Below are 288,358 nucleotides of genomic sequence, written 5' to 3'. Positions count from 1 at the left end.
GGAAAACACTACCCTCTGGTCATCCCACAACATGTCATTTGAATGGGCTCCAGACCTTTTTACAGAGACACAGGTGCATGTAGCCCCCAGAGCATTGGAGCAGACGGCCAGTCTGAATTGGCTGTACATCACCAGCACATGGCTGTGCTCCAAGGCCAGATCCAGAGAGCTGTGCAATCATCAATGAAATTCAAACACATATGACAACAGCCTCTTCCTCGCGGGATAAGCACAATTCCAGGGCATTTCATCATGGCTCCTGACATTCCAGCACTGTGCAGAAGAATGAATGGTTTACCATTTAGTGAGGAACTCACAAATAATAATGGACTATCTTGTCTATAGATTATGGTTGTCTTGTTTATCAATGTCCAATCAGTGAAATACTACTAGCAAACACTCTGCAACCCTTTCTTAGATATCTGGATTCATAGGGAGATGAATGTAACTCTGCCCTACTATATGCTGTGGAGTGTGTAGAGCAGTGGCGGTCGGTGTTGTTTAAGATGAGGGAGGGCGATTTATTATTATTTTTTTAGCATGGCCTTATTTCTATTACAGCATATTGAATGACTGTCCTTCATATTCCATTCACCCAGCTCAATGTAACATCGATAGGTTTAGGCTAATACATGATACTCAAATTTTCCCTATACCCATCATCAGGTTGCTACAACCTAGCCTATGAATGAAAGTTTACAATGTAGGTGCACAGGTCGAAATATATTTTAGTAATCAAGGTGACAGACAAGGTGACACATTCAATCCCGCCTTGCACACTCTTGCCTGCATCTAGCTGATCTAGGGTATAACCATTAGTCCAACAGTTGCAAACAAGAGTTAGGTATGTTTATCAGCTTTTGGTTCAGTTTGCTTCCGTTTAAGAAATGTTTTTCAACAGAATCGGCGATACACCCCTGATCACACGCAAACACAGTTCACTTTCATAACAGCCACATACAAACAGCACGATCCCTTTAGTCATTGTATAATTACTTACACATCTACGTGCTTTCCTCCTTTTACCTTTTCCCTTCGCTTGTGGACTAAAGTGCACAACACAGCTCTGTGACCAGGCGAAAAAACCTTTCCAAGCCAAACCTTCATATCATAACCGCTAAACACAGCGTACATCGTTGTCACCATATTAACGTCATAGTCAACATATCTACTAGAACTAATGCATTAGTAAACATGCTACAATCATGCAGTACAGAAAACAGTCAGCAGCAAGCAGTTTAGCAGTTACACTGGCGGGCCTGTTATGCCAAATAATGTCCCCCGGCCAAATAGTGTTCCCCTCTATGTCACAATGGGATTCAATAAACTCTTAGCGTCCATTGCTATATCAACGGTGTGATGACCTAATGATTAGAATTTTGGAGATCATTACAGCCTAAATAACGTTCTTTTCATCATCGCTATGCAAGCAAGGCTGAAAATGTTGCTGTTTTTAAACAAGTTTTGTTTAGCTAATAAAGTGAACATTAATTCAAACTACTTTTGGGTACTTTGTTAACATTACAACATGAAATCCGTGTCTTAAACATTGCTACATTTCGGAAATGGCAAAGAACACGTGCTTGAGACATTAAAGTAACTTACCTTACAGATCACAAAGTCAACTAATTTCAACTCCATTCATATGCAAATCCATTGTATTCATACACCGGCTTGTCTGGCTGTCATGTTTTTATTGGAACCTGCCCTTCCCTTATCTACATTGAAATAATATAATTTCAGTAGTCCTCTATTATGATTCGTTTTTCTCAATCTCGCATAGCTCATTAGTACATCCTTGTGGTTGAATATATATGTATCTATTGTAGGTCCTAGGATACAACAATGAATAATGTGGAACAAATAAATACCATCAAAGGATACCTTACAGCTTACAATAATGAACACCTTGTGAAACAGTTGTGAAAACCAACCTGGCAATATTTAATATTGTAATACATGAACTTTGATCGTTTTTGGTACAGTTGTGTCAATTGATTTTCCCAGATTTTTTAGTGCACTCACATGGCAATCATAGACTAAAATACTGAATTCTGGTGTGTGGAATATAGAGGAGATGGTTGCTGTGTGGGTGGGAGGTTCTGCCTGTCACTTGTTCTCAACAGGGCAGCCAGTCTCAGAAGGAGGACTTGAAGAGGGAGACTGCAAAGTCAAGGCACTGCTGCTCTCTTTGTTCTGAGTGTTTGCAGTGCTAGTGTTTTTAGTTAATCTGTGTATCTCACATATTATGTGCCCAGTATGATAGAGCAAGAAAACTTTCTTACCAAATAATGATGACAACAACATCAGCTGGAGACGATGTAATGAAAAGTTGGAGGGTGGTTGGTAATGGAGGACATCAGGTGGATCCACGTCTGGGTGTTGGGCAGAACCCCCTAGCTCTTGGAGAACAGGAGCAGAGTTAAAGGGAACAGGGTAGGAGACAGAGACGTAAACAAGCAAACACACAGGTTAAACTTTACTGTGAGAAACTTTGATGGATTAGTGCAGCGTTATAAATGGGAGATATGTACTTTTCAACACTTTTAGAAGGTATAGTCTCAAGCTGGTCTCCCTCCAACTCAGAGCACAGAGAATCAGACTGATCCGAACTCACTGATTCAGGTGGATGGGATACCCCCTGGGGGGCTCGGACAGTCAATGGTCATAAAGTCATTTGGAGAGGTAAATTGAAGAGGTACATTTTTATGAGCTTAGCATAACTACCATTTCTTGCTTTCTCAAATGTCAACCAAAGCTTAACATACTTTGTCTATTGGGCTTCACTGAAGTGTAGGGCATCAGTGCTTCCAGTGGTCGATCGTCCAACTGCTTCAACTGTAGAAGATTTTTGGCTTCCACCGAGGTAACCCTAGGAAGATGAAGAGAAAAATCAGTGTTAGGGAAACTAAACTAGCTTCAGGTTAATTTGTGTGCAAATGCAAATAGTTATTGTCTGAGATTTTTTTATATTCACCTTAACAGATGGTGATCCCAGCTAGGAGCGAAAGAGCAGCGAGGTTTCCTATGTCTCGCCTTCCTTTCATCCTTCTTCCAAACCAAGTAATTCGCCTGGATGTCGTAGCACTTGGTCCCATTCTTGATTCTGCTCCGGTAGCTCTCCTTCTGTTTCTCCTGCGCCTTGTCCATGTTCAGTCTCACCTTGATTGATGACAGGAATACATGCAATTTATAGTTCATATTACAAATACATTTCTTCCATATCTTGGATGGTCAGAAAAGAAATTAACAGCGGACAATCATTTTTACCTGGTCAAAAACCTCCACACCCTTCTCAGTCCATGCCTGAAGGTAGTACTCGAAGGCGTTCTGATCTGGTTCGACAACTTCCACCACATCAGGTGGGACTCAAGATGACCTCCTTAGTAAAAATCACCCTCCTGTGTGCCTGGCCATTCTTCCCCCGTAGGTAGGCTTAACAAGTTGGAAGAGAAGAGTTGTTGAAATACTCAAGTCCTAGTCACCTACAGTTGAAGTCGGAAGTTTACATACACTTAGGTTGGAGTCAATAAAGGCAATGCTACCAAATACTAATTGAGTGTATGTAAACTTCTGACCCACTGGGAATGTGATGAAAGAAATAAAAGCTGAAATAAATCATTCTCTCTACTCTTATTCTGACATTTCACATTCTTAAAATAAAGTGGTGATCCTAACTGACCTAAGACAGGGAATCTTTACGAGGATTAAATGTCAGGAATTGCGAAAAACTGAGTTTAATTGTATTTGGCTAAGGTGTATGTAAACTTCCAACTTCAACTGTAGTTAAGGGCATTTGTAATTACCATAATTGCTTACACCTATCCATTTGATTGATCAGGTTTAACTTATTGCTAGACACCTCAATATGATAGACATATAACTATATCAGTGGAGGCTGCTGAGGGGAGGACCATTCATAATAATGGCTGGAATGGAGCTACTGTAGCTGGTTAGCTGACTAGGCAGACTGAGGTATAAAAGCACAGTAGCTAGTAACGTCAATCTAAAAACAGCTTACATTATTTATTCCTATATCACAATATGTACTTATATAAAGACAAATACATGGTAAAGATCGTGTTCTCTTTCCAGTCTTTTTGGTCCTCTGAATCAGCAGGTAGTCAGCAGGTTGTCACCGTAAAAAACGCTGTCCTTGGAGAGCAATTCTGAGGTAATAATTTTGTGCGGACTGAGCGAGCATTTGAGGTGAAATAGAACTAGAACTGCCCGCATCATCCTTTTTTAACTACCATTTTCTTGCTTTCTCTAATGTATACCATGAGGTAAAATAGAGCCAAGCAACCAGCATAGCAACGGACGCTTTGGTTAATTACATAATCCGGTCAGAATGTTGCAAGTTCTATTGTAGCAACAGCCCTAGCAACAGAAGCTAGAACTCATCGAATCCCATTGTGACGTAGAAGGGGACACTATTTGGCATTGTATTCATGTAAGAAAACTGTGGCAAGACATCAGTAGATTTATAATTTAACACATTTATGAAGATCGTACACTATTGTGGAGAGATGTACTTCTTGGATTCTTTACCTACGATAGAAATAAGCTGAAACATTTTTATGTAATTCATTTCATTATTCTTTTGGCCAAATTTCATATTTACAAATGTAAATTTACAAACAAAACACCACATTTTCTTACCTTACAAAAAGAAATTGAACTGTATTTTAAGACAATTAAATACTCTACTAACAAAAAAGCTGTTAGAATAATAAGTGTATGTTTGTCCCTTAAGGTCCTTGTGTAATGTGATATTGTACCCCCTAGCCCAATTGTCCTTTGTATATTATTTATATATACTTATATACTTCTATACTTCCCACATGTACTTCCTGTATTGATTTGTTGTTCATTAAAAAAAAGACACTATTTGGCATGACAGGCCCCGATGGCAATAAATGTATAAAACCAAAAGCTTACCTTGACTTGGAAGAGTTCCATTGTTGTCTTTCTCTCTTTGAATCAACTACTCACCACATGTTATGCACTGTAGTGCTAGCTAGCTGTAGCTTATGATTTCAGTACTACATTTATTCTCTGATCCTTTGATTGGATGGACAACATGTCAGTTCATGCTGCAAGAGCTCTGATTGGAGGACATCACTGTGAAGTTGTCATAATTACTGTGTAAGTCTATGGAAGGGGGTGAGAACCATGATTCTCCTAGGTGTTTTAATGAAGTCAATGTACCCAGAGAAGTATAGAAACTAGCTGTCCTCCGGCTACACCATGGTGCTACCCTACAGAGTGCTGTTGAGGCTACTGTACATTTACATTTACGTCATTTAGCAGACGCTCTTATCCAGAGCGACTTACAAATTGGTGCATTCACCTTATGATATCCAGTGGAACAACCACTTTACAATAATACATCTATATATTTTTGGGGGGGAGGGTAGGGGGGGGAGGGTTAGAAGGATTACTTAATCCTATCCCAGGTATTCCTTAAAGAGGTGGGGTTTCAGGTGTCTCCGGAAGGTGGTGATTGACTCCGCTGTCCTGGCGTCGTGAGGGAGCTTGTTCCACCATTGGGGTGCCAGAGCAGCGAACAGTTTTGACTGGGCTGAGCGGGAACTGTGCTTCCACAGAGGTAGGAAAGCGAGCAGGCCAGAGGTGGATGAACGCAGTGCCCTTCTTTGGGTGTAGGGACTGATCAGAGCCTGAAGGTATGGAGGTGCCGTTCCCCTCACAGCTCCGTAGGCAAGCACCATGGTCTTGTAGCAGATGTGAACTTCAACTGGAAGCCAGTGGAGTGTGCCGAGGAGTGGGGTGACGTGAGAGAACTTGGGAAGGTTGAACACCAGGCGGGCTGCGGCGTTCTGGATGAGTTGTAGGGGTTTAATGGCACAGGCAGGGAGCCCCGCCAACAGCGAGTTGCAGTAACCCAGACGGGAGATGACAAGTGCCTGGATTAGGACCTGCGCCACTTCCTGTGAGGCAGGGTCGTACTCTGCGAATGTTGTAGAGCATGAACCTACAGGATCGAGTCACCGCCTTGATGTTAGTGGAGAACGACACAGTGTTGTCCAGGGTCACGCCAAGGCTCTTAGCACTCTGGGAGGAGGACACAATGGAGTTGTCAACCGTGATGTCGAGATCATGGAATGGGCAGTCCTTCCCCGGGAGGAAGAGCAGCTCCGTCTTGCCGAGGTTCAGCTTGAGGTGGTGATCCGTCATCCACACTGATATGTCTGCCAGACATGCAGAGATGCGATTTGCCACCTGGTTATCAGAAGGGGGAAAGGAGAAGATTAATTGTGTGTCATCTGCGTAGCAATGATAGGAGAGACCATGTGAGGATATGACAGAGCCAATTGACTTGGGGTATAGCGAGAATAGGAGAGGGCCTAGAACTGAGCACTGGGGGACACCAGTGGTGAGAGCATGTGGTGCGGATTCTCGCCACGCCACCTGGTGGTAGCGACCTGTCAGGTAGGACGCAATCCAAGAGTGAGCCGCGCCGGAGATGCCCAACTCGGAGAAGGTGGAGAGGAGGATTTGATGGTTCACAGTATCAAAGGCAGCAGATATGTCTAGAAGGATGAGAGCAGAGGAGAGAGAGTTAGCTTTAGCAGTGCGGAGAGCCTCCGTGACACAGAGAAGAGCAGTCTCAGTTGAATGACCAGACTTGAAACCTTACTGATTTGGATCAAGAAGGTCATTCTGAGAGAGCTAGCAAGAGAGCTGGCCAAGGACGGCACGCTCAAGAGTTTTGGAGAGAAAAGAAAGAAGGGATACTGGTCTGTAGTTGTTGACATCGGAGGGATCGAGTGTAGGTTTTTTGAGAAGGGGTGCACTCCAGCATCTTCATTGCAAAACAGTGTGTTTTAATCAATTCTTTTTGGGACGTGAATATATTTAGTATAATTGTATTTAAAAGGATAAAAAAAAAAAAAAAAAATTTTTTTAATGAAATTCACTGAGGAGGATGGTCCTCCCCATCCTCCTCTGAGGAGCCTCCACTGGTGTAGAGGTGCATGAAGACATGGACCAACAATTAACTTGCTTATTTCTTGAAAGCAGTATCCAGATGGCAAGAGCAAGCCATTTGTGTCTCCTTAGCATATCATACAGGTATGTTAAAAGTGAAACAACAGAGATAGAAACTGAACCGTGACCTTAAAATCAAGGTACAAACAACAAATGTGTGAACCATTAATATCCCCCAAGATCTTACAGCATGAGTAATCATGGTTCTTCCTGATTCCGGTGAGCATTTATTAGCACCATTTAGCCTGATGACTGATTAGGACGTGTCAACGGAGATGATTGCTACTGATGTTGAGATACGTATTTCCATCACCACCTGCTGTTCTTGATTATGTGCAGAGTGCAGAGCAACATTCCAAACAGGATATCTTGAATGTTAACTGTAAGAACTTTATAGGGAAAACTTTGCCCGTGTGGCAGGCAGATTGATCACATCCTTAAGAGGTTATTTATCTCAAAGGTGTACTTATTGCTGCTCCTCTAATCCTCCACCGTTTAGACCAATATTTACTAGAACAATTGATTAAACCTTACTTTTTAAGTAAGGTCACTACGATTTATAACAGAGATAAAAACACATGGGGCACAGCTAAATATCCTACTGAAAAAAATCATGCAACAATTTACAGGACTATGGGGTCTAAAAGGAATCAAAGTTTACAGAGTTTAAGTCACCCCAATCATCAACACAAACGTAACTTGAGTTGCAGTAATTTCTTGCATTCTCTCCTTCAGGCCTTCCCTTCAGGCCTTCCAGTTTAGCCTTTGTACCCTTCTTTCCAGTATCGCCTCGCTCAACCCTTGTCATCATCAGCACGAGCCACAGCAGCCTGCAATTTTTCCCTTGATGAAGGAGGCAGTAAACATCTTGGGGACTTCAAATTGGCTGGGATGGGCTTTTGATAACGGCTGTGCTGGTTGTGAATAATAATGGTGCCATCTCCTAAACACTTCCTCTCCTAACCACTGTAGACAGAAGGATCTTCCTGCATGAGTAAGGTTGACTAATAATAAGTCAGAACCGATGCATCGATGGTGACTAATGCATAGAGACATGGGATATTTGTTAAATTTGAAATTAAATTGAGCTCCCCATATCAGAAATAGTCATGAACGGAAAGACAATTGTGATGACAGAGGTAGAGCCGCCCGAGGTCACAGCAAACAGAGACCATGATAAAATGCTGCTCACTGCAAATTACTCATGCTTAAAAGCACCCGTGTCTATTCTGTGATGTACAAAAGGGAGCGACTTGAGACTGATGTGTTCAAATCGAGGGTCACTGGGGTGTTAATAACATTGGAGACTGATGTGAAATCTCTGTTCCTAGACATGCAGTACTGTAACTGAAGACTTCAATGAACCAAGCCCCAACAACCAAACAATTTTGGGGTTAATTACTTTTAAACCTGATCTGATATAACTGATCCAGGCCCCCAGTGTCCGGCCAGGAGGTCTGTCAAGTCACGAGCTCTGCTGGTCGACTACAGCGTAGCAACACGGTGGTGCCAAAAGCCCTGGTCTGCCCTAGAAAGCCTATGCAAATTTCGATCGCCAGAACAGACAAAAATATATAAATTAACTTCACTACAAATCGAAATATTTAATTAAATAGTGATCCATTCTGACTACTACATTTGTTGTCACACAGGACCATGTGCTGACACAAACCAATCATGGGCCGGCAGACTACGAGGAGGCTCCCAGTTGACTCTCTCAGGCAGTATTCCATTGCTGAGGTCAGCTAAATTCTACAATGAATATGTGTAACAGTGTCGGTTCCGTCCCTCTCTTCGCCCCAACCCGGGCTCGAACCAGGGACCCTTGCACACATCAATAACTGACACCCACCGAAGCATCGTTACCCATCGCGCCACAAAAGCCACAGCCCTTGCAACGCAAGGGGAAACCCTACTTCAAGTCTCAGAGCGAGTGACGTCACCGATTGAAACGCTATTAGCGCGCACCACCGCTAACTAACTAGCCATTTCACATCGGTTACACTCACCCCCCTTTTGACCTCCTCCTTTTACCGCAGCAACCAATGATCCGGGTCAACAGCATCAATGTAACAGTGTAGGTTCCGTCCCTCTCTTCGCCCCAACCCGGGCTCGAACCAGGGACCCTTGCACACATCAACAACTGACACCCCACGAAGCATCGTTACCCATCGCGCCACAAAAACCGCGGCCCTTGCAACGCAAGGGGAAACCCTACTTCAAGTCTCAGAGCGAGTGACGTCACTGATTGAAACGCTATCTAACTAGCCATTTCACATCGGTTACATATGGAACCCCACACCAGAGAAATGGAATCATTCTATATATGTGCCCCACACACTGTCTGGAAGTATGCATCAATATGATCTGTTACAAAGAAACATGTAGAATAATATGGCAATGATTTGGTGAACCAGTTACAGTTATTACTATTCACATCATGTACAGTACTTTTTGAAAAGGTTAAATATAGGATTTTATGGAAAAAGAAAGCAAGGACAAGATAATTGATTGGACATTTTGGTCAGTCATTTTGACATTAGGTTATTATGGGGAAAATCATTGCCTTTTGAACAGAGCTGAATGAATAACAATAAGGAGGCTCCTTTTGTAAATGTATTATTTTGTCATGATAGGGAACTGCGTCTGGAAGGCCATAAGACTTGACATTGCACTCAGCGGCATGTTAAGTAACACAACATTACACACGCAGAACACTGGGAAGTGGAATTGGTGTTGATGGTAGAGTTGATTGTCTGAAAACTGTCTGCTGGGCCATCGATCCAACACAGAACTTCCCTCCACATCCGTCGGTCTACCAACCAATCCCATCCTTGCTGATTGATGTGTAGATAATTGAGCTGTCGCTGGGGGTTTCATGTTTCTCCTCTTCGCCTTGTTTCTTACTTTGGGGATTTTCATTGTATTTTACTTGCCACCATTTGCAACAAAGGACCTCCTGACTGTTATTTATGTCAATATTCTGACCAATAGACAGAGACATGCAGACAGGGACACGTTATCTACTGCTGCTGCTGCTCTGAGCATGTGATCACTGCCATCCCCATGTCCAGACTAATTCATCTCTGGGGAGAGGAGAGACCACCTGCTGCCCAGAGGAGGCTGGTGGGAGGAGCTATAGGAATAAATGGAATGGAACACATGGAAACAACGTGTTTGACTCCGTTCCATTGTTTCCATTCCAGCCATTACAATGAGCCTGTCCTTCCATAACTCCTCCCAGCAGCCTCTTTTGCTGCTGCCCTATAGGACTAGTGTAGAGCCCATGGCTGGGCCCCTAATGTGTAGTGACGTCAGGAAGTTATGTGTTCACTTACTCTTAAGTCAGTGATACAGGTACCACCAGGTACCGTATAGCTTACCTTTGCAATCTTAGAACTTGTTGCTGAAATCCCAAAAAGTCGAATTATTCTTCACCATATAATGGGTCAGTGGGAAGCACTGCATGCAGGGATAAGATCATTAGGACTATATATTCAAATAGAGCAGCACTTCTTTTGCTTTCTTCTTGGATTTTTTAAAATCATCCCTCATTCATTAATTTACACAGGGTCATTAATTATACATATGTACTACATTCTGTCTGTTATTTTCAAAAGCACTTTTATGCGTTTCTTTAATATATGGAAACAGTTGTTTTGCCTTTTCATGCTCTCACTTGATTATAAAAGCCCTCCATAGTGTACAATTATGTTAGACCTTTGTGTTAACTGTACAAGAGGAACCTCTATTCAGCCAGCCATAAGTGCTCTAACAGAAGTGGTGTTTCCTCATAAATATAGCCTATTCAGAATTTTATGCCGTGTTATAACAGTATTTGTGTTCTAACATTCGGTTTGTAACATTACCAGGTCATTGCAGTGCAACTGGCAAAAGCAACTCAATTATTGTTCTCAGAATCTGCTATTTTCTTGAGACACTCTGTTCAATTGTTATCTGCCTTCTTCACAGACAAAGCAAGCACACACCAAGTAGCAAACGGAGGTAATAAATCATATTGTTAAGTTTCCACACAATAGCAAAATATGCCACACTCCAACATTGATGGTAGGATGTAGAGGTATTTGGAGAAGATACAATCATTGGCAATATATTCTTCAACTTTTCAACTAGGTTATTTATTAATTTACCTCAGAGGTTTGGTCTTTGGAGGTTTTTAATGTGAATATTCTTGGTCCACAACTGTATTCAATAAGACCTGTGAGGAGTGCCACTGCAAAGTGCCACAAAATGCAATAAAAGAGGCATTACGTCAAATGAGAAAATGGGATAGCCAGATTCTGCTACTTTTTAACGTCTTCGAAAAACAAAGAGTCGTGCTCTTGTAACGAGAGGGGAGATGCAATGTCCAGTTTACAGATGGACAGATTGGCAAATCTCTCCCTGCTTGAATTTACCATTTACATCCAGAAGGTACTGCTATAATAATGATCATGAAAATGGGGTTTCCCTGTGGCCAGAGTGCCCGCTGCTACTCTGTAGAGGCCATTAGGGGCATGGCTGTCCCCCACTCTGCCTCTCCATCTGTGAATGGCCCAGCAGCAGGTTAATGCTGCCCACACAGAGGAGACCAGAGCCAGCGTGTTAATAATTAAAGAGGCTCTGCCTCCCCTTTCCATTACATTGTCCTCTCTCATGATAGCTATAAGCGGGTTGATTATCCTTTTCAGTGTCGACTCGGTGAGATTATCATCTACTGCCTGCTGATACAGCGCTCAACACATAAACGCTCACTTTCAAGCAAGCCGCATCATTGCTCTCGGGCAATGGAGGATCCATCGGAGAGCTCGGCCATACACAGTGATAGCCTCTGTTAATGCTTCTACACAGCGCTCTACAGTACATGTTGTTAGGGGCGTGATGTGTCGTTTAAGACTCCAGTTGTTGTGGTCTCTGTTGCATGACGTCCTTCTCCCCATGTGAGCGTAAACACAATGGCCTGGCTCTTTTCAGCAACGCCACATTTCAGATAAAAGTGTACACTACAATGGACAAACGATCAAGAAAATATACCTGCTCTTGGAATCTTACAGAACATGTTTTATTGGATCATTGGTCAATAGTGAATAGATCAAATATAGCGACAATGGAATTGAATGTCAATTCCATACACATGATATCACTCTTTTCAGGGAGTTTTATGGCATCAAAGTAAAAAACATCTCAGGTCAAATAAGGACAAAAAACTGAATGTGAGCTGTATGTTCGTCTCTACAGCTGTTTGCTTGTGCAACCTGGTCTCAGAGCATTTCATATTATTCTGTATGTAAATCAGAGACACTCCATTTAGCATTATATGGTATGTATTAATTTGTGGATGTCCATCATCCATTTCGTATGATATGTTTGCAGAAAGTCTGAAATGTACGAATTCCAATTTGTTGTGGCTAACGTTAGCTGGGTGGCTAGCACTAATGTTAACTAGCTGGATAACTTTAACTAGGCTAGGGGTTAGGGTTAGGCGTTAACTTGAAAGGTTAGGGTTAGGGGAATGGTTAGCTAACATACTAAGTAGTTGCTAATTAGCTAAAAAGCTAAAGTTGTATGTGATGAGATTCGAACACGTTATATGGCTACCCATCCACCCCGACCAACCACCCTTCTTTCGATTTTGCCTTAAGTAACATTCTATCTTATGTAACCATACCAAACATAACATATCATTCTAATTTGAGTGTCCAGGATTTACATTTACTATGTTCTGTCTAGTCTATGAGACCAGTCTGCCATGTGGGGCAAAAGGTGCCTGTTTGGAGGAGTGACAGGCCTGAACATCTCTGCTCATGCCAGAGATACCTTGAGGGGAGGGAGAATCAGACCAGTGAGTGCACACAGCTAACGTCCTTCACCTCCACGCTTAGCTTACCTTAGCCCCGTGAAGCCCAGTGGAGAGCACTTATTTGGGGACCCTTCACTCCGTGGTATGCACCTTCAATAAGGATGTCTGAGCTGCCGTACTCACTTGGGACACGGTGCTGGGGACACGGTGCTGGGGACACGGTGCTGGGGACACGGTGCTGGGGACACGGTGCTGGGGCCACGGTGCTGGGGCCACGGTGCTGGGGCCACGGTGCTCGGGACACGGTGCTGGGGACACGGTGCTGGGGACACGGTGCTCGTGACACGGTGCTCGGGACACGGTGCTCGGGACACGGTGCTGGGGACACGGTGCTGGGGCCACAGACGGGTGTGTTGCATAGGATAAGAAATGATTTTGCCATTTGTATCTGGCGTCCCATTTCAACACGGATCAATGTCCACTTCGCATCAATTTCACATGAGTTAAGAGCCAACAGCAAACACAGCCAGCGGGCTATGACTGTCTGCTGCTTGGTTCTGTCGGCAGTAGCAGGTCTCTGGGGTCACTGACCAGACTGAGCGCAAGGCAGACTTACGGTGCAATGCTCTCATTCCTTCCCTCTCTACATAATGCATGTGAAATGAAGCTTTTTATGTGTCAATAAAGTTAGACTGTTCCTACAAACCAATATTTACTATGCTCCCTATTAAGTATTCAGAACTAGCTTTACAGTGAGGACTCCTTAAGGACCCTGGCCATCTCTGAAACTGTCCTTTTACGTCCGCTACATATAATGTGAAGTTGTATAGATTCGCTCAACACAATTAATGGAATAAATCAAAGGCAAACATCTATTTATATATTTATAAGTATTTAATAACACCATTACTCTTGTTGACATTACATTACATTACATTGGTTGTTTATATCCATTGCACTGTATGTCGCAAAGCTACATTCAAGCAGCAGAAAATGCAATGTGCTTTGCCATTTTGACGTTAAGAGAACTGTTACTTTAGCTCAGACCACAACAGACCACAAGGTTCAGACCACAACATCAAGATTACAACCTGGGGATGTTTACTGCATTTGGCAAGAGGATTAATGTAGTAAAGATGCAATGTGGAATATCTGTATTTGAAAATGTGGCATTGTATGATATTGTTGTGATGGGGTGGGAGGACACAGGGTAAAGACTGATAGCCAATATGCAACTCAGTCATACTTGAGAGAAGAAAACTATGATGCATGATATAAGGCTCTCTACAATATGTCATGCAGAGGGATCACACTGTTTAAACTGTCAATTCATGAACCTGTGATTGAGGGAATATGATTCAAGTCTAACTGTGTCATCCATAATGTACAGGAATATCCAGCATATTTTGTCACACTATCAGGTGACAGGAAGAGGATATAAATGACAGGGGAGTGGTTTATAATGAGCTGAGAGCGGATGGAAATGAAACGGTTAGGGTTGAGGTGGCACATATACTGTATCTACGACTAACATTTGACTTAATCTCAGTCAAGCGTACTCCTCATCCAACCAGAATGGAGAATAGAGTGGAACTGTGAGGCAGTGGTGAGTGGTGAGATACATTCATTCACACTAGCGATGGGTTGTTTGTGAACGACCTGATCTTTTTGGTGAACGTCGGGAACCGAATCACTTCGGTAAAATAGCAATTTCTTGCATACAGCTACTACCGTTTTTTGAGACAACCATTATTTGTAGATAAGTTATAAAAACATACTCTGAAGATGGTAATTCCTCACTGCATTAACAATAGGTAGTGAGGAGAGATCAGCATATTTTTTTTGCAGGCAATCTAATAATTTTGTCAGGTAAAAAGGGAAAGGGGGATACCTAGTCAGTTGTACAACTGAATTCATTCAACCGAAATGTGTCTTCCACATTTAACCCAACCCGTCATAATCAGAGAGGTGCAGGGGGCTGCCTTAATCGAAGTCATCGGTGCCCGGGGAGTAGTTGTTGTTTGGGGTTAACTGCCATGGTCAAGTGCAGAATGGAACATTTTCCCACCTTGCCAGATCGGGTCTTCGAACCAGCGACTTTTGGTTACTGGCCCAACGCTCTTAACTGCTAGGCTACCTGCCGCAAAATGTATTTGAACTCATTTTAGGTTTTACATTAGGAATGTGACATTTTTCATGGTCTTATGTCCATTTTTAAGCACTATTGAATGAAGAGCTGTTTGGGAGGCACATTAACTGCTCTTTTAGTTGTACGGAGCCAAAAGATCCGTCTGACCAAAAAGACTCGGAATGCCCATCACTAATTCACACCAGGGTCACTGCAATTTAGATGCTGAATCATTTTTAGGGGGAAAGGTTATCTGAAGTCAGTGCTAAACCGGTTACATAAACTGACCACTTTATTATGGTTAAGACAGCAATTTGCCAGCTCATCTTCGGGTGATCAGTTCCCAAGACATATTTATTCAAGGTTAGCTGCTTTCACATGAACTACTTTGATCTAGATATGAGTTTGATATTGGCTCGCTGAGAGGTGGTACCGAGAAAATGATATGCTTTTCAAAGAACCTAGGTCTTTCACAGAATGTTTTTTTTCACAGCTTTCAAGGTGTAATGAGTGGCCATCAACTCAGGCCAGCTAAAAGTCTGACTAAGCTTTTAAATTAAACTTTTATAAGATAAATGACATCAGCATGTTAATGAATAGCCAGTTATCTATCATCCTAGAAAGTAGAAATATCTACTGGTGTGAGTAATTTCCACAAGCCCAGTACTATGATTTCTGTTATTATTCAATGTCAGCATTTCACTTACTTCTTTACTAATGTCAATACAGTACCATGAACAACAAATATACAGTTGAAGTCGGAAGTTTACATAAACTTAGGTTGGTGTCATTAAAACTCGTTTTTCAACCACTCCACAAATTTCTTGTGAACAAATTATAGTTTAGGCAAGTCGGGTTAGGACATCTACTTTGTCCATGACACAAGTAATTTTTCCAACAATTGTTTACAGACAGATTATTTCACTTATTCACTGTATCACAATCAGAAGTTTACATACACTAAGTTGACTGTGCTTTTAAACAGCTTGAACATTTCCAGAAAATGATATCAAGGCTTTAGAAGCTTCTGATAGGCTAATTAACATCATTTGAGTCAATTGGAGGTGTACCTGTGGATGTATTTCAAGGCCTACCTAACTCAGTGCCTCTTTGCTTGACATCATGGGAAAATCCAAAGAAATCAGCCAAGAACTCAGAAAACAAATTGTAGACCTCCACAAGTCTGGTTCAACCTTGGGAGCAATTTCCAAACGCTTGAAGGTACCACGTTCATCTGTACAAACAACAGTACGCAAGTATAAACACCATGGGACCCCGCAGCCATCATATCGCTCAGGAAGGAGACGCGTTCTGTCTCCTAGAGATTAACGTACTTTGGTGCGAAAAGTGCAAATCAATCCCAGAACAACAGTAAAGGACCTTGTGAAGATACTGGAGGAAATAGGTACAAAATTATCTATAGCCACAGTAAAACGAGTCCTATATTGACATAACCTGAAAGTCCTCTCAGCAAGGAAGAAGCCAATGCTCCAAAACCACCATAAAAAAGCCAGACTACGGTTTGCAACTGCACATGGGGACAAAGATCGTACTTTTTGGAGAAATGTCCTCTGGTCTGATTAAGCAGCAATAGAACAGTTTGGCCATAATGACCATTGTTATCTTTGGAGGAAAAAGGGGGAGGCTTGCAAGCCGAAGAACACCATCCCAACCGTGAAGCACGGGGTGGCAGCATCATGTTGTGGGGGTGCTTTGCTGCAGGAGGGACTGGTGCACTTCACAAAATAGATGGCATCATGAGGTAGGAAAATGATGTGAATATATTGAGGCAACATCTCAAGACATCAGTCAGGAAGTTAAAGCTTGGTTGCAAATGGGTCTTCCAAATGGACAATGACTATTGGAGTGGCCATCACAAAGCCCTGACCTCAATCCTATAGAAAATGTGTGGGCAGAACTGAAAAAGTGTGTGCGAGCAAGGAGGCCTACAAACCTGACTCAGTTACACCAGCTCTGTCAGGAGGAATGGGCCAAAATTCACCCAACTTATTGTGGGAAGCTTGTGGAAGGCTACCCGAAACGTTTGAGCCAAGTTCAACAATTTGAAGGCAATGCTACCAAATACTAATTGAGTGTATGTAAACTTCTGACCCACTGGGAATGTGATGAAAGAAATAAAAGCTGAAATAAATCATTCTCTCTACTCTTATTCTGACATTTCACATTCTTAAAATAAAGTGGTGATCCTAACTTTAATCCTCGTAACTAATTTTTACGAGGATTAAATGTCAGGAATTGTGAAAAACTGAGTTTAAATGTAGTGGGCTAAGGTGTATGTAAACTTCCGACTTCAACTGGATACACAAACAATATAATCCTCCAGCCATTACCTCAATTCAACACTATTCAAGACCCTTTTCTAACATTTTATGATTTTTATTTTTTATTTGTGACTTTTATGACTGTTCTACCAAAGACATGGATCAATGTGTTGAACTGTATTGTATCCCTGAGAGAGCTCTGCTCTAGCAGTTGAGCCCATTTGAAGTTAAACCACTGACCTCAATAAACAGCTAGACCTTGGCCAGACAGTTTATGCCTTCAACAGCAAGGCACATAAAGCCCTTATTGCTTCACCAGACAGGATGTTGTTTTACTCACGATTTTTCCAATGACTACTCTAGAATGTGTAGCTGAGAGTATCATCAAATACATTAACTAACATTCTGATTTGAACAATACTTGTTACACTGTACTTACAAGAGTAATTTCACAGTAATAATAACGTTGTAAAGTGTCTCTGTCATACAGTATATTCCACAATAAACTGACAAAGGGATGAGTCAAAAGTACCAATTTCCTGAAACTTCCTAGGTGATGCATGCTAACTACTGAGTTCTCACCTCAGTTTAGAGACAGTGGGTTACCTGCAGTACCGTGATGCTCTTGATGTGCAAAGAGGAGTAAAAAAACAAGCAATATCATTATTCAGCTGGTGTGTTATAAGAGAGTTGGCAAACAGATATCTATACAAATGTGATAGAATGCATCTAAATGAGTTGTGGCCCAATCCCCTGTAGAGAGCGAGTCACACAGAGTCACACAGAGCTTGGGGCCATGCTGATTTAAAGGGGCCTGGGTTGATGAACATTGACATTGTAGAACAATCTCTCCAGCCAGGTTGCAGGTGCACACTCCAGGCCACCTTTAACTCAGTGGATCTGACAAACACTGATCAAAGAGACACAGCTATGAGAAGTCTAGCATAGACCCAATGTTACACCGCCTCTTATGGATGCAATCGACACTGAGGGATTTCCATCAGAAAAGCTCACCCAGTGAGAAAATTGGTGAAAAAACGTTGTTCAAGGAAGAGATGCAAATAGCACTGTCTTTACTCAAAGACCATGAATTCAGAGAGCAGATTCCAACATTTTACCTTTTCACAAATAGTGTTTGGAGAACCTAATTTCCACTGGAAGAACAGACCTTGACAGAATCCTCAAATTTGGGATGCACAATGGTGAAAACATGTATTTCTTAAAAGAATACTGTGAGATTCTGGAAATTACTACTTACCCAGTAGTAGACATTTTCTACTTACCAAAAGTCAGATGAACTCGAGGATACCATTTGTATGTCCCTACGTGCAGTATGAAGGAAGTTATAGGTAGATTCGAGAGCCAATGCTAACTAGCGTTAGCTCAATGACTGGATGTCCACAGGTACACTAGAGTATGCTACCGTACTTGTAGCCTTCCAGTGATTGTGCTAATGCTAGTTTCCAGAATCTCTCAGTACATCATTATAGGTCTATGTACAACGTACATTTGATTGTACATAATATATGGCCATTAATGTACTGTACATGGTTCAGGTCCATATAAGTAGAAACATCCACTAGCCAACAGCATTTTCTCAGCTGGTTTTTCTGGAAATTATACACTAGGAACAATGCATTGTTAAAACCTTGGTAAAGGCTAAAGTTCCATCAGATGCAGGAAAAGATGCCTGGTCTGTTTCTCTAGTCACACAATATTTTGAAGATGTTGAAGTGAAGCTAAACGATCAACCATACTGCACCTACTGGGGCACATCACACAGCATAGAAGCAACAAATGCTGCAGGCAATTCTTAATGGCTGTGTCCCTCTGACCTGCATCCTTGGCAGAACAAAAGCAAAAGCTGTAAAGCGGACTGGGAATACAAGCCACATATGCTTTATTAATGTGGACAGTCTGCTGATAATTACACCATTTTGTGTGTTGTTGTAAACACTGGAAGTTAAGGTCAAGTGCTACAGTTCTCTCCCATTTCCAGAAATGGGTATGCTATATCATACGTCCTTTGTGGTAGCAAATAAGTTATTTTCAGTCCTATTCTTCAGTAGACATGGAAAGTCAATATGCATGAAAGGTGCGTCGCAATCGCTAAATGTTATTGCTAAATTTTTTTGTTGTTGACAGTATGACACCACATTGCTACTGTAGCTAGCAAAAGAGTGTAGGAGTGGTTGTTAACAGTACAAAAAACATATTGGCTAACAGTGGGGTGAAACAATTATTTATAATTGCTTGCAAATGAATGTTGTCTCAAACTGACAAGGTGACTCTAGTTTTGTTTACATTATTACAGTTTGTGAAATCTCTACTTTCCAAGCATATTACAGTTGCCTTGACAGTAGAGGGACATTAACATTAAGGCTAAAATGGTCCAGTAGGGGATCATAAAGGCCTACATCTCAATAAATATCATGTGTAGTGCTACTTCTGGTTTAGCTGGGTTAGCTTTTACTTTTACTGTCTATTCTTTTGCTTCTGTGTGATTCGAAGTACAGTATGTGTGATGTACAAACTGGGCTTATTTAGCAGAAAAACTCCCTTGGAAATATGGAACCACGTGAGCAGACAAAGTGGGGAAGGGGGATAATGTTTCCATGATGGAATTTTACCTCTGAATAAACAGGATTGACAACTAAAGTCACCTTGTGCAAACCAGAGCCAAAAATGGAGGGGATAATTGTTGTATTAATCAAAGAGGGGAAAAATGACTGATGTGTTGGGGGTGACTGGTCTGTGTAATTTGTCTCTTTAGAGGCTTTGGCTGGGTCCTGAGCTTGATCCAAAGTTATGGCCTTTTACCCAGACTACATTATTTTTCCACCTGCAAACCGCAAAGGAAAATCTCCTCTGCTCTGTATATTGATGTCTAGTGAGAATACCCAGTCGTTCTCACCTGGAACACTGCCAGAAATGCCTTCCTCCCTAGCTCATGTACAATGACAGACTGATGCTAAAGAAGTAAACCCTCTGAATAATTTCCCTAGGATTAAGAGACCATGACAGATCGGTCATAGATAATTCTACACTGTTCAGCAAAATACTGTATATACTTCTACCACTGGATTTGGCTGTGAAATCTATACTGTTGGGGTAAGAACTGCAATATGTGCCAATGCCATGCATTAGACATTTGGAACTTTGAACTAGGGCTGTGGCGGTCATGAAATGTTGACTGCTGGTTACTGTCATGCAAAAGACTGCCGGTCTCATGGTAATTGACCGTTAATAAACATAAACATGTATAGCATCTCCAGGCCTCCACGCATACAAACCGCATACAAATGCTGACGATCTGAAAATTGTCTACCAATGATCAACAACCAATTTGACAGAGCTTGAAGAATTTTGAAAAGAATAATGGACAAATGTTGCACAATCCAGGTGTGGAAAGCGCTTAGAGACTTGCCCAGAAAAACTCACAGCTGTAATAGCTGCCATAGGTACTTCTACAAAGTATTGACTCGCAGGTGTGAATAGTTATGTAAATTAGATATTTTAGTATTTTATTTTCAATAAATTTGCAATCATTTCTAAAACATGTTTTCACATTGTCATTATTGTGTGGAGATGGGTGACAAAAACAATCTATTTGATACCATTTTTATTGAGGCTGTTACACAACATAATTTGGAATAAGTCCAAGGGTATGAATACTTTCTGAAGACACCTTATGGCAGTGTGTAGTGGGAGAGAGTATGATGATGTCTTCCTTTATTATTGTAAGATATTGGTCATGACTCATGAGTCATTGTTTAGTAACTTACATTTTCAATGTGATTATAAGCTTTTCAGTTGGTCATATAGTATTAAATGAGTAATTTACACAGTATCCAAATTGTTATACTATTGCCAGGTTTAAAATTACGTTATTATTGCTGCGATTAAATGAAGTATAGATAAAGATAACAGCATATTTAATTAGCTGGAATTTCACACTTTTGATTAATTTGATGTTTGATTATCATCACAGGACCATCATACGAGTTCTGTCTGGTTCTGTTCTACCAGGGGAAATTAGGTCCTCCAAACACTATTTGTGAAAAGGTGAAAATTGAGAAATCTGCTCTCCGGCAGGTAATTTCGCAATCCTTAAGCACAATTAATGGAAATCATTAGGTTTAATGAAACAGTGGAGCACTGCTCTGCTCTTGCAAAGGTTCCCACATTAGAGCTTGCCTCACAAGGTTAGCTATGTGACTTTGCTCTGAAGTTGGCTGTAGAAAACCTTCCTTTGAGATCCTCTGTCTGTCCAGGGGCAAGCAGTTTAATGCTTTCTTACTCACAGCTAACAACAACACACAGTTGATTCAAGAACCACACACGACAAACATCCAAACCACAGGGGTATATTTCCACATAGTTGTTGACTATGTACTGTACAAAAGGTAATTCACTAATGAAGAATTATATATAAACAACAAGTATATATTATGATCCTTTTAATACTACTTTGGAGAATGCAATGGTTTTGTAGATAACTTTCACCACTGAAGTTGGTCAACATCTTCACTGAAGTTTCTAAGCTAGTTTTTTTTTATCAACTATTTGCTAACTACTCGTTCATTACTTACACTGGCTAGTGGGAATGTCCATCCAAGCCTCCTGGATAAGCATTCATTTGAAAATCAAGTTCTGTTTTCCCCCAATCAGCAAACTTGACCAACAGCCTTTTTTTATCTGCAAGGTAGTAATATTTCCGATAAACATAATTGTGTGGATCCTGGAAGGAAGCAGATTCACGAGGCCAGCCGACTAATTGCGTAATTCCACTAGCACAAACTAGCCTTGTTGTTTCTTAGTTGTTTTCTATTTGCCATGGAACTGGAAACAGGGATGTAGGGATAGTCAATGTGAATATTACAGTCAGTTGCCCTGGGCACCCAATGTATGTAAGGCCCTGGATAAGCACTTGTGAAGGTCGTCCCCCTCAATCATCTCTGCTGGTTATCATGTCAGTCCAGAAATCATGACTCAATATGCTGTGCAATGAACTTCTTAACCCATTTCCTTTATTGCTATTTAATTTAGTGAGTGCAAACAAGTCCTGGGGAAATAATATCAGTCAATTATAAGTAAATATACAAAGAGGAACTGACATTTCTTGGCAATTAACCACTCAAATTGTAAACAGCTATGTTGACTATGACATTACTTTAGCTAATATGGTGGCAACGATGTAGGCTGAGTGTAGTGGTTATGATATGGTTTGGCTTGGAATTTTTTTTTCACCTGGTCAAATACAGCTGATGTGTTGTGCATTGAAGTCCACAAGCAAAGGGAACAGGTGAGGAGGAGAGCGCATAGATGTGAGAAGGACTACAAAGTGGCTGCTATCAAATTGAACTATTTCTGTCCGTCATGAAGCCCTTTTGTGGGGAAAAACCTATTCTGATAGGCTGGGCCTGGCTCCCCAGTGTGTGGCCCTGGCTGCCAAGTGGATGGACCTTTGCCTGCACCCCTGCCCAGTCATGTGAATTCCATGGATTAGGGCCTAATTTATTTATTTTAATTGACTGATTTCCTTATATGAACTGTAACTCAGTAAAATCTTTGAAATTGTTGCATGTTGCGTTTATATTTTTGTTCAGTATAGATTTTTCAAAACTAAATGTAAAAATCAATGGAACACAACTCTGTCTTCTCATATTGATGACAGTGCAGGATGTTCCGAATAATCATCGTCTGAGATGAATAAAGCACAATTACAATGTCAAATTCTTAATAAGGCAGCTGCCTCAGAGCAACTGTGTGTTGATTCTGACTGTTTCACCACCACAACAAAACGCTGCCTGTTTTTTTTATTTCCCCTTTATTTAACCAGGTCGGCCAGTTGAGAACAAGTTCTCATTTACAACTGCGACCTGGCCAAGATAAAGCAAAGCAGTGCGACACAAACAACAACACAGAGTTACACATGGAATCAACAAATGTATAGTCAATAACACAATAGAAAGGTTTATATACAGTGTGTGCGAATGGCGTAAGGAGGTAAGGCAATAAATAGGCCATAGTAGTGAAGTAATTACAATTTAGAAAGTTAACACTGGAGTGATGTGCAGATGATGATGTGCAAGTGGAAATACTGGAAATACTGGTGGGCAAAAGAGCAAAAAAGTAAATAAAACAATATGGGGATGAGGTAGGTAGTTGGATGGGCTATTTACAGACGGGCTGTAAGCTGCACAGATAGCTGATTCTTAAAGTTAGTGAGGGAGATATAAGTCTCCAACTTCAGCAATTTTTGCAATTCGTTCCAGTCATTGGCAGCAGAGAACTGGAAGGACAGGCAACCAAAGGAGGTGTTGGCTTTGGGGATGACCAGTGAGATATACCTGCTGGAGTGTGTGCTACGGGTGGGTGTTGTTATGGTGAACAGTGAGCTGAGATAACGCAGCGCTTTACCTAGCAGAGACTTATAGATGACCTGGAGCCAGTGGGTCTGGCGACGAATATGTAGCGAGGGCCAGCCGATGAGAGCGTACAGGTCGCAGTGGTGGGTAGTATACGGGGCTTTGGTGACAAAACGGATGGCACTGTGATAGACTGCATCCAGTTTGCTAAGTAAAGTGTTGGAGGCTATTTTGTAAATGACATCGCCGAAGTCGAGGATCAGTAGGATAGTCAGTTTTATGAGGGTATGTTTGGCGGCGTGAGTGAAGGAGGCTTTGTTTGCGAAATAGGAAGCCGATTCTAGATTTAATTTTGGATTGGAGATGTTTAATATGAGTCTGGAAGGAGAGTTTACAGTCTAGCCAGACACCTAGGTATTAGGAGTTGTCCACATATTCTAATTCAGAACCGTCCAGAGTAATGATGCTAGTCAGGCGGGCGGGTGCGGGCAGCGATCGGTTGAAGAGCATGCATTTAGTTTTACTAGCGTTTAAGAGCAGTTGGAGGCCACGGAAGGAGTGTGGTATGGCATTGAAGCTCGTTTGGAGGTTTATTAACACTATTTAAAGAAGGGCCAGATGTATACAGAATGGTGTCGTCTTTGTAGAGGAGGATCAAGGAATCAACCGCAGCAAGAGCGACATCATTGATATATACAGAGAAAAGAGTCGGCCTGAGATTTTGAACCCTGCAGTACCCCCATAGAGACTGCCAGAGGTCTGGACAACAGGCCCTCCGATTTGACACCCTGAACTATCTGAGAAGTAGTTGGTGAACCAGGCAAGGCAGTCATTTGAGAAACCAAGGCTGTTGAGTCTGCCGATAAGAATACGGTAATTGACAGAGTCGAAAGCCTTGGCCAGGTCAATGAAGACTGCTGCACAGTACTGTCTTTTATCGATGGCGGTTATGATATCGTTTAGTACCTTGAGCGTGGCTGAGGCGCACCCGTGCCCAGGTCGGAAACTGGATTGCACAGCGGAGAAGGTTCGGTGGGATTCGAAATGGTCAGTGATCTGTTTGTTAACTTGGCTTTCGAAGACTTTAGAAAGGCAGGGCAGGATGGATATAGGTCTGTAACAGTTTGGGTCTAGAGTGTCACCCCCTTTGAAGAGGGGGATGACCGCGGCAGCTGTCTTCAGGGTGATAGAGCAATTTGTTATGCTCAGGTTCATAGGCACCTGAGCAATGGAGGGAATGGAGCAGCTGCACCCCCACTTTCAAAATAGGGTGCAAACGTAAGTTTTTGCACCCCACTTTTTTTCAAAAATCAGCAATGTTTTGAGCTAGTCTCTATTCAAATAGATACTCAATGTCCATTTTATATACAGTTGAAGTCGGAATTGTACATACACCTTAGCCAAATACATTTCAACTCAGTTTTTCACAATTCCGGACATTTAATCAGAGAAACATTCCCTGTCTAAGGTCATTTAGGATCACCACTTTATTTTAAGAATGTGAAATGTCAGCATAATAGTAGAGAGAATGATTTATTTCAACTTTTATTTCTTTCATCACTTTCCCAGTGCGTCAGAAGTTTACATACACTCAATTTGTATTTGGTACCAATGCCTTTAAATTTTTTAACTTGGGTCAAACATTTCGGGTAGCCTTCCACAAGCTTCCCACAATAATTTGGTTGAATTTAGGCCCATTCTTCCTGACAGAGCTGGTGTAACTGAGTCAGGTTTGTTGGCCTCCTTGCTCGTACACGCTTTTTCAGTTCTGCCCACACATTTTCTATAGGATTGAGGTCAGGGCTTTGTGATGGCCACTCCAATACCTTGACTTTGTTGTCCTTAAGCCATTTTGCCACAACTTTGGAAGTATGCTTGGGGTCATTGTCCATTTGGAAAACCCATTTGCAACCAAGCTTTAACTTCCTGACTGATGTGTTGAGATGTTGCTTCAATATATCCACATACTTTTCCTCCCTCAAGATGCCATCTATTTTGTGAAGTGCACCAGTCCCTCCTGCAGCAAAGCATCCCCACAGCATGATGCTGCCACCCCTGTGCCTCACGGTTGGGATGGTGTTCTTCGGCTTGCAAGCATCCCCCTTTTTCCTCCAAACATAACAATGGCCATTATGGCCAAACTGTTCTATTGCTGTTTCATCAGCCCAGAGGACATTTCTCCAAAAAGTACGATCTTTGTCCCCATGTACAGTTGCAAATCGTAGTCTGGCTTTTTTATGGTGGTTTTGGTACAGTGGCTTCTTCCTTGCTGAGCGGCCTTTCAGGTTATGTCGATATAGGACTCGTTTTACTGTGGCTATAGATACTTTTGTACCTGTTTCCTCCAGCATCTTCACAAGGTCCTTTGCTGTTGTTCTGGGATTGATTTGCACTTTTTGCAGCAAAGTACATTAATCTCTAGGAGACAGAACACGTCTCCTTCCTGAGCGGTGTGATGGCTGTGTGGTCCCATGGTGTTTATACTTGTGTACTATTGTTTGTACAGATGAACGTGGTACCTTCAGGCGTTTGGAAATTGCTCCAGGGGATGAACCAGACCTGTGGTCTACAATTTGTTTTTTGAGGTCTTGGCCTGATTTCTTTTGATTTTCCCATGAAGTCAAGCAAAGAGGCACTGAGTTTGAAGGTAGGCTTTGAAACACATACACAGGTACACCTCCAATTGACTCAAATGATGTCAATTAGTGTCACGAGAATTTTCAATCCCAATGATGATAACTAAACAATTATTTAAGCTTTGACCAATCCCCGAGGTTTGTAAGACCCTGGGTTTAATAATAATTAGGCAAAGACTCAGCTTCTGCCAAAGGTCCATAAGGTATATTCAGAAAACATTCTAAAGTCAATAATGCAAAAACATGTCATTTTATAACTCCCACCTACTTACACACACACACACACACACACAGACACACAAACAGTAGGTGGGCTGTATCTTTCCCCACAGTCCACATTCCTCATTTATCACTACCAAGCTGGCAGTTCCATGCCGTTCTCTTCCTCCCTAGATTAGAGGGACCTTGACAGGGTCTCTTTCCTGTCGTAAGTTTTTCATAGTTCCAACCATTTCAGGTCATGTATAGTTTAATTGTCCTCTGTGTTTTCTTAGTCACACATTTCTCACCCTTAACTTGTCTCGACCAAACCTTTTTGGACTTTAGTCGAATCACTCTAATTCATTTTACTTTACATAGTCTAATAATTACGTTAGGCTAATTATTCTAATACATGTTACATAATCCCGTTTCAGGGTGGAATTCTTCAGTCATTACTTTAAACATATAAAATCCCTCATCAATTTGCCTATCAGAAGCTTCTAAAGTCATGACATCATTTTCTGGAATTTTCCAAGCTGTTTGAAGGCACAGTCAACTTAGTGTATGTAAACTTCTGGTCCACTGGAATTGTGATACAGTGAATTATAAGTGAAATAATCTGTCTGTAAACAATTGTTGGAAAAGTGACTTGTGTCATGCACAAAGTAGATGTCCTAACCGACTTGCCAAAACTATAGTCTGTTAACAAGACATTTGTGGAGTGGTTGAAAAATGAGTTTTAATGACTCCAACCTAAGTGTATGTAAACCTCTGACTTCAACTATATGATATTACAGTTAACAGATTCTATTTTCCATCCCTACACCCGTCGCTTCAAGATGAGTGATTTTAACTACTCTAAAGTTTTGCTTCGCTCCCGCCCGCACTGTTTTGGTTCAGTTTATTTAAATAGCACTAGTTGCACCACCAATGTTTTAAATGAAAAGGCACCTGAAAAAGAAAAATGTTGATGTTTTGTTGTGCTGTTGTTACATTTGTATTGTTGTTTCATGTCCGATGGTACAAAATTCATTGTATCTGTAAGAATCATGATGACCACGGTCATGTCTGATTAGGCTTTGCTGCGCAGACTGACTTTGAGTAGCCTTCCATCAGCCTACCAAAGGTTGCACCTTAGCGGAAATCTGCATGTCAGGTAGCTCGTGGGCTGTCAATGAGTAGCTGGCAAGTAGAAGGTGAGAAATAATCAGTAGGTCTAATGGTACATGATTAAATCTGTGAAATAATTTCTCCCCACGCTGTTTAGAGGCATTTAACACCATTCTACATTTTTGCCTTCTATTTTCCCAACTTCAATTGGTTAAATCACAATGTTAAAATGTTTCATTTAGTTACAAAAGTAACAGTCCTGGCTGAGCCCCATATGTGAGCACCATGGCCGCTTCGCAGGTACAGTGTAGCCAAGCTCTCTCTGCATGCGCCTATGCACCAAATGAAAAAGCACAGGATATTTGTGATAAAACAGCTCTGCTTGCTAGCCCGGATCCATGAGGGATCAAAAGGGGGCTTACCCCCTCAGTTGAAACTTGTGCTACCTTTGTTTTAGTTTTGTCCCTATATAAAAATAGCAATAAAGTTAAAATGATTGAGTGACAGGTTTGCGTGAAATCTGTATCTTACCTGTGCTGTTTCAGCACCACGGACAGAGCGCCCTAGGGAGTGTGTGTGTGTGTGTGTGTGTGTGTGTGTGTGTGTGTAGGGGGGCTATGGAAAGCTACTGGGAGGATAATTCTCATGAAACCAGTTTTACCATGGCAGTAGCAAATTGAGTTAGAAAACCATGATGTATCTGCAACAATCAACTATCATTCTGAAGACTAAGATGCCTAGTTAATAGCACATGTTTAATTTAAAATACATTTAGCATTTTCACCTGAATTTTGTACATTTTAACCCCAAATTCTCAGGTTATTTTATAAAATGTTACTTTAGAAAAACCTAACATATTGAAATAAAATCACCAAATATGTTGCTGTAGTTAATCAATCAATAAATGGTATACCAGTTGAAGTTTACATTAAACTATAATATGTATTGTGTAAAAACATTACAGTAACACTTTTTCAAGATGTTGTAAAAAAAAATAAAAAATAATCCAGGTTTTATTCACCCATGATGTATCATCTAGGAGCAGTCCTTGGATGAACAAAAGTTCATTTCATGTCTTCACTTATATGCCTTCAGAATGAACATCTTATTCTCAAACACCCCCTTTATGACACCTTCTCATTACTGAAATGACAAAAAAGCTCAAATTGGAAAAAAACTTCAAGAACCATTAACTTACCAACATAGAGGCATGAATGGTCTTTAGTGATGTGGTCAATTATTTGCTGATTCATAATGGCTGTCTCCTATTACTTGCAAATTGAGTTAAGGGCCTGTCATTTCCGAAATACACATTTCTCATTACCACATCATTTTTAGGTCCATTTTGGTATTTCTTTTTTTTAACCTTTATTTAACTAGGCAAGTCAGTTAAGAACAAATTAAACCCCATTTAATTAACTTAAAGCCAGAGTCTGTTTCAGCAAAGAGCAACCCACCACTTAAAGGAGGATATCCCCCATTTTGGCAAGTGTACCTGGTTTATCACTTACCTATAATGTTGTTTGATGTCTCAAGACAGTTTTTGGTCCCTATCCCACATTTAAATACTTTATACTGTAGGCATATCATGTTATGCCATTTTCCCATAGGATCCCATTCAATCTAGAAATACATCTAAAATACCTTACAACCATGTCCTACCTCACCAATATTACCTGTAAAGTCACTTTTTTATGCTTAAGTCCAGTCAACAAGAGGATTGTGTCTCTGGAGCCATGAAAACCCCAACACAACGGGTACCTGAGGGGATTCGATAAGTAGAAAGTGGATTGACTCGCTGTGGTTGCCTGACACTCACAGGTTGATTGGGACCGTGTTGTGGGTGACTGCCAATTAAAACGCCCATCCAGCACTCTAAAGTCCATGGGAATGGAGAGGGGTTGAGTGGGGATTCCCAGCTCAGACACCAGGGTAGCATCCATAAAACTCTCGTCACCCTCAGACAATGAGTACCCTGGAGAGATTTGGTCACCCCACAGCAGGATGGCATGGAGAGGTATAAGTAAGGGGAGACTGGACTTCCGCCGTAATGCCCACCAGCGTACTCATACCTCCTGATGAACCGGGTCTTTTTACAGGACAGGTAGCATTGTAATGACCTGTAGTCCCACAATAAAGGCAGCTCTTGGTGTTCAGTCTGTTTAACCATTCGGTAGGAGACAATCTAGTTCAGCCAAGTTGCATAGGCTCCGGAGGCGGCGAGTTGGCAGAACTTTCCCTCCTACATTCCCTTAGTCGCCCATCGATCCAGATGGTCAAGGCGATGAGAGAGTCGAGATCGATGGGCAGCTACCGAGCTGTGAGCTAGATATTTACCTGCTCTGATAATCTGTGAAAGAATGTGTTGAACAGGGCTACTGGGTTCCAGGCACTCGTTGGCCAACGTGCAAAAATCGACCTCATAGTCTGCCACACTACGGGAGTCTTGGCATAGCCGGAGTAACTTCCAAGCAGCCTCTCTCTCAGACAATGGAGAATCAAACACTATCTTCACCTCCGCAATGAACTACTCTAGAGTGAAAAACAAGGTGGCTTGTTGTTCCAACATGGCCATAGCACAGGCAAGAGCACTTCCGGACATCAGTGTTATAAGGTACGCTACCATCGAGCGGTCCGAGGGAAAAGAAGAGGGCTGTAGCTCAAAGATGAGGGAGCACTGGGAGAGAAATGCCCAACAGTTCCCTGAATCTCCAGCAAAGTGTTCCAGAGTAGGTAAGCTGGGTTCTCGGGAAGCCGGGGTGGACGCACTGCTGACAGCAGGGTTACTGAGGGGCTGGGAGGTTACGGTAGTGGCTGGCTGTCTAATAGACAATCTGCGGACTTGCTCCAGCAATGTATGGAAAGTACAGTCGTGGCATTCCGCCAAGGTCTAGAATCCTTCCATAAGGTTGTGAAGTAATTCCTTGTGTCTTCCAGTGGTGGCTCCATGGGAGGAGACTGTGTCGCGGAGCTGGTCCGAGTCTGCTGGGTCAGTCATGGCCAGTTCGTACTATCAGGACTCAGGATAAGACCCAGATGCAGACAGTTTGAGTCACAGATGTGTATTTACCAAACAGGGGGCAGGCAAACGACAGGTCAAGGGCAGGCAGAGGTCAGTATTCCAGGGCAGTGTCAAAAAGGCACAGAACGGCAGGCAGTCTCAGGGTCAGGGCCGGCAGAATGGTAAAAACTGGGAAGACTAGGAAAAACTAAAACTAGAGCACAGGAAACACGCTGGTAGGACTTGACGGGACAAGACGAGACGAACAGAAAATGCAGGTATAAATACACAGGAGATAATGGGCACAAATGGGAAACACCTGGTGGGGGGGTGGAGACAAACACAAGACAGGTGAAACAGATCAGGGTGTGACAAACGTATGCCTATGGAACATTAACCAATTAAAAACAGTTCTGTAGCTATGAGGTTTGTGCAGTAGGTTATAGGACCAATAAATTATGACTGCATATTTGCTATGCTTGAATTGCCCTGCCAATGTTGTTCCTCTAAGACCATTTTGAAATTATATATTTTTTAAATTAGGTATATTGTCACAAACCGGCTTGAAGTTTGTAACAAATAGGGAGACAACGTGGAGATAAGGAATAAGAAAATATATTTATTTTAACTGAAGTAAACTAAATACAATTAACAATGGTGTGTAGTCAGTAATCAGTAGTGTGAGTGAGTGTTTGCGTGCATAAATGTGATAATGAGGGGTGTTGAAAGGTGCCAAAGCAAACAAACAAAACGGCCCCAAAAATGCCACAACCAAAATCTCAGTGTGTCTGCATGGAGTGAGTCTCCTCAATAAATGGGGAAGAGGTGTATTTATCCCGGGACACACCCGAGCGCGTCCCATTTCGCTGACGACCCTCCCGGCTCTGCCCACCAACATCCTATTAAGGAAAACAAGAGCAAAGAGAAAGAATTCGGCAGACAGAGTGGGGTCGTCACACCCCCACCCCATAAAACTAGGGCCCAAAAAGGAACCCGGAACTCCATACCAATCACACAAACAAATTGACGCCACCCGCGTCCCAAATTGACCCAGCCTGCGTCCCAAATTGATGGGGGTATGTCTTCACACTTCCACTTGCCCCAGCCAACCTCGGCCTTCCCAGACCTCAGCAACCTTTGCGCACAGGAAGCAACATTTAAGAGGAAAGAAGAAAACGAGACCAGAAGGGATCAGACAGGAGCGATAGAACAGGACAATACCAAACAAAATAACAGTGGTCAGTCACGTGGACATTCAGGAACAGGGCGCACGAGAGAGTGCATCAGCAACGACATTATCAGTCCCACTGATGTGCCGCACATCGAGATGGAATGCTTGTAAAAATAAACACCATCTCATTATCCTCTGGTTAGGACACATCATGGACCTCAAGAAGGTGAGAGGATTATGGTCAGTGTAGACCATAATAGGTACTACTCCGACCCGACATACACCTCGAAGTGTTGTAGCGCCCATATGAGTACTAGCGATTCTTTTTCCATGACCAAGTAGTTCAACTGATAATGGTTAAACTTTTTGGAAAAGAAACAAACAGGCCTCTCAACACCAGACACATCTGCACCTGCCCCCAACATGACTAGCATCCACCTGCAAGGTAAATTATGAATCCACGCGAGGAGCAGCCAGCACCGGACTTGAGGTAAGCAACCTCTTTGCATCTTCAAAAGCCTGTTGACAACGAGAAGACCATACGTTAACAGCCTTAGCTTTCAGCAAATCTGTCAAGGGAGAAACCACAGTAGAGAACTTCCTACAAAAACTATGGTATTAACCAATCATTCCCAAGAAACGCATCAGTTCCTTTTTTGTAGTTGGTGGTAGAAAAGCATCAATAGCTACCACAGCCTGAACAGGATGCACTTCACCCTGCTCAACCACCTTTCCAAGGTATGTAACGGTCGCCTAAGCAAACTCACATTTAGCCAGATTGATCATGAGGCAACCCGCAGCGAGGCAGTCGAACAAGGCTTGAATACGGGAAAGACGTTCCTCCCAAGTATCTGCATATATCACTAAATCGTCCAGATAAACAGCGCACCCGGCCAGACCGGAGACAACCCTGTTCATAAGTCGCTGAAAAGTGGCAGGTGCATTACGCAGGCCGAAGCTCATAACCGAATACGAGTATAGACCAGAGGGTGTAATAAAGGCAGAGATTTCACGTGCCCTACTTGTCAGTGGCACCTGCCAATAGCCCTTTAACATGTCAAATTTGCTCACAAACTTAGCTGCTCCGACTTGATCAACGCAGTCCTCCATCCGAGGAAGAGGATATGAATCTGGCTTAGTGACACTGTTTACCTTATGGTAGTCCGTACAAAATCTGTTTGTCCCATCCGGTTTACTGACCAAGATACAGGGAGAAGCCCAACTGGAGAAAGAAGGCTCTGCTATATTGCTCTCCAGCATGTACCTGACCTCAGCATCCAGCAACGCAGTTTCTCTGAAGAAACTCTATAGAACCGCTGACGAATGGGGTCAGCATCCCCAATGTCAATATCATGTTCTATTAAGTTTGTACATGTAGGTGTATCAGAAAACAAACCTGGAAATCTCTGAATCAGACCAACCATCTCTTCCCGCCCATCAACAGGTAGATGAGCGAGAAGGCTGTCTAAAACATCCAGTGTCTCTGAATTTTTCAATCTACCCTGCAGTATGCAATCGTCGGGACCAGGAACATCTTCCTCCCCATGCACGGACCTAGCATGACAAGAACCCAGCGAAATAATGGTATCGGCCAAAATAACAGGTTTACCGTCATCTGTAGACTCCCGCGGTTCAGCCTCAGAGGAACGTGCATAATAGGGTTTTAACAGATTTACATGGCACAGTTGGTGTGCTTTTCTCCGTTCTGGAGTGGCAACTAGATAGTTTGTCAGTGCACAACTGTATATAGACCCTGAAACCTGGCTTGAAAAGGAGAACCAACAATTGGCAGCAGAGCAAGAACCTGGTCACCTGGACTAAAGTGACAAGGCTCAGTTCGCCGATCAAATATGCCCTTCATCCTCTCCTGTGAAGATGATAGCTTCTCTATAGCCATTTCACCAGCGGCGTACAGGCGTCGCCGGAAATCACACACATAAGATAACAGGGACTGAGGGGGTTCGGGAGACTTCCAGTCATCCTGGAGAACAGATAGTCCACGCACCCTCTGTCCAAACACAAGGTCATTTGGACTGAAACCCGTGCTCTCCTGTGAAACCTCCCTAGCGGCTAACAGTAACGAAGGCAACCCCTCCTTCCAGTCCTTATCCATCTCAGTACAATAAGCTCTCAACAAAGACTTGAGTGTTTGATGGAAATGTTCCAGCGCTCCTTGACTCTGTGCGTGATAGGCGCTAGACAAATTGTGTTTAATATGGAGCTGTTGGAGAACCTGACCAAACAGATTAATTTGATCACTCTGAATGACCTTAGGGATTTCAGACAGTGAGAAACTGAGTCAAAGCTTTTAGCACAGACTTAGTCATGATAGACCAGAGAGGATAGGCAGCAGGAAACCTAGTGGTCTGACACATCACAGTGAACAGGTAACTACTACCCTTTTTAGAACGAGGCAGATGACAAACAGTCAATAAGCAGATACTCAAAAGGTTGGCTGAGTACAGGAATAGGAAACAGTGGTACTGGCTTAATAGCTTGATTAGGTTTACCAGTTAATTGACAGGTGAGACAAGTTTTGATATACTCAGAAACATCCCTCTTTAACCTAGGCCAAAAGAAATGCCTTAGTATGCGATTGTAGGTTTTCCTCACACCCATATGTCCAGCAACATCGTTGTGGGAAGTTGTCAACACCAATTCACGAAGATTAACTGGTACAACAATATGACTAATCGCCTCCCCCACAAAACAACTACCATGAGACACCCACATTCTCATTAGGACATCCTCTTGGAGAAAATAGCCATGGGTGACATCTCCCAACTCTTCCACAGGCACAATTTGGTCACGCAACTCTTCTAATGTGGGGTCAGCTCGTTGCTCCTTGATTAGATCAGAGCGGGGTACAGATAATGGGATAATAGGGAAAGTAGTGACAGATTTCTGTGCCATTCTCGTTAGCCGGCGCAGTGACCAGGTCGCCACGGCTCATAGAACGTGTCCATGCACACGCAGAGAACACCTCTGGGAAACTCTGCGCACTCTCATCAGGAATCCCTACAAATGACGGCTTAGTCAAAACCACTAGAGATGGAAACACGACAGGCGATACATGCTCACCAGCCAAGTTATTCCCAAGGATAATGTTGATACCCTCAATAGGCAACGAAGGACGCACCCTGACAACAACCTCACCTTTCACCAGTCCACAATCCAACATCAGTTTATGCAATGGAACTGACAGGGTGTTCAAACCTATTCTCCTAATTGTAACACTATTCCCTGAATCAGTCTCAGCAGAGAAGGGTAACACAGACTCCAACACAAACGACTCAGAGGCACCTGTGTCTCTCAGGATCTTCACTGGCACTAGGTTGTTACTTCCTTACATAGACACAAAACCCTCCGTAATGAAAGGTAAATAGTTTGGGTCAAAATGGACTTTCACATGCCCCTGCCCATGAGACAATGTGTCAGTAGTGAAGTGATGTGCGACAGGCGCAGCTAACGCCATAGGCTTAGATTTAATGTAAGAGCAAGTACTGAATTTACCCTTAGCCCTGAGAACCGGACATTTGCTTTTCCAATGACCTGAACAGTAGTGACACTCTTGACCAAAGTCAGCTTTACCACGGGAGTCAGGCTCAACCCTAGTTGAATGAAACTCTGCCCGTGATGCAGAGCATCTCGGTGAGCAAGGCCCAAATCTCTCCGAACGCCCCCACTCACTCCGAATACGAGGCTCGGCAGAGACACTGTTGTCAAAACATACTCGTACGCCAAAACCGCAGCTTCAGCGACAGTCTTTTCGTTCGTTAATGTACGTGGCTTTTCGATCAGGGATTGTGTCCTTAAGTTGCTCTAGCATAATCAGATCACGCAGCCCTTGGAAAGTCATAACTGCAGAGGCGGAATACCATTGATTAAACTGTGAAGATAACTCTCGCGCAAACTCAACATGAGTCTCTTTGTCATCCCTTCTTAAAGGTCTAAATCATTGGCGGTAAACCTCAGGAACCAATTCGTAAATCTGTAACAACCATTTGAACCTTATCATAACTGACACTGTCGGCTACTCTAAGAGCTGAATATGCTTCCTGCACTTTACCAGTCAGCACACACTGCAACATTAAAGTGTGGTCCCGTGTGGCTCAGTTGGTAGAGCATGGTGTTTGCAACACCAGCGTTGTGGGTTCGATTCCCACGGGGGACCAGTACGGGAAAAAATAAAATGTATGAAATGTATGCATTCACTACTGTAAGTCGCTCTGGATAAGAGCGTCTGCTAAATGACTAAAATGTAAATGTAAAAATGTGGTCAGAATCAGGCCAACTCCTAGCATCAGCAACACGCTCAAACAACAAAAAGAATGTCTCAGGTTCCTTCTCATTAAATTTAGGCAACAACCGTAAGTTCCCAACAATATCAAATGTGTCCAGGGCACGACCGAAAGAGGAACGACCCCTAGGTAAATCTGGGTCACTTTCCCAGAGCAAACTCTCCTCTGAGAGCTTTCCTTCCCTAACCAACTCTAGCCGTTCTTGTTGCAGCTTGATTTTAGCATGCTCCAAATCCTGTTTAAATGGCAATTCATTTTCATACTTTACACGATCATGCTCTAGCTTCTCACGATCATGCTCTAGCTTTAACAGAAGCAGTTCTTTCTGCTGTTCAAAAAGAAGACTACTAGGGCTAACAGATGGAGCAGTCATTGTAACGAAGCGGGAAGACGGCGAGTCCTCGGCAGAGGCTGCCCCATTGGTAACTTCAACAATACCACTCTCCATCAGATTGGCCTTTAATATCAACCTAACAGAATTTTAGACGTTTATCACTAATTTCGACCTTGTAGTGTTAAGCGGTCTTCAACAGCTGTTCTTTAGTACATAATTCTAACAGTTACTCTGATGGAAAGCGAATGAACTCGTCTACGTAAGACACCATAGTCACAAGTAAATACAAAAAACAAATGTATCTGGCTTTTCCCCTCTGCTGAGCACACCAGACCGGACCACAAGAGAAATGACAATCACACTGGGCACCACAGAAGAGAGATGAGATTTATATGGAGCTTGCCCAAAACCTACAATAACTCAACCCTAGTCTTTGTGCGGATTTGCGGTGGGTAACACCCGGCACGCTGGCAGATTCCCCCAAGCCACAGATGTGTCCCTGAGACAACTGCTCAGTCCACGGACAACAGACAAAAATAACAAACAAAATAACCATGCCCAAAGTATTCCAAAGCGAAACAAATCGCTAAGCCTAACAGGGAAATAAGAAAGGCTATAGCTCCAGGTAGCAAGTGTCACTACCCTACACAAATCGCCCACTGAGGTACACAGCCAATTGTACTCACCTCAGACCAATGTCCCAACAGCGAGTAGAGCAAGAATTTCCAGCCTCGGCAGGGGCCTGGAAACTAACCAATGTACTCTCTCCAACGCAGCACACAACAAACTATCCACCGCAGTGGCAAGTTTACCAAACAAAGGCAACCAACACTGGGCCTATCAAACATTACAACTCAAAAGCTGTAACAAAAGTTGCAAACAAAGCACCTACAGAGTTCCTAAACATTAACTCCACATTTTCTCCCAAACACAACACACATACTAGTAAGCCCAACGACACTAGTATTTGTCCTTCATAATGCAACAAAGTGCTACACGCCAAAATGTCTAGGAACCAACCTTATGATCCCGGACGAGCCCCCACTTGTCACAAACCGGCTCAAAGTTTGTAACTAATAGGGAGACAACGTGGAGATAAGGAATAACAAAATATATTTATTTTAACTGAAGTAAACTAAATACAATTAACAATGGTGTGTAGTCAGTAATGTGAGTGAGTGTTTGCGTGCATAAATGTGATAATGAGGGGTGTTCAGAGCAAGAGCAAGAGCAAGAGCAAGAGCAAGAGCAAGAGCAAGAGCAAGAGCAAGAGCAAGAGCAAGAGCAGCCACAACCAAAATCTATCAGTGTGTCTGCATGGAGTGAGTCTCCTCAATAAATGGGGAAGAGGTGTATTTATAACGGGACACACCTGAGCCCAAGTGTGTCCCATTTCGCTGACGACCCTTCTGGCTCCACCCACCGACATCCTATTAAGGAAAACAAGAGCAAAGAGAAAGAATTCGTCAGACAGAGTGGGAGGGTCGTCACAATATGTGTCATGACACAAGGCGAGATCCAGATGCAGACACAGGAGGCAGATGATTGGAGTCTTACAATGTTTAATAATCCAAAAGGAGTAGGCAAGAGAATAGTCATGGACAGGCAAAAGGTTAAAACCAGATCAGAGTTCAGGAGGTACAGAGTACCAGAAAGGCTCGTGGTCAGGCAGGCGGGTACAGGCAGGCGGGTACAGAGTCCAGAACAGGCAAGGGTCAAAACCGGGAGGACTAGAAAAAAGAGAATAGCAAAGGCAAGAGTACGGGAAAAACACTGGTTGACTTGGAACATACAAGACAAACTGGCGCAGAGAGACAGGAAACACAGGGATAAATACATTGGGAAAAACAAGAGGCACCTGGAGGGGGTGGTGACAATAACGGAGGACAGGTGAATCAGACCAGGGTGTGACACTGGTGATAGATAATTAGTTGTATTACTTGTGAGGCACAGCTAAGTGAGCATAATACTTTTTTTACTGGACTGATGGCCAGACTAAGGGGAGCGAGGGAGGGAGTGAGCAGTGATGAGGCTGCCTCTCACCTCACTCACCGTCCCTCCTCTCTCCGCTGAGAAAAGGGGACACAGTCTTCCAGCTGATGGCGAAACTTGAGTCGCACTGCATTATTTCTGCCTCGTGTATTGTTATGTTATTACTCCTATGACCAGAGAAAGTTAAATATTCCTCGATATAAAAAAAATACACAAGACTAATAATAACAATGCAGCTTATTGGAAAACTTTGCTATGCTCATTCATTGCCGCTGCAGTGCTGGTTGTAGCGTGTGGAAGGAAGTAGGGAGAATGCACATTTTATGGCTTATAAAGCCGTTGAACAAAGTGTTGACAGTGCTGAATGAACATAAACATGAACTTACACATAAAACCAGTAGCTCTTTGCTATATTCATTGATTCTCTCTGTAGTCATGGTTTAAAAAGTTTTGAAATCTCACAGTATCAACTTTGCTATTCATTCGATAGACCAGTTGGTGACCACTGCTTTAGAGTGTAGGGCACTGTCCATTGTGCTGTTACAGCGCAGCCTAGATGGGATACTGATTTTGCGCCAACCTGTCACTTCAAAAACACTCAATGGTCTCAGTTTCGGCATTTTAACATTATGTTGATTGTGGTATAGCATGATATAAGCAGAACTCAACATAATTCCAATGCAAGAACCCCCCAAAATTGTGCCACCTCACCGATTTCAACTGCCCCCTTAGTCACTTTATCCTGTCGCCGGGTCTCTCTGCTAAGTAACAAATAAACAATTTCTACCCACTTTGCGTCAAATATTTATACTGCTGAGACAAGTTAATTTGAAAAATGTTAATGGTGACAGCACTTCAAACAAAGGTGCCAAAAAAGTAAAGACCCCCCCCTCCCCTCCCAAGCTTTTGTACCCCCACTTTTAGACAAAGTCAGGCGTCCATGCTCAAGTTGTATTACTAATAGAGAGTACATTGGAAATTCGTTTAATAATTCAAATTTACCAGCACTGAAAGTTTTAAGTTCACAGTGGATTTGTTGTTTCAGCTCCCTTGACCTAGTCAAGTTTAGAATAACTGTTGTTCTTAACAAGAACTAAATGTTCCCCATACCAAGAAAAAACAGATAGGTAAAACATTTCTAAAGTTCTGATAGTCACAATTTAAAAATGTCTAGGTTAGAAAATGTGGGAATAGCTAATATATATACAGTTGAAGTCGGAAGTTTACATACACCTTAGCCAAATACATTTAAACTCAGTTTTTCACAATTCCGGACATTTAATCCTAAGCCTCCTTGCTCGCACACGCTTTTTCAGTTCTGCCCACACATTTTCTATAGGATTGAGGCCAGGGCTTGTGATGGCCACTCCAATACCTTGACTTGTTGTCCTTAAGCCATTTTGCCACAACTTTGGAAGTATGCTTGGGGTCATTGTCCATTTGGAAGACCAATTTGGGACCAAGCTTTAACTTCCTGACTGATGTCTTGAGATGTTGCTTCAATATATCCCCATAATTTTCCTTCCTCGTAATGCCATCTATTTTGTGAAGTGCACCAGTCCCTCCTGCAGCAAAGCACCCCCACAACATGATGCTGCCAACCCCGTGCTTCACGGTTGGGATGGTGTTCTTCGGCTTGCAAGCCTCCTCCTTTTCCCTCCAAACATAACGATGGTCATTATGGCCAAACAGTAGTATTTTTGTTTCATCAGACCAGAGGACATTTCTCCAAAAAGTACGATCTTTGTCCCCATGTGCAGTTGTAAACTGTAGTCTGGCTTCTTTATGGCGGTTTTGGAGCAGTGGCTTCTTCCTTGCTGAGCGGCCTTTCAGGTTATGTCGATATAAGACTCGTTTTACTGTGGCTATTGATACTTTTGTACCTGTTTCCTCCAGTATCTTCACAAGGTCCTTTGCTGTTGTTCTGGGATTGATTTGCACTTTTCGCACCAAAGTACGTTCATCTCTAGGAGACAGAACGCGTCTCCTTTCGGAGCGGTATGACGGCTACGTGGTCCCATGGTATTTATACTTGTGTACTATTGTTTGTACAGATTAACGTGGTACCTTCAGGCATTTGGAAATTGCTCCCAAGGATGAACCAGACTTGTGGAGGTCTGCAATTGTTTTTCAGAGGTCTTGGCTGACTTCTTTTGATTTTCCCATGATGTCAAGCAAAGAGGTACTGAGTTTGAAGGTAGGCCTTGAAATACATCCACAGGTACACCTCCAATTGGCTCAAATGATGTCAATTAGCCTATCAGAAACTTCTAAAGCCATTACTTCATTTTCAGAAATTTTCCAAGCTGTTTGAAGGCACAGTCAACTTAGTGTATGTAAACTTCTGACCCACTGGAATTGTGATACAGTGAATTATAAGTGAAATAATCTGTTTGTAAACAATTGTTGGAAAAGTGACTTATGTCATGCACAAAGTAGATGTCCTAACCGACTTGCCAAAACTATAGTTTGTTAACAAGACATTTGTGGAGTGGTTGAAAAATGAGTTTTAATGACTTCAACCTAAGTGTATGTAAACTTCCAACTTCAACTATACATCAGATCAATGCAAAATGATGACAATGAGACAAGCCTGACTCAGTCACACAGGAGCTACACCAATTGCTTTTGAGTAATAGACCTCTCAGGGTTAGATCCCAGTTTCCTATCCATGTGATGATCTCTGAAACAGACAAGTGTCAACAGAGCAGTGTACATGGGGAAAGGAAGGGAAAGAGGGATACCTAGTCGTTTGCACAACTGAATGCATTCAACCGAAATGCGTCTTTCACATTTAACCCAACCCCTCTGAATATGTTTTAATGTCCAGCATTTCATGCTAATCTAAAATATATTGCAAATACTATTGCAATGTGCACTGGAATAATATATGAAAAATGCTGCCGCCTTATGCTGGTTTGAAATTGGGAACATTTGGAGCAATATTTAAATTGCTAAACCTGTAAAGCGGATTAATGTGGATTCACTTAGTGCCGTAATTTGAGGGTGAAGGAGCAATCCAGCAATTAGGTGCGGCTTATGACAGATAAACTCATGAGATCAATGGCTAGAGCAGAGGCAGAGACCTCACTGAACCTTCTCCAATCAACTTCCAGCAGAGCTTGGCTTGCCTTCCCTTCCCTTGACATCCCTTCTAGAAAACAACCTGTCTTTAAGTCCTACAGCAATCTGCATCCCTACAGAGACTGGGCTGGGGTGCTGTAGAGCCAAGAACAGCCGAGTGGTCCTGTCAGAGTATATCATCTTATCTTTTGCCTGTATGGAGGGAGTATAGGTGGCTTGCACCTGGGTCTTCAATCTAATCTAAAGTAAAACAGTGTAGAGATGTTTCTTGTCAGGGCTGTATTTAATAGAAAATGCTCACAACCAAATAATATCTAATTTCTGTATGTGTCTAATATATATGTTAGTACAGATAACACTTAGCATAACATAAACAAAGCATCCTTTAAAAAAAAGGTAAAGTGACAGCAGTAATAAGGGGGAAACCAAGAGTCAAGGTCTGAGGACATCCGGACACCCTACGGCAGGGGTATTCAAATCCCAGCCTGGAGGGCCGGACTACTGCTGGTTCTCTATTCTAACTGCCATTCAACTGGTGTCCCAGGTTTAAATTAGTCCCTGATTATAGCGCTAGAATTAAATCCAGCAATGGAACTGGCTTCAGGGGCCAGATTTGAATAGCCCAGGGATTGAGATATTTTTGATAGAATGTGTAGAATAACATTTTTACAATTTTCCCTCTAGGATAATGCCAAGAGAGCTCTTGGCTTGACGGTGTCAGTGGAAATTGTGGATGGTAGTAGATCAATGAACATCTTAGGAGCTGGCAGGCATCATGCATCATATGGGCCACAGGCTTCAGAGACCTATTTATAGTATAGGTTGGAATATCTCTCTGGCATTTGGTTAGATTTATCAGTTATCGTTTCCTCTCTCCTTTGGGGTTCATTGAAACTCTATATCGGTGTATAAGAACTAACAACCAGTCTTGCTTTTAAATGTCTGTTGAGGGAATAAAGTTCTCTCAACAATCAATTGAAGATATATATAAATACATGTTTTTATATAAATAAAATAATGTACTGTATATCTTATACCCTAGAGATTTAACCTGACAGTCGTGCTCATTAAAGCATTGTAGTCCATCACCTATGATATTAATAAGAGACTTAGCTTTGTAAAGGTGCATACACAGCGGTCGCCTCACAGTGCCTACCAAATGTGAAAGATCATGAATAAGTTAGTGAGAAAAACAATCGCTATGGCTAATTATCGTTGTGTGCCAGAGCCTCACTATACGCTGGGAATTGCTTTGTAGTCCTTGATGTGAATGGGGACACGGTGTTGCAATCATGCAATGAGAGCTAGTAATAAAAAACGAACTATCACTAACAATTAGTACCCCCGCACATAGATGACTGAACTGTAGCATTATTTGCCTGGACTTGTGGCTCAACCCAGTCTGAAAACCAAGGCTGTCTGTGTCTGGCGTCGCAGCTTACAGACGAATGGACTTTCTTCCTTAGTGTCACAACAGTCAGATACACGAACACATCCCCAAGGCCTTTCCTTTGTACTCTCCATTCTCCTCATCCACGCTCTAACTGCATGCCTCAAACTGAACAAATCTATACTTGTATTCAGTGAGAGGTACTGCTCAATCTTCTGAATCTTAAAATCCCTTATGTTTTAAACAATGTGTCCCTGTGGTAAAGGAAGTGCTTATCGCTGTTGTTTCTTCCTCATTCGGCTTTGTTTTTGCCTCAAAGTGTATAAGGACACCTTCCTTCCCTCTCATTATCCGTAGAATAATAGCCTGCCTGCTGATAAGTGAAAAGCAAGGCCTTGTGGGAGCTGGATACTAAGCATAATCTGCAGGAGCTTTGTAATGATCTTCATGGGGACTATAAAGCACCATGTCTTAATTTACCTCAAAGTTTTGTATAGCAGTACTGTGGCTAGTAGTAGGCGGTGCAAAGGAATCTAACCAGCACTCTCAAAGGATTTGTTCTATGGGCCACATAAAGTGCCTTCAGAAAGTATTCATACCCCTTGACTTATTCCACATTTTGTTGTGTTACAGCCTGAATTCAAAATGGATTACATAAAAAAAATGTAGCGCCAATCTCCACACAATACCCCATAATGACAAAGTTAAAACATGTTTTTAGAAATGTTTGCAAATGTTTGAAACTGAAATACAGAAATATCTCATTTACATAAGTATTCACACCCCTGAGTCATTACATGTTTGAATCACCTTTGGCAGCGATTACTGCTTTGAGTCTTTCTGGGTAAGTCTCTAAGAGCTTTGCACACCTGGATTGTACAATATTTGCACCTTGTTCTTTAAAAAGTTATTCAAGCTCTGTCAAATTGATCATTGCTAGACAGCCATTTTTAAGTCTTGCCATAGATTTTCAAGCTGATTTAAGTCAAAACTGTAACTACACCACCCAGGAACATTCAACGTCATCTTAGTAAGCAACTCCAATGATATTTGGGCTTGTGTTTTAAGTTATTGTCCTGCTGAAAGGTGAATTTGTCTCCCAGTGTCTGTTGGAAAGCATACTGAACCATATTTTTGTCTCGGATCCGTCCTCAGATCTCCTATCCCAGCCATTAAACTCTAACTGTCACGGTTGGCCTCATGGTGAAATTCCTGAGTGGTTTACATCCACTCCGGCAACTAAGTTAGGAAGGACGCCTGTATTGTTGCAGTGACTAGGTGTATTGATACACCATCAAAAGTGTAATTTAATAACTTCACCATACTCAAAGGGGAATTCAATGTCTGCTTTTTTATTTTTTACCAATATACAAATAGGTGCCCTTCTTAGCGAGGCATTGGAAAATCAAATCAAAACAAAGTTTATTCGTCACGTGCACTGAATACAACAGGCTTAAACCTTACAGTGAAATGCTTACTTACAAGCCCTAACCAACAGTGCAATTTTTAAGTAAAAAGTAGGTATTAGTTAAACAATAGATAAGTAAAGAAATAAAAAAAACAGCATAATGACAGTGAAATTAACAGTAGCGAGGCTATATACAGGTGGTACCGGTACAGAGTCAATGTGCGGGGGCACTGGTTAGTCGGGCCAATTGAGGTAATATGTACATGTAGGTATAGTTAAAGTGACTATGCATAGATGATAAACAGAGAGTAGCAACAGCGTAAAAGAGGGGGTTGGCGTGTGGGTTGGCGGTACACAATGCAAATAGTCCGGGTAGCCGATGTGCAGGGGCACCGGTTAGTCGGGCTAATTGAGGTAATATGTACATGTAGGTATAGTTAAAGTGACTATGCATAGATGATAAACAGAGAGTAGCAACAGCTGTCACGTCCTGACCCTTGTAAGAGGTCATTTGCCATAGTGGAGCGGTCAGGGCGTGACAGGTGGTTGTGTTGGGTGGTTTTGGGTTTTCTGTTTATATGTGGGGTTTTTCTAGTATTCTATTTCTATGTTTTGTTTTCCATGTTTTGGCCGGGTATGATTTCCAATCAGAGGCAGTTGTCTCTGATTGGAAGCCGTGCTTAGGCAGCCTGTTTTCCTTTGGGGTTTGTGGGTAGTTGTTTTCCGTTTTGTCTGAGTACCTTATGGAACTGTTGGCTGTCGTGTTGTTATTTTGTTTAAGTATTCTCATAAAAATAAAGTAAGAATGGGCACTCTACACGCTGCGCCTTGGTCCCCTTTCATCGACCGCTGTGACAGAACTACCCACCACCAACGGACCAAGCAGCGTGCATTCTCGAGGAGTAAGAGCAGGACCAAGCAGTGTGGTTCAGAGGAGTGGACCTGGGAGGAGATCTTAGATGGGGCAGGACACTGGACAAGCCCTGGGGAGTATCGCCAACCGCAGTGGGAGATTGAAGCAGCGAAGGCGGAACGCCGATACTGAGAGGAACGGCTAGGCAGGCAAGAAGAGGCCGAGAGGCAGCGGCAAAAAAATATTTGGGGGGGCACACGGGTAGATTGGCGAAGGCGAGGTTAAGACCTGAGCCAACTCCCTGTGCTTACCGTGGGGAGCGAGTGACGGTAGAAGCACCGTGTTATGCGGTGGTGCGCATGGTGTCGCCCATGCGCACTCACAGCCCGGTGCGCTCGGTGCAAGCTCCTCGCCGTTGCTGTGCTAGAGTTGGCCGGCATCCAGGGAGAAGTGCACCGGTTCAGCGTGTCTGGTCTCCGGTGCGTCTCTTCGGCCCAGGTTATCCTGCACCTGCTCTACGCACGGTACCCCCCATTCACCAGCACGGCCCAGTTCGTCCTGTACCAGCGCTCCGCCCTTGCCGGGCTATAACCAACTTCGAGCCAGGACGGGTTGTGCCAGCCCTAAGCGCCAGACCTCCAGTGCGCCTCCAAGGCCCAGTGTACCCTGTGCCTGCTCCGCGCACTCTCCCTCCAGTGTGCCACTATAGCCCAGTACGTCCTGTGCCTGCTCCGCGCACTTTCTCTCCAGTGTGCCACCATAGCCCACTACGTCCTGTACCTGCTTCTCGCACTCTACCTCCAGTACGCTTCCATAGCCCAGTACGGCCGGTGCCTGCTTTGAGCACGCGCTCCTCAGGGCGTCTCCCCAGTCTGGTGAGACCGGTTCCAGCTCCCCGTAGGAGGCCTCCAGTGATGATCAATGGTTCGCAGCCTCCAGCGATAATCCATGGCACGAAGCCTCCAGTGATGATCCATGGCCCAGAGCCTGTAGGGATAACCCATGGCACGAAGCCTCGAGTGATAAACCATGGCCCGGAGCCTCCAGTGATGATCCATGGCACAAAGCCTCCAGTGATGATCCATGGCGCGGAACCAGTAGTGATGATCCATGGCACGGAGCCTGCAGCGAAGGTTCCCAGTCCGGTGGTCTACAGCACAGAGCTCCCGGTAAGGATCTACAGTCCGATTCCTCCGATATTGATCGACAGGCCAGGGTTACAGAAGCGGAGGGATCTGCGGGCGGAACGGGGGTTACGCCCTGATCCGGAGCCACCTCCGTTGCTGGAGGATTGGAGGCAGAGGAGGGGTCTGGGTGTAGAGCATGAGCCGCCATTGACGTTTGTCACCCTACCTTCCCTCCCTTTGTGTTTGGGGTTGTTTTTGTTGGGTTTTTGGTTGGGTGCAGTCATGGTCTGCACCTTTGGGGGGGGGGGGGTACTGTCACGTCCTGACCCTTGTAAGAGGTCATTTGCCATAGTGGAGCGGTCAGGGCGTGACAGGTGGTTGTGTTGGGTGGTTTTGGGTTTTCTGTTTATATGTGGGGTTTTTCTAGTATTCTATTTCTATGTTTTGTTTTCCATGTTTTGGCCGGGTATGGTTTCCAATCAGGGGCAGGTGTCTTTCGTTGTCTCTGATTGGAAGCCATACTTAGGCAGCCTGTTTTCCTTTGGGGTTTGTGGGTAGTTGTTTTCCGTTTTGTCTGAGTACCTTATGGAACTGTTGGCTGTCGTGTTGTTATTTTGTTTAAGTATTCTAATAAAAATAAAGTAAGAATGAGCACTCTACACGCTGCGCCTTGGTCCCCTTTCATCTGTGACAACAGCATAAAAGAGGGGTTGACGGGGGTGGCGGGACACAATACAAATAGTTCCGGGTAGCCATTTGATTACCTGTTCAGGAGTCTTATGGCTTGGGGGTAAAAGCTGTTGAGAAACCTTTTGGTCCCGGACTTGGCGCTCCGGTACCGCTTGCCATGCGGTAGCAGAGAGAACAGTCTATGACTGGGGTGGCTGGGGTCTTTGACAATTTTTAGGCCCTTCCTCTGACACCGCTTTGTGTAGAGGTCCTGGATGGCAGGCAGCTTAGCCCCAGTGATCTACTGGGCCGTACGCACTACCCTCTGTAGTGCCTTGCGGTAGGAGGCCGAGCAGTTGCCGTACCAGGCAGTGATGCAACCAGTCAGGATGTTCTCGATGTTGCAGCTGTAGAACCTTTTGAGGATCCATGCCAAATCTTTTCAGTCTCCTGAGGGAGAATAGGTTTTGTTGTGCCCTCTTCACGACTGTCTTGTTGTGTTTGGACCGTTCTAGTTTGTTGGTGATGTGGACACCAAGGAACTTGAAGCTCTCAACCTGCTCCACTACAGCCCCATCGATTAGAATGTGGGCATGCTCGATCCTCCTTTTCCTGTAGTCCACAATCATCCCCTTTGTCTTGATTACGTTGAGGGATAGATTGTTATTATGGCACCACCCGGCCAGGTTTCTAACCTCCTCCCTATAGGCTGTCTCATTGTTGTCGGTGATCAATCAATAAATCAAATGTATTCATAAAGCCCTTCTTATATCAGCTGATGTCACAAAGTGCTGTACAGAAAACCAGCCCATAACCCCAAACAGCAAGCAATGCAGGTGTAGAAGCACGGTGGCTAGGAAAAACTCCCTAGAAAAGCCGGAACCTAGGACGAAACCTAGAGTGGAACCAGGCTGTGAGGGGTGGCCAGTCCTCTTCTGGCTGTGCTGTGTGGAGATTAGAACTGAATATGGCCAAGATGTTCAAATGTTCATAGATGACCAGCAGGGTCAAATAATAATAATCACAGTGGTTGTAGAGGGTGCAACAGGTCAGCACCTCAGGAGTAAATGTCAGTTGGCTTTTCAGAGTATCTCTACCGCTCCTGCTGTCTCTAGAGAGTTGAAAACAGCAGGTCTGGGACAAGGTAGCACGTCTGGTGAACAGGTCAGGGTTCCATAGCCACAGGCAGAACAGTTGAAATTGGAGCAGCAGCACGACCAGGTGGACTGCGGACAGCAAGAAGTCGAGAGAGAGCGAGAGAAATGCAAATTGGAGTGGGTCTAGGATTTCTTGGATAATGGTGTTAACCCTTTCACACGTTGGCTCAGAGTGGGAGTGAGAGGTTACCGTGATTGACTGCCTGCACGCGCCATTTGTATCAATAAATCACTATCAGAAAATGTTTTGTGTGGTATTATTGATATATTTAGTATTTTATTGACGTTTTTCAATTACCCGTGATAAATCATGCATTCCGATTTTTGCATAAATTGTAATGGGCGCATAGTATGTGTGTAAAATAATGTTTTGAAGGTTGTACTGATTATGATGAGCTAAGCTAATTCCAGCTATGTGTATGGAGCCATGTTTGTTGACATACAATGCATTCTGGGTTTCACGTAATCATCCGTTTGACCAAAGATGTTATAACAAAATGAGGTGAGTAAGAGTTCACTCATTTTTTGAGGACTTCTGCAAATGAATGGTGGGATGTGAACGACAGTAGATGACACACCCCTTCAACATGCATACTGTAAACAGACCAAACTCATCTTGTCTTCTCTTATCTTCGGTTTCTGTGAGGAAAAAATGCATGGCTGCGCGCTGAAATTAATCGACGGATTACTTTCAATTTCTAGAAAGTGTTTTACCTTATTATTTCGATCAATGGTGAGCTCACTCGTGATGTGATTAATTATACATAGTAATTGCTATTAGCTAATTCACGGTATAGTTTACGTCAGCCGAGAGTTAGAAAATATGACCGCTTGTGTTGCGTCAATCTTTCCTCAGTTAGTGCTAGGACAAATGTAGCCTACATTTTTCCAGTTAGGATGATTGTGTTATGCTATAGATACTTCTGTGAATATCTGAACATTGCATCCAAAAATAAACTGCTCACATTCTGGACATAACTTTGTAAGGACTGTTTGTGTAAATAGTTTCTGAAAAAAGTGTGGCCAGCTCAAATGCTGATTGTTGCGTCATTCGAAACTGGCCGTACTAAAGAGCGTTCTAAATGAGTGTTCTAATCACATGGGGTGTGATCGTACGCTTCAGGGACCACTGTAGAACGATGACACCCCGTGTGATGGTATGTGTGAAAGGGTTAATGTGAGCCATTACCAGCCTTTCAAAGCACTTCATGGCTACAGACTTGAGTGCTACGGGTCTGTAGTCATTTAGGCAGGTTACCTTAGTGCTCTTGGGCACAGGGACTATGGTGGTCTGCTTGAAGCATGTTTGGTATTACAGACTCAAATCAGGGACATGCTGAAAATGTCAGTGAAGACACCTGCCAGTTGGTCAGCACATGCCCGGAGCACACGTCCTGGTAATCCGTCTGGCCCAGCGGCCTTGTGAATGTTGACCTGTTTAAAAGTCTTACCCACTTCGGCTACGGAGAGCGTGATCACACAGTTGTCCGGAATAGCTGATGCTCTCATGCATGCCTCAGTGTTGCTTGCCTCGAAGCAAACATATAAGTGATTTAGCTCGTCTGGTAGGCTTGTCTCACTGGGCAGCTCGTGGCTGTGCTTCCCTTTGTAGTCTGCAGGCCCTGCCACATTTGACGAGCGTCGGAGCCGGTGTAGTACGATTCAATCTTAGCCCTGTAATGGCGCTTTGCCTGTTTAATGGTTCATCAGAGGGCAAAGCAGGATTTCTTCTAAGCTTCTGGGTTAGAGTCCCGCACCTTGAAAGCGGTAGTTCTACCCTTTTGCTCAGTGCGAATGTTGCCATGGCTTCTGGTTGTGGTATGTACGTACAGTCACTGTGGGGACGTCCTCGATGCACTTATTGATAAAGCCAGTGACTGATGTGGTGTACTCCTCAGTGCCATCGGAAGAATCCCGGAACATATTCCAGTCTGTTCTAGCAAAACAGTCCTGTAGTTTAGCATCTGCTTCATCTGACCACGTTTTTATAGGCACTGGTGCTTCCTACTTTAATTTTTGCTTGTAAGCTGGAATCAAGGAGATAGAATTAGGGTCAGATTTGCCAAATGGAGGGCGAGGGAGAGCTTTGTCTGTGTGTGGAGTAAAGGTGATCTAGAATTGTTTTCACTCTGGTTGCCACTTTAACATGCTGATAGAAATGAGGTAAAACTGATTTAAGTTTCCCTGATTAAAGTCCCCGGCCACTAGGAGCGCCACCTCTGGGTGAGCGTTTTCCTGTTTGCTTATTTCCTTATACAGCTGACTGAGTGCAGTCTTAGTGCCAGCATCAGTCTGGTGGTAAATAAACAGCCACGAAACGAAAAAAAGAGAACTCTCTTGGCAAATAGTGTGGTCTATAGCTGAGATTCTCTACTTCAGGCGAGCAAAATCTAGCAAAATCTAGAGACTTCCTTAGATTTCGTGCACCAGCTGTTGTTTACAAATATACACAGCCCCCCCCCCCCCCCCCCCCCCCCCCCCCGTCTTATTGGAGTGTGTTGTTCTATCTAGCCGGTGCAGCGTATATCCCACCAGCTGAATGTTTTCTATGTCGTCATTCAGACACATTTCATTGAAACATAAGATAGTACAGTTTTTGATGTCCCGTTGGTAGGATATTCGTGATCGTACCTCATCTAATTTATTGTCCAACGATTGTACGGTAGCAAGTAATATTGATGGTAAGGGCAGATTTCCCACTCGCCGTCTGCGGATCCTTACGAGGCACCCCGTACCGTGTCCTCCATACCTGTGTCTCTTTCTCTTGCCAATGACGGGGATTTTGGCCTTGTCGGGTGTCTGAAGTATATCCTATGCATCCTGCTTGTTGAAGAAAAAATCTTTGTCTAATCCGAGGTGAGTGATCGCTGTCCTGATATCCAGAAGCTCTTTTTTTGCCGTAAGATACGGTTGCAGAAACATTATGTACAAAATAAGTTAAATAACTTGAAAAACCCCCACATAATAGCACAATTGGTTAGGCTCCCGTAAAACTGCTGCCGTTTCTTCCTTTGTGTTTGAAATTCACTGCTCTACTGAGGGACCTTCCAGATCATTTTATTTGTAGTCATTCAAAAATCGATGAGTGAGTCCATGCAACTTATTTGACTTGGAAGAAACGTTTTACTCCTGAACTTATTTAAGCTTGCCAAAACAAAGGGGTTGAATATTTATTGACTCAAGACATTTCAGCTTTTAATTTTTAATTGATTTGTAAAAATGGTGAAAAACATCATTCCACTTTGACATTATGGGCTATTGCTCGTGGCCAGTGAGAAAAACACTTCGCAATTTGTTCCATTTTTGAAATTCAGGCTATAAAACAACACAATGTGGAAAAAGTCAAGGGGTGTTAATACTTTCTGAAGGCACTGTACATACAGTAAAGTCATTATAACATTCCTTATTGCCAGATGTATAATCATCACATACAATTCACTTTGAGGATGATCCAGTTTGATTTTATTATTAAAATATTAGAAAACAGATTACAAATTCAATTCTGAGCCCAGAGGTGAAATTCCCTGGGCTCTTATGATAGGTTTATGTACTTCTTTCTATACAGTATGCATATTGCCCTCAGTAGTCCTGGGTAATACCAGGAGCATTAACACTCAATTGATATGCCAATGGGGTTTAATAGCATGGCTTAACTGCAATACTCAATTAAAAATAGCAGTTTTTCAGGTAACCCAGTTTCTTAAGGTTAGTGTAGAGCTCGGCAGAAAAAGTAAAATACTATGGATCAGATATAAAATATAGTATGCTGGTGTGATGAAATTCCAAAATGTTCCTGGATTTTTTTTGACAAGGGTGTCAGTAAAATGGAAACAGTGTTGGCAGTGTAGCCTTGACTATCTCTTTGGTAATTCAGTAACAAATAATGAACTCAACCTATGGGCAGGCCTGGAGACAATGAATGCCTTCAATGGGGTACTCTGTCTGATGCAAAATTCTGAGCTTTTGTGAAAGACTAGGTAAGACATGGAAGGAGGTTATTTCATTAGAATTGTATTTGAAACATTGCAGAGTTCACCCTGGTATAGTAATTGTAACATCCAACACAAAGCAAGTGATATTGTTGTGCAGAGGAAAGATTCAGCTGTGAAGAATAAACAACTGCAATCGATCAAGGTATTGTCAGGGATAAAGCCAGGGCCAAAATCAACCCCACATGCAGAGAGGGACCCATGGAGCTCCGACCACTTGATAAGTAGGTGTTTTTTATTCTTTTTCAACTTGATAGAGTAGCCCAGGCCAATCAATGGAGCACAGAACAAAACCAAGCACAGGTAAATCCACCACTGGCCGCCTCATTGAGGTTGAGATTTCAAACTTTGTGTTGAGGTCCAGAGTTTCAACTGTCACATCAGCAATTTGCACTAGACTAATCAGCACAAACTGCTTTGTTAACAGCTGTCTTGGGAGGTGCAACGCTCAACTCTTATTTCATTGACCTCTGATTGCAAGGTTTAATTAACTCTGCAGTCCTGACGGGTGTCTCCAAAGAGTTCTTCCCATTTTTATGTGGGGAGTTCTTGACAGACAGATTCACTTGAACCTAATTGGTTTTGGCACGATTGCCTATTAGCGATCATTTGATTGGCATCAGATAACAAAGTTACTTAGTCTTGAGAGTGATTCAGATCTATCTCTGGGCCTAACATACGTCTTCACATGCCAAGTCATACTGCTGCTCAATTTCAGAATGCATTGTTACGTCCTCTGAGGCACATTTCAATCACTTTGTGGTTGATGGCCTATGTGAAGGAGTCTTTAACTGGATATAGGGTCAGGCTATAATCTAACATTTACAGATGCATTTTCCTACTTTGTATCTTTTGAGGAGACCGACATCCTTACAGACACTTTGATATGGACAGTGTACAAGTGGAGGTAGGCAAAATGCATCACCCTACCTGAGTTTTCTATCAAATAAGCTGGGTAAATACCTTTTGTGTTTGTCCAAATCCCTGTCTTTGGGTATCTTGAAATGCACTTCAATTAAAATGTTCATTATTGATTAAAATATGATTTTGTTTGGGTACGGTTGGATTTTATGCACAAATAAACCCATCACTCACTGAACTCCCACGAGTGCTCCTGCTGTCTTTTCTGCTAACAGACACTTTGTAAATGATCACTCAGCATCATAATTACCTAAATCCTGAAAACGTTTCACTAACGAGACAAATCACTTTTTGAAACTTTGATTCATAGCAACTGTCCCTCAAACCACGCAGGGGACATAATAAAGTAAGGAAATAGTTTAAAAGTTGGGATGTTCTGGTAGAAGGACGTGTCTGACAGAATCTGTCTGTGGGATGGTCGTTCGTAAAGCAGAGCGGAGTGAGCGGACCTCCCTGGAGGCTGACGCTATCTGCTGCCCGACGAGGTCTACTGAGAGGATAAGGCAACGCTGCCTGGTGATGCCTCCCTGCACGCCTCCCCCGGGATGCCCTGTGAACAGCCTGTCACAAGTACTGGGCACACAGGCTCCAACTCACACATTTCTCGCTTTCATTTACACCAGCCTTTAATATGCATACATTCCATCGTTTTCACAAGATGTCGTGTTCTCTCTTTTGGCTATTTTCAGAAAGTTGACACCTCTTTAGCTCACCACCTGGCTGGCATCAGTCATTATATTTTGGTGTGATGATGAGAAAACTACCATGGAAACCGATAAACAAGGTGCATCATTTAATTTTCATTCACCCTTGTTTACCTGTTTACAGTTTTGCCAGAATATGTGTCTGTTATAGTATGTCTTTGACACTAAACCATAGATTTCACTGGCACACACAGTAATGATTGATCCAGGTGTACTGTTGAAATTGTGCTTTAGCTGGGTAAAACAACAACATAAATCTAACTCCCAAGCGATCAGACCTTGCCTCCAGTATATGACCAGTGAATTGCTTAATAAGGAAAGATGTGAAAAGTACCAGATGCCCTAGTAACAGTCCCAAACCCCCATCATATCCACAGCCAGGGCCCAATTAGGGCAGCTTTAGTGACAGGTCCTGCATTACTGGGCTCCACAGAGGAAAAAGAGTCTCCTGGACTGTGTTTATCTCCATTGTCAATTCTTGCTTCCCTGACACCCTTCAAAATATCCTTTGATGGTCTATTAATAAGAGCCAAAACAACATAAGCTGCCTGGCCAATACATGTTCAATTAGGATTATCCAGAGGAATAATTTATGGGAGTTTGGAGTTCATATCTGAGTGAAGCTTGTCAAACTGCACAAACTTCCATAAGGCTTTTAGGGGTTCAAATTTGCAATTAACTCAAGCGACAGCGAGGAGAACAATGCACCTACCCAGGTCAGCCTCCCCCTAAAGCTTTTCCATTATTTTAACAAGCAAAACAGCATATTGTGTTAATAGATTTTTTCCCAGTCCCCTGGAGCTTGAGTTTCCTGTTGTCAGTCTTCCTGGTTATAAAGGAAGACAATTTGAATTAGGAGACACTACATTAGTATTCACAATATGTTCCCCAGTAAAACAATGTCTATTCCCCACAATGTCGCACCTTCGACTCACCCCTTACCTCATCTTAAATGTTCACAATTCAGCCTTTAATTCCCAAATGACTCTCCCTGTTTATAAGATACAACCCTCTGTAAAAGCAACACAACTTTGTGTAATCTTGTTGTGAACATTTGGGACCTGTTAGTCCTAACATATGATAAGAACGTTTGGTTTGGTCAACAAATTGTGTATAAACATACTGTGTGGAAACTTTGTATCTAAAATTGTATTTTTACAATTTTCATTTTGTATGATGTTAGCAGAGTTTCTCCGTATGTCGTTGTTCATACAATGACTCATCTATAGTTTACTTAGCTTCATACTGGAAACCAACCCACTGTCAAATACAATTAGATCACCACAATTCCTTTCAATTAATAAAAGACTTCCGGAGAAGCCTTTGACACTAGCATTTCTTACTGTAGTGATGAAATGTTGTGTCTATCACTCCACTTGTTGTTGAAGCAGATAAGCGGTTTGGATAGGGGAGAAGATCAATCTGAGTGGCAAAAACTGGCTCCCAATTTTGGGAAGATGCCAGGTACTAAACCATGAATCATCAGAACACAATGCTGCATTTAGTTGAGGGACAAGGCAATCCAGTGGGCTTTCAGGAAGCCTGCATGCAACCGCTTCACCTGCAATGCTCCTGCCTCATCCTTCACGAGACAACATTCAACAACATGTGTCCCGGTGATGAATCTTTGCAGTACACAAGCAAATAAAAAGGGCCATGATTAATCTTCTTTTTTTGAAGTTGGTGAAGTGAGGTTGGTCTGTACTTTGTCCTCAAAGTCACTGTTGTTTTACTGTAATTACATCTGCTGGAATTACAGGATACTGCGGTTTATTGCAATTCCACAGTTGCCTTCCTCTGCTGCCTACCAGTCAAAGCTCATGACCCCCGCTGTCAGCCAAAGGCTCCTCCCACGGTGGAACACATTTCACAGTGGGGCTGAGCAGAGTCCACCTCACCTCATATTATCTGAGAAAATCCAGTTAACAGCTCAAAAAAACTCAGAGCTTGTACATGATCTGCAGTTTAAAAAAGCAATTTGCTCCCAAGCCCACACTCAAAACAAAACCTGCTGTAAATTGTGTCCTGCTCTCGACTCCTCTCTACTCGACTACAAATTCCAGACAACAGACATTGGAAGAAACTGGCTGAATGCTAATTTTGCTGCCACTGTTAAATTTGCTATTTGCTAACAGAGAGAATTGGCCCTCTATTTGAATTTGACAAACACAACCTGTTGGTTTGTGAAGGAATTCCGCTGCATATTTCCCTTACTTCAATCAACGGGCATGTTACAGTATACCATCATATAAACAAAAGGGATGTGAATTTACAAATCTGCCTATTGAGACAGGAAAACAACACTTTTACCTGATTGAAGTAGTCGGAACAGATGTGCTAAAACTCCCATTTGAAACCCTGTGAGCAGTCTAGGCTCATTTAACTCTAGACAGCAGCTTCTCATCTAATGTGTGAGGATGTAACAACCTCCCGTTAACCTCCATCTTTCTGTTACTTTTCATTTAGATAGGAAAACAGATTGACCTAATTGAACCTCCAGGCTCCAGTCAGTACCAATCAATGAATTGTTTAATGGGCAAACAGAGATCACTGATACCTCTCTTAATGGTGTGTGTTGCAAGAATAAGGTGAAAAACAGCATTGCCAGTTGAGGTGCGAGTCAATCCAGCAGATAAGTGAGTAAAACAAACAAAGCAAATGTTTTCCTGCCTACCTCATCTGAGATGCAAAACCTGCCTCTGAAATTGCATAAGTAATCAGTGTTGTACTACACAAATGTATCCTTCATAACAGCCCTGCATATTGAACACTCCACCCACCAATATTTCAAGCACTTAAAGCAGCTTGGAGGTTGTAACAGATGTTCACATTATTCTCAGATTAACACAGACTGTTTCCAAAAGGGCTCAGGTCCCACCCTCTGCAGTATCTCAACTAAAGCGAAATAGTCTCAGTTCTTCGGCCCCACAGCATTTGTAAGTTATATTCTTCGAGAATAGATACAATGTAACTTAAAGCAGGAAAACTTTCAGACGCATGAACAACTGAATTGATCCACTGATTCAAAATTGACATATATTATTTAAAAGTTCTGGTTGCCATGTTGTCTGGTAACCTTTGTGTTAACTTGGCGCAGTCTTAAGCAATGACAACATTCTCAACTGTTGGTCTCACCATTGTGCACATGAGAAGAATGTTGTTACCTGGTTCCATCGAATGCCACCTGGCTGAATTCCCTGGGGACAGTGAACAGAGGGGCTTTTAATACTTGAGCAATTCGCTGAGAGCACAGTCAATTGAAAAATGATTACGTCCCAGCATCTGCAACTTGCTGTCACCATTCAAACACCGTTACAGCAGCTGGCACGAGGACACCTTGTTTTACAGCTGTGCTTGGAACTCAGAACACATTGCTGTCTTTTTTTGTGGCATTTGATGAACAAAATACATCTGTCGTCCTCAGAAAATTAACCACCATATTTGATTACACAATAATCAGCCCTGCATGTTGTAGACATTACAGTGGATTTTTTTGGGGGTGAGACATAAAGCCCTTCTAGTGCCTGTACAGATATTAAGCACAAATACATTCAAGGTAATGCAATGATGGTGGGGCAACTTTCCCAATGGGCACAGACGTCATTTCAACATCTATTCCACTTTGGTTCAACGTAATTTCATTGAAATGACATGGAAACAACATTGATTCAACCAGTGTGTGCCCAGTGGGTTAGCTCACCTAAGCAAGGTCACCCTTTCCACCAGTCAAAGGGGAGGGAGTGTTCACATGTCTCCTAGGGACATTTCAAACTGCATTTTTGTTTAAAATACAAAACAGAGTGGACAACAAAACAGGATCCGGAGGACATCTCTCATTTCCTTCCTAATAGTAGGATGAAAGCCCAACGTACCAGCATAATAGCGCAAGCATTGAGATTTTCTTTAAATGTCACGAATAATCCGTTTGAAATGGTTTGGAGATGGTTAGGATGCTTTTGTATCTTCTAATTGAAGGACTTGTATTGTTCCCCTATGGCTGTCCTTCCACTACAGCTTTGTCGTGAGTGACAGAGAAATTATTACACGGTATATAAGACCCTTTTATCAAGACCTGAGAACAATTGCCTGCCGAAGAAATAACTTATTTCATGGGAGGAAAGTCTCATGTGATCTCACTTCCATCATTGAACTTAAACTTGAAGAGATGTAACTCCTGAGCCCTCTGTCGCCCTTTTTTCATGGCACCTGCAGCTGGGGTCCTGAAATTACTCCTATGTCTTTAGCAGCTCAGGAAGTCTATTCTGCGTGAACACAGCAATCAAGAGCAGAGTCTTTTACATCCCAGGGTTCTCTATCAATCAACAATTCTACCTGATTACTATTGTGTTTTTTTGCATTGCATTTCAATGTGTTCTATTGTGGAGTCTGCAGCAACGGAGAATAATTTGACACAATTCTGAAGATTTCGATGGGTGTCTGTGTAACAGTGTAGGTTCCGTCCCTCTCTTCGCCCCAACCTGGGCTCGAACCAGGGACCCTTGCACACGTCAACAACTGACACCCCACGAAGCATCGTTACCCATCGCGCCACAAAAGCCGCGGCCCTTGCAACAAGGGGAACAACCACTTCAGGTCTCAGAGCGAGTGACGTCACTGATTGAAACGCTATTAGCGCGCACCACAGCTAACTAACTAGCCATTTCACATCGGTTACATCTGCATGTAACTGATTCTCATGTAATTTCAGTTTAAGTTGCACCAAGTGTCTTTGTATTGTACATCATGACAGTCTTCTGTTCAAGTCATCAGGACACTGACACATCATAATGGTATGACAATGGGGCTGCTTTTGCTTAATAGAGCTACTCAAATCACTGTTACTTTTCCCAGGTCTCCACAAAGCAGGCCTTGAACATTGGTTTTGAGTTGTGAATAACAAATGTTCATATTTGTATTTTAGACAGGTGGAAATAAAGGATCAAACTGAATTTTGGTGTCAGAATAATGATTATATAACGCATTTGTCTGTCATGCGTCATACTTCAGGACAGGAGTGGTAAATTAAAACCCATCAAGCATTGCAGCAATATGACAGACAACCACCTCTTGAAGAGCTTAAGTGCTCAATGCAATATGTATGGGAAATATTTGCCACCAGAAGAACATGATGAGCTTTTAAGCAATGGAAAGACATTGAGAAAGTATTAGTGGTTTATGAAAAGAGTTTTATAACTGAATACATTATTATGTTTATAGGGAGCGGATGTGGGGATGAATCTTTAACTGACATCCTCATGTCCTCCATCCGCCAGGATGTCACTCCGGCATAAGAACAAAGGGAGCCATGTACTAAGTGTTGTTCTCTCTCAGTAACAACATGTACTAAGTGTTGACCTCTCTCAGTAACAACATGTACTAAGTGTTGACCTCTCTCAGTAACAACATGTACTAAGTGTTGACCTCTCTCAGTAACAACATGTACTAAGTGTTGACCTCTCTCAGTAACAACATGTACTAAGTGTTGACCTCTCTCAGTAACAACATGTACTAAGTGTTGACCTTTCTCAGTAACAACATGTACTAAGTGGTGACCTTTCTCAGTAACAACATGTTCCCCGACCACAACAGCTCTCTCGTCAACCTGTACAAAAGAATGGACAAATACAGACCTAATTTCTCTGTATCACATTATTATTCTGCAAAACACATTTCCTTAATGTTTCCAAGAACATGAAAATATCTCCAACCCTGAGAGAAAGGCATAGACAGCACTTTGTAATTTTACAGATGGTTCAATAGCCTTGTAACAGAGGGGATTGGTGGTGTTAAAATACACCCATATTAACATTCTGGCTTCTGTAGATCCTTCTTTGAGGCATAGAATCTATTTTCTATTCTGTAGCTTTCTCAAAGGCGCAGCACAACATACTTGTTAATGCATTATCCTGCCAACAACAATAACATGCAAGGTGGGAACATTATACACCAGGCCACCAGCCTATATTCTTGTGCTAACACACTCTCTTAACACCTTCTAGGAACTAAACCTCTTTTTACACCTAGTTAGTACTGGACCATTTGGAGTCGACATTGATTGGGCAATAGTTGCTGCATTATCAAACTATATTCAGCTAAAATTATAATAATTAAATACAGTGTACAATTTTCTAAATATATATTTTTTAAGAAATATGTTTCATGAAATACAAGATGCATTTTCATACTGAAAAAAAGGTGTGCGCTTTTATTTATTTTTATTTAACCTTTATTGAACCCTTAGACAGGTGGAAATAACAAAACAAAGGAGATGATCGTGGACTTCAGGAAACAGCAGAGGGAGCAGCCCCCTATCCACATCGACGGGACAGTACTGAAGAAGGTGGAAAGTTTTAAGTTCCTCGGCGTACACGTCACGGACAAACTGAAATGGTCCACCCACACAGACAGTGTGGTGAAGAAGGCGCAGCAGCGCCTCTTCAACCGCAGGAGGCTGAAGAAATGTGGCTTGTCACCAAAAACACTCAAACTTTTACAGATGCACAATCAAGAGCATCCTGTCGGGCTGTATCACCGCCTGGTACGGCAACTGCTCCACCCACAACCGTAAGGCTCTCCAGAGGGTAGTGAGGTCTGCACAACACATCACCGGGGGCAAACTACCTGCCCTCCAGGACACCTACACCACCCGATGTCACAGGCAGGCCAAAAAGATCATCAAGGACAACAACCACCCGAGCCACTGCCTGTTCACCCCGCTATCATCCAGAAGGCGAGGTCAGTACAGATGCATCAAAGCGGGGGCCGAGAGACTGAAAAACAGCTTCTATCTCAAGGCCAACAGACTGTTAAACAGCCATCACTAACATTGAGTGGCTGCTGCCAACATACTGACTCAACTCTAGCCACTTTAATAATGGAAAAATGTATGTAATAAATGTATCACTAGCCACTTTAAACAATGCCACTTTATATAATGTTTTCATACCCTACATTACTCATCTCATATGTATATACTGTACTCTATACCATCTACTGCATCTTGCCTATGCCGCACGGCCATCACTCATCCATATATTTTTATGTACATATTCTTATTCATTCCTTTACACTTGTGTGTCTAAGGTAGTTGTTGTAAAATTGTTAGGTTAGATGACTTGTTAGATATTACTGCATGGTCGGAACTAGAAGCACAAGCATTTCGCTACACTCGCATGAACATCTGCTAACCATGTATATGTGACAAATAAAATTAGATTTGATTAGATTTTTATGCATACTCAGCAAATTGGATGCAGTCTATCACAGTGCCATCCATTTTGTCACCACAGCCCCATACCCTACCCACCACTGCGACCTCTATGCTCTCGTTGGCTGGCCCTCACTACATATTCGTCGGCAAACCAACTAGCTCCAGGTCATCTATAAGTCTTTGCTAGGTAAAGCCCCGCCTTATCTCAGCTTACTGGTCACCATAGCAGCACCCACCCATAGCACGAACTCCAGCAGGTATATTTCACTGGTCACCCCCAAGCCAATTCCTCCTTTGGCCGCCTGTCCTTCCAGTTCTCTGCTGCCAATGACTGGAACGAAGTGCAAAAATCACTGAAGCTGTAACCCCATATCTCCCTCACTAACTATCAGAGCAGCTCACAGATCACTGCACCTGTACATAGCCCATCTGTAAATAGCCCATCCAACTACCTCATCCCCATACTGTTATTTATTTTTTATTTTTTTGCTCCTTTGCACCCCAGTATCTCTACTTGCACATTCATCTTTTACACATCTATCACTCCAGTGTTTAATTGCTAAATTGTAATTATTTCGCCACTATGGCCTATTTATTGCCTACCTCCCTTATCCTACCTCATTTGCACACACTGTATATAGACTTTTTCTCTATTGTATTATTGACTGTATGTTTGTTTATTCCATGTGTAACACTGTGTTGTTGTTTGTGTCGCACTGCTTTGCTTTATCTTGGCCAGGTCGCAGTTGTAAATGATAACTTGTTCTCAACTAGCCTACCTGGTTAAATAAAGGTGAAATAAAAAATAAAAAAAATGTAACTAGGCAAGTCAGTTAAGAACAAATTCTTATTTACAATGACACCTACCCCGTCCAAACCCTAACCTGGACGACACAGGGCCAATTGTGCGGCGCCCTATGGGATTCCCAATCACGGCCGGATGTGATACAGCCTGGAATCGAACCAAGGTCTGTAGTGGCGCCTTTAGCACTGCAATGCAGTGCCTTGGACAGCTGCGCCACTCGGGAGCCCCCACTTAAAAATGTCCACTGTGCTCCGTCCACATGTACATTTCAAGTGCTAATTTGTTTTTTATTCCACAGTCTGTCGCTTCCCTTTCATTTCTCTGTGTACATGCTCAGAAGAGGAACAACAGAGAAAATATATACAAACAGAAGTCAGTGGTGTCTGGTTGCTTCTGAGGTGTATTAGCATAAGCCCATCTGATTGGAATGGAAGCCACACCACGTAGGAAGAGGCATGTGAAAGATGTGGGCTGTGCCGGTGGTGGGCGGTTGTCAGAAGATATAAATGGTAGTGCGAGTAAGAACCCTTAAGCCCTGTGCACACTGGCGGCAGTGGAGCACAAATATAATATATGCAATTCAATGGATAGACTTCCACTGACAGAGGGATTACACCGCAGACAAGCCCAGCAGATAGCCTGGAGAGCAGTACTTTCACAGTATTGACCAGTGGCTCTCTCTGTTAGCTCTATCAGTCACCGGGCAGCTTTGCCAGGCATGTGACATCAGTTATAAATTGTGTGACGAGGCATCCTCATGGTAGATTCTATGCCAGATGTAGCACGGTAGAATGTCAAGTCACGTGACTTAAATGTGTTTTATGAAGTATGATCTTTGTGTGGTTTTGCATTGCAGCTCTTCATTTTTACTCATGCTGTAAAAAAAGATGTCAATACCTTCTCAATATACACAAAATTCCAATCACATATAAGTTTACAGGTATGTTGCTAAATACTTTTTGTTGCCAGATATTAATCACATTTAGAGAAAAAGACTTACCTGACTTAGCTTTTCCTAACTAATTAATAGGAGTCTTATTGGAACAAACCCGTATACAACTGAGCTTCACAGCCAATATACAGAAAATACAACTTGAGATTCACCTTGAAATCCTGACAAATAATTAAGATTTGTCTCATGTTATTAAAGGTCCAAAGCAGCTGTTTTCATCTGAATATCAAATAATTTCTGGGTAACGATTAAGTACCTTAATGTGATTATTTTCTATTAAAATGGTCAAAAATAAACAAAAATAGCAATTTATCAAGCAATAATTTAGCTAAACCCCATCCCACCAAAACAGGCTGAAATTTCAGGCGGTCTTTCCAAACAGCTCTCACACCAAAAAGAGCATTATCATAAGTTTCACATTATTATTCCAACCTAATAGTGTGCAAATGTATATAAAATACAGGAAATCACGTTTTTGACTGAACTGGGCCTTTAAGCTTTGTCGTTAATTGAGTAGATACTCAGAGGGATCTTAGAAAATATCAATTTGCTGCTAATATTGGTCTTCAAGATCAATTATAAACATAAACGGATTCTGTTAGTGTTGGCATCAAATAACCAGGATTAAGATGTCTGTGGCCAGAACATATGTGATATTTATTTTGTCAAAAAATAACAAGTAGACGTTTGTAAAACATTGAAGGAAACCGTATTTCAACTAAATGACAGGCAACCTTATAACACGACAATCTTCAATAATAGTTTATTCACACTTACATTAGTGAAAATAAAGTTATTGAAATCAATCCAACAATGTCAAAATATCTTGTGACTTGAAAGGAAATATGGCAGTGCAACATAATACCCTTCATAAAATGAAATGTTTTGGCTAAGACGCACATGAGTACTTGTAAATGGTTCAGTAGATGTTTAAAAAACTGCAATAGCTGGAAAAGTGCATTTTTATAAACCATCTCTCTCATAGTGAGTTTTTCAGATTTTCTTAGATTCCCTGGGGAAGTGTCAATCAAAGCAACCTCAAACATCATATATGAATGTTCTGCATGAGCTGTGCCTATTAAAAGTCATGCATAATGCATTGAAACTATAGCTGCAAAATTCTGAGAAATAACATGAAAAATTAGACCGAAGGTCAAAATGGTAACATTGATATAATTTGATGCAGAAATGCTTAACTTCAATTTGAAATGGGAAATATCCGACTGAATATATGCCTGTGTGCATGCATATACTGAATAGAAAATCAAAGGGTGCAGTAAGCATGATGAATATAGAAGAGATGTATATATGCCTGACTATTTTCCACCCCCTATTTGTGAATGTGACCTTTATTGAACTTGTTTTTCATTTCGTTAAAGAATAGGTCACCATATTCAAAGGGTAGAGACCCAGTTTAAATTAATAATAGCTTTGGTATATTGTAGTTCAGTGCAAACTCCTCATTCCACCTTTTTTGACACTTTTTGTTTTGTCTTTTTAGAAGGTAGCGCAGGTGCATACAAAGCTCTTTACTATTTTATTGGTTGGTCATCTTCATCGATGCTGTCTCAACTAAAGAATTCACAATGAACATTTTGGATTTGGTTCATGTTTGTCTACATGACATAAAGGGCTGGCATAATAGACACTGTATAATATTAGATGATGTCAATCCTGAAAACTGAATCATAATCGTTTTCAAGTTTGCCATGTCACTTTCAATTGCCTTGCACCTCAGTGCGCAACTGTGATTGTCTTGGATGGGAAAGTACTGTTTCATCACCTAGACCGAGAGATGGATTGTTCCCAGCGGGGTATGCAACCCTTTTGCTCTTACCAGCCACAGGGAGAACTAGGCTTTGGTAAAGGGACAAGAATACTACACTGACAAAACCTCACAGATTTTATCCTCACAATTATTCAGACAGTTATTTATTAAATATGTTTTGTTTCTCTCTGTGTACCCCCCCCCCCCACCCCCACCCCCACCCCCACCCCACCCCCCAAGACATTAATTCATCTTAGAATAGACAGTCAAATGTTAGATGAGAAAGTTCCCCAGTAACCTAAATGTCAGGCCACCAGTGGTCTAGTTTATTCTGTGTAATATCCTAAAGCATAAAGGAATATAGACTTTAAAATTGAGGTCAAAGTGTCTCCAACTACTCTCAAAGAGGAACTTGGATATATTCTTATCTCAGAGGAGGAGTAGCTTGCACAGCCAAAGTAATGGGGGAAATGATGAAGATGAAAACTACAGCTTATGACCAAAATATACTGTAGAGGTGAGACATTTTCATTAAGATTGGTGTTTTTCATTTTAAAACCACGTGACCACATCCTCTTAAAACAATGGCAGAGCATCTGGAACAGACAGTATTTAGTGTTCCTTCATAAAGTGGACAATATAACAAACATTTATCATAATGTTCTAGGAATGCCATTCTTTCACTTTTGTAATCTTATGTCTGCATTCCTCTTTATCTGAAAAGAAGAATCTTTCCCTGTCTGATGCAATATCTCATAAACAATATGTCATTTATTACGGGTTACATCACACCATAAGAAAACAGGCAACAATGTGCCATCAGCTATAAACTTTAGGGAAAATGTTTATCTTCCAAAGGACATGTTATATTTGAGTTGAGACGTAAATTAATGTGGTCCTAATTTAGGAACAAAAGCAGCGTAAACTGCTGCAGGACACATTGTTTCGGTCAGCTCATTAATTGGCTGGCAATTAAAGGAACAAATCCCCCAGGAAGTTTTTTTCTTCAGCAAATGTACAGTATGTATGCGTCATACTGCACTCTTGGATCTCTTAGTCACAGTGTAGTGTGTCAAACAAAGAATGGCTTTAGCTTGAAGACTATGTGATAAGTCAGTCATCATTTCAATTCATGCAAGTAAATAGGAGGCGCTTTTGTGGATTAAGCTAGCTAATGTGTGCAGTGTTCCTCCACTGAGAATAAACAAAGCCAAAAAAGCTGAGGTGTATCAGACTATATGATTACTAATACTAGCTCCCTTTGGCGATGAATTCCTATATCCATGCCAACCTGAACAACAGTATCCAATTAACACCAAGAAAGCAAGCACAGGGAACGAGATGGCATTGGCAGGAGTGTATTGAGTGTCCAATGGATCACATTGTTTTTTATTTTTGTCTTTCATTTGGAGCCAATTGGACTTTAATAACAGGGTTTCATTGCAGGGAAATTAAACCCGAAAGCACCAGAGGAGTGGAGTCTGAAAAATGATGAAATTAAATCTGTGAAATTGGTTGACAATTAAAGTAAACAGTGAGCCAAGTCCCACTCAGGCCTTGTTATGAGGAAAGGGCAGTTTGTTATGTGGAATTATATTCCACACTATGGGGAGGCAACTTAAAATCAAAGTGTTCATTCTATACAAAACACCACTAATTGACTACTCTGTGGAGTTGGAATATGATAATAGTAGCATGTCAGTTCTTTCTGCAGCGATCTTCAGAGGTGTCTATCTCCATTTCTGTTTCAGACTCCCTCAATGGGACTTTTCTATGTTGATCCCACATTTAGTTACGACCGCCTCGGTATTAACTCTGTATTTACTCCTTAAGTGAAAAGTGAAGGTGTGTCAAAACTCAAAATGTGTATGATAAACTTTAAACCTGTGGTTCTCAATCCAACTCTCGAAAAAATAAGAAACAAATACTGCTGCAACCCAACTCATCATGTTATGCTGCAACACTAAATGAGAACAGTTTTACAATACGTATGCAATTTCACATACTGTAGTAAATGAGAATATTACAAATGTATTTGAATACAGTTCCATGTTTCACATTCGACTATAACTGCGATCCATTGGAGGTACTGTATTACTCAGCACCCTCTCAGTCAATGCCTCAGCATTAGTATGGAAATAGTGAGAGGATTCAAGGATATGACAAGCAGGAACGTCCCTGTAATTAACTCTAATCCGCTTTAGACCTGCTCGCCAATCTGTTCCCCAAGTCTAGTTGGTACATCCAGTATACAAGCTAGTCACAGCAACCTGCACATTTTAACAATGATTTGGGCATGATTCATACAACACAGAAAGCCGAGTACAAATTGTAAACATGGGCAACTTGTTCACCCTTCGTATCAGTGGTGTGGAGTCTGCAATAACCAGCTCCTAGGCTTGATGAGAACAATAACAGGATGTTCAAGATTGCACCATATATATACTACCTTGGCAACATTGAGTTCCACTGATGATTGTTCGTACATAACACTTCTGAAACGCATGTTTGTAGTTAGCTGTTGTTGATAGAGACACTGGCTGCTGTTTTTTCTTCATATTTTTTAACACTGGCACTCAAAAGACTGTTGTTTGTTGCATTTGAAAGTACACAGGACATAGACCTTCTCAAAGCCATATTTATATTTAATCATAGGGTTCCGTTAGAGGTGAAGGTGTGTAGAAATGCTTCTCTCCTAATTACTGACTGTGAAAGCCCCGTAGCACCTAGATGACACTAGTGTCGTTGACTGTTAGACATAATTAGAATTTAGCAACGGGCAATAAAGAGTGCCTGTAAATCTGCCCAAGTGTCACGCCCTGACCTGAGAGAGCCTTTCTTATGTCTCTATTTAAGTTTGGTCAGGGTGTGATTTGGGTGGGCATTCTATGTCCTTTTTTCTATGCTTTGTATTTCTTTGTTTTGGCCTGGTAAGGCTCTCAATCAGGGACAGCTGTACATCGTTGTCGCTGATTGAGAGTCATACTTAGGCAGCCTGTTTTCCTTTGTGGTTTGTGGGTAGTTAATTTCTGTTTAGTACCTGACAGAACTGTTTGGCTGTCAGTTTCTTGTTTTTTTTGTTTAAAGTGTTTTATCTTTAATAAATTAATGATGAGCACTAACCACGCTGCGCCTTGGTCTACTCTCTTCAACGACGGCCGTTACACCAGGTTTCATTTGGTTTGAGGAAGCATGGTTGGTGGCACGTTCATTAAAATAAAACCATTTTTGAATTTCCTTTTTGCATTCTACAGACTAAACATCATCATCAGTGCCTGCAGGCCATTGTTTATTTCAAGCACTCTCTTTTGTGCCATCGCTGTAATAAGTATGTGTTTTTAGGTCAGCTACTGTGGTAGTGTCTGTGTACTTTATTTTAGGACAAAGGTGACCACAACCTCTACTTTCACAGGGTGAAGAGTGCAGTGCTTGTTGGCCCACTTGGTCCTCTGAGCCCAAACAAAGTGCATGGCTGTGGAGCCTGAGATGTAGTTCCTGGATGATACATACAGAGTGATGTAGGCATTCATTATAAACAACCTGCTGTATTTATATTCAGAAACAGAACATTATTCACTCATTGTTTACTCTCAAATCTGACATCACATTCATTCACGCATTATGTTCAAAATCAGATATTGACAATTGTTTCAAGAATATTGATATTTATTTTTTCACACACCCTTAGGCATTTACGTACAGGCCTACAGTTACAGAAAAACAAAGCGAGTGTGCTTTGAAGCGCATGCAATTCACACAGTCAAACATCACTTCATCCTCAGGAAAATCAGATGGATACATATTGACTGAAGGGAAATGTGTCCAGATTGAGTGAAGGAAGTGAAAATGAACCCCCATGCCACATGCTGCATCTGACCAAATTCAATGTGAAGGCTAGCAAACACTTCTCACATTTACTGCATACTCTTCTTTTCCCCAGTTCTCAGAAACAACAATGGAGAAGTACAGCTTACAATTCGCAAAGTGAAATATCCTTTATGCATGTTTAAATGCAAATCAGGATATCAGCCACAATATGGTTTTCAGACATTTCACAGAGTATAGAAAAGTAGCTATATCCAGCTATATGCAAGTCATCCAACCAGAAGGGATTTGTTTGTTTGGCTGTCTATTTTCAACCAGCATCCTGATGATTCGTTATTCATCAATTTCCACTGTGATTGCACATCCTGTGCGACAATATAGACTGAGCTCATTTCAATTTTGTCATGGATAATGCCACTTCATTTTCTGCCACGGAATCACAACAAAACATCCATCAAACTACCCTCATAATATCATCCCTGACAGGGCATTTAAAAACAAATGCAGAAAACACAGGATAACTCTCAATGCTTTGGAAGTGCATTTGACTCAATCTCAGTGTCAGTTATTGGATGTTAAATTCACATTCAGCACCAGCTATTCTACAAATGTATCTCCATCATTACCCAAGATTATACTGATTAACACTGACATTTCATTTCGGTTCTGTAGATGACTTGCAATTGCAATGTTTCTGTGTAACTAAACAAATGTGCACAGTACAATAAAGAGCACAAAGAGGATCATTGTGTCACAAAAATCCATATCTTGGGTCTGTGTGCATGTGTGTGTGTGTGTGTGTGTCACTAGCTGACAACCGAGTACCATTGGTGCATTTTTGATATAACAAGCGGGAATTTGGAATAGATTTTGCAACTATCTGGTTCTAGAGACCAGAATGAGAAACCACCCTCAGCCGGATGGGCCATGTTTGGATGAATATGTAGAATCATGGTTTCAATAAACACTGATGCAGCCATGCCTTGCAGACAGATTTGCTGTGCTTCTTGTCTGAGAAAGCCAAGGCCTCTGTGTAAGCATAAATCAATAAGTCTGAACTAAGATCTTTGCCTGGAATAAATCTTGAATGACTTGGAATAATGCCGACACCCTGACAAGAAGATAGAGCAGTACACTGTCTTAGAAGACACACACAGAGAAATGCTCAATGCCTGGCTTGTTGCTAAAACTAGATAATAAGGAAACTGTAACGTATATGCTATGAGTCAGGTGAGTTTAATCATGAGTATAAGCAGATAAACAAACCAGGAGACGCATACTGAACGTGAACAAAAGCAATACTTATGGAAAACTGAGGGCTAAATAAAGGGGAAGTCATCAAGGTAATGATGAAGTCCAGGTGTGCATAACGATGGGGAACAGGTGTGCATAATGATGGTTGCCAGGTGTGCATAATGTGGGTTGCCAGGACCAGTGGTTAGTAGACCGGCGATGTCGAGCGCCAGAAAGATGGAACGGGAGTAGGCGTGACAGAAACTCAGCCTATTGACATAATTAATAATGTACAGTACGACAAGCACATACTCTACTGTATATGGAAGCACATACCAACTGACACAGATGTATGTCATGGTAAATAAGCACCACCATCAATTATTCCCTATGTATATCTACCTAACAGAGCAGGTGTTGTGCCTGATAAGAAAATTAAATATTAGTCAATAACTCACAATTTTGGCTTTTTATTTTTGATTGTATAAAATGTATTTTCATAACTGAAGTCTAATATGGACAAAGGCCCAGCGGTTATCATTTGAGGAAACCTACTTTTCTCCCCTCCACAATGTATTAATAGATCACGATAAATTGCTTTGGCTCTCTCCTGATCCCTTAGATATCAATAATAGGCGGTTTAAAGTCAAACCAATAACCTAAAGCAAAAGGAATATAATTGCCTCCATGTTGTCATGTAAAACAGACCCTTGAGTCCAGCCCACATAATTCAGCTCAAACAAACAGAGTCCAGTTCTGTACAGTGTAGAGCCAATATAGCTAATCAAGATGTTACTGAAGGACATATACAGTTCTTAATTTGTCTTAGTCTCGTTGCCCATTCGATCTTGAGCTTTAGCTACAATAATTTTCTACTAAGAGAGAAAAAATTAACAACCAATTACCAGAGCCTGTTAAAGGACTAGTTCACTCTTTTACAATTTTACGTTAGATGGTTCCTTACCCTGAAAGTAGTCTATGGAAGTAGTCTGTCATCCATGGTTCAGTTATCTATAAACAGGCATTACGAACTTCAGTTCACTTTAGCCACCGCTAAAAATCTATGGAAGTGATGGGGGTATATGAGCATGTTTAGAAAAACAATGCTCAAATCACCTGAAATCAACTCCATATTTGGTTTGATGTTACTTAATTAAAGTTGATTTGGCCATAAACAAACAACAACATGCTCACAAGCCTCCCATCACTTCCATTGATTATTAGGTAATGCTGGCTAAAGTTAGCTCAAGTTTGTAATGGCTGTATAAAGAAAACTGAACCATGGATTACAGTTACTCCTGCTCCCTCCCTCCGGTCCACTAACCACCGGTCCTGGCAACCCACATTGTGCACACCTGCTCCCATCACTACGCACACCTTCTAATCATTTTCTCCTTGATTACTCCCCCTTTATTTAGCCCTCAGTTGTCATTAGTTGGTATTGTTCTCTGTCAAGTTCAGTACACTTCTTATGTTTGGTCTTGTGTATCCTTTCATTATTAAACTCACTTGCTTCCTGGTGCATACGTTATACATAGACTACTTTCAGGGTGAGGAACCATCTAACATCAAGGTGTAAAATAGTGAACTACTCCTTAAACAATAACACCATAGCCTAATAGTGGAAACTACCCTGTGAAAACAGGGATGCCCTGTCAAAATGTGAAATATATGCTGCTTATTTATGGAACATCGATAATATGGACATTATGTCTGCAACTTGGCACTTTGATTAACTCACTTCATTTGGATCATCTCTCTGGGGCTTGCCCTCGACCCCAGATTCAGACTGCACTGCAGGCTGGCTCTTTGTGGCTTTGCCAGTTGTGTACTAAAAAGCTTCCTTTTTACAGTATCACTTTTGCAATGGCATCAGTTAGAGAAACAAATCTCATAAAAATATGAAACAATTAAATGCAAAAGGTTCTAAGCATTTGTTATTCTTCTTGAACTCATAATGCCTGATGTTGTTGGGCCAGACGATTCACGGCAACTGCATTACAATGGCAGTTTCAAGGGTAACTACAATAATAGAGCCAATGAAAGTATGAAGCAAAATGTATCCTTACTCAGAACGTGTAACAGAAAAATGCAGCAGATTCCAAAGTAGAGAACCTAATAGACCTTCAATCTTCTCTTTACAGCGGCAAACCTAATGACTCCTTGTCGATACAAGGGAGGATCCTCTGGAGCAAAATAGAGTAATTACTTTGAGACATTCTCATCCTTAAAATAGCTACCTTTGACATGGGTACCCACTTTATTGATCCCCTGGCCTTGCAGACTGAACCACTTCAAAGTCTAGGCCTGGTGAAAAAGCAAGATGTGTCAATATTGTCTCTTATGGAATATTTTTGATTTTTCAATGAGAATTCCTGTCTCCTTGTTTAACTTTATCACGTTTATGCCAGACTAATTATCTTTAACTTTCCTGCATCGACAGGGAGAGAGCCTTTGAATTACTTGCTCAACTCTTGTCAAGCTCGGCCTATCAAGAGACAACAGCATGCATTATTCATCTCTACAAAACTCCCTGTGCCGTGTCAGAAACTACATCAACAGCCATGACTAGTCCTCTGATAGCTACAGAGCCTTCAGAAAGTATTCATACCCATTTACTTTTTCCACATTTTGTTGTGTTACTGCCTGAATTTAAAATTGATTAAATTGAGATTTTGTGTCACTGGCCTACACACAATACCCCCATAATCTCAAAGTGGAATTATGTTTGTACACATTTTTACAAATGAATTTAAAATGAAAAGCTGAAAATGTCTTGAGTCAATAAATATACAACCCCTTTGTTATGGCAAGTCTAAATAAGTCACACAATAAGTTGCATGGACTCACTGTTTGTGCAATAACTGTTTAACATGATTGTTTAATGACTACCTCATCTCTGTACCCCACACATACAATTATCTGTAAGGTCCCTCAGTCAAGCAGTGAATTTAAAACACAGATTCAACCACAAAGACCAGGGAGGTTTTCCAATGCCTCTCAAAGTGGACATATTAGTAGACGGGTTAAAAAAAGCAGACTATGAATATGCCTTTGAGCATGGTGAAGTTATTAATTACACTTTGGATGGTGTGTATTAATCCACCCAGTCACTACAAAGATACAGGTGTTGTTCCTAACACAGTTGCCGCAGAGGAAGGAAACCGCTCAGGGATTTCACGATGAGGCCAATGGTGACTTTAAAACAGTTACACACAGTTACACACACATGTGCCAAATAAAACAGCTGTAGACCTTACCGTGAAGTGCTTACTTACAAGCCCTTGACCAACAATGCAGTTCAAGAAATAGAGTTAAGAAAATATTTACTAAATAAACTAAAGTAAAATATAAAATAAAAAGTAACACAGTAAGATAACAATAACGAGGCTACAGTTGAAGTCGGAAGTTTACATAAACTTAGGTTGGTGTCATTAAAACTCGTTTTTCAACCACTCCACATATTTCTTGTTAACAAACTATAGTTTTGGCAAGTCGGTTAGGACATCTACTTTGTGCATGACACAAGTAATTTTTCCAACAATTGTTTACAGACAGGTTATTTAACTTATAATTCACTGTATCACAATTCCAGTGGGTCAGAAGTTTACATACACTAAGTTGACTGTGCCTTTAAACAGCTTGGAAAATTCCAGAAAATGATGTCATGGCTTTAGAAGCTTCTGATAGGCTAATTTACATCATTTGAGTCAATTCAAACTCAGTCTCTCTTTGCTTGACATCATGGGAAAATCAAAAGAAATCAGCCAAGACCTCAGAAAAAGAATTGTAGACCATCACAACTCTGGTTCATCCTTGGGAGCAATTTCCAAACCCTTGAAGGTACCATGTTCATCTGTACAAACAATAGTACACAAGTATAATGGGACCACGCAGCCGTCATACCGCTCAGGAAGGAGACGCGTTCTGTCTCCTAGAGATGAACGTACTTTGGTGCGAAAACTGTAAACCAATCCCAGAACAACAGCAAAGGACCTTGTGAAGATGCTGGAGGAAACTGGTACAAAAGTATCTATAGCCACAGTAAAACAAGTCCTATATCGACATAACCTGAAAGGCAGCTCAGCAAGGAAGAAGCCACTGCTCCAAAACCACCATAAAAAAGCTAGACTACGGTTTGCAGCTGCACATGGGGACAAAGATTGTACTTTTTAGAAAAATGTCCTCTGGTCTGTTGAAACAAAAATAGAACTGTTTGGCCATAATGACCATCATTATGTTTGGAGGAAAAAGGGGGACGCATGCAAGCTGAAGAACACCATCCCAACCGTGAAGCACGGGGGTGGCAGCATCATGTTTTGGGGGTGCGTTGCTGCAGGAGGGACTGGTGCACTTCACAATATAGATGGCATCATGAGGAAGAAAAATGATGTGGATATATTGAAGCAACATCCCAAGACATCAGTCAGGAAGTTAAAGCTTGGTCGCAAATAAGTCTTCCAAATGGACAATGACCCCAAGCATACTTCCAAAGTTGTGGCAAAATGGCTTAAGGACAACAAAGTCAAGGTATTGGAGTGGCCATCACAAAGCCCTGACCTCAATCCTATAGAAAATGTGTGGGCAGAACTGAAACAGTGTCTGTGAGCAAGGAGGCCTACAAACCTGACTCAGTTACACCAGCTCTGTCAGGAGGAACGGGCCAAAATTCACCCAACTTATTGTTGGATGCTTGTGGAAGGCTACCTGAAACGTTTGACCCAAGTTTAACCATTTAAAGGCAATGCTACCAAATACTAATTGAGTGTATGTAAACTTCTGACCCACTGGGACTGTGATGAAAGAAATAAAAGCTGAAATAAATCATTCTCTCTACTATTATTCTGACATTTCACATTCTTAAAATAAAGTGGTGATCTTAACTGACCTAAAACAGGGAATTTATACTAGGATTAAATTTCAGGAATTGTGAAAAACTGAGTTTAAATGTATTTGGCTAAGGTGTATGTAAACTTACGACTTCAACTGTATATTCAGAGTCAATGTGCAGAGGTACAGGTTAGTCAAGGTAGTTTGTATATGTAGGTTGGGGTAAAGTGACTATGCATAGATAGTCACTGGGGGGATCAATGTAAATAGTCCGGGTGGCCATTTTATTTATTGTTCACAGTCTTATGGCTTGGGGGTAGAAGCTGTTAAGGAGCCCTTTGGACTTAGACAATACTAACCTAAATTACAGAGTGAAAAGAAGAAAGCCTGTGCAGATTACAAATATTCATCATGTTTGCAATAAGGACAAGTAGTCTAGTTTGAGAAACAGACGTCTCACAAGTCCTCAACTGGAAGCTTCATTAAATTGTACCCGCAAACACCAGTCTCAACGTCAACAGTGAAGAGGCGACTCCGGGATGCTGTTAACCTAAGTTCCTCTGTCCAGTGTCTGTGTTCTTTTGCCCATCTTAATCTTTTGTTTTTATTGGCCAGTCTGAGATATGGCTTTTTCTTTGCAGCTCTGCATAGAAGGCCAGCATCCCGGAGTCACCGCTTCACTGTTGACTTTGAAACTGGTGTTTTGTGGGTACTATTTAATTAAGCTGCCAGTTGAGGACTTGTGAGGCGTCTGTTTCTCAAACTAGACACTCTTAATGTACTTGTCCTCTTGCTCAGTTGTGCAAGAGGACAAGTACATTAAGAGTGTGGGCCTTCCACTCCTCTTTCTATTCTGGTTAGAGCCAGTTTGTGCTGTTCTGTGAAGGGAGTAGTACACAGCGTTGTACGAGATCTTCAGTTTCTTGGCAATTTCTCGCATAGAATAGCCTTAATTTCTCAGAACAAGAATAAACTGACAAGTTTCAGAAGAAAGGTCTTTGTTTCTAGCCATTTTGAGCCGGTAATCGAACCCACAAATGCTGATGCTCCAGAAGGCCAGTTTTATTGCTTCTTTAATCAGAACAACAGTTTTCAGCTAACATAATTGCAAAAGGGTTTTCTAATGATCAGTTAGCCTTTTAAAATTATAAACTTGGATTAGCTAACACAACGTGCCATTGGAATACAGGAGTGATGGTTGCTGACAATGGGCCTCTGTACGCCTATGTAGATATTCCATTAAAAACCAGCCGTTTCCAGCTACAATAGTCATTTACAACATTAACAATGTCTACACTGTATTTCTGATCAATTTGATGTTATTTTAATGGACACAAAATGTGCTTTTCTTTCAAAAACAAGGACATTTCTAAGTGACCTCAAACTTTTGAATGGTAGATTTGATTTTTTTTTTTTACATTTTGTTTTTTACTTTTTCATTATGGGGTATAGTGTGTGGCTGGGTGAGAAAAAGCCACTGTAAACCCATCTACATAACGACACTACAAGTCTATATCTATTCAGCATTCATCTTAAAAACACAACACTTAAATTATAAATTCGACATACTTTGCTTGTATCAAAAACTGTTTCCCGGCCCTCTCTCTCTTGCTGTTGTTTCATTGGAGATGTGTTGAGGCCTCTAGACATTGATGCTCACATAATTTTCTTATGTCTTTAATGTTGCTTTGCTCCTAACGTTGTGTGTTTGCCATCTTAACCATGCAAATCATTTTTTATTCAATGAAGATGGTCTTGTATAATTAACAGGTATATATTCTGTGGAACTGAATGTATTATGATGACTTGGCCAGTAGAGCCTGGGTCTTTTACATTAGAAGGTGCAAGCTTTTCCCAAGTCATCTGACTGTCAGCTCAGCTGTTGTTACCATGGCACCCCTGGCTGGTAAAGGAGGAACCACAAACTGCTGCAGACAGCAAATGCAAGAATAGAATAAGAATAGAGAAGAATGGTTGTGTTCTTTGCATAATTTGGAGACCATTTTGTGAAGACTCTCAAGAGTACAATATGCAAAGTCCAGTTAAGTGAATTCACCTCAATAGGTGAATTTGAAATACATTGACATGCCATATCTTTGAGCCAGAACTGTTCAAATTATGTACATTACACAGTTATTGTTATCTAACTTTGCCACATCATTTGGATAATTGTGTCAAGATAAAGAGAGTATATAGTAGATAATTAAGTTCCGAGAAGGGCAGGATATGAATTGAAACAAGCTATCGTAGAGATACCTTGCACATTAAAGTAAATGGAACTTAAAAAGAATAGACCAAAATAATAACTGGCTTATTTCATAAAAAATAATATATTAACAATTATTTATTTCTGTCAAGTATTTTTCATAAATGTTTTTCCTTTAGCTAAGATTCATTAAGGGAATACCATTCAATTCAGCTGTAAAAGTTTAGAATCAATCACAAAGGCTTTTGGGACATGAGGACAACATTAAAAAAAACACCCCCCCAAAAAAACAGAGCTATCTCAGAACCCAAAGTCTGAGAATACTGCTGAAACGAGAGATTCTCCAAGCCCACTTTCTTCATCACCTGTGTCTTTGATAGACATGGTGCTGGTTCCAAAGAGTTAGGGAGCTTTTCACCAGAGTTTGTGGCAGCTTGTGGAAACCATTTATTGTGTGGAAAGTATTGGCAGCTTTTTCCCCCTCGAGGACTCAGCAAACTTCTCTTTAATGAAGGGGAAATATCAAACACCATTCCCAGCGGTACTCATTGCCTGTAGAGGCTTACACTTGTTGTTTCACAGCAGTAGAATTACAGTTTAGCTTTTTAGTCTCGCCACCAGTTAGCAGTGTGCATTGCACAGCATAGAGTGTAACAAGTCTGTGGGGTCTAATTGAAGTCCGAACAACAGATTGTCTTTGATCATCCTTCCAGATGGAGTGAAGTACGGAGCGATCTCAATGTCAGTCGCTGGAGCCAAAACCTTTGTCTAATCAAAAAGTCTACCTAACGACACCTCTCACAATGGAGGAAAACAAAGCGATGGCTTTCTGGCATCAGAACATACATACCAATTGTGCTCCCTTGACTCAGACAAATAGTGACATAACTAAGAACATTACTTTCAAGTTTTAATGTCACATGGACAAGTACAGTGAAATGCCTTTCTTGCGAACCCCAAAACGCAATAATCAATAACAATGTAATACTAGAAAAAAACACGAGAAATAAGAAGAAATGTGAAGAACACAATAAGTAAGTAAATAAGCATACAGGGTCAGTTCCAATCAGTGGCAGTTCTAGACCATTTCAACTGGGGGGGCCAAGCTGGGGCCAGTTGTACTGTTAGAGGGGCCAGTTACATTAGTTATTGTTGTCATATCGTTTTCTTCACTGCAGTGCAGGCATTAGCAGGCAAAAGACCATGTTCATAATCATTCAACAATTTATTTGCATTTTCTGTCTAATAACGGATGTAAAAAAAGACCGATAGCAAAATAGAGACAGTGCAAAAGTAAAAGGTCAATAAGGATACAAGGTTAACTCAGATAGTCCGTGTAGCTATTTTGTTAGCTATTTATCAGTCTTACTGCTTGGGGATAGAAGCTGTTCAAGAGCCTGTTGGTGTCAGACTTGATGCACCTGTACCGCTTGCCGTGCGGAAGCATAGAGAATAGTCTATGGCTTGGTGGTTAGAGTCTTTAAGGAAATCGTTAAAGACTTGTGGCCCCTCTAAATGTGGAATATGAAATAATTGTCCTGGATGGCAGGGAGTACGGCCCCCGTGATGTACTGGGCTGTCTGCACCACCCACTGTAGTGCCGTGCAATCGAGGGCGGTGCTATTGCCATATCAGGCAGTGTTGCAGCCAAATACTATCAAAGGTACAGCTGTAGAACTTATTGAGAATTTGAGGGCCTAAGCCAAACTTTTCCAACCTCCTGAGGAGAAACAGGCGCTGTTGCACCTTCTTCATGACTGCGCGCGCGTTTGGACCATTTTAAGTCTAGTGATTTGGACACCGAGGAACTTGAAGCTCTCAACCTGCTCCACTGTGGCCCCATCGATGTAGTCCACGATCAGCTAATGGGCTTACTGACATTGAGGGAGAGGTTGTTGTTCTGGCACCACACTGCCAGGTCACTGACCTCCTCCCTATAGGCTGACTCATCATCTCCAGTGATCAGGCCTACCACCGTTGTGTCATCTGCAAACTTGATGATGGTGTTGGAGTCTTGCGTGGCCAATCAGTCCTGGGTGAACAGGCAGCACAGGGGGGACTGACTAAGCACACAGCCCTGTAGGGCCCCTGAGTTGCGAGTCAGTGTGGTGGAGGTGATGTTGCCTACCCTCACCACCTGGGGTAGGCCCGTCAGGAAGTCTAGGATCCAGTTGCAGAGGGAGGTGTTCAGACCCTAAATCCTAAGCTTGGTAATGAGCTTGGAGTAGACAATGGTGTTGAACGCTGAGCTGTAGTCAATGAACAGCATTCTCACATAGGTATTCCTCTTATCCAGGTGGGTGAGGGCAGTGTGGAGAGCAATTGAGATTGCGTCATCTATGGATCTGTTGGGGCAGGATGCAAATTGGAGTGGGTCTAGTGTGTTTGTGATGGTGGAGTTAATGTGTGCCATAACCAGCCTCTCAAAGCACTTCATGATTACAGAAGTGAGTGCTGCAGGGCAGTAGTCATTGTAGCATGAAGCCTTAGAGTTCTTGGGCACGGGACTGATGGCGGTCATCTTTAAACATGTGGGGATTACAGCCTGGGACAAGGAGAGGTTGAAAATGACCGTGAATATTCCCGCCAGCTGTTCTGCGCATGCTCTGAGATCACACCCTGGAGTACCGTCGGGCCCCTCGGCCTTGCGGCTGTTGACCTGATTCACACATCGGCCTCTGAGAGCGTGATCACCCAATCCTCTGGGTCGGTGACGGCCCTCACACCCAGCACGATGTTGTCGTTGTCAAAGCATGCATAACATGCACCGTGTTCGTCTGGTAGAGAGGCATCGTTGGGCAGATCACAGTAGGGTCTTCGTTTGTAACCAGTATTAGCTTTAGCCCCTGCCACATGCGGCAGGCATCGGAGCCTGTGTAATATGATTTCACCGTATTCCTATATTGTCCTTTTGTTCGTTATACCTCAGATTTACATCACTCTATATCATCCATAGGTTCATATCCATACGCATTCATTCATGAATGACTTGCCTTATAAATAATGCAGCAATATGGTTAATGCCCTGAATGTAAATAATGTTCACAACTTTATAACTCTCATGTGCGACGCAAAGGCAAGCTCATTTGACTTACCAGTTGTCATTGACTATCACCAACGGTGTTCTGTTAAGCTGTGATTTAAAAGCACAATCTGTAAGATTTCCCACTGTTCAATGGCAACTTAATGATATATATACCAGCAGGACCAACCTGTTGAAATAACAGATTGTGCCTTTAGGAGGGATATCTTGATTCCTTAGTAAGGGCTTCAGGGTGATTCCCTTGAGTGAGAGACTCTGGTTTGATTCTCATCCAGCTCATTCCTGGCATTTCTGAGTGTTTGGCAGCCCCTTCATTTCTCTTGACAATCGATTACCTCTTAAACTTCAAAGTTCAATGTAATTAGTAATTATTCTTAACGTTTGAGCTGAGAATAATAGTTCATCTTAATCCTAATGGAAGAATGTGCCATCTCAGACAACCTTTCCTGAGTGAATGCATGCAGCATTCTCTCTAATGTAAGATAAAAGGAAACAGTCATTTGTCTACTCAACTTGTTTTGCTAAAAAAAAGTCTAACACTTTTTTTTATGTTCGATTCCCCCAAACCACCCTATCCAGATAGTCCCTCGTCAAATAGATGTTGTATTGAACACTCATCAGAGCTGTCTAAATGAAAGAGTTGCTTTGAGGGCATCAATTACATGATACACCTACAGTGGCCTCTAGATTTCTATACTCCTAGTGCCACGAGATAACAATTCGATGTCAACTATCTTCAAAGCTATGAACTTTGCATGGCTGGAATGGAAAGGCCTAGCTAATTAGCCAACTTCCATTGAAAAGATGAAAAGACAGTCAGTGTAAATTCTGTTTATCCTGTCATTTTAAACCCCTTCTTCTCACTATATGATTGGCAGCGATAAACAAATTCATTAGAAAATATATGGTGCTGGATGCTGCAGTATGGTGCTGGATGCTGTGGAGCAGATATATGTATTTTACGGGATGAAAAAGTTTTCAAAGATTTCATAAACAGTAAGATCATGCCTTAGATTGTTAGCAAGTGAACTTCAAAGCCAAACCGAATGCCTTTTTTTGTAAGTTCCTGTGGCAATTAGACAAAACAAGAAACATCCCTGAGCAAATCATGTTTATGCCACTCTGTATATAAACACTTTCAGAATATCTTTTGATATTTTCCCGAGGATAAAACGGGTTTGAAATTGAATTTCTCTGCATGTTTTATTTTTTTTAACGGCAAATATACATCAAGATTATGAAGTCATTTGCAGTTACCCCCTTTTCATCTTTGCAAATGTATCAAAATATCCTTGGCAGAGGCAATGCAAAAGACAGATTAAGCTTAATTAAATGCTCCATTTGGTTAAACATCGGGTGAATAAAGTAGCGATGTGCAACTTGTTTTTTTACTTCTTCATATTGAGCCATATGCAGTTTGTGATGACAAACTGGTACTGCATATCTTATGGTGTTGGCACATTCTGACACATTCTGATTCTGAAGAAAAATCGGTCCTTCCATGTTTAAATTCAAATTTGATTCAAGTGAAGTGCTGTACCTCAGAAATGCAAATCTTTAAAAAAATCACAGCTAAACAAGACCAAAGTGTCATTTAAAACAGGTCACATGTATAATTCAAAGCTCTTGTGTAACAGCAAGAAGAGTCGTTTTCCCCCTTCATTTGTAGACCTCCTGCTGCTTTCCATTCTGAGAGAAATGTTAGATGTCTTTCCAAAAAGTCTTGTCTCCTGCTGCTAGCCTGAGAAATATCACCAATGGTGAGTCAACAGGAATGACCAGCAGAGCACCGTGGGAGCTCTATGGTTCTCCAGACTGCCAGTCAGAACAGTTTAGCAACCAACACCCCTCCATAAACACAAGGGAGGCTGTTACAACATACACCTCTCTATACTGATTCGGGATATATAGTGGAACTTACTGTACTGTTGTGTCAAACTCTGCCTTCAGCATCCTTAGAGAGATGAATGACTACATGTAGTCCAAAATATTCCCTAGTTTACACTGTGAGTTCCAAAGTAATCCAGGAGGGCATCCAGCTATAACCAGAGATGCAAAGTGAGGGAATTTGTCTTCAAAGGTTTGGATTTGATATGCAGGGATCATTTATAGCAATTAAGACTTGGCATGAAGGTATGAAGGGAATGAACATTTGTACGCTTCAGTGATTTGTCAATAATATTCTTTGGGGAAAAAACAAGTTCCCTTAACTTCACTAGAGTAGGGGGCAGCATTCGGAATTTTGGATGAAAAGTGTGCCCAAATTAAACTGCCTGCTACTCAGGCCCAGAAGCTAGGATATGCATATAATTGGTAGAAAACACTCTAAAGCTTTCAAAACTGTTAAAATAATGTCTGTGAGTATAACAGAACTGATATGGCAGGTGAAAACCTGAGGAAAATCCATCCAGGAAGTACTATTATTTTGAAAGGCTGTTTTTCCATTGAAAGCCTATCCACCAACTAGGACCTAGTTCACGATCTCTATGGCTTCTTTTACATGTGGCCAGTCTTTAGGCATTGTTTCAGGTTTTTACTCTGAAAAATGAGGGAGATACAGCACTTTCAATGAGTGGACAGTGGAAATTTCCAGACATGAGTCCAGCATGTGATCGGGAGCGCGCCTTTCTTGTTTCTCCTTTTCTATTGACAAAGCTTTTGTCCGGTTGAAATATTATTGATTATTTATGACAAAAACAACCTGAGGATTGATTTTAAACATCGTTTGACATGTTTCTACGAACCTTTATTGTACTTTTGTAACTTTTCGTCTGGATGTTGAGAACGCGCTTTGTGCCTTTGGATTACTGAACTAAACGCACCAACAAAACGGAGGTTTTTGGACATAAAGAGGGACATTATCGAACAAAACGAACATTTATTGGTGAACATGGAGTCCTGGGAGTGCCACCAGATGAAGATCATCAAAGGTAAGTGATTAATTTAATTGCTATTTCTGACTTTTGTGAGTCCTCTCCTTGGCTGAAAAATGTCTGTATGGTGTTTTGTGGCTAGGCGCTGTCCTAACATAATCGCATTGGTGTGCTTTCGCCGTAAAGCCTTTTTGAAATCTAAAACAGCGGCTGGATTAACAAGAAGTTTATCTTTAATCCTATGTGTAACACTTGTATCTTTCATCAATGTTTATGATGAGTATTTCTGTAATTTGATTTGGCTCTCTGCAATTTCACCGGATGTTATTTGAGACAATGCATTACTGAACATAACGTGCCAATTTAAACTGAGGTTTTTGGACATAAAGAGGGACTTTATTGAACAAAATTAACATTTATTGTGTAACATGGAGTCCTAGGAGTGCCACAAAGGTTAGTGATTCATTTAATTGCTATTTCTGACTTTTGTGAGTCCTCTCCTTGGCTGGAAAATGTCTGTATGGTTTCTTGTAGCTAGGCGCTGTCCTAACATAATCGCATGGTGTGCTTTCACCGTAAAGCCTTTTTGAAATCGGACACTGTGGTTGGATTAACAAGAAGTGTATCTTTAAAATGGTGTATAATACTTGTATGTTTGAGGAATTTTAATGATGGGATTTCTGTTATTTGAATTTGGCGCCCTGCAATTTCACTGGCTGTTGTCGAGGTGGGACGCTAGCATCCCAATGATACCAGAGAGGTTAACCATCATCAGTGAATTTTTAACAGGAATATTTTCAACTGTACACTTACAAATCAGTCAGGGTTAGAATAAATATATTTGTTCAAATATTTTAGTGCTTGCCCTGAGAGGTCCGTTCTATATCATGTTCAAATGACATGTCATGGGCTAATTTGTAGTTAGAAAGTGCAGATAATAAATGTAGTTGGTCTGTTTTTGTGAATAAATCATCAACACCTCCCATGTTTTCCTTGTAGTGGGATCCAAATAATTTCCCCTGTCTGACAGGTAACGAAGCAAGATGCCCCAGAACTAACCCTTGCACCATCTGTCTCACCACACGCTCCATTCCGGCAGTAACTTCTCATTTACACTGTCCACCAGCCTGCGATCCAGCCCTGCAACCCCAGAAACCAGTTACACACCTGTCCCTTGACAAGTTAATTAAATGAAAGGAATAATTGGTCCATGGCAAAGGATCCTAATAGCTCTGTCAAACTGTCATGCAATTAAAAGAGAAACTTCTAATGGAGACTGTATGGAAGTCCATGTGGCGTATAGGTACTTTATACAGTAAGAACATATATGGGGTTTCAGATACTACCTGAATTAAAGGAGAAACTGCCCTCCGTCTATCTCCTCCCTCTCTCCAAGATGGAATTCAATTGATCTGCTGATGAGGAGAGCCAACCCTTGAGTACTCCCGGACGGGTGTAATTGTGAACATTTATGCTAGAAAGAGAAATGTTGAATTGAAAAGTGAAGTTTGGACACCTGTCTGAAGCCTTTTGCCTGATTTCAAGACTTCATATTGTAGAGAGAGCTACTTAAGCACATACTGTTGTATATTGGCAACCTAATGCCTGAACCGGCATGAATATTCAATTGCATGCCTCATTGTACCCTCCCACATCCTTCAGGAGGGCCTGCACCTATATGTTTGCAGACAAGTCTCTCAGTGTCTCTGTGCCAATTGGTGTAGCTGAACCATCAAAACTATGAACTGTAAGTGTCATTGATAACACAACGAAAGACAAACATACATCAAGAGATTTCTGGATAAGAGCATCTGATAAGAGGATCTGCTAAATGTGTAAAATGTCTATTTCAAGTTAATTTAACTGTCAGTGTAGTTATGAATGCTTGGCCAGTCAACCATAATTTGTGCTTGCTTATAAAATTGGATAAGTGGATAATGGCCTAAAAGTCTATTCAACAAGCTAGGGGGTGTGTGTTGGTAGATGGAGTTTAACTTAATCCATTTCTTCTTCCAAGAAGTGAATGCAGCATCCTGATGCAGTGAACTGATTATTGAGACAACTGTGTTGTTCTAATGCAGTCACGTGATCTTACGCTTTATTTGATGTCATTCGATGTGAGCACTGTGAATCAATGCTCCAAAGTTAGTGTTTTTCTGCTGTGTCAAAGTAAGATGAGGTGACTAGAAAATACATACTGTTTCCTGGAAATGTACTTTTGTTTTTACATCACAAGTTTCACATTTTGTTAAGCAAAGGTAATCCATTAACAAATAATAGCCAAGTGTCAGGATCTGCATGCAATGCTCGGTTGGAAACTTTCTTAGTCCTTATCTGAAGACCGAATCCTAACTTGACAAGCACCAATTTCTCATGTGTCATCTAACTCTGAACTCAAATGACTTCATACAACATCACTTTAGATTCAGGCCCAAGCCACTTCCTGCATTTAACCAGTAAAAGAGAGGCTCCTAATCTCCAGGATGCAGGCTTTTAGCATAAAAGCAAATTAACTCATTGCTGACGGAGCCAGGTAGCTACATCTATAAACAACCCCTGTGGGAATACATTTCCACCACAATCCATCATAAAGTGTACTGGAAATCCCTAGTGCTGCCTGAAAGAAAGGAAACACATTAGAAAGTTAACTTCAAACAGTTCCTCTAAAGCAGTAGAAGTTTGTTCGCAAACCAGATGATTAAAGAGGTGATCTCATTTCCATAATTGAATTTGAAGGAATTTATAGTCCCTCTAAAATGATTCTTTTTATTTTTTAGCTTAATTGGCTACTATTTACATACAAGCCACCAGCTGTCTCCACAAAGGTAAATTAACCCGCAAGGCATTATGCCTGGCCCTTTCAGCAACAGCAGTAACAAGTGCAAAGGGATTGTAGGATTGCATCTAAATATGTGTCAGCAGCACAGTGTTTAGGGAATAATATTAAAATGTGGTCTGAATTCCAAACGAAGTGGACGATCAACAAGTAATGAGCAGAAAACAAAATGGGCCAGCTTTTCACATTTTTCTCCATCAACAGACAAACAATTGGGATTAAAGAAGGTTTCTTCTTTATTAACGTAATTTCAGCATGACCAGAAATGTGTTCAACAAAGTATACTCAGTCATCTTTCCTAAAGAAAATGACAGGTTGCCTAAAGGATACCAAATAAGCAGATTTAATTAATACATTAACATGAACTATCTATTTCATTGGTGCCATAAATACATGCAAATCAAGTCATAATTAGGTTTAAAAATTCGATTTCATGGGATAATCAGACTTCTAAAAACTCAATTTTAGATTTTAATCAGATTTCACCAAGGATATTAACTCAGTGGTAATTTGAAGGGCATTTATTCATGTAGAGTATATTCAGCCTAAGCCTGAGAGCAGTTGATTAATTAAATAAAATGAAACGGTTGAGAGTTTTTATTCAGTATAAATGTTAAAACACTGTTAGGCACTATGCTAAAAGAATTATGTTTTGTTTCAACAATTTAGTATGAAAAACCCCAATTGAAAGATACGGTCAAATGTCTACTTGAAAAATCAATTTGAAAATAATGACTTTAAGAGGTTATCTTTTGTTGTGACCCATACAATACATGTCTCATGCTTTTGTAACTTGTAAAGGCTGTACAATTCTTAAAAGCAGTTGGTAGAGATTATACTTGGGGATGGCTGAACACAAATGCTGGGCTCAGAAGTCGTGTCGTGCATCTTCACATCAGGGTTTGTAAAGATAGCAAAATGCCCATTTATAAACTGGGAGGTTTGAGCTCTGAATGCTGATTGGCTGACAGCTGTGGTACAGTTGAAGTCGGATGTTTACATACACCTTAGCCAAATACACTTCAACTCAGTTTTTCGCAATTCCTGACATTTAATCCTCGTAAAAATTCCCTGTCTTAGGTCAGTTAGGATCACCACTTTATTTTAAGAATGTGAAATGTCAGAATAATAGTAGAGAGAATTATTTATTTCAGCTTTTGTTTATTTTATCACATTCCCAGTGGATCAGAAGTTTACATACACTTAAGTAGTATTTGGTAGCATTGCCTTTAAATTGTTTAACTTGGGTCAAACGTTACGGATAGCCTTCCACAAGCTTCCCACAATAAGATGGGTGAATTTTCGCCCATTCCTCCTGACAAAGCTGGTGTAACTGAGTCAGGTTTGTAGGCCTCTTTGCTCGCACATGCTTTTTCAGTTCTGCCTACACATTTTCTATAGGATTGAGATCAGGGCTGTGTGATGGCCACTCCAATACTTTGACTTTGTTGTCCTTAAGCCATTTTGCCACAACTTTGGAAGTATGCTTGGGGTCAATGTCCATTTGGAAGACCCATTTGCGACCAAGCTTTAACTTCCTGACTGACGTCTTGAGATGTTGCTTCAATATATCCACATAATTTTCCTCCCTCATGATGTCATCTATTTTGTGAAGTGCACCAGTCCCTCCTGCAGCAAGACAGAACGTGTCTCCTTCCCGAGCGGTGTGATGGCTGCATAGTCCCATGGTGTTTATACTTGCGTACTATTGTTTGTACAGATAAACGTGGTACCTTCAGGCGTTAGGAAATTGCTCCCAAGGATGAACCAGACTTGTGGAGGTATACAATTTGTTTTCTGAGGTCTTGGCTGATTCCTTTTGATTTTCCCATGATGTCAAGCAAAGAGGCACTGAGTTTGAAGGTAGGCCTTGAAATACATCCACAGGTACACCTCCAATTGGCTCAAATGATGTCAATTAGCCTATCAGAAGCTTCTAAAGCCATGACATAATTTCCTGGAATTTTCCAAGCTGTTTAAAGGCACAGTCAACTTAGTGTATGTAAACTTCTGACCCACTGGAATTGTGATACAGTGAATTATAAGTGAAATCATCTGTCTGTAAACAATTGTTGGAAAAATTACTTGTCATGCAAAGTAGATGTCCTAACCGACTTGCCAAAACTATAGTTTGTTAACAAGAAATTTGTGGAGTGGTTGAAAAACGAGTTTTAATGACTCCGACATAGGTGTATGTAAACTTCCGACTTCAACTGTATATCAGACCGTATACCCCGGGTATGACAAAACATGTATTTTTACTGCTCTAATTACATTGGTAACCAGTTCATAATAGCAATAAGGCACCTCGGGGGTTTGTGGTATATGGCCAAAATACCACGGCTAAGGGTTGTGTCCAGACACACCGCGATGCATCGTGCATAATTTTATAAATGGTTTTATTTAACTAGGCAGATCAGTTAAGAACAAATTCTTATTTACAATGACGGCCTATCAAAAGGCCTCCTACGGGGACAGGGGCTGGGATTAAAAATGAAAAATATTGGACAAAACACATCACGACAAGAGACAACACTACATAAATAGAGACCTAAGATAACAACATAGCCAGGCAGCAACACATGACAACACAGCATGGTAGCAACACAACATGGTAGCAGCACAAAACATTGTACCAACATTATTGGGCACAGACAACAGCACAAAGGGCAAGAAGGTAGAGACAGCAATACATCACACAAAGCAGCCACAACTGTCAGGAAGAGTGTCCATGATTGAGTCTTTGAATGAAGAGATTGAGATAAAACTGTCCAGCTTTTATCAAGAACAGCTCTTAGCCATGGTATACTGGCCATATACCACACCCCCTCGTGCCTTATTTATGAATTTTAAATCATTCCCCATTAATGCCTTATAGTTGGTATACTAAACCCATCGCTATGAGCAGCAGGTAAAGCAGTCTATCAGGGCTCTGGTAAAACTCCAGGCACTTCACAACCACCTGTATTGTGGATTTACACTACATTACAGAAACTGGTGAAACACATGTCCCTGAAGCTGGAAATTGAGGACTTTTCAAAGACAAGAATGGAAGAGCAAATGACTACACACAAGGTAGCCTAAACTACACGGAGACTATGAGGAAGATCTGGATCTTCTTACCAAGGCAATGCACCAATATTGGAACATGGAATGCCAAAACAATGTATTTATTTATGATTGTGTTAGGCCTTTAACCTTTCGCCTCTAAACATGTCTAGTTTACTTCAGAAGTTCCTTGCACACTTTCCTCCTGGAGCAGGTGAAACCTTCACACGTGTTGTGGTTAATCGTACCACAATGACCTCTGTGTCAGCAGCAATAACAAATCGAACTTGAGGTTACCACGGAGGTGGAAAGAAATCTGGACAGCATATCAGCTCACACAGTGTACTACGTAATCTATTATGTCCCCTCCTACCTACACACAATGCTTGATGGTAAAGGTGACTGGCTCCAAACGAATCTATGGTGGAACTTGTATAGTCAGTGCTAGTCTCATTTATGGCAGTGAGGTTGAATAGAAATGCCTTGCTCATTCAGTCTGTTCTTAGGCATTTAACTAGACATTATTTGTGTCTTTGGTCATCAATGATTTGTGAAAAGTCAAGGCATTTAAAAAACATAGTTCAAGGTTGAGTTCAGTGGTCGATACCATGAAGACAGTGTTTAAAACGAAGTTGATTTGTCGTGCACGTACCTAATCATTTTGTGCAGGCTCTGATGTCTACATTACTATTCATTCTATGTGCTGTGTAACACAAGTCATGTGGAACCCAATACGCCAACAATGAACCCTTTACAATCTAGCTGCTGATCACATATAACTGAGGAGATAACAGGGAGGTATTCATGGCTTGAAAGTCACAGCTCACTGGCTAATTGTATGAAGGTTTATAATAGCATCATGGAGACAGGGCCCCTCTGTCACGAGCGGAATGAACCGTTTAAGGAGTGAGTCAAGCGCAGGAGACTGATGTCCGTTGGAACAAACTTAATTTAATCATCCAATGGCAAGATCCATATATGGCTGAGAGCACAACAGTCAAAAATGACTTAAACGAAGCTCCGCTCAAAAGGCAGACGGGGCGCAGCCCGGCAACCCTAATGCCTATACAATAAAAGTAACACCACACGTAACAAAGAACAATCCCGCACGAATCCTAGCTAAACAGACAGACTAAATACCCCCCCACTAATGACAAACACAAAACAGGTGCAATCACAAAAACAGGCATAACTAACAGACACTGAAACACAGATCGGTGGCAGCTAGTAGGCCGGCGACGACCGAGGAGAGGCGCCACCTTCTGTGGATGTTGTGACACCCTCCATCAATGTATGGTATCAAATATATGAAACCTTCCATGTGCATCTTTATGGTGAGGTTCTTTTCATCATATTCTCTATTTTAAGGGACATTTGTATCTGTTTCTCCTGTCCCCATCACATGTAATTGTGTTCTCAGTCCATTGCACAGTTCTGATACATTTGTTTCTTTGTTCCTAGTAAAATCAGCAGGGTACTTTCAAACCCTGAGAGCCATATAATTACAGGAAGTAGTCAGTGACAAGAGAGAAAAACAGGCAAAGTAAAAAGTGCCAAATCAACACTACCGTGGGCCTTCATCCTGAGGTATTTAGCTCTGTATATTTTATTTATTTAACTAGGCAAGCCAGTTAAGAACAAATTCTTATTTTCAATGACAGCCTAGGAACAGTGGGTTAAATGCCTTGTTCAGGGGCAGAATGACAGATTTGTACCTTGTCAGCTTGGGGATTCGACCTTGCAACCTTTCCAACGCTCTAACCACTAGGCTACCTGCCGCCCCCTGATGGAAATCTCAATCAGTGGCAGTCCACTTGGCAAAAATTATTCTAAATCACATCATTTCAAGCAGAGCATTCAAATGCCAGCCTGATGCTGTATTGAAGAGCACATCTCCGCTCTCTGAGAGCGAAGACCAACACTATTTATAATGCACGGCTTCAGTGGCATCAGCCTTTTCATTAGTCATGCTGTCCATGGCTCTTTCATCCAGCCCGTTTTCCCTTTATAAGCCCTAAATGAGAGAATGATTACATGTTACTACATGGCTGGCAAAACAGATTATAAGCATTACAAATGGCAAACTGGAATATTTATTATCAAACAAATACCAAATGTACTTTGTAATACTTCAAACATGACTGACAAAGGAAAAAATAATAGTTCTGACGTGCACAGAAATTTACTTGAGGAACACGGTGGCTCTGATGATAAGGGCTTGATACATACAATACATTCTGGCCCATAGATGTTGATATCACCTTGTCTGTAGGTAAAGATGAAAACAGCCCATACGGAGAAATTATTGGCCTGCAAATGCACAGATTATTGATACCTCAACGGCGCCATCTTCTGGTAGGCTAAATATTTCAGCTCAATTGAGAAATGAATAATGCATGCTTGATCCAAATTTCTTGTTGGATTTACAGGATGTGGTATGGATGTGACTTGTACTTACAAAGTATGTTTAAAATATTTTAGGGAAGGTTTCAAGAATTGTAGATGTTGAATAATGTAAATCATTGTAGAATATCCATCGATTTTAACGAGTTGGGTAAAGATATCATAAAACACTATAGATTTTTACAAAAAGTACATTCAGGAAGGAAAAATAGAGGGGCTACTCAAGTGCTTGAGCACCTAAAGCCTTTCATTGCAAGTGAACAAAGCTTACAACATGCATGAAAATATACAGCCAGACTATTTTATTTTTTCTGTACGACCGGGCAAGGAAAAACAACTTTCGGCTGGCTTTTGGGTTGACTGTCCTGACGTCACGGAACACAGCTGAAAGCTTCTGCTGAAGCTGGTGCGCCAATGCCCCGTCCCAATACTTACAAATCAGAGAGCCACCAGTCTGCAACACCTTCTCAGCCAAGTCAATCAATGACATTGTGATGACTTTTTCATGGTTCATCTCCTTGAAACCACTGGCATTGGGTGCCATATCACTCATGATGACATGAGGCTGGGCACCAGGGAGAAGTTCAAGCAGCTTGGCAAGTGTGACTGGGTCAGTGATGTCATGATTGGACAGGAAGTGAGCTCCATCTAGAGGTGCTATATGCAGAAGGTCAATTCCAACCACAGTGCCACAGGTGGGATTCTCCATCTGGAAGTAACAAAACATGCAAGAGGTCATGAAGTGTAGAACTGCGGTCATAACTCATTTTCACAGCTTCTTGTGGTAAAAGGACATTGGATAACACTGTCAAGCCTTGACAATTAATTTCACTGATGGCACACTGATGTTCTACAGATGATCCTAATGCTTGGCACAGAGCTCTCCACAAGAACAACAATGAACTTAAAATGTCAAAAAACAGAACAATGAGGCAACTGTACATTGATTCCACCCCTAAAAGTATTATATTTATTATAACGGCATTGAGACGGTTCAAAGTTCGGAGGCCAGTTTGGATCAATTTGTCCACTACTTCGACCAAATAAAATCTCTTGTACCTGAACTTAAAACCTCTTCACTGTCACTACCTACAACAGCCTCCACTCCCTCTGTGCCCTAGTATGTAGTCCCCAGTGTCGCTCTTCCTCACTCGCCTGCAGCAGACACAGCCCTGAGCATGCCTCTCTCACACGTGACACCTGCTGTACCACAGCATCTTCTAGAGGAGGAGATCAGCCTGGTGCTTCAGCATAGGGATGAGGTTTGGGAGCCACAGTGTGCAATGAATAATGTTGAGGAGGAAAACCAGGCTCTCAGGATGGAAGTGTGTAGACTTGGAGAGGAACTGTCCAGCACAGTCAACACCAGCCACATGCACGATCTGCAGAAGGAGCTACATGAGCTAAGGCAGAAATTTCTCAGCCACAACCATCCACTCTACAAAGAGTCCCACAAAAACCAGAACACCAGATAGAAAGGGCCTCCACCATCTTCCCCTTCGCAAACATAGTAATATCTGCCCTGCTCCAGAGGAGAGATTTCCACCCTGCCACCATCCAGAGGGTAAATGCCAGCCTCTCTCGCCAGGACATTAAAGGATGTTGCTCTGAGTGGCCAGTCCACCTCACATGAGCAACAGAACGGGCACCAACTACCTGAGACAAATCAGACGCTCCTTTAGGCCTGCATCTGGTGGCGCCTCACAGAGATTGGAGAACAGTCAGCAACACTGTCCCCGCCCCCCTCCCCCACCACCCTCTACCACTTCTCTCCAAGGAACTGCATACAGATACACTGAGCTATGCCCAAGCCGTACACAGTCTGGAGGCCCCATGCAGAGTTTGGAGCGTCGCCGGCCACACTGCCCTCCACACCACCATCTCCCTCCCATGGTACCAGACCAGGCCCGCCTCAGCACAGCTCAACCAGACCCATCACAGCACAGCTCAACCAGACCTGGCCCATCACAGCACAGCTCTACCAGACCAGGCCCACCTCAACTGGTCCTGTGTGGCTCAGTTGGTAGAGCATGGTGTTTGCAACGCCAGGGTTGTGGGTTCGATTCCGACGGGGGACCAGTACGGAGAAAAAAATTTATGAAATGTATGCATTCACTACTGTAAGTCGCTCTGGATAAGAGCGTCTGCTAAATGACTAAAATGTAAATGTAAAAATGTAACTCAGCTCTACACTGCACCGACCACTGCCCTACAGTCTAGCAAAACACTGTTGAAGGTAGTGCACCACATGATGCAGTCCACACCATGTATCATTCACATAATCAGCCACACTGTCTTCCATACCACCCTCCTCAATTCCCCCACAACCTCCCTCCTGGGCTAGTTTTGGTTACACTCCCTACTCCCATCCCCAACACAGGCCAGGGACACTCCTGCCCCCCATAGCAGCTCCAGCCCTGCAACAGGAGCCACACCAAGGCCTCCTGTGCACACCCAGAATAGAGCATTGGCAGCCACCTCCTTTGGCAGGAGCTTCATCAGGGTGGACTGAGCTCTGCCAACACTGCTCTCCCAGTTCCCGCCCTAGCCACTGTATCCAACGACTTGGGGGAGGTCTGTCAAATGCTGTCTACTCTGCTCTCACGTGGGTTGGCCAGAGACCTTGGCAAAGTCTCAGCTCACTCAGCAAATAGCTGCAGATGACCCTATTCCTGTTAGCTCTTATGTGACTGAGCGGAATACGCCCTCTGACTTTAAATCCCAAGGGTCTTGGGCTAATGCACCTAAATGTGCAAAGTATGATTTAAAAAATGGACACAATTGACATTTGGGTGCAGGACTCGTGTCCTGACGTTCTGGTTCTCTAGGAAACATGGTTAAATGGTTCTGTATCTGATAAAGACATTGAAGTAAATTATTATAATGTATTTAGATGCGACAGAAAGGGGGAGGAGTGGCCATATATGTCAAATCTAATTTCATGGTGTCCCAATCTTTAAATATTTATATTCCCCATAAATGTTAGCTCCTGGTTGTAGATGTGCCCATAAACCAGAATACACACTTATTTGTTGCTGGGATTTACCTACCAATCCAGAGTGAATTTACGAACGCACCCCTAGTGAATCTTTGTTTTCATTTTAAAAATGTACTATCTGTGATGTGCTAGATGCCTTGCTTAAGATTGATGTAAAAGAAAAAAATCCACTGTGGTTGATATGCTTGATCCATTTTTCCTGCAGCTCTCTGCCCCCCTGATAGCTGAATCATTAACCCATATGTTTAACCTGAAGATTATATCTGGTACTATCCCCAAGGTTTGGAAGACGGCCCATGTACCCTTGTGATCTAAATAATTATCTGCCTATTTCTAAACTTTCTTGCCTCGCTAAAATATTAGAATCCTTGATTAATTCTCAGCTAAGAACTTTCTTATCTTTGAAATGTATTCTAAATGTACATCAGTTGGGTTTTAGACCAGGTCGTAGCACTATCTCTGCTGCATCCCTAGCTATAAATGATGTAGTTAACTGTATGGATAAAAGCAACATTGAGCTGCCCTCTTCATTGACCTTTTGATACTGTTGATAATTCACTGCTAATTCAGAGGCTTTCCTCAATTGGTCTAGACCAGGTTGAATGTAACTGGTTTAAAAATGACTTGACAGATAGAACTCAATGTGTATCTACTGATGGTGTTAAATCAGGTTTCCTGGATATTACGAAAGGTGTTCCGCAGGGGTCGATTCTGGGTCCTGTACTTTTTACTGTTTACATTAACAATATCGACTTGTCTGTAAAAAATATTTTACCTGCACTTGTACAACCGATGATACTGTTGTGTATCCTATTGCCCCCACAGATGACCAGGCTCTATCTATCTGAACTACAGTCTGCCTTCATTGTATTGCAGAAAAACCTTGACCTGAAATTAATAGCCTACTGATTGCAGGTAAAACTAAATACATGTTGTTCTCTAGAGCGCATAAAAATAACTGATGATTTAAGCATACCTCCTTTGGATGGTGGTCATATTGATCGTGTCCCTGCTTACAGGGATAGATGAAAACTGTCTTTAAAAAGCATGTTGATGAGTTAGTAAGAAGCGTTTTCTATAGAAATATAATGGGCTTCTTCTATAGAAATATAATGGCCTTCTTCTATAGAAATAGGTCCTGCCTCTCGCTAAATAGTAGAAAGCAGATTCTTCAGTTGACGTTCCAATTGTTCCTAGACTATGGCGACATCATCTACATGAACGCAGCTCCCACTTCATTAAAGCCATTAGATACCGTTTAACATAGCGTACTACGCTTTATTACGGGCGACAATTTTAGTACTCATCACTGCATTCTCTACCAAAAAGTTGGTTGGCCCTCTTTGATGTCACATTGCTATATTTTCATTTATAAAGCCCTTTTACAAAAAGTCCCACTGTACCTAACATCTTGACTAAACTTTAGACATAGGAGTTACCACACCCGGTCTCAGGGATGGTTAACTCTGGAAATTAACTCAAAGTTAACTAAAAGCTGATTTACCCTTCTTGTACCTTATTCGTGGAACAATCTTCAAAATGATCTTAAATGTGATGTTTTGGTGCCTCTAGGGCAAATTAGAAGGCTGATTGAGGACCGTATTACTGATGAATGTGTTCTTTCTGCTTGTATTTTTTGTATTTCTATTGTGCGTATTTTCTGTAATTTATGTAATTCAGGGCTCATCTGTAAAATACACATTGGTCTCAGTATGACTCCCTGATAAAATTAAGGTTAGATAAATAAATACAAATAAACATGGCAGTAGGAACAATATCAGATGCAGGAAAATATATATTTGACCTGGCTGGTAGGTTAATTATAACAGCATGTCATGTGTTAATCTGCCAGTTGGGTAAATTATAGACGTACTCACTAGCCCCAGTTGAGTTGACCCTGTGAACAGCTATCTGGCTCCAAGCACCCGGTGCAGCACCACAATCTATTACGTTGAATCCGGGTTTTAAAAGTTTGTATTTGTCATCAATCTCCAGCAGTTTGAAGGCGCTTCTACACCGGTAGTTGTGCACATGGGCAGCCTTCACAAATGGGTCATTAAGCTGCCGAACGCTGATCGGCAGTACCATTTCCTTTCAGATTATGTGCAGCCTTTTTTAGGAGATGTACAGAAGTATGTAGATGTGATTTTTGTAACACTGAGTACCACATTATTTAGCTAAATGTAATGGCAACGATGTGCTAATGCTGCTGGCAAACAGCATTTCGTTCGATTTTGTAGTTGCACTTCCTAATCACATGAGTTTGTTGGACACGCTCGATTTAGTCAAAGACAGCCGACTCCGCGATTTAGCTCTCCCGGTAGCCCCGCAGGGCGACATTAGAATCATGCGTGATCCGCCAACCCGGCGCGCCGCGCGAGCTAAATTGAACGCAGCTATTTTATTTGTCCGAGAACGTCAATGATGCACATAATCTGCGCAGATCTACATATTTTGGAGAAGTTATAACGGGTGGCAATTATTTTGTTTTCAAACGTGTTAAATTATATGAGGATGCGTAATTAAAGATGTTACCGTAATACTACAGCAACTGATATCACCAGCTATGGAATTGTTTTGATATGATGTGGCATTATACTTCTGTTTCCAGTCGACAGTATTTGAGAGTAACACATTTTCACAGATCTTTAACTAAAACTACTAACTTTATCCTATATTGTTTTTATCCATGTCGAATGCTACAGGTCAGTGCCCGACATATTGAATACGATCACATGGCAGTGCCGGACACATTGAATACGATCACATGGCAGGCCTTGCCACTGTCAACGCGGGATTGGAGAAATTCGTTATTTATTCTGTATAACTCTAATCTATGAAAACCATTTAAAGGACTAGATTGACAACCTAAAAGTTGCTATAAAGGCAAGTTACTTGCATGGAGTTTTACTTGTAGTCTACTTGAAGAATGCAATAAAAGGTTACTTGTTAAAGTTTGCTGCTGTGCACCGCTGTGATGTCGTCTTGCATACCAGAACTCTTACAATAGTGTTTTGGCAGAAAATAACTTTACAGAATGTTTCTCAATAATCTGCAATGTATCATCTCTAGAGATACTGTAGCTTCGATGCAACCAAGAGAGTGAGGTCATCCATGGATTGTGGTCTACTGATTATTACACACTGATTATGTATATTACAGGTACAATGTTTACCAACAAGCTGCTGACCCTGGTGCTGGTGGTGCAGCCTGGACGGGTGCTGCTGGGCATGAAGAAGAGAGGGTTCGGCGCAGGGAAATGGAATGGGTTTGGTGGCAAAGTCCAACCTGGGGAGACTATTGAAGAGGCTGCCAGGCGGTGAGATTGGTTGCAGACCTCGGTAGATGTCTTGAAAGGTTCCCCTACTGTTTGGTTTAACAATTTGCACGTAAAATCATGTTAAAGATTCCAGCACTGGGCAGCATCTGATACTGCATACCCCCATAAATGTCATATTGTGATGTTACAGTTGGCATGGTCTGATTATTGCCTGTTATCTGAGGCCTACTATCTAGTTTGTTCCTACTCTGGTCTGAAAGCGACACACTTTCCTGCTACTTTCTCTCTACTTAGTTTTTATTTTTCCAGAGAACTGCAGGAGGAAAGTGGCCTCACAGTGGATGCACTTGATAAGATTGGAAATATCAAATTTGAATTCATCGGAGAAACAGAGCTGCTTGATGTCCATGTTTTCCGAGCTGACAACTACAACGGGGAACCAACAGAGTCAGATGGTATTCATTCTCAATCTCATGCATTCTATTTAGGGCCAGGTTTGTGACCAGGATAAACTCATAGCCCAATAGGCTATAATCATAGACCCCATAGTTTTCCTGGTAAAAAACTGCTGACCCTATACTACGTGCCTTTTTATGGACATTTTAGACTGATGTCTGACGAAGTTCACTAACTTATACCTTTTCTCTTATAGAGATGCGGCCGCAGTGGTTCGACTCGGACAAGATACCCTTCAGTCAAATGTGGGTTGACGATATTCTGTGGTTTCCACTGATGCTTCAAAAGAAGAAGTTCTTGGGCTACTTCAAATTTCAGGGTCATGACTTGATCGTCGATCACAAGTTGGAGGAGGTAGAAAAGCTTTAAGACAGACTACTGGCCTCTGACTCATTCATACTGTATCAAAGAGCATTCTCACATGTTGTCTACCTGAAACATCCCTGGAGAAATACTGCAGAATTCCTACTGATTCCAGCTACCCTTGTTCATATTCAGTGCCAAGAAATCACCAGGTCTTTGTAAATTTACAAACACTTTGTTGCCAGTGACCATATGCCTGTGAATCAGTAATAATTCCCACTGAGCCAAAACTAAATACTGGATATGTAAATGTTGCTGACATCATATGTATCCCATTCCACTATTGTGTTTATATTACATTTTTAAAGTATGTGTGAATGCAGTGTGCTCTTTAGTAAAGAATACAACTTTTCTGTTACTTTATCAAACAGGTGGTATGGTAAACTGGAATGACAATGATTTTGATTGTTCAACATCCTGTTTAATAAAATGTATCAGGGTAATTTGTTTAATTTAACTAGGCAAGTCAGTTAAGAATAAATTCTTATTTACAATGACGGCCTACTCCAGCTAGACCCGGACAACGCTGGTCCAAATGTGCGCCGCCCTATGGGACTCCCAATCATGGCCGGATGTAATACAGCCGGGATTCGAACCAGGTACTATAGTGACGCCTCGTGCACTGAGATGCAGTGCCTTAGACCGCTGCGCCACTCAGGAGCCAAATAATAATGAGACGGGTATCTTATACTTTTTATTGAACATTATGTGAGATTCAACATAAAACTGTACAATAGTTAAACGGTCCTGTATCTACATCCTTCACCTAGTTCCAATTTTCTTTCTCAAAGATCATATAAAGCATTTGTTCCTCTTATTATTTAAGACTTGCCAAAAAAAATAAGGTTATGACAATATCTTATGTTGACACAATAATAAGAACTTGTGAGGAACCAATTAACAGTTCCACAGAGAAGACAAAAAATAATGCATTGCATAACAAAAGGTATTGCAAGAACAGGTTACGTAAACCTTCAAAATTGTGAGTGAAAAATGGAATTCATCAGATCAAATAATGAGAAACTTTACCAACATAATCGTATGCTTTAGACATGGAATCAATGTATACTGTTGAATAAGAGGACAACAAATCATTGGGTATATTCTTGAAAAAGATAAATCAGAATATTCTTGAATATTACATACACAGAAAAATATTAAATCTAGTTTTCTTCAAATCTACATTAAGTAAACACTGAACCACCACTGCAGCTTAATTGAAACTGAAACATTACAAACATGTCAGAAGCATTAACACAGAGCACATTTAATTTCTACCTGAAATAAAATCTTACAGGAGAATTACTTCATAATTGCACTAATGACTGTGTGGCATTGTAGCATGTTTCTTTGGTATGTTCACCATTGGTCAGGTGGAGTGTTATATCAGCCATAAATCATAAACTATTTACATTTTATCAAACTTCTTCCTCTTGATAGCTTGCTCGGCTCAGGCGTAGAAACTGAAGTAGCTTTTCACAGTATTGCAACTAAGATTCAATTGAAGCAAGGAATCTGAAGTCCTTTGCATGAATATCAAGACAACAACAAGCTAGTAAGCCCAGTTGTATAAGTGTGGTCAGTCGGATGATTAATACTTATGTTGTACTTCCCAACAAACCATTGAATACCATGCTGCTACTACATTTACTTTAATATATATTGGTTTGCCTGTCTTTATCAGAAATGAGGCTGTGCCCTGATTAGAAACTTTCTAAAACATCTTAAACATTTACGCTAGTCATTTTAAACACAAAGGTTATATTGCCACCACCTGGCTGCGGCAAGGAAACGTATCTTCCCTGTGTGGCAACATCTTCAATCAGCTTAATTAGTGTATTCTTACATTTGTCTGCCTGCAATAAGACACTACATTATACCTCAACACAGGCGAATGATCCTCCAAGAAGTGTAGGTAAGAAGTCCCTCATATGGTAAAGGCAGTGAGCTACAAAATAACAGAAAGGTCCAGCTTTTCAAGAAAATGTTCCCTATATATCAATTATGAAATCAATATTTTCCTCTTCTCATACAGCAAGGCAGCAGTACACATTCTTCAAAGCACTCTTCCACTTCCCAATGAGCTCCTTTGACTGATCAACCTCTGTGACATCCCTAGTGAGGATGCACGTACAGTATAATATATCTTGAGCTGCAGACCACATCCATTCATTGAAATCAGTGACGTAGTGGTAAAAAAAAGGTGGGTAAACGGATTGCCAGGTAGCAGAGAAAAAAGTAGCGCTCCCTATACTTCAATGCATTTTTCCGCAAAAGGTGGATAAACTGTCCCACAAACTACATTTACTCACCACTGATTGATACTTAAGACACAGTTTGTAGTGTTTTTCAAGGTTTTATGAAAACAGTTCACCATCAGTCCCTTCTGAGACTTTGTATCTTGGCTTGCAAAGCAGCATATTCATTGCTTGTTGAGAGAGAAGGGGACATGGGCGTCTACTTGGGTGTAAGAGGAGGGGATTGCATTTCATCGACACCGAAGAGACACCCAAGCTTCTGCTGGAGATCATTCCACACTGCACCCATCTAGTTATCGAACAAACAAAGTAGTCTGTTATAGTGAAAGCATCCTCTGACCAAAATTCCAAGACGATCATCTTATAATTGTGTATCTGTTAAAGATTAGAATCAACACACACACACACACACACACACACACACACACACACACACACACACACACACACACACACACACACACACACACCAACCTATGAACTGTGTGCTCCACTACTTCAACTCAATCCTTAGAAATCCATGCCTGACACTGTATATTTCCAGGTGAGTCTCACCTCTTGGTGACCTTGGACCTGTGAGTTGACGAAGGCTCCCAGGATGTGAGAGGTGATGGGCAGGTATGTGAAGATGAGCTGAGTCTCCTGGTGAAGGCAGAACAGGGAGAAGTAGTTCCGCAGTTCCATGGTCTGAATGGCGTTCTCCTGCTGTTGGGGGAGGATACAAACCATTACTTCACAAACCACAACCATATGATGGTTATCAAGAGGAACAACCTCATTGATCATAAGACTATGCTGTCATGGCCTTGTCTGTAGAAGTCAGTGTTGAAAAACATGACATATGAGATCCATTCTAAAGGCTGAAATGCCGAAATGTCAAATGCAATATCGTCCTAAAATGGTTTAGTATGAGAAATGTGGTAGGATATACAAGGACATCAATCCTTATACCAGGGTATCAATCAACTCCACAATGATGGCATATAGGAAAATGCTATTCCCTCCTTCCTCTCAATGTCAGAGAGGACACAGTCGCTCTGAGGGAGGGTGGGTTGGCCTGTGATGTCAGGATAATGAAGATTAAATAATGTCAACAGTGTTGATTTGACATGTGACAACCCTGAGTAAATGAGGAAGGAAGAGCGCTTTCAAGCACACTGGGTGAGTGAGTGAGAGAGAGAGCGGGGAAGAGAAGGAGGTAGAATGAATGAGAAAGAGAACCTGCACAATGCGAGACTCCAGTTGCTCCACTGACACCTGCTCTTTGGGCTGCACTGTGGCACTCATCATCTGCCTCTTCATCATACCGTACTTCTGCAGCGCTCTCTGGTGCTCGTGCAATACTCCCTTCTCATGCCGCTCACACAGATCCTATGGGACACAACAACACACACACACACTGGGTAAGAAATAACTAAATATTTTTTTTTACATTATAGTCATTTAGCAGACAGTCTTGTCCAGCTTACAGTAAGTAGTGAGTGCATACTTCTTCGTACTGGTCCCCCGTGGGAATCGAACCCACAACCCTGGCGTTGCAAGCACCATGCTCTACCAACTGAGCCCCACAGGTCAGAGATGTATTGTTAACACTCTAAATGAAGTTGCTGCTATACCTGTGTAGTACATTTGTAATAACACTGGTAACATTGCGTTAACATGACACATAGTTCTTCAGTAACTGCATTATTTACATTTCTCAAACTCACTCTGTATGATTGCAGCAAATCCAAGAATAGATTAAGTTTTTCCACAACATCGTCCTCTTCTCTCCTCCCCTTAAGATATCAATGAATAAATGATTATGTTTTGCACGCAAGTAGAGTTTGGCAATAGCACAGTAGAGCAGGTGGTACGTATACAGTGAGCTGGATTGTACCTGCTGAGCACCTTTGTCGGCTAGCAGAGCAAACTCCACGGAAAGGCCTTTCAGAGACTGACGGAGAATGCCCCAGGTGCTTTGGGATGAGGCCAGAGAGGGAATGGGTGAACCATCGGAGCCCAGTGTACTGCAACAGAAAGCATAACTAGAGAAGCTGGACCAGTACGGTGTCTTGGCTGACAAAAACGATTTGAAGTGAAAACCCTGAAAAGGAAAAGAAAACAAATCCTTTACAATTGCCAACATATTCTTCCCCAAAACTGTTGTATGGGTGGAGCAGCTAGCATAATACGTTTCCTTGGGCCAAAACACTTCTGTAGAGAGGGGCAATAGAGAAAGAGAGCTTTATGCCCTTAAATGCTGAGTTCTGTACCTGAGCTCCCTTCCAAACATTAGCAAATCAGTGGCATTTTCCTTGGAGCGCTCAGCCATCTTTTCTGCCCGGTCCCGCAGCTTGTGAAAGCTGTTGTGGATATTCCTGATCAGTTCTCTGCTTGATGAAAACTGGGCCTGGATATCAGCTGGGAGATATTCCTACAGCACAGATGTACCAAGACTCACACTGCTGCATCTCAGTAAGATATCAAATAGTCATTTGATGCACTATTTCATAATATAAACAATACAAACCTTTGCCAGACTTGCAATTGTATTAGTCATGAATTCATCTCCCATTTTCTTGCAAGCGTCACGCATTTTCACTTGAACGTCCTGAGAGTAAGAGAGAGAGTAAAGTTGTGTGAGCAGTACGGTCATTATCCATGGCAAGCCCAAGAACAAGGCGATCTTGGCATAGACAACTAGCAGAGATGAAGCGAGGTGGTCTTTTCAGTAGCAGAGACGTACCGAGCCGTTGAAGGTGAGAAAGGTCTTGACCAGTTCGTCCTCGGAGAAGAAGGGGTGTCGTGCCACTAGGTTGATGAACCGGCCCAGAGCACGCCGCCTTCCCTCTATAAAGTCCCTCTCAGACATGGAGGCCAGGACTGTAGACAGACAGAGGTCAGTTAAAGAGCCAGCATATTCAGTTGTTCTGCTTCCGTAAAACAGAAGAGATCATACCGTTTTATGTAATACAGTCAGGGTTGGCTCTTGAAGTAACTAATCAACCTGGATTACTTTTTAAAAAGTGTAATCGGATTACTTACATTCTTAAAAACAGCTAATTAATTTCGGGATTACTTCATCTATCTATACTTCATCTTGATAAAACTTTTTCATCATTGCTGTCATTTAGCGCACCATCAGCACTTCTCACATGCTCTCAGAGATTCTATTCTGCTGATCGCCCATCAAGGGTGGATGGCTACTTATGTGGTTGAATGAATTGGTAAGGCTTCCAAAACATTTACACCTGGCTCACTGGTCAATGCAAATCATCTGGACTACAGAGTTCCTGCTTGCTGCTTTGAAGCAGTGCAGTTTCAAACTCTCTTTCCTTTGTGAAATGCTTTCTGATTGCACAATATTTCAAAATGTAGGCCTAATCATGGGAAAAAACTATTGAATGCAACCAATGTTGTTACTGTTTAAGCGAAAAGGGTCTAAGCTTTCTGGTCTGAAATGTATTTAATATTCAACAAAGGGCACTCACGTCGGGCATTCAAGGTGGGTGTATAGGCATATATATTAAATGTACTGTTAGATATACATTTCACGGCTAACTATCAGTAATATGCTATATTTTGAGTTAGCGATTTAGCTAACCACTTCCTCAGCTGGTGAATTAGTCCCAAATAAATTAGCCTCAAAATATAAATTAGTGCCCAAAAAGATGTAGACAAATGAATATCTATTGAACAAAACAATATAAAAATTCTGTAACCCTATTTTCATAGTAAAATAACAACAACGGCCTAGTTGCCAAACCCCAAATCCATGACAATCACCGGTTTAGGTTGCAAATCAAAACAGCTGGAATCATGCAGTTGTACTTGAACATGATGTTAGAATAAACCATGCATTTCTTGAATCATACCGTGTTAGTAGTCTAGTACACCTCTGAATAAAAAAAAAACAGAATTACTTTATAAGACAATAAGGCTACCATTTTTTTTATATTGCGTGACCCCACAGCAATTGTGGTGCAACCAAATCATGGGCTGGTGCCAACAAGTGAAAATGTTAGTATGGAGCCCTGTGACTTTGCTCTTACACATAGAATATAACATGAATTATAGGACCTTTAGGCTCTCACCCCATTTGGAAATAATAATGTTACTAAATGAAAAAATACTATATTAAATCAACAGTTTTAAACGTTTTCAAATATGTTAGAAGTGAAAGTAATGCAAAAGTAATCCAAATGTAATCGGATTAGGTTACTTATTTGGAGTAATCCAAAGGATTATTTATCATGTAACTGTAATCAGTAACGGATTATATTTTTCAAGTTATCTGCCCAACCCTGAATAAAGTAATAACATTTGTATCTAATAATGGTAATATAAAGACAGAGTTCATGTCTGCTGTGGGAAAACGGGTGAAGTTGGATTAATAGAATTGGAGTTCCTTTGGATCAGCGGGACCCCAGCTCTGATGCAGAGTGGAACACTATTATTTACAGATCAAAGCCTCACTCTCCTCCTGATAATCAAACGATCTGACTGACATCCTCTATATACCTCCTTTCAGCATTCTCTTAGGCGGCAGCGCAGGCACCATTCTGTAGGCAAACCTCTGCAGCAAGAGCTCGTGGAAGACATCAAAATCACTGTACCGCCGGTAAACAGATATCTTAAAATGCTGAAAAAGTTAAAACAAATATTATCTGTGAATAACCGAGATGTGCAAAATAACATAATGCTTTGGGTTGTGAATTCAACAAATATATTGACAATGGATGTGTTTGTCAAGGGTTGGCTTTAGTTCATACTGTTTGTGAATGCTCACTGCACAGAAACAACCACATCTCTGTTCAGCTTAGGCATCCAGTGTAAACGATGCGATTTACTGTATGTATACATTCATTTTTAGATGGATCCTTACCAACAAGCATTAAAGCCATTCGTTTCACCAAGCCAAAAATGCAAAAATAATTGAGGAGCCAGGAACATAGCCAGATGGAATTACAGGCTTTTTTGAGTTATGATCAAAATTCCTCTAAAAAAATATGTTGCTCGTAATGCACAATTGTGACCTATTTGAAGTAAAAAGGTAAATACATGGTAAAGTATGTGCTTGACCTTTTCTATGAATAATTTCCTTGACTGTTCTTCTAACAAAGCCCATTTATGTTACACTCATACGTAATTAAATGCAGCCTTCACCTGGCTGGTGATCTGGTACTCCACGTGTTTGAGGAACAGACCCTTCTTTTCAGGAATTAGCTCCACCTGGACTGTATCCCTGGCAAGCAGCTTGCCCAGGGTCTGGGACACCATGAGGGGGCTCTCCTGAGTTGGCTGCATCCTCAGAGTCTGGAGGTCCTTGAACTCACCAAGTTGGGGCTTAGGGAACTCTGTCAAATCAAACATGAGTAAACAATGCTCTCATCTACTAATTTCTCTAGAAGGCAATCAGAACATCTATGCTCACAGACAAAGTGTACACATCCAGCTCTATTGAACTAATAGACATAATTTATGATTTCCTGTAGTGCAAGTTTGAATATAAAAAATCTGTCAAATCAAACATGAGTAATTGAGACCAATGTTCCTACACACATCCATGTTGTGTGGGAAAAGCAAGCATGTTCCAGTGTACATTTGACATTTCACCTCCCTTAGTTGCCCTCTGATCCTTCAGACACTTGAATTCTCCCATTCACATTTTTTTGATTACTTTTATTTAATCAAGGGAGCCCAATTGAGACCAGTGTCTCATTTGCAATGGTGCCCTGAGGACACACTTCCGTGAACTCATTTAGCAACAGTTTTAAACTGCCCTATCGGCACCAGGGAATCCAGGTGAAAATTGTTTGTAAGGTATTCCATAACTGTGGTGCGTTAAAACTAAAGGCGAATTTACCAAACTTTGTGGAGACAACCGGTACCTCAAGAGTTAAGAAAACCTCCGAACGGGATTGGTATCTCATATTGAAATATTTCAACAGGGAAGTGAGGTATGTTGGAATCTTGTGGAGCAGAGCTTTGTAAACAAGAAAGGAGTAATAAAGTGATCTACAGGGTTGTAGTGAGGTCCAGCCAACCTTCTGATACATGATTCAGTGATGAGTATTAAAACTGTCAGTAGACGGCATCCAACGGTTTAAGAGTAGTGGCTTGCTGCAGTCTGGTAAATGTATTTGCCCCCTTTCAGATTTTCTAAATTTTTGCCATATTTTTTGATACTGAATGTTATCAGATCTTCAACCAAAACCTAATATTAGATAAAGGGAACCAAAGTTTACAAATAACAAAAAAAGTTATACTTATTTTATTTAATTCACACAGTTATGCAACACCCAATTCCCCTGTGTGAAAAATGAATTGCCCCTTACATTCAATAACTAGTTGTGCCACCTTTAGCTGCAATGACTGCAACCAAATGCTTCCTGTTGTTGTTGATCAGTATCTCACATCGCCTGAGGCAGCAAAGCATCCCCAAACCATCACACTACCACCACCATGCTTGACCGTTGTCATGAGGTTCTTACTGTGGAATGCAGTGTTTGGTTTTCGTCAGGCATAATGCGACCCTATGTCATCCAAGTTTGCCAAAAAGCACCTGGAAACACCTGGATAATCATCAAGACTCTTGGAAGAATGTTCTATGATTGATTCAAAAGTATAACTTTTTGGACAACATGGGTCCCATTATGCCTGACGAAAACTAAACACTGCATTCCACAGTAGGAACCTCATACCAAGAGTCAAGCATGGTGGTGGTGGTGTGATGGTTTGGGGGTGCTTTGCTGCATCAGGACCTGTACGACATCACCTAATTTGAAGGAACCATGAATTCTGCTCTGTACAAGATAATTCTACAGGAGAATGTTAGGCCATCCGTCTGTGAGCTGAAGCTGAAGCGCAGTTGGGTAATGCATCAAGACAATGATCCAAAATACACAATCAAGTCTACATGGCTAAAAAGCAATACATTTGAAGTTTTGGAATGGCCTAGTCAAAGTCCAGACCTCATCCCAATTGAGATGTTGTGGCAGGACTTGAAACAAGCAGTTCATGCTTGAAAACCCACAAATGTCGCTGAGTTACAACAGTTCTTCATGAAAGAGTAGTCCAAAATTCCTCCACATTGACGTGAGACTGATAAACAACTACAACTACAGGAAGTGTTTGGTTGGAGTCATTGCAGCTTAAGGTGGCACAACCAGTTATTGAGTATAAGGGGGCAACTACTTTTTCACACAGATGCATTGGGTGTGGCATAACTTTATTTATGAAATAAATGTAATAAGTATGTAATTGTTGTGTTATTTGTTCACTCAGGTTCCCTTTATCTAATATTAGGTTTTGGTTGAAGATCTGATAACATTCCGTATCAAAAATATGCAAAAGTAGAGACAATTAGAAAGGGGGAAAATAATTTTTCACAGCACTATATATAAATAGTAAAGAGCACAGGTCCCAATACCAACGCCTGCGGTACACCTTAGGTAATATTGAGGAAACTAGACTTGACACCATTAGAAAGCACACATGACTCTCCCTAAACTCAAATGTCTCTTAGGTCTTTCAAACAATTATGATGGTGTGATTCATGCGATGCTGAATTTAACCCTCCTTGACATTCCACAGAGATATGAGCAGAGTTAATAGTCCTCCTACAACAACCTGGAAACCAGCTTTACCATAGCTCAGCAGAGAAAACGTGACATCAGTTTCACAGAAAGTAGTCAGCTGCCATATTGGCAGCACTTGAAATAACACAAGAGGGCCCTAAATAATCGTATGAGCTTTGGAACAGAGCTCTAACTCAGGGCTGTGTTCGGAGTAATGGCTACCTCTGAAAAACCAAAGACGATGACTCCTCTCCAACTTAATGGTACTGTACACTGTAACAGTCATGCTTTTCTTCACAAAAACCTAGCCGCAGAATGTGAAAGTAAATTGATTCATACAATCAAGAAATACAAGTGTACTTAAGAGAGAGGGAAGAGGTCTTCCTGTAACTTTCATTATGATTTTCACAGAGCTGTTCCAGAGGAATAAAAATGGGCAGGGAAAGGTCTTTTACAGAGACATGGGAAGGGAGCTGGTGTATTCCCGGACGCAATGCCCAGAGGTTAGAGGAAACCGGCCAACAAATACAACACACTATGATAAAACTAGGACCAGCTTTTTAGCACAGCACACTTGCTTTTTTTGTGTGCAAATGCAATGTGTACTTTAGCTTGTCACATGCATATTCAACTTCACACAAGAAATATATAGTGAACTGAACTTTCTCACACAAGCTGTTCATAGGCGTCACAAAGGTTTTTGACCTTAGATACTAAACAGTCAAGCTACTCATTAAGCTACACATTTACTGCTGTGTCCTCCCTTGAAAACAACTAGTTCAAAGGCTTACCTTGTATGCAGTTCTCTAAAAGTTTCGGGCTTGGTTGCTTTCCTTGCTGAGCAAGCGCGATCAACGCCAGCGCTTTATATAGGGACACCTTGCTTAAGAATCCATCAGTGTAGTCAACATGCTCAGCAATCTGAAAAAGACAAGGACATTACAGGACTCTCTTAACAGGTCATTGCTCAATCCAAGGTCGAAATTCAGCAGTGGTTGACAAGAAAATGCAGAAAACACTTTAGTAATGATTTCATACAGTAAGAAACATCAAACTGAACCATGTGGTCTCAGATGAAATACATCTATGAAGCGTTTCCATGGATAATGTGTAACACGTTGTATTTTTCATGTCCCATGTGCTCTTGAATAACACAACTTTTAAACGCCATCCCCTCAAATACCATCACTTTTCAGTAAGCTTTACTGAAGCAAATACCACTAATTAAATGGCAGCTAGGTGATAGTTAGCAGAAACCTCCCTTTCTAATAACTGGTGTTGGAACTAGTATTGTAATTACCCCCTTAGTACTTAGAGGTAAAACAAATATAGGCTTGAGAGGGTCTTTGAATAGAGTTGAATGGTTTGTATCAAAGAGCGCTAGATGTTTTTCAAGTATTTTCTGTTTAGTGTCTACTTCCTATTCTGCAGAATTTCTTGTTCACTTTTCTTGGAGTTCCAAGAAGGGACGAGGATAGAAAACCCATAGGTCTAATACATTACAAACCAGTCTGTGCTTCTGTTTCATAACAACATAAAAAAAACACAAACAGCCAGAAATCCCTTTCCACATTTGGCGGGCATTCTAAATCATAGATGTGACAACAACTAAAGAAAACGTTGTGTTCACCTGGCCCTGCACAGCACTGGGAAGATCTGTTCTGCTGAGCAACCTCTGGAAGACCTCCACCTGCACTCGTTCATCTATCTTACTCCGGATGGCCTCATACACCTCCCTGTAGTATGGAGGGACTGATCCTGACAGAGGAGGTGCACAAACCATTAGGCATGGATTTATGTGGATGAAGACATTTCTATGAATTGCATGATTTGTGGTTAAACATCATGGCAAAATCGATTTCATTTAACCTAAACAAAATCAAATGTATTGGTCACGTGCACATATTTTGCAAATGTTATCGCAGGTGCAACGAAATGCTTGTTTATAGCTCCAATAGTGCAGTAATACCTAACAATACAGAAACACACACACTCCAAAAGAAATAAAGAAATATCAGAATGAGCAAGGTCAAAGTCTGGATATATATAGATATTTTACACAGTGTACAAAACATTAAGAACAGGTGAATCGATGTGAAAGCTATGATCCCTTATTGATGTCACTTGTTAAATCCACTTCAACCAGTGTAGATGAAGGAGAGGAGACAAGTTAAAGAAGGATTTTTAAGCCTTCAGACATGGATTGTGAATGTGTGCCATTCAGAGGGTGAATGAGCAAGACAAAATATTTAAGTGCCTTTGAACAGGGTATGGTAGTAGGTGTCAGGCACACCGGTTTGTGTCAAGAACTGCAACGCTGCTGGGTTTTTCACGCTCAACAGTTTCCATGTGTATCAAGAATGGTCCACCACCCAAAGGACATCCAGTCAACTTGACACAACTGTGGGAAGCATTGGAGTCAAAATGGGCCAGCATCAACATGGGCAGAAGGTGTTCCTAATGTTTGTTATACTCAGTGTATATGCATATAATGGTGTGAAGATATGGACAGTATATGAATAGAAAAGGTGTGTACAGCAGTAGTTATATAAGATGAGCCTTGACTAGAATACAGTATATACATATGAAGTGGGTAAAACAGTATGTAAACATAATTAAAGTGGCCAGCGTTCAATGACTATACACAGGGCAGCAGTCTCTAAGGTGCAGGTAGGGCTGAATTCAGGGCTTATAAAATTAAACCTCAGCTACAAAATAAGCCTTCAACATAGGAGCCACTAATAATATAATTATTTTATCAAATAATAGATTAACCTGCATTTTTGCAAAATGACTGATCTGGCTTTCAAATCAGTCTACGAAAATGCCCTTTTTGTTATAATTTTTACCAGAGCCATGCACATCCACTAATAATGACCAACTTCTGGTAACAGGCATTATAGAAAGATAAAGATGTAAAATGCAACTTTTTGGGGACCCAGCATATTCACATAGAAATGTGAGTTATAGATCTGTCATTCATTGAAAGCAAGTCTAAGAAGCGGTAGATCTGTTTTATTTGCGCCATTTCTATGCTTCCTGTACTTAAGTTTCGTTTTTGCGTCTTTTACTTTCGGGTTCTGTACATCAGCTTCAAACAGCTGAAAATACAATATTTTTCTTATGGAAAATATATTTCACAGTGGTTTAGATGGTACAATGATGCTCTACACTATATTTGCTTGTTTTGTCACAAACTGAGATTAGGCAAACTAGTCAAATTTTAGTAACCAGGAAATGGCTGAGCGATTTCTGCATAGTGCATCTTTAACACAGATCTCGTAAACAATCTCAAGCACAAGCCCACCTGCTAGTGAGTAGCCAGATAATCTTTATATTTAAAGTCTAGCCAACTTGGATCTACAGTGCATTTTGTTGTGTTACAGCCTTAATTTAAAATGTATTAAATTGAGATTTTGTGTCACTGGTCCACACACACACACACACTACCCCATAACATCAAATTGTAATTTTGTTTTTAGAAATGTTTACTAATTAAAAATGAAAAGCTGAAATGTCTTGAGTGAATAAGCATTCAACCCCTGTTACTGCAAGCCTAAATAGGTTCAGGAGTAAAGATTTGCTTAACAAGTCACATAATAAGTTGCATGGACTTATTCTGTGTGCAATAATAGTGTTCAACATGAGTTTTGAATTACTACCTCATCTCTGTACCCCACACACTCTGTAAGGTCCCTCAGTCGAGCACTTAATTTCAAACACAGATTCCACCACAAAGACCAGGGAGGTTTTCCAATGTTTCTCAAAGAAGGGCACCTATTGGTAGATGAGTAAAAAAAAAGAAGCAGACATTGAATATCCCTTTGAGCATGGTGGAGTTATTAATTACACTTTGGATGGTGTCAATACACCCAGTCACTACAAAGATACAGGCGTCCTTCCTAACTCAGTTGCCAGGGAGGAAGGAAACTGCTCAGGGATTTCACAATGAGGCCAATGGTGATTTTAAAACAGTTACTGAGTTTAATGTCTGTGATAGGACAAAACTGAGGTACGATCAACAACAATGTAGTTACTCCACAACACTAACCTAAATGAGAGTTAAAAAAAGGAAGCCTGTACAGAATAAAATATTCAAAAACATGCATCCTGTTTGCAATAAGGCACTAAAGTACAACTGCAAAAAATGTAGCAAAGAAACAAACTTTATGTCCTGAATACAAAACACTGTCTAAGGCACCACTCCAGAATCTCCCATAAGTGTTCAATTGGGATGAGATCTGGTGACTGAGACAACCATGGCATACGGTTTACATCGTTTTCATGCTCATCAAACCATTCAGTGGCCAATCGTGCCCTGTGGGATGGGGGCTTTGTAATCCATAGCATAGTCATGGTAGCCAAAATAATGGCCTGCCCAGCATTTTTATACATGACCCTATGCATGATAGGATGTTAATTGCTTAATTAACTCAGGAACCACCTGCTTTCAATATACTTTGTATCCCTCATTTCCATTATATGTAATTTTCATAATGAATTTTTTTTCAAATAAACTATCGACAACTTTCCTATGGTAGTCTGGGTACCAACTAACTTTCCACTCCTGTCATTTGCCAAGAGGCTGGTAAAAACAAAATCCAAAACGGGAATCCTCTGCTCTCCCCACACCCAATGTTATGTTTACAATGACATGTATTACGTCAGAATACCCAATGTTAGAATGTTTCTAATCAAATGTATGAATTAAATTAATGTTTTTCTATCAGTCTAATTTACATAAATATTGTGATTGGATGATAGCTGTGAGGGTTATCGAATCAGGATCAAATCTGAATGATAGAATGTTCATATGAAGAGTGCCTAAAGTATCTTAGGCAAATGACAGGAGAGGCAAGTAGTGGAATATAATAGCTAAACAGAAGACAACCAGGCTAGTCCTATGCTATGGAACGTTGAATACGTGAGTTGGACAGGTCATAGAAATATAATCTAGATTGTAATTCTATGGGACATGTAACATCCATAACAGGTGAGAACATGACAATGAGCAGACCAATGCAACAGTACAGCAGCCTACCCTAGTGTATAAAAAAAACGAGTTATCTGTCAAATCACCCTTAATTACACCTATCTTATGTTCTTGTCTATTACTGTTCTGTACTTTTATGTATTTGTAAGTTGTATGTGGACCCCAGGAAGAGTAGTTGCTGCATGTGCAGTAGTTAATGGGGATCCTAATAAACTAAACACCCTTGCTAAACTCGTAATCTAATGCTCAGATGAGTAGCCTGCATTTTACAATTCGCAGTAAACCTACTATATTACTGTTTATCTTAAGTTGACAGGTTTTATAGTTACATCACGAATCGTAGGCTGCACTATTTAGGTCTGAACACTTCACACCGCGTTCTCTTTTAGTCTGAATTCAATGAACAAACATAACCTCCCACCCCCCAAAAAAAACATTATTTCGCCTGTCGCCACGTAGAACGTTTACAAAAAGTCGAAAACACATTCTTAAATCCAACATAAAGATGGGGAACATAACATGTATTTAGAAAATTACCTTCATTGAGCTCGCCTGCCATAGTTCAGATTGTCATGTGAGCACGACAGCACCTCCATGTGATTTCCTGAAGAAAACCCCCCTGAAGAATTTCCTATTTCTTAAAGTTGTAGTGAACTTTGGATTTTTGCCAGATTTCAGCCCTTGTGCAGCATTATTGTAGGCACTAGACAAGACCTGGTTTACTGCAAACTGGATATTAGGAATCCAGAACATAGGAGCATAGGTGAACAAGTGTTATTGTATATGGGCCCTCCCCCACAAAGGCTTGAAAAACCTCAAATATGCCTCTGCCCTCGAATATAATTGCATTCCCACTCTCAGTCCAACTTTGGAAACCGAGCAATTACGACATAGCCTTACCGCAGTGGTGTAAAGTACTTAAGTAAAAATACTTTAAAGTACTACTTAAGTAGTTTTTTGGGGTATCTGTACTTTACTGTACTATTTATATTGTTGACTACTTTTACTTCACTATATCCCTAAAGAAAATAGTGTACTTTTTACTCAATACATTTTCTCTGACATCCAAAAGTACTAGTTAAAATTTGAATGCTTAGCAGTACAGGAAAAAAGTCAAATTCACACACTTATCAAGAGAAAGTCCCTGGTCGTCCCTACTGCCTCTGATCTGGTGGACTCACTAAACATAAATGCTTCCTTTGTAAATTATGTCTAAGTGTTGGAGTGTGCCGCTGGCTTTCAAAAAAACGAATAAAAAAAGGATATTGTGCCGTCTGGTTTGCTAAATATAAGGAATTTGATCTATAGATAGCATTTACTTTTACTTTGTACTTTTACTCAAGTAGTATTTTACTGGGTTACTTTTACTTGAGTCATTTTATATTAAGGTAGCTTTACTTTTACTCAAGTATGACAATCGAGTACTTTTTCCACCTCTGCCTAACCATAACTTGATTTGAAAATAACTCTAGCCAAATAAATCAAAGAACATCTCTTTGAGGACCAGTCCACCAAATCTATTTATTGGATAGTGATATACACATGTGTATATGATTACATTGTAAGTTATTTTTACTTGTTGGTCGTTCAATGGGTTCAGACGGTCTAAAAGTTTGAAGGGTGATTTGTCTCCTCCAATAGACCCCGAAGGAGAGAAAAAAACAGTCAAGTAATTAGCAGGACCCTAAATTCATAATTACAAAAATGTTGTTATTGTACAGTGTGTGTGTGTCAATGATTTCCTGGATAGAGCCCAATAGTTTGTTCATTTATCCCTTCACTCAGCAGGTCGACTCGACAACTCGCTCTTACTGAAAATATGCCTGGGTGTGTGCAGCTTCCCCATCTCGCCACCAGAGGCCACTACACACAAATAATTTGCACGAGACAGCGGCGCTGCGTGAGGAGTGGGGTTGTTGTGGGTGAGAGCGGGACTGCAATCTGCATCGGATGGTGTGGAGGTTGCAGTGTCGTAGTCTCCCGAACAGTTCACCGGATTGTTGTTTATCTTTAGCGAATGAACAGGAATTGTCGACTTTAAACTACTTTGCAATACAGTAAAAGACTTGGTCGCCATCAAAGCTTTTAGGAAAATTGAAGAAAAGACAAAGGGCGCAAATGGAACTGGAGCAACCACAGACGGAGCACGGATATATCCGCTAAGCTAGTTAGCAAGCCAACTAGCCTGCTGCTAGCTTTACAAATTGGAACACGAGGAACAATCAACGGGCTATGACTGATAATGAGGAAAGGACAGTCAAATTATAACCCAGAAGGAATTATTGAGAATCAATCAAATGTTTTAGCTACGCTTTTTAACTTACGAAAGTATTTGAATGAAATGGATGCGTTCTGTACAATTGCTCAACAACAATAGTTAGCCGGCTAGCTAGCTAAGGTTACTTGCATGTTGAGTTGGGAAGCTATCCAGTTAGCCAAATAACGTTACGTCATCTGTACAGTAGTTAACCAGACAGACAGGCAACTACAACAAGGTGGATGAACTGTCAACTTCGTGGGGGTGTTCGTGAAGTGAACGTTAGTTGACTGGGTAGCCTATTATTCCTCCTTCAGCTTGTTTGGCACAGTTTAGTATTACACATGACAGAAGTGAACATGGGAGTGTTATAGGACAATGGATATAGTTAGCTACCCGTTTGTTAGTACCGTAGGGAAGAAGTGACAACCGATATCTCAGGTACAGTTTAAGCGTTGGACCACAATGCATTAGGTCTGACGTGCTGCATTCGGACATAGGGATCTCTTTGGTTTTGCTGGACCGCTTGCTAACAATAACTTTATGACGCGGGCTCAGTCCATTATTTCATTTTTGACTGACCACGCAGATCAGTTTCCCTAAAGAGTCCACAGCCCTCATACCATGGCAGCGGTTGTCAACTACTCACCGCCGTGGTGGGTCAACCTGCTACACCGACTCCCTCATTTCAACCTTCAATTCGAACAGACAAGCAGTGATTTTCGCCCGGAGGACTCGTCATATCAACAGGTAACTTTATGACATGCACTTACTTGAACTGTGTCTTGTGAATCAGAAGCAATAAATGTCTGTCAAACGTTATACGTTTGTAAACAAAGCAGTTGCCAGTGGGTTGCTGTTTGATGTATGATACTATTCTGGGATGATGCAATTGATAGAGGTTTTTGGGGAGTTGAACAAATGGGGCAGGCATCAGCACAGACCAATGCAATGTTATACCCCGGTGCACTGACAATGCCTATTAAACTTGTTTGGCGCAGAGCCTTTGCAAGAGTACTCAAGACTCCTTATTAACTGTGGTTCCCTAGGCATGGTACAGCACATAGACCCAGTCCCCACTGAGACTGGAGGGGTGACTAACAGCTACTCTTGCAGGCTATATTTCTCAAACTGTTGTCATGTTGACTTCCCATTGCAGAAACAGCCACTGTTACCTTCTGACAAGACATGACATGTATGGATTCCAGGGATGGGTGGAGATGGATTAAAGACAGTGGTCTTTAAACCGAGTCATAACAGGGATCCCATATTTCATAAATTGCAGCATAATCATAGCTATTCATCTAGGCCTGTTTTCCGGGTTCTCCTAATTAAGTGTGTGTGAGGGGGAGCATAATGCCCGTTTACGGTGTGGCCGTTATGGCTTTGGCCTGTGCAACTGCAAACAGAAACTTTGGACATTTTAAGTTAGCTAATCACAGGAGATGGGGATTTCCAAAATGAGCTTGTCTGCTTCCAAAGTGTATGGAGGAGGATGAGATTAACAGATGGCTTCCCCTTCCCTGTCAGCTGCTGTGGGTATCACGACGACAGTTGTCACAACAGGCTCTAAAAAGAGGGCTGTATTTTCTGGCACTGACTGTGACTGTCAGTTGAGTGCTCAGGGAGAAGGGAAAGGGAGATTGCCAGAGCTGCTCATTCACAGCTTCTAGGACCAAGATAACCTGTCAGTTATCAGACCTAATACTGGGCCATGGGCCTGCTGACCGAACACTTCATCCAGCCTACACGTCTCAAGATAACCCCAGATTATGTCATGCTGAAGGAATTGAATGTACTGTCCTCAACCTACAAAAGTTATTTCTCAAATTTCTTGAGATAACTCTGTCCTAACCAAAGCAGGCAGTGGGCCATGTCAGTGTGAATGAGACTCAGTCATGTCTGTAATGTGCCATGTGTTAGCTGATGATTAGTCTGTTAGGCATTATTTGCATTCTTTTCTGCATTCTTGTCATACTGTAACTCTGTTCCTCAGGAGACAGAGCCCGGCACCAATAGGTCATTAAGACCTTAATGTATGACCTTTGACCTGAGGTTGTGACCCCCCAAGGTCATCTGGCTGCCCGATTTTACGTTTTAGTCACTTAGCAGATGCTCTTATCCAGAGTGACTTAAAGTTAAAACATTCATCTTAAAGAAGAATTTCACTATTTAGGACCATAATCTGTATTTTTGATGTAAATGGCATGTTATAGAAGGTTCCAGACAGTTTTATTTGCAATTTCACTTGATTTTGAGAAACTTATCCCACTAACAATTGACTTCCTGAGCCTTATTCTGGAGTTACAAGGCATCCAGAAAACATGAACTGATGCTCCAAATACGTCCTTTTACAAACGGCAAAGCTCTCAGTATCCTGATGCAGGTCTTTAGATGTTGTACACATTACATTTTGTCATACTGAACTTTATCCACAACTTTATAATATATTTTTTAACTCAAGCGATAATTTCTAGCGTGCACATATTGGCGTGCATGCGTTTACTTCCTTGTTCCTCTCGCTTCTGCCTATAAGTTAGGGGGACGTGTTTAATAAACACACTAGCCAGTCCACAGCAACGTGTCCACTGTAAACGCAGGGCTGCTAGCTAGCTGCTGCTCGCTAATCTACCAAGCAAGCTAATTATTATTTGTTTTTTACTATGCTACCAACATGTCTGACTAGAAAATATGAGGAGGAAATGTTCGAATTTGCAGGCAAGCCTTATTTATTTGAACCGGCATACGCAGACGATCTTCAACAGATTGAGGATGACAGAGAAAGTAGAGGGTGAGACAGAGCAGGCAGGGGCTCAGGCAGATATTCAACCAGCAGCTGAGATGGGACTCAGGACCTCTGGGAACTGGTGGTATACCTCTGAAGGCAAGTGTCTTTGCTTGCACGGAGTTGGACCTGCTTATACCAGATTTGGAAAATCTATACTGAACAACAATATAAACGCAAATGTCAATTTTTACTGAGTTACAGTTCATATAAGAAAATCAGTCAATTGAAATATATTCATTTGGCCCTAAACTATGGATTTCATATGACTAGGCAGCGGCGCAGCCGTGGGTGGCCAATCAATCAGAATTAGTTTTTCCCCACAAAGGGACTTGATTAAAGACAGAAACACTCCTCAGTTTCATCAGCTGTCTGGGTGGCTGGTCTCAGATGATCCCGCAGGTGAAGAAGCTGGATGTGGAGGTCCTGGGCTGGTGTGGTTACACGTGGTCTGCGGTTGTGAGGCCGGTGGACGTGCGGTTATGAAGCTAGTTGGATGTACCTTCCAAATTCTCTAAAACAATGTTGGAGGGTAGCTTATGGTAGAGAAATAAACATTAAATTCTCTGTCAACAGCTCTGGTGGACATTCCTGTAGTCAGCATGCCAATTGCACCCTCTCTCAAAACTTGAGACGTGTGGCATTGTGTTGTGACAAAACTGCACATTTTAGAGTGGCCTTTTATTTTCCCAAGCACAAGGGGAACCTGTTCAATTTTTCATATGCACAAAAAGCTTATTTCTCTCAAATTCTGTCCACAAATTTGGTTTACATCCCTGTCTGTGAGCATTTCTCCTTTGCCAAGATCATCCATCGACCTGACAGGTGTGGCATATCAAGAAGCTGATTAAACAGCATGATCATTACACAGGTGCACCTTGACGGGATCCTGAGGCCCGTGGTCGTGCCATTCATCTGCTGCCATCACCTCATGTTTCAGCATGATAATGCACAGCCCCATATCGAAAGGATCTATACGCAATTCCTGAAAGCTGAAAATGTCCCCAGTTCTTCTATGGCCTGCATACTCACCAGACATGTCACCCATTGCTATGCTCTGGATCGACGTGTACGACATCGTGTTCCAGTTCCCGCCAATATCCAGCAACTTCAATGGCAACAGTCGTTGAAGAGGAGTGGGACAGCATTCCACAGGTCACAATCAACAGCCTGATGAACTCTGTGCGAAAGGAGATGTGTCACGCTGCATGAGGCAAATGGTGGTCACACCAGGTACTGACTGGTTTTCTGATCCACGCCCCTACCTTTTTAAAAAAGGTATCTGACCAACAGAGAACTGTATTCCCAGTCATGTGAAATCCATAGATTAGCGCCTAATGAATAATGAATTTATTTCAATTGACTGATTTCTTTATGTCCTGTAATTCAGGAAAATCTTAAATTGTTACATTTGTGTTCAGTGTACATCTCTGCCTAAATGTCCTTATGTGCTGGAGCAGCTAGATGCTCGGGGGTGTAGAGCACTATAGGCTATGGCACTTGTAAAAATCATGTTTGTTGTGTGGACTTTCTTTTACACAATACATGTTTTCATTGCTTGCTAGTAATTATATAAATCGATCTTTAAAAAAAAGTTTGGATGTGTCTGACTTCCTTCCTCATTTGACAGCAGTCATCCAGGTTGTTCTGGCTCTGAGGAAGCTGATTTAGTAGCTCTCGTCACCAACGAGCATCATTTATTTCCCCTTATAAATTGTTTAGGGCGTTCATGTTTCCACGTATATCTAGTAATTCATTTCTTCTAAATGTATGTACTGTTGCTTCCTCTTTTGCCAGTGTCATGGTAATTACTGTGAGGTTAATTATGTGTCGAGGAAATGTTTGGTCGAGTTGCATTGTGTCTCATTTCAGTTTCATATTTAACTGTAGTAATTTACCATTTTGCAATCCTCCCAGTGGATGCAATGTTTGTTTATTTCCATATTGTAATGTGTCCTGTGTTTTGAAGTTATGCGCGTCTCGGTTTTCTCCCCGCATAATGGGAGCGCAGTTCCATAAGTAATATGTTTTGCCTCCTGTTGGCCTGCAGAACTATTGTTATGAATTGTGTATTCATTAATGGAAATTATTCCCGCATATTATTTACACAGAATATGTTAATGTAGGTTTAAAGAAGTGTGTGTTACATGATTTAATATGCCATATTTGGGTTAATGGTATGGTTCATAGGGAGGGGCCATAGGTATAAAGGTACCTGTTTCACCTGTGAGCTTCAGTTATGTTGTAGCTCTGCTATGTGAGCTGTATGGGGAGGCTGTCCATAGTCTTGTATACCCCAACCTGATATAGTTGGTTTGGCGGGGTAGGGAGGTTTAGGTTTTTGATTCATATTCAACCCTGTATTTTGAGTCTGTTCATTTTGTAAATACCTTTTAGTAGGTTATGTACATTTTAATTGGATTTTGTCATTCACCGGGAATTACCTTTCACTGGACACTATTTTGCACTTGATCCTGCTGCCTGCTACTGACTGCCCATAAGGCTGCTCCAACATCTGGTCCCTACAACATGTGCCTAATGTTGTGTCAAATGGACAATGAACGCACCAATCCTCCAATTTGGCATGGTATAGTTTGATATGGAATATTTTCTTAATTTATAGACTAATCAACGGTGGTCAGCCCCGGTCCTGGCCGATATGCCGCCCTAGGCGGAAACAAAAAAAAATGCCACTCTCCTATCCCCGCAAAGTAGAATAGTAGCCTAGGCTGTACTGTGTCGGCCTGCAATACACTTTTATGAATGTCTGTGTAACCTACCGTTTGTAAAACAGGCAATTTACCGTAATAATTAATTTACCGCTCTCATTCTCGGAGTGGAAAAGTTGTTTGCAGAGTTCAAAATCTCCTACGCTTGTGAGAAACAACTTTTGGTTTATTTCATAACATAATTGACATGCTCCATATGAGCAATGAGCATGTGTCTGGTTTCTCTGTCCTGTTAATGTTGACGGAGCACACATAGAAGTACCTGGCTTGCTTCTCGCAAATGTAAAATGTAGGAAAGTGCCCAGCTGGGCTTCTCAGTTTTTCTTCACCTCAACGAAGTGCATTTTTTTAATACATTTTTTACGTCCATTCAAATTTATAGTAGTTCCTCACAGTTAGAGGTCGACCGATTTTATGATTTTTCAACGCCGATACCGATTATTGGAGGCCCCAAAGATGCCGATTAATTGGCCGGTTCTTTTTCTTTTATTTATTTAAAAAAATATTTTTTGCTTATTATATATATTCTTCTCCAACACTTTGTTTTTGCATTATTTAAACCAAATTGAATTAAATAATGCAAAAACAAAGTGTTGGAGAAGAAAGTAAAAGTGCAATATGTGCCATGTAAGAAAGCTAACATTTAAGTTCCTTGCTCAGAACATGAGAACATATGAAAGCTGGTGGTTCCTTTTAATATGAGTCTTCAATATTCCCAGGTAAGAAGTTTTAGGTTGTAGTTATTATAGGAATTATAGGACTATTTCTCTCTATACGATTTGTATTTCATATACCTTTGACTATTGGATGTTCTTATAGGCACTTTAGTATTGCCAGTGTAACAGTATAGCTTCCGTCCCTCTCCTCGCTCCTACCTGGGCTCGAACCAGGAACACATCGACAACAGCCACCCTCGAAGCAGCGTTACCCATGCAGAGCAAGGGGAACAACTACTCCAAGTCTCAGAGCGAGTGACATTTGAAACGCTATTAGCGCGCACCCCGCTAACTAGCTAGCCATTTCACATCGGTTACACCAGCCAAATCTCGGGAGTTGATAGGCTTGAAGTCATAAACAGCGCAATGCTTGAAGCATTGCGAAGAGCTGCTGGCAAAATGCACGGAAGTGCTGTTTGAATGAATACTTACGAGCCTGCTGGTGCCTACCACCGCTCAGTCAGACTGCTCTATCAAATCATAGACTTAATTATAATATAATAAACACACAGAAATACGAGCCTTAGGTCATTAATATGGTCGAATCCAGAAACTATCATCTCGAAAACAAAACGTTTATTCTTTCAGTGAAATACGGAACCGTTCCATATTTTATCTAACGGGTGGCATCCATAAGTCTAAATAGTCCTGTTACATTGCACAACCTTCAATGTTATGTGATAATTACGTAAAATTCTGGCAAATTAGTTCGCAACGAGCCAGGCGGCCCAAACTGTTGCATATACCCTGACTCTGCGTGCAATGAACGCAAGAGAAGTGACACAATTTCACCTGGTTAATATTGCCTGCTAACCTGGATTTCTTTTAGCTAAATATGCAGGTTAAAAAATATATACTTCTGTGTATTGATTTTAAGAAAGGCATTGATGTTTATGGTTAGGTACAGTCGTGCAACGATTGTGCTTTTTCCTCAAATGTGCCGTGTGGCTCAGTTGGTAGAGCATGGTGTTTGCAACGCCAGGGTTGTGGGTTCAATTCCCACGGGGGACCAGTACGGAGAATTTTTTTTATGAAATGTATGCATTCACTACTGTAAGTTGCTCTGGATAAGAGCGTCTGCTAAAATGACTCAAATGTAAATGTTAAATCATCCCCCGTTTGGCGAAGTTGGCTGTCTTTGTTAGGAAGAAATAGTCTTCCCCTCAGTTCACAACGAGCCAGGCGGCCCAAACTGCTGCATATACCCTGACTCTGTTGCAAGAGAAGTGACACAATTTTCCTAGTTAAAAGAAATTCATGTTAGCAGGCAATATTAACTAAATATCCAGGTTTAAAAATATATACTTGTGTATTGATATTAAGAAAGGCATTGATGTTTATGGTTAGGTACACGTTGGAGCAACGACAGTCCTTTTTCGCGAATGCGCACCGCATCGATTATATGCAACGCAGGACAGGCTAGATAAACTAGTAATATCATCAACTAGGGATTATGATTGATTGTTTTTGTAAGATATGTTTAATGCTAGCTAGCAACTTACCTTGGCTTCTTACTGCATTCGCGTAACAGGCAGGCTCCTCGTGGAGTGCAATGTAAGGCAGGTGGTTAGAGCGTTGGACTAGTTAACCGTAAGGTTGCAAGATTGAATCCCCGATCTGACAAGGTAAAAATCTGTCGTTTTGCCCCTGAACAAGGCAGTTAACCCACCGTTCCTAGGCCGTCATTGAAAAATCAGAGAGCCAGATTTAAAACCACAAAATGTCATAATTCAAAGTTCTCAAACAGGACTATTTTACACCATTTTATAGATGCACTTCTCCTGAATCGAACCATGTTGTCCGATTTCCAAAAGGCTTTACAGCGAAAGCAAAACATTAGATTGTTAGGAGAGTACATCGACACAATAACCACACAGCCATTTTCTAAGCAACTAGCATGCATCACAAATACACAAAACACAGCTAAATGAAGCACTAACCTTTGACGATCTTCATCAGATGACACTCCTAGGACATTATGTTATACAATACATGCATTTTTTTTGTTCGATAAAGTTAATATTTATATATAAAAATAGCATTTTGCATTGCCGTGTGACGTTCAGAAAATATTTTGCCTCCAATACTGCCGGTGAAACAGCACCACAATCTACAAAAATACTCATCAAAAACATTGATACATTTGAACATTTGAACTGTCATTCAAAGAATTATAGATTCACATCTCCTGAATGCAACCGCATTGCCAGATTTCAAAATAACTTTACTGGGAAATCACACTTTGCAATAATCTGAGTACTGAGCTCAGAAGAAAACACTAGGCGATACAGATAGCCGCCATGTTGGAGTCATCTAAATTAATAAATAGTATTAGAAATATTCACTTACCTTTGATGATCTTCATCAGAAGGCACTTCCAGGAATCCCACGTACTCAACAGATGTTTTGTTCGATAAAATCCATAATTTATGTCCAAATAACTCCATGTTGTTTGCGCGTTCAGTAAGGTACTCCAAATGTAGGGCGCGCGAGGGAAATGTCACGACGAAAGTAAAAATAAATTGTATTTACGTTCGTTCAAACATGTCAAACGTTGTAAAACATCAATCTTTAGGGCTTATAGAACGTGAAGATTCGGTAATATTTCAACCAGACGGTTCCTGTGTCTTGAAAAAGGTTTTGGAACAGAGCTAACACACTCATGAACGCGCACCAATGAAGTGATGTCATTCCTTGGGTTACCAACTTCCCAGCCTTATAGTTGGGGCTCTGTTCATCGTAGACGCCTCAAACAAGGTTCTAAAGACTGTTGACATCTAGTGGAAGCCTTAGGAAGTGCAAAATTAATCCTTAGTCACTGTGTTCGATTGGCAAGACTTGAAAGGACTACAAGCACCAGAATTCTCACTTCCTGCTTAGATTTTTCTCAGTTTTTTGCCTGCCATATGAGTTCTGTTATACTCACAGACATCATTCAAACAGTTTTAGAAACTTCAGAGTGTTTTCTATCCAAATCGACTAATAATATGCATATTCCATTTCCTGGGCCCGAGTAGTAGGCCGTTTAATTTGGGTACGTTTTTCATCCATTTCAAAATACTGCCCCCTACCCTAGTGAAGTTAACTGACTTGCCTAGTTAAAGGTGTAAAAAAAAACAAAAAAAACGGCCAAATCCGCGTCCAAAAATACCGATGTCCGATTGTTATGAAAACTTCAAATCGGCCCTAATTAATCGGCCATTCCAATTAATCGGTCCACCTCTACTCACAGTATTTGAAAACTCTTTCCAACACTCCCCCTCGATAATCAGCATCGCTGATAAATAGGCTGTGGACATGTTGCATGTATTTGTTTCTATTTTAATGATGGTCAATTTGAATCTTCATACTATAGCATAGACGTCCCCGTTCATACGCTAATTGTCAATTCATTACCTTATAGTCTACTTTCTGGAAAACCTATGGTAGGCCTAGGTTTTTTTAATACGTTTTAAGGAAAGGAGAAATACTTGCTCTTGTATCTGACATACGCTAGTGGCTTTGATTGGCGGGTGCTTTTACGGGGGTGTGCATGTGTGAGTACGCTGATTCTCTATAGGCCTATATGTCCATTCAGAAAGTTTCCTAAAGAAGCCTGTCTGCACTCCATCTCTTTAATAAGAGTCAAACACTCCTGTCTTGATTTAATCTTGTAAAAGGCCTGTTTTCAGTAGCTTAGGCTACATTATTTCTCTCATTACAGCGTCCTCTCTTTGAAGAACATATGCCACTGCCATCGAATGACCGCAGCAGCAGTGTTTGTGGCATTATGTGATTATTTCAGGTAAGGTTTGAGAACACATCGGACTTCGCTTGAATTGTTTTGTGCGTCGAAATAGGATCTGTATTAGAAAATGTTATATGCAGAAAAGCCAACAGACAAGGACAAGGTAGGCATATATCATTATTTTGACTTGTTAATGTTGTGTCAATACAAAAATGTGACAGGTCCTCTCCAACCTGGCATTTCTTAATTTGTTGAGTAATATTTATAAGTAATAACCTGAATAATAATGAAATTACATGATAATAATGAAGTTTCAATTAGGTTTTTATTAAGACGCATATCAATTTCGTCAAGTGTACAAACAGAATTGTTACCTCCCCTTTTTTGATGACCATTTGTCTGGTAGCTGTGCTTAGGGAGCTGGAACTCTGTGGGGTGTCGGCACCAGAGTGGGAATGTTCATTTTGGCCTTTTGGAGCGACAGTGGTAATGGGCAGGAGTCAGAATCAGCTACAATCTGGGCCTTGTCTGGTCTTGGAACACTAGCTATGTTCTTGGGTGGTCGTGTTGGAAGTTGAACATTGGAGAGCGGGTCCTTTTACACCACTGTCTTGTCAGCACAGCTCTACCAGGTCCATCCGGAAGGTCTGTTTTGTTGGCTCGTAAATGTTCTGAGCAACCCAGGCTTTGTTTTTTGGGGGGGGAGAACCATACTGTACATGTGCCTGAGGAGAAATGAATCCACAATCAGCAATTTTCTCACTTCCGCATAAGATTTACACACTAAGTCTGCCTGGTGTCTACCTTTCCTGAAAATAAGATTACAAAGTATGCACAATGACAGTAACAAGCATTACTGGAAAGAGTGACATTGTGTAACTTTCATCAAGTCAACAAAGACATGAAAACAATGACAATGTGATTAGCTTCTTCCTAACCCTAGAAAATATCTCCATAGAATCCATGACCTGTCCATTGCAAAACCATCACATTCTACCTGCATCAGTGGTTGCCTGTCGAGTGTTTTTGTCCGGGGCTACAACAAAAATGTGTAATGTGCGGGGTTACTCATGTACCAGAGTTGGGGAAACACTGATCTAAGGTGTAAGGTGTAAATTTGAACACGTTAAAATCCGAAAAGCTTGTTGTGTGAGTACATTGTAATCCACTCACTTGTGGCGCAACCTCTTGAAGCGCTCGTCCCGCATGCGGGATCAACATCCAGCGAAAAATCATATCGCCATATTCATAACCGAACCATAGCAAAATTTAATACATTTTTTTTCTCAAATATAGGACTATTTTATATCGTTTTATAGATACACCTCTCCTGAATCGAACCACGTTGTCCGATTTTCAAAAAGGCTTTACAGCAAAAGCAAAACATTAGATTATGTTAGAGGAGTATATCGTCAAAGTAGCCACATAGCCATTTTCCGACCAACCACATGCATCACAAACAACCAAAAAACAGCTAAATGCAGCACTAACCTTTGACAATCTTCATCAGATGACACTCCTAGGACATCATGTTACACAATACATGCATTCTTTTGTTCGATAAAGTTCATATTTATATATAAAAACAGCATTTGACATCGGCGCGTGACGTTGAGAAACTATTTTCCCTCAAATGCATCCGGTGAATCAGCACTAAATTACTATTCGAAAACATTTTAAAAATGTAATATTGTCATTCAAAGAATTATAGATTAACATCTCGTGAAAGCACCCGCATTGCCAGATTTTAAAAATAACTTTACTGGGAAATCACACTTTGCAATAAAAGGGGATGCTATACTCAGAAAAATAGGCTAGCGATACAGGTCAGCGCCATCTTGGAACAATCGAATATCAAATCTACTCTTGTATACTATTGTAAATATTCCCTTACCTTTGATTATCTTCATCAGAAGGCACTTCCAGGAATCACAGGTCCACAACAAATATAGTTTTGTTCGAAAAAGTTAATAATTTATGTCCCAATAGCTTCTTCTTGTTAGCGCGTTCCGAAGGCTACTCAAAATGTACCGTAGTGCGCGGGACTTCTCCTCACGAAAGTGCAAAAAATATATATTTAAGTTCGTTCAAACATGTCAAACGTTGTATAAATAAATCTTTAGGGCCTTTTTCAACCAGAGCTTCAATAATATTCAAGGGGGACGGTTGCATTGTCTTTCTAAACGTTTCGAAAGGGGAGGGTAGCCAGGGGTGCCCGCGTCATAATGGTAATGGCCCTCCCCCTATGACCAAGTTCCACAGCCTCTCATTCGGTCAGTTTGTACTGTAGAAGACTCAAACCACTTTGTAAAGACTGGGGACATCTAGTGGAAGCTATAGGAAGTGCTCAATGAATCCTAACTCACGGTGTGTTTTATAGGCAAAGTGCTGAAGTTGAGTCCGCAAATCAGATTTCCACTTCCTGTTAGGATCTGTCTCGGGGTTTTGACTGCCATATGAGTTCTGTTATACTCACAGACACCATTCAAACAGTTTTAGAAACTTTAGGGTGTTTTCTATCCACATCTACTAATTTATATGCATATCCTAGCTTCTGAGTTTGAGTAGGAGGCCGTTTAAAATGGGCACGTATTTTTTTCAAAAATCGCTGTAGCGCCCCCTATCCTTGGCGTGCGTCAAGAGGTTTTAATGGGTTGGTTCTGGATGACATGGAGCAGTGGTCAATTAACTTGAGGTTTCCTGTGACATAAAAAACCCCATAAGCAACAAGACAACAATGCCAAATCAGTCTTTTATACATAAACTCAGCAAAAAAAAGAAACATCCTCTCACTGTCAACTGCGTTTATTTTCAGCAACCTTAACATGTGTAAGTATTTGTATGAACATGACAAGGTTCAACAACTGAGACAAACTGAACAAGTTCCACAGACATGTGACTAACAGAAATGGAATAATGTGTGTCCCTGAACAAAGGGGCGGGGGGGGTCAAAATCAAAAGTAACAGTCAGTATCTGGTGTGGCCACCAGCTGCATTAAGTACTGCAGTGCATCTCCTCCTCATGGACAGCATCAGATTTGCCAGTTCTTGCTGTGAGATGTTACCCCAGTCTTCCACCAAGGCACCTGCAAGTTCCGGGACATTTCTGGGGGGGAATCACGCACAGAACAAGCAGTATGACTGGTGGCATTGTCATGCTGGAGGGTCATGTCAGGATGAGCCTGCAGGAAGGGTACAACATGAGGGGGGTGGATGTCTTCCCTGTAACGCACAGCGTTGAGATTGCCTGCAATGACAACAAGCTCAGTCCGATGATGCTGTGACACACCGCCCCAGACCATGACGGACCCTCCACCTCCAAATCGATCCCGCTCCAGAGTACAGGTCTCGGTGCAACGCTCATTCCTTCAACGATAAACGCGAATCCAACCATCACCCCTGGTGAGACAAAACCGCGACTCGTCAGTGAAGAGCACTTTTTACCAGTCCTGTCTGGTCCAGCGCCCAACGTTGTTGCCGTTAATATCTGATGAGGCCCTTCCGTACAACAGGCCTACAAGCTCTCAGTCCAGCCTCTCAGCCATTTGAGGACAGTCTGAGCACTGATGGAGGCATTGTGCATTCCTGGTGTAACTCAGGCAGTTGTTGCCATCCTGTACCTGTCCCGCAGGTGTGATGTTCAGATGTACCGATCCTGTGCAGGTGTTGTTACACGTGGTCTGCCACTGCGAGAACGATCAGCTGTCCATCCTGTCTCCCTGTAGCGCCGTCTTAGGTGTCTCACAGTACGGGCATTGCAATTTATTGCCCTGGCCACATCTGCAGTCCTCATGCCTCCTTGCAGCATGCCTAAGGCACGTTCCCACAGATGAGCAGGGACCCTGGGCATCTTTCTTTTGGTGTTTTTCAGAGTCCGTAGAAAGGCCTCTTTAGTGTCCTAAGTTTTCATAACTGTGACCTTCATTGCCTACCGTCTGTAAGCTGTTAGTGTCTTAACGACCGTTCCACAGGTGCATGTTCATTAATTGTTTATGGTTCATTGCACAAGCATGGGAAACAGTGTTTAAACCCTTTCAATGAAGATCTGTGAAGTTATTTGGATTTTTACGAATGATCTTTGAAGACCGGGTCCTGAAAGGGACGTTTCTTTTTTGCTGATTTCTATAAGCGAAAGCCTTTTGCTAACTGTTTTGATAAGCAGTGATCTGACTGCTACATATACAGTAAATTTTCTCATTGCGTTGATGCATGTTAGGATTGCATATCAGCGACCCGTTTTCAACCATATTCAGCAAATAACCTAACAAAAACTACTTCAGTTCCCTTGTCGTCGCCTGGCTGATCTTGTGAGTGAATAACTGAAAACGTAGCTACCTAGTACCTGTGCCAGTAGCACGCCCCCTACTTACACGCCCGCAATAGCGAGAGGAACAAGTAAGTACACGCTTGCAAGCCAATATGCGAAATTAGCGCTCGAGTTCAACAAAATGGATTATAACATTGTGTATAAGGTTTGGCATGACAACTTTGTGTGCAACATCTAAAGACCTGCATCGTGAACCTGGGAGCTTTGCCGTTTATTAAAGGATGTATTTGGGTGTTTTTGGAGCCTCGGTTCATGTTTTCTAGACACACTGAAACTCCAGAAGGAAGCTGAGTAAGCAAATTGCTGATGGGGTAGCTTGTCCAGGAGCTTCCTTCGGTAAGGGTGGGAGGGCCAAGAGACCGGAGGTGGCAGGACGGTGTGCTTGGGTTGGGAGTAGGGTTTGAGCGTAGCCTGAAGGAAGGTAGGGGCAGTTCCTTGCTGCTCCCTAGGCAAGTATCATTGTCTTGTAGTGGATGCGATCTTTGACTAGAAGCCAGTGGAATGTGCAGAGGAGCTGGGGGACATAGGAGAACTTGGCAAGGTTGACCACTAGGCGGGCTGCAGAGCATGCAGGAGCAAGTCACAGTTTTGATGTTTGCAGAGAACAGCAGGGTGTTGTCCAGGGTCACGCCAAGGTTATTTGCACTATGGGAGAGGGACACTGTGGAGTTGTCAATTTGTGATGGAGAGTAGAGGTCGACCGATTAATCGGAATGGCCGATTTTAATTAGGGCCGATTTCAAGTTTTCATAACAATCGGTAATCGGTATTTTTGACCACCGATTTGCCGTTTTTTAAAATTATTTTTTTAAACTTTTATTTAACTAGGCAAGTCAGTTAAAGAACACATTCTTATTTTCAATGACAGCCTAGGAACGGTGGGTTAACTGCCTTGTTCAGGGGCAGAACGACAGATTTTTACCTTGTCAGCTTGGGGATGCAACCTTAATAACCTCTTACATCTAGATGTTCCGCTAGCGGAACGTCTGCTCCAATATCCAATGATGGGCGGGGCGCGAAATACAAACTCCTCTAAAGCCGAAAACTTCCACTTTTCAAACATATGACTATTTTACAGCTATTTAAAGACAAGACTCTCCTTTATCTAACCACACTGTCCGATTTCAAAAAGGCTTTACAGCGAAGGCAAAACATTAGATTATGTCAGCAGAGTACCCAGCCAGAAATAATCAGACACCCATTTTTCAAGCTAGCATATAATGTCACAAAAAACAAAACCACAGCTAAATGCAGCACTAACCTTTTATGATCTTCATCAGATGACACACCTAGGACATTATGTTATACAATACATGCATGTCTGTTCAATCAAGTTCATATTTATATCAAAAACCAGCTTTTTACATTAGCATGTGACGTTCAGAACTAGCATTCCCACCGAACACTTCCGGTGAATTTACTAAATTACTCACGATAAACGTTCACAAAAAGCATAACAATAATTTTAAGAATTATAGATACATTACTCCTCTATGCACTCGATATGTCCGATTTTAAAATAGCTTTTCGGATGAAGCACATTTTGCAATATTCTAAGTACATAGCCCGGCATCACAGGGCTAGCTATTTAGACACCCAACCAGTTTAGCCTTCACCAAAATCACATTTCCTATAAGAAAAATGTTATTACCTTTCCTGTTCTTCGTCAGAATACACTCCCAGGACTTCTACTTCAATAACAAATGTTGGTTTGGTCCCAAATAATCCATCGTTATATTCCATCAACGACGTTTTGTTCTTGCGTTCTAGACACTATCAGAATACTAAATCGCGGTTACGAGCATGGCGCAGAAAGTGACAAAAAATTTCTAAATATTCCATTACTGTACTTCGAAGCATGTCAACCGCTGTTTAAAACCAATTTTTATGCAATTTATCTCGTAGAAAAGCGATAATATTCCGACCGGGAATCTGCCTGTCTGTAAACTGGGGGAAAAACCGAAAGCCGGGGGCGGGGCAGGTCGCGAGCGTAAGGCTTACTCCACTGAGAGACCACTTAGCTTTTGCTCTCCTTTGTTTCAGCCAGGGCTTCGAATTACGTCATTCCTGTTTTTCCCGGGCTCTGAGAGCCCATTGGAGACGTGGGTATTGTCACGTAACAGCAGAGATCCTTAGTTTTTGGAAGAGATGTCAAAGAAAGCAAATAAATGGTCAGACAGGGTACTTCCTGAACAGAACCGTCTCAGGTTTTTGCCTGCCATAGACACCATTCAAACAGTTTTAGAAACTTTGGAGTGTTTTCTCTCCAAAGCTAATAATTATATGCATATTCTAGTTTCTGGGCAGGACTAATAATCAGATTAAATCGGGTACGTTTTTTATCCAGCCGTGAAAATACTGCCCCCTAGCCATAAGAGGTTAAGTTAACTAGCCCAACGCTCTAACCACCTGCTTTACGTTGCCAAGGTGAGTTGCTAGCTAGCATTAAACTTATCTTATAAAAAAACAATCAATCAATCAATCATAAACACTAGTTAACTACACATGGTTGATGATATTACTAGTTTATCTAGCCTGTCCTGCTTTGCATATAATTGATGTGGTGTGCATTCGCGAAAAAGGACTGTCTTTGCTCCGACGTGTACCTAACCATAAACATCAATGTCTTTCTTTAAATCAATACACAAGTATATATTTTTAAACCTGCATATTTAGTTAATATTGCCTGCTAACATGAATTTCTTTTAACTAGGGAAAATGTATCACTTCTCTTGCAAAAAAGAGTCAGGGTATATGCAGCAGTTTGGGCCGCCTGGCTTGTTGCGAACTGTGAAGACTATTTCTTCCTAACAAAGACAGCAGACTTCGCCAAACGGGGATGATTTAACAAAAGCGCATTTGCGAAAAGCACAATCGTTGCACGACTGTACCTAACCATAAACATCAATGCCTTTCTTAAAATCAATACACAGAAGTATATATTTTTAAACCTGCATATTAAGCTAAAAGAAATCCAGGTTAGCAGGCAATATTAACCAGGTGAAATTGTGTCAGTTCTCTTGCATTCGTTGCACGCAGAATCAGGGTATACAGAATCTGGCTCGTTGCGATCTAATTTGCCAGAATTGTACGGAACTATGAAATAACATTGTAGGTTGTGCGATGTAACAGCAATATTTAGACTTATGGTTGCCACCCGTTAGATAAAATACGGAACGGTTCCGTATGTCACTGAAAGAATGTTTTCGAGATGATAGTTTCCGGATTTGACCATATTAATGACCTAAGGTTTATTATATTATAGTTAAGTCTATGATTTGATATGTGATAGAGCAGTCTGACTGAGCGGTGGTAGGCAGCAGCAGGCTCGTAATAGTCAAAGGTATATGGTTTAGAGAGAAATAGTCGAAGCGTCATAATTCCTGTAATAACTTGCGGCTGAACTTGAAACGGGTTCCTTCATTATTTTACCGTTCATGTCTTCCATAGAGAATGTCTTGATCTACTTCAAATAAGGTCTGTGTTTTGTGCTTAAACCGCCTCGGCGTTTTGATACCCGTGTAAATCTCACTAGGTAACGTTTGTCAACATATTTTCATAAATCCACTCTACAAAAAAAATGATCTTCGCTTATATTGATCAGAGTTATATCCTATGGATATCTACACAGTTATAAATTGGTAAGGTGGTGTAAGCCTAAACCAAACACGGACCTTATTTAAGTTAATCTAAAAATATCCTATGGAATAAATGAAGGAACCGCTTTTCAGATTTTGCTAGAAGGTGTCATGGGAATTATGACTCGCACTTTGGTAGTCAATTCTTACCATGCCCATTATTAAAATAGAATTTCCTGCATATACTCAGCAATAGGCCTGTTTCTCTAGCACAATACTTAACATGTCATCATGCCGTGAGATGTATTTGATAATAGGTGTTATGCTGTTTCTGTTTGATCATATTTAGCCTAAGCTGGTTCCCTTAAGCTATTCAGTTTGTTAGTTCACTCACTGACACGCCTTTTCATTTCTCTTCACTTTTCATTTCTCTTCACTTTTCATTTCTCTTCACTTTTCATTACTCTTCACTTTTAATTTCTCTTCACTTTTCATTACTCTTCACTTTTCATTACTCTTCACTTTTCATTACTCTTCACTTTTAATTTCTCTTCACTTTTAATTTCTCTTCACTTTTCATTACTCTTCACTTTTCATTACTCTTCACTTTTCATTACTCTTCACTTTTCATTACTCTTCACTTTTCATTACTCTTCACTTTTCATTACTCTTCACTTTTCATTACTCTTCACTTTTCATTACTCTTCACTTTTCATTACTCTTCACTTTTCATTACTCTTCACTTTTCATTACTCTTCACTTTTCATTACTCTTCACTTTTCATTTCTCTTCACCTCTTTCTTTCTCTTCTTTTTCTTTCTCTCAATTCAATTCAAGGGGCTTCATTGGCATAGGAAACACATGTTAACATTGCCATAGCAAGTGAACTAGATAATATACAAAAGTGAAATAAACAATTAAAATGAACAGTAAACATTACACTCACCGAAGTTCCAAAAGAATAAAGACATTACAAATGTCATACTATGTATATATACAGTGTTGTAATGATGTACAAATGGTTAAAGTACAAAAGGGAAAATAAATCACTCACTCACATTCACCCTAAGACTTCCAAGGTTCAGCAGATGGGTGCCTTTTCACATCAAAGCTCTATATCGTAAGATCTGATCCCAGACCATATCACATCTACCTCGCAGCCTAGCCAGGACTTTACGTCAGTATTGAACCCACTTTCTTATCATTTTGATCCACGTTACCTGTAGGTGAATAAAGTGTCCTACTCCTACATACATTGTCTTGCTGATATGATTTTACACTCCAAGTTGAGAAGGCTACACTGCCAATAGAGAAGACAAACTCTTGCTATTCTTTTGACATTAGGCTAAATCAGGGGAGCAATCATATCTTAATTGATACGGGCCATGCTCCCAGCTTGGCTTGTTTTAGCTGCATTCCTGCTCAGTTGCAGCTTTCTGTTTCCCGTTCACTTTTGCCTTACTTTTAGACCAGTTGGCAGTTTCCACGTAGTCCCTTAGCCTCATTTCAGAACAGGGAAAAGAGAACATGTGAGAGAGATTCATTTGCCACTATAGCACACTCCAAATCATGTCTTAATGATTGATTCATGCTTTATAAAGCTCATAACTAGCTCTGCCCAGTTGATTACAATGATCAAATCTAACTTTATTTGTCACATGCTTCGTAAACAACAGTGAAATGCTTACATACAGGTCCTTGCCAACAATGCAGAGAAAGAAAAAAGAGACATTATTGAAAAACCTGGCCGTATACACGGGATGAATGTGTAGGGGTACGATGTAATTGAGGTAGATATGTACATATACGTATGGGTAAAGTGACTAGGCAGCCGGATAGATGATAAACAGTTACCAGACAGTCATTTAACACCATCCAAAATAATTTGTTCATTTAAGCAACAAGGCACAGGGGGGTGGTATATGGCCAATATACCACGGCTAATGGCAGTTCACAACACGGAGTGCCTGCCTATCAGCCAATCAGCATTCAGGGCTCAAACCACCCAGTTTATAAAAACAGATATTTACCAACTTCTGCATATATCCTTTTTCATTTAAAGACTGTTTAGAAAACAAATAATTCACAGTCTTTACTTGGCATACAGTTGGCAGTATAAAGTCTATTTTGTTTTTCCTGTGCAAGAATTAATGCCTTATTGCCTGAGATGGGCTCGATAAGTAAATGCATCTAAATGTCATTGAAGTCAAGAAGTCTTAATGGATTTACTTCGGAGCCTTCATTTCCCTTTATCTACTGTTCCATTTTAGGGAGAATGCTTTGTTTTTTTGTTCGCTTTTCACTGTCCGCACGCATGAACAGAAGACTGAAGCCCAGGCAGCGCCTAAAATTAGATCCTTATTTAGCATTTGCTCAAAGGAGCTGGGCTGTCTTGCATTTTGGAAATAATTTCCTATCTCAAAGGAGCTCAGAGCAGCTGTTGTTGAGGGAACGTGCGGTAATACTGGATTCATTCTCGTTTAAGGCGTTACAACAACAGGAAAAGGTGGAGAAGAACAATCTAAAAGACCATTTCCTATGCTCGTTTGTTCTCAACTTATATATCCATGAGGTAGTGAAGCCAAATAATTACCACTGCTATCTAGGCATTTTAATCATATACAGTATTGCAGTGGGCAAATCACTGCAAATGTACATCTGACAGCAGTAAAGAGCGATTGAGCGGTGCGAAACCCAAACAACAGTGGCCTTCCCCTCAGTCACCCCCAGGGCCCTGGTCACTCAAGACTTTGACTGTGTCACTCCACTCCAGTCATTCTTCTCTTCCCTCTGCTGGAGAAGTAAGTCGCCTCACACGAACCCTGACTCTCTTTACCCCACTTCCTATAAAGTCACAAGCTCTCTGGTCTGGCCTGAGCCAACACAATGCTCTCTCCAGAACCCCGTACTGTATGCCCACACAGAGTAGGTGAGACATACTTTGCACGCATTGAAAGGGAAAGATGGCAGCTTGTGAGCGTCCAAAGATTCCAGTCATTTTGCAGTGCTCACATGGAAACAGGAGTTCACTGGGTCCACAAAAATCAAGTTATTTGATATCAAGCCCAAATTTCATAGAGGATATATCCATTACGGTGAATCATAAGACTGAAGGTACTGTACAGCAGACAGATTGGGAGCATAATATGCTTTACAGTATCTTCTGTTTTTTTATGATTCATCGTAATGGATATATCCTCTATGAAATTTGGGCTTGATTTGAAATAATTGTGGCCTTCCCCTGTATTATGAGAACTGGCTTTAAGTGAAACTTCAAAATGAGGCCAGGGAAACGCACAGATTATTCATGTGTGATGACGTTAGAGACTAAGATTCTAAGGTTTCTATGTGTTTCAGTAGGCTTTGTCAGAGTATGTGTCTCTTATGGTGGTGTGTTTGTGCTTGTTCATGATGGGGGGTTTTAATGAGGCTTGAGGTTTTTCTCCTCTGCCTTCTACGTTATTCTCAAAGTTATGAAGATAAGCCTTAATTACATGTGATCTGGTGTAAATGAGCTATGACGAGCCAAAGGGCATAGCTAATAATCAGAGAGACCATCTCATTACCATGTGATTCCTCTGGGTGGTCAGAGTGTATATCTGCTTTAGTAGCTTCTCATTCCTTGCAGACTGGATGTGCAAGATAGCCTAGCGGTTAGAGCGTTGGGCCAGTAACCAAAAGGTTGCTGGTTTGAAGCCCCGAGCCGGCATTGTGGAAAAATCCGCCCTTCTGCCCTTGAGCAAGGCAGTTAACCCCCAACAACAACTGCTCCCCGGTGTCTGATGACATGGACGCCGATTAAGGCAGCCCCCGCGCACATCTCTGATTCAGAGGGGTTGCGTTAAATGCGGAAGAAACATTTCGGTTGAATGCATTGTTGTGCAACTATCCCCTTTCCCCCAATATCATTCCAACGGGCAACAGCTATGCAGTAAAAAAAAAATGCATTTGTCTAAATTAGACTATTGTTCTAGGACCACAAAATGGTTCCTGTATCTCTACATAATCTCTCTGAAAGCTTTCCCCAGCGGTTGTGTGTGTGTGTGTAATAACCACAAAGCTTTCCGTTGCTATTATTCATTATGTGTGTGAGATGACGTCTCATCGTCCTCTTGTTCCCCCCTCAGTCCATCCTGCTGCTGGGAGGCGTGGCTCTAGCCTGCCTGGCCCTGGACCTCCTCTTCCTGCTCTTCTACTCCTTCTGGCTGTGCTGCCGGCGGAAGAAGAGCGAGGAGCAGCCCAACGCCGACTGCTGCTGCACCGCCTGGTGTGTCATCATCGCCACGCTCGTCTGCAGGTGAGTCCCATGTGGAAAGACGTAAGGCTCTGATCACTCAACAGACCATTGGTTCACTGCCCAAAATACAGGCCTAGCTGTAATGAGGTGGGCCATCTCTAATTTCAACATGTAACGCCTGGGACTGCAGACGACAATGCAAGGATTAGCAATGTTCGCCATCACCCCTTAACCTCCTCGATTGGCCCTGTAGTGCACAGACATAAATAAGCGTGTTCCATGCATGATGGAGCAGTTTGTGCCTTTTTAATCTCCTCTTTGATGCCTTTGTTATCTAACACATTGCCAACAGTCTTCCTCTGAGGTGAGTGAACACCTCCCATGGTGTCATACATGTCTGGCTTTAAGACCTCATGCCTAGTCTGCCGGAGGGAATTTGTTAGGGGTTTAACGGTATGTGTATTCGTACCGAACCATTCGGTACAGGGACCTCGGTTCAGTCCATACTGTGAACCCGAATGAATACATAAAAGATATTTACAGTCCAAAATAAAAACACTAGACCTATGTCTCTTGAGTACATTTCAGGCTATTCTGTTAAAACAGCTAGAGCCTTTGCGTATGTTTTTATCAACATTTTAATATCAAACTGTACTTTTGTGAGGCTCGGAAGTTAATTGTTTTTGTATGATGGTGAGTGGTGGGATTGATTTAACCAGAATTGGAGGATCTTCATTCATCGTTTAAATCTCCAATTTGGGAACATTTTGGCTTCCCAGTAGATTACAACGCCGATGGACAGAGAGTTGTCGATAAATGCTTAACAGTATATCGTTCCGCTCTAGGAGAATAGCCTATGCAACAACAACATCGTCTCCCCTCTGCATTCATGCATTCTTTGGCAGCTGATTCTGACCTGGCCAAAGAAATTCCAAGAGTGATTGGGAGACTTATTTTTTACTGTCTTCGGTTTATAGCCGCTGACATGCGACCATTCACGGTGGTTGAGAATGTGGGGTTTCAGCCCCTCGTAAAAGTGCTCGAGCAACTATCATGGTGCGTTCATAAGCAAGAGGGAAGGGTACATTTTATATATACGACTGGGAAAAATCCACTTGAATGGCCCTCCAACAGGTAAATTCCCACCTCTCACATAGTTCGAAACACAGCATCATAGTGGAAACTTGAGAGGCCCAACATAACAATTCTGTCACAACAGACAATGCCAGGAACATTGTGAATGCTGAACATTGTGAATAGCATTTAATTTTCCCGCTGTACCGAAACCAAACTGAAATGTGACTCCAAAACTGAAATACGTACCGAACCGTGGGTTTGGTGAACCGTTACACCCCTAGAATTTATGGATAGTTTACTCTGCCGGATGCTGAGCTCTAAGGAGAGCAGAGCTGTGACCTGTCTCCTAACTCATAATGGACACAGGAGGTATTTGACACACACTGTCTGATGCCGCTTTTATTGTTGTTTACACCTCTCCCCTTCTGAACTGAGGATACAAGAGCAGACCTTCATTTGAAGTTGGACTTCACAAACCATGAGTTGCATGCTGTAGTCTGGGGATGACAGACGTCCTGTCATTCTTCTAAACTTTGACCCGTAAACTTAATCCCGTTGAGAAATGATTCTGTTTTTGTGTAGGCAAACAATTTCTCTGCAGTGGAAGGGATGTAGTGTTTAAGTTTGGTAGAGTGTAGCATCTGAAAGCTGCTGGTTTAGTGTCTAACTACTGTGGTGAGATGGTTGTATTTTTAGAACTAATCTTCCGCTTACTTCATTGGAGCTCTCAATTGGAGGGTAGGCTACTTGGGCGCTTGCTGCTTGGTGTTAACCCCTTCCTCGTCTGGTGTTCGTATTTTTTAAACAATCTAGCGTCTGCTCAAGCAGAGAATGTGAGGTGCACAGGGTTAAAAGGCTTGACACCACAAATCCCTCTACTAGATACTTTCTGCAGTCTGCCTCAAAGCAAATCATCCTCAGTCATTGCTACTTTTTTGTATCTAGGCTGTTAGATAACCTAGACTAAGAAAGGAAAGCTAACTACTTACAGTTGAAGTCGGAAGTTTACGTACACTTAGGTTGGAGTCATTAAAACGTATTTTTCAACCACTTCACAAATTTCTTGTTAACCCCTGTGCGGCCTCAACCAGCAAAAAATCCTATCGCCATTAGCATAACAAAATTTAATATATATATATTTTTTTAATTTTCTCAAATTATATCGTTTTATAGATACACCTCTCCTGAATCGAACCAGGCTTTTTTTTCAAAAAGGCTTCACAGCAAAAGCAAAACATTAGATTATGTTAGAGGAGTATATCGTAAAAGTAGCCACATAGCCATTTTCCGACCAACCACATCACAAATAACCAAAAAACAGCTAAATGCAGCACTAACCTTTTACAAACTTCATCAGATGACACACCTAGGACATCATGTTACACAATGCATGCATTCTTTTGTTCGATAAAGTTCATATTTATATATAAAAACAGCATTTTACATCGGCACGTAACGTTGACTAACTATTTTCCCTCAAATGCATCCGGTGAAACAGTGCTACATTTTACTAAATTACTATTCGAAAACATTTTTTAAATGTAATATTGTCATTCTAAGATTTATAGAATATCTCTTGAAAGCACCTGTAATGCCAGATTTAAAAATAACTTTACTGGGTAATCACACTTTGCGATAAAAGGGGATGCGATACTCAGAAAATTACCTAGTAAATATAGGTCTGCGCCATCTTGGAACAATCGCATATCACATCTAGTCTTGTATACTATTGTCAATAATCCCTTACCTTTGGTTGTCTTCATCAGAAAGCACTTCCAGGAATCCCAGGTCCACAACAAATGTATTTTCGTTCGAAAAAATTACTCCTTTATGTTCCAAGAGCTTGTTCTTGTTAGCGCGTCTGAAGGCTGATCCAAATGCTCCGTCGGCCGCGGGACAGCTATTTCGAGAAAATGCATTTTTTTTCCATTTAGGTTCGTTCAAACATGTCAAACGTTGTATAACATAAATCTTCAGGGCCGTTTTCAACAAGAGAGCCAATAAGATTCGAGGGGGACGATTGCATTGTGTTTCAAAACGTTTCGAAAGGGGAGGGAAGCCAGGGCCGCCGGCGTCATAATGGTGATGGCCCTCCTCATGTAACCAATTTCAACAGCATCTCATTCATTCAGTTTTAACAGTAGGAGACTCAAACCACTTTGTAAAGACTGGGGACATCTAGTGGAAGCAATAGGAAGTGCTCAATGAACCATTGCTCACTGTGTGAATTACAGGCAAAGATGTGAAGTTGAGTCCACAATTCAGAATTCCACATCCTGTTACGATCGGTCTCGGGGTTTTGACTGCCATATGAGTTCTGTTATACTCACAGACCATTCAAACAGTTTTAGAAACTTTAGGGTGTTTTCTATCCACAAGTATTAATTATATGCATATCCTAGCTTCTGAGTTTGAGTAGGAGGCCGTTTAAAATGGGCACAAATCTTTTTCAAAAATCGCTGTAGCGCCCCCTATCCTAGGGGAACGCCAAGAGGTTAACAAACTATAGTTTTGGCAAGCCGGTTAGGACATCTACTTTGTGCATTACACAAGTCATTTTTCCAACAATTGTTTACAGACAGATTATTTCACTTATAATTCACTGTATCACAATTCCAGTGGGTCAGAAGTTTACATACGCTAAGTTGACTGTGCCTTTAAACAGCTTTGAAAATTCCAGAAAATGATGTCATGGCTTTAGAAGCTTCTGATAGGCTAATTGACATCATTTGAGCCAAGTGGAGGTGTACCTGTGGATGTATTTCAAGGCCTACCTTCAAACTCAGTGCCTCTGTGCTTGACATCATGGGAAAATCCAAAGAAATCAGCCAAGACCTCAGAAAAAAAATTGTAGACCTCCACAAGTCTGCTTCATCCTTGGGAGCAATTTCCAAATGCCTGAAGGTACCACATTCATCTGTACAAACAATAGTACGCAAGTATAAACACCATGGGACCACGCAGCCGTCATACCGCTCAGGAAGGAGACGTCTTCTGTCTCCTAGAGATGAACATACTTTGGTGCGAAAAGTGCAAATCAATCCCAGAACAGCAGCAAAGGACCTTGTGAAGATGCTGGAGGAAACGGGTACAAAAGTATCTATATCCACAGTAAAACGAGTCCAATATCGACATAATCTGAAAGGCCGCTCAGCAAGGAAGAAGCCACTGCTCCAAAACCTCCATAAAAAAAACTGACTTCGGTTTGCAACTGCACATGGGGACAAAGATCGTACTTTTTGGAGAAATGTCCTCTGGTCTGATGAAACAAAAATATTAATGTTTGGCCATAATGACCATTGTTATGTTTGGAGGAAAAAGGGGGAGGCTTGCAAGCTGAAGAACACCATCCCAACCGCGAAGCACGGGGGGTGGCAGCATATTGTTGTGGGGGTGCTTTGCTGCAGGAGGGACTGGTGCACTTCACAAAATAGATGGCATCATGAGGGAGGGAAAATGCGGATATATTGAAGCAACATCTCAAGACATCAGTCAGGAAGTGAAACTTGGTCACAAATGGGTCTTCCAAATGGACAATGACCCCAAGCATACTTCCAAAGTCAAGGTATTGGAGTTGCCATCACAAAGCCCTGACCTCAATCCTATAGAAAATCTGTGGGCAGAACTGAAAAAGCGTGTGTGAGCAAGGAGGCCTTAAAACCTGACTCAGTTACACCAGCTCTGTCAGCTTGTGGAAGGCTACTTGAAACATTTGACCCAAGTTAAACAATTTAAAGGCAATGCTACCAAATACTAATTGAGTGTATGTAAACTTCTGACCCACTGGGACTGTGATGAAAGAAATAAAAGCTGAAATAAATCATTCTCTCTACTATTATTTTGACATTTCACATTCTTAAAATAAAGTGGTGATCCTAACTGACCTAGACAGGGAACTATTACTAGGATTAAATGTCAGGAATTGTGAAAAACTGAGTTTAAATGTATTTCGTTAAGGTATATGTAAACTTCCGACTTCACCTGTATGTGGATTAATTATAGTGGGAGTGGTATTGATTTGTTTAAAGCTGTTGAAGTGGTTGTTGTCTGACTGAGAGACGCTATTATGAAGATGAGGACATATGAATTCTATTTAGAGAGTAAGTTGATGCCACAGAACACTGAAAAAGTGGAACGAGGACATTGGAGAGGCATTGTTGTGCAATGTAATCTTCTGTGTGATTATGAACAGTGAAGAGTTACACAGAATGCATTTTTTGTGGTCAGGTGATGGGTCTCAGCTGTTGAACGGTTTTTATTTATTTTATTTAACCCCTTATTTAACTAGGTAGGTCAGCTGTTGAACAGCTCTAGACTGAACCACAACTTGTTTTAATGGCCATCCATATTTAGGCTTTAGTTTGCATCATTGGTGTTTGCAAGTTGCTGCGCTGCACTGCAGTCAAAATTGCCATAGAATTTTGCCAGTTTTCAGCGTCTCTGTGTGAAACGTTGGTTCCTTACCAAACACCATGCCAACGTCCCTATGCTCTGAGGTAGACATGATGGCCGTGAGCTTGTGAGGCAAGCTCACAAATGAGCGCCCACCGTAGTTTCCATGGCAACATTCTCTCAGAAGCCAACTCAGGACACAGGAGACGACCCAGGGGGCTGGCTCCGGGCAGGCAGAGGGCTGGCTCCGGGCAGGCAGAGGGCTGGCTCCGGGCAGGCAGAGGGCTGGCTCCAGGACTCTGGTGGTTTAGAGTTAGAACCCTTTGAATGACAATAAAATGGTGGTGTATTTTCCAGAAGTAGGCTACCCCAAAAGTTCAGCAGAAGTGTAAAAATTGCAGAGCTAATCACACTAGATGGCCTGCTATACTGGACAAAATGTAAACACAACATGTAAAATGTTGGTCCCATGTTTCATGAGCTGAAATACAAGATCCCAGACATTTTCCATACACACAAAAAGCTTATTTCTCTCAAATATTGTGCACAAATTTGTGTGCATCCCTGTTGGTAAGCATTTCTTCTGCCATATCAAGAAGCTGATTTAAATAGCATGATCATTATACAGGTGCACCTTGTGCTGGGGACAATAAAAGACCACTCTAAAGTGTGCAGTTTTGTCACACAACACAATGCCACAGAAGTCTCAAGTTTTGAGGGAGCATGCAATTAGCAGGAATGTCTAACGGTGCTGTTGCCAGAGAATTGAATGTTAATTTCTCTACCATAAGCCGCCTCCAACAACGTTTTATAGAATTTGTCAGTACCGTGCTGAGGAGTATTTATGTCTGTAATAAAGCCCTTTTGTGGGGAAAAACTCATTCTGATTGGCTGAGCATGGCTCCCACGACTGCGCCCCTGCCCAGTCATGTGAAATCTTTATTTATTTATTTCAATTGACTGTTTTCCGACTATGAACTGTAAGTCAGTAAAATCTTTGAAATGTTGCCTGTTGTTTTATATTTTTGTACAGTATACTTCAATGGCAAAGTATCACATTGGGGTAAATGCTAAGGACGATATACCCTTTCACTATCAAAGAGTAGCTCTGTGTCTAGTATAGTGGGAAACCAGACCAAACTGTTGTCTGTTTCTGAGTCCTTCCTTCCGGAGTCCCTCCCAACCAATGATTTACACGGCTGTCTGGAATAACGACAGGCTAGTCCACCACAGTCACACAGACAAGCTTTGGAATCCCTAAGTCTCACAAAGGGTCATGTTCTGAGTGGCAGTGACAGATAAGTGAATGAACAGTGCTGTCTGTCAAAATAATGGACCTAGAATTCCTAGAAAAACCTTCCTTTACGATTATGCAGCCCCTTTGTGAGTGATCTCTTAAGACAAACTATTGGCCAGAATGGCCACTCTGTAGTGTCTGGGTCACAGCCCAGTATTTCTGACTGATGAAAGGTTTTTGGTCTTCTCAGTCTCCCTCCATCCGTCTGTGGGATAGGCACTTCCCAGCCTTCTGTTTCAAGCCGCTGTGACCCAGATGGAGGATGGTACCTCTCCCTGAACTGTAATTGCATCTCTGGCTGAATCTGAATGATGGATATCTGTCCTCCCTGAACCCCCAGTGAGTAATGACCGTCTGCACCTGCCGCTGCCTTAACATTGAGCTTCTGGAGTCTCTCTGCCCACCTCTCTGGCCCTGGCCCTCCTGTGAGAACGAATCCATCCACATGATGCAAGTCTCTGCTAGCCCAGGCAGCTGAAAATATTTATTCCCAGCTGTGGGAGTCTTATCGACTCCCATCTATGCTTGTAGGGAGAGAGATTCATCAAACTCTCTTCGCCCTACCCTCCTTTCACAGGCTATGAGAGGGTCTCTCCCCATTGGGAAGGAGCACAACCCATAATAAGCAGCGGAGGTATCATGAATTGAGCAAGACTACTCTCTGTGCTTAATGCTATTGTGTAATTCATGTGGTCTGTGCTAGGGATGGGCCCAGTTAATCGAACGGACGTTAGTATTTGGTTATTTGTGAGTGTACATTTTTTGTTGCAAAAATGTGTAGGCCTATTTTAACATTGAAAAGCCTTTGTCTGAATGAACTAAAATGATCCATAATGTGACATTACTACATACAAGTAAATACCTTGACATTCTTCATTTAATAAAACAACAAACTTTTTAATACAGTTTTTATGATGTGCGCCCCATAAAAAGAGAGACACTGGTAGCCTTCACACATTTCACGCGTGTAAATCGGTAGGCGATGTGAACAAAACCTTTAAACAGGTCAACATTCACAAAGCCGCTGGGCCAGACGGATTACCAGGACATGTACTCAAAGCATGCGCGGGTCAAGTGTCACTGACATTTTCAACCTCTACCTGACTGAGTCTGTAACACCTACATGTTTCAAACAAACCACCATAGTCCCTGTGCGCAAGGAAGCGAAGGTAACCTGCCTAAATGACTACCGCCCCATGGGACTCACGTCTGTAGCCATGAAGTGCTTTGAAAGGCTGGTCATGGCTCACATCAACAACATCCTCCCGGAAACCCTAGACCCACTCCAATTTGCCTACCACCCAAACAGATCCACACATGACAAAATCTCAATCGCACTCCACACTGCCCTTTCACCTGGACAAAAGGAACACCTTTGTCAGAATGCTGTTCATTGACTACAGCTCAGCGTTCAACACCATAGTGCCCACAAAGCTCATCACTAAGCTAAGGACTCTGGGACTAAACACCTCCCTCTGCAACTGGATCCTGGACTTCCTAACGGGCCGCCCCCAGGTGGTAAGAGTAGGCCACAACACGTCTGCCACGCTGATCCTTAACACTGGGAGTGTGTACTTAGTCCCCTCCTGTATTCCCTGTTCACCCACGACTGCGTGGCCAAACACGACTCCAACACCATCATTAAGTTTGCTTGGTGTCCACATCGCCAACGAACTATCATGGTCCAAACATACCAAGACAGTTGTGAAGAGGGCACGACAATACATTTTCCCCCTCAAGAGACTGAAAAGATTTCGCATGGGTCCCCAGATCCTCAAATGGTTCTACAGCTGCACCATTGAGAGCATCCTGATCGGTTGCATCACCGCCTGGTATGGCAACTGCTCGGCATCTGACCGTATGGCACTACAGAGGGTAGAGCGAACGCCCCAGTACATCACTGGGACCAAGCTTCCTGCCATCCAGGACCTATATAATAGGTGGTGTCAGAGGAAAGCCCATAAAATTGTCAGAGACTCCAGTCACCCAAGTTATAGACTGTTTTCTGTGCTACCGCACGGCAAGCGGTGCCGGAGCGCCAAGTCTAGGACCAAAAGGCTCCTCAACAGCTTCTACCCCCAAGCCATTAGACTGCTGAACAATTCATAAAATCGCCACCGGACTATTTACATTGACCCCCCCCCCCCCCCCCCCGTACACTACTACTCGCTGTTTGTTTGTTACCTATGCATAGTCACTTTGCCTCCACCTACATGTACAGATTACCTCAACTAGCCTGTACCCCTGCACACTGACTCGGTACCGGTGTATACAGCCTTGTTATTCTTATTGTGTTACTTTTTATTTTAGTCTACTTGGTAAATATTTTCTTCGTCTTGAACTGCACTGTTGGTTAAGGGCTTGTAAGTAAGCATTTCACGGTAAAGTCTACACTTGTTGTATTCGGCGCATGTGACAAAGTTTGATTTGGTTTATTGTGAGGCAATCAAAGCGGCACTACAGTCAGGCTAGATATGTAGCCTAGCAGGTGAGTGGGGACATTTCTAATCAATGCATAAAGGAATAGAAATGACGGAAGTTAGACTGTTCTTTAATCTGAAGCTCGCCGTCACGTATACAGTTAATGTTCAATTGTAGGGCATCACATAGGAGAAGCGTGAGAGATTAGTACAATGACTGTACCTGTTATAGCAGCACGTGTCCCGCGTTGGACTGTATCTGTAATCGGTAGATGGTTCTGATGGAAAGGTTGCAGTGTGCATGGCCGAGCAGTGCCCAAGAAAATGTTCAAACAAATAGTTTGATGCCACCACCACCCCTTCAAATGAAAAGCCAACAGCGGGGTGGGACATAACTCTCAAGGTGGGTATACGTTATAAGCTTAGACCTGGGTTCCACTCTGGGCTAGGAGTTGTTGTACTTGTAGACAAGGAAGGGCAGCGCGGTCTCACCCACACTGACCCCTGCCCATCCCCCTGCTACAGCAGCAAACAGCGTTTTACAAAAGTTTCACACAAAAAACACGTATTTCGACTATCCGGATATACGATTTAAAGAAAAAGATATATATTGTATTATTCGAATAGTGAAAATATTTCAAATGCCCATCCCTAGTCTGTGTGCATGGAAGCCCTTTTGGAGTGGGAGAAAACAAATCCGGTCTGCCATTAATGATAAACAGTAACCAAAGTAGTGGGTGGTTTTGTAACAGAGAATCTTAACTGTCATGCACTTTGTATTGTGTGTTTAATAATCTGACAATAAAGATATGGGAGGATGAGGAAACAGCTCCTTCAGCTGTAATTTAGAAAACATGAGCTTTGTGTTGTGGGTTCAGCCCCCAGGCCACCCAAACAAGTAAACACTTTAGTCTGTTTCCTCTATTTGTTTAGTACTTCTCAGATTATGGCATCGTTGTCTACACAGAGGCCCAGCCAGGAGTCTCAAGGCGCTGAAATGGAAGTCGTTCTGCTCGTTTAGGGACGGACAGATGGACACACAGACGGCAAACTGTGGACAGTCACTGTCTGTAGCTCGTACATAGATGATCAAAGCGGAAATAGGAAAGCAGCCACAAACGCAGAGCAAAATGGCCTCATGGCAAGTGACAGGAGAAGGACAGACAGACATTAAAAAGGGCCGTGATCTTTTTCAATGTTTCCCTGTTCACCTGTTGACCACATGGAAAAAGAGGCATCGGCTCTTCATGGATCCACCCTAATAAATGCAATAAGACAGTTTTCTGTATTGCGCTGCGTTCAAGGACACCTTTTTAAGAATCCAACCATCTGCTTTGTGCAGTTTATATTCAGCATTGTGGAGGTGTGAAAACACAGCCTAAAACAAAATTCCACTCCGTATCTGCCTGGAAACAAAGCCTGTTGTCTCATGTATAGATGAGAGGCCATCATTGTAAATAATAATTTGTTCTTAACTGACTTGCCTAGTTAAATAAAGGTTAAATAAATAAATATATATAATAATACTATGTAAGTAATCCTCTGGGATTTGACTGTTAGGCCAGATACTTGTATAAGCATACAGTCTCAGAGGAGTCGTGAGAAAGGGAAGAACATGAGAGCAGAGCAAAGAACTCCCACGCATGCAGAAAACTGAGAAATGTCTTACAAATGGAGGACGCCCAAGAGAGAGACACATTAAAAGCTTCCATATCCCCAATAAAGAGTTAAATTATTTGGGAGAGCTTGTGAAAGCCAAGCATGAGCTTCTTGCTGACTCAATTGTGGAATCTTTCTGTTTTTGTCACATCCATTTTAACACTGGGCTTCTCTGAGTCATGTTTTTACTCCCCCTGAGTTAGACCAGTTCAGAGCCATCTTGTTGGATTCAGCTGAAATCACTGCAGAGCGGCTCACAAAAGCATGGAGATTTGATGAGCATGTGGGCTGCATGACAATTACTCTCTCCGTGTGTCGTCGTCATCGTCTGTGTCGTTGTGTGTGTGGTGAGAGCGTGGGGAAAGTGGGATTAGAGCAATGAGTAAAAATGCCGAATCAGGTATGTCAATTCAGTTTAATGCCACGTGAATGACAGGCAGTGTAAGTTTATGGTCCAACTGTCATGAAACTTGAGAGAATCTCGATGCATTTTTTTGTTTACTGAAGTCTTGCACAAGCTCATGATTTGAGGGAGTCCTCGCAGTCACATGCCCATCCTCTGTCACTCTGTTACATTTTGGCTGCGAAACTTGAGGTTTTCGAGATCAAAGGAGTTGTTGCTGCTTGCATAATTAAAATCCCAGGAAGAGCCCAGGAAGCAGAACTGCCTTTCATGTAAATCCGTTTTTAGGCTTGACATAGAGTGTGCGATAACATCTCTCTGGTTTGTCTTCAGCCTGCTGTAAACTCACTGTGCTGGTCGATGACAGGGAGTTGGAACTCATATGTAATTTCTGGCGTTTTCTTTTTGAACACCTAAACATGAAGCACTTAAGTCATGTTGTCTGGCTGCTTTGGCAGTCCTGAATCACTGACCTTACAGTGAGAGAAACAACAACGCTCTGTACATTTCTGTGAAACAGCACGGGGGTGTAATAGGAACGACACAAACCGGATGTGTCTAGAAAACATTACAAACTCCTAAACTATCAGGGTGGTCGAGGAGACCACTAAACCAACAAACTAGTGTGGTTGTTGTGTATTTAAACTCTGGCTGTGTTTCCTGTTCTACGTTTCCACCACAATTTGCTTTGTTTGCCCTGAACACAAACCCATAGCTCCAGCTCACCTTTCCATCCTTCAGAGTATGAGAGGAAGAGATTGCCCTAGCTAGCAGCAGTTCAGGAAATGGCCAATCCCATCCACTCATTGGATGCAAAGTGAAGAGGAGTGGACTGGCTCCCATTTTAACAGGAGGTGTTTCCCTTGTCAACATGACATTTGATTTAATCCCGTCTGACGTCAGATGCTCTTGTGTAAAGAGGACTGGGGCGAGGGACTGGGGATGTTATGTCACAGGTACGAAGAGTTAAGCCTATACACACCTGCTTTTAAAAATGGAAAGATCTGAGCTTCAAATTCACTGCTTGGTTTTATGGGGGGGTGGTGAACATTTGATATTATGTATCTTATTGGTAGGGTGGTTCGTTGAAGTCTGTTTTTTTCACACGATGTCTAGACAGCGTTGGAGGACTAGATCAGCTTAGTCTTCACAGTATACACTGAGTGTACAAAACATTAAGAACACCTGCACTTTCCATAGCATAGACTATCCAGGTGAAAGCTATGATGCCTTATTGATGTCACTTATTAAATCCACTTCAATCAGTGTAGACGAAGGGGAGAAGCCAGGTTAAAGAAGGATTTTTAAGCCTTGAGACAGTTGAGACATTGATTGTGTATGTGTGCCATTGAAGGTGAATGGGCAAGACAAAAGATTTAAGTGCCTTTGAACGAGGTATGGTACTTGGTGCCAGGCGCACCGGTTTGTGTCAAGAACGGTTTGTGTCCAGCCAACTTGACACAACTGTGGGAAGCATTGGAATCAACATGGGCCAGCATCCCTGTGGAACGCTTTTGACACTTTGTCTATAGATTTTATGCAGGGGATGATTGAATGTCTTTCTCCAGGTTTGTTCTGAAGTAGTTTACCTTGTCTTATGTCTATAATGATTGACTCTGCTTCTTTCTCCCCTCCGTGAGGTTATTGTCGTATTGTACAGCTTTAACTTTGCTCAAAAGTGGTTGCCATGGCAATTTCATAAGTCATTGATGGTACATCAAAATGTGATATCACTGTTGCTGTGGCGGCATCGTAGAATTCAGTTTGACTCTTTGTTCAGAGATATTCTCCTCATCTGTCCTTGAAGATTCTCTACTTCAACTGAGACATTGTGTTGAGTAAGCCTAGTTTCTGTTGATATAGCCTAGTTATTGCTGCAGCCTTAAATGCATGACACTCAAACGTCTCTTTTGAAATGTTCAAAGTTTTGGTTACTACTACTGCAATGGCCTAGTCTTGGCTCCATTGGTGCTGAACAAGCTAGATGTTTATCAATGCCAGAGGAGCCATTTGTTTGGCCTTTACCCCAGACCCACACCCTATACAGATCATCCTGGCAGATGTACTGCCTTGCAGGAATGATGGGAACTCTGCTACGGCTGCAGGAAACCATGTAACCATAGCCTTAGGAAGATGACGTCTGTCTGAGAACCTCAACTGAACGTAACTGCTTTAAACATACTGTAGGATAATGGCAGTGAAGCTTTGAAATCCTGCAATACAATCCTGCAATATCCTGTTATAAGCCAGTCTGTTTGACCAGAACGTCTCTTTTGATACACTGCCCTCGGACCTCCTTCCATCTTGTTTGTACAGTCTCTCCAACTGCCTTATAATGATGTCATCATGATAACGGCCTATTTGCTTTAGTTTATAGCGCTGAAGGACTATCTGTATGGAGCCTGTCCTCCATCTGATGTCACGTGTGTGAACTGTAAATGGACTGTCCTTCAACAAGCTGCTGTACACATGGAACGCTCCTCCAGTTTGCATGTGTTCAGCTGAGAGTGACCATATGTTCAATAGGCTATTGTTTGGGCTGGCTGTCTGGCTCGGCAGTCTCTCTGTCAACAGGGAGGCAGTGATTGTGACGCCTATTGAACTGCTCACAATGGGAGAGAATATTTATTATTTTAATTATGTTAATATTGTAAATCTCCAAAGTAAGCTTTGGCAATATGTACATTTTTACGTCATGCCGATTTAAAGCAAATTGAATTGAGAGAGAGAGATGCTGTAGTGACCCCTGGTGGTGAGGTATTTGTTTCCCAAAGGGGAAAGAGGTTAAAAGTAGTGACAACTCCTCCTTAGACAAAGCTACCCCCTGATATCATTCTCGTTGTTGATTCAATTGATTACCCCCCACATGTATTGAGCAACAGTCTCACTCTCACCAGGTCTTCAGTTCCTACTGAGTTTCTTGGGTTTCACTGTTGAGCAAAATTCGATTGCATTCTAATCTAAAGTACAACACAGACTTCTAAAGGCCTACTGGTATCAGCTTTTAATTGGTAGCTAATAATCAGAATGTTTCTGTAAATAATTAGATGATATGTGCATCAGAAATTCAGCGTTGGATATTGCCACCTCTAATGCATTTGATTCCACTTGGGAACCACTCTAGCGCAATGGTTCCCAAGTGGAATCAAATGCATTAGAGTTGGCAATATCCTTTTTTGGTTACTGTACCACCATCTGAATTTTGCTCTGCCTGGAGTACCCCTGAAGTACCCCCTCATGTGCATTTTACCAGTAGGCCTATGGTCTCATGAGTCTTCTCAAGTACCCCCTGTGGATAGGCCAAGTACCCTTAGGGCTCCTGGTACTCCTGGTTGGGAACCACTGGTCTAGCACTAGCTGGCAGGCAGTAGGTCTTTGTCATAGCCAGGACGGCTCCCCCTATAGTCTCCGGCCTCCATGAATGGGCAAGGGTTGATGTCCTGTGTCAATGCAGCCTTTGTCAGCTCTGGCGTGGTGCTCTGGGCATTGCTGACCCATTCCTCTTGGTTGCTATGGACTCTGCATAGGGAGGCTTTCTGCTGGAGCTCAATACTGCCTGTTTAGTAGCATCTATCCCTGGCAGGGTTGATGCAGGGTTCACCCGCCTACCCCCTACGTCTGTCTGTCTGCCGACCCCTCTTCCTCCTCCTAACCGCTTCCTCTCCTCCCCTTTGTCTCCCTTCAGCGCCGGCATTGCTGTTGGTTTCTATGGGAACGGCGAGACCTGTGACGGAGTAAACAGGCTGACGTACTCCCTGCGCCACGCCAACCGCACGGTGGCAGGAGTGCAGAAACTGGTAATACTCAGAACTCCCAATGAAACAATGACACCTCAGCAAAATCTCTACTGTCACAGCCATAACATGGGCTGGGCCCACCATTCACAGTTATCATACTGTTGATCACTATAAGGAGCAACGATTCCCCTGCTAGCCCCAAATAGATATAATATAATAAACACTATTGATTTTGTCTATCCAAGGAGTGGGTTGTTTGTGACCTTGGGTGTCCCTCCCTGTGCCTACTACCTAGGTATCAGACAGCACGGGCTCCCTGAAGCAGACGGTGGATGGCAGTTTGGGGCAGCTGGAGGGCCAGTACGCCAAGCACACAGACTATCTGTCTATCATCCAGAAGGTGCAGGGCCAGCTGGATGAGCTGGTGAGGCAGATGGTGGAGATCCCCTTCTGGGGCAACAGAGACATCTCCCTGGAGGAGCTGGCTGTCAACATCGAGCTCTACGACTGGTACAGGTGAGAGATGGACAGACTGGTAGACTCAATACATGACATCTCAGGACATACCATTTCTATTGTTCACCAAAACCATCACCAGAACGGAGGCTTGTTTGTTTTAGTGCATCGTTTGTCTATTGTAGGTGAATGTAGTTGGAGTTTGTTTTCCTGTCATGGTGTATGATACATTGCTTGTATTTCAAGTTGGGTATTAGGGAGTTTTTATTATTAGCTACTTTTGCTGCTGCCTCATATACATACAGGAGCTCACAGCAACATGGGTTTAATGGAGTGTGAACAGAACTACACAGCTTCCACTCAGAGAGGAATCCTGCACTAGAGGATTAGCAGTTTACGTGATCAGTACGTCATCCCTCATAGATTTATGTTTATGTTGGTGTCGTGCTGCATAATTCTATTGCTAGGCCTTTTGGAGAGGGAATCATCTCAGTTGATACTCAGAAAAGGCTAATATGAACCACAACAGACCTCAGTAGTCTGGGAAAACCCTTCAAGTGAACCATTTAGTGGGAGGAGACACTGGTTAAAACCCAAAACACACAGCACAGTCCTCTCTCCCTCCTGTAACTGGTGTTAACGACCCTGCAGTGTAAGATAGTTCATATATCCTCAGTACATTTGACAGTTGGATAGTTGGTCTCCTGGTGAGACCGTCCAGCCAGCCAGTCAGTGATGTTCAGTTGGATCTGTATGAATGTGAAAGTAGTTAACAGAGATGACTGCAGTCAACAGTAGAAAGGCCTTTACAGTTAAATCAGTCCGATTCTGCAGCCGACCCTCCCTGCTACTTCCTCTTGACATCTCAAACACTTCCTCACTCAGCATCTCGCAGGGGACGTGGACTTCAAAATCGCATCTCCTTTTTGTTTTATGTATGTTTCAAGCAATCCCCATGTTTGTGTCCTTTTGATTTCTTTAGCAGTACTAATGTGATGTGTACAGTGTTCATAGATAACTTCTCCTTCTTCTTGCTGTACTGTGCTGCGTTTGTCAGCAGGTGTTGGGGTTTCTTCAGTCAGTCGGTCTATAGTTCTGTTGTGTTTGTGGTTGGGTGTTGGTTTCGTGACTGTTATTGTTGTTTTCCACCTCAGGTGGCTGGGATACTTAGGACTGCTGCTTTTCAACATCCTCATCTGCCTGCTGGTGCTGTTTGGCCTCATTCGCAACTCCAAGGGAACACTTATTGGGTGAGTCCTACCATGTGAGGGAGTGAACCAAAAAGAACTGTGGGGAGGGGGTCCATATTCTGCTAGGCCATATATTTATAGCAATTGTCATGCTAATTATGAATTATTTAAACAAAATGAAAGCCTCCAACCTGTCAAGTTTTATCTCAATTATCACTTTGTTCGCCCGTTGCAAATTACTTTTGACTGTACGCTGAACAACCTTGTCATTGCGATGATGTGAGACGAATTCACGCTTCATAAAGTGTCAGCCAGTCGCAGTCCATTTGGCACGTGCATTAAAACTAATCTCTCAGAAGATTCCTCTGTCTCAACTCTTGACATCTCTGCAGGAAAGTATGTTAGATCCTTTTTAAAAGGCATCAAGGACACAGGCTCAGCACGGCCTGTCCTCCTCTTCAGTCCCTCCCCTTCTATTTCATTTAATGATCTGTGTCTGTGGATACAGCGGGGTCAGTTTGGGTGGCTCATTATCATGTGAGTCAGTTCCACAGTGTCGGGCTTTATGGTTCCCCCAGGTCCCCCTCTCCTATCCCTCCTATGTCCTTTTATCTCACGCATCCTCAGTGAATCAGACCCAGGTCATCCTCAAGCCCTGCCCAGAGACCAATGAAGGGGTACTTCCTTTAACATAATTAACCCTAACTCTCCTTGTGAGATGAGGGAAACATTATCCCAAGTCCCTGTGGGTGTTTAGGGTTGAAATCAAGGTTTCCTTTTTCATAGCTCAACATTAAACCCTCCAGCATTTTATTTAGATCAGTCATAATAGCCATCGTTTGGTGTTAAGGCTAAGCAACTCCCAGTCCAAGGCAATGTTCCCTCAATTGTTTTGCGGCGTTGAGAACATTTTTGTCTGCTGGGAGCAAACTTGAACGTTCTGAAAATTCTGTGCAACTTCCAGTGTGTGTTTACTGTGTGATCTGAGGCTGTACCCAGTTTTTTTGTTAGTTTTAACAGTGGCCAAGTGGGCTGCTGTGGCCAAGTGGGCTGCTGTGGCCAAGTGGGCTGCTGTGGCCAAGTGGGCTGCTGTGGCCAAGTGGGCTGCTGTGGCCAAGTGGGCTGCTGTGGCCATTTGATCATAATGTAGTCCTACCAGAGTGGCCTACCGTAAAAAACAATGGAGAAAATGCATCCCGTAACATTTTAACATGGAAATAACAATTGAAATAACTGTTCTATGATACAGGCCTACATTTCATGACACTTTTGAAAACAAGCAGGGCTTGACATTAACCTGTTTAGCCACTTGTCCTTCAGACAAGGTGACTGGAACTGTTGTTGTATTGTGTTGAGGCCACTTTACAAAATAAAATGCATTATTATTCCCATAACGGTATTATTATTTCAGAGGATCAGACAAAAATGTATTCTGCCCTCTGCATATTGCCTACTTAGCTTATTCAAGTCTGTCTTAAAATACAACATTGCCCCTTGAAGCCATAAAAAAAAGATCTTTACCTGACTCGCTTTTCAAAGATTGCTAGAAATGTACACATTTTGTGAAGGCTGGGAATTGCCAAGGACATCACAATGTAATATTGCCAATATGATATGTATTGCGGTTCTCACGATTCTATATGTATTAGTGATTCGTTACTGTGATTTTATTGCGATTTGGCGTTCCGAACATATTGCTCACAAGGGAGAGCCATGCGAAAATGAGTTTTGAACAGACATGGAAATAAAACTAATGGGCTCCCTATTTATAAAGAAGATTGAGAAACAGCTATGAAGGACAAGTACTGGAGACATTGTCAAAACGATACAAAATATCAAAAAAATTATATCCAGATATATAACTATCGTTTTTTTTTTCATCAATAGTTTTGTGCTCTTGTAAGAAGAAATCACTCCCCCATTGCTTACCAAAAATGTGCTACAGTATAATTGGGCTAAAAGCGCACTAACTAGCAAAGAGAGAAAATTATAATAAACTTTGTCGACCAAGAGCCATCTGTTCTTTCGACCAATCTATTGGTCAGAATTTTTAAGTGTATTTTTCATATATAGACACATCGTATGTGTTTTAATCAAATCAACGATATGCACTGAGCTTGTCTGATGCTTTAAGCACACTGTTTGATGAAATAATTAAGACACACAAATGACTAGAGGGAGTCCGACCGCAATTGATTTGATTGTGCCAGACCGGCTCAGGCTTGCTGCTCTTGTGTTTTTAAAGAAATGACAGCGAATGACTGTGTGACTAGCGCTCGTTGTCTCTCTTCTTCCTGCTGCAGCGACCACCACATAACATCAACAGAGTTCATCGATCTGTCCGTGTTGTTGAAGATGCAACATAATTATAACCATTTCTGACTGAAAAGTTCTGTTATCTAAATCCCTCATTTGTTTAGGAAAAACATTCCCTTGAACCTTGCTCTTAACGTGACACATGTATGCATCGCATGCACATGACCAATAAGGCCTGACCTATAGCATATCATAATTACATCAATCAATTAGTTGTAACAAACTCTGAACACCCTAACATGTGGCAGCAAAAGGGATGCAGAGGACGTGACAAATAAACTTGAAACCGGAATGTTTACTGGTTGCTCAGGAGGTAAAGGGGAAGTCAGATGTGTGGAATAAATTTCACTAGTTGTGGAAAATACTGGAGATCAATAAAAAGAAGTTAAGGAGCAAGCACTGAGTGCTTTATTTTATTTAACTAAAATGCTTGATTTGCATTTCAAATCATTAATGACTCGTGTGATGACATGAACAGCTGAATGATTGATTGATACAGTGCTGTAGCCTATATAACTATTGACATCTAGTCCTCAGTGAGTTACTGTATTAAGACTAAACAGGATGCACTCTTAGACCTACAGCTTGATGGTGGTTATACAAGACTGCTATACTAAGCCTACTAATGACAATGACATTACTTATTATTATAATGATGATCATAATAGTAATAATAACAAAGAGATCAAGAAAAAGGAGGGTTGTTATTATTATATTTTCATTTTTATTATTATTATTATAAATATAATTTTTCGGACAATTTGGAACCGTGTAAACACTAAATAAATTATAAATAATACCAGAGAGGCTGTTCTAACAAAAAGAATGTGTAAAGACTTTATTACAGCATAGGGTAGATTTAAAAACAGCCCAATTTGTGAAATTGTTTATCCGACTTGTTGTGGTGGCATGAGGCTTGGTGCTCACGGAATCAGTAGGCTATTAAACAAACACTCAAACAGGCAACACAAGCAGGATCTGTCTTATTTCTGTAGATGTATATCGATGATTTATAAAGCCAATCCCATTTAACATTTATGACTATTGATTACAGACCTAATTAAGATGGCGTTTCCTCTCTCCTCACTTTTCTTAGACAATTAAGGCAGGGGCTGTTTTCTCGTCTCCAAACTCTGCTGCTGCCTCCCACATATGCTGCTTTACTTTGCTATTATGCACATAGCAACATGGTTTAGGAAAAGCACCAATTCAACAGCGTACTGATATTTCAGAACCACGGACAGCGACCTCTATCCAACGCAGGAGTATGCTCATTTGTTATAAAGTAATATTATGTTTATTAGTGTTGCACCATTGTTCTTATGTAATATAACCATATACAATTTCAGTAGCACGTCTTAGTGATGGACTGTGCCATCCCCACGGCCTCAACAATGGATTAGTCCACTCAGACAGATGCCAATCAGACAGATGTCTTGTAAACAATGATGATAAATAAAAAAACAAAAGAAATCTCGGTCGACCAAACAATCAACCAGTCTACTAAATGGGGTAAGCCCTAAAATGTGCATGCGGATACATGCGGTTATCCACTTTGATTGCAAAACAAGTGCATCTACTCGCGGTCGCTCGTGCCTGTCCCGTGTGGCTCAGTTGGTAGAGCATGGTGTTTGCAACGCCAGGGTTGTGGGTTCGATTCCCACGGGGGCCAGTACGGGGGGGGGGTTATGCATTCACTACTGTAAGTCGCTCTGGATAAGAGCGTCTGCTAAATGACTAAAATGTAATGTAAATGTAATGCAATAGAATCCTCTTCCGATGCGCTCTGCCTATAACAAAATCTCAGACGTTTTTTTCCCCGGCATGTTGCATTGAAAGGGACCAATATTATGTTGATTCGATCACAATTCCCACAGTAGAGGGAAACGTTGATAGTGTAAACTAACGGGGTGAATCTGTAGTAAAGGTGAGTGAAGTTCAGTCTCGTGCGTCTCTGTGCGGGCTGAAATTTCTGCTGGGCGGCAGTCCTGTTCTAACCTCTGTCCCCCCCCCCCCCCCCACCCCCCCCCCCCCCCCCCCCCCCCCCCCCCCCCCCCCCCCCCCCCCCCCCCCCCCCCCCCCCTCTCTCTCTCTCTCTCCTCTCTCTCTCTCTCTCTCTCCTCTCTCTCTCTCTCCTCTCTCTCTCTCCTCTCTCTCTCTCTCTCTCTCTCTCTCTCTCTCTCTCTCTCTCTCTCTCTCTCCTCTCTCTCTCTCTCTCTCTCTCTCTCTCTCTCTCTCTCTCTCTCTCTCTCTCTCTCTCTCTTTCTCTCTCTCTCTCTTCTCTTCTCTCTCTCTCTCTTTCTCTCTCTCTCTCTTTCTCTTTCTCTCTCTCTCTCTCTCTTTTTCTCTCTCTCTTTTTCTCTTTTTCTCTCTCTCTTTTTCTCTTTTTCTCTCTCTCTTTTTCTCTCTCTCTTTTTCTCTTTTTCTCTCTCTCTTTTTCTCTTTTTCTCTCTCTCTTTTTCTCTTTTTCTCTCTCTCTTTTTCTCTCTCTCTTTTTCTCTTTTTCTCTCTCTCTTTTTCTCTCTCTCTTTTTCTCTCTCTTTTTCTCTTTTTCTCTCTCTCTTTTTCTCTCTCTTTTTCTCTTTTTCTCTCTCTCTCTTTCTCTTTTTCTCTCTCTCTTTTTCTCTTTTTCTCTCTCTCTTTTTCTCTTTTTCTCTCTCTCTTTTTCTCTTTTTCTCTCTCTCTTTTTCTCTCTCTCTTTTTCTCTTTTTCTCTCTCTCTTTTCTTTTTCTCTTTTTCTTTTCTCTTTTTCTTTTTCTCTCTCTCTTTTTCTCTTTTTCTCTCTCTCTTTTTCTCTTTTTCTCTCTCTCTTTTTCTCTTTTTCTCTCTCTCTTTTTCTCTCTCTCTTTTTCTCTCTCTCTTTTTCTCTTTTTCTCTCTCTCTTTTTCTCTTTTTCTCTCTCTCTCTCTTTTTCTCTCTCTCTTTTTCTCTTTTTCTCTTTCTCTCTCTCTTTTTCTCTCTCTCTTTTTCTCTCTCTTTTTCTCTTTCTCTCTCTCTTTTTCTCTTTCTCTCTCTCTTTTTCTCTTTCTCTCTCTCTTTTTCTCTTTCTCTCTCTCTTTTTCTCTCTTTTTCTCTTTCTCTCTCTCTTTCTTCAGAGTGTGTCTTCTGGGCATCCTGGCTCTGGTCATCAGCTGGGCCTCTCTGGGTCTGGAGTTGGCTGTGTCTGCCGTGAGTGTCTCCATGGGAACATGGCTCTATATCTCTATTTTGAAGCTTGGAACCCAGAGCTCAGTCCCAGTAGTAGTGTGGGAGTTAGAACCTGTACAACCTTTTACCTGAGTCACTGCAGTGGGCCAGCTGACACTGAACAAAATAGAATGTTTGGCATAAGGTACTTTTATCAGTATGATTCATGAAGTTAGGTTTGTTAACACTTGCCAAGTTTATCTAGGGACAATTGCGAGGCAGACTAGCTACTACAATTTATAGCTGGTACAGTGTGCCGTTCATTGTGCGCAGCATGCCTTTATCAAATATTTAGGACCCAGTGGGATCTGTCTTTATGCAAATCCCCCTCCCACACCATTTCAAATGGATAATTCCCTCCCCTGCATATGAATCAGAGATGACCTCGTCTTCCTTCCATGATACGATGGTGCATGCGATCTTTATTATCTCCTGATGGAAGCTTCTAGTGAGACTGATTATCCTACAGACTAAACATTGTCATTATTCTAACTACTGTGTTGTTGGGAAATGTCCTGTTATGCTTTCTGACTGTTTGGTTTTTCCCCACTGTGTGAATGTGATTTACTCCCTCTCTGCAGACCTCCAGTGACTTCTGCGTTGCTCCTGACATGTTCGTCACCCAAATGACCGAACAGTATGGAGTGCTCAATAAAGGTATAGATTCATTAAGAGGATCGTCAATGTCTTAGATTTGTCATGTTTATTGTGAGATCAATCATAAAGTGAAATTCAGACACGGCTGTCTGTGAGATTCACGTCTAACTCTACTTCTAAGTTGTTTTGTGCAAGATTGCTGAGAGGCAAGTTTTTGTTAGATTTCTCACAGTCACGTAAGCTTTCATATCCTGTTTGTTTTGGAGGAGAACCGTCTGCAGACTACGAATTGCGTTCTCTCTTCAACTTGACAGAACACTACAACAGTTGTAGAAAATCTTTGTAGGGGAAATGCATAACACCAATGAAAAGTGTGGCTTTAACACTGTCTGTTTGTTTGATACAATGAGTGTTTCTTTTGTCGTCGGGTACTCATCTGGAGGATGTTTTTGATAGCTCTGACAAATGATTGTATTCATTCTCTTCAGTAGCATGCACGCTGGGATATGATGCAGAAATGACAGAGCAACGACACAAATGCCTAAAGCGCTTTAATATGTGCCAGACAAGCCCAATCACTTTGATGCTCAATCAATTCCCCATCCCACCCTGGGGAGAGAGAAATAAACCTTTTTCTTTTCTCTGGCCAGCGGTGAAATGTATTGCTTTCAGATTTATGGACCTGGGCTGGGGTGCATGAGCTACCTCCTCAAACCTGTAATAGGACTCAATAAATTACCCACAGAGCATCTGTGGTCGGGCAGACAAGCCAGGGGTGACGGGCTGCGCTGCATTTTCAGTGTCTAATGCGGCCTGTGGCGTAATTGGCCAATCTGGTCCCATGATGAGGAGAGAGATGGAGCCAGGGGTGTGTGAAGTAGTGTGTGTGTGACTGAGATAAGACCAGTGGAGGAGGGGGGGGTGAGGAGAGACACGTTATGGTGAAGAAGGCAGGCAGAGTGGGTGGGTGTGTGTGTGTGTTTGTTCCTACTGCAGTCGACGGTATCTGTGGAAAAGTACTGCATCATTTGACACAGTCACCAGTAGGGCTGGGAATTGCCAGGGACGATATAATCACAATACTTAGGTGCCTTCCGATTCTCACAATTCTCACAAGGGAGCCATGAGAAAACAAGTTTTGATCAGTCATGGAAATAAAAGTGCTGAAAACAAATTGGCTCCATATTTCACAAAATAAGCTATGAAGTAAAAGTACTATTATTGCAATATTGTCAAAACTATACGATATATCGTCAGAAATACCACGATATGTAACTGTATCGATTAACAATGTTTTTCCCCCATCACGAGTGCCCGGTTAGTGTCATCCTCTTTCTAAATCACCGCTCCAGCTTTCCCTCTCCGTTGTCAAGTCATTGCTGCAGAGAATAGAGCTCTCTACTCTGTCATTGTTAAGCCCTCTCTGCCTACTCTCAATAGGAACACTAGAGGAGGAGCTCCAGTAAGGAAAGCCTACATTAACTGTAGATCCTGGCTAGTGGAACTGTTGTTAAGACCTACAGTTGAAGTCGGAGGTTTACATACACTTAGGAGTCATTAAAACTTGTTTTTCAACCACTCCACACATTTCTTGTTAACAAACTATAGTTTTGGCAAGTCGGTTAGGACATCTACTTTGTGCATGACACAATTCATTTTTCCAACAATTGTTTACAAGCAGATTATTTCACTTATTATTCAATGTATCACAATTCCAGTGCTTCAGAAGTTTACATACACTAAGTTGACTGTGCCTTTAAACAGCTTGGAAAATTCCAGAAAACGATATCATGGCTTTAGAAGCTTCTGATAGGCTAATTGACATAATTTGAGTCAATTCAAACTCAGTCTCTCTTTGCTTGACATCATGGGAAAATCCAAAGAAATCAGCCAAGACCTCCTTAGGAGCAATTTCCAAACGCCTGAAGGTACCACGTTCATCTGTACAAACAATAGTACGCAAGTATAAACACCATGGGACCACGCAGCCGTCATACCGTTCAGGAAGGAGACGCGTTCTGTCTCCTAGACATGAACATACTTTGTAGCGAAAAGTGCAAATCAATCCCAGAACAACTGCAAAGGACCTTGTGAAGATGCTGGAGGAAACAGGTAAACGTATCTATATCCACAGGAAAACGAGTCCTATATCGACATAACCTGAAAGGCCGCTCAGCAAGGAAGAAGCCACTGCTCCAAAACCGCCATGAAAAAAGCCAGACTACGGTTTGCAACTGCACATGGGGACAAAGATTGTACTTTTTGGAGAAATGTCCTCTGGTCTGATGAAACAAAAATAGAACTGTTTGGCCATAATGACCATCGTTATGTTTGGAGGAAAAAGGAGGCGGCTTGCTAGCTGAAGAACACCATCCCAACCGTGAAGCACAGGGGGTGGCAGCATCATGTTGTGGGGGTGCTTTGCTGCATGAGGGACTGGTGCACTTCACAAAATAGATGGCACCATGAGGGAGGAAAATTATGTGGCTATATTGAAGCAACATCTCAAGACATCAGTCAGGAAGTTAAAGCTTTGTTGCAAATGGGTCTTCCAAATGGACAATGACCCCAAGCATACTTCCAAAGTTGTTGCAAAATGGCTTAAGGACAACAAAGCCAAGGTATTGGAGTGGCCATCACAAAGCCCTGACCTCAATCGCATAGAAAATTTGTGGGCAGAACTGAAAAAGCGTGTGTGAGCAAGGAGGCCTACAAACCTGGCTCAGTTACACCAGCTCTGTCAGGAGGAATGGGACAAAATTCACCCAACTTATTGTGGGAAGCTTGTGGAAGGCTACCCGAAACGTTTGACCCAAGTTAAACAATTTAAAGGCAATGCTACCAAATACTAATTGAGTGTATGTAAACTTCTGACCCACTGGGACTGTGATGAAAAAAATAAAAGCTGAAATAAATCATTCTCACTACTATTATTCTGACATTTCACATTCTTAAAATAAAGTGGTGATCCTAACTGACCTAAGACAGGGAACTATTACAAGGATTAAATGTCAGGAATTGTGAAACTGAGTTTAAATGTATTTGGCTAAGGTGTATGTAAACTTCCGACTTCAACTGTATGTGCATCATCTCATCTCTGTTCAGTACAGTATCTTCACCCACTGCCTTGAGGCTGGACTCGGGCATTCAGGGTTGTTACTGTGTTCTGTTTTCCCTGCGTGTTAACATGCCTGTGTGTTTAAAAGCAGCAATGGAAATTATTTCAAAAGAATGTAAGGTGGTTTAGACTTAGAAGCGAGCTGAACATTTATGTGGCATTGCAAGACTTGATTTTAAATTGGTACGCTATTGGTGATATGACTCTGAGAGTCTCTCTCTCTTCAACATGGTGTCCAGTACATGTTTGTGACCCCTAAGAATGACCTTGCCTTCCACCCTAAGGTTATTGTTCTCAATCTGCAAACGGCAGCCTTTGAAAAGGTCGCCCTTTTCATTACCTTTATTGCGTTCTGTCCTTATTTCATACCTGTCACTTGACGCCAGGAGAAGGAAGTGGCCGCCCCGGACAAGCAGTTGGTTTTATTACTGCACACGATTTCCTGTTTATTTTGCCCTGGTAAACTCACTCTGCAGCATTGAGGTCTCTCTGGGAATCATTTCAACAGCTCTGTTTCCATTCTTCATCTTATTGTTCCTCGCTGGCTGTAATATGTCTATCTTTACTGCCCTGTCCTAGCCCCAACAGAAAGACTGTTCTATTCTCCCGCTTTCTGCTTAATGTTTCGGCCATTGTTTCTCTTTTACATCACCGCCATTGTGGTAGTATAATCCTGAACCAAATTATTGCTGCTCCCACAAAGATAAGTTATGAGTCTGTCGTCTCTGACTGGCTGCTTTAAACGCTATGACAAGCCGTAAATGAGAGGTCTTCTATTCAGCCTGTTGTATATGGCCATCCAAGGATATAATTGAATGAGCAGTTCATTTCCCTTGTCAGTGCCATAATTACACTGTTTATGAGACTCACAGGGAGGGAGCTCAGTTTAGAGTAGCTACGGCAGAATGAACTGGCCCATCCATAACCAGAGCAGACTTGCTCTTCTCTCTACCACTCTGTGTGCGTGCGTGCGTGGGTGCAGTGCGGTATATCCGGAACCCATTTGACTGTGTGGTAATCGGTGAACGTCACAGACCAGTGTGACATCAGAAATAGGATGCCATGTGTTATGTTGGTGGTGCTGGTGATATTCTCTATGAGTAATACTGGGGACCAGAGGTAGAGCCACTCTGATTCACGAACTCCCAAATATCCTTATTTATAAAATTGCATGAGTGTGTGAGTGAGAATACATGTCTCCTTCTCACACCGTCCCAGATTGAGTTCCCTAAAGCAGGATACTGTTAATCCTACTGGCACAGTGTACCTGACCGTGCTGCTAGCTTACCCATTAGCATTGTTTACGGAGCTCTGAACTGTCCCAATCGACCCAGGTTCTGCCCCAAATGGCACCCTATTCCCTATATAACGCACTACTATTGACCAGGGTGTAGGGTAGGGTGCCAATTAGAGATGCAACCCCAGTCTCCTCTCCTCACGAGCCCCCAGTCTCCTCTCCTCACGAGCCCCCAGTCTCCTCACGAGCCCCCAGTCTCCTCACGAGCCCCCAGCTAATCGGTAGCCATTGATTACTCTGCAGGCCCTCCCAAAGATCATTATTCACCCTCTTCAGAAAAGCAGCCCCAAAGATAACCTCATCTCTGTCTGTCTTCCTCTGGGGAAGCTGACCTGAGATGGTACCACATCGCTGTAGGTTATGGGGTTCCCAGCTGACATTCAGTAGGCTGGGCACTGCTTCAGGCAGTGGCATATAAAGGCTATGGGATGTCAAGGTCAGGGAATTGAAATAGTATCTAGTAAGTCACCATGGTGGTGAATGAGAGCTCCAACATACTGCAGCTTCTAAAGGACCTGCTTTCACAGGAGAAATGGTTGGAGAAAATATGATGTCCTCTGTGAGAATGTGGTAATGCAATTCACCTTCTAGTAGTGTCACTGTACTACCAAAACTAACTAGACTGAGGTTGTCTGCGGTACTGCTCACATCATCTGATCCAGGCCTGTTGTGTGTGTTTTTCCACAGACATTTTGCAGTACTACATGACATGCAGTGTGGGCCAAACCAACCCATTCCAACAGGTAGGCTACTTCAAACAGACTTTTACTGGCCATTATATTTTAGCAAAGCGCTTTGATATAGGCCTCACAGGCAGCAGGGATGTTGGTTTTCTAACATGTTTAGTATTCATATCTTTTTCAGTGTACAGTATATGCGTGAATCAGGCTAACATGTAACTTTGATGCGGGTTATAATTTATCTCATCTACTGAGATGACTCTCATCTAGCTAATGCGTCTCGCTACCTTGCACACTGTATAATGTACGCACATATCTTCTCACTCGTCTATGACCTCCGAATGACCTCTGCGTGTGAATGAGATGATCCCATTGGACGAAAGGAAGGGCGACGATGATCACGTGCAGCCTTTATAGATTCATCTGTGGACTGCCGTCTCAGATGAACATTTCACACCAACTCCTCGGCCTAAAAAGCAGCAGCTTTAACCCAGCGGGTGAAGTTGGTGGAATTGACGTCATTAGAACATGTTCTGCCTGCTGGCAAAAAAATAGCATCTTAATAAGAGGAGTAAGACTAGTCAACAACAGCTACTTCAGAGGGAAAATATCGTCTTTTCACTTAGACTTTGTAGCTTTTAATTGACTAATTAAAGTGTCGCAAAACATTGATGTACAGTAGATGTTTACTGACAAACATATCTCCCAGAAAAGCTTTTTGTTCAAAGAAGACTGTTTTTGGGTCACAAAAAGCATATTATGACGTACACTCTGTACCAGTCCACCTAGAGAGGAGTGGTCGTGCTGGGAGAGACAGAACAGAGTGCACACACTCCCTGTGCCTTTCATCTTTTAGGCCAAATGTCAGCTTTTCCCGGAGGTGTAAATGTAGAACTGCGACACGGCCACTAAGGCCACTGCCAGTGTCAAATATGAATGTGATTTGAAGACCCTACCATAAGACCCTATCCGTGACTTGCTTTTAATGGATGGTAGTATTTTCTTCCCCTCTTCTCAGTGCAGCACAAGCCCAGGCTAGCTATCACAGCTACATCTGCTAAGAAAAAGGGTTGATATATAATTTATCTCACAGGTACAAGGTGTCAATGTGCCGACATTGGGTTGAGTGTAAAGGGACATATTTGACCGTCAGAAAGGACTAGAGTTTGCTAGCAGGTTTTTTTTAATATACTGTGAAAGGGTCAGGAGGTTTCTCACGAAGACATTGAACAAGTAGCGCTGTACTCAATGCCATGTCTGATGCAGGCGGTTGTGTTTCCCTCTTGTGTTGTAGAAGTTGTCCGGGAGCCACAAAGCCTTAGTGGAGATGCAGGACGACGTGTCTGAGCTGCTCCGCTCGGCCACCAGAGAGTACCCCCAAACTAAGGTGTGCGTCCTGACTCCTGAGATCCATCACTTTACTTCCTGCTGTGAACGCCACCTGCCGGTGTACTGATACTACTGTGTACCTGCTGGCTCAGTCACGCTACACAAACACACCCTGCCTTCCCCTGGTCTGGATACACCGGCTGTACTATTGTAGCAATTCTAAGGGTTGAACAGTCCACTGAATGGAACCAAAGGACCAAGAGGCAGAGAGCGAGGAGACGAGTGCACCAGGCCACAGAAGTCTGCTGGCACGTCACCTTTGCGTTATGCTCCTGCTACTTTCACTGGCCTCTGTACAGCCCTGTGTTGCATTGTCCAGCGCTGATCTTTCCACTGTGTGCACAGAGCATACTTCAGTGGCACAGTGAAGAGACAAAATGCTGAGTTCATGGGAACATTTCACATTCTGTTGGGCTTCCAGAGATATAGAACTCCATCAACACTCATCATCCCTCATGTCCCATATAGTCATTTAAAATAGACCTCTGGACAGACGCTGTTCTCTGCCGGCCGTTACAGCCCATAGGAGAATCAGGACGTGGTTTGTTATTACACCTCGTGCAGACAGACGGCGTTATAGCCTAAGTTTGAGGTTCGGAGGAAGTACCTTCATTTCAATGGAATGTGGTGCGCACCATTAAAACCCTGGAGTCTGTCTGCACGAGGCGTCAGGGTTGCTGACTCTGTTCTGGTTTGGGAGTTTTCTCAAAGTTTCGCCGACTCTCTACTTTTGTTGACGTCATACCAACCTTCTTTACTAGTTTAAGTAGGACACCACAATTAAGGACTGCCAGTATCTCTCATACACACACACACACACACACACACACACACACACACACACACACACACACACGCGCGCTCACTGAGACAGTGGTCTGGCCTAATTTGCTGTGTTAAATGTAGACCTGGCCCTGTTTTTTAAAGTGTTTGTGTGTGTCTTGCAGGGGAATCTAGAACAGATCCAGGGGGTGCTGAACACCACAGAGATCGGCCTGCATCAGCTCACTGCCCTGGTGGACTGCCGAAGCCTTCACATGGTGAGCTGCCTTCCTGCCTGGGACACCAGGGGGACCATGGCTAACATCCGTACTCCACAGGGGATGTCGTATGTTCTCTGTGTTGCGTGGTCACGGTCTACATGTGTACGTATCCCTCTCTGGGATGTGGTTGTTAGCATGTACGGTACATTCGGTACATGTCCAGTCCGATGATGTTTGCAGATGTGTGCGCAAGCTGTGTCTAAACGGTCCAGTGAGTCGTTGCGCGACCCGCAGTGTGTGATGGAGAGGACCATGTTCACAGTTCACACTCCTGTGTCTGTGCTCCGCTTAGCTGAGCTCAACTCTGCTCCACTGCTCTTGGTTCAACCCTGTATTCAGACCTGCTCCTCTCTGCCTGCAGTGCATCCGCCGCCCTGGGCTGGGCTGCATATCTCTCTGATCTGTAGTAGCAGCCCTACCTGACTGCTCTTCACGTCCTCCCCTGTTAACCCCTATGTGGCCGGTGCCCACTGTCACACTGTCAGAATCCTGCCTGGGTCTCACTGTTCCTACTGTCACTCCCACTCTCATCCCCACCACTCACAGCCCTCACAGCGGAGGGCAGGAGAACCTGAGCCAATCAAGCAGTAGCCCAGGAGCTCACATTCAGCCTAAACCAGGGCCACTTTCAGTAGCAGATAGAAATGTCATGACGTGAATAGAGCTGACGTGGTTTGTTCTTCTACAGAGAGGGATTTTTGTTCTGCATCGTATATTTCTTTCTGAACATTGTGCTGAGCGTTACCCAGGAGGATGGTGTAACACGCCTGCCACTACATCACATGTAAACATGCTGTACCTAGAGGGAACAACCAAGACGTCTCTCAGTGCAAATGCAGGAAGCAGAAGCGGCCGTCATGAAATGTTTTCTTTAAAAGCTGGACAATATTATTCCCAACTTCCTCTGCTTTTGTCATGTTGAATAGCGCTCCCGGGGATTGCACATGTTGTCGAGCTACTTCCTCTCGATAATGACTAATTTGTTTGGCTCTGAAGCAAGGCACTGGAAAAGCACCGTCTTGGCCTGCCTTCACTCCTCCACGCGATGTATCATTAAATAGTCATGTCTAACCTCCCTCCCCCAGCTGGTGTGGCATGTGTGTCAGATAAGGGCGCTGTGTACAGTAACCCTGTGTAGCAGACAGGCAAAATGTCGCTTCTGTTTGGTAGGTTAGTTGTGTTTCTATGACGATGGGAATCTCTAGCCTGTGCACTAGTTGTCATAGATACATGTATATGACATGACAACGAACCAGGCAGTAGTGATGGGAGGAAAGATCCATGCAGTTACATATCGGGGTATTATTTTGAAGAGATATCGCATAGTTTTGACAATATCGCAATATTATCTGTGAGCTATTTGGCTGTACCTGCACCAAAACGCCAGTATTTGTCCTTCATAGCTTTTAAATAAGAAGCCCGTTTGTTTTCAGCACTTGTATTTCCGTGACTGATCAAATCTCATTTTCTCATGGCTCTGTCTTGTCCCTCTGCAGCAGCAGTATTTTTGAATGATCGACTCGCAATAAAGTCACAGTATCGAATGGCAGTACATATTACAATTGTGAGAATCGCAATACATATTGTATTGGCACCTAAGTATCGCCCTACTAGACAGTGGAGTACACTATGTGCATACAATACCACTAACATGGTAACAGATCTGTATCTAGACATTGCAAAACTTCACATTTGCTCATGCGCAATTGCATCAATGTCCTGTCATACAGGCCTACTGTGGAGGGAGGGAGGGAGGGAGGGAGGGAGGGAGGGAGGGAGGGATGACATCTACTGGTGATCTAACTTCATGCACCATCACATAATTGAAGAGACGGATGCACTGTACCACCCTGTGCATACTGTGCTCATAAATGATGTTATAAATGACTTCTGTTGTTGTGTTGTGTTCCAGGACCATGTCCAGGGTATGACAGGGTTATGTTATTAACTGTGTTGCTGTGTTGTGTTCCAGGACTATGTCCAGGGTATGGCAGGGTTGTGTTATTAACTGTGTTGCTGTGTTGTGTTCCAGGACCATGTCCAGGGTATAACAGGGTTATGTTATTAACTGTGTTGCTGTGTTGTGTTCCAGGACCATGTCCAGGGTATGACAGGGTTGTGTTATTAACTGTGTTGCTGTGTTGTGTTCCAGGACTATGTCCAGGGTATGACAGGGTTATGTTATTAACTGTGTTGCTGTGTTGTGTTCCAGGACCATGTCCAGGGTATGACAGGGTTGTGTTATTAACTGTGTTTGCTGTGTTGTGTTCCAGGACCATGTCCAGGGTATGACAGGGTTGTGTTATTAACTGTGTTTGCTGTGTTGTGTTCCAGGACCATGTCCAGGGTATGACAGGGTTGTGTTATTAACTGTGTTTGCTGTGTTGTGTTCCAGGACCATGTCCAGGGTATGACAGGGTTGTATTATTAACTGTGTTTGCTGTGTTGTGTTCCAGGACTATGTCCAGGGTATAACAGGGTTGTGTTATGATGGACTGGAGGGCCTGATCTACCTGGTGCTCTTCTCCTTCGTCACGGCTCTCATGTTCAGCTCCATCGTCTGCAGTCTACCTCACACCTGGAACAACAAGAGGTCAGAACCCATCCACCGTACACACCACTATCCTCCAGTACCACATACAGTCCGTCCAATTGGACCTCAATGCTATTTCTGTTTCTATGTTAGTGCTCCATGTCTATGAGGAAAATGGTTCAGAAAAGAAACAATGTTTTAGGTATTTCAGGGTTTGAGAAACCATTTAGAATTGCTTCCAATAGAACTCATACATTAGTTAATAGAGCTTCTGCCTGAACCACGGACTGTAGCCTTGGAGTCCCATTTTTACATTACACTGAAATGACTCATGATAATGATTTGTCTGTAGACAGAGACAATACTATTATAGAATTTAATAGTTTTTTTTCTGATGAGTTTCTAAACCCCTGACTAAATGTGTTAGCTGCTTTAAGTCTTCCGTTGCTAGTGTGTAGAACACACGTGTTCCATGGGACCTGGCCAGGAGGGCCCAGCTGCTTCCCCAAATATATCACTTCCTGTTATCCCCCTCTCCCTAATCGTGCAAAGCTTTGCCTAAATCTATTGCAACCATTGCATGGAGTGGTGTAATTTTGGAGGTTGACGTTGTACTTTATGAAATCCATGTGATTTCCCTCCGCTGGGCGACCCTATCAGCAGCAGATGGGGAGGATTAATCATAATGCCTTGTAAGAGACGAGAGTTATCTGTCCCAGGCCACGCCTCCAGTTTAACTCCACTCTGTAATTAGCAGAGTATCTGAGGATACTGGTGAATATGTTATCTCCTGCAGTTTGATCTCAGCTCGCTGTTCCTGTTATACAGCAAAGGGTTTTTTATAGGAATGCATCTTCTAAGTGACATGCAGTTGTTTGAGTAATAGCTCATTGTTGTAATGATGCATGTAGTTCTTAATAACCCGCCATTAAGCTTTTACTGCTTTTAATGCCATAAGCCATTCCATTGATAGGTTTTATATATGAACACGGTAATGTTGGAAATGAGTTATATCCCCCGTCTCCCCACTACATACTCTGTCTTTGTAATGTTACTATGGGTGAATGCGTGCTGCTGCCCTGAATGGGATGATGTCATTAATTAGCTGTGGGTGGCATGTTGAACACTAGAGGGAGACAAGCTCCACCATATCATCATCATCATCATCAGCGCTATTCACTGCAGCGCCACAAGGGCTATTTTTGTCTTCTTTTGTTGACCATGTTTTATATCTTGACCATTCTGCTACAGGGGGAAATTTCTTTAATTTTTTGAAAGTGTGACAATGTGGGCTTTCAGGGGTGCCCTTGCGGTAGTCACGATCACAGCTCATGTTTGAACAGAAATGGCAAAGTGAACCAATCCGTATTGTAGCAGATCAATCTGTAATATTCGTGTGGAAACTGAATATATGTTTATCTTACTGAAGTGTGGTTTTATTCCTTAAGCTCAGTGGGGATTTGCTGCTTTCCCTTTTTCAAAGGGAACACATCTTTCGTCTCCCCTTGGGCAGTGAAGAAATTGAATAGAAACGTGGCCGTGGATGAATGCAAAACGTGACTGTGCCTGTGTGCTGCTGCTGCTCTCCCCATCAGTGGGAGAGGGGCTCCCTCTTGTGGCCATGTGTCACTCTGCAGGGTTCTAGTCAATTCCATTTCAATTTGGAAATAACTCTCATTCCAATTTTTGTCCCCCATGATGAAATTGAGAATGGGACTGTGGATCTGTCCTTGTCTGTTTGTACGTTCGTCATATGCATTATCTCAGACAGCGCTGGCCCGATTTTGACTAAACTTGGGTGAATGATGCATCTTTCCATAGAGATCCGACATTTACAAAATGACACTGATTTGCCCAAGGCAGGAGCTATAGTAATTAACTGAAATTCGTTAGTCACATGTAATATCTCAGTTGGTCCAAGCAGGGGGCGCTGCATCCTTCTTAGGGTATGACATGTTTTCTGTTGCCTTTTCCTCAATGATTTTCTATGAGAAAATGTGGAAGTCGAATTGGAATTTCTGTTTTCTTCCTGAATTGAAACGGGATTGACTCCAACCCTGGTAGTATGTGTCCTGGTGGACCTGTGATTCAGCAATGTCTGTCTCTATAGGAACGAGGCGGACAGCGAGGAGGAGTCCATGGCCCACGGAGGCAGACTGCAGAACCATGACAACCTGTACCGCGTCCACATGCCCAGCCTGTACAGCTGTGGCAGCAGCTACGGCAGCGAGACCAGCATCCCTGCTGCAGCACACACCGTCAGCAACGCCCCCGTCACGGAGTACATGTGAGTACAGTAACACCAGTCCCATGGAACACTCGTCTCAAAGACGATCACTGGGGAACAGTGGGTGCACTTCCCCTCCACTTTGTCAGTGTTGAAAGGTTCAAAGCAGGCTGTGGTGGTGAGGAATGTGAGATACCATGTGACCCAGGGCTGTGCTAGCACAGGCTCCAACGTTTAGGGCACCGCTGAGAACGAGAGGAGCGGTGCTCTGCTCTCCCATAGAGGGTCACATTCTGGCGGCCACGAGCGATGCAGCTGTTGCTCTCCAGCTGTGGCCCTTTGAAACCCAAGGCCAACAGCCTTATGAATGGACCTCTCTGGATGGGGGCTGGGGGAGGGGATTTGGTGGTACTTCTGGTTTTGGTGGATTGTACAGCACAGTACAGCCTGGGATGTACTGTGGGATTCTGTGTCTGTGGTGCCTGTAGGGGTTTAAATGGTATCATGAACTATTTGTATATGTGGGTGTACGTGCTTCTGTGGCATGGAAAATATATTTTGAGGGTCACTAAGTCATGTACGTGTTTGTGCACCTGTTTCTGTGCGTGTGTGTGCGCGCGCATGTTCTGCAGCTGTAGTTCAAACCCCGCCTGTGTTTAACCTTGGAGTGTGTGTTTGTTCTGTTACACAGGACCCAGAATGCCAATGCCTTCCAGAACCCGCGGTGTGAGAACACCCCACTGATAGAGAGAGAGTCCCCTCCTCCCTCGGTAAGTGTCCCAATGTCTACGTTATACACTGATGGACCGAACACCTCCACTGACTGGGCCATTTGGCAGCCGTTGTGTAGGACACATAATGATGATGATAATGAAAGATCTTTCCGATGAGATCTTGTTTTAAAGTTAAGTCTGCCAACCGGGCCTGGCTTTGGAAATGATGTCTCAGTGTAGTCAGTGCAGTCATTGCATTGTTTTTGCCTCTTATTTTGACATATTCAAGTGAGTTTGGCTCACAGTAAGAGCGAGAGTCAACATGACGATCCTAGCTACCAGTCTCCATAGGTTGTGTGTTGTAAGTCAACCTGAATCCCTCCGTCAGTGGTCCCTGGTCCTCCCTGGCTGGTTGCCCTCTTGTCCCGGAGGCTGAGCCCCTCCTTGGTGTCAGTGTGTCTGCTTGGGCCTAGACTCTGCGCTGTGTATCTTCTCTATACTGTCTTGTCGCTGTTGTTTTCTTTCCTGCAAACCCACACAGTTGTATTTGACTGCCGGCATGGACAGTTACAGCCGCAACAACTGGCAGTTAAAGCCCTCGGCGAGTGAGAGATCGTTTTGGTAACCTCCTCCGATTTGCTAACAGGTACAGACAATGCCCCCCCCCCCCACCTTCACTTACTGACCTGTGTCCCCCCCCCAAACCAGTCTACCCACCCCAACACCCACGCCGTAACCAGAGTTACCTGCCACCCCACTGCCCTCCTGTGTCTTGCTAGTGTGACCCCTCACCTAACGCGTGTCCCCTGACTGTGGCCTTGGGCAGCATGCCTTCCTATCCCCCAGCACTGCAGCTGTTTTAGGTGGTACACGTCACGTTCTTGTCCTGCCTTCAGGCCCCACCATGGCCTTTCTTTCACAAACATTTAAGCCTACGTCCAACAAGAAACGACATTCACGTAACTGCGTTGCAGTCTGCCGAGCCCTTCAGACTGTTGCGTTCCCCTTTCCACCTGGGGACCAGGGAGGGTCTGGAAAGGAGTGGACACTGTGAATGACATCTGAGTGGACTTCTTTAGGGATTGACGGTTTTGAAAAATGAATGAGTTAATTACTGTAGAGGAGAACAACTTTATCCAGTTTGTTGCCAGGAGATTCCCCTGGTCCAGGACTTGTACTGGTTCATTTTGGAAGTCTTGAGTTCTTCTGTGAGCCAGAACATCTTTCTGCTATTGTCAGGTTGTTCCACCTATGTCTCTGTCTCTCTCCTGGCCTTCAGAGCTCATAGATGTACACTATAAAGGGTAGAATGGCTCCTGAGTGTGGAGTGGGATGATCTCCACTTCACTTTACTTCTAAGTCTAAGATATTCCCATTGAAAGTCATGTTGATCTGGCAAGGCCACTTTTCAGTACAACCGTGTGCAGGGTATAACGTCTGGTTATATCCAGTTGGCCGAGCATGGCGCTGGCAACGCTGATGATCCTGGGTGCACGGGTGCAAGTCACTTTGGATAAAAGCTAAATGGCATGTATATTATATAGGAGCTATAGGCAAGTGAAATAAGTCCTGTTAGTTCTGTAAACCTGTCACATCCTTTCACAGAGTATGTACTGCAAGTGCACCTGGTTTTGTGTCTGCTCCTTCCTTTGCAATAAATACATTGTAATGTACACAGATGTGACAACCCAATTCTAGTGTGGTTTATTATCTCAGTATGATAAGCCCTTACTTTCCCATGTAGAAACATACTATATATACACTGGATAAATGGATGGATGGATGGATATATATTGTTGATTAGGTAGATACAATGGATATGGTAGGTAGATGGATACGATAGATGGATAGGGTAGATAAGGTAGTTAGATACAGTAGATGGATACAGTATCTACCTACGGTATCTGTCTCGTATCTACCTACCGTATCTACGTATCTATCTATCTACGTATCTATCTATCTACGTATCTATCTATCTACGTATCTATCTATCTACCTACCCTATCTACCGTATCTATTGTATCTACGTATCTATCTACCGTATCTACCGTATCTATCTACCGTATCTATCTACCGTATCTACCGTATCTATCTACCGTATCTATCTACCGTATCTACCTACCGTATCTATTGTATCTACGTATCTATCTACCGTATCTATCTATCTACCGTATCTATCTACCGTATCTATCTATCGTATCTACCTACCCTATCTACCGTATCTACCTACCGTATCTACCTACCGTATCTATCTACCCTATCTATCTATCGTATCTACCTACCGTATCTACCTACCGTATCTACCTACCGTATCTACCTACCGTATCTACCTACCGTATCTACCTACCGTATCTACCTACCGTATCTACCTACCGTATCTACCTACCGTATCTATCTACCGTATCTACCTACCCTATCTATCGTATCTACCTATCGTATCTACCTACCGTATCTACCTACCGTATCTATCTACCTACCGTATCTACCTACCGTATCTACCTACCGTATCTACCTACCGTATCTACCTACCGTATCTACCTACCGTATCTATCTACCGTATCTACCTACCCTATCTATCGTATCTACCTACCGTATCTATCTACCGTATCTATCTATCGTATCTACCTACCCTATCTATCGTATCTACCTACCGTATTTATCTATCTATCGTATCTACCGTATTTATTTATCTATCTGTCGTATCTACCTGTCGTATCTATCTACCCTATATATCTGTCGTATCTACCTACCCTATCTATCTGTCGTATCTATCTATCTGTCGTATCTATCTGTCGTATCTACCTACCCTATCTATCTGTCGTATCTATCTATCTGTCGTATCTATCTGTCGTATCTACCTGTCGTATCTATCTACCCTATATATCTGTCGTATCTACCTACCCTATCTATCTGTCGTATCTATCTATCTGTCGTATCTATCTGTCGTATCTACCTACCCTATCTATCTGTCGTATCTATCTATCTGTCGTATCTATCTGTTGTATCTACCTGTCGTATCTATCTGTCGTATCTATCTGTCGTATCTACCTACCCTACCTGTCGTATCTACCTGTCGTATCTACCTGGCGTATCTACCTGGCGTATCTATCTGTCGTATCTACCTACCCTATCTATCTGTCGTATCTACCTACCCTATCTATCTGTCGTATCTACCTACCCTATCTATCTGTCGTATCTACCTACCCTATCTGTCGTATCTATCTGTCGTATCTACCTACCCTATCTACCTACCCACCCTATCTACCTACCCTATCTACCTACCCTATCTACCTACCCTATCTACCTACCCTATCTACCTACCCTATCTACCTACCCTATCTACCTACCCTATCTGTCGTATCTACCTACCCTATCTATCTGTCGTATCTATCTGTCGTATCTTGCTACCATATCTACCGTATCTATCTACCGTATCTTGCTACCATATCTACCGTATCTATCTACCGTATCATACGGTAGGTAGATGGATACATAGATTGGGTAGGTAGGTAGATGGATACATAGATTCGGTAGGTAGGTAGATGGATACATAGATTCGGTAGGTAGGTAGATGGATACATAGATTCGGTAGGTAGGTAGATGGATACATAGATTCGGTAGGTAGGTAGATGGATACATAGGTACTGTAGATAGATGGTTACATAGATACTGTAGATAGATAGATACGGTCGATACTGTAGATACGGTAGATAGATACGGTCGATACTATAGATAGATGGATACGGTAGATAGATACGGTCGATACTGTAGATAGATGGATACGGTAGATAGATACGGTCGATACTGTAGATAGATGGATACATAGATACGGTCGATACTGTAGATAGATACAGTTGAAGTCGGAAGTTTACATACACCTTAGCCAAATACATTATAAACTCAGTTTTTCACAATTCCTGACATTTAATCCTAGTAAAAATTCTCTGTCTTAGGTCAGTTAGGATCACCACTTTGTTTTAAGAATGTGAAATGTCAGAATAATAGTAGAGAGAATAATTTATTCCAGCTTTTATTTCTTTCATCACATTCCCAGTGGGTCAGAAGTTTACATACACTCAATTAGTATTTGGTAGCATTGCCTTTAAATTGTTTAACTTGGGTCAAACGTTTCGGGTAGCCTTCCACAAGCTTCCCACAATAAGTTGGGTGAATTTTGGCCCATTCCTCCTGACAGAGCTGGTGTAACTGAGTCAGGTTTGTAGGCCTCCTTGCTCGCACACGCTTTTTCAGTTCTGCCAACAAATGTTCTATGAGATTGAGGTCAGGGCTTTGTGATGTCCACTCCAATACCTTGACTTTGTTGTCCTTAAGCCATTTTGCAACAACTTTGGAAGTATGCTTGGGGTCATTGTCCATTTGGAAGACCCATTTGCAACAAAGCTTTAACTTCCTGACTGATGTCTTGAGATGTTGCTTCAATATAGCCACATAATTTTCCTCCCTCATGATGCCATCTATTTTGTGAAGTGCACTATTCGCAACTGCTGCAAAGCACCCCCACAACATGATGCTGCCATCCCCGTGCTTCATGGTTGGGATGGTGTTCTTCGGCTTGCAAGACTCCCCCCTTTTCCTCCAAACATAACAATGGTCATTATGGCCAAACAGTTCTATTTTTGTTTCATCAGACCAGAGGACATTTCTCCAAAAAGTACCATCTTTGTCCCCATGTGCAGTTGCAAACCGTAGTCTGGCTTTTTTATGGCGGTTTTGGAACAGTGGCTTCTTCCTTGCTGAGCGGCCTTTCAGGTTATGTAGATATAGGACTCGTTTTTCTGTGGATATAGATACTTTTGTACCGGTTTCCTCCAGCATCTTCACAAGGTCATTTTCTGTTGTTCTGGGATTGATTTGCACTTTTCGCACCAAAGTACGTTCATGTCTAGGAGACAGAACGCATCTCCTTCCTGAGTGGTATGACTGCTGCGTGGTCCTATGGTGTTTATACTTGCGTACTATTGTTTGTACAGATGAACGTGGTACCTTCAGGCATTTGGAAATTGCTCCCAAGGATGAACCAGACTTGTGGAGGTCTACAAATATTTTTCTGAGGTCTTGGCTGATTTTGTTTTTGATTTTCCCATGACATCATTTTCTGGAATTTTCCAAGCTGTTTAAAGGCACAATCAACTTACTGTATGTAAACTTCTGACCCATTGGTATTGTGATACAGTGAATTATATTTCAAATAATCTGTCTGTAAACAATTGTTGGAAAAATGAATTGTGTCATGCACAAAGTAGATGTCCTAACCGACTTGCCAAAACTGTAGTTTGTTAACAAGAAATGTGTGGAGTGGTTGAAAAACAAGTTTTAATGACTCCAACCTAAGTGTATGTAAACTTCCGACTTCAACTGTAGATACTGTCGATACTACAGATAGAGACTATAGGTAGATACTGTAGATACTATAGGTACTGCAGGTAGATGCTGCAGGTAGATGCTATAGATACTCTAGATAGATACTGTAGATACTATAGGTAGATTCTGTACATACTATAGATACTGCAGATAGATACTGCAGATACTATAGGTAGATACTGTACTTACTATAGATACTGCAGATAGATACTATAGGTAGATACTGCAGATGGACACTATAGATAGATACTGCAGGTAGATACTGCAGGTAGATACTGCAGGTAGATACTGTAGGTAGACACTGTAGATGCTGCAGGTAGATACTGTAGATGCTGCAGGTAGATACTGTAGATGCTGCAGGTAGATACTGTAGATGCTGCAGGTAGATACTGTAGATGCTGCAGGTAGATACTGTAGATGCTGCAGGTAGATACTGTAGATGCTGCAGGTAGATGCTGCAGGCATATACTGCAAGTAGATACTGTAGATACTGCAAGCGGATACTGCAAGCGGATACTGCAAGCGGATATTGTAGATACTATAAGTAGATACTGTAGATACTATAAGTAGGTAGATACTGCAGATACTATACGTAGTTACTACATATAAGTAGATACTGTAGTTACTACATATAAGTAGATACTGTAGATACTACATATAAGTAGATACTGTAGATACTACATATAAGTAGATACTGTAGATAGATACTATAAGTAGATACTGCAAGTAGATACTGTAGTTGCTATAAGTAGATACTGTAGATGCTATAAGTAGTTACTATAAGTAGATACTGTAGATACTATAAGTAGATACTGTAGATGGATGCTGTTGATACAGCGGATAGATACTCTAGATACTATAAGTAGATACTATAAGTAGATACTGCAGATAGATACTATAAGTAGATACTTTAGATACTATAAGTAGATACTGTCGATACTGCAGATAGAAACTGTAGATACTATATGTAGATACTGTAGATACTATATGTAGATATTGTAGATACTATATGTAGATACTGTAGATACTATATGTAGATACTGTAGATACTATATGTAGATACTGTAGATACTATATGTAGATACTGTAGATACTATATGTAGATACTATAAGTAGATACTGTGGATACTATAAGTAGATACTTTAGATACTATAAGTAGATACTGTCAATACTGTAGATACTATATGTAGATACTATAAGTAGATACTGTGGATACTATAAGTATATTCTATAAGTAGTTACTGAAGATACTATAAGTAGATTCTATAAGTAGTTACTGAAGATACTATAGATAGATACTTTAGGTAGATAGATACTATAGGTAGATACTGCAGATAGATACTGTAGATACTATAGGTAGATACTGTAGATAGATAGTACTCGTAGATACTGTAGGTAGATACTATTGGTAGATACTGTAGATACTATAGGGAGATACTGCAGATAGATACTTTAGATACTATAGGTAGGTACTGTAGATAGATAGAGGCTTCACTACAGACCCTGGTTCGAATCCAGGCTGTATCTCTGTGGTAGAATTCCAAATGGTATACAGGTAAGGCAGTTAAGGGACAAAATTATCTGTATTTCAGGTTTACTTCCCATCACAGACTGAGCATGCAGTTAATTATTGCCATTTCCAACCAAAATGCAGACTGAAGCTTGATTTTATGCACCAGGCAGTTACATTTCTGATCTCACACACAGACCGTTCAGAGCCAAATCTGAGGGTAGGGGAATCTGAGATATTGAGAACATACTGCTGATCCTAGGTGTCCACAATAGGCTGTCCAAATGACTCCCAGGGTGACATTCCCACAAGGCAAAACCTCGGTGCTGTATCCTGCATGGACTCTGCACAGTTACTCAATTTAAAATGAATGGTCATGTTTCTTTTTTGACACTAGTGCTGCATCTGTTTTGCAGCGTCAGAATGGGGGACCCTGAATGTTTTCTCTGTTGGTGTTGTCATCTGTGATGTGTGGAGCTTGTTCATTCTCCAGCCCTCAAAACCAAACCCTCTCTATTGATTTGTTAAGGTGAACTGTTCTCAGCTTGTTACATTAGTATTGCTTTTTTGATGTCAGGGCAAAGACCTGCACTTTCAAACATAGAAAATATCAAATATACACCACTAAGGCAGAGGCAACATGTAAAGACTTCTGTCTAGATTACAATGTTTTCCGGAGGCCCTTTCATGACTTTTCCATTTTTTTATAGTTCTCTATTGGATGAAAATGTTTTATCTGTGAATACACGGGTCATCCCATGCTGTTTTGTTACGCCTACTTTTCTCTTTCTCTCAACAGTACACCTCCAGCATGAGGGCCAAGTACCTGGCCAACAGCGGACCGGGTCCCAGTACCTCCACCCCCGTTCCTCCACAGCACCCATCACAGCACCAAGAACACGACTCTGCACACCACTCACGACAGCACACTCCACACCGCCCACCACATCACCCAGCGGCACAGCTCTAGACAACACCGGGGCGTGACCCACCAACAGACACACCAGTGTGGAACCACCTAGCCTCTGGAACCTCTTCTCCAATGCCCCTCAACATCTCTGTGACGTCATCTCCATCCTCATCCAGGCTACAGTCTCAATCTCCTTTCCTCTTCGCTCTTACTAGCCCTCTCCCCCAGCAACTTCAAACATCTGAGCCAAATATGTCTTTTGAAGTGTGCTTGATGGCAGAGCTAAGAAAGGAACGCGCAAGGCAGACGCATCATTTAAATAGTTCTGTCGTCATTACAATGTTTTCCGTAGGCCCTTTCATGATGTTTCCACATGGCCAGTCTGGGCTGGGCCACAGCAGAGCAGCTAGCCAGTGCATGGTGAGGGCCAGTGGGAGGTTATTTCCAGCATTGTGTGATCACTGCCATCTGCTTCATGGGCTGCTAGTGGACTGACTGAGTGGTGGCCCTTGTTCCCCTGCTACCCCCTACCACCGCCTCGCCTCAGTGCTGGGCCATCCTCGTGGCCCAGGGACAATACAGACTAATGAGGCAACTGGCCTCCAGCTCTTCATGAACGATCTCTGCTCCTTTTCCTCTCCTCTGTCTGCTCAGTCCACCAAATATCATCTTGAACGGAGTGATACTGTCTTATGTGAGGATATGTTGCTCAAACAACATCTTTTGGTTTTATTTGTCTGCCACTTTTGGTGTCTCCCTGTATTTAATATTGTATGAAGGAGATATCCACAATCAAATGGTCACCGTGTTAACCACTGCAAAAAGCACTAGTTATGGTGCTGTGAAGGAGAGAACACCTGACTAAATAATGAAACTAAAGTGCCATTGCTTTGGTGAGGACTGAGACCGTTATGGGAATATCTAGGCTAGCACTGATTGCTATTGATAGTGATTTTGTTCAATATGTTGCTACGTACTGTACTCTCTCTCTCATTGCTGTAGGAGATGTTGAGCAATGCCTTACACAGAGAGCTGTGGAAAGGCCTAGAAACTACTGTTCCCTCACACACTTTTACAGAACTAAGCCTCTGTCATAGCAAGTAGGGATCCAGGCACGGTTCCTCCACGGTTGGATGTACCTCAACAATACTATGGCACTGATATGTCTCAAAGACAAAGACCAGTGTTTCTCAAGCGTTCCGTGTGAGTGTTCTTCATAATAGTGAAACATCTCAGTTCCTCATGTAATCCTGTTATCTGGAGGACTTGCAACACGACCAGTAGAACGCCTGATCGAGGAAAGGGCATTAACATCAGTTGTATTATCCGGTCTCTCAATCCATGTGTCTTGACGAGATCACGTTGACATATCATTACTACTGTCTAACAAGATGAGAGACTACTGATTTCTTATTTACATAGACATCAGCTTGTTATTGCATTTGTCTGTACAAACACACTGTGAGTGGGACCAGTTATCTTATTTCATAATGTCTTACAGTAGTGGGTCTATGACTGGAAAAGACTGGGACCTCTTAACTCTTACATTAGTCCTGACCTGCATGTTTGTGGCTGTTGTCCCCCCTGGAGGGAGGTTTTTCATTGGAGTGATACAGTATGCCACTATTCCTGAAAAATGACTGAAGCTACATGGATTTTGAACTGGAGATTTTTGCTGTGAAAAACAAGTTTATTTTCGATTCCAGCGTCTGCTCTTGGATGGTGTGAACTGAAAAGACGGATAAAGCTCACTAAAGAAGAGCAGCTGTGAACGGTGGGACACGCTGTCCTCAACAATACCATAGACCGCTGTTATCAGAACTGTCATTCTCATTACATTGAAGAGTTTGGTTAATTGAGAATATGCTTAACAAAATGTTCACACTTCTATGGTAAGGTTTTCTTCTCAAACGGAACGGAAGACTATTCAGACGAGGAAAGGAAACATTTCGAAACTAACGGAAGAGCAAGCTTCTTTTCAACAGACATATGAGGACTGGTTCCTGATTGCTGAGAGACAAAACAAAAGAGGAGTTTTCCTCCACCATTATAAGACTCAATTAAAATATAATTTGCAGTGCTCTTCTATTAGCCAGGCATCTTGTGTTGGTGTTCCTCTGCGTACAGTGGTCGGTGTTTTTGCTTGCCAGTCTCCTGTCCTCCCAACAGATCTCTGACCGCCTCACAATGTTCTCCTCTGCTGAACCCTATGGATATAGTCACAGACTGTAACATCACATTACATCCCGTATCTGGAGGCTGTGTACATTAATTAGTATGTATTTCATCTGAAGAGGGGTAGAATACATGTATTCTAGTGTACAATTATGCATGTTACAACAGCCATGAGAACTGCAAAATGGACATCCTAATGCACCAGCATTTCATTGTCACAAAGATGTGTTTTGGCATAAAGAACTATTTTGGAGAGAAAAAATGAAACTGCAGGAGTTGTTTCACAATGGGTAAATTGAAGAAATGCTGTAGTGACACAGGTTCATTTGTACCATTTTACCTTTTCAGCAAGAGCATCCTACTTTTCTGTGGACTCCTAAAGCATGGTGCCCCTTCAAACGTAGAGTGAAATATTGTTGTACGTTGTTGCTACCGGCGCTTCTCTTGGCGCCTCTTTGTTCTGCGTTGTAATCAATATGAGAGGTGTGGTTCTTTCTTCAGACTGTGCCAATAACCAAACGCAACACCTTACCTTTACTATGATCTTTTTAAATGTCTCACTTAGGCCTGTTTGTACAGTTCATAGCACTGTGGTTGCCTGAGCAACCAAATGAGGAAAATGAGCCCTACATTTTGAACTGAAAATGTCTTGTTCTTTTATTCTCTGTGTGAAAGACCATTTATGATAGTAATGATGCATTTTTACTGTTTTAGAGTAGTCATATTCTCTTTGTTAATATTGTAATGCTAGACCAATATACAGACTTTAAAGGGATACTTCAGGATTTTGGCTATTAAGCCCTTTACTTCCCCAGAGTCAGATGAACTAATAGACCACCGTCTCTGCATCCAGTATGAGGTAGATCTGCGAGCCAATGCTAACTAGCGATAGCTGAATGAGTGGAAGTGTATGGTATCTACTAGCAAATGCGCTAACGCTAGTTAGAAACTTCCTTCAAACTGCACGCAGAGACATAAAAATGCTATCCACAAGTTCATCTGACTCTGGGGAAGTAGATAAAGGGCATTAATTACCAAGATCCTGAAGTATCCCTTTAAAACATGTTTGCTAAATGAGCTGGTGAAGCTAACATTTTCTTTGTCATTGTGATATCTCTTTTTGCTTCATAAAAACAAAAAAGTAATTTACCATTGATTCTTTTTAGTGTTCATTGCATATATTACGATGTGTAGCAAGCAGAAAAGGTTTTTCTTTTATGTGAATACGATATAATTTGTCTTTCATTGCTTTGTTTTCATAACATTTCCCTGTAGATTTACTCATTGTTTTTATATTATTTTAAAGCAATTACTAAAATATTGTACATGTTAAACCTGTGGTTTTATTGAGCTTGAACTCTGTGTTTTGAGATTAAACCAACCTTACCTGTAGAACCCTGACTTGTCTTTACATGTAGTGAAGAATAGACAATATTGATCATAACTGTTTTCAAATGGACAGAAATGCATGATTTATACGAGAGTTTGATTTTAATTTAGGCTTCCACTGTAAAATAATGTAGGCTATGTGCAGCTATCAATGGTAGAACAAAGATAACAGATTTCTTGCTCCACTTGGCTGACATTGCTACCTAGTGCTACTAGTCACAGCAGAACTGCACAGTGTCTCAGTAAATATATCTGCATAGTACTCTGAGGTGATGGTGGTTTGTTGATACAAGTATTTTGATGTTCAACACATCAGGCTTTGTTACAGGCAGTAATATAGCTGAAATGTATTTCTGTGATGTGCAGATTGAAAGGCTATAGGTCTGGATGTCCTGTTGACTGGAGGAGAAAGGCTGCGTTGTCTGTGTAACCTCACTGGGCCGACGGCAGGCGAGAGGCCAGTGTCAAACAGCACAGACGTCCAGCATTGTCTCCTTCCTGTAGGGCAGAACGTCAGGCAGCTGCTGTCTCTCCAAGACTGGCGTCCTGTCTAGTCTAGGGGGGTTGGAGGGATGGAAACGTGGATGGAGGAGTGAATGGTCCCTCGATCCTGAAAGATCATGAGCCAAAGTACTTTAATCCTAGTATTTTGTTCATCCCATGTTACAACAAATGTAATGTTAGGAACTCAGCCTTTACGATACATTAATTTCACAAACATGACAGAAATGTCCAACAAATCCTTTTAAATCAAATCGGTTGTCATGTGTTCTTCCAACATAGTATGAACAAAGAAACCTGTTCAACACTTTTTCCTGGATCGTAGGATGATGATAAGTGAACAGCTGGAGAAGTAGAAGAACTCAGCAGCTGTCCATTCCTTCTGGCCACTCACTGCACTGTCATCAGTTTGGAAGGTACATTTAGTATCTCACACCAGATGTGAACTTTTTGGTAACCCTTTAGGATATACGTTAAGTATGCATGGAGACGATGCCTATCAGATGATATTATTTGGTCTTACATGTAAATGGTTTATGATGCTTACGATATTCTCTGAATTAAAAAAAATTTATTCTAATTCAATATTCTTGTCTGAATATATAGCAACCACATCTACCTCCTTCCTTCCCTGCTTCGCAAAGTTTCAGTTTGACTGAGAAGTAAAGAAACAAAGCAGAACGGTGTTTAAATAGTCTTGTTTCTCCTGAAGAGGCAGCCAAGTTTTTCACAAATGCACCGGAAATGTATTCAGCGAGAAGGAGCGCGCTAATGACATTTCACACAGTCTTACTCTTGGGGAAATTGAATTACTCCCCATTGTTGGATTGGAGGAATGCATTGCTAATGCATTGAGGTGGAGGGCTGAATAGCGGGGCGAGATGGTGCCAGGGCCCTCTGACCCCCAGCAGACACTTCCTGAGTCGGGCCTGGGCGCGTAGCCAGATGCTCCTACACTAGCACAGCTAACTCTCCTCTGGAGGATTCTAACCCCAGCTATCTCTCCAGGACTCAGAGCAGCTGCATGACAGACCAGACGGAAGAAGCCTATTAGTGTACATGCCTCTCTAAGTTGTTATCCATTTTAGCTAGAATTAGAAAAGTCTAATTCTAGAGGATGTCTGTGTATTCTCATCCACCCTTTTTTTAACACAATGTACAGTACTGTCCTGTGGGACTGAGCCTGGCAAAGAGCAGTGAATGCAGGTCTCTGGGCATCTTTGACTGGAAGGACGTCCTACCAGGCACATTGTAGTTGGAGTCATGGGAGGGCCCGGGAGTCAAGGAGACAGGGCGGGTTGCTTGTCCCTCCTTTGTGGCTGGACTCAAAAGAGAGAGGCAGCTGTATCCTTGGGGGGCGGGGGGTGTCTGTGTTACTCACATCCCACACACACCAGGAGGGGGAATGAGGGATCGCTGGAGCTACTCTGTTATCCCCTCCCTAACCTTTTATTCCATGGCTGTGTGGAAAACCAGTCATTTCAAAAGCAATCATTGGTATTGGTGCAGGGTAGTTAACTTTTCAAGCAAATCCCCTCCTCCCTCTCACTGTCCTACTTTTTACATTGATCTAAACCGTATCCCTTTTCGTTCCTAGGCTTTGAGGGCCGTCTTGCCTCCTGGGCAAAACTAATGTCTTGAACCAATGTTTTTCCACCACCTCTGGTTTAACAAGGTACATTTTCACATTAGTTTGCCACACTTGCCGTGAATGTGGCCACATTCCTCCTGTAGAAGCAACAATGGCTGGAAATGGCATTTACAGAACGAGCTATTGTGTTAGAAGGCAGGGAGACTTGTATATCGCTACAAGGAACGGGTCTTCCTCTGTGGTGACGATTGTCTTGTTGCTGGTTGTTTGATGGTTGGCTCTTAGGCCTAATATATAAATACGGCAATGGAATGATTGAACTGAGCCCCATTTGAAGTGTGGCACACCTATAACAGTAATCCTAGATCACAGATGCATTAGTTGGATTTGGTATAGGTTATGAATAAACAGCATTATGCAATAGCTGTAATATACTGTATTTAACTGAAAATCTCCGGACAGGTGGCTATGAGGCATACATGGCAGTAATCAAGCTACAGTCAACACTCGTAGCTTGGAGTCATATATCTCTGAGTGTCTGCCGGGGCAGAGGCCTGGAGAAGTTGCTCTGTCCAGAGAATTCATTTGCATCCGGATTTGCATTCCATGCAAAAGCTTGTGTCTCGCACACCCCTAACTCACTTACACAAGAAACCAAATTTCTTCAGTTCAATGTGTGCTTGAGTCCCTAAGTTAGGACTGTTTCCCTACATGTGTAAAGGAAATGTTCTATTTTGTTGCCTCCACTATCAAATCAATCTTTCCTGCATATATCTGCTGAAGATCCCTTTGGTGTTATACAGTAAGATCAGGCCTCCTTCCTTGTGTACATTTCAGAATGTGTTGTAATGGGGCTGAAATTACTATAGACATGTCAACCTAGTGTTCAACTGGTAAAGATGGTCCGTCTTCATCTCCCCAACATCCAGCATGTCTTTACGCGACACAACCTGGGGTGTAAGAGCTGACGGGGATATTTGCATATCTGATAGTAGCATGGTTTGAAATACTGATCTCTGCTGTTACTGTTATGATGTTAACGCAGAGGGTGTGGGCCCAAGCATCACTCAATAGCCCTGCATGTGCCAATGTTATTACTGTAGAACACGAGTGGGAAGAGTATTAAACCCCAGGGCATACAGTACTGACTTCATGAGCTAATCCTTGTTCCCCAAGTTTAATAGAGTTAGCGTTTCTCCCTCACAGTGGAGCTTCCTTATACACTGAGTATACCAAACATTAGGAACACCTTGAGTTGTACCTCAACAGCCTCAATTCTTCGGTGAATGGACTCTACAAGGTGTCGAAAGCATTCCACAGGGATGCTGGCCCATGTTGACTCCAATGCTTCCAACAGTTGTGTCAAGTTGGCTGGATGTCCTTTGGTTGGTGGACTATTCATGAAACACACAGGAAACTGTTGAGCGTGGTAAAAACCCAGCAGCGTTGCAGTTCTTGACACAAACTGATGCGCCTGGCACCTACTACCATACCCTGTTCAAAGGCACTTACATCTTTTGTCTTGCCCATTCACCCTATGAATGGCGTAATCCTTCATTAACCTGTCTTCTCCCCTTCATCTACACTGATTGAAGTGGATTTAACAAGTGACATCAATAAGGGATTGTAGCTTACACCTGGATTCACCTGGTCAGTCTATGTCATGGAAAGAGGAAATGTTCCTAATGTTTTATATACTCAGTGTATGTTTCTTTAAGTGTAGGAAAGTACTTTGGGCCTAGGGCAGCAATGGTATATGAGTGCGGAATAGGCGGGACTGCCTTTCATGTCTTTGATGAAATAAGTGGATGTTTTCAGATCATTCAGATGATTCAATTTAGGACAATGTCATGGAAAGTGTTCGAGTACATTATCATTGTCACTATAAGACTGTTGATGGATAATTCAATTACAGCTTGTGCCAACAGGAATTAATTGCCCAGCACTCAGATCAAATAACTCAATAATCATGAGTTACAGGCACAGCCATTCCGAGTCGGTGTGGAATGGATGGGTGAGATCAAGCTATTGGCTGAACACACAGGAACTGTTTCGCCTGCTGTGGGACACTGCAGAAGGTCCCTTATATATTACCTTACCCAATGGACCTTTCAAGAGGCTACGGTATATAGATGGATTGGTCTGGGAGGAGTCTGCAGCACACTTCTAAGGCTGGATCTTCACTATAGTCTGTTCAAGGACAGTGTCTTGAAAAATAATTGACACTCTGTAGTTCAAGCGAGCCTTCACTTCTAGAGATATGTGATACCTGGATTATGGTAAAGACAGCCTTCCCAGCTTTTGAGTACATGTTGAGAAAGCGGATTAAGCCCTCAGCCAGTTGCTGTGAGTGCTCCCTCCCAGTGGGGCTATACAGAACCGTCCTGCCACTCCAGCAACTCCTAATCCTACAGACACCGTGGGCTGTTAATTGGAGACTGTCTGGGTGGGTGATCTGCAGGGGAAAGCCACGGTGACAGTGTGCCAGTCACCAGCGTCTCCGCAATCCCCGGCGCACTGTGGAATGTTTGTCTCCTGGCAGTTGTTCCAACGTTGGACGCCTTCCATACCATGCCAGATTTTAGCCTTGTGCCAGGATTCACCATGAACATCACTGTAGGAGTTTCCTACTCCACACCACCACTGCCCCACTGCCCAAGGCCATTCCATTGTCACACAGTCATTTATTAATTCACACATAAATGGAGATAATACCCACTGGGTACAGACGTCAATTCAACATCTATTCCACATTGGTTCAATGTAATTTTGAGGCTGTATCACAACCGGCCGTGATTGGGAGTCCCGTAGGGCGGCACACAGTTGGCCCAGCGTCGTCCGGGTTTGGCCGGTGTAGGCCGTCATTGTAAATAAGAATTTGTTCTTAACTGACTTGCCTAGTTAAAAAAAAGGTTAAATTAAATAAATAAAAATAATTGAATTGAAATGATGTGGAAACAGCATTGACTCAACCAGTGTGTGCCCAGTGGGTATGAATGAAAACAAGGCAGACCTCCCTAATAAAAAAAAATGTGTGTGTACTTTGACACATCTGAACCAACAGCAAGCAGGGAGGTGCAAGATGTCACACCTATGAGGCTATAGATTCTCCGAGGTGTTAAAGTGTCTTATCAGCAGGATACAGACAGTTCCAGATCATCACCATCTATAGCCATCTCTGACACTTTTCTGTAGATAAAATGATAGTTGGATTAACTGTTGAATGTGTCCACCAAATGAGTCAGAGTGAGTCACTTTGCAACTATCTTACCTCGAGTGTTTAACAGGTTTGCTTTCATGTTTCATTATCAAGGCACCAGTTGTTCTGGTGTTTACATTGTTCATTTTTGGGGGGGATTTCATGATTTAAATATACACTGCTCAAAAAAATAAAGGGAACACTTAAACAACACAATGTAACTCCAAGTCAATCACACTTTGTGAAATCAAACTGTCCACTTAGGAAGCAACACTGATTGACAATACATTTCACATGCTGTTGTGCAAATGGAATAGACAACAGGTGGAAATTATAGGCAATTAGCAAGACACCCCCAATAAAGGAGTGGTTCTGCAGGTGGGGACCACAGACAACTTCTCAGTTCCTATGCTTCCTGGCTGATGTTTTGGTCACTTTTGAATGCTGGCGGTGCTTTCACTCTAGTGGTAGCATGAGACGGAGTCTACAACCCACACAAGTGGCTCAGGTAGTGCAGCTCATCCAGGATGGCACATCAATGAGAGCTGTGGCAAGAAGGTTTGCTGTGTCTGTCAGCGTAGTGTCCAGAGCATGGAGGCGCTACCAGGAGACAGGCCAGTACATCAGGAGACGTGGAGGAGGCCGTAGGAGGGCAACAACCCAGCAGCAAGACCGCTACCTCCGCCTTTGTGCAAGGAGGAGCAGGAGAAGCACTGCCAGAGCCCTGCAAAATGACCTCCAGCAGGCCACAAATGTGCATGTGTCTGCTCAAACGGTCAGAAACAGACTCCATGAGGGTGGTATGAGGGCCCGACGTCCACAGGTGGGGGTTGTGCTTACAGCCCAACACCGTGCAGGATGTTTGGCATTTGCCAGAGAACACCAAGATTGGCAAATTCGCCACTGGATCTCTGTGCTCTTCACAGATGAAAGCAGGTTCACACTGAGCACGTGACAGACGTGACAGAGTCTGGAGACGCTGTGGAGAACGTTCTGCTGCCTGCAACATCCTCCAGCATGACCGGTTTGGCGGTGGGTCAGTCATGGTGTGGGTTGGCATTTCTTTGGGGGGCCGCACAGCCCTCCATGTGCTCGCCAGAGGTAGCCTGACTGCCATTAGGTACCGAGATGAGATCCTCAGACCCCTTGTGAGACCATATGCTGGTGCGGTTGGCCCTGGGTTCCTCCTAATGCAAGACAATGCTAGACCTCATGTGGCTGGAGTGTGTCAGCAGTTCCTGCAAGAGGAAGGCATTGATGCTATGGACTGGCCCGCCCGTTCCCCAGACCTGAATTCAATTGAGCACATCTGGGACATCATGTCTCGCTCCATCCACCAACGCCACGTTGCACCACAGACTGTCCAGGAGTTGGTGGATGCTTTAGTCCAGGTCTGGGAGGAGATCCCTCAGGAGACCATCCGCCACCTCATCAGAAGCATGCCCAGGCGTTGTAGGGAGGTCATACAGGCACGTGGAGGCCACACACACTACTGAGCCTCATTTTGACTTGTTTTAAGGACATTACATCAAAGTTGGATCAGCCTGTAGTGTGGTTTTCCACTTTAATTTTGAGTGACTCCAAATCCAGACCTCCATGGGTTGATAAATTGGATTTCCATTGATTATTTATGTGTGATTTTGTTGTTAGCACATTCAACTATGTAAAGAAAAAAGTATTTAATAAGATTATTTCTTTCATTCAGATCTAGGATGTGTTGTTTAAGTGTTCCCTTTATTTTTTTGAGCAGTATAGTTATAGTTGTAATGTTTGTAATCCTACTCGCTCTATTATTGGCCTACGCATTCTCAAGTAGGTTGGGAGCTTTGTTAGACAGGAAGCACCCATTAAATGGACCGTCTGGGAAAAGGCGGAACTCAGACAGTCTGTAGCTTCTGAAGTGGAGGGGAACCAGTCAAAACAAATATAAAACCTTAAGTCCATGTGTGTTTAAAGTACTTATGAATTCATGTCAACTGCCACATGGGAGTTCTCAGAACTAACTATCATTAAAAGAGGGGCAGAGCAGACAGACAGAGACTAGATGCATCAGACGCCCAGGGTTAAAGCCACAAGTACGGTGAGGGCAGACAGTTTGACTGACACAATTCTGGAGAAGCTAACACAAGGAAGACTGGAGATCGAGTGTCGACTGGCATCAGTGTGTGGAGAAACATCAACAACGCAGACAATTCATCATTTAAAAAAACGGAATTTGGAGAGTGGACTGGTTTGGTTCCTAAAATCTTTATCAGTGATAACAGGATGAGGCACAACATCCCTCCGGTTCTGTTTCAACATTGTGTCTAGTCACCAGAAGAGATGAGGTTACAGGGCTGTAGCATCCTGTTGTTGCTCTCTGATAACCCTCTCACCAGTTCCATGTCTTTCTGTTTGTCATCTGTCACCTGCTGTTGTGTCTGTAACTACACGTCTAAGGTTGTCTGTCTCATACACTCAGGCTACAGTCCCACTGAATGGAAGCCCTATCTCTCAAAGCATATTTTCATCTTTTGACACACCAACTTCACATTTACAGTCATTTGTCCATTTAGAAAACATTTCATGTGAAGGGATAAAGGACCCATCAGTGAAGCTGAGCATTTGAGACAAATTACCAGAGAAAACATCCAGACCACAAAGCCATAATCATTGCTTGGCTTGGTGATATATAGTGGGAAAAGTTACAGTCCATTAATGTGTATGAAGCTCAGTTACAAACAAACATCTGTCATCAAGCTCTCTCTCTCTCTTCTCTCTCTTCTCTCTCTCTCTGTTCTCTCTCTCTGTTCTCTCTCTCTCTGTGTTCTCCTCTCTCTCTCTCTCTCTCTCTGTGCTCTCTCCAGTGACACATGAAATGATAACTGACCCCCCAATCTTTATGGAGGTTTGAACTGAGGGTGAAATGTATTATATGACATAGGCATGTTAAAGCCATCACTCAAGTAACCATATTCATTTAACCAGTGGCTATTGGTTGGGTAAAACTGTATCCTGACTGTAACCCAGAGGAAGTAAGGGGTTCTTTACTGGCACTGGACCCATGTGAACAGCATCAAAATGGCTAAAGTATATAAACTCTTGAACAATTAAGTGGTAAGTCGCGGATGTGTCCTCATAATAACATGTCTTCTTCGGCACCGAGAGCGGTTTGATCTTTCACTTAGGAAAAACAACGTTTTCATATGAATAACAAATCCTTAATTGAAGAGTAATGTGATCTCCTATAGCTTTGGCTCTAAAGTCTGGTCTGACTCACAGGGTTACAGAAACATTACCGTGGTCAGTCATTTCAAAACCGAGAGGGAGGAAAACTTCTGAGAAGCTTTTCTGCACTATGTTATAGGTGAGACTGCATTGGTTGAGTGATGGGCGTTGTTGGGTCGAATATCTTTCAGATCAGGCAGGGCTACTGTTTATGTACAGTAAGAGGGGTACAATATGGGATACACAATGCGTTACCCACGATTCATCATTGCCAAACTGTTTTCCCAAGGCTCTGTGTCACACTGTATGATGAATGACTTCCATCTTCTGCATAGAATTCTAATGTCTGAAGAAAAGCAGTGGCTCCATCTGTCAGACACAGAAATGTCACATCTGATCACTTCAGTGGAATTGGGATTGTGACACATGGAAAACTGCGGTTCTCTGTTTATTTTCTCGCAATCCTTTCGATTGCAACAATGTCCTTTCCCATACCCAGTGTTGTAGACTAATAAATAAAAGTCTGAGTTGTGGCTTTTAAGTGCATCCAATTAGCATTATAATTTACACCCTGGGCCTCGGCCAACATTCAGACTCACTGAGAGGTTGTTTGCCTAAATGCTTTAGTGAGACAAGCACAGAGCTTTAGACAGAGTACATAAGCATTTGGGCATTACCATTTCGCCCTTTTCTTTGGCATGGTTGAGAGAGATGACCGAGTTCACAATGATAGTTTTTAAATCGTCATGCCTGGGTGTGCCCTCTAACAGACAGTTACATATAAAATCATGGTAAGTTATGACACCCTATTTCATCCCTTCTAAATAATAAAGACGTGATTGAATAAGCTGATATTTTGTTCACACACACTATCTGTAAAACACAAGGATGATTTATTCCATTCTAACCGTTATGACGAAGTAGATCTGTAATCTCATGCTATGAATGGAATGCAATAGAAAACAAAATACGAAACAAAGACTGTTTCTCAGCGGTTATCCAACTTTATTTCAAAGCGTCATGTTCAGGCACCACAGTGGTTCCTACGGTAATAACATCAGGATTTGATCATAATCCCTGAGAAGCAAACAGAACCATCCAGATACTGGAGGATAAATAACAGCCATTTAGCGCAGTTACAACAAGCAGTAAAAAACATGTCCAGGTCATCAAAATCATTTACATTCTAATCCTCAATATACACATTTAGCATTTCAACAAGAAGGCACAGTACACAAATACTGCTTTATAATTAACATATACAATCCTACCCAATATGGGTCATTTACAGAGGAACAACACCTCTGTATGTGTAAACACTGGTGTTGCTCTTGCAAAGCTCAAAACAAAACCAACCCGCATACTCACTGAGGAATAAGTTAGACTAGTGTACATGGCTCTCCATCAATCCATTTTGTGCAAAAAAAGTATCAGAGAGTATTACATGTGTTGATGGTAATCTAAAAGGTAAATATAAACTCTCAGTGGAAGAGTTGGCGGTAATTTAGCTACTTCACAAGAGCAAGCAAAAGTTCATTTGAAACCCAGCTGTGCAATTTTTTTAAATAAGAACATCTTCAAACAAATCAACAGTTGATTGTAACATTAAAAAAAAATCAATATCTTTGCTATATATTATTTTCCCTGATTTTATCAAATGCAAGGAATGTTATTAAATACAATCAAATCTAGAGATATTGATATTTTGGGGTTTATGTCATTACATCCGTTGGTTTTAACACAGCTGTGAAACATGTCTAAGGACGTCAGTTCTGTCAATTCATTCATTTAAAACTATCAATAAGGGAAAAAGTGCTTATTCCTGATATACCTCAGATTTTAGAACCTGACGGCACATTTGGAAAACTGCCTTCTGCCAGCTCAAATCATATTAGTAATAACACTGACAAATCATTAACAAAAAGCACCAAAATATCTTCATATTATTGTTTTTGTCCGGAGTCTTCTGAAATGAACAAAAAAATAAACTACAACCAAAAATCCCGAAATGAAAACCATTTCCTCCACAATCTCAGAAATTCTGACCGTCTGATTATTTCTATAGAACCTAAAAGGATCGCCTTGAATGGCTTCCAAAACCCAGAAGAAACAAAAAGAAATTGAACAATAAGGCAAATAATTCAACGGAAATTCAACAAATTAATCATGTAAAGCTGGCAAAAGGCTTGGATATATAAGTAGTACATTCTATAAGAATTGCAAATACATTTACAAGCAACATTTAAAACACAACGCACTGATTGCCTGCAAAGCCATAATGCTGAAAGCTCCTTCCCACTAAGTGCCTGCCTGGCTCCTCTGCCCCTATGCCAGGGGAGGAAGCCAAGACACCACACAGGAAGGAAACGTCCCTAGGCGGGCCGCACAGCAGCCCAGTAAAACTATCGGAGTCCGTGTGCCACTGAAACAAAAATACAGTGACATCACAGTCCGATACCAAACACGGGTCCCCACCAGCCTTTCAGATACCGAGGCACGGCGGGGACGAGGATACCAAAGGAGCCGGTCACCTAGTAGGCAACCTGAAGCAGGCACCAAGGGGTGTCTGGGTACAGCAAACAGTGCACAGACTTAAACCTGGAACACAAGGAGAGAGAGAGAGACATGTAGGTTAGATTAACAGAGAAAAAAAGATATACCCTCTTTACAGTCAAGATAGTTCAAGTAGAGTAGGATCACCATTTATGTATTAGTAGTCATGCAGAGGGTAATGTCTCACCTTGATGGGTCTTCCTCCACTGGGAAAGCCCCTTTCATATTGATGATGTTCCTCTTGTTCTCAAACATTCCATAACTCAATGTGATCTGGAATAAGCAAATACGGGAAAGAAATAAGCAACACTGCCCAATAAGTTCTGATAAATGCTGAAACTCTATTCTCACAGTGAAACGACGGACGGACACACGTTCACATCTCACCTGTTTGTGAAGTTCAGATCTGGACACCTGTTGGAGGTTCTCCAGATGGGAGTGGAAAAAGTTACTGCGGGTCAGAGGCACCCCCAGCACCGACTCGATGATGTAGCCGATGGTGCAGTCGTCAGGCAGACGAATCTTCTCTGCCGTGTTCATAAAATGGCCGCCACTGGCCCATGGGCTCATCTTCAAAGCCAGGCCTCGACTCACACAGAAGCCGGCTCCCCCAGTAGCAAACCAGAAGTTTACTGGTCTCTGGAAGAAAATTAAAAAAAGAGACAGCGAGCATGTTAGGTTGTTGTTATGCAACCCTTCTGAAGCATCTCAAACTTTTAATATCCAATTGAAAAGTTGTCATAGGCCAGGAGGACTAAGTCCACCTACCATCTTGTCTCCTAGCCTCTCCGTGGCCTCGATGGGCCGGTCCAGGCTGGGCTTGCCAATGTACATGTCCTGGGTGTGGGGGTAGTGGGACAGCAGCTTCACCAGAGTCCTCATGTTAACGTAGTTATCATCATCCACGTGACAAAACCACCTAAGAGGGGAAAACATTGTTAAAGCGTTACAATATTTCAATTAGAACAATAATCACGATCAAGTCTAGAATGACATACAGCCTGGGTAAATTCATCACTTTAAATAGACACGTACTTTTTCCCAGACTCAATGAACTTGTCGTACTCCACAGCCATCTTGCAGGATAGAGCTTGGCGGCTGTGTGCTGCTGAACAGTTGGTGTTGATGGCGTGACTCCCTATAGGAACAATGAGGGAGGAGATTGTGAGTTACAAACTAGTACCTTACTAGCTAGTTAATGCCAGTAATTGTAACTATAGTGCTGTTAGAGCCTTTTCCACACAGTTTAACACCACCTGGCACTAAGACTACAAGCCCCAGGAGCTCAAAGCAACACATTCCATGGGGATTAAAATAGGGGCTTGGTTTCTCACTATCAAATCTGGACGTTTAATGATGAACTAATCCCAGCTACTGTTCAGGTTAAGATAAATATAAAATGAGAACTAAAATGTTTCTAAAAAAAAATCCCAAACTCACCAACTTTCTTCTTCAGCTCCTCATCTTCTCCATCTGTGAAGATGTATGTCTGAAATGGAGGGAAAATACATCAGATCACGTTGTGGGAGTGGAAATCCATGAAATCAAAGCCCCTCAAAGAACAAGTGGTGGCACAAGAATCAACTGGAGTCCAAACTACAGTATGTCTGATGTCCTTGTTCACTACACATTGAATTCAGTGTGATGAACATCTATCAGCTGTCGTTTATGCATGTGGAGAACACGGAGTTAAACAAGCCCCACTCTAATAAAGGCCTCTTATGCAAGGTTCCCCTCTCTCCATGGCAACTGTGCAGGCCCCCCAAAAGTATCCCAGACATAGAACAAAGAGGGAGGCAACCATCACCCCCCTAAACCCCAATACCATTAAGACCCAATTCCATTCTGGATCTGTACCCACTCCCTAGCTCCAACATGTTGATTAGAAATACAAATATAAATCGATGGCCATCATACAGATATCAATGGGGACATCACCAATGATAATTTCAGCACCACCTGAGTGACACAGAGTAAGGTCTTAAGCAGCCAAAGAATAAAGCTGTCAAGGTTAGAATACTGCAGGCTGGTGTTTAGTTAACAACAAAAGGCAGCCTCAGTGGCACACTTAAAAGAGCAGGTAGGGATTAGGAGTTTTTTTATGGTGGGTAGGGCTTAGCAGGTGCTAGGCAGCTCTTCCTCAGTCAGACAGGGCTGATGAAAGAGCCCCCATGGCCTGTTTGTGTCAGCCGTTGCCTGTTTGTGTGTGTCTGCCGTTGCCCGTTTACGTTTCCCCCCTTGTGAGACAGCACCTGCCTTATCTCCGCCGCGTGCCCCAACACGCCAGGTAGCAGCGCCCACTCAGCCCCACTCCCTCCTACCCTTTCTCGCTGCTCGCGACCTCCCAACAGTTTATTATAACTGAACCAACCCCACATTCCCACTAATTGATTGCTGCCACTGACTGTTGAGCAGCAACAGCCATCTGAGATCTGTATCTTAACAGTGGGGCTGGCTGAGTTCATGCCAGAGGGCGATAAGACAAAGACATTCACTTATCTAATAACTCCCCTCCCATTTCTACACTTCAGTACTATCTGCCATCGGTGCCAAAGCTTTATCTGATTGGTTTGCCCAACAAACAGGGAGCAGATGTTGTGCGATGGATGCTGCAAGGCCCTGGGCCTGTGTTTGGTTAAGGAAGGGTGGTGGTTTCACTGGTAAAGGGATCAGAGGCTGGCGCTGTTTGCTTTAAGTCCCGCTGAAAGGATAGCCTAATCACTGAGGCAGCTGCCAGAGCGGCCAGGGTACTGACAGAAAGGGGTCGAGAGGGGCTGATGGAGGGGGGGGGTCTCACTGCTGATTAGTAAATCGAAATCTGTGTGTGGTCATTCACCCCCACTTCAAGCTCCTACCCATCCCCCGTTCCCCCTCTCTCTCACCACCCCATACGCTGTCCCTCTTCAATAGAACAATGCTGGGTGTTTTCATGCTGGTTAAGGGCCTCCACTGGGTAAATTCTAACTATGTTTGCTGGTATTTGCATACAGCTGCAGCAGTTGACTAAAGACAAGTCTCCAAAGGGCTAAATGGCTTTTGTCTTAACTGAAACATTAAAGAAGTCACTCAAATGGAATACTAATTAATTTACCCCCATGGTTTCATAAATATTAAGTCCTGCCCCGTGAGGAGAATAAACCTTTTTTTTATGATGACTGTCTGAACCACAAATGGGGGGGGGGGGGGGCTGCACTCCTCCCCGCGAAAGAAAGGCCGGGCAAAGCCCAGTCTGAGCAGAGCATGGTGCCTGGCTGGCTGTCTCTAGATCTCCGGGAAGGAAGGGCACGGACTGCACTCCCCTCCACTCATCTCCCTCCATCAACAACCACCTACTCCGCACCCCCCCACCCCCCCTCACTCAACCATGTCACGTTCTCCCTTCCCTTTAGCCTTGGCACAGCACTAAAGTCACGGGAGTGTGGACTACAGTACAGGACAGAGAACAGGCCACCTACAGACACACAATGACACTTTCCCACTCTCTGACCAGCTAGATATTCAGACTCATTCCTTCATACTGTGAAGGGCTATTTGATTAACTCAACAATGGAGCCAAGTCTTCTTCCAAACTGCCAGACGTACAGACGTTCGTTTTGGGAGTGCTGGCAAATTGGTATAATTTAAATTAAAAATGGAATGCATATCAAACCACTATGACGTCACTGCCAGTGCCAGGCTACCAGCTGTCCTGTCCAGACACAACCAAAGTCAATACCCTTATAATGCCCATTGATGTGTAGTTTAGAGCTAGATTTCAACCTGTGTTTCATAGCTAGTTATGTACTGCAGAGCCCAGAGTACTACAAGCCAGAGAATGCTGTTGCTGCACAGTTTGTTCTCTCATTGTTTTGAGGCTCACTCACTAGGGAAGCTGCATTGTTCAAGGGGGGAAATCTGCTGAAACACCGGAAACAAGGGCCTACTATTTGAACAACCCGTGCATAATAACAAGTTGTAAAAAAACAACATAGTATTTATCATATTATGTCACAGTACTTTTGCTTACTCACTAACTTATGACTCACAAAAAACAATTGGGCCTTTCACTACACCAACTACTCTCTGAACCAAATCATTTTTTCCACCAATAACTACTTTCGTTTGATGTAATAAAAAACTAACTTCTGACCAAAATACTAAATCAGATAAATTATTCTGCCAGACACAGTAAGCCACAATTCTATCATGGTAATCACAGATTGGATCTACCCTCTATTTACATGTAAACATTATCTGATAGCACGTCCGTTGGCTTAAGGAAACAGAAAAAGTGTATATCCTGTGCTGGAAATACGAATCAGGGCTCTGATCTGCTCAGTGAACAGTTCTAGTTAGGCCTCACCTGCTGGCAGAATGCCATGATATCTCTACCAGCTTCAGATACCAGCTACAGACATGATCAACTGGATTCAGTCAGCTGAGCTCCACAGGTGTTCATCAATTGAGCAGTATCATATAGCCTGGGTGCAGATGTCCATATGTGCTGGGAATGACCTGATTCCTATGACTGGCATTAGAACCATCCTTTGTTCTCTAACTTCTGGCCACCTGTCAGCCTTCCTCCAGGAACTCCCATTTGTATTGTGGGCCCAGGCTGTTCTTTATGCCTGCGCTGGCTTCCACCAGCTGCCTGATTAAACCCTGCTGTTAACTCTTTCTCTCTCTCTCTCTGAGATGGGTTAACTTACATCATCCACCACTACAGTAAGCACAACACACTCAATGGCCATGTAAACTGCTACTCCCCAAACTCTATTGACAGCCCATCTTACAGAGCATAAACCTGTCCTGGAGTGGGGGGGGGGGGGGGGGGGGCTAGTTTAAGAACTTGGACAGATGTCAGATCTAGACTTTCCCTGTATTGGATGTAGAAAACGCACCACAGACCATTATAGAATGGAGGGACTTTGGAGGGAGTTTTTTGAATGGGCTACTGTATTTGATCATGTGATGCATCTTATGTGTTCAAAGTTCCATTTTCTCACCCCACTTCCTCTGCATACAAAGAGAGACAGTGTTGCCATGACTAACCTTCAAAACACCCAAAACAGAGTGGGGTTTGGCTTGGGATGGAGAGAAGAGTTCTCAAAAGAAGGTGGATAAAGAATGTGTGATTGTGCCCGAGGAGAATTTAATTGACTTTTGAAAAATCTGCGTGACAACTCTGGGTAGTGGATAAAATCACTATGACTAGCCTCTGTTTCCTCTCGACTACGGCTGTGAGTGCCTTTGTGCACCAGCCTAAAAGAGCTTGGTTCTCAGGGCTGCATTTTCAAACTCAGCGTGTTACTCCCAGCACAAACTTCCCTATATATGCACTTCTTTGTCCCAAGCATCCCCTTGGCTGCTTGACCCAGACTCAGCTCCCACGTTCCCATGGAGCGACTGAGACAAGGGGGCTGGGAAAGCTTTTCTTCCCCCTTCAGAAAGACGCTTTGTTAGCCCTGGAGAGGGGACAGCACTGGAGCTGCTGCTGTGAGACATACATTGCACCAGGGCATTCACAGGGACTCCCAAAAGAGGGGGTGAAAAAGAGGGGAAACGAGGGGGGTGCAGAGGCTTGAAACTGCTCCCTATGTTCTCAGGGGCATCACTCAAGGAAGAATAAAAAGTGACAGAGCCTAAGGAACTCTGCATAATTAAGAGGGTAACATGGACAGTTCAGGAACAAACAGTTATCACCCATCTCACCTGACATGAGTGGAACAGATGTTTGAGCGGGTCAGCAGTAACACTTAACTCTCATTGGTGGCTTGTTGTGAAGCATATTTTATGGGAGAATATTAGTTTTTTTGCCTATTTTGTAAAAGCATTTTGTCCTATGGTAAATTGCCTAGCCTAAGCCTACTAAAGGAAACCTAGTGGAAATATGTGATTGTTTTATTCTAGGCTATGTCCATGAACAATATTCTTCTGATAATAATGTAGTATTGTTGGCTTACCTGCTGCATGTTTCTAGAGATCCAGGTATCCAGAAGGAGATTTAGTCGAGACTGATGGAACTTCTTTGTGGTCTTGACAGCGATGAAGATGTCATCTGCACTGATGTCCTCTGCGGGGGACGCGTCTGTCGCTGACTGAGCGGACCCTGCAGGCTTGTCTGCTTCTCTCCGTCCCCGGGTCAACTTGGAAAAATACGCAGAGAATCCTTTCTTTGCCTGTCCCTCCGTGTTGACCTGTTGCTGAACAGCCTTCACTCCGTCCGTAGCCAAGGTGTCCATGCTCTGGAGTGAGCGCGTCCCCATCTCTCTCTGGTTTGGAACCTCATCTACCTGAACTCTTTGATGCTGCGCGACCACCAAGAGCAACATAAGGCAGGTGAATCCTGCACTGGTTATAGAGATAACCGTTTTCTTACCATAACTTTTCGACATGTTGATATATGTCAAAACTACAATATGTAGTTGTATACTGAGAATCACCTAAATTGAAAGTCCATATAGTAATTCTCTCCAGATAGAACAACGAAATTAAACAGCCGTCCCGTGCGTCTGCATTATTGTAATACAATGCAATTTTGTCCTAGCCCAACTTTATAACCTGCCCTTCAAGCTAGCCACGCCTCATGGGCGGTCTGTAATGTGCCATTGTGCTATATTGTGGGGACGCTGAGAAAAGACTCTCCCCCTGGGCAGATCTAAATCGTAGACACGCCCACGACATGAGGCGTGTGCGTGTGTGTGTGCGTGCGTGTGCGTGTGCGCGCGCGCGTGTGTGTGAAATAAATTATTTAAGCCCCTTGTTACTTTTGAATTCCTTGCCCGCCAAAGTTTTCACATTCTGCTAAGCCTACAGCTATTTTCTATAGGCACTTTGCTTGTTCTTGAATCTACTATAAGTAGGCCTTTATAGTCATTTGGTAAATGGAACATCAAATATGTTTCTGTGTGAGCATGCGACATATACATTTGAATAAAGAAGTAATATTAGCTTGAGGAGATTAAGGATGGCATCAAATCCTATGGTTTTCCTTAACAGGGAAGTCCCATGGCAGTTACAGATAAGAGTGAAAGATTTACTCTAAGAAAGCAGCAGGTGGACATTGTTAATGCTTTCAGTTAGCACCTTGTCTGCAGCTGGTGGTGGTGAAAAGTAGCATTTTTCAAATAGGCTTGAATAATTAACAAACCTATCTGGCTTTAGTTGGCCTGTTTGTGGAAAGAACATCTGAGCCTCATAATCTACAACAGATGGTGCCTAATTGAATAAATCTTGATTATATTTAGGCTACTTAAACATACGTCCTTGTGAATTAAGCATTTCTTTAGTTTGTGAACTCATAATCCTGCTCTGTAACCAATGATTGATTAGGCCTACCATTGGAAACTTCCATTTAGAACCGGTGGATTCTGGAACATTTGGCTACGTTCAACGTCTTACATGTCTCCCAGATATAAAAAGTTGGACTCCTCAATGAAATTCTTTGTGAACTTATTCAAATTCTGCCAAGTTTGGACAGCTTGTTCACCAGCCAAGCAAATGCAATTATTCTGCATTGACCTTGTAAGGGCTTTAAACAGTTGGCAATTCCTCAGCCCTTGTTATTTAAATTCTGTCTCTCAACCAGTGGGGTGGCTGACCCCTAGACGTGACATGAGTTCCAGCAGACCGACTGCCGTGCAGCTGGTAGTGACAGGTCTGAATACCCACACTCGTTCCCACCAGCCTCAGTCTCAGACCAGAGAATGGCCAATGGACCAAGCAAACTATTGGATGAGAATTATAATCTCATGTTTCTAAATTTAAAAAACTGTTTGATGTGAAAAAGCATGTGAATCATGTCAAACCATCTTTTGGTTATAGGGGTTAGCTTTAAAGTCATATTAAGAATATTCTAACACTGACTATCCTTATTTGCCGTCATCTAGCTAAAGCCCTACCCCACCACTTCTATTGTTGAGCTAAGTAAACCGGAGTAAATTGGTATGGATACAACCTTTATACTTCTAGTCCTCTTTTTTACCCAACATCAAAAGGACTGGTTGAGCTAAAAGAGAACACACTGTGAGATGGAGGAGAAGAACCAGTTAGAGAACACACTGTGAGATGGAGGAGAACCAGTTAGAGAACACACTGTGAGATGGAGAAGAACCAGTTAGAGAACACACTGTGAGATGGAGGAGAACCAGTTAGAGAACACACTGTGAGATGGAGGAGAAGAACCAGTTAGAGAACACACTGTGAGATGGAGGAGAACCAGTTAGAGAACACACTGTGAGATGGAGAAGAACCAGTTAGAGAACACACTGTGAGATGGAGGAGAAGAACCAGTTAGAGAACACACTGTGAGATGGAGGAGAAGAACCAGTTAGAGAACACACTGTGAGATGGAGGAGAACCAGTTAGAGAACACACTGTGAGATGGAGGAGAAGAACCAGTTAGAGAACACACTGTGAGATGGAGGAGAACCAGTTAGAGAACACACTGTGAGATGGAGAAGAACCAGTTAGAGAACACACTGTGAGATGGAGGAGAACCAGTTAGAGAACACACTGTGAGATGGAGGAGAAGAACCAGTTAGAGAACACACTGTGAGATGGAGGAGAAGAACCAGTTAGAGAACACACTGTGAGATGGAGGAGAAGAACCAGTTAGAGAACACACTGTGAGATGGAGGAGAAGAACCAGTTAGAGAACACACTGTGAGATGGAGGAGAAGAACCAGTTAGAGAACACACTGTGAGATGGAGGAGAAGAACCAGTTAGAGAACACACTGTGAGATGGAGGAGAAGAACCAGTTAGAGAACACACTGTGAGATGGAGGAGAACCAGTTAGAGAACACACTGTGAGATGGAGGAGAAGAACCAGTTAGAGAACACACTGTGAGATGGAGGAGAAGAACCAGTTAGAGAACACACTGTGAGATGGAGGAGAAGAACCAGTTAGAGAACACACTGTGAGATGGAGGAGAAGAACCAGTTAGAGAACACACTGTGAGATGGAGGAGAAGAACCAGTTAGAGAACACACTGTGAGATGGAGGAGAACCAGTTAGAGAACACACTGTGAGATGGAGGAGGAGAACCAGTTAGAGAACACACTGTGAGATGGAGGAGAAGAACCAGTTAGAGAACACACTGTGAGATGGAGGAGAAGAACCAGTTAGAGAACACACTGTGAGATGGAGGAGAAGAACCAGTTAGAGAACACACTGTGAGATGGAGGAGAAGAACCAGTTAGAGAACACACTGTGAGATGGAGGAGAAGAACCAGTTAGAGAACACACTGTGAGATGGAGGAGAAGAACCAGTTAGAGAACACACTGTGAGATGGAGGAGAAGAACCAGTTAGAGAACACACTGTGAGATGGAGGAGAAGAACCAGTTAGAGAACACACTGTGAGATGGAGGAGAACCAGTTAGAGAACACACTGTGAGATGGAGGAGAAGAACCAGTTAGAGAACACACTGTGAGATGGAGGAGAAGAACCAGTTAGAGAACACACTGTGAGATGGAGGAGAACCAGTTAGAGAACACACTGTGAGATGGAGGAGAAGAACCAGTTAGAGAACACACTGTGAGATGGAGGAGAAGAACCAGTTAGAGAATACACTGTGAGATGGAGGAGAAGAACCAGTTAGAGAACACACTGTGAGATGGAGGAGAAGAACCAGTTAGAGAACACACTGTGAGATGGAGGAGAAGAACCAGTTAGAGAACACACTGTGAGATGGAGGAGAAGAACCAGTTAGAGAACACACTGTGAGATGGAGGAGAAGAACCAGTTAGAGAACACACTGTGAGATGGAGGAGAAGAACCAGTTAGAGAACACACTGTGAGATGGAGGAGAAGAACCAGTTAGAGAACACACTGTGAGATGGAGGAGAAGAACCAGTTAGAGAACACACTGTGAGATGGAGGAGAAGAACCAGTTAGAGAACACACTGTGAGATGGAGGAGAACCAGTTAGAGAACACACTGTGAGATGGAGGAGAAGAACCAGTTAGAGAACACACTGTGAGATGGAGGAGAAGAACCAGTTAGAGAACACACTGTGAGATGGAGGAGAAGAACCAGTAAGCCTTTCTCCATAAATGTCCCTATAAAACAAACTGAAAGGTGGGCTTTTAATCAAACAAAAACCACAAAATGTTGCTGAGAAGTAATCCTTTCACTTTAAATTGTTCCTGCCGACAAGTCCTTTTGTGCATCTTTTAAAACTGCTCACAAAAAGGAAGCTAAAAAACAAGTATAAGAAACCAGGGAGAGGGGGTTGTCTCTCTGGCCCTCATTCTTCTTGGATCAACAGGCTCTTTCTCCTGGTTCTGCAGGAGATTCGTCCCACCTCTAAAAAGGCTTTCGGTCAGACAGCTCCTTGGACTCCTGAGACAATGACAGTTGTTAAAATGGCGGGTGAAATGTACTAAGTGAACGTCCTTCTCTATACCAGCTTCATGCCAGCCATCCCCCTTTTTGCTCCTGTCTTCCCTCCACTGACAGCAACAGCAACAACAAAAACATAAAACCTTCTTTTCCCCTTAAACGGCCCCACCACACCATACAGTACCCCATTCCATCCCATCCTGAGCCCTTCTAACGATGTTACCGCTGAATTTCAATGAAATGAAATCCCCTTTGTAAAGAGTATTCCACTTCCACAAGAGAGTGCCCACAGACCCACCAATAAACACAATAGCCCTTGATCTCTCTCTGAACATCTCTGGGGATCTGAATAGAGAGGGCCTGGGGGGGCTGAGTGGGGTGGTTATGATTAGAAGGGTGCTATTTATATTCCTCATCCACTGTAGGATCTATGCACAAAGGGGAGGTAAAGCATTTCTGTCAGTTCTGAGGTCAGTTTGAGAAATATTACTATTGTTTTTTATTGTTTGTGTCTAGCCACAAAAATGTCTCTGTCAGACCACTTATTGTTAAGGCCTTATTCTCACCACTGAAACTTACAAAACACATCCACTCAGTGCTGAAAGATTGCACACTCACTGTTGAAACTGACTACATACAGTTTCGCCTTGCTCTGTGCATCCATAGGAAGCATCTGTACATGGTAAAGAGGTTGCATATCGCTCTGGGCAAATCCTGTACACATACATTTTCTATTTATTTAATTTACATCTTCGCTTCTCATCCCCTTCAGCATTTGACAAAATTTGCTGCTCTTGACTATAAACAGACACATACAGTGCCTTTGGAAAGTATTCAGAACCCACATTTTGTTACATTACAGCCTTATTCTAAAATTGATTACATTTATTTTTTTCCTCATCAAACTAAACACAATACCCCATAACAACAAAGCGAAAACTGGGTTTTAGACATTTTTGCAAATTTATAAAAATAAAAAACAGAAATATTACATTTATGTAAGTATTCAGACCCTTTACTCAGTACTATGTTGAAGCAACTTTGGCAGCGATTACAGCATCGAGTCTTCTTGGGTATGACGCTACAAGCTTGGCACACCTGTATTTGGGTAGTTTCTCCCATTCTTCTCTGCAGATCCTCTCAAGCTCTGTCAGGTTGGAAGGGGATCGTTGCTGCACAGCTATTTTCAGGCCTCTCCAGAGATGTTCATTCGGGTTCAAGTCTGGGTTCTGGCTGGGCCACTCAAGGACATTCAGAGACTTGTCCCGAAGCCACTCCTGCATTGTCTCAGCTGTGTGCTTAGGGTCGTTGTCCTGTTGGAAGGTGAACCTTCACCCCAGTCTGAGCACTCTAGAGCAGGTTTTTATCAAGGATCTCTCTGTACTTTGCTCTGTTCATATTTTCCTCGATGCTGACTAGTCTCCCAGTCCCTGCCGCTGAAAAACATCCTCACAGCATGATGCTGCAACCACCATGCTTCACCGTAGGGATGGTGCCAGGTTTCCTCCAGACGTGACGCTTAGCATTCAGGCCAAAGAGTTCAATCTTGGCTTCATCAGACCAGAAAATCTTGTTTCTCATGGTCTGAGAGTCTTTGGGTGCCTTTTGGCAAATTCCAAGCAGGCTGTCATGTGCCTTTTACTGAGGAGTGGCTTCCGGCTGGCCACTCTACCATAAAGGCTTGATTGGTGGAGTGCTGCAGAGATGGTTGTCCTTCTGGAAGGTTCTCCCATCTCCACAGAGGAACTCTAGAGCTCTGTCAGAGTGACCATTGGGTTCTTGGTCACCTCCCTGACCAAGGCCCTTCTCCCCGATTGCTCAGTTTGGCCGGGCTGCCAGCTCTAGGAAGAGTCTTGGTGGTTCCAAACTTCTTCCATTTAAGAATGATGGAGGCCACTGTGTTCTTGGGGACCTTCAATGCTGCATACATTTTTAGGTACCCTTCTCCAGATCTGTGCCTCGACACAATCCTGTCTCGGAGCTCTATGGACAACTCCTTCGACCTCATTGTTTGGTTTTTGCTCTGACATGCACTGTCAACTGTGGGATATTATATAGACAGGTGTGCCTTTACAAATCATGTCCAATCAATTGAATTTACCACAGGTAGAATCCAATCAAGTTGTAGAAACATCTCAGGGATGATCAATGGAAACAGGATGCACCTGAGCTCAATTTCGAGTCTCATAGCAAAGGGTCTAAATACTTCTGTAAATAAGGTATTTCTGTTTTTAAATTTGCAAAAAAATCTAACAACCTGTTTTTGCTTTGTCTTTATGGGGTATTGTGTGTAGATTGCTGAGGATTTTTATTTATTTAATCCATTTTGGAATAAGGCTGTAACGTAACAAAATGTGGAAAAATTCAAGGGGTCTGAATACTTTCCGAAGGCACTGTACATTAAAGGAAACAAACGGTAATGATAATGTATCTCTGAGGAGATCATCAATCAATCACATGCTTAGACTTGGCCATAGACTTCAACTTATTGTCAAAGGAATTGCACACTTCGAAAAGAACTGAAAACTTGGAAAGTATAATTGTGTGAATATAACTATACCAGTGTTCTAGTTGACCACAATTGAATGCATCCCTGCCTTTTATTGAATGAACTGTGTGCTGTATTTATTTGAAGTATTTTGTGAGCTCTCTGTACCTCTGGATTCTCTGTGAGATCTGGAAAATGTTAAGCCTCCTGTAAGCCTTGAGTCACGGTCATGCTGTTGTTCCTGAATATGGTACCAGTAAGTGGAAATGAACACAGCTCTGAGTCTGAGAGGAAGACCTTCTCAAACCACTCCTCTGTCTTCTTGTCTTCTTCTCTCCTTCGTTCTCTTTCAAAAATGGATTAGTCGACATATTTTGCAAGTAGCCGCAGTGATAAAAGCCATATTTTCCTGCCTTTGATTCATTGTTTCTTGACACAGACCTGCTCATACACCCTGCTGATAGAGTGTCTTTCTGTTCTCTGCTGGGTGAGCAGGAAAACACTAATATCCCACTGAGGGAGTGTCCCAGACCCAGACCTGATTTATGGCCTACTTTACAGAGAAATCAACCCATGTATGTCTCTTTGGAGCGGTTCCATTCAACTTGATGGAAACTCTATCTGTGTATTGTGGACCGATATAGAAAAACAGGCTCTATTTATTTGTCTGTCAAGCAGTGAGCCATTCTGCCTCTTATGATCCTGCGGAGAGCATCCTCTAATGTTGCATGGGGGGCAAGGAAATTGAAACCCACTTCTGAGGGGCCGACCAGTCCCCTGGCTCTCACTTCTGGTGTGACCTGTAATCCTATCAGTGCTAGTGTGTCCATGCTGGGAGAATAAGCAGAGGCAGGGGCTTCTCCTGCTGCCCGTTTCTCATTTACTGGTTCTCTGGCCCAGGCCCACATGCCTTCTCTGAGAGAGAGAAACAAACGTTCACTGTCACATATTTTAAAGGCATACTACACTGAGTGTACTAAACATTAGGAACACCTTCCTAATATTGCGTTGCACCCTATTTTGCCCTCAAAACAGTCTCAATTCGTTGGGGCATTGACTCTACAAGGTGTCTAAAGCGTTCCACAGGGATGCTGGGACATGTTGACTCAATGCTTCCCACAGTTGTGTCAAGTTGGCTGGATGTCCTTTGGGTGGTGGACCATTCTTGAGACACATGGGAAACTGTTGAGCGTGAAAAACCCAGCAGTGTTGCAGGTCTTGACACACTCAAACCGGTGTGCTGGCACGTACTACCATGCCCCGTTCAAAGGCACTTCCACCCTCTGAATGGCACACATACACAGTCCATGTCTCAATTGTCTCAAGGCTTAAAAATCCTTCTTTAACCTTTATCTACACTGATTGAAATGGATTTAACAAGAGACATCAATAAGGGATCATAGCTTTCACCTGGATTCATTGGGTCAGTCTATGTCATGGAAAGAGTAGGTGTTCCTAATGTTTTGTACACTCAGTGTATAACTAATATTCTAAAATATGCATATTTACTTTTTTGCAGTTATAAGTCTAAGATACAGTATATGACCAAAAGTGTGCGGGCACTTGCTCGTTGATCATCTCGTTCCAAAATCATGGGCGTTAATATGGAGTTGGTACCCCCTTTGATGCTATAACAGTCTCCACTTCTGGGAAGGCTTTCCACTAAATGTTGGGACATTGCTGTGGGGACTTGCTTCCATTCAGCTACAAGAGCATTAGTGAGGTCTGGCACTGATGTTGAGTGATTAGGTCTGGCTCACAGTCGGCGTTCCAATTCCTCCCAAAGGTGTTCGATGGGGTTGAGATCAGGACTCTGTGCAGGCCAGTCAGGTTCTTCCACACCGATCTCGACAAAGCCTTTCTGTATGGACCTCGATTTGTGCACGGGGGCATTGTCATGCTGAAACATGAAAGGGCCTTCCCCAAACTGTTGCCACAAAGTTGGAAGCACAGAATCATCTAGAATGTCATTGTATGCTGTAGAGATAAGATTTCCCTTCACTGGAACTAAGGGGCCTAGCTCGAACCATGAAAAACAGCCCTAGACCATTACAGTTGGCCCTATGCATTCGGGCAGGTAGCGTTCTCCTAGGATCTGCCAAACCCAGATGGTGAAGCGTGATTCATCACTCCAGAGAACGCATTTCCACTGCTCCAGAATCCAATGGTGGCGAGTTTTACACCACCCCAGCCAACGCTTGGTATTGCGCATTGGTATCTTAGGCTGCCCTAAGATACCAATGGCTGCCCTAAGATACCATTTCATGTACCTCCCGATGAACAGTTCTTGTGCTGATGTTGTTTCCAGAGGCAGTTTAAAACTCGATAGTGAGTGTTGCAACCAAGGACAGACTAGATGTTTCCACTTCACAATAACAGCACTTACAGTTGACCAGGGCAGCTCTAGCAGGGCAGAAATTTGACAAACTGATTTGTTTGAAAGGTGGCATCCTATGACGGTGCCACATTGAAAGTCTCTGAGCTCTTCAGTACGGCCATTCTACTGCCAATGTTTGTCTATGGAGATTGCATGGCGGTCTGCTCGATTTGATACACCTGTCAGCAACGGGTGTGGCTGAAATAGCCGAATCCACTATTTTGAACTTTTGTATATATTGTGTATCTACCACTTTCCCAATGTTCAACACTTAAACTTGCATGCAGGCTAGTGGGCAGATCTGAATTATTTTTGTTTTAAAACAAGTTTGACTTATACATTAAATTCTTTGGACATGACAGAATATTTCTACATTTTTGGAAGTCATTTTCTGCAGCGTTGGCAGTGGTTGCCAGTTGCAGTTGTTGTGGGCGGCTTGTGCTTTATTTCCAGCTAATCTAATTGATTACAGTACTATGACAGTGGATTAGATGACCAATCTAATACAGCCCCAGGTCAGGTTACACTCTGACATGTCCAGGCATGTTCAACTGACTCCATCTTGTTCTGCCATAAAGGCCTGGGTGAAACTCTTCTATTCGGCTTGCAACACTAACATATTGCTATGGTACCCATGTTGGGCAGAGTGAAAACATTTTGATGACTCAATTACACCCCAAACAGCCTCTCTTCCCGAAGTTACTGCTGCATTTCTGCTACAAGTATTGTGATATTTGGAAAGAGTTAGAAAGAGGGAGAAAAGTGAGAATAAAGAGATGTATTACAGCATCCGTAGTTTTAATTGTTCTGAAATCATCAGAACTTCTAATACCTGTTGACAAATGTAATTTATATTTTATCCTCATGGAACTATAAGTGATGAGAAATTTGGAAATGACTCATTTGAACTGTGTGGGTGCTGGCTGTGGCAGCTAGGGCCTGAAGACAAGTAGTCTCTGTTGGAATGAACTGCTTCTTCAGACAATGCCTGCTTAACCCGGAAGCCAGCCGCACCAATGTGTCAGAGTAAACACCATACACCTGGTGACCATGTCAGCATGCACTGCACCCGCCCCGCCACAGGAGGCACTAGTGTGCAATGGGACAAGAACATCCCTGTCGGCCAAATCCTGCCCTAACCCGGATGACGCTGGGCCAACTGTGCGCCGCCCCATGGGTCTCTCGGTTGCGGCAAAGCCTGGACTCAAACTAGGATCTCTAGTGGCACAGCTAGCACTGCGATGCAGTGCCTTAGACCACTGCGCCACTCGGGAGGCCCAGGGTGCTTTCACATATACCCTGTATGATCCGCATCCTGGAGCATTTGGTACTCTGATCCACGCTATAAAGTATGTGTAAAAAGTTAGCATTTGAAACAGTGGCCAAGTAAACAAAACCAAAATATGGATTGCTGTCATACCTTGTCCATAGACTGCTTACAGGGTAAGGAAACCAATATGTCATTTTGATGTCAAACCTTGTCTATAGACTGCTTACAGGGTAAGGAAACCAGTGAGTAATTTTGTCATTTGGGTGAACTATTTCTTTAACCATAAAAGTGCCAACTTTAAAACGGCATCATTTTAAAAGCCTTTTATTTGATCCTTCTAAAATGTTAGGACTTTGTCAAGCAAGTAGTTACCAACAAAACCCCCACAATTTGCTATGATTTCTGTGTAAATATGGAGGAATTAAAAATAAGCTGAACAATTTGAGTAAAAAATAAAGAGCCACCCCGGGGGCCCTGGGCAGCGATTTTTCTATGGTAACATTGTTGGACAATTCAGGAGGACTGTTTTGAGAGAAAGGCACCAAATATGTGACAGAGATAGATTTATGGAGAGAGCGAAATCTAGCTATAGAGTAAATCTGACTCCAATAGCTAGATTTTTTTACATTGTCGTAGCCCACTGTCATTGCATTCAATAGCCCTCAGGCACCAACAGTCCTCTGGCACCCCTTCTGAAGGAGATGTCTATGTAGTAGAGGTCGCACTAAACCCCTAGAACCCTCAAATTCAAATATGGACCTCGAAGCCAGTTCCACTGCTTTTTTTCATTCTCTCCCTCTAATTATGGACTGATTTATAACTGGGACACAATTATCAGGTAGAACAGAAAACCATCAGTAGTCTGCACCTCATAGGGTCAGATTTTAATTATCCTGCCCTAGAGGATAGACTGTATTTCTCAAGAGATACCTCGATTAATATACTTCAATTTGTGCCCTATATTGGGCACTTTCTTTGTCAAATTATAGTACCCATAGTTTGCCACTATAACTGAAAAATACAAACACATATTTACCCTTATAAATACATTTGATCAATTTCTCTATACCAAGTTGAGAATGTCATCATTCAGATGAAACTCAGATGAAGCAATTGAAACTGAGTTGAAAGTTAGAGCTAAAAGTCGATATGGCACTGGCAGCCAAATCCCCAATATCGGCAGCCATTTTAGGTCATACCAGTAGACCAGGCATGTGTACAGATAGGGCTCAACCAGTGCCCGAGCACCTGCCCTTGTGCGCTCCTATAAAAAAGTGCCCTCTCAGCTCGGTGGATTTGAGTAAGTTAATGAATTATTTAGTCATTCTATTTTGAGTCACTTTGCATTTTTTGTTTTATTTTGAATGTAACGAATTGCACATCAATCTATCTAATTTCATGAGCTCTTGAATCTCAGAAAATACCCCCCACCCCAGGTACACAGTCATCTGACTTGCATGCAGTGACCATGCAAGGCCCTTTTTTCCCCCTTTTTTTTTACAGCACCTGTCGCCCCAAAGGTCTGTCCATGACCCTGCAGTAGGCTATGTCAGATTAGCTCAATTGCCAATTACTCTGCCTCTGAGTATGACAGAAACACAACACTTTAAATGAATAACAGAAACATTTTCATGACAAGTTGCAATGGATGAAATTAATCAAAATAACTGTTAAAAACATGAAAACATGTCTATTTTTAAACATCAAATTTACCCATAAATGTGTGAATGATTTTAAATAGATGTTTGTTTTGGGGAATTTCAACCATTAATTTGTCTCACAAAAGGTTACTGAATCGCAGACAGTGTCTGGAATGAGGGGGGCTGCACTAGAGCGGTGTGTGTGAGACAAGGGAGGATCTCGAGAGCAGTTGTTCTCACGGAAATGTCTGTAAAAGTCTAACGGTTTGAGCTACAAACTCTTATAACTGGTCCAGCTCGACGAGGGGGCTAAAGGGGGCTTAGCCCCTTCAGTTCAAACTTTAGCAACCTCACTTTTAGTTTTATATACCTATATAATGGACAGGTGTGCTGTGGTGTGTGCGTATCACCTATCCTTAAAAAGCGTGGGGAACGTTTCTTCTATCTCATCTTTTGTGGTAGGCTAAGTGAATAACGTGATACACCTCCTCCTGTAATATTTGATTTCAATTTGTAAGGGCGGGGTCAAGTTTACCATTGAAGCTGCTTCACACTAGGCTAGCTAGCTGTTAAAAGCATTACTGTTATTACCCTTAGCCTATTTAGCTAGCTCGAACCAGCTAATCTGCCACGATGGATATCAGAAATTGGCTTCGTCAAAGTACCAAAACTAAGGAGAAGGAGAGTGATGAGCAACAGCATCAAACCACCGAGGCCACCGCCAAGCCCAACAGCGATGATGCTGCAAAGCTCCAGCTATCTCTGTGTGCAGAGCTTACCCACCCTTCCACAAATGCCACCAGGACAATGGCTCCACTGCCGCCTCCACCTCTCATTTACATGACATTTACATTTACGTCATTTAGCAGACGCTCTTATCCAGAGCGACTTACAAATTGGTGCATTCACCTTATGATATCCAGTGGAACAACCACTTTACAATAGTGCATCTAAATCTTTTTTTTGTTCTTTTTTTTGGGGGGGGTAGAAGGTTTACTTTATCCTATCCCATGTATTCCTTAAAGAGGTGGGGTTTCAGGTGTCCTGGCGTGGTGAGGGAGCTTGTTCCAGCATTGGGGTGCCAGAGCAGCGAACAGTTTTGACTGGGCTGAGCAGGAACTGTGCTTCCACAGAGGTAGGGGGGCCAGCAGGCCAGAGGTGGATGAACGCAGTGCCCTTGTTTGGGTGTAGGGACTGATCAGAGCCTGAAGGTACGGAGGTGCCGTTCCCCTCACAGCTCCGTAGGCAAGCACCATGGTCTTGTAGCAGATGCTCTCCAGTGTGTGTACAGACTCCTATGTGACACCGCACAGACCTGTGCCTCCTGAGAACACCACCCTCCCACAGGAGTCCAGACTCCTTGATTGGCCCAGTATGAGGCTGAGGCAAGTCTCTGAAACATGAGCTACCATCACCGTTCAGATCCCTCATCACTTCAAGAGGATGTACAGCCTGGTTCTCTACAATAACAGTTTTTTCACTGATATTCAAAACCTCAAACTTCAGGAGGACATTGAACTTAAAAACCTGAAACCACATACTGACTACACATACTGTGTCACTTCCATACGGAATGCTCTTAGAGTGAATTATACTTGTATGCTATTCTCTTGAAGTGGGTAGCTTTTACAGAACCATGCAACAGCTACCCACTACATCATGACCATCCTAGGTTGTCTCTTTAGTATGGTGATTGTCCTAGGGGTGGTCTACTATTGCTTGTGTAAAAAACGTCAACAAGATAAAAAGAACTGTATCGATGCTTTGAAGTTAGTATCTACATCTTTTCAAGGGGTGAAATCAGGAGCTGTGTCCACCCAGGACCCCCAGCTGGTCCTAATATCAGAGCAACCGCAGAGCAAGTCTAGCTTCCTAGACGGCAGGTAGCCTAGTGGTTAGAGTGTTGGGCCAGTAACTGAAAGGTTGCTAGATTGAATCCCCGAGCTGACAAGGTAAAAATCAGTTGTCCTGCCCCTGAACAAGGCAGTTAACCCACTGTTCCTAGGCCATCATTGTAAATAAGAATTTGTTCTTAACTGACCTGCCTAGTTAAATAAAAATACAATTCCTGTCCCTGGTGTATTATATAGAGTGAGCGTAGTGTTCTTTCAGAGTCATAATTAGTCTGCCGCTTCTCTCCTCAACCCTCCTCTTCTCTTCCACAACTATAGAGCTGCACAGTCCATTTGCAAAACTGTTCAGACTCCCACTGTTCTCCCCCCGTCCCTGCCCTACTTCCACTCTTTCAACCTAACTAACGTTTCCCATAACTTCCCCCTTGTCTAGCCCCATGTTGTCCTGGGAACCACTGCTGATTGACAGGTTACACTGGGAGAGATCTAGTCTACCCTTCATAAGACTATAGGGTTCTGGGGGAGGGGGAGGGACAACTAACTGTCTTTAGTTGGACAGTTCTAATTATGGATGCTAGGGGGGACACTGAGAGGCAAGTTTTGAATTTGTTTTGATTGTTTTCAATTGTCACCCATGTTCCTGGGAGGGCTTTGTGTTTGTATGATGTGCAATCTGAAGAGATGCAGGCTGGGGACCCGATCTGCCTGTGTATTATGGTGGAAGAATGGAGCTCTGGGAACTGATACTGTGTAAATGACAGTATGTGTGAGAATCTCACAGGACTGACTGCTGAGCTGGCCTGGGAGAGATTCAGATGGGAAACTGCTGAGGTTAGACTCAGCTGAGGTTAGGTGTGGGTTATGTGGGTGATATGTATATTGTGTGAATTACTTAATCTCAAATTGAAATGAGATTTAATTCCATAGCACCCCCCCTTGAAAAAATCTATACAAATACTAACACCCTTACCTTTCTTGCACTCACTGACTTTGTTGATAGCTGCTTTATTGAGGAAACATTTGCTAACTATGACTGTAATATCTGGTTGTTTCACCTATCTACCTTAAGATGAATGCATTAACTGTAAGTCACTCTGGATATGATTGTTTGCTGACTAATATGTAAATGTTAAATGAAATGGGAACAATTACATATTGGATTAGTATCAACAACTTATCTGAGGTGGTTTCGGTTCAGACTAGCCATGAAACTTGTTCGGCTATCGCGCCCCCCCCTCCCCTGACTTCCCTCATCAACAGTTCCTCTTCGTTGAACCGTGTAACTTGTCTTCCTACCAGTCTCCTTCCGACCACAGGTAAAAATATCTTCCCTTGAGTCTCACTCTTCAGAAGGGACTGATACATGATCTGTTTGGAAATGAACAACTCTGTGTAAACCCCTAACTTCCCTACCCTCAGCAGCCTGGGGGCTCCCAACAGGCAGAGGGGCGACACTGTCTACATCAACAGAGGCCCTGCCTGTAACGTGTGTGATGCCGAGGGCGTTCGCCCTGCCAGAGCTCTATCATTGTGTCCTTCATAATATGAACAACGATGGATGGGCTAGGCTCGCTGGGTGAATTCTCACCACAATCAGTGATATTATAATGCATCTGTAATCTATTTAGAGCTTCACAGCTACTTTTAATGCATCGCCACAGTGTCAGTTACACACTCGTCAATTTGGGAGGCTACTTAATTTTTCATTATACTCAGGCTTAAAAAAGTATTGTTAATTTCATGCAAAAAACAGCAACACTAGCACTTGTCTTTTCCTACTAGCACTGCCTTTGCTGATAACTACTTAATCGAGGATAAATGTACTTGACTGTGATATTTGCTTGTCTCACCTAGCTATCTTAAGATGAATGCACTAACTAAGTCGCTATGGATAAGTGTTACGATCGTCGATGGAAGGATTGGACCAAGGTGCAGCGTGGTAAGCATACATCATTCTTTATTGGATGAACACCGAAACAAAACCAAAATAAAATGAAAACGTTCAGTAGGGCATACAGAACAGTACCAAAAACAAGATCACACAATCTAAGGTGGGAAAAAGGCTGCCTAAGTATGATCACCAATCAGAGATAACGACAAACAGCTGCCTCTGATTGAGAACCATACTAGGCCAACAAAGAAATAGAAACATAGATTTCCCACCCTAGTCACACCCTGACCTAGCCAGATAAAGAATAAAATGGATCTCCAAGGTCAGGGCGTGACAATAAGAGCATCTGCTAAATGACTAAAATGTCAAGATTCATTGGGAAGGAATTTATTTCATTTATCAAGCAGTTCCTGATTGATAACCTTCTGGCTTGTAATGTATTTTTATTTTACCTGGCAAGTCAGTTAAGAACAAATTCTTATTTACAATGACGGCATACCCCGGCCAAACCCAACCCAGACAACGCCGGGCCAATTGTGCGCCGCCCTATGGGACTCCCAATTATGGCCGGATGTGATACAGCCTGGAATTAGAACCAGGGTCTGTAGTGACGCCTCTAGCACTGAGATGCAGTGCCTTAGACCGCTGCGCCACTCGGGAGCCCAATCTGGAGAGTAGCATCCCTCTATCATGTCCTAGCTTTTAGCCAGGGTAAATAAAAGCAGTGACGCTGAGCAGAGAGCAGGGTTTAATGGATAGCACCATGGGAGGCCAGGGGAATTACCAGCCGACAATGTAAAGCAGATGTGATTGTGAGGTTGTTAAATTACTTTACTGCCATGTGAAAACCAGTGAGAGATGACACAAAGAGGACTAGCTAATTACTAAAGACTAACTGGTAATTGAACTGACATGGAATGCTAAGACTGCATTTCCTGTTGGAACCCACATAGAATTTATGTCAAGTTACTCCCATTTCTCCTTTTGTGATAAATGACACATACCACTTCTTGGCTCCTCCATTAGCAAATTGAGTCCAACATAATCACATACATATTTGTGATTGTTGTTATACTAAACTGTGTTTATTCCACTACCATCTTGTGATGCATAATTTACTGCAAGACATGCATATGGCTCAATACTGATTAGACATTCCCCATTAATAATTCAAAAACCAAGGACCACACGTATACAAGGCTTACTGCAGTCGTGCTTGGCCGTCTGTATGACTGGGGTAGAGCAGGCCTGGCCACATGCTACATGCTGAGGATACAACCTGCTCGGCAGAAATGCCAGTCTGTCTCTCAGTCTGGAATATCAGCAGAGCAGAATGATAATGAGGTGTCCCCCACACCGACACTCATACACACATACACCCACACACACACACAAACACATACACAGCCATATGTTTTACTATCCTTGTGGGGACCTACAAATTATTTCCATTCAAAATTATATTTTCCCTTATCCCTAACCCTAACCTAATCCTAAACCTAATCCCTAATCCTAATTCTAACGATAACCCTAATTGTAATCCAAAACCTAAACCTAACCCCTAAGCCTAAAATAGCCTTTGTCCTCGTGGGGACCATGTTTTACTATCCTAGTGAGGATTTCTGGTCCCCACAAGGATAGTAAAACCAAAAAAACACACAAACACAGAGAGACAGACATACACGCACAGCCTTCTGCTCCACAGACTGTTCATCCTAGTCAGCTGAGGGAATCTTCTGCTCTATTTGCTGCTGAGGGAGGTTCATTCCTGGCACAGCTCCATTGAGGGAAAACAATAGCCCCTCCATGTCGCCATCACACAAGGCAGCAGCCTACCCCTTGTGGAGGGTCTAACAGAGCTGATCCTCTCATAATAAGTGGATTATCCTAGGCCCTGTTTAACTGTCAGCCTTTAATGAATACAACAGGGGCATATCTAAGTTTACTGACTTTGCTGATGACTACTTTATTGAAGAAAAACGACTTACTATGACTATGATATGTGATTGTCCCACCTAGCTATATTAAGATGAACAATCTAACTGTAAGTCGCTCTGGATAAGAGCGTCTTCTAAATGACTGAAATGTAAAATGTTGTTTAACTGTCAGCCTTTACTGAATGCAACAGGGGCTTATCGCTGGAGGCTCTGGACCGCCGACCGCCACTGGAGGCTCTGGGCCATGGATCATCACTGGAGGCTTCGTGCCATGGATCACCACTGGAGGCTTCATGTCATGGATCACCACTGGAGGCTTCGAGCCATGGATCATCACTGGAGGCTTCGAGCCATGGATCATCACCGGAGGTTCCGGTCTGTGGACCGTCTCAAGAGGTTCTGGACTGTGTACCGTCTCAAGAGGTTCCGGACTGTGGACCGTCTCAAGAGGTTCCGGACTGTGGACCGTCTCAAGAGGTTCCGGACTATAAGCCATCTCAGGAGGTTCCGGACTGTAAGCCGTCTCAGGAGGTTCCGGACTGTAAGCCGTCTCAGGAGGTTCTGGACTGTGGACCGTCTCAGAAGGTTCCGGACTGTGGACCGTCTCAGGAGGTTCCGGACTGTAAACCGTCTCAGGAGTTTCCGGACTGTAAGCCATCTCAGGAGGTTCCGGACTGTAAGCTGTCCCAGGAGGTTCCAGACTGTAAGCCGTCTCAGGAGGTTCTGGACTGTAAGCCGTCTCAGGAGGTTCCGGACTGTGGACCGTTGCCGGAAGCTCTGGACTGAGAACCGTCGCCGGAAGCTCTGGACTGGGAACTGTCGCCGGAAGCTCTGGACTGGGAACTGTCGCCGGAAGCTCTGGACTGTGAAGGCGCACTGGAGGCCTGGTGCGTGGAGCCGGGACAGGTGACACCAGACTGGTGACACGCACTTCAGGAAGAGTGCGAGGAGCAGGCACAGGACGTACTAAGCTGTGGAGGCGCACTGGAGACCTGGCGCATAGAACCGGTGCAGGATATACTGGACCATGGAGGCGCACTGGAGGTCTGGAGCATAGAGCTGGCACAACCTGTCCTGGCTGGATACTCACTTTAGCCCGGCAAGTGCGGGGCGCTGGCACAGGACGCACTGGACTGTGAAGGCGCACTGGCAACACAGTGCGTAGAGCTGGCGCAGGATATCCTGGACCGAGGAGGCGTACTGGAGACCAGGAGTGCTGAGCCGGCACAACCCGTCCTAGATGGATGCTCACTTTCGCATGGCAAGTGCGAGGAGCTGGCACAGAACGCACCGGGCTGTGAAGGCGCACTGGCGACACAGTGCGAATCACCGCATAACATGGTGCCTGAACGGTCACATGCTCCTTAGAGCGAGTGCGTGGAGGAGACACAGGACGTACCGGACTGGGGAGGCGCACTGGAGGCCAGATGCGTGAAACTGGTGCATATGACAACGGACTAGTGTCACGCTCCTCAGCACGCCCGCTCTGCAGCGCTCTCAATGCCAACACCTCTCTCCGGAATCTTTCGTTGAGTTCCTCACTCGACTCCCTGACTGGCTCTGGTTCACACCTCGACTCCGCCGACCATCCCGTGTGCCTCTCAGGCTTCCGTCATGGTCGTGAACTTCGGAGTCGCCATTGATCCTCCCTCGCTGCCTCCGTCTGCTCCCATGGAAGGCGATCCATTCCTGCCTGGATCTCTTCCCACGTCCAGGATCCCTTTCCGTCCAATATATCCTCCCATGTCCAGGATGTCTGCTCCTCCTGGCCACGCTGCTTGGTCCGTTTGTGGTGTTACGATCGTCGATGGAAGGATTGGACCAAGGTGCAGTGTGGTAAGCGTACATCATTCTTTATTAGATGAACACCGAAATAAAACCAAAATAAAACAAAACGAAAACGTAACGTTCAGTAGGGCATACAGCACAGTACCAAAAACAAGATCACACAATCTAAGGTGGGAAAAAAGGCGGCCTAAGTATGATCCCCAATCAGAGACAATGACAAACAGCTGCCTCTGATTGGGAACCATACTAGGCCAACAAAGAAATAGAAACATAGATTTCCCACCCTAGTCACACCCTGACCTAACCAGATAGAGAATAAAATGGATCTCTAAGGTCAGGGCGTGACAATAAGAGCATCTGCTAAATTACTAAATTCATATTATTTCATTTATCAAGCAGTTCCTGATTGATAACCTTCTGGCTTGTGTCTTGTAAGGTATTTTTATTTTATTTTACCTGGCAAGTCAGTTAAGAACAAATTCTTATTTACAGTGACGGCGTACCCCGGCCAAACCCTAACCCAGACAACGCTGGGCCAATTGTGCGCCGCCCTATGGGACTCCCAATCACGGCCGGATGTGATACAGCCTGGAATCAGAACCAGGGTCTGTAGTGACGCCTCTAGCACTGAGATGTAGTGCCTTAGACCGCTGCGCCACTCGGGAGAGTAGCATCCCTCTATCATGTCCTAGCTTTTAGCCAGGGTAAATAAAAGCAGTGACGCTGAGCAGAGAGCAGGGTTTAATGGATAGCACCATGGGAGGCCAGGGGAATTACCAGCCGACAATGTAAAGCAGATGTGATTGTAAGGTTGTTAAATTACTTTACTGCCATGTGAAAACCAGTGAGAGATGACACAAAGATGACTAGCTAATTACTAAAGACTAACTGGTAATTGAACTGACATGGAATGCATAGACTGCATTTCCTGTTGGAACCCAAATAGAATTTATGTCAAGTTACTCCCATTTCTCCTTTTGTGATAAATGACACATACCACTTCTTGGCTCCTCCATTAGCAAATTGAGTCCAACATAATCACATACATATTTGTGATTGTTGTTATACTAAACTGTGTTTATTCCACTACCATCTTGTGATGCATAATTTACTGCAAGACATGCATATGGCTCAATACTGATTAGACATTCTCCATTAATAATTCAAAAACCAAGGACCACATGTAAACAAGGCTTACTGCAGTCGTGCTTGGCCGTCTGTATGACTGGGGTAGAGCAGGCCTGGCCACATGCTACATGCTGAGGATACAACCTGCTCGGCAGAAATGCCAGTCTGTCTCTCAGTCTGGAATATCAGCAGAGCAGAATGATAATGAGGTGTCCCCCACACACACACGTCTGCACTCAAGTGAACACACCGACACTCATACACACATACACCCACACACACACACAAACACATACACAAGCATATGTTTTACTATCCTTGTGGGGACCTACAAATTATTTCCATTCAAAATTATATTTTCCCTTATCCCTAACCCTAACCTAATCCTAAACCTAACCCCTAATCCTAATTCTAACGATAACCCTAATTGTAACCCAAAACCTAAACCTAACCCCTAAGCCTAAAATAGCCTTTGTCCTCGTGGGGACCATGTTTTACTATCCTAGTGAGGATTTCTGGTCCCCACAAGGATAGTAAAACCAAAAAAACACACAAACACAGAGAGACAGACATACACGCACAGCCTTCTGCTTCCCAGACTGTTCATCCTAGTCAGCTGAGGGAATCTTCTGCTCTATTTGCTGCTGAGGGAGGTTCATTCCTGGCACAGCTCCATTGAGGGAAAACAATAGCACCTCCATGTCGCCATCACACAAGGCAGCAGCCTACCCCTTGTGGAGGGTCTAACAGAGCTGATCCTCTCATAATAAGTGGATTATCCTAGGCCCTGTTTAACTGTCAGCCTTTAATGAATACAACAGGGGCATATCTAAGTTTACTGACTTTGCTGATGACTACTTTATTGAAGAAAAACGACTTACTATGACTGTGATATGTGATTGTCCCACCTAGCTATATTAAGATGAACAATCTAACTGTAAGTCGCTCTGGATAAGAGCGTCTTCTAAATGACTGAAATGTAAAATGTTGTTTAACTGTCAGCCTTTACTGAATGCAACAGGGGCTTATCTAAGTTTACCCTTTATAAATAACATAAAGACAAATATGAAATTAATATGATTAATATTATATGCAATATTCCTTTTATTACTTGAAAGTAGTAAATAGATTATGAATCGTTGTATTGTTTGTATTTTGTGCTTTTACATTTGGCTATGGTTCCGACTTATTACCTACGTGGTATTAGGAAAACATACTGCATATCTGACCCCTGTGGGTAATTAGACTTCTGCTAAGCCCTCATAGTAACCGTGGGAAACTGTAGGATTATTGCAAGTTACAAGCATTTTGATTTCCCTCAGGGAGCATCAATGAGGACCAGGTTAGGTTAAGATCCTGGTGCAACTATATGGTCCAGTATACAACTGGACAGAATGGATCAAATTACCTATAGGCAAAGATCCCATGGAGCAGGTCAGTCAAATGAGTAAAATGAGTCTAATAATCTCTCTAGAATAAACACTAATAATCACAGACTACCATCACAACGATGTTATAATATATCAGTTTGTTATACTATGACATTGCACAATTGTCAACTAAGAATTCCTCGCAGGTAATTAGATGCCATGTATTGTGATGAAATAGTATGTGAGCCAGACTTGCAGCATTGCATGGGGTGACAACAGTCCCAAAGACAGATTAGATAGTGTTAGTTTATGGAGATGCCGGGTGTTTTCTGAGAGCCCGTGTCTCTGGTAGGCTAGTCTGTAGAGTAGTAGAGCAGCAGGTGCTCCTCCCTGCCTATGCTCTTGTAGTAATCTCCTTCACAAGGCAGCGACCCCTCACCCCTCAGACTGCTCCATACGGGCACCATGCTAATCACAGTCACATCCCAGCCTGCCAGCCACACGGCCCAACACAGATGTGCCTGAGATCAGACTGAACATAAACACCCCGGCCCAGGCCAGCCCAGAAGTCTGGGTATGGACTGGGTGTGTTTAGCCTGTGTTTAGCTAACACCCCCTTAGCATGGATCATGATGAGCAGGCTTTGCCTTCACTGGGAAATAGGCCTCCTGCATTCATACCTCTGTATCTTCAAGTGTCATCTCCCCACATGTTGGTTCTTCCTTTTTGACAGAACATTTAACTATATCAGCTTAAGTTTGGCAAAGTAAAATATCCCGTCAAACATTGTCATTGTCCCCTCAATGCATATTTTTTTCAAGGCAGCTCTGTGGGGACCAAGGCGAGAGCGAGAGACGACGGAGCATCTGTGCTCATATGACCTGATGATGTTCTGGGGAGGGGACGATCGCTAAAGCTCCCCCACTAAGGCCTCATTAGTAAACACACACGCAACCACAGTAACCCACACACACCATCACTTTTGTCCCCAAGACAAGTTGTGACCGAGACTGTAATCATGTAATCTCCCCACACTGAATCCATTGGTTCTGTTGGACACCCCCCAATATCGTTAACCTTCGCAGACCCATTCACTGTGACCAGTGCCAGCCCCAATCGAGGCCACACTCGCTCACTGGGCCTTTCCCACAACCTCCAGGCACCTTGGAGGAAGTCATCCATGGCTAACTATGCTCCTTAATCAAAGACTGAATGTAGAAGTTGTCCCGGAGGTTGGCTGCTGCAAGTGCGGCATTAGCAAAGCACATGCTCCCCTTTCAGGAGGAAACAATAGCACCCATTGTCTTGGAGCAGAACTGTCCATTTTGATTTAGAGGGGCTCTTTCCAGCAGATAGACAATGCAGAGGAGCTATATTTGTCCCCAATACATCCGTGCACTATTGGGACAGGACTTCACAACATCAGAAAATCAAAAGAGCTCTCTGTTTGAAAGTTTTTATTTGTTATGTCAAATGACTCATATCCTTCTTTTCTAATGTTTGTATAGGAAACATTATGAATGACAATCTTTTTTTCTGGATAAAATTGTCACTCAGAAGAACAAAAGTTATACTTGTCTAATATGCTTTCCGAAGCTTACTGTAATAAAGTAACCATATCAGCAGATTACTGACTGGTGTCTCATCTTATTAAAGAGGGTCCTTTATTCAGTGTGTTGTTGTTGGGACAAGATGGATTCTACTAGAACTGATGTAACGGGCTCAAGTGAATGTCACAACAAGGGCTAACTGTGACAAATGGATGTGGGGAGAGACAGGAGAGGATTCCGGCCTGGGTTTCCTCTCTGATAACAGTAGGTCTACACTGTCTCTAGCAAGAGTGGAACGCTCAGGTTACCCTACAAGAAAAGAAGACAAGAAACGCTCACAGTGAAACACTCTTTTGAATTAGTCTTTAATCCTGACTAGCAAAGACATGCTTACAGAATGTGGGAGCCATGCCTTAAAATCAATTGAATATAAATGTTAACTTTCAACTGTTCTGCTAAAGCCTTATCTCATGTTGTTTGACCCATAACATCAGTTGGTTTATTAATAGCACTAACCCATACAAAAAAAGAAAGATGTTTTGTCCATTGTGTTCCCATCCTGGTACTGTCCTCACCATTAATACATCTCTGCCATTCTCTGGTAAACATCCTGCGAACCGATCTAACTGACCTATGACCACTGACATGTTCTTCTCTACAAAATGGCGCCAGAAGAAATGGCAGCAGTTTTACAGGCGCCCAACCAATTGTGCTATTATGTGGTTTTTTTGCGTTATTTGTAACTTATTTTGTGCATAATGTTTCTGCCACTGTATCTTACGGCAAAAAAGAGCTTCTGGATATCAGGACAGCGATCACTCACCTCGGATTAGACAAAGATTTTTTCTTCAACAAGCAAGACGCACAGGACATTCTCCAAACACCCGACAGGGCCAACATCCCCGTTATTTAATTTAAAAAATATATATATTTCACCTTTATTTAACCAGGTAGGCTAGTTGAGAACAAGTTCTCATTTACAACTGCGACCTGGCCAAGATAAAGCAAAGCAGTGTGACACAGACAACAACACAGAGTTACACATGGAATAAACAATAAACAAGCCAATAACACAATAAACAAGTCAATGACACAGTAGAAAAAAAGAAAGTCTATATACAGTGTGTGCAAAAGGCATGAGGAGGTAGGCAATAAATAGGCCATAGTAGCGAAGAATTACAATTTAGCAGTCCCGCACCTTGCCGCTTTCAAGGTGCGGGACTCTAACCCGGAAGCTTACAAGAAATCCTGCTATGCCCTGCGACGAACCATCAAACAGGCAAAGCGTCAATACAGGGCTAAGATTGAATCATACTACACCGGCTCCGATGCTCGTTTTATGTGGCAGGGCTTGCAAACTATTACAGACTACAAAGGGAAGCACAGCCACCGGCTGCCCAGTGACACAACCCTACCAGACAAGCTAAATCACTTCTATGCTCACTTCGAGGCAAGCAACACTGAGGCATGCATGAGGGCATCAGCTGTTCTGTATGACTGTGTGATCACGCCCTCCGTAGCCGACGTGAGTAAGACCTTTAAACAGGTCAACATACACAAGGCTGCGGGGCCAGACGGATTACCAGGACGTGTGCTCCAGGCATGTGCTGACCAACTGGCAGGTGTCTTCACTGACATTTTCAACATGTCCCTGATTGAGTCTGTAATACCAACATGTTTCAAGCAGACCACCATAGTCCCTGTGCCCAAGAATACAAAGGCAACCTGCCTAAATGACTACAGACCCGTAGCACTGACATCTGTAGCCATGAAGTGCTTTGAAAGGTTGGTAATGGCTCACATCAACACCATTATCCCAGAAACCTTAGACCCACTCCAATTTGTATACCGCCCAAACAGATCCACAGATGATGCAATCTCTATTGCACTCCACATTGCCCTTTCCCACCTGGACAAAAGGAACACTTATGTGAGAATGCTATTCATTGACTACAGCTCAGCGTTCAACACCATAGTACCCTCAAAGCTCATCACTAAGCTAATGATCCTGGGACTAATGGGACTAAACACCTCCCTCTGCAACTGGATCCTGGACTTCCTGACGGGTCGCCCCCAGGTGGTGAGGGTAGGTAGCAACACATCTGCCACGCTGATCCTCAACACTGGAGCTCCCCAGGGGTGCGTGCTCAGTCCCCTCCTGTACTCCCTGTACACCCACGACTACATGGCCAGGCACGACTCCAACACCATCATTAAGTTTTCAGACGACACAACAATGGTAGGCCTGATCACCGACAACGACGAGACAGCCTATAGGGAGGAGGTCAGAGACCTGGCCAGGTGGTGCCAGGATAACAACCTCTCCCTCAACGTAACCAAAACTAAGGAGATGATTGTGGACTACAGGAAAAGGAGGACCGAGCACGCCCCATTCTCATCGACAGGGCTGTAGTGGAGCAGGTTGAGAGCTTCAAGTTCCTTGGTGTCCACATCAACAACAAACTAGAATGGTTCAAACACACCAAGACAGTCGTGAAGAGGGCACAACAAAGCCTATTCCCCCTCAGGAAACTAAAAAGATTTGGCATGGGTTCTGAGATCCTCAAAAGGTTCTACAGTTGCAACATCGAGAGCATCCTGACTGGTTGCATCACTGCCTGGTACGGCAACTGCTCGGCCTCTGACTGCAAGGCACTACAGAGGGTAGTGCGTACGGCCCAGTACATCACTGGGGCTAAGCTGCCTGCCATCCAGGACCTCTACACCAGGCGGTGTCAGAGGAAGGCCCTAAACATTGTCAAAGACCCCAGCCACCCCAGTCATAGACTGTTCTCTCTACTACCGCATCGCAAGCGGTACCGGAGTGCCAAGTCTAGGACAAAAAGGCTTCTCAACAGTTTTACCCCCAAGCCATAAAACTCCTGAACAGGTAATCAAATGGCTACCCAGACTATTTGCATTGTGTGCCCCCCCCACCCCTCTTTTACGCTGCTGCTACTCTCTGTTTATCATATATGCATAATCACTTTAACTATACATTCATGTACATACTACCTCAACTGGGCCGACCAACCAGTGCTCCCGCACATTGGCTAACCGGGCTATCTGCATTGTGTCCCACCACCCGCCAACCCCTCTTTTACGCTACTTCTACTCTCTGTTAATCATATATGCATAGTCACTTTAACCATATCTACATGTACATACTACCTCAATCAGCCTGACTAACCGGTGTCTGTATGTAGCCTCGCTACTTTTATAGCCTCGCTACTGTATATAGCCTGTCTTTTTACTCTTGTTTTATTTCTTTACCTACTTCTTGTTCATCTTAATACCTTTTTTGCACTATTGGTTAGAGCCTGAAAGTAAGCATTTCACCTGTTGTATTCGGCACACATGACAAATAAACTTTGATTTGATTTGATTTGATGGATGATGAGAGTCCTTTTGTCTCAATGGGCATTTCATCATGAAGATATGGTCAAATGAACTGTCAAACTAAGTGTCTTTGTCGCATGAAAATAAATCTGAAAGTTGTAGCTGGGATTATGACCAGAGCTATTTCTATCTGATGTGTAGTGAAATATAAATAGCAATATTTGTTAACATGTTTGAGCGTAACCATGGACAACAGTACTTCACATGATTGGATGTGTTTGGGAAAAGTTTACAGTGCTGGACTGTTTCATTTTTGTGGTTTTGTTTGGTCACTTTCCTGGTGGGACAGCTTGAAGCAACTGATTGCAACTGGCACTTATAAAAACAATGTCCCAGAACATCAGTTTCTTGACATCACTTTTCATCATGTGGTCAGTTAAATGAAATTAACATAGCATCATCCTGTCAAACCACATTGCTTGTTGTGTTTTTGTGTTTTTACAAATAAACCCCAGCCTCCAAACAACCAACATTGTCTTTAAATGTATATTTTCATGCTTTGTTTACACTTATCATTGACATGTTTTTCTCGTTTAATGATATCGCTGTTTATCGCGTAGTTTGGGTTTAGATACCCATGTCCTACGCCATAACGGTTGTCTTTGAAGGTGCTGACATGTTAACGCAAAAAAAAAGGACAGCTTTTAAAGGAAGAACATAAAACTTGGTCAGACATGGTTTCTTTTCTCTACGTGATTATGCTCCGTATCAGACTGTTTAAGAGGAGCGTTTTAAAGGGAGCTTTGGGGCCTTAAGCTGGGGGGGGGGGGGGTCGGGGCCTGAAGTGGTGGTTCTCCATTATACTCTTTCACTGGGGGCTGCCATTTTCATTGAAATGAAGGCAATCTATCAGGGGCCCGAATAGCTCTTTTCACAGCAGAATAAAGGGTGCGCTTTAGACAGACCTGTCCATGGGCTGCACAGACATGGGATACAACAGATGTGTTAAACACAGTGAACCCTCTGACAAAAGTTCAGAAGGGGGACTTCTGCGTCCTTTAAGAGGGGCAGCTTTATGCTAATTGCTGAATAGAGTTGCTCAAAGCTGGTTCATCTCTGATGCCTTTGGTGAGCACGTCCGAGGACGCCCATGTCACAAAGCAAAGAGTAGCTGTCTCTTCCCTCCATTTTCAGGTTGTGAGTGTAAGTGAGGTTGTTGGAGAAAAGGCTTAGTATGAGCTTCTTCCACTCAGTGAAATGCAATGATGCCACATGACCCCAGCATCACAACCCTAGTTTGAGGGGGGAAATAGATGTTTTGGTATACATTAAATTCAGTAAAAGTAGTACACACCATACTGTCCTGTTTTTCCATCTATTAAATCTATAAACCTAGTATAGAATCTTCAAATCAATAGGTTAGTAGCATTATATTGAGCTGTTGTAGGCTGGGGACAGACACATTGTGTAGTCAGGATCACATGTTTTGCTATGGTGCTACGTACAGCCTGAAGCCATGTTAGTGCTGGGGCCTAGCCTGGCTCCTTCTGTGTCAGAGACTCCTGTGGGAAAAAAGGTTTAGCACTATCCATGTGGGACTGCAGCCTATTCCACAATGTCAATCCAACCACGCAAAACAACACTCCCTGTGTTGTGTCAATCTTTTACTTCACATGAAAAAGTATTACTCATCTAAAAAAAATAAGTCATATCCCTAAACATGCAACCGGTTGTTCGAGAAAAACCGAACTCCTATATTTCATCTTCTACATTTAAGTGTCCCTTCTTTGGCGCTAAAGTGGGAGGAGTGAAGGTCCCGGCAAGCAGCTTTAAACCCAGGGGTTAACAATGGGAGCTTGGCGTGGACAGCCCAAGGCAAGCCTTCTGCCATGGAGAGAGTGGAGTCCCATTGTCAGTCATTGTGGAATGTGTGGCCAGATTGATGAGGGTGATTCCTTCAGGGTCCTCCGAGGCAGCAGACAGCACAGAGAGAACACCATGCACAGGGCACACCACAGAGCACACCACAGGCAACACCACAGGGCACACCACAGGGAGCACCCCCTGGCTCCCTCCTTGTCCTTGTCCCTGTCCCTGTCCCTGTCCCTGTCCACACACACATCCACCAATCACAGGACGATTCAGCAGCAGGGCTTTCTGTGCTCTGTAAATATAGAGGGAATGTACTTTTTTAAGTCAATGTGAAGTTAGCCTACATAAAACCAAGGTTATCAGTGCTCTCAACAGTCATTTTTCACTTCAGTGGAACATTGTGGATATACCACAAGAGATTAAGCAGATGCTTTGGGGTTTGTAAATGTAGTTTGTAATACCAATTGAAATTGAGCAATTTCTCAAAGTTGATAGATGAAATTACTTTAAGAGAATTAATCCTCTTACATGTAGAATGGTTGAACCCGTCATAAGTTTCAAAGTGAATTCCTTGTTATAAACCCTGTTAATGCCCGACAACAGATCTTTCCAGCAGTGCACATTCATTCTCTGTGGAACATGTTTTTGATCTGTGTTTTTTTTTTGAGTGACCTTTCTGGAACCTTAATCGATAACAAAGAGCCTGGTTCCTCTCTAAGTTTCTTCCTAGGTTCCTGCCTTTCTAGGGAGTTTTTCCTAGCCACCGTGCTTCAACATCTGCATTGCTTGCTGTTTGGGGTTTTAGGCTGGGTTTCTGTATAGCACTTTGTGACATCGGCTGATGTAAAAAGGGCTTTATAAATAAAATTGATTGATTGAAGAAATTGACATATGACTTTATTGGTTGATAATCATCCATAAGATTTTACATTGACTGTAAAAGGCACAGTCAGGAACTAGAGAGAGGGTATGACTTTCTCCTGAACATTGGGAGAGAGGGAAACCCCAGTCCTGCCATTGGTTGACAGGAGGCTGGAGTCCTGCTGTCTTGTGGGTAATGTGTGCATGCCTTGGTCGGCAACCCCTGACCCTCTCAGCAGGTGTGTGTGGCCAGGCTTTATTGAGAGAGGTGCCCTCTCTGGCCTTTCCTAGAGGGGGCGGATCAGTGGTGGGGGAGGAGGGGCCTGCACAGGACAGATGTTGTATGTGAAAACCTCCAGGGAAAGCGTGCCGCCACTAAAGGGGGGAGGGCAGAACAATAAGGCAGATCTCTGACACAAGCAGCCACACAACACACAAGCCCCCGGTTTCCATGGCAGCTTGTTGCTCTGGCAGCAGTACTAAGAACCGTCTGTTCATTGTGACATAAATTATGCCCTGGGATCCGGGAATCCAAAAAACTAAATATGCCTTTATTCCACTACTGCAATCCTAAAACCATGTCTGTTCTAGTTAGAATCGCACAAAATGTATCTGCTTAGCTTCTCACTCAACGCCCTTGATACAGTGAAACCCCACAATGTTTTTGTAAATTGTGAAGTCAGTATGATGAACCAAATAACAACACTTCACACAGAGCATTGTTGCAGCCATATGGTTTCATCATCTCTCTCACCATCTGTTTGCATGTGACTTCATGAATAGATCATGCCTGCACCACTCATTTGTATAAAACCAAAATGGAGGTTGCACAATATGGTTAACTGTGCCACAATTGTGGAGTAATTTCCATTATGTGGGATGATGAAAGAAGATCGGTTGCATTTGAACCGTCTCTGACAAACAAACAGTTTTGTGTCCACTGCGCAGTCAGAGAGTCAGTGTTCTGCAGGGTCCTGGGCCCCTATTCATAAAGCGTCTAAGAGTAGGAGTGCTGATTTAGGATCAGTTTAGTCTTTTAGATCATCTGCTTATATGGACAAGGGGGGACCTGTTCCTAGATCAGCCAAATTATGAAAACAGGCCCAGGTCCTATAGTTGTAATAGACTCCGTCTTGAATCCTGACCAACGCACATGGACAGAGTGTCTGAGGAATGCACTGTGTCTGGGGACATTTCCAACATGGAATTGCTAAAGCTTCAAAGCGGTGGGGTGTAGCAGACAGCACAGCTTGTTGTCCTGTCTGTTTACTGCGCTTGGGTCGTTTCCTTTGAGGAGATGGCTGCTGCAGAGGAATGTGAGAGTCTGCCACTGTCTTTGATCAATCCACGGCCTAATCAGGTCATAGTATAAATGAGCAGTAAACCAGTCACTTCAATAGCTTCAATCGCTGACAAATCTTTCCAATTGAGTAATAATGCACACAAGCACATTGCATCATTACTGTAGTAAACCTTCATGGACAGGAGAGAGTCTCTGCAGCTAGTCTAGATCTAGTTTCTCCAGCCTGGCCACCATAAAATGATCTTGGAAGGGACATGTTTTTTTACCTTTATTTAACTAGGCAAGTCAGTTAGGAAGAAATTCTTATTCACAATGACGGCCTACCCCAGCCAAATCCAGACGACGCTAGGCCAATTATGCACTGCCCTATGGGACTCCAAATCACAGCTGGTTGTGATAGAGCCTGGAATCAAACCAGGGTCTGTAGTGATAGCCTCTAGCACTAGAGATGCAGTGCCTTAGACCGCTGCGCCACTCAGGAGCCCAAGAATGATGAAGGTGATTGGAATGGAAGGTGCATGGATGGTCATAAAACCAAAACAATATAATGATGAAAGATATATTTACATTTAAGTCATATATGAAAGATATGGGGAACAATACATGGAGAAACTGTAGCTGTTCAGCACTCCACAGTGAGTGACACAGGATGATTTTTCACTCAGACAAATCTGTGGGAAGACCTCGCATTGACTTTTCTCCGTGCTGACCTGTTTTTGTTACATTGAATTTACATTCAGAGAGCATTTTGAACTTAGTTCCTGGAAGGTTTTCACATGAAATGCTCAGGGGGAAACGGAGGGAGAACAGGTAACCTCTAAGAGTAAATGGTAATCGGGCAGGAACCGAGAAGAAAGTCTTAGGAAGCGGTTCTAAAAGGAAGCTGCTGTCAGTAGAAAATATCTATAAAATATCTTTGTTCATTTTGCCAAGGGTCTCTGCTCTTCTCTGCCTCCAGGACAATGTTCGGAGGGTAAACGCTGGTGCCTTGCATGGGAGATGTCAGTCCAATGATGCATGACATTTGTATAACATTACTGGGTTCACAGCCTTGGGTCAAAGTGACCCAGGGAAAAGAAAGAGCCAGGGCCAGGCCTGAGGATAAATCTTGAACTTCAGCCATCAGGAAGAAAGCACAGGTCAAATAACCCTTAGATACGCATCTTGGATTTAGCTCGGCTATCAAGTCTTTGAAAGGATCTAAAGATTATTGCTTTAAATGTTTTGCCCCAAAAGCCATGGTCATCATCTCCCATTGAGAGACACCAAAGAAAGCCCCTTCAGAACCTATAGAGATGATGCACAGTTTGTACAATATGAGGTCTACCATTTGCTTCTTCTAATTGTAACCACTTCATTTATTTACCTTATGGAATTTGTGTTGACAAAAGTAATACTATTGCATGGAAGTTTTTTTATGGGGGATGAAGATCTGTTATATTTTTGGGACAGATACATAATGTGGCCTGTTGAATGTATCAGATCTAGCCAAGTTTCAAGTGTATTTATTTTGTGAGATTAGTAAATGATACACCACTGATTTACAATGTGATTTGTTGAGCATGCAAATGAACAGACCTATGCCCAGTTTCTAGATAGCGATGGAATTTAGGCTTAACGATGCATCTTTCCTACATTTCCCAAAACACCACGCAGAGAACGTTCGCTAAGCGCGTCGTTGAGGCATTTGGGGTCGGCCGGTAGCGTAGTGGTTAGAGCATTGGGACAGTAACCCAAAAGTTGCTGGAGCGAATCCCAAACTGACAAGGTAAAAATCTGTCTTTCTGCCCCTGTAGGCCGTCATTGTAAATAAGAATTTGTTCTTAACTGATTTGCCTGGTTAAATAAAAATATGTGTCGATACTGATAGGATGGAAAGGCAGCGCTGCTCTCGGGTCAGCTTTCTCCATTCAGATCTTACCTTAACAATATAATTATTCCACAATACTGATGACGGATCAACTCCTAGAAAGATATTATAACCTATGGAGGCGGCTTATTCTAACGCTTACCCTATAATAGATTTGACAAATCATTGCGCACATGTAAGTCTATAAATTTAATGAACATGAAGTTGATTTCAATATAACTGAAATATACAGAAAGTATTCATACCCCTTGACTTATTCCACATTTTGTTGTGTTACAGCCTGAATTCAGAATGGAATAAATTGAGTTTTTTTCTCCCTCAGCTACACACAATACCCCATAATGACAAAGGGAAAACATGTTACATTTTTTGTGTGCAAATGTATTGAAAATGAAATACAGAATGATCTAATTTACATATGTTTGCACACCACTGAGTCAATACTTTGTAGAGCATCTTTGCCAGTGATTACAGCTGTCTTTCTTTCTGGGTAAGTCTTTAAGAGCTTTCGTACCTGGATTATGCAGCATTTGCCAATTATTATTTTCAAAATTCTTCAAGCTCTGTCAATTTGGTTGTTGATCATTGCTAGATAACCATTTTCAGGTATTGCCATAGATTTTCAAGTAGATTTAAGTCAAAACTGTAACTCGGCCACTCAAGAACATTCACTGTCTTCTTGGTAAGCAACTCCGTTGTAGATTTGTCCTTGTGTTTTAGGTTATTGTCCTGCTGGAAGGTGAATTCATCTCCCAGTTAATGGCTGCAGCAACTTACTCTGTAGCTCTTCTAGCTCTTCCTATATAATTTATATATGTATCACTTTCAGCTCTCAGAAACCCCCACAAACATCTTATAGAAAATAGGCTAAAATATGAGACACATTGCCACAAAGTTAAAAACAAACAGACTACATTGATGGCTTTTGCAAATAGAGCTGGGTTTCTTCACATTTAAATGAAGACTTTTAAAACAGGCATCTACAGTATCAGTTTTTTTGTCAGACTTTCACATGTTTTCTACCACAACCACAAACCCTACAGCAGTTTCTGGTTCTCACCTCTGAGATATGATCTTCCTCACAGACAAACTGACAACAGTCTTTCCCAGGGTTTGTTTCCTACTGTGTCATTACAATACAGACAGAAGTATTACAATAGAGAGGAGCAACTTAGAGGTTATTCTTCACTGCTGTATTGCTAGGACAAACGGGTTGTAAAGCAACGGTTATTTTAGGAATCCAGCACTGCAGCTCAAATGCTCACCTTCGATGGCCACTGGCACGCTGGAGAAGTGTGCTTTTCACGGATGAATCCCAGTTTCAACTGTACTGGACAGATGGCGGACAGTGTGTATGGCATTTGTAAGTCGCTCTCAATAAGAGCGTCTGCTAAATTACGTAAATGTAAATGTAAATGCATCGTCTTTGCGAGTGGTTTGCTGAGGCCCATTGTGGTGCCATTCATCCGCCGCCATTGCGTCATGTTTCAGCATGATAATGCACAGCCTTATGTCGCAAGGATCTGTACACAATTCCTGGAAGCTGAGAATGTCCCAGTTCTTCCATGGCCTGCATACTCACCAGACATGTCACACATTGAGCATGTTTGGGATGATCTGAATAGACTTGTACGGCAGCCTGTTCCAGTTCCCGCCAATATCCAGCAACTTCGCACAGCCATTGAAGAGGAGTGGGACAACATCCCATAGCCCACAATCAGCAGCCTGATCAACTCTATGCAAAGGAGATGTGTCGTGCTGCATGAAGCAAATGGTGGTCACACCAGATACTGACTGGTTTTCTGATCCACGCCCCTAGCTTTTGTTTAAGATATCTGTGACCATCAGACGCATATCTGTATTCCTAGTCATGTGAAATCCATAGATCAGGGAATAAGGAATTTATTTCAATTCACAGATTTCCTTGGATGAACTGTAACTCAGTAAAATCTTTTAAATGATTCCATGTTGCGTTTATATTTTTGTTCAGTGTAATTTCCAGTAGTTCAGAGTGACCAGCACCCTGGCAATGTTGAGGGACTTAAAACAAATTGAATGAGATTACATTGAAATAATTCATTGAGTGAGCACATGAGCTAGGGTGCTCAGTCAGTAGCAAGCCAGGAGCATTACGATCAATCCTCATGTCTGTGTTTTTCAGTTTGAGCCAAGTCAAACATGGAAACCTCATCATAGTGGGTGCAGAAGTTAGGCCCGGGGAGGACCCCTTCCTCTCAGCCAATCTCCTCCTGATTAGTGGGAATAAAGGGTCATCCTCCCCTGACATCCCTTTGTGTCTGTTCCGACGAGAAAAAATCCTATCCACTGTTTCCCCTCAAGGGATATGATGATCACTACTGTTGGCGGAACCATCGCTGGTCCAAGCCAAGTAATGTTTGATGTAGATCGGGCTCATCTTGGCAGGTCTGAGCCCTGCTGTGAGACCATATGGACACAGTCACATCTGCAGGAAGACTCCTGATTATGATTATACCTTTGTGGTCAGCATGTGTTCCTCTCTGTTCTTCTCCCATTTCCTCCTTATCGTGGGCACAGACTTGCTTCATGTGTATCTCTGATATGTTTCCAATATGTATGCAGCGTGTGTATTTTCAGAGTGACTGAAGCTAGGGCGTTCAAGTTGAGGCAGTGTTGACTTTGAGAGTCCTTGTCCTTTTATGTGTTCAGTAGTGTTTACTGTTTTCAATCTGTTATTTCCCACCATTGTCTGCTGTGAAGGCGTTTTCTGGAAAGCATCAAGATATTTGTTTATCATCTACTTTAACGCTTGCCTTGTCCAAAGAAGCCGCTGCTAAAGATGTTTGTTTAGAGGATCAGGGAATCTGTTTAGAAATATAGATTTGTTTAGAAGTGTTTAATGCTGGAGATGTATTTAGCAGCTGGGGGTGACCCTTTGCGATTGTAGACAGGATGAAAATAACTTCCCAGAGTGTTATTATTTTCTGTTCAAATTCAGGAACATGGTTGTGTACATAACATACATGTACATCTTGAAGATACTGAGATACTGTATGCATGCAAACTGAGAAACACAACACGGTCTGTATAACAGAAACCGTACAAACACTAACAAATTAAAATCATGTGAGGATAAGGGATATTACACACAATAGTCCAGAAAACGTTTGTTTACAACTTCAGTAAATCAGAAGTGAGCAAACATGAAATTTGGCTGATCTGGGATTTGATCAATTTAGCCTCAGGTGTTGGTTTAAAATCTTCAAAGCATTAAAGGGCTTGCTACTGGCACTGCCATGTTGTCTTCTGGATCTATGGTCCATTGTACACTGTTAATACCATCTTAGCAGGAGAGCCTTTGCTAATTATCCTGATTTACCAGCTCTATGTGACATTATAAACTCAGCAAAAAAGACACGTCCTCTCACTGTCAACGGTGATAATTTTCAGCAAACTTAACATGTGTAAATATTTGTATGAACATAACAAGATTCAACAACTGAGACATATACTGAACAAGTTCCACAGACATGTGACTAACAGAAATTGAATAATGTGTCCCGGAACAAAGGGGGGGTCACCAGCTGCATTAAGTACTGCAGTGCATCTCCTCCTCATGAACTACACCAGATTTGCCAGTTCTTGCTGTGAGATGTTACCCCACTCTTCCACCAAGGCACCTGCAAGTTCCCAGACATTTCTGGGCGGAATGGCCCTAGCCCTCACCCTCCGATCCAACAGGTCCCAGACGTGCTCAATGGGATTGAGATCCGGGCTCTTTGCTGGCCATGGCAGAACACTGACATTCCTGTCTTGCAGGAAATCATGCACAGAACGAGCAGTATGGCTGGTGGCATTGTCATGCTGGAGGGTCATGTCAGGATGAGCTTGCAGGAAGGGTACCACATGAGGGAGGAGGATGTCTTCCCTGTAACGGACAGCATTGAGATTGCCTGCAATGATAACAAGCTCAGTCCGATGATGCTGTGACACACCGCCCCAGATCATAACGGACCCTCCACCTCCAAATCGATCCTGCTCCAGAGTACAGGCCTCGGTGTAACGCTCATTCCTTCGACGATAAACGCAAATCTGACCATCACCCCTGGTGAGACAAAACCGCGACTCGTCAGTGAAGAGCACTTTTTGCCAGTCCTGTCTGGTCCAGCGACGGTGGGTTTATGCCCATAGGGGACGTTGTTGCCGATGATGTCTGGTGAGGACCTGCCTTACAACAGGCCTACAAGCCCTCAGTCCAGCCTCTCAGCCTATTGCGGACAGTCTGAGCACTGATGGAGGGGTTGTGCGTTCCTGGTGTAACTCGAGCAGTTGTTGCTGCCATCCTGTATCTGTCCCGCAGGTGTGATGTTCGGATGTACTGATCCAGTGCAGGTGTTGTTACACATGGTCTGCCACTGCGAGGACGATCAGCTGTTCATCCTGTCTCCCTGTAGCGTTGTCTTAGGCGTCTCACAGTACGGACATTGCAATTTATTGCCCTGGCCACATCTGCAGTCCTCATGCCTCCTTGCAGCATGCCTAAGGCACGTTCACGCAGATGAGCAGGGACCCTGGGCATCTTTCTTTTGGTGTTTTTCAGAGTCAGTAGAAAGGCCTCTTTAGTGTCCTAAGTTTTCATAACTGTGACCTAAATTGCCTACTGTCTGTAAGCTGTTAGTGTCTTAACGACCGTTCCACAGGTGCATGTTCATTAATTGTTAATGGTTCACTGAACAAGCATGGGAAACAGTGTTTAAACCCTCTACAATGAAGATCTGTGAAGTTATTTGAATTCTCACAAATTATCTTTGAAAGACAGGGTCCTGAAAAAGGGACATTTCTTTTTTTGCTGAGTTTATGATAGTAGCTCTGATGACCAGAAAAATCTGTACAGTTATGTGACCAAAAACGATCATGGATGGACCCAAACCAGGACCCATTACAACCAAACCTTACTCTTATATATGCATCCTCATAGAGAGAAAATAAGTCTTATTGAGAACAAAGCTTTGTTTTAGATTAGTCTCTCATAATTAGGACAGTCCTGTCTATGAGTGTATCTGTGTGAGCGGGGACGAGGGAGTGGAATAACAGGCTAAATTGTGAGTAGGATGTGAGCACCCAACTCTGACCTCCCTCCCCACTGCTTCCTCTCCCAACTCCCTGGGTGGGACTTCCCCCAGGCTGCTAGAAATCACACATATCTACTGTTCTCATGACCATTGTCTTCAATTATGCTTGCAATGCATTCTCTCGCTCTCTGCCTGGCTAGTGTTTCTCTAGTTAGTAGTCTTAGGGACTGGGACTGAGAGATAACATTTATTGCCTGGTTGGCTGGAGTAGCAGGGAGGGAAATCTGTCAGTTTGTTTCAGTTGGGTTTCTGCCATGGTAGATATTAATCTGCTGTTTTTAAGCAGTGAAATGAAAAATAATCCTTAAAACACATAAAAAGGGTGAAACAGTTAATGAATCCTCTGTCATAACAATAACACTGTGGTATGTCCCTGTTTTCTTTTATAACCTTCTCTTATTATGATCAGAGTGACTGAGGATTCGAGAGAGATCAGGCCTTGCTAAGAATTAAATGGTGCATTCGGGAAAATAACAAATCATGAATACATGTAGAATAAATTACGGAAAATACGTCAGCAAAGTCCAAGAACGTTGTGACATTTTCTGCCTCATACGTGTCACGGAATTTGACATAGCTCATAATGTCATATCCCATCATAAAGCATTCTGCATCACACACAATATGTTGACAATAGGTTTGGACGAGTACACTTTTCCGTGCACAAGAGCGGCATTGAAAAGGACACATGACCTGAATTTGTATCAGTGAATTGTTTGCCTGTGGAGAGGCCTAAAACAGCTTTAAGCTTTATGAAGAAGAGGAGGCTTCTATCTGACGGAACTCTATCTCTATAGTATCAACCCCCCCCAGGAAGCGTGTGCACCAGTTCAACCATGGAAAGTTTACACTGCTGCTGAACAGATCAGTGTTTACGTTGGGGCCACCTCAGTAGGAAGCAGTGGAGCAGCAGTAGAAGCAGCAGCGGTGGGCTCCGGCTCCCTGTGTCATCAGATGAGTCACTTTTTCCATTTGATAAGTACAAAGCAAACAGTTTGATTCCACTGTTATTGGCAGGATGTGACTCTGCTCTAGAAGACATCAGAGAGTTGTTGAAATTCCAAAGGAATGTTATAATGGTTAATTGACTGGCTATGATGTGGGTTAGTAGTGTATGTATGTATGGAAAAGATATGCTGGTTCTGTAATTTCCATGGGAAATGTGTGTTGGACCTCAGCTGCTGGTTGAGGATACATGAGGCCAAAGTGCTGATAACAGGATGGGGGTTTGGTTTCAAGCAGGTTTCCTCCCATAAAACACACACTCATCACTTTTACTGCTGGGACTGAGAGTCAGCGTAAAAAGTTGCCCTCTTGCTTTACAATGAGCATAACTGAATGCTGGATCAGGTCCAATACAGATGTTTTTATCTCAATATCAAAATCAATTTTGGGGTAACAATTAAGCACCTTAGTGTGATTGTTTTCAATTAAAATGGTCAAAAGGAAACAAAATCGCAATTTCTCAAGCAAAAATGTTGGTAGGACTGTCTGGGAGTGGTCTGAGTGTAGAGGGGAAAACTGAAAAGTAGCTGTTATTGGCAGAGAGGGTTGGAACTCTCTTTCTTATTGGTCTATTAACTAATTTACCGCCTGGGATGTCACAGGCAGGTCAAAAATCCATCCCAACAAAACAGGCTGAAATTTCAGGCAGTCTTTTAAAACAGCTCTTACACTAAAAGGGCATTATCATCATTTTCACAATTTCACAGTATTATTTCAACCTCATAGTGTGGAGATATATATAAAACACAGGCAAATCCCATTTTTGACAGCACTGGGACTTTAAAGCTATTTGGGAAACGTTTCTGCATAGTGTGCAATGTATCTCCGTAACTCTATCATGATTGCCTCAAATCAGTTTATTTGGTGCCATACTCTAATATACTCTTCTTTGTATACAAGAAAGAGATGGAAATGTGTTAGCTCCCTGTCCCCTAGGGCATTAAAATAGCCAGAAACCCCTCATTATACGTACTTTGAATTGCTGTGGGTTCAAAGATGCTATCTGTCTCCAGATAACAGGAGATACTGTGTGTTTTGACATAGCACAGAATGGGTGACTTGTTTGCGCTTTTGAGATTTCAGTCATCTATTTCATGCCAGTCACACCATAGACTAATGAGAGATATGTTCTTCTGGCAACAAATACAGTAATATTGCACAGAGGCACAGAGGCACAGAGGCTATCTGTTGCTGTCACTTTTCTGCCTCCCCTGACAAAGACTTAACAGACAAACACTCATGAAACCTCCCTCTCTCTCAATTAGTGCCTGATCACAGCTCTCATTCCCAGCATGCAGGGATGTCACGGACTGCTGCCTCACTGCCACTGCAAATATCAGACTTCACATGGTGGTCAGCTGCAAACTCTCACACTTTTTGTACCACGTTACCATGGGAACTGCGAATCAATCTATTTTTTTTACCCAGCTACACCACAGTCTCCACTCACTGTGCTAGTACACATATCTGTAGAGTCATGTAAAACCTGGGAAGTGTTAATAAATGCTGAGCTGCAGCAGATTCCTGAGCCTACCCCAGTGGAGCCATGATACAGTGTTCTCATTGAGCCTGGTCTGAAACAAGTTAAGTAGAAAGCCCTTTTTCCCGTTTTCTCGGTCACATGATTCTTTTGTCACTATGATGGGATCACAACCTGAAGGTTCTCAGAGAGCACTTGGGTGTGCTGTCAGCATTTGATCTCTATTGTTCACTCTTTCCCTCTACAATTTGCTGAAGGAACAAGATACAGTTTCTTTCTCCTCTCCATAGAATGTACCTCGTTTATGGAACTCCATTGAAATGTGACTTTTTGCCTCTTTGTACAATTCAGTTTCATCAATTGAGTTTGTTGAAAGACTCTCATAGATAGATTCCACTGGGTACACACTGGTTGAATCAACGTTGCTTCAACGTCATTTTAATGAAATGACATTGAACCAATGTGGAATAGACGCTGAATCGTGGGATTGCTCATAAAAAAAAATCATCTAATCATATTTTTTATTCATGTTTATAAAGGTGGATGGTTAAAACATTAACTTCAGTGATTATATTTGTTGGGGGTCTTGTTTGAAGGATTATGTTTTTTTGTAAATGAGAACAGTGTAATTGATGGACTAATGATCATAGGAGAGCGGTGGGAATGGGGACATTGGGTCAGTCACTATCTGATCGAGATATGCTGGGGTCAGCATGGCGTCTTCTTATTAACATATTTTACTGATTGTAACTGGCCTACATATGACCATTTGTTTTGGCATCTTGGGAAAATGTCCTGGGTACTGGCATATCTTACTGTCATGGTAATGACACTGTATACATTGTGTGCATTTTATTAAAAGGCATCCGTCAGCTGTTTCCTTCTAATTTATAGTTTGGTAAGAATACACAGAGATCCTCTTGGGGCTAGCCCTTTTTTCTTCTTGGGGAAACACTATTGTTATGTGGTTACTCTCTGCTATTCTTTCTTTCTCTCCTTTGTTTGGTTGCACTGTATTTACACTATATTTGTATTGTGTAACACATCAGGAACAAAAGACAGAACAAACTGTAATATACACCCACTTTATCTAGGATCACAGCCTGGTCTCATAGACTAGAAGTAAAATAGTAAATGTAAACCTGGGACACTCCAATTAGTTAGATAGGTTACGTTTGGTATGGTTACATAAGACAGATGGTTACTTAAAGCAAAAACAAAAGTATGGTGGTTGGGGGTATAACATGAATGTCAAGCAACCCAAAGGTTGCGAGTTCGAATCTCATCATGGACAACTTTAGCATTTTAGATAATTACCAACTTTTCAGCGACTTACTACTTTTTAGCTACTTTGCAACTTCTTAGCATGTTAGCTAACCCTTCCCTAACCCGAACCCTAACCTTAACCCTTTAACCATAATCCTAAACTTAACGCTAATCTTAAACATAACCCCTAACCTTAACTCCTAGCCTAGCTAGAATTCGTAACATATCATACATTTAGCAAATTTGTAACATATTGTACGTTTTGCAGATTCGTAACATATTGTACGTTTTGCAGATTTGTAACATATTGTACGTTTTGCAGATTCGTAACATATTGTACGTTTTGCAAATGTTTACATATGATACGAATTGTGACTTGTAATATATTATACAATATGGGTGATGGACATCCACAAATTATTACATACCATACGAAATGTCATATATCATAGAGTGTTGGGCCAGTAACCGAAAGGTTGCTGGATTGAATCCCCGAGCTGACAAGGTAAAAATATGTCATTCTGCCCCTAAGCAAGTCAGTTAACCCACTGTGTGTAGATGTCAATTATGGCAGCCCCCCGCACCTCTCTGATTCAGAGGGGTTGGGTTAAATGCGGAAGACACATTTCAGTTGAAGGCATTCAGTTGTGCAACTGACTAAATATCCCCCTTTCCCCTAAATGGAGTGTCTCTGATTTACGTAAAGAATAATACCAAATGCTCTGAGACCAGGTTGAGCTTCAGCAAAAACCTCATTACAAACAATCTCAAGTATCTACACTGACACCCAAAGTTGTAATTCAACAGATTCCGCTAAAAGCATAGTCTTTGGTAGCTGACCTCAAATAACAGCAGCGGTAGGAGCAGCAGTATCTCGACTAGCTGTGTGCTGTGATAGGAAACGAGATATGCCACTGAGGCAAGATGGAGAGATTGGGCCTGTGTGCTGATTACTACCAGGTTCCCAGGGTCTTGTCTCTCTCTGGGGAGAGACCTGATCACAGCTTGGGTCTCCCCACTGTCATTACTGCCAGTGAGTGCCACAATAGGTCAGGGAGATGAGATAACATTGTGGGTGAGGAGCAGCAGGTGAGAAGCTCAACAGGGCATGATTAGGTATCTGGGTCCCAGAGTGTAGCATTGCTGCTGGCCTCAGGGGTTATGACTCACCATCTGCCACAGAGAATTCCTCCTGCTCAGAGCTCAAGCCAAGGGCCAATTCAACAGGGAAACAAACTGTTTGTGTTGTTTTGGCTTTGGTTTGTCTAGTTTCTTTGTCTCTTTTTGTAAACAGATGAATGATAATGAAAATGCTTTCAAAAAGTGACATCTATAGTAGTGTCTGTTTATCATAGCCTTAGTGGCAGACTACATCCTAAGGAAAAACAGATTTGTAGCATTTCAGATTTATTCTGTCTATATAGTCATAGGAGATGACCTGTAGAACACAATGCATAAACAATGAAAATGGAACCTGTGTTTCTGCCAGTCAGATATGTGGCCCACATTATATGGGTTTTCAGATTCTCAAATTCCAGTAGGTTTACAGGACCATCAGTCACTGAGAGCACACCCCAGGGATGCTCTGATGAAAGCCATGTTGGATGATTCACACACATGACCCCAGTCTGCTAACGCTGGGTACACCCTGTACCTTGATCTCTGACCCCAGCGCCTGTTTGATCTGAGACCCTGGTGTAAAATCAGAGGTGCCCATCACACCCACACATGCCAGCCATCCGTCCGGTCTGACAGGCAGACACGGCAGAACCTGGGAATATTGAATTAGGACCTGCTGCTTTGACTGGAAAGTAGGAGCCAGCTGTTAAGAGGATGAGGCTGGCCCCATGCCCCATCTCTGACCAGCCAGCTTCAAGAGCAGCTGGTAACAGCTATCAGCTTTCACTGACAGACCAGGTGAAGTATAATCATTGTGCATTTCTATTAACTATTTCACTGCTCAAAACAAACTTGTAACTTTGTTTTGAGAGTAAATTCACCAAATTTGAAGTACCTGCATTTTCATTTGCATTGATTTATAAATAAACCTTTACCATTGAATACGGAAATTAAAACTTTGATAAGATTATACTCACTTAATGGATGCAACTCAAGCCATTTCATAACCAAAATTCAGAGATTGATTTATGGTATGGATATCACATTTTGATGAAATGAGAGAATGGTAAGCCCCATCTGCAAAACCCATTCTAATCAGTTAAGGAGTCAACCTCACACTTGTAAATGCACCACTGTTGTTGGTACCAGACACCTCAAGCCATGACCAGCACCTCTGACCTTTGCCTCATGTATTCTGACATGCTAATGATCAGCACATCAACTACTTTCACTGGCACCAAACATCCTATATCATCTGCTTTTAAGGGGCGGCAGGTAGCCTAGTGGTTAGAGCGTTGGGCCAGTAACCAAAAGGTTGCTAGATTGAATCACCAAGCTCAGAAAATCTGTCATTCTGCCCCTGAATAAGGCAGTTAAGGCACTGTTCCTAGGCTGTCATTGTAAAAAATAATTTGTTCTTAACTGACTTGCTTAGTTAAAATAAGTGTGTAAGATATGCATATGATTGTCTGTTATTCTACTGACACCCTTGTCTTTCAACAGGAAGTTGTTGGACACAAATATAGTTGATTTGATCCAGGGACAGTGGATATCCTTGTGCACATCTGAAGGGCTGATGCGTTGTCCAGATGTGGTGTGTGACCCGGCGCTGACCCACAGTGCCCCAGAAGACCGCCCAAGCCTGGAAAATGTACTCACCTTTGAGAAACAGAAAAGCGTACAGCTAGACATCAGCAAAGCAAATACTTCCTAATGATTTTAAACATCTCAAGAGAATGACAAGCATCAACAAAGATGAGAATAAAAACTGCATTAACATACATATCAGAAGTACAAATGTTCCTGTATGATTACAAACACATGTTGAGAGTCCTCTACAACAACTCTTAACATTCACATAATCATACATAAGCCACCAGGGCATCATAGTAAGACAATATCCTCCTCCTACGTGCAACCTCAGAGTGCAGTACCTTGACAGCTCTGTGTTGATAACCCCAGTAGAGCAGAGGACTCAGCCCCTTCCCCACCCCCGCCTCTATGCTGACAGAGGGCAGGGGGCCATCTGAGGGGCTGCTGATGCCAGGGTCCATGTTCCACTACGTTACAGTATACAACCCCGCTCTGCTCCCATCTGCTCAAGTCATCGGGCCTCCTCCACCAATGCTGGAAAAGAGTTTGTGTGCTGCTTGCTGACATGTCAAAACAAACCAAGAAGAGGGCTCAGTGCAGAACCGTGACCCCTCCTGTCCTGCCCCCTGCCCAGACCCCTGCTGGGACACCATAAGGCCTGTGTTTTACTTTCAGACATGACCCTTACGGAGATGACCCTCAAGACTAACATCCCTGTTGCTGAATGGACAAGTAAGAAAACCTGTGTGCATGCTCAATGACACTAGGTAAACATGTAAACCTGCAAGGCACTGGACTGTTAATTGGTGGACAGTAAATAATGTGGAGAGGAAAGGAAGCCAGGCAATGCAGGGCAGTGATCTGCAGTGGTCTGTAGTGCCATCCCGCTGGGAACAAACTGGTTGAATCAACAATGTTTCCACGTTATTTCAACGACAAAAATAAATGTGATGACGTTGAATCAATGGGGAAAACTGACTGGTTTTGCAAAAAGTCATCAATGTAAAGGAATTTCAGGGATTCCTGTACTCCCCTCCCCCCCCCCCCCCCAAAATCCAATGGCACGGATAAAATTATTGTTGATTTGACATTGAATTTGCGCTCGCTGACAACTCAATAAAATGTATGTCAAAACTAGATGTTCAAATGATGTCTGTCCCCAGTGGCATGCCACCGTTTAGAGCAGCTCTCTCTCGCCCCCCTAGCAGTCTAACCTGAACCTGCTAGGGCAGCATGGGCCCAGGTCACATGCCTGTAATTGATGGTCCATTCACTTCTAACCCTCTCAGTAGTGCTTAGCTGCACCTTTTGGGACTTTTTCCAGCTGGAAAGTGTTGAGCTCTTTAGCAGAGAAATTAGATGGACAGGGACAGGTTTGCCCTGGGCCCTCTTTCAACAGTATCCTCACCTGGAGAAATAGCTAGATTTTCCATCAGTGTGTTACATAGAAATGATCTCCACTCCATCAGGATGTTACATAGAAATGATCTCCACTCCATCAGGATGTTACATAGAAATGATCTCCACTCCATCAGGATGTTACATGGAAATGATCTCCACTCCATCAGAATGTTACATAGAAATGATCCCCACTCCATCAGGATGTTACATAGAAATGATCTCCACTCCATCAGGATGTTACATGGAAATGATCTCCACTCCATCAGGATGTTACATAGAAATGATCTCCACTCCATCAGGATGTTACATGGAAATTATCTCCACTCCATCAGGATGTTACATGGAAATGATCTCCACTCCATCAGGATGTTACATAGAAATGATCTCCACTCCATCAGGATGTTACATAGAAATGATCTCCACTCAATCAGGATGTTACATGGAAATGATCCCCACTCATGATCCCCACTCCTTCAAGATGTTACATAGAAATGATCTCCACTCCATCAGTGTGTTACATAGAAATGATCTCCACTCCATCAGGGTGTTACATGGAAGTGATCCCCACTCCATCAGGATGTTACATAGAAATGATCTCCACTCAATCAGGATGTTACATGGAAATGATCCCCACTCATGATCCCCACTCCTTCAAGATGTTACATAGAAATGATCTCCACTGCATCAGTGTGTTACATAGAAATGATCTCCACTCCATCAGGGTGTTACATGGAAATGATCCCCACTCCATCAGGATGTTACATAGAAATGATCTCCACTCAATCAGGATGTTACATGGAAATGATCCCCACTCATGATCCCCCACTCCTTCAAGATGTTACATAGAAATGATCTCCACTGCATCAGTGTGTTACATAGAAATGATCTCCACTCCATCAGGGTGTTACATGGAAATTATCCCCACTCCATCAGGATGTTACATAGAAATGATCTCCACTCCATCAGGGTGTTACATAGAAATTATCTCCACTCCATCAGGGTGTTACATGGAAATGATCCCCACTCCATCAGGATGTTACATGGAAATGATCCCCACTCCATCAGGGTGTTACATGGAAATGATCCCCACTTGAATGGGCTGTACTGTACAGTACCAGTAGAGTACCTGTCCCAGACCTGCTGTTTTCAACTCTCTAGAGACAGCAGGAGCGGTGGAGATACTCTCAAAGATCGGCTATGAAAAAGCCAACTGACACTTACTCTTGTGTTACTGACTTGTTGCACCCTCGACAACTACTATGATTATTATTATTTGACAATGCTGGTAATTTATGAACATTTGAACATCTAGGCCATGTGCTGTTATAATCTCCACCCGGCACAGCCAGAAGAGGACTGGCCACCCCTCATAGCCTGGTTCCTCTCTAGGTTTCTTCCTAGGTTTTGGCCTTTCTAGGGAGTTTTTCCTAGCCACCGTGCTTCTACACCTGCATTGCTTGCTGTTTGGGGTTTTAGGCTGGGTTTCTGTACAGCACTTTGTGATATCAGCTGATGTAAGAAGGGCTATATAAATACATTTGATTTGATTTAGACAGACCATGTAGATGTTTGTTTAGTGGAGACTTACAGCCACATTACTCACAGCTCAAAAAGTAGCAAATCTCATGAGTCAGGTTACCTAACTAATGATACAGTGAAGATTGAGACATGGAAGAAAATACAAATTAGATGACATTGTAGCGAGAGCAAATGATCTAGATAGTTTGGCATCTTAATTGAACCTATACAAAATATTGAAAACTTACAAGAAGAATCATTCAGTCCTATTCTACCCAACGAAAACCGTTTCTGACTGAGAAGGAACCAAAAGACGAGAACATTATAGAATATCTGCATCTTCTTCCTGTCTTTTTGCATTGTTAACATTTATTTTAGAGTTACAATTAATTATATGGATCCCCCAGTGAGTCATTGGTATTGAACTAACAGCTGCGGCAGGTGTGAGCGCAAGATGCACGTATCAACATGGACTAACAATGAGGTACACTCCATAACAGACAGCTTTAACTGCCATGTAATAAATTAAACAGATATGCTTTGAACTGCTGCAAGTGGTTGCTTCTCAAGTTGTTACATAAGTTCATATTTCCTTGCTTGATGGCATTGTTGTGTGCGCCTAGGATAATGAAATCAGTCACTGGAGTTCCCCCTGTTTGCCAACGGTTTGGTCAGAAAACCTGCAATACAAAGTTAATGTACACAAAATCAGAAATGGGTAACTTCCCACTGGGTACAAACTGGTTGAATCACCATTGTTTCCACGTCATTTCAATGAAATTACGTTGAACTAACGTGGAATAGACGTTGAATTGACATCTGTGCACAGTGGGTTACTGTACCATGGTTATATGTATTTTTATCCACTACAGAAACTAAATCAAGCTGGATTTATGAAAGAGATTTTAATTAAAAGCCTTATAAAGATGATATCATAAAATATTCAAGTATTCTTTCACAAAACGCATTGCAAAGGTCAACGGCTATATCTATTTTATGAGGATAGAACAGTGGTGACACTGTTCCACACCTTAAAAACCTCCACATCCTTTGATCTCCTGTAATTTATGGACCTATCCTCATCAGACTGAGACCTGTGTTTATGATTCATAATAAAACCATCTCTATAAAGTCTCTTTAGTTACAGAATCCTCCATCCTCCACGGAAAACTATAGGGGCGGATTTCCTTACTTGCAATTGATTGCCTTAGCAAATCACCAACTAACACCAAAACAATGATGCGTGGTGACCATTGTAAAAATGAGGCTAACAACTATTTGTCAGTGATATAGTGAGCTCCAATTTGAGGGTATTTTCATCCATATCGGGTGAACCGTTTAGTAATTACAGCACTTTTTGGAGTGCCTTTCATTTAAAATATTAGAGAATATTTTTCTAAACACTTCTACATTAATGTGGATGCCACCACGACTATGGATAATCCTGAATGAATCGTGAATAATGAGAGGCATAAATATCATACCCTCCCCCCAAAAATTCTACCCTCCTCTGTTAATGGTAATGGTGAGAGGTTCGCATGTCTTGGGGGTATGATATAAAATGCTACCCTCCTCTGTTAATGGTAATGGTGAGAGGTTCGCATGTCTTGGGGGTTTGATCTTTGAGCTTCTGTAACTTTCTCACTCATCATTATTCACGATTCATTCAGGATTATCCGTAATCATGGTGACATCCAGAAATATATTCTATTCTTTTTTACAATAAACTGTCTCAAAAATGATACAATACATTATTTACCATTAATTTCTATTGGGCACAAACTAATCTGAAACACAACTGTTATAGTGTGGACACTAAATAAATAATTACATGGTTATTATTGGCATTGACCGTGACCTGTCCCCTTTGATGATGTCATCACTAAGAGTCAGATCTGTGCAATGTGATTCTACCACTGGTTGAGTGGGCTATATAGTTCTGCTATTTTTGTACCATTTGTACCTGGCTGTACACCTTTTAGTTATTGTTGAAAGTAAAGGAAAGTAATATTGAAAGGCGTGTGGGCATTCCTTGTCAAGTTACTACACCTTTTTGGCGACGAGGATGGGATTCAAAAGTACGCAGAGATTTTCAAAGATGAACTGGGCACACTGCAGGGCACTGCAGTTAAGCTGTTCGTGGATCCTCAGGCCGAGCCTCACTTTTTCAAGCCCAGGACAGTGCCTTACGCCATGAAAAAGAAAGTGGAAGATGAGTTGGAGCGGCTGCAGGAAGCAAACGTCATTACTCCCATTCAGTTCTCCCGCTGGCAGCTCCTATCGTTCCCGTTCTGAAAAGTGACGGCACGGTGCGTATATGTGGGGACTACAAACTCACCATCAACAGGGCCTCTAAGCTAGACGCTTACCCGCTGCCGCGGGTGGAGGACTTGTTCGCGACACTGGCAGGAGGTAAGATGTTCTCAAAGCTTGACATGAGTCACGCCTACCAACAGCTCCTCCTGGACGAGGACTCAAAAGCGTATGTCACAGTGAACACGCACAAAGGCTTGTTCAGGTACAACCGCTTGGTTTTTGGAGTGGCGTCCAGCCCAGCCATTTTCCAGAGGACAATGGACAATCTGCTGCAGGGGATCCCTCATGTAGCAGTGTACCTGGATGACATCCTGGTTACAGGGGAGACGGAGGAGGAGCACCTCCACCATCTGGACCAGGTGTTAAAGAGATTCTCTGAGGCAGGGCTGCACCTGAAGCGTAGCAAGTGCACATTCCAAGCACAGAGTGTGACATACCTAGGTCACAAGATCACAGCGCAGGGTCTGTGTCCTGTGGAGGACAAAGTCAGGGCAATCAAGGATGCTCCAAACCCCAAGAATGGGTCAGAGCTCAGGTCGTTCCTGGGCATGGTGAACAACTATGGTAAGTTCCTCCCTGAGCTGTCAACAGTGTTGGCTCCACTTTATCAGCTGCTCCACAAAGACTGTAAATGGAAGTGGGGGCCAGCACAAGAGAAAGCTTTCAAGGAAGTGAAAGCACTACTACAATCAGCACAACTTCTGGTTCATTTTGACCAAGACAAAGAGATCATCCTGTCATGTGACGCCTCACCCTATGGCGTCGGGGCAGTACTCTCTCATCAGATGGAGGACGGTCAGAGAAACCCATTGGATTTGCATCACGTACGCTGACGAGTGCTGAGAAGGGTTATTCACAGTTAGACAAGGAAGGTCTGGCCATAGTCTTTGCTGTGAAACGATTCCATCAGTACCTCTACGGTCGTCACTTCACCATATGCACTGACCACAAACCACTGATGAGCCTTTTTAGTGAATCAAGATGCATTCCGCCCATTGCTTCAGTAAGGATACAGCGCTGGGCCCTGACACTGTCAGCTTACCAGTACACGATAGTGTATAGAGCGGGGAAGGACAATGCAAATGCAGACGCGCTCAGCCGTCTCCCGCTACCAGAGATGCCTGCCACAACTGTGGTGCCTCCCGAGACAATTTTCCTAATGGAGAGATTGTCAAACTCACCTGTGAATGCCAAACAGATCAAAGAGTGGACAGACCGGGATCCTATCCTGTCCCAAGTGAAAAGATTCCTGATGCAGGGTTGGCCTCCTGTAATAGAGGATGATGGACTAAGACCTTATGCAAAGCGCAAAACTGAGCTGAGTGTGCAGGATGGCTGCATACTCTGGGGGTGCAGAGTGGTTGTTCCACCTCCTGGCGGTGCACAAGTCATGGATGAGGTCCATGAGGCTCACCCGGGTGCCTCCCGGATGATAAATTTAGCCAGATCTTACATCTGGTGGCCTAACATGGATCAGGAGGTAGAAGACCAAGTTAAATCCTGTTCTGAGTGCCAGATCAACCAGAACGTGGCCCCGCCCGCGCCACTACATCTGTGGGAGTGGCCTGACCTCCCATGGTCCAGGCTGCACATAGACTTTGCAGGCCCGTTCATGGGTCACATGTTCCTTGTCATGGTGGACGCACACTCCAAGTGGCTGGAGGCGCACATCATGAGCAACATCACAGCGACCACAACCATCGAAAAGCTTCGGCAGGTGTTTTCAACCCATGGTCTGCCGGACTCTCTGGTGTCCGACAAAGCAAGAACGTTTACCTGTGTGTGTCTTGTTCCAAGAATTCATGCGGAGAAACGGGATTCCCCATGTCCGCAGCGCCCCGTTTCACCCAGCCTCAAACGGCTTAGCCGAGCGGGCTGTGCAGACACTGAAAGAGGGGCTCAAAAGGATGACTGGGGGAACCATCACAACTAAGCTCTCTCGGTTCTTGTTCCAGTACCGCATCACGCCACAAACAACAACAGGACAGGCTCCAGCAGTGATGTTAATGGGCAGAAAGCCAAAAGCTCACCTGGATCTACTGCGTCTGAACATCAGAGCACGAGTGGAACGGAAGCAGGAGAAACAAAAAGAGAGACATGACCACCACGCGAGGGAGAGACAGTTAAAACCCTATGACACTGTCTACATCCGCAACTTCACAAGCAGCCAACGCTGGTTGCCAGGTATCATTCTGAGTCAGAGTGGTCCCGTCTCCTTTGTGGTCAAACTGACTGATGGTCGAGTCATGCACAGACACAAGGACTTCCGCCTGCGCTATGACAAAAGACAAGACCATGTTTTCAGACGGAACAGCTGTGGGTGGTAGCATACAAGTTGAAATCCCACAGGGAACAGCATCTGAGGAACAGGGGCATTCAGTGGTTCCAGCAGAGGGTGATGGACATTCTCTCACAAACACCCAACCCGCTCCTGTGACCTCAGACCCAGCTCCACTGGGACACGCCTTACCTGTGTCTCGTAGCACACCAGGAGTACTGCGCAGATCACAGCGTAGTCACAAGCCTCCTGAAAGACTAACTCTGTAGTTGAGACTGAGAGACTCGTGGTGTTAGTGTTTGTTTGGAGCAGCAGACCTAGTTGAAAAAACATAAGGACTGTAATTGTTTATTTGTTTTGTTTACATTTACGGTAACACCAGCAGAAGTTCTACAGTGTGGTGTAGTAAAGAAAAGAAAACACTGATGTGGTTTACTTGTTAACCTTATGTTTTCCTTACGGGGGGATTTAAATTGAGGGGGGAGAAGTGTTATAGTGTGGACACTATATAAATAATTACATGGTTATTATTGGCATTGACCGTGACCTGTCCCCTTTGATGATGTCATCACTAAGAGTCAGATCTGTGCAATGAGATTCTACCACCGGTAGAGTGGGCTATATAGTTCTGCTATTTTTGTACCGTTTGTACCTGGCTGTACACCTTTTAGTTATTGGGTTGAAAGTAAAGGAAAGTAATATTGAAAGGCGTGTGGGCATTCCTTGTCAAGTAACTACAACAACCAAAACAAACTGCAAATGCATCCAACAAGTTTGTATTGTCACAAGCTTGATGTAGTCACTTCGTGCTAGGAATATGGGACCAAATACTAACATTTTTAACTACTTTAATACACATATACAGTTGAAGTCAGACGTTTACATACACTTAGGTTGGAGTCATTAAAACCCAGGATTAAATGTCAGGAATTGTGAAAAACTGAGTTTAAATGTATTTGGCTAAGGTGTATGTAAACTTCCAACTTCAACTGTAAGTGAATTTTTCAGAATACTTTTGGTTCCCAAAAGTGCTGTAATTTCTACATGGTTCACCCAATATGGATTAAAGTAACCTTAAATTAAAGCTGACAGTATGCATTTTAACCTCATAGTCATTGTATCATTTCAAATCCACTTTTGGACCTCACTGTAAGTGACGCCGCAAGTTTCAGAGTAGCATTAAAAAGAACAAAACCAGATGCACACTATGACTGTTCACAAAACAAACTCACTAAATGATGATTCATCTCTCTTGCCTCCCCTCAGTATGGATTCATGAGCATCTTGACCATTGAGGGGTCATGGTCAGGTCTCTCCTTCCTCTCCCTGGGGTGTCTGTGCGTGAGAAGAGCTATGGCCCACAGATCATCTCTGGGGCCTATCCTAACCCCATTACACAGTCCCCTGTCTATGGACGCCTACGGAGTGACGGCCCCAGCGTTGGAGACAAGCCTTGCTGATGAAGTAATGCAGTTGGCCCTGTAGTTATTTTTTTATCCCAGTATTTACAATGATTTCCATTGAACTGATGTCATAATCTTGGGAGTTGACAGAAACTCTACCCTGTTAGACGTGTTTCATTTATTTATTTCTGTTACTACCTTTCTTGAGAAGCTGTATTGTATGCCATGATTCTGCAGTGATTAGGAGGTAGACAACAGTCTGGTAGAAGGTTTAGGGCTGGATTCAATCTGTATAGCTGAAGTATCGCGGAAGATCCGCATTTACCGTGAATGCAGTCTCTGCGAACGCGGGAACATTGCCTTTAAACTTACATAGATCTATAACGTGGATCTTCCTCGATACGAATTCAATCCAGCCCTTAATCTGTGACTAGGTCAAATGGGAGGTGGGCATTAGCAGAGTGGCCAAGGCTCAGGGATTCTATGGGATTGCAAGCTTCTTATGAATGCTGTCTAGCAAGGTCACTTATGGGTCTGGCTTCATCAGTGTTTCTACAATTTGAGAACATGCCCCACTCAGGCCCCTACCATGGCTGGACTCACTCACGTCACCACCATATGGTCCACATTCACATAGGCACTGGGAAGGCAGCAACCCCCGCATCATTATGTAAATGCAGACGCCAAGGCCTTGGTAGACCCTGGCAGCAAAGTAGACAGAAGCCCAGCCTGGGAGGGGCTGAGGGGGCTCTCTCATTCCCATGCAGAAACACTGAGGGGTTGGCCATCAGAATCAAAGCCACATGATATGCCTCAGCTGCAATTTAGCATGTATTGCATATGTTTGGGTACGTTTTCTTCTGGATCTCAGAAGCCATTGGGTGTACAGGCCTATAGCAAAAACACCTAGGAAACAATGGAACAAGCTGAAAAACAAGACAACCCTAGAATGAGTCCAACCAAGGACTTGTGTACATGATTTTGTGTTTGGGTTCAAATGTATCAGTACATTTTGTTTTTATTTAAAAATAGCTGTTTGTCACCCTCTGTTGGTCAAGCCCACACTTGAGTCTCGACATGGATTTAGTTATCCACTAGGAGTCACTATTGTGTATCCAGACTTTTGAGACCAAGGTATATTGGAATATAAATAATTATAAACTGGATGGGTCCAGTCCTGAATGCTGATTGCCTGAAAGCCGTGGTATATGGGAGTCAGTTGACGGATGGACAACGGAGAGAATTGTCTGGCAGAACACAACAATTTCTCGTGGGAGAAATACTATCATTCAGACCAACCAATATAAAAAAATCTCACATTGCCAGTTTGAAAGGGAAAGCCCCACTGGTATTTGGCAGTTGAAACATTTGATTTCTGAAAGCATTTATTTTGTATTCCACATTGATGTTTCTTTATATTTACATTGGGAGTTTCAGTAGCATGTCACTGTTCACAGCAGATCTCTCCCGTGACTTGAGAATACTTGGAATGTATGCTGTGTGAACCATGGGTGACATAATCAACTTGCCTCAAACAGCCTCAGCTGAATGTGACACTAAATGTGAATGAATTTAAGGATTAAAATGACAATGAATATAAATAATTATAAACTGGATGGGTCCAGTCCTGAATGCTGATTGCCTGAAAGCCGTGGTATATGGGAGTCAGTTGACGGATGGACAACAGAGAGAATTGTCTGGCAGAACACACAACAAGTCAGCCTCAGATATTACGCAAAACACACTCCTTTTCAGTTAATTGGCAAAGGTTCCCCATTGAATTGTACAAATGTAATTATTTAACAAAAGATAGTCCAGAAGACCAAGATACAGAACATTTTCTTTATTTCAGATACTTCAGAGCAGGTCAGCCTAGAAAGCCTTCCTGTCAATTGGTCTCATCTCCTGCACATCCTAGATTAGAACTTCTGGAACTGCTTCTTGGCTCCAGCGGCCTTTGTGACCTTGAGGACGTTGAACCTCACTGTCTTGCTGAGGGGTCGGCACTCTCCGACGGTAACAATGTCTCCGACGGAGACGTCTCTGCAGGGAAAAGGAGGGGATTATTGGAGCATAATACTAAAGTGACCATGGCACTGCTTTTCTAGGAATAACATCAAGATAATGCAAGGGAAATTGAGATACATGGAAACCACTGCCATCTCATGTGATAGGTAGGCCAAACTGCATCAATATAGCCATTATGCAGTGTCGTCAGAGCCACATGGGCTTGGAAGACCATCATGAGGAAAAACATAATTTGCAGCCAACATAAAATCTGATTTACTGGAACTTCAACTGTAGTGCAACAGTGAGTTACAGCCATCCTTGCAGTAGGAAATGCACTAGCTAGGCAAGATCAGCCAATTATTGGATACAGCCTGGCAAGAACAAAAACATGCAAAGAAGAGGTTGAAAAGACTCGACAGAGATCCTCTTACCTGAAGGCAGGTGAGAGATGGACAGACATGTTCTTGTGCCTCTTCTCAAAGCGGTTGTATTTGCGAATGTAATGCAGGTAGTCACGTCTGATGACGATGGTCCTCTGCATCTTCATCTTGGTCACCACGCCTGAAAAGGCAGAATCAGGTCAATGTGTGGTCAATCTTAGAATACATCTAAGCACTGATCTAGGGATAGGAGTAAACCGTTGAATAGGGTGAGCATGGTCTTAGGGTCATTGCATCAGAAATGCCATAAGTCGTTGTCGTCATAACCAGAAGGCTTGGAAGACCATCGTGAGAAAAACTATTTTTAGTTCAGTGAGAAAATGGTCATAAAGGGCTCTAAATGTAAAGATGAATGTTTTACATTCAAACCAAAAACAATGAACAGCAAGGAAATTTAAAGACTAACCGGAGAGGATACGACCGCGGATGGAGACATTCCCAGTGAAGGGGCATTTCTTGTCAATGTAAGTACCGTCGATAGCCTGTTGAGAAAAAAAAGTTACGTTCTCTGCAACTCCTTCCAAAACCCTCAAACCTGTCTAAAAAATAAACCATACTGAACAAAAAATAAACCCAACATACAACAATTAACCGAGTTAGTTCATAATGAAATCAGTCAATTTCAATTAATTGGGGCCTAATCTTCAGATTTCACATGAATGGGCAGGGGCGCAGCCATGGGCAGGCGTAGGCCCACCCACTGGGCCTCAGACAGAAATACTCATATTTCATGAGTTGTCGTCAATTTTAGGGCAAAAGCTCTGGGGAACATTCCTGCAGTCAGCATGCCAATTGCACTCCCTCAACTTGAGACATCTGTGGCATTGTGTTGTGTGACAAAACTGCACATTTTAGAGGGGCCTTTTATTGTGCCCAGTACAAGGTGCTCCTGTGTAATGATCATAGTGATCAGCTTCTTGATATGCCACAGGTGGATGGATCATATTGGCAAAGGAGGTATCTTCACTAACAGGGATGTAAACAAATGTGTGCACAACATTTTAGAGAAATATTTGTGCATACGGAACATTTCTGGGGTCTTTTATTTCCGCTCATGAAACATGGGAGCAAAACGTTACATCTATTTTTTGTTCAGTATATATGGCCAAAGCCCTCCTATAACTGCATCAGTGTTGCCATTTGGCAGTGTCGTCAGAGCCTCAGGCTTGGAAGACCATCGTGAGAAAAACATCATTTGCAGCTTTAAAGAGCGGTTAACCATACTAGCTAATTGACACTACAGACAAGGCTGTATTCAAAAAACAATTAAACAAATGCATCATACTGCCCATAAGGTACACAACTGTAGTTTTAGGATAGTTTAGGTCGTTGGGTACATCACCTCTCTTGGGGTTTTGAAGCCTAGACCAACGCTCTTGTGGTAGCGTGGGAGCTTCTCCTTGGCCTCCTTGCCACCTTCACCAACCAGAACACGCTTCTTGTTCTGGAAGATGGTTGGCTGCTTCTGATAAGCCCTCTCGGTCTGTGGGGAAAAGACATAACCCCAAGTCAAAAAAAAAAATCATATATGCAAAGACTAACCCGTTGCTCCATCATGGATCTGAAAATACCCATCTTCAAGCTACACTGCATCAGTGTTGCCATTAGGCAGTGTCGTCAGAGCCTCACAGGCTAGGAAGACCATCGTGAGAAAAACATCATTTGCAGGTAAAAATAGACATGACTACTGTGCATTAACGTTTACAAAATATTGTAAGTTAATTTAACAGAGAAGCAGTAGATCAGAAAGGGTGCACTAGCAAGATTAACTATCTACGAAGCTGGCCATTATGAAAGTTCAGAAAAGTTTGAGCTGGCTGCACTCAAAAGTAGAGCAAAATAACTAGGTAACTAAAACAATAGCTAAAACATTTGGAACATACAAGTTGAGAAAGTAGACCGCTGAGTTTAGCCAACGAAAGGGTGATCTGGCTAGCAAGCTAGCCAAGTTGCCGTAAAAACTAACCTAACGGCTATAGCTTTTTCAGGACGTTATTAAGACTTCTCGCGCATACATTTATCTAGCAATGACATGTTTTAGCTATCAACTCTGCCATAAATCACTAAACTTCGGTTATCAACTACAGATTAAGCATACGCACAATGTTGTAAAGGCCTAGTTAGCAAACCGCCTAGCTGGATCTCCGACAACGCGCTCCACAGCACAGGGCCTCGAACGCGACAGTCGAAACAACAATTGCGGGACCAAACTACAGTGAGATACTTCAATCTCATGCTCTTCGCTTAACCAAAGCTATTTATTGTACGCTACGATGACATGCTAGTTATTTTTCTGTCAAAAAGAAGCACATTAATTTCGCCACGCTGTTTTGCAAAACGTACTTGTGCATCCGCCATCTTTGCCAGCCGAGTCGTAAAGAGAACTAAGCATGCGCGCGACGGACCGAAGTCAGAAAGGTCAGGATATGACGTTTAGAAAGGGCAAGGCAGAAACGGAACATTGGATTACGTTTGTGAAAATATTTGTGTTCATTGCTGATTAAACTTGCTATACTCTTAGTGTTTTGTAAATTGACTACTCATAAATGTTATCGGCCCTCTGCGTAGTGCTCTTACAAGCTGGCATTCATGAACGAGCAACACGAAGCCACTCCTCTGTTACTGTAAACATATGTCACATGACTGCAGGCGGAAGCATACTCAAAGTAATCTTAGTAACGTTACAAGATGGCTACGCCGTCGGGAGGAGGCGATTCAGGTAAGTGACATAACTAAGATAAACACAATCGATACGGAACCGTGGCACTGATATCGTAATTAGCGTGAGCCGGAACAAAAAGCATTTGTCATCGTTTAGTTGACTTGTTAAAGAATTGAGGTTTGTTGCCGGTTGGACCCAGCCGCGTCGAGCTAGCCAGCTGGTTAACTCGCTAGCATAACACCCAGCCATCCCATCTCTGAAACATGCCCATACACATAACTAGGTAAGCTAGCTAGCTATCTATCTATCTGGGAAAGCTACATTATAGTTAACTTGTTTTCTTTTCTCATCAAGCTAGCTTGTAAGCCTGTAACGTTATTGTGATAGTCTGTAACAAACAGTTAATTGGTATATACATATACACTCCAAACATTCTGTTTTGTATTGGATATTCGGTTTTCACTCGTTAATAGCTATTGAACCAAGCATGCCATGACATGGAGTATTGTGACATTGTAATCTGAATCACGGGAGGATGGAGAACAATGGACACCTTTTGTGTGTTAATCTTAGATCTTTTTGAAGATTGAAATCTGATAAGAAAATGATAAATTCACACAAAAGATACGGATTGTTCTCCATCCTTCCCTGATTTAGAATATATTTCCATTGTCATGGCATGCTTGGTTCAATAGCTATTGGCGAGAGAAGCGAATATCCTATATAAAACAACTTTTACCTTGGTACTGAACCATATACCTACTGGCTCTCTACAAAGTCGGTTTAACAATACTTTCCTGGGGATATTTTGTGGCAATGAAGATGAAGGACAAACCACACAGACGATCGGTATAGTAAGTTTAAATGTAATTTGATTCAACATTCTGGCAAGGAACATTTACAAGATTTTGCAAGCATTTGTTCCAAGCTGTTTATACCAATTAATTGTTTATTACAGACTGATTCGTCAGACTAGTATGTGGGTGCTAGCTAGCTGTGTTTAATATGCATTTTAGTAATTTAGCGACGCTCTTGTCCATTGTGAATTACAGCTAGTGCATTTATCTTAAGATGGCTAGGTGGGACAACCACATATCACAGTCATATTAAGTACATTTTTCCTCTGAAGTAGCTATCAGCAAAGTAAGAGCGGGGGGCTGTGGGATTATTTAAGATACTCTTTGAGGGGGTAGTGTTTCAGATGTTTTCGGGAAGATTGGCAGGGGGAAGCTGGTTCCACCATTGGGGTGCTAGGGCACAGAAGAGCTTGGACTGGGCTGATTGGGAGCTGCCCTCCTGTAGGGCTGGTAGGGCCAGGTGTGGCAGTCCAATGAGTCGTTGTACTTCAATTCTTAATTGTTGTCATTCCCGAAACGTCATTGCCAACTAACCTACCTGTAGTACATCTTGGGCCAGCCAAACTGTTACTAATGTCAGCTGAGAAGTCTACTTCTGAAAATGAGCCAGCTGGTGTTTTAACTTTCACATGAATTCATGTCACACTGAACTGGTCATGAGGCCTGCATACTTCAGTACCTACTTGTTCAAAAATATCTTTGTGTGTCACATTTCAATCATGTTTAGCCCATTACATAATATATTTGTGACTGCCCGGTTTTGATATCACAGACACCCATATGTTAGCCTGGCTGACGCTGCCTACGTGACTCAGTCAGGAGGACTTCAAGAGTTCAGAGTTAGCCAGACTACCCAGACATAGGCATTGTCTTAAATTGCCTCTACCTGCAGTTGGTTTATGTCCTGGTAGTACTCTCACTCCAGTGCTGCTTTGTGTTCTCAGGCAATGGAACTGATCAGGTACTAGAACTGGGGAAAAGATTACTGACAGAGTGAGTATACCTTCTTGTTTACTCCTGAATTTGATCTTTATTCTTTATTCACATTTGTCTGATTTAATCAGGCTGTAATACACAATTGAATTTGTACATATAGCCTGAAACATTGGAGTCCAAATCGTAAATGTTCCTTACAAGCCAGAATGTTGAATAACATTACATTTGAACTTACACTACATGTTGTCTGTGCGGTTTGTCCTTCAGCCACTCTAAATTTGAGACAAAATATCCACAGGGAAGTATTGTTTACCAGACTTTTTACTGAGCCGGTAGGTATATGTTTCTGTTTGCTTGTATTTTTAGTGTGTATTTTCAATCTTCTGACGGACCACAGATCAGACGTTGCTCGCATTCATCTGACCTACCAGCTCTCTAAAAAGCCTGGTAAACAATACTTTCCTGTGGATATTTTGTCTCAAATTTCGAGCATCTGAAGGACAAACTGCACAGACAACCAGTAGAGTAAGTTCAAATTACATTTTTTTATTAAACATTCTGGCTGAACATTTTATAAGATTTTGCACTCCAATGTTTCAGACTGTATATACCAATTAATTGTTTGTTACACCCTGATTAATCAGATAAGGATCACATATACTAGCAGAAGGATCACATTTACTAGCTAGTTGTTTACCCGTGACCCTCTCTTCGCAGTTTCATCTACGAGCGGGTTCGTCGCCATGCTGACAGCAGTACTCAGTTGTTAGTGTCACGGACCCAGTTGGGCGGGAGTGAGCTGTGTGACCACAACGAAAAGAAACTGGCCTTGTGCCTGCAGCAGATTGGAGATGAGCTGGATAGCAATACACAACTCCAAAGGTATCTTAAACAAAGGACTTAGAAAGGGACTCCAGCTCTTTGCTTGAATCGATATTCACTTTGAATGGACCCCTGGAGTTTGTGCAATACTCAGAGCATCTCTCTTGTTTTTCCATTCAGCATGATAAATGATACTGCACTCCAGCCCAGCCAGGAGGTTTTTATGAGAGTGGCCTGTGAGATCTTCTCTGATGGGAAGTTCAACTGGGGCAGGGTGGTGGCACTCTTCTACTTTGCCTGTCGGCTGGTCATCAAGGTGAGGGTTGTCAGTGGTTGTGTTTTATTTAGCTCTCCTTTCTCTCTCAATCAATCTCTTGCTCTCTTGTCCTCCGTTAGACAAAGGAAACGGGGCTCATCTCAGTCGGAATAGATTCACTGTTTTGAAAACCGCAACGCTTGGAATGGAACTGCATTTTCTACGTTTTGGGATGAGTTGTCTTCTTCATTGTGTAATAAGACAGCATGGTCTTTCTCTCCTCAGGCTCTGTTGACCAAGGTCCCCGACATCATCAGAACCATTATCAGCTGGGCCACAGACTACCTGCGAGATCATGTGATCAACTGGATTAGGGAGCAGGGTGGCTGGGTAAGGAATCAGTAGATGTGCTTTCCCCACATTGACTTACAGGGTTCATACGTTTTTTTTTTATAAATGTGTTTTTGAAATTGTAGTTGTAGTGATGGTTGAAGACAATGGTGTCTCTTCCCAATTCTTAGGAGGGAATCCGTTCCTACTTTGGCACTCCCACCTGGCAGACCGTGGGTGTGTTCCTCGCTGGAGTTCTTACCACTGTGCTGGTCATCCGCAGGATGTGAGGGGGAGGAGAGCCTGAGAGAAGAAAGGACAAAGAGGGAAGGACACAAGACTGGGAGGAGAACTGGGTAGTAGAGACAGACCTGATGTGAGGGTAAATGGGAATTGTTTCTGGAGAAGGAAAAGGTGAGGAAAAATAGAGTTGGGAATGGAAAAACAGCAACGTTTGGACCTGATCAACCACTCCTCTTTCCTGCCCTCCATCCATGGCAAAGGATCGAGTCAGATTCAAAGTTCTTCTTACCTCTGTTCCCTACACCGCTGAAAATGTGAGCCGCACATACAGGAGAGAAGGATGGAAAGAGATATATAGAGACTCGGCCAGGGCACATCTTTTAATTAATTTATTTTTATTTCTTACAAACAAACAAGTCGCTGCATGACATTTTGTTGCTTAAGTCTTATGACATGAACTGATGACATTAAATCATCCCCCCTCAGGTTAGCCATGAGAATCTCCTATGCTTTCCCGCTGTGCTCTATTTCTGTTGCACTTCTCCCATTGAGTCTCTCCTTTTTCCTATCTGATCATTCTCTCCAGCCGTCTTCATGGTATGTCTTTGCTAGAGTATGCATTTTGGGGTGTGTGTCTGTGAGCATCTACGTGTGATCATAGGATCAACAGGTGTTCCAGGTGCGTGTGTGTGCGCGCAATTCTACTGCACACACACAGCACTGTCCTTCTCTCACAGATGTTTACCTCGCTCTCAGCATAGTGTTCAAAGTACTGTATTCTATGGTGGGCTATTTAAAAGTAGACTATACCATAATCCTTCACAATCAAATGCTCTTTTTATACACCTTGTTAATGTGTTAACAAATAAGGGAACGTTTTCTTATTTCTTTTAAGTTGTCAGTGCCTTCGTCCTTTTTTAATTTCTACAATAAATTGCTTTGATATTGTTCAAATTTTGTAACTTTTTCTATATATCTTTTGTAAAACTCTTGTCCCCTGAAACAATCTTTTTGCAGTGACAGTTTGTTTTTGTATGTTGTAATATGAACATAAAATAAAAACATTTTATGGATTGCGATCATTATTAAGCTGTGACATATTTGGGGAAAGATTGTGGGTTGTGAATGAGATGAATTTAAAACTATTGCCTGCTTATACACATTCTCAACTGGAAGCATTATATCTAAAGAGAGTGTCTAGTAGTAATGCAGTAGTTGGATTGAATCTTTCCTATTGATCAGCAAATGGATATGAAATTCTCCAGACTAGAGCTTTTATTTCATGTTACTGTAAGGTACACAGGGTTGAGATGTTAACATCCTATTGGCTCAGTGCTGTTGTTGGGTGTGCTCTAGCTAAGTACAGAAAAGGGCTGTCATTTTTGGACAGCTGTATAAAATTATGCTAGGTCTACAGCACTGTTGGACTTTCCATACCTTACTTTGAGAAAAGGCAGTTGTAGCTTATTCATATTAACCATTGTCTCTAAAGAGAACACAAACACCACATGTGTGTGCTGTAATTTACAGAGATATCCATTTATAAGAAAGCCATGACATTTGTCCTTTTATCCTCTATGGGATCAGTGTCCCTATACCGGGACGATTGTTGCTAACGTGCGCTAATGTGACTAGAATGACGTAAGTAACATCCAACTTTCCAGGACATACACGCCTTATATGTGCAGAAAGCTTAAATTCTTGTTAATCTAACTGCACTGTCCAATTTACAGTAGCGATTACAGTGAAAAATACCATTTATTGTTTGAGAGTGCACAACAAAAAACTTATCACGGCACTTGGTTTGATACATTCACCTCTGAAGGTAAATAATGTACTTACATTCAGTAATATTGCTGATTTGTCATCCAGAGGGTCCCAGAGATAAAATGTAGCATAGTTTTGTTTGATAAAATATATTTTTATATTCAAATGTAGGAACTGGGTTCTAAAGATTGAATCCCTGCTGTTAATATTCTACATTAACTTGACATTTCCACAAACTTCAAAGTGTTTCCTTTCAAATGGTGTCAGGTCCTGAGCTACAGGCAGTTGGATTTGGGTATGTCATTTAGGTGAAAATTGAGGGTACGATCCTTATAAGGATTATACATAACACAGTTTGATAAAAAGCAGGATTGACTGAGACAGGCGTACAGGAGTGAGTCTACAGTCCTGATGCTTGATGAGACTGCTACTGATGAATGGGGGGAGTTGATGGCTCAGTCACGAGTCTCCAGCACCCCCTCCTTGACCCTCCATCTCCAGGCCTGGCTGTAGTCAGGAGCAGGGACACAGCGGAGCAGGAGGCCAGAGTCCTGCACCTCCTCATCATGGGCCACTGGCTCCCGCTCCTGAGTCTCCATGGTGAACACCCTCTCAGAGATCTAGGGGGGAGAGAGAGAGACACACAGGTGTAATATTTATTGTGGTGTAATGAAGGACTCTGTGTAGTCGCCTGTGAAAAGGACAAGAGCATCAAAATGAAAATATGAGTGTGCATGACTTCTTGTCAGGGGAGGCATATTGAAAAGTCAACCATGAGTCCTCACTCACCTGATCGCTGATCCCCGTGGCAATGTGACCCACCTTCACCCTACGTTTCTCTCGGATCCGGATGCTTTGCCCATTTACGTCCGTGATGCAGACGTCCACTCCTGAGCCAATCACAACGCAGAGAAACAGCCAACATGAGTGCACTGCACATGCTTTCTCAGCATGAATGATATCTATGGGAATGTGGTCCTATCCAGTGGGAAACAATATGACATGATCCTCTTATCTAAACATCCTGAGCTGTAGCACCTTCCAGGGTCAGAAAACGATGTCACTCACCCTCAAAGCATCGGGGTGGAGACAGGTGGCTTTGTTGAACAAGCCAGTCCATACTGAGAATCTGTCCATCCGGTTGGCTGTTGTAGGAGAACACGCCAGAGCTGAGGTCATCACCTGGGCTGATGGACCAACGGCCAGAGTCCTGTAGTCAGGGAGGAGGGAGACAGGGAAAAGAGAGGGAGAACCGTGAATGGGCTGATAATGTGACCGAGAGGTCCAGATACCAACCCACAGAAACACATTACACACTACAGCTGTTCATATTATCTAACATGTCAGGTATGGCAGGCTTGTATGGTGGGTTACCTTTCTGTCCCATAAGTCCCTGTTGGAGTAACAGTCACTGCTGCTCAGGCAGGACAGTAGCTGCTCCTGGGTTTCTGCTGAGTGCAGCTGAGACAGACTGGTCAGGTAGAACTCTGCAGACAAGCAGAAGAGGAACGGTAAGAACAGAGGAGTTGACTTGAGTTGATATAGACACACACAGATATACTTCAAGTAAAATGAACTAAGATACACAGACTAACAGACAGCAAACATGCAGAATGTTGCAACAACCCTTACCTCTCTCCAGTTTGCGCAGTTCAAGCTCAGACACATTGGAGGTGACGTCGGCCATCTTGGGATTTTGCCATTCATGGAGTTGTGTCAGTAGAGAGCAAGGTGAGTCTGGAGATGAGGTTGTCTCCTCTGTGTCTGCCTCACTGCCTTCCTCCTCATCATCATTGTTCAGCTCCCTGCTCCCTGGGTTCATGGATTCCAGCAATAGCTTATGGTTCTTCTCAGAGCAGGTGTCTCTGCTGAAGGGAGGCCAGGGCTGGCTAGACTGGCTGGGGCTGTCATCTATCTGTAGGGGCTCCTTATAGGACCCTCTGACGGGGCTGCTGAGTCCTCCCACTAAAGACACACAGTAGGGTTGTTAGTCAGTTATAACAAAGTTATAACATCTAAGGACTGATCTAAAAGCAGTAGGTTTGTTAGCCAGTATTCACATGAACATGGTTAACAGCCACAGTTTTTAACATCTAAGAATTGATCTAAAAACAGTGGCGGTGCTACACCCTCACCTTCTCTCAGAGCTCTGGCTGCTCTTCCCTTGAGCTCCGAGGCGGAGGCCCTCTTGGTTGGCTCCTTCTGTAGTCCCACCTTTATGACATCAGCAGTGAAGGGACTGCAATCGGGCGGGATCTCCCTCAGAGGCGGTGGTTCATTGGCTATCTGTAACCATAGCCACATGAACAATCAATCCACGACATGAAGATTCAATCCAATCGGAGGCCTAATATTGGCTCCGATTTTTTTTTTAAACATCAAAAGCTACATATGTGTCACATGTCAAGTATGAAGACAGGGTGGTGTTGTGTTGAAGGATACCTTGAAGTACAGTGGGCGGGAGTAGTATCGTGTCCAGGGCTGGCAGCCATTGAGCATGTGCAGTAACATGCAGCAGCTGCTCCACACGTCTGCTTTGGCTCCGCGGGTTTCCCCTTTCACAATCTCCGGGGCCATGTGTGTCTCTGTCCCCTTCAGATCTGCTTCCACACACATACACAGAGTATAAATTCAGACATGACAACCAGGTCAAACACTATTTTTTTGGTGTATGCCTCTTTTTTATCTAGTGGGGTCTTGAGTTCATATTTTGCTACCTCCTTGGGATGCACTTAGGCTCTGTCCACCAATGTCCATTCTCTCCGAGTGTCCAAAGTCACACAGAAAAGTGTCCCTCCCATCCTCTGACAGCAACACATTGTCCGCTGCAACACACACACACACACACACACACACACACACACACACACACACACACACACACGTTAATCTATGGCTATATACTGGATTTGGTTATTGTTGTTCTATAATCCTGGGATGAGACAGCCATATTTAGCAGCACTGTAGCTATTCAGACGGGGCAAGGTTCTGGTAACCAGGGGGAAAAGAGAGTCAAATCCAAGTCATGCTGGCTATTAAGAAACAGCTGTTGGGGAAGGAATGAATCTGGGGCTTATAGCATTATAGACAGGCAGGCAGCAGGTGACTTGGCAAAACCTCCCTGTTGTATCTGTGCCTGTGGTGTGGCATATCTGACACCAGGTGGCGTCTGAGCACTGAGCCATGTGGTTCCGACTGTCTATCCTTTGCTCTGTCGCTCTCTCTCTTCCTCTAGTTCTGTCTCTCCCTCTCTCTGTCTGGCGAGCGCATGCGCCCTCTAAAGAGCAGCGGTGAGTCACGCTGTGGGAAATTCCCGGCTTGGCGCATTCTCAGCCTGTGGTGCTCTGGTTTCACAACACAGGTGCTGGAGATCAAGACACGATCTGCGACTCTTGTGTTCCGCATAACAACTGCAAAAACAACTGAGAAAGAACTTACTCTCACCAAGGCGAAATATGAATCAAAATATGAATATCCTGAACGTCTGCTTCTTCTATTTCTCTTTACATGTGTCAACTGTCAAGACACAAGTCTTGTAATTACTGTTTTAATAGCTGCCATAATCAAACACCGTAATCAAACCTAGTTTGAAAATGCCTAGTGTCATCACCAGTCAGTCTACGTGCCCAGACATTTAGTTACCGTGTGTTTTATGAACCTTCTGCTGTAGTTTTGTTCATAAGTCAGTCATTTTTCATTATCTCATGTCTCGGCCTACCCTTTATGTCCAGATGCAGCACTCGTCTCTTCAGCAGGTGTTCCAGCGCCTCCAGGACCTGACAGTGGTAGTGCAGGGCCAGGTCCTCAGGTAGCCGACCCCTCTCTTTAATAAGCTGACCCACAGAGCCTAGAAGCAGATAAGAGAGAAGAGGGCAGGAGGGGTCAGTGGGTGATGGAAAATCACCTCAAAATCATAGTGGTGATCTGAGGCATTCTTCGAGAAACTCTAACAGAGGCGTCTAGTAGTGATGCCCTGGTTGACTCATAACCCGGACGGGTTTAGGGTCATTAAATATTGTGTGGATGAAGGGCGGGTGGGTAGCGGGCGGGTTGAATAAAGAGAAAACAATACCTTTAAAAATCCATAAATGTGTCATTCCTGCGCAATTTATATCTATAGGCTACATTGAGGATGTTCTTTAATTATTTTAGGCTACCTGGCATTAGTGCATAAACCTAGGGGTCTAACTGTACTAGCGCCAAATAGCCTACATGCCAATAACCACATGCTTTTGGGAACGGGCAAAAAAGTTTATGTCGGCCTCCCGAGTGGTGCAGCGGTCTAAGACACTGCATCGTAGTGCTAGCTGTGTCACTAGAGATTCTGAGTTCTAGTCCAGGCTCTGTCGCAGCCGGCCGTGACCGGGAGACCCATGGGGCGGCGCACAATTTGCCCAGCGTCGTCTGGGTTAGGGGAGGTCTTGGCTGGCAGGGATGTCCTTGTCCCATCGCGCACTAGCGACTCCTGTGGCGGGCCGGGCGCAGTGCACGCTGTCGCCAGGCGTACGGTGTTTCCTCCGACACATTGGTGCGGCTGGCTTCCAGGGTTAAGTGGGCGTTGTGTCAAGAAGCAGTGCGGCTTGGTTGGGTTGTGTTATGGAGGACGCACGGCTCCCGACCTTCGCCTCTCCCAAGTCCGTACGGGAGTTGTAGCGATGAGACAAGACTGTAACTACCAATTGGATACCACGAAATTAGGGAGAAAAAGGGGTAATTTGTAAAAAAACTATTATTAAAAGGTTACGTCAATCCACGGAGGCAAAAAGGAGTTTAATTCAACAAGAGAAAAGCTTCGAAATGTTGAATATAAAGAGAAAGGAGTGCCAGAAAAGTAATGTTGGGAAAATATTTGGTGAAGTGGGAAATGTGTGATGATTGTGAGGCGCTATACACGTTCAACAGTCACAAGACGGGGACTTCAAATAGGGAAGTTCAAGGGAACTGTAGCCTACTGTTCAGATGGGTTAAATGGAAACTGAAATCTGGATACTGACTGTAGGTCTATAACCTCTCACATAGCCTTAATATTAACTCCTGCAAAATTAAGGATTTATTGCAGTAACATGATACACCAAATGTAGGCAAAATTCTGACTCAGGAACAGGAGTGGAGAAATGTGATTTCTTTCTTTCAGCATCTTGAGAGAATGCAAATGCTCAGTTAGTACCTCTACAGATGGTATCTATCTTTATCAGCATCATTAAAGCTGATAGAATTTCAACCACATAAAATATTCCCCCTTTAATTATTATTATTATTATTATTTTTTGGTCCCTAAACGCCTTTGCTCCATGAAAGAAGATGACAGAGAAAAACTTTACCGATGTCAACTAGATTAAAGCATTCATTCTATTGATTTATGACAATCTGGTGAGCAGGGGTTAATATAGTCTTTGAGGGCAACATAAAATGACAGAAGAGAAGCTGCATCTATTTAGACAAGTTGACTAACAAATAGTCTACCAAAATGTCAGAAATTATAAGCAGAAACATATCTAAAATCAGGAGAAAATCTGCACCCCCTGTCAAAAAATCATTCCACTGTCTTTGACTGTAGCCTACAGCATTTTTCTATGTTAGCGCGTTAGGGTCGGGCCTCAGATTGTCACTTTATCACATATAGTCTGGCAGTTGTGGATGGGTTATTAGCAATTGTGGGCGGGTGCAGGTGAACAAAAAGCTGGCCCGCGCATAACTAGCGTCCAGGTCACTGCCTGAGATCGAGGTACAGTACAGTATAGGTACAGTATAGTGTAGGTACAGTATAGTGTATAGCTCACCAGCTTTGAGGTCCATGAAGAGGACGACGTAGGGCCCCTCTCTGATCACTCCGAAGAGTTCCACCACGCGAGGAGACTTCAGGGCACTCCACGTACCCACTTCCTCACTACTAAAACTCTTCAGGAGAATCTGGGAGGGAGGAGAGAGTTCAATAGTTCTCAATAGTGGGAGATAACGCACAGGTAATGTACACACAGAGTGTAAGTGCTGTTGTACCTTTTTGGCGCCAAATCTGAAGTGTGTTCTGTTGTCTTGCACACTGTGCACTTCCCCGTATGACCCTGTGTTGATACACTTGCAGAGGCTGTAGTCCTTCCCCTCCCTGTACTCATAATTCACAGGCTGAATATTCTAATAGGAAATAAGAGAGAACAATTGGCTGAGTGAATAAGGAGGAATCAGAAAAAGCCACAAGTAAACAACCGCATTTATCGACAACTATTGCAGTCTGGAAAGTTACCTCATTGAAGATCAGGCCCTCGTTGGTGTCAGTCTCTGAGACTTCTCCCTCCTTCTCCCTGACATCCCTTTCCACGTCTTTGCAGAAGGGACCTGCGTAGCATCGGTCCTCCTGACTGACACTGCCCCTGAGCCCTGCTAGGGCCAACGAACAGTCTCCCACACTGCTGAGAGGAGAGTCCGAGTCACTCTCCTGCCCATAGGTGGAGAGGTTGCAGGAGGGGCTAAACACCTGGGGGCCCCAGCAGGGGTGGGAATGGCTGGGGCCCCTGTTGCAGTCCTGGAGGGGGTAAGGGGGGCGTCTTGTGTCATGCGCCTCTAAACTCGGGATACTGCTACTGTAGGAAGTGCTGATGTTACTTAGGGGCTCTGAAGCGTCCTCCTAAAGGGGAGGAAGACAAACCAACCACCAGATGATTAAAGGTGACAGTCTGCCAGGAAAGAACTTTCACCTCCAGGTGATGATACTGACACTGACAACTATCTATGTGGGTGAGGCTTCAAGACTATGGACACCTGAAAGGAAGCTTTGTCAGACAGTCAAGAGTTCTCTGAATCACTTCCTCCCGGTTGGAAAGCTAATGTTTGTGCTAGGATGTTTGCTGATAGAAGCTCAAACACCATATGAGACTGTCTACGGTTCATACTACAGACTATGAATCATAAGAAAGGCACTTCAAGTTCAACTAGAGTTCAACGTCATCCATTTTGTGTCTGACGGTAGGATGTTACAGGGAGAGTGCTCATCTTACCTGGGTCTGGATCAGTTGAGGAGAACTGCCAGTCTGGGTCTCCTGCTCAGGGACACCAGAAGGTACTCTACGTCTCTGTCTCTGCTTCCCTGTCTCCCTCTGCTCCTCTTTCTTCTCCTTCCTCTTCTGTTTCTTCCTTGGCTTCTTCCTGGGGGAGCAGTGGGCCGGGGAGCCTGGTTTGTCCTGGTTGGAGGCTGCAGTGGAACACGCCACATTGTTGTGCTCTGATGAGTCCCTGTGGAAGACAACAGCAATGCCTGTGTGAATACAGTACTGTCACGAAAACCGAAACTGTAAGAAGACATTAGTGGTTTTACTAATGCTTTGTAGCTAAAGAAGAAAACCAAAGATTGAGATAGTTGGAAGGAGAGATAATGTTGGAGTGTGTTATGGAGGGATAAGTGAGGTCATACCGGTTGATTAAGCAGTTGGGGGACCCGACATAGGAGCGTTCGGAGCAGGAAGGGCTGAACTGCTGGGAGTCTTGGGTTTCACCTGGGGAAGCACAGACAGCAGGTGTTAGCTTGGTGCCATTCTCTCTCTCTCTCTGTAATTAATTCTATCAAAACTAGTATCGTCCATCCTTAGTATACTCACATTCAGCCTGGGCTATGAACGAGTTCTTCTGATAGTTCAGTGGACCTGCTTCACCCACTTGTTCTGCTGTGCCCTGTGTTAGGACTTGAATTAGTCTGGGTTTTAAACAAGCCATGAAGTCCCCTTCGCTCTCCTTCCCCTCCTCGTCACTCGTCCTGTCTTCTGGGCTGGGGAGGCTTGGGTAAGACCCCTTCAGCTCTATTTGGGGTGACCCTGAGAATGGTCTGGTCGAGTTAAAGATCCTTTGATTCACCGCCATTCTCACCTGCTGAAGAAGGAAACAGAAAATTATGTCAATTCAGAATAAAACATGGTTTTATCCTGTTTACTAACTTCGCTGTTGGTTGGACTATTCAAAACGGTCCGTCCTTGAACAGCTCAGTGTACAGCACTTCATTTGAAGCACATCTCCACAACAACCAACTTGCTAATCTAAGCGATCCTTACACCTGTCCATTAGCAGAGAGCGGAGCAGAGCTTGTGATTGCAGGGACAGCGACTGGGTAATCAAAAACCCCAGTATAGCTTGTTAACTTCTGGAAAGAGCCTCCCTCATGCCAACTGAACTTCTCACCTGCTAAGAATGGAATAATGGCCGGCTTTGTGCGGCAGTGAAACAAGTCAATCTAGTAATTGTTTATCTCTGCCTTGTATTGCGCCTCGTTCCAAAGCAAATATTTTTTGCACTTTTTAACTCTGCATTGTTGGGAATGGGCTCGTAAGTAAGTATTTCCCGGTAAAGACCACACCTGTTGTATTCGGTGCATGAGACCAATAAAATTTGATTTGATTTGAAACATATCACTTTCTCAACATGGAGGAAGTGTATGCTTGACACAGAAACTTGATTGCAACTCCTTCTCTGCTGAAACTTCACGTTTTGCGGTGAGTGAATGAAACAGGAAACTCGATCACGGCCTTGTTTTGACAGTTACAACTGTGTAGTTAACACCAGGAAGTAGTTGTGTTGTAAAGACTGCTACATGGCATGCTCAAGGAACAGAACTGCCTCAGTTCCACAGAATATAATGTGTGTGTGTGTGTGTGTGTGTGTGTGTGTGTGTGTTGGAGGGCACAAAATAGGTTGAGCAGCACAAAACAATGTGCACAACACCTGCCAAGATTTATACCTTGAGTTGAAAGTCTGACAAAATACACTTGAAAACTACTGGGATAAGATACAATGAGCTAGACTATGGTCAAATATGGCATGATTTCTGTCTGTATACCAGCGATATAGGTGTATGCTGTATTCATGTCTGTATTGTCAGTTAACAAGCATCAAGCATGGAGTATGTCTTTCAAATGAAAACCCCTCTGATCTGAGCATGTTTAATTCAGTAGAGAAAGGCCAGAGAGGCTTTGGACCTAGGCCCGCCTAGTGAGCACTGTAAGCGGAGAGCTGTAGAGCTAGGGTTGCTGCATGTTGCATCAGTGTGCCAGCACTTCACAGGAGTCTATCTTTCCCCCTCACTTTTGATCTTCCCTTAGACAGGTGCCCTGTTCCCTTTATGACACGCCAAGCTCAGGTTGACTGCCAGGGTAAATGCTATGTAAATACTCGACTACCCGTGCTTCTTTCTCATGCATTGCTTGCAGTTTGGGGTTTTAGGCTGGGTTTCTGTACAGCACTTTGAGATATCAGCTGATCTACGAAGGGCTATATAAATACATTTGATTTGATTATACCCGGATATGCAAATCGCGGTCGAAATTTCTTAGAACCTGTATAGCATTCAAAACAAACACTCCACACTGTTTAGTGAATTTTCCTCCACTTTCCTGTCAATCTCTCATTCCCCTCCTCCACACACACTTTGTCTAACCCAGACTCTGATCAGGCACACCAGCTTTCTCATTCACTGATCATCACTTCCTGCTAAAGCGAGAGCTCCGCACACGTACCCCTCCTCCAAAACACAGCACCACACCCTAACTGAAATCAAGTGGGGCGGAAGTAAAAACAGGCCCTTTGACAAAGAACTGGACAGAAAAATAGACATTGAGGAAGGAAACATAGACCTACCGACAGAGGCAGGTCCGAATTGCAGGTCTGCAGTCTCTTCTGGTTATCCGTTTTTCATTAAACTAAACTGAAGTCAAATATTCTGCAGTAAATACCCCTATCCTTCCAAATGATAACTCACTCTCTGTAATATAGGTCTCTTTCGACTCTCTCTCTCTCTCTACTTCAGTCTGTAATCTTGCTGTGTATCTCGGTTGCTTGGTGTTGCTTGATCCCACTGGCCCACTGCCAACCTGGGTAGGAGCTGTGATTGGTTGATGGTGATTTACGGGAAATCCATCTCACTTCCCCACATCCACCCTCCCTCTTTTCCCTGCAGCAGCAGGGCTGTCTTGCTCTTTCTGCACTTTCTCTTTCTCTCGCTTGTTCTCAGTGTCTTTCTGTCCCATTTTCACTCTCCCTAAATAATGGGAAAATTAGAGCACATTATTAAAAAGCGCACCCAACAGTGTCCAAATCTAACCTGTCTAACTCTTTAAATGTTCATTTGGGACCCAAAACAACAGACCCTGAAGATCTAATTCCCCAAAGTAAGGGGCCACGTGTTAGTTATGTACTAGACTATGTTATACTCTTTGGACACACTTTAAGCCTCTCATTGTGCCGCGTCGGGGCTGCAGAAAGGGGTCAGGGTTCAGGGATATGCTCTTAAAACACACTCACGGTCAAATACCAAGCAAACGATGATGCATGAATAAGCCACTTGATCCCATCAGGCCAGAGTAGTCGCATCAATCATGTCCACAGGAACACCCTGGTTCTGTTCTGCATATAGCCAAAGTTATGTGCTCCCATAAATCAATGATGCTGCTATCAATGATTTTTAGTTATGGGTGTTGAACTCCAGACCTTTAGCCCCTGCTGTTTTCCCTTCTTATTATAATCATTTTAATAAATAAAACAACATCAGATTGACCCATGAGGATTACATGTGAGAATTGTGAGGTTTTAACTCATAGCAAGGAAAAGGTCGGCCACCTTCTTGAGTTTAGGAAAACCTCACTTCCTTTTTTGGTTTCCTCTTTTTTGAGAGAGAAACAACAAATGACTCAGAACAGAGCCACTAAAGGGCAAGGAAACTCAGGGACCACATTTGGACATGTCAAACAGCCAACTCTTGTATCAAATCATAGCAGTGTGTGACAGCTTAAAGCAAGTAGCCTAGAGTATATGAATTTATCATCACCCTTGACCCTTGCTTAATCTTACTTGTGATCGCTTAAACAGAGTGAATGTGATAATTTTCTATCCTGGGATTAGCCTACATCCACTGGCCTTGATGGATCACTCACCAGTCATTTGCCCTCTTAAAAACCTCTTGAAGAGGTTAAACTATGAGAACTACAGGCTAATGATAGGTTGTAGAGCTGCACTCCACAGCCCAGAAAACCACTCTGACCATAGAGACCAGTCATTGTGATATATAAAGTAAGTCCTCCCCTAGCTGTACTCAGTATTTGGTAAACTGTGCAGATTCAGTTTTTTGTTTCTCTATGTTGTGTTATTACAGCAATGTAACAACTTTGTAATAACAATGTAGGCCCCTGCCTAACTGTCAATGTGACAATGTAACTGTGTTTGAGGACCTCTCGACTCCCTATCAAAAACACATGCATGAAAAACATGAGCATGATACTCAGTGAGCAGAGGGGTGGGGGACAGTTGGAATCTTGGTAGAGGAGTGAGAGAATGTGGGGGCAGAAAGGACAGGAATGGGAGGAGGGGTGGAAAGGGGATCCAAAAATGGCAGCTAGATTCTGGGGGAGTGAATGTAGACTGTAGAGGATACAACAAAGAAAGGAACAAATAGAGGACTGCTACAGATGGAACTGCTGAAAAGATTCAGGATGGATACACACAGACACACAATGACCACTGACTCATATACACCCACTCAGATTAGCAGAATACCAGAGGCTTGAGTAAGGACAGCCGAGGGCTCCTCTCCTGCAGGACCTGGATAATTTAACACACCAGTACGCCTCCACCATTCCTGGATACCTGCCAGTACTTCTGGGCCCCCCAGTCCCTCACAGATCACTGTTACGAGGCATTCATTCAGTGACTAGCAAGCAACTCATGGGAATCCAAAATGAATGTCTCAATGAGTGAATAACGCAGGGTATCAGAGGGGGTGAAGGCCTCTGTGCATAGCAACATATCCTTTACACGCCAGAAAGACAACAGCTATTCACTCTGGTGCTAAAAATGCATCATAGACATAGACATAGAGAAGGACATTGCTTCTCTTTGTCATTTCACCAGGTTTGCGTCTGGTCCCTGAGTGGAAGACTTTAGCCCAGTGGTGTAGTGGGGGCTATATGCTGTATACCCACTATTCTTTTCAGTGGGCATTGTGTATACTCACTTTTTAATCACTGATGTTGCTCTCTGTTTTGTTCTACGACCCCCACAAGTGTCACAGGACTCGTCTGAAGGTAACCAGGTACCAGTTAAAAAAATGAATGGGTTAAATATGTGTTTAACCTGTTGGGGCTAGGGGGCAGTATTTGCACGGCCGGATAAAACACGTACCCGATTTAAACTGGTTACTACTCTTGTCCAGAAACGAGAATATGCATATAATTAGTAGATTTGGATAGAAAACACTCTAAAGTTTCTAAAACTGTTTGAATGGTGTCTGTGAGTATAACATAACTCATATGGCAGGCCAAAACCTGAGAAGATTCCATACAGGAAGTGCCCTGTCTGACAATTTGTTCTCCTTCATTGGCATCTCTATCAAAAATACAGCATCTCTGCTGTAACGTGACATTTTCTAAGACTTCCATTGGCTCTCAGAAGGCGCCAGAAAGTGGAATGACGTCTCTCCAGTCTCTGGGCGAAAAACAGCAGGAGATTTTGTGAGTGGTCAGGCTGAGAACAGTGACACTGGAGATGCGCGTTCATGTGAATTCTCCATGTTTTTCTTTCTCTCTTTGAACGAATACAACGTCGCCCGGTTGGAATATTATCGCTCGCTATTTTATGAGAAAAATTGATTTTAAACAGCGTTTGACATGCTTCGAAGTACAGTAATGGAATATTTTGATTTTTTTTGTCACGAAATGCGCTCGCGCGTCACCCTTCGGATAGTTACCTGAACGCATGAACAAAACGGAGCTATTTCAACATAACTATGGATTATTTCGAACCAAAACAACATTTGTTGTTGAAGTAGAAGTCCTGGGAGTGCATTCTGACGAAGAACAGCAAAGGTAATCCAATTTTTCTTATAGTAAATCTGAGTTTGGTGAGGGCCAAACTTGGTGGGTGCCAAATTAGCTAGCCGTGATGGCCGGGCTATCTACTCAGAATATTGCAAAATGTGCTTTCGCCGAAAAGCTATTTTAAAATCTGACACCGCGATTGCATAAAGGAGTTCTGTATCTATAATTCTTAAAATAATTGTTATGTATTTTGTAAACGTTAATCGTGAGTAATTAAGTAAATTCACCGGAAGTTTGCGGTGGGTATGCTAGTTCTGAACATCACATGCTAATGTAAAAAGCGGTTTTTATATAAATATGAACTTGATTGAACAAAACATGCATGTATTGTATAACATAATGTCCTAGGAGTGTCATCTGATGAAGATCATCAAAGGTTAGTGCTGCATTTAGCTGTGGTTTTGGTTTTTGTGACATATAGGCTTGCTTTGAAAATGGCTGTGTGATTATTTTTGGCAGGGTACTCTCCTGACATAATCTAATGTTTTGCTTTCGCTGTAAAGCCTTTTTGAAATCGGACAGTGTGGTTAGATTAACGAGAGTCTTGTCTTTAAAATGGTGTAAAATAGTCATATGTTTGAGAAATTGAAGTTATAGCATTTATGAGGTATTTGTATTTTGCGCCACGCGATTCCACTGGCTGTTGACTAGCGTCCCACCTTGCCCAGGGAGGTTAAATCAAATAGCTAAATGATTCTTGGTATGACCATCTTGTCACGATTCCCACCGACGGTGGCGCCCCCTCCTGCTCGGGTGGCGCTCGGCGGTCGTCGTCACCGGCCTATTAGCTGCCACTGATTCCCTTTTTTTGTTTTCCCCCCTTTTGTGAGTGTTTGCACCTGTTCGTAGTGGGGGTGATTAGCGGGGCTATAATTATTAGCTGGTCCGTCTTCTCATTGTGCGGGATTGTCATTCCTGTTTGTGTGCTTGTGTTTACGCTTGTGCGTTAGTTTTGCGCGGCATGTGTTTTCCCCTGTGTTTGGGGCACTTTGTTTTGTGTGTGCGCTATTCGCTGTTTGGGGTGGCTTGTGTGTGTTCGCATCTTGACCCATTAAAAAGCCACTACCCTGTGCTTGCTGCTTCCGGCGTTTTGATTCCTCACCCACGACGCCCGAGCCTTACACATCTTAATACAATTCCATATGTTAGGCAAGTATAACCCCCATACCGACCTTGTGCCATCATACCGACTTTGTGCCATCCTGTAATACCGGCACTAAAACACACAAGGGGCGCTATTTTCAATCAGAAGGTTATCAATGCTAACAAGTACATGTACAATCCCATAGCAAATGCTAGCTTAATGCTAACATGCAAACCTTTTACATAAACTATTTGGAGGACAGACATCCCAGGTCATACAGTTATACAAGTAACTAAAAAATGTTAGTCACTGTTTGTTGCACGCAAAAAAAATGAATATTAGACAGCAAGCCTCTTGATCCAGGAGGGGATTCTCTTCTGTTACCAAGAGGACCTTGATTGCAAAAAGCTAACCACTTAAGCTTACTACAAGCTCTACGCAGACGTACGATTCGGAGTGTTGCAATATCATTTTTCGGCACAAAAGGAGCGTCTCTTTGTAATAGGCTCCGGCATTTTACTTACTTTTTTACTTCCTGAAAATTAAGACACGCTGTATCATTCCTTCCACAGTGGGGGCAGTGTTGTCGCTTGGCTCCTTGATCTGATCTTTAGGCTATATAGGCTACTCGAGTACTTGAACAGACGTCAAAGCTTGTTCTTTAACCAGGGATCACAGTTATATTTTGTCCCAATTGTTTTATTTATTTTGTCTTGAAGACAACTTTAATTTGCTTTGACTCTAGTGTTCCATTTGTACATGTGCATTTGTGACTACCTCATGAAGCTGGTTGTACAAATGTGCATTTGTGACTAACTCATGAAGCTGGTTGAGAGAATGCCAAGTGTGTGCAAAGCAGTCATCAAGGCAAAGTTTGGCTACTTTGAAGAATCTCAAATATATTTTGATTTGTTTAACCTTTTTTTGGTTACTACATGAGTCCATATGTGTTATTTCATAGTTTTAATGTCTTCACTATTATTCTACAATGTAGAAAATAAAGAAAAACTCTGGAATGAGTAGGTGTGTCCAAACTTTTGATTGGTACTGTATATGGGGCAATTTAGCAATTAGGATTTGTAATGGTCTGTAATGGTTATGATAAATTATAGATAAATGCGCGCATATTTCTTTCCAGCGCAGGCCTTGTGTTCAAAAATTTGAGTACTCTAAAAAAAAACATGTGAATACATGTGAAAAATGTAAAATGCCCATCCTTGCATCAAAGTAACCTATTTTGCATTGATAACCAAATATAATCTCAGCGACTATTTAAACAGTTAAACCAAACATCGTGAATCAACCCAAAAAGGTATTTCGTTTAAAAGTAATAACTACAGTAATAACTAGTTATTATTATGAAATGGTAGAACCTGCTGTAGCCAACTAGCGAACCATGTGCTTTTTTTCTCCCAACATGATGACATTCTATTTGTAGCTGATATGGGAATGAATACACAAGCAGCATATCAAACTGGGATCATGTTTTAGGTTACATCGGCATGTATAAGAATATTTTCCAGGCCATATTTTTTAAATTATAAATCTGATTATTTCACAAAGGCTAGCTAGCTTGTTATGTTTTTAGCCAGGTTAAAGTTAGCTAGCCAGGCTGCCCAGGGCCAGGGTTCCAGTCTAAAAGCACGGTTTCGAAAAGGTTCGGCTTCGATACTGCAGTTTAACTGATGCCCGGCCCAGAAAGATCATTTCCATAGATGGACACATTGAGAAGTCAGATTAGAAAATTCCTAATAAAACACTTCAGTCATCACCTTTGTGCACAAATCATTACTTTAATTATTCAAATAATTGTCGTTGAGGCTGATTTTTTTCCATCACTCACAGCCGAAGATATTAAAATGTTATATTCATCCAATGTCTGCCATGTTTTTGGATGACGTCATGGCTGCTCCCTGTGCGTATGAGATGTTGGCTGTATAAATAGGATGCAACCGAGTCCATGAATCGGCGCGTGTGAACGTGAGTAGATCTACCTTGAAAACAACGGTTGGACATCTTGGATGCAGTCTCCAGTTCTTATTATATCTGTAGCTGCCAGCTAGCTACTACTAGCAAGGAAAGTCACAAAATGAAAAAACGTTGCTATCGCCCCCCTTGTGAATGAGAGTGGGCCCATGTTACAAAAAGGTTTTTGCTACTCCAAAAATCCCACTCCACCCACAAAGATCAATGGAGTGAAGTTTTTATTTCATGTTTTTTTATTTGACCTTTATTTAACTAGGCAGGTCAGTTAAGAATAAATTCCTATTTTCAATGACGGCCTAGGAACAATGGGTTCTGCCTTGTTCAGGTGCAGATTTATTTACCTTGTCAGCTCAGATCTTGCAACCTTTCAGTTACTAGTCCAACGCTCTAACCACTAGGCTACCAAGCTTGATAGATAACTAGCTACTATGTCAGCAAACCAAATGCACAACTGCAGAGCATTTAGCACATTATAGACAGTTAACTTAATAGTTATATCTAGCTGCAAACATTTAGTTGTGAATTCAATACTGTAACTATGCTATGGTGTTTGCTGCACAACAGTGAGTGACTCTAAAGGCTTCGGTCTCTTGTCTTTGTGTGCTTGTAATAACAACATGTGACTGGGAACTACCAGTAAGCTTCATAATGTAAAATAATGTAAGAGGTGAATGCGATCTGCTTTATTTCCTGGAGAATTGCAAAAGTTGACTGCAGGTGTTTATAAAGTAGAATCAGTGATATGACGCACGTAGATGCAGAAAGTAAACAGCATAGTGGGTTAATTTCGACAACAACTAAGAGCGTTAAAGCGTGAGACTCAATTTCTCTGCTGTATTGGTATACGGTATACTGCCCAAGCCTATATATATAGCAGACCCTGTACAGACAACTGGTAGAGGGTTGATAGGCCAATTGGCTTATCAAATTCAGCAACTTGTCCAAAAATAGCCTACTAGACTAAATTAAACTGCTAGCATGAAAAACCCAAGTTTTGAGGGAGCGTGCAATTCTCACTGCAGCACTGTCAACCACAGCTGTTGCCAGATAGAGAAATTAACATTAAATTATCATAAACTGCCTCCAACATAATTTTAGAGAATTTGGCGGTATGTCCAACCGGCCTCATAACCGCAGACCACGTGTATGGTGGCGGTGGGGTTATGTTATGGGCAGGCATAAGCTACGGAGAATGCATTTTATCTATGGCAATTTGAATGCACAGAGATACCGTGACGAGATATCCTGACGAGGTCCTGATGCCTATTGTCGTGCCATTCATTTGCCGCCATCACCTCATGTTTCAGCATGATAATGCACAGCCCAATGTCACAATGATCTGTACACAATTCCTGGAAGCTGAAAATGTCCCAGTTCTTCCATGGCCTGCATACTAACCAGACATGTCACCCATTGAGCATGTTTGGGATGCTCTGGATTGACGTGTACGACAGCGTGTTCCAGTTCCAGACTATATCCAGCAACTTCGCACAGCCATTGAAGAGGAGTGGAACAACATTCCACAGCCCACAATCAGCAGCCTGATCAACTCTATGTGAAGGAGATGTGTCGTGCTGCATGAAGCAAATGGTGGGCACACCACCAGACAGTGACTGGTTTTGTGTTCCAAACCCAAACTTGTGACCAAATGATGCAAATCTGTATTCCCAATCATGTGAAATCGATAGATTAGTGCCTAAGGAATTTATTTCAATTGACTATTTCCTTATATAAACTGTAACTCAGTAAAATCTTTGAAATTGTTGCATGTTGGGTTTATATTTTTGTTCAGTATACAATTCCGATGCTGTGTTTTAAAGTTTAAAAAAGTCAACAATCATGACTTTCCAACCGGTTTTCGAAACATATGTTGATATGCCCCTTGTCTTTCATATCAGCGAGAAAGAATCCTTCAAATAAGAAAGATACACTTACTGTAGAGTTTTGCACAGATCCACAAGCTGTGCAAGCCTCCTGTTGAAGAACTACACTTCCACACGTGTTCGGAGCGCATTAGATAGGTGGTCACCTGGGCTAATTAGCTATGTCTTACATAAACAAGCGATGTATATTGGAGATAAATTTGGGCGTGTGGGAACACGAACCCAATAAAGGTGTGTAGTAATTTCAACTTTTGTTTTATGAAAGCAAAAGGTTATTTCTCTCTGATCTGGAAGATACGTTCCTTATGTTTCCAAAAAACGTTCTGCAAGCGATACGTGTTCATGTTTGTAGCAAGCGTTGGCGGCTCTTAACAAAGCACCCGGGTCAGAAGATTACTATCGTCAACAGGCCATGTACTGTACTGTAATATCTGGCAATATCTACTGTAATAGCTTATGTGGCAACTTCGTGCATAACATCTACCTGGGTCATTTGTTATCTTAAATGTAACAACTAAGAAGTTCTTAAGTAATTAACGTTACGTCGTTTCATAAAAATTATCATTATGCAATGGTCGAGAAAAATGTTGACGCGACTTCACTTCACCTCCTTTTCCTCCGCCATTTCAAATGTACTTCAACCCATTTGCTAAGAAAGTTATTAATCTTGTGGGCATATTCAATTTTGATATCTTTATAGTTCATATTGACTTACCTTTGTTCAGGTCTGTTGTTTTTACAATAATAAAAGGCGTCGGCTGTTTTCAGCATCTACACAGTTCGCTAAAAATGTCCAACGTTGAAAATTAGGATTGCGTCATCGGAGGGGTGTAGATCTGAAAATCGAAAGTACATGATCGTTTTCGAAATTAGGTTTGAACGGAGGAAGTGTGTGGTTCTTGTGTACAATTACTTTAGTAAACATCAAGGCTGCGTTTAAACAGGCAGCCCAATTCTGCTCTTTTTTCCACTCATACGTATTTTCTCACCAATCACATCTTTTCTCAGATCTTTTTCAAATGCGATCCGATTGAAAAAAAGCAGAATTGGGCTGCCTGTCTAAACGCAGTCTAAATGTTTTCACAATGTAGGCACAACTTTTCTCAACTAAGTTATATCGAACCTGGAAGCTATGGATAGTGAGGATCCATAGCGACCACTAGCGGCTGCCAAGGCTAATCCAAGCGCTAGCGGAGGTTTCTCTGACATGGCATGCTTGGTGGCACCCAAGTATGAGCAAGTGTGCATAAAGCGAAGGGCAAGCATGTAGGCCTACCAGTAGAGGTGAGTGGATAAAATCACTGGGGAAGCCAAGCCAGGAAAAAATAGCCATATTACAACCTATGTGTTGTGATAATTGCGTTTTCACTATAATATCCTGTTAGTTCATATGCCATGGTTCACCGGCGGTCCAGTTTTATCCCTCCCAAGTTTTCTGAGCAAAAAAAATTAAAAAATACACAGTACCAGTCAAAAGTTTGGACACACCTACTCATTCCAGGGTTTTTCTTTATTTTTACTATTTTCTACATTGTAGAATAATAGTGAAGACATCAAAACTATGAAATAACACATGGAATCATGTAGTAACCAAAAAAGTGTTAAACAAATCAAAATATATTTTATATTTGAGATTCTTCAAAGTAGCCACCCTTTGCCTTGATGACAGCTTTGCACACTCTTGGCATTCTCTCAACCAGCTTCAGGAGGTAGTCACCAGGAATGCATTTCAATTAATAGGTGTGCCTTGTTAAAAGTAAAAAATGTGTGGAATTTCTTTCCTTCTTATTGCATTTGGGCCAATCAGTTGTGTTGTGACAAGGTAGGGGTGGTATACAGAAGATAGCCCTATTTGGTAAAATACCAAGTCCATATTATGGCAAGAACAGCTCAAATAATTACAGAGAAACGACAGTCCATCATTACGTTAAGACATGAAGGTCAGTCAATGCAGAACATTTCAAGAACATTGAAAGTTTTTTTAAGTGCAGTCGCAAAAACCATTAAGCACTATGATGAAACTGGCTCTCATGAGAACCGCCACAGGAAAGGAAGACCCAGAGGATAAGGAAGACCCAGAGGATAAGTTCATTAGAGTTACCAGCCTCAGAAATTGCAGCCCAAATAAATATTTCACAGAGTTCAAGTAACAGACACAACTCAACATCAACTGTTCAGAGGATACGGCGTGAATCAGGCCTTCGTGGTCAAATTGCTGCAAAGAAACCACTACTAAAGGACACCAATAATAAGAAGAGACTTGCTTGGGCCAAGAAACATGAGCAATGGACATTAGACCGGTGGAAATCTGTCCATTGGTCTGATGAGTCCAAATTTGAGATTTTTGGTTCCAATCGCCGTGTCTTTGTGAGGCGCAGAGTAGGTGAACGGATGATCTCTGCATCTGTGGTTCCCACCGTGAAGCATGGAGGTTTGATGGTGTGGGTGTGCGTTGCTGGTGACACTGTCTGTGATTTATTTAGAATTCAAGGCACACTTAACCAGCATGGCTACCACAGCATTCTGCAGTTATACTCCATCCTATCTGGTTCGCGCTGATTGGGACTATCATTTGTTTTTCAACAGGACAATGACCCAACACACCTCCAGGCTGTGTAAGAGCTATTTGACCAAGAAGTAGTGCTGCATCAGATGACCTGGCCTCCACAATCAGCCGACCTCAACCCAATTGAGATGGTTTGGGATAAGTTGGACCGCAGAGTGAAGGAAAAGCAGCCAACAAGTGCTCCGCATGTGTGGGAATTCTTTCAAGACTGTTGGAAAAGCATTCCAGGTTAAACTGGTTGAGAGAATGCCAAGAGTGTGCAAAGCTGTCATCAAGGCAAAGGGTTGCTACTTTGAAGAATCTCAAATATAAAATATATTTTGAGTTAACACTTTTTTTGTTACTACATGATAACGTGTTATTTCATAGTTTTGATTTCTTCACTATTATTCTACAATGTAGAAAATAGTAAAAATAAAGAAAAACCCTTGAATGAGTAGGTGTCCAAACTTTTGACTTGTACTGTACATATTTATACATTTTTTGGTGGGTGGAATTTTCATTGTTGGACATAAAATACTGTAAAAAAAACCACCTGGAAATTAGCTCTAAGTGATTTTCATTTAAGAAATCTGTTCCAAAGTATTTTCACACGTAATAGAGAGAAACGATGTGATCATATACAAATGTAAAAAAGGTTTGAAATTATTATGTTTTAGTCAAATATATTTTGGGGGATTCTTGCGGTCAATTTGCAGTCTACAAATTATTTGTAGTTACGTTACGCCTCCTGACCATCCTCTCAAGAAAAATCATCCGGAGGCTGAATCTAGTAGATGCTCCCTGTCATATGCCTGGCCACCATGATACAGTTGAAGTCAGAAGATTACATACACCTTAGCCAAATACATTTAAACTCAGTTTTTCACAATTCCTGACATTTAATCCTTGTAAAAATTCCCTGTTTTAGGTCAGTTAGGATCACCACTTTATTTTAAGAATGTGAAATGTCAGAATAATAGTAGAGAATGATTTATTTCAGCTTTTATTTCTTTCATCACATTCCCAGTGGGTCAGAATTTTACATACACTCAATTAGTATTTGGTAGCATTGCCTTTAAATTGTTTAACTTGGGTCAAATGTTTCAAGTACCCTTCCACAAGCTTCCCACAATAAGTTGGGTGTATTTTGGCCCATTCCTGATGACAGAGCTGGTGTAACTGAGTCAGGTTTGTAGGCCTCCTTGCTCGCACATGCTTTTTCAGTTCTGCCCACAATGTCAAATAATAGTTCTGCAGGAGGGGTGAAGTCAGGCGCAGGAGACTCAGGTACGTGAAACACATAGTTACTTTAATGAAGAAAAACAAGTCCAAAATATCAAGCCTACAAGGCAAGGGAAAAAATATTCCAACAAAGGAAGACTAACACAGTCTTGGGAATATAACGGGACGCAGCCCAGCAACCCTAACGCCAAAACGCTAAATATAAAAGGACCAGAAAAGAAATCCCCCCCCCAACCTACGATAACAGACACTAAACAATCCCGCACAACCCCAAACACAAAACAGACAGACTAAACACCCCACTAATTACTAAACACAAAACAGGTGCTACCCTAACCAGACATTACCAAACGAAACAGAAAAGGAAATCGGTGGCAGCTAGTAGGCCGGCGACGACGACCGCCGAGCGCCGCCCGAACGGGGAGAGACGCCACCTGTGGACGTTGTGACACACAAATTTTGTATAGGATTGAGGTCAGGGCTTTGTGATGTCCACTCCAATACCTTGACTTTGTTGTCCTTAAGCCATTTTGCCACAACTTTGGAAGTATGCTTAGAGTCATTGTCGATTTGGAAGACCCATTTGCGACCAAGCTATAACTTCCTGACTGATGTATGAGATATTGCTTCAATATATCCACATAATTTTCCTCCCTCATGATGTCATCTATTTTGTGAACTGCACCAGTCCCTCCAGCAGCAAAGCACCCCCACAACATGATGCTGCCACCCCTGTATTCCACGGTTGGGGTGGTGTTCCTCGGCTTGCAAGCCTCCCCCTTTTTCCTCCAAACATAACGACGGTCATTATGGCCAAACATTAATATTTTTGTTTCATCAGACCAGAGGACATTTCTCCAAAAAGTACGATCTTTGTCCCTATGTGCAGTTGCAAACCATAGTCTGTTTTTTTATGGAGGTTTTGGAGCAGTGGCTTCTTCCTTCCTGAGCGGCCTTTCAGATTATGTCGATATAGGACTCGTTTTACTGTGGATATAGATACTTTTGTACCTATTTCCTCCAGCATCTTCACAAGGTCCTTTGCTGTTGTTCTGGGATTGATTTGCACTTTTCGCACTAAAGTACGCTCATCTCTAGGAGACACAACGTGTCTCCTTCCTGAGCGGTATGACGGCTGCGTGGTCCCATGGTGTTTATACTTGCATACTATTGTTTGTACAGATGAACGTGGTACCTTCAGGCGTTTGGAAATTGCTCCCAGGGATGAACCAGACTTGTGGAGGTCTACAATTGTTGGCTGATTTCTTTTGATTTTCCCATGATGTCAAGCAAGAGGCATTGAGTTTGAAGGTAGGCCTTGAAATACATCCACAGGTACACCTCCAATTGACTCAAATGATGTCAATTAGCCTATCAGAAGCTTCTAAAGCCATGACATAATTTTCTGGAATTTTCCAAGCTATTTAAAGGCACAGTCAACTCAGTGTATGTAAACTTCTGACCCACTGGAATTGTGATACAGTGAATTCTATGTTGGGATTGTTTGGGTTGATCTCTAATTGGAGGCAGCTGATCCTCGTTGCCTCTGATTAGAGATCATATTTAAGTAGGGGTTTTTCTTCCTGGGTTTTGTGGGTAGTTGTTTTCTGTTTAGTGTATGTCACCTGACGGAACTGTTGCCGGTCGTTTTGTTAAAGTGTATTCATTAAAAAGTAAATATGAGCACTATACACGCTGCGCCTTGGTCCCCTTTATACGACCCGCGTTACAGAACTACCCACCATGATTGGATCAAGTGGCGTGCCCGGGCAGAAATGGACACCTGGTCACATCAGGAGTGGATTGAGAGGAGAGACTGGACTTGGGGCCAGGTAATCGAGCGATATCGGAGCCTACCTCGGAAGAACGAGAGGAAGCCCCCAAAAAATTTTTGGGGGGGCACATGGGTAGTTTGGCTGGGCCAGGACTGGGAGCTGAGCCAATTCCCTGTGCTTTTTGTGGTGAGCATGTGCCTGCCTTTCGCACTTTCTCTCCAGTGCGCCTCCAT

The 288,358-nt window shown here is 42.6% G+C and overlaps 7 protein-coding genes, 4 non-coding genes and 1 pseudogene across 17 annotated transcripts; 3 read left to right on the top strand and 9 right to left on the bottom strand.

The window, feature by feature from the left end:
• Nucleotides 1-90,339: 90,339 nt before the first annotated feature.
• Nucleotides 90,340-96,343, bottom strand: LOC115171155 (rRNA methyltransferase 2, mitochondrial-like; annotated as a pseudogene).
• A 65-nt stretch (nucleotides 96,344-96,408) lies between these two features.
• nudt1 (nudix (nucleoside diphosphate linked moiety X)-type motif 1) lies at nucleotides 96,409-98,221 on the top strand. Its single transcript, XM_029727696.1, has 4 exons — nucleotides 96,409-96,556; nucleotides 96,833-96,989; nucleotides 97,260-97,405; nucleotides 97,603-98,221. Exons 2-4 carry the CDS (start codon nucleotides 96,838-96,840, stop codon nucleotides 97,773-97,775), a joined length of 471 nt encoding a protein of 156 aa, XP_029583556.1. The 5' UTR covers nucleotides 96,409-96,556; nucleotides 96,833-96,837; the 3' UTR covers nucleotides 97,776-98,221.
• Nucleotides 98,222-98,450: 229 nt separating this feature from the next.
• On the bottom strand, nucleotides 98,451-113,176 carry LOC115171153 (sorting nexin-8). Of its 2 annotated transcripts, XM_029727694.1 has the most exons (13): nucleotides 113,120-113,176; nucleotides 109,220-109,347; nucleotides 108,381-108,510; nucleotides 105,176-105,366; nucleotides 104,531-104,651; nucleotides 102,756-102,892; nucleotides 102,540-102,620; nucleotides 102,283-102,443; nucleotides 101,907-102,036; nucleotides 101,737-101,805; nucleotides 101,249-101,398; nucleotides 100,583-100,732; nucleotides 98,451-100,316 (listed from the first exon to the last, which is right to left on the bottom strand). In XM_029727694.1, exons 1-13 carry the CDS (start codon nucleotides 113,139-113,141, stop codon nucleotides 100,227-100,229), a joined length of 1,560 nt encoding a protein of 519 aa, XP_029583554.1. In that variant the 5' UTR covers nucleotides 113,142-113,176; the 3' UTR covers nucleotides 98,451-100,226. The 2 variants fall into 2 exon arrangements, with proteins under 2 accessions (XP_029583554.1, XP_029583555.1); XM_029727695.1 differs by lacking the exon at nucleotides 109,220-109,347 and having other exon boundaries at nucleotides 113,120-113,148.
• Nucleotides 113,177-114,463: 1,287 nt separating this feature from the next.
• LOC115171152 (protein tweety homolog 3) lies at nucleotides 114,464-184,041 on the top strand. Its single transcript, XM_029727693.1, has 14 exons — nucleotides 114,464-115,589; nucleotides 136,829-136,998; nucleotides 151,872-151,983; nucleotides 152,219-152,439; nucleotides 153,534-153,629; nucleotides 158,981-159,053; nucleotides 159,653-159,728; nucleotides 164,771-164,826; nucleotides 166,058-166,150; nucleotides 167,100-167,192; nucleotides 169,652-169,788; nucleotides 171,839-172,015; nucleotides 172,647-172,725; nucleotides 180,361-184,041. The coding sequence occupies exons 1-14, from the start codon at nucleotides 115,464-115,466 to the stop codon at nucleotides 180,529-180,531; spliced, it is 1,680 nt and encodes a 559-aa protein (XP_029583553.1). The 5' UTR covers nucleotides 114,464-115,463; the 3' UTR covers nucleotides 180,532-184,041.
• Nucleotides 184,042-193,515: 9,474 nt separating this feature from the next.
• Nucleotides 193,516-201,594, bottom strand: LOC115171151 (beta-1,3-N-acetylglucosaminyltransferase lunatic fringe-like). The gene is made up of 7 exons (XM_029727692.1): nucleotides 201,029-201,594; nucleotides 196,527-196,575; nucleotides 196,122-196,224; nucleotides 195,855-196,005; nucleotides 195,474-195,725; nucleotides 195,274-195,359; nucleotides 193,516-195,131 (listed from the first exon to the last, which is right to left on the bottom strand). The coding sequence occupies exons 1-7, from the start codon at nucleotides 201,458-201,460 to the stop codon at nucleotides 195,065-195,067; spliced, it is 1,140 nt and encodes a 379-aa protein (XP_029583552.1). The 5' UTR covers nucleotides 201,461-201,594; the 3' UTR covers nucleotides 193,516-195,064.
• Nucleotides 201,595-256,267: 54,673 nt separating this feature from the next.
• Nucleotides 256,268-259,387, bottom strand: LOC115171150 (40S ribosomal protein S11). Its single transcript, XM_029727690.1, has 5 exons — nucleotides 259,233-259,387; nucleotides 258,232-258,372; nucleotides 257,296-257,371; nucleotides 256,881-257,010; nucleotides 256,268-256,482 (listed from the first exon to the last, which is right to left on the bottom strand). Exons 1-5 carry the CDS (start codon nucleotides 259,245-259,247, stop codon nucleotides 256,359-256,361), a joined length of 486 nt encoding a protein of 161 aa, XP_029583550.1. The 5' UTR covers nucleotides 259,248-259,387; the 3' UTR covers nucleotides 256,268-256,358.
• LOC115172015 (small nucleolar RNA SNORD35) lies at nucleotides 256,620-256,704 on the bottom strand. The gene has a single exon (XR_003871355.1). It is a non-coding gene; the product is annotated as a small nucleolar RNA SNORD35 (small nucleolar RNA).
• Nucleotides 257,116-257,201, bottom strand: LOC115172016 (small nucleolar RNA SNORD35). The gene has a single exon (XR_003871356.1). It is a non-coding gene; the product is annotated as a small nucleolar RNA SNORD35 (small nucleolar RNA).
• LOC115172012 (small nucleolar RNA SNORD35) lies at nucleotides 258,008-258,089 on the bottom strand. Its single transcript, XR_003871352.1, has one exon. It is a non-coding gene; the product is annotated as a small nucleolar RNA SNORD35 (small nucleolar RNA).
• On the bottom strand, nucleotides 258,473-258,556 carry LOC115172013 (small nucleolar RNA SNORD35). Its single transcript, XR_003871353.1, has one exon. It is a non-coding gene; the product is annotated as a small nucleolar RNA SNORD35 (small nucleolar RNA).
• A 125-nt stretch (nucleotides 259,388-259,512) lies between the features above and the next one.
• LOC115171149 (apoptosis regulator BAX) lies at nucleotides 259,513-264,072 on the top strand. Its single transcript, XM_029727689.1, has 6 exons — nucleotides 259,513-259,608; nucleotides 261,353-261,401; nucleotides 262,062-262,226; nucleotides 262,347-262,482; nucleotides 262,708-262,812; nucleotides 262,944-264,072. Exons 1-6 carry the CDS (start codon nucleotides 259,578-259,580, stop codon nucleotides 263,040-263,042), a joined length of 585 nt encoding a protein of 194 aa, XP_029583549.1. The 5' UTR covers nucleotides 259,513-259,577; the 3' UTR covers nucleotides 263,043-264,072.
• On the bottom strand, nucleotides 263,379-283,477 carry LOC115171147 (mitogen-activated protein kinase kinase kinase 14). 6 transcript variants are annotated; one of them, XM_029727688.1, is made up of 16 exons: nucleotides 283,276-283,477; nucleotides 272,352-272,619; nucleotides 272,168-272,249; nucleotides 271,755-271,989; nucleotides 271,004-271,381; nucleotides 270,760-270,894; nucleotides 270,543-270,672; nucleotides 268,481-268,609; nucleotides 267,480-267,587; nucleotides 267,205-267,365; nucleotides 266,898-267,048; nucleotides 266,395-266,727; nucleotides 266,137-266,249; nucleotides 265,831-265,972; nucleotides 265,552-265,652; nucleotides 263,379-265,382 (listed from the first exon to the last, which is right to left on the bottom strand). In XM_029727688.1, exons 2-16 carry the CDS (start codon nucleotides 272,608-272,610, stop codon nucleotides 265,218-265,220), a joined length of 2,622 nt encoding a protein of 873 aa, XP_029583548.1. In that variant the 5' UTR covers nucleotides 272,611-272,619; nucleotides 283,276-283,477; the 3' UTR covers nucleotides 263,379-265,217. The 6 variants fall into 6 exon arrangements, with proteins under 6 accessions (XP_029583548.1, XP_029583543.1, XP_029583545.1 ...); XM_029727683.1 differs by having other exon boundaries at nucleotides 271,004-271,384; nucleotides 283,276-283,476; XM_029727685.1 differs by having other exon boundaries at nucleotides 271,004-271,384; nucleotides 272,352-272,616; nucleotides 283,276-283,476.
• Between the last annotated feature and the right edge of the window lie 4,881 nt (nucleotides 283,478-288,358).

Source organism: Salmo trutta, chromosome 32, assembly GCF_901001165.1.
Source record: "Salmo trutta chromosome 32, fSalTru1.1, whole genome shotgun sequence".
NCBI lineage: Eukaryota > Metazoa > Chordata > Actinopteri > Salmoniformes > Salmonidae > Salmo > Salmo trutta.
This window is presented reverse-complemented; position numbering and strand designations above follow the sequence as displayed.

What these genes read in the sequence shown, in the direction of transcription:
- LOC115171151 (XM_029727692.1), bottom strand. Translation starts at nt 201,460, where the DNA reads ATGTCGAAAAGTTATGGTAAGAAAACGGTTATCTCTATAACCAGTGCA. An exon ending in TCTCTAGAAACATGCAGCAG is followed by an intron (nt 196,576 to 201,028) that starts GTAAGCCAACAA and finishes CCTCCATTTCAG; the next exon opens with ACATACATCTTCACAGATGG. An exon ending in GATCTGAACTTCACAAACAG is followed by an intron (nt 195,360 to 195,473) that starts GTGAGATGTGAA and finishes TGCTTATTCCAG; the next exon opens with ATCACATTGAGTTATGGAAT.
- LOC115171153 (XM_029727694.1), bottom strand. Translation starts at nt 113,141, where the DNA reads ATGGCAGGCGAGCTCAATGAAG. An exon ending in GGCAGGCGAGCTCAATGAAG is followed by an intron (nt 109,348 to 113,119) that starts GTAATTTTCTAA and finishes CTCCTCTGTCAG; the next exon opens with GATCAGTCCCTCCATACTAC. An exon ending in ATTTGCTGCAATCATACAGA is followed by an intron (nt 101,399 to 101,736) that starts GTGAGTTTGAGA and finishes TGTGTCCCATAG; the next exon opens with GATCTGTGTGAGCGGCATGA.
- LOC115171149 (XM_029727689.1), top strand. Translation starts at nt 259,578, where the DNA reads ATGGCTACGCCGTCGGGAGGAGGCGATTCAG. An exon ending in AGCAATACACAACTCCAAAG is followed by an intron (nt 262,227 to 262,346) that starts GTATCTTAAACA and finishes TTTTCCATTCAG; the next exon opens with CATGATAAATGATACTGCAC. An exon ending in CCTGTCGGCTGGTCATCAAG is followed by an intron (nt 262,483 to 262,707) that starts GTGAGGGTTGTC and finishes TTCTCTCCTCAG; the next exon opens with GCTCTGTTGACCAAGGTCCC.
- LOC115171150 (XM_029727690.1), bottom strand. An exon ending in GCTTCAAAACCCCAAGAGAG is followed by an intron (nt 257,372 to 258,231) that starts GTGATGTACCCA and finishes TTTTCTCAACAG; the next exon opens with GCTATCGACGGTACTTACAT. An exon ending in CATCTCTCACCTGCCTTCAG is followed by an intron (nt 256,483 to 256,880) that starts GTAAGAGGATCT and finishes TTTTCCCTGCAG; the next exon opens with AGACGTCTCCGTCGGAGACA.
- LOC115171152 (XM_029727693.1), top strand. Translation starts at nt 115,464, where the DNA reads ATGGCAGCGGTTGTCAACTACTCACCGCCGTGGTGGGTCAACCTGCTA. An exon ending in TGGAGTTGGCTGTGTCTGCC is followed by an intron (nt 159,054 to 159,652) that starts GTGAGTGTCTCC and finishes CCCTCTCTGCAG; the next exon opens with ACCTCCAGTGACTTCTGCGT. An exon ending in AAACCAACCCATTCCAACAG is followed by an intron (nt 164,827 to 166,057) that starts GTAGGCTACTTC and finishes CTTGTGTTGTAG; the next exon opens with AAGTTGTCCGGGAGCCACAA.
- LOC115171147 (XM_029727683.1), bottom strand. Translation starts at nt 272,610, where the DNA reads ATGGCGGTGAATCAAAGGATCTTTAACTCGACCAGACCATTCTCAGGG. An exon ending in TCAGATTTGGCGCCAAAAAG is followed by an intron (nt 270,673 to 270,759) that starts GTACAACAGCAC and finishes CCTCCCTCCCAG; the next exon opens with ATTCTCCTGAAGAGTTTTAG. An exon ending in GGGACTTATGGGACAGAAAG is followed by an intron (nt 265,973 to 266,136) that starts GTAACCCACCAT and finishes CCCTGACTACAG; the next exon opens with GACTCTGGCCGTTGGTCCAT.
- nudt1 (XM_029727696.1), top strand. Translation starts at nt 96,838, where the DNA reads ATGTTTACCAACAAGCTGCTGACCCTGGTGCTGGTGGTGCAGCCTGGA. An exon ending in ATTGAAGAGGCTGCCAGGCG is followed by an intron (nt 96,990 to 97,259) that starts GTGAGATTGGTT and finishes TTATTTTTCCAG; the next exon opens with AGAACTGCAGGAGGAAAGTG. An exon ending in GGAACCAACAGAGTCAGATG is followed by an intron (nt 97,406 to 97,602) that starts GTATTCATTCTC and finishes TTTCTCTTATAG; the next exon opens with AGATGCGGCCGCAGTGGTTC.